The sequence below is a fragment of the Vulpes lagopus genome, chromosome 24 (genome assembly GCF_018345385.1).
Source record: "Vulpes lagopus strain Blue_001 chromosome 24, ASM1834538v1, whole genome shotgun sequence".
NCBI lineage: Eukaryota > Metazoa > Chordata > Mammalia > Carnivora > Canidae > Vulpes > Vulpes lagopus.
Genome location: NC_054847.1, coordinates 38,058,413 through 38,346,770, shown reverse-complemented (window position 1 = coordinate 38,346,770; position 288,358 = coordinate 38,058,413). Strand labels below are relative to the sequence as shown.

Here is a 288,358-nt window from a genome sequence, read left to right as displayed (position 1 = left end):
GCCAGCAGGGACCCAGGTCATTCCATGTTTCTGTTTGCCATCTTAAGTATGTAATCTTTGTGCATGTTGATGTCATCTCATGGTCAAAGATGGCACTGCAGTTGTAAAGATTACATCTGTGGTTTGGTCAGGAAAAAGGGGGATGGGACAAGAGAATGAGGGGGGGAAGGCTGAATTACAAAGGACTTTTCCTCTTTGATGAGGCTTTGCCCTTTTTTTTTTGTCAATTTCTTCTTCTCCAAGCATCCTTGCAAGGTATTTTCTTATCCACAACCACGTTAGAAGCCTATCTCTGACTCCAAGAGAGGTGAAGAGCAAATCTTTAGGATGCTAATCTCCATAGCAAAGGAAGGTGTGAAAGAGATGAGAAAGGAGGATGAGTGAGCCATCTGTAGTGCCTGTAACATGGCTTCTCTGTGACTTGTGCATGTCTGAGAGATTAGAAGCTTGGAAGCCATATGGGAGCCACACAGGAGTCCAGATCTTGAGCTGCCACTAGGTGATGTAGAAGTGACTAGCTGCCCCAAACTTTCTAGGGTTATAGAGTCAGAGGGAGTCAGGGAGTATCTGAGGATGGCTGCAACTGCATTTGTGAGGGCTGTTCAACTGCTGCCAGGTGACTCTGGAAAAGACCAGAAATCTGGCCTCTGGGCAGAGGGTATACTGTGCAGATATGGAAAGGGTGAAAAATCTAAATGACCAAGAGAGCTGTTTAAAAATTTACATTCATTGCAACTCAAAATGTGAGAAGAGATAGACTCTTTGGTTTATGTAACTGATTTAATAAGTTTCCTTTAAAAAGTCCTTCCAATTTGTAGGGTTGCTGAAGGAGGTGTGGGTGAGGGGATGGAGTAATTGGATGACGGCATTAAAAAGGGCACGTGATGCGATGAGCCTGGGTGTTAGAGGCAACTGATGAATTATTGATCTGAAACTAATGATGTTGGCAAATTGAATTTAAATTTTAAAAAAATTTTAAGAGAAAAAATTGACTTTATATCTGCAGCTAATTGTGCCTTGGTATCTTTAGGCTCAGATCATCTTTATTGGATGGTCTGGCCACTTTTGAGTAAATGCTTTCGGTCATTTAGATTTCCTCACCCTTTGCATATTCATGTAGGGTCTGTAGATGTTCACAGATACCTATAGGTAACGATCTGGGCTGCACCTTGGACTGCTTTCTATTTAGGTACCCTGCTTTCACCTAGTCTCTTGAAGCATCATGCTGGCACCCATTGCTCTAGCTTCTGATCCTTGCCTTTTGTTCCCAATTGCCAAATCCCTCATACAAAGGCTTCTTGTCCTGTCCCAGACTCATTCTGGCCTACTATCTCTTTTCTTTTCTTTTTTTTTTTAAGATTTTATTTATTTATTTATTTGTTTGTTTGCTTGTTTATTTATTTATTTAGTTGTGAGAGACACACAGAGAGAGGCAGAGACATAGGCAGAGGGAGAAGCAGGCTTCCGCGGGGAGCCTGATGTGGGACTCGATCCCAGAACCCCAGGATCAGGACCTGAGCCAAAGGCAGATGGTCAATCGCTGAGCCACCCAGGTGTCCCTGGCCTACTATCTTTTAAGTCTTCCTACATCTTCTCTCTAGGCATAGGGAATTTTCTGGGCATCCCTCATGCAGGTTCAATTCTTAGTTCATTAGGGGCCTCAGACTTACCTATCAGACCACTTTCTTTGGCTACTTAAGTGAAATCCTTCAAACCCAATTTGGAGATCTCTTCCCAGGATCTCTGCTTCCAGGGTTCTCATCAACCTACCTAGTATTTTCCCTTCCGCAGTACCCTAAGTCCCTGGATTACACACCCCTACCTCTGCCTCAAAGTAGAACCTCACCCTCTAGATCAGTGGAGGTAGTGAATTACAAAAACCATTACCAATTTAAGCTGAGACTTTATTTCAAGATTATTTTCTTCTTAAAAAAATTTTAATTCCAGTATAATTAACATATAGTATTCTATTAGTTCCAGGTGTACAATATAGTGATTCAACAATTCTATGCATCACTCCCTGCTTATCACAAGTGTGCTCTTAATCCCTTCATCCTCAAGACTGTTTTCTTAATGGAGACTCAGAAAAATCATGCTTCAAATGTCAAAAGCTGACTTTTCCTTAAGCTATTTTTATTGAAATATAACTGACATCCAGGTAAGAGGGCCCATCTTAAATACACATGTTGAGGGATGCCTGGATGGCAACCTCAGTGGTTGAGCATCTGCCTTTAGCTCAGAACGTGACCCTAGTGTCAGATCGAGTCCCACATCGGGTTCCCTGCATGGAGCCTGCTTCTTCCTTGGCCTATGCCTCTGCCCCTCTCTCTCTGTGTCTCATGAATAAATAAATAAAAACTTTAAAAATAATAATAATAAATAAATACACCTGTTGACATATTAGTTATATGTATCATTTCAGTTCGGTTGTGAGTGAACTTGATTTGTAATTCCAAGAGTGCAAGGAAAGACCCTGAGAGCGAGGGAGGAGTTTGGGAAAAGGTAGACCTGTTAACCAGTAATTCTCTGTGACACTAATAGACTTGGGAAATCCAGGTACTCTGCATAGAGCTAGATGTATTGTCTTGGTGGCCTTTATGGCATCCTCTTGGGTTTCTGGATCCCTCTACTATCTTCTGCTTGACTTCCACAGCCTCGAACTGGTCAAAGTCCCCTCACATGCAGGTCTGGATCTGATCTTTTACAACTTCTCTTTAACTGAAAATTCTCAGTCCATAAATGAGTAGGCAGGGCTGATTTGATTTATGTGAAGGTACAAATGAGGCTACTTGGGGTTACTTATATTTTCAAGGAGTGCTGGTACCTGAGTATTGAATCTGATTTGTAGAAAGTTTGTGAGAGATACTTTGGCATCTGGGTCTTCTCACAATCCCCCCATGGCTGTTTCAAGCCACACAACTCCCCACTTTGGGAATATTTCTCTGTGCTTCTCTTAATTTTGTCATCCACCTGGGAGCCAATGGGAACTTGGTTTTGCAGCTTCTTTCCTATGCCTCTTCTTCATTCTTGCAGGCATCCCTACAAAGGAGTCATTTCATGAGTAAAGTGCGTGAACCCCAAATAACTAAAGTAAGTGAGTTCAAACCCATGAATACTTAAAAGCCACCCAAAGTTATTGCAATTGTAACCACTTGATATGACAAAGGTTAACTTTGGACTTTGATGAGCTCACGTTTCAATTTGATCCTGTAACTCCCATAACCACTTTTGGCTTCCACCATTTTTTGAGTACTTTATTTGAGCCAGACACTGTGTCATGAACTTTTACATCTCTGGCAAGTATTTCCCAGAATTCCATAAACCATAAGGGTAAATGTTCTTCTAGAATATGAATCACAATAATTTGAACCCTTTGAACCTTTATCCTACTTGAGAGCTGGAGAGTCAGTCTTCTATTCAGTATTTCTGGAAGTCCCCAGGGAACACTGAAAACCTGTCTCCCAAATCCAATAATCCATTTTTCTCTGCAATCTTAGCTACTTTCTGATTTCCAGCACCATTTCTAATCTTAACCCTGAACCCCTTGCTGATGAGCCAGCTTGTCAGCTCCATAGATTTGAAAGCTGGTTTCTCTTTATCACCTCACTCCATATGTGGGCCCAGAACTGTCCTTAATCCCCCTCAAAGGTAGTAGAAGAGATTAAATGTGAATTAACATTTTAAAAAAATATTTTATTTATCTATTCATGAGACACAGAGAGAGAGAGAGAGAGAGAGAGAGAGAGGCAGAGACACAAGCAGAGGGAGAACCAAGCTCCATGCAGGGAGCCCAACGTGGGACTCGATCCCAGACCTCCAGGTTTACATCCTAAGCCAATGGCAGGCACTAAAATGCTGAGCCCTCCAGGGATCTCCTGTAGTAACATTTTAAGAATTAAGAAAAAAGTCATGATCACTATTAGATCTTGTATAGATCTATCATGGAGGGACCCTAAAGAGTACTTGTTTGTCCTTTTCATAGTCTATGCCCAACAGAAAGGCTCATTGAGATGTTTATCATCCCAGTAATGTAGGGACAACTAACAAGAGGTCCACGGCAGATTGTCGGCGAAGATGGCCACCACTGATCCGTCCCATCCCTCTGTGTACATGCTACCCTCCAATAAAGGCCTATACCTTTTCATTCTCTTTGAATCTGGGCTGGTCTTGTAACTTGCTTTGACAAACAGAATGTAGCAGAAGTGACAACTCTCTATTCTGGGCTGAGACGTTAAGAGGTCCTGTAGCACTGACCTTTGTCTCTTGTAAACTATTACCATACAGAGAGTTCCGATAGCTTTCTGGAGAAAGAGGTGGACATGGTGGGGGGGGGGGGGGGGGAGATAAGGTAAAGTTCTCCATGTCAGATGGCTAGTCAATGGTGGATTTGGGATTAGGATTCTGTTTTGTCTGTCTCTGAGGCTTGTGCACTTGATCTTTCCTAGCTCCTGGGTAGTTTGCAATTATAACCCCTTCTAAGACTTAGTTTCCTCTCTTAATATAATGGAATAGTTAATAATTCAGAGACTGTTCTAGGAATTAACAAAATAATGTTATAAAACATTCAACCACATATATATGCATACACACACACATGAAATGTATACAAAATTGAAGGGCCACCATACTGACATAGGAAAATCAGAGATTGCATTGATACTGAAACTAGGTGAGATAGTCTTTTGTGTAAGCAAATGGTTGTTTTTATTTTAGTTGCAAAGTGACACAGAACTCCATTGCAGTCAGGATGCATGGCAAAAGATAGCTACTTTCTCCAAGACTGACAATGTGCTGTTTGCTGGTCCCCAGAGCTGCAGCAGCAGTTGCCTGTGTGGGTAACAAGATTTGGTTAAGTGAAGGTCAAACCAGACCTTCTGGAAGCACTACAGGCTCTTGCTGAGTCCATCCTTATATATAGGAGCTTTCTGCATTAGTTAGTATGCATAATGCTGGGCCCTCTCACCTGGGCCAGGTGTACACCTCAGTCTTGGAGTTAGGCAATGCACTATAGATCAAAGCTTTCCGTAAAATTCAAGCATAAGCAAAGTCCCCACTTGGAATTCTACACTAGGATCCTGCAGTGAATTACAACCTGTGCTCAGGATGTCACTAAACTCAGGATCACAAAACTAAAACAAAAGCCACATTTCGAAATTCAGTTCATTTTCTAAAAAAGTAGGCTGATGGTGTCTTGTATAATGAGATGTGCCTGTGATTTCTTTTTAAACAAAAACATACACCAAGGGAAAACTGAAAACTAGGATTTACAACATTACATATAATTACAGAGTAATGAGGCTGATAGGCCACATGTGGCTCTCATTCTCCATAACTCATACATGTAGACGTAACTTTCTGTTGCCAGAAATCTTTCTTGCCTAGGCACTGTTTAAATACAAGAGGTTGTAAAACTGTCCAAAGAACTAGATATTCAACTTCTTAGCAAGAAAACGCTGGTAGGTCGATATATTTTTAAACATACATATGTATGCCACGTTTTAAAATTTTTTTCTTTGAAATAGTAAAAATGTTAATCATTTTAGAAGGTGTAGAAATAAAGGAAAGCAAAAATAAAAAGTCAAAGAGACCCAAAAGTCTACAATTTTTAAATGATCACCAGTATTTTGATCTATTTTTTAGTCTCTCTCTTATAAATTTATTTATTAATATTGTGTATTTTATGTGCAATATATGTTTTTAAGAGCCTGGTATGATGAACACAATGAAGTGAACATTTTATCATATTATTAAACATTTCTCACCAGATGGATCAATCAACATGTAGTCTAAGTCGACTTCTACAACAAGAAAACAAAATTCATACTTTTACTTGAAGTGTTAAAGAATATTTATCATCCTTAAACCTACAAGACTAAATATTCCATTTGATTTCATTAAAAAAATAAAAGTTGATACCTCTAGAAAACATTTCTATGATTACTGGAGATTTAAAATTTTTTCATGTGCTGACTGGCCAATTATATATTATCTTTCACAAATTAGCTGGCCCTGGCCTATCTGTAGTTTGGTGGTGAGGGAGTATGGAAGGTTTTATTTGCTTCTTACTGGTTGGTACGATCTATTTCTGTGAAAGAATAATAAACCTTTGTCTGTCATTTATTACAAATATTTTTCTCAGTTTGATGTTTGACTTTCTTATGGTCATTTTTGGTGGTAGAAATGTAATGTTCTGTGTGTTCAAATCTCAAGGACTTGGAAAGAACCACAAATGTGAGTGCGTAAGTAAATAAATCTTTCTAATCAGGACATTCCTAAGATATTTTGGACCTGGGAGCTCATATGTTTGTGTATACAGGTGGCTACTGGCTGGTGCTGGTTCAGCCTCACTCCTGTGTCCTCTAAGGAAGGAGGTGCCCAGATTTAAAAATGCTTTGTTACAATCACTTTGGGGAAATGTTCCAGGCAGGTAAGATGCTCTTTCTGGTGCTCTGATGGATAACTTTGCAAAAGGCTCAGGTCAGAGGATAAGTTTCTTAAGGTAATATGAGAGGAAGATTTTTAAGAGATGGAGCATCTGTGATAAACTCATTTTTGTTTGAGAGCACCAATGGAGATGCCTGTCTGGGTCGGCTGAACAGCATTTCTATAGCAGTCGAAAATTCATTTCATTTCATTATCCGAACTGTTCAAGCACCCCGGTTTGGATCAGGAAACAGCTTCTTAAACCTGCAGGAAGCTCATTTACCCCTGCTGAGGCTCCCGCTCCCTTTCTTGTGGGAAGGTAGAGGCGGCTTGCTTACAAATCCTGGCAGATATACGTACATATGTATTTCTTGATCATATATATAAATATAATTCGTATTGAAGGAACACGAGCATTTCCCAGGACCCTCCATCTCTAGCAGCCTTAATATTATCCTTTTTCTGTTTGATTTGGTCCTGTTTCAAGGCTACTTGCCCAATCCTTTCATCTGTTAAAAATACTGCTCTCAGTGCATTAATACACAGAGAAGTGCCTCTGAGGTGGTGCACAGTGGAACAAAGAACAGAGCATCAATTCTCTCAACAGCCAGCAATAAGGCAAGTTGAAGTATTCTTCAAACAACAAACACTGATTGAGAAAACTTTTAAAGAATCCCAGATGGCATTTACGGATTCAGAACTAAATTAATGGAGGGAAAAAAAATCCATATAATTTGAAGTCTTTACAATGAAAGCCATAAGACTTCTACCTGTTTCTCAACCGTGACACTTCCAGATTCAAAAACCAGAGCATTCTTGGATCCTCTGTGTCAGGGAAGGAGCCAGAAGCCAGTAAGCACCAGGAAGAGGCTAAGTATTCTGAGACACAGGAAAGTGGTACACTGCTGGGGATGGGGGCATGGTGATTGAGATGACACACAGATGCAGGTAATACTTGAGGCAATTCAGCATCCAAAGAGTAGAATGGCCAGGAGTGGGCGACAGTCACGACAAGTCAACTAGTGAGTACCAGCATCCCGGGAATTGGGGAAGAGGCACTGCAGAGACATCCAGACAGGTGTTCTCTGGGTCAAGGCGAGAGAGTTTAGAAAGTGGCCCCAGAGGGGCCTCTGCATGGGCCTCCATGCCTGGCTCACTGGTAGGAATAAGCCATGACCCTCACCCTGGGAGGGGTACTGGGCAGGCTCCTTCTGAAGCACACACCCAGGCTCAGGAAAACATCTCCCACCAGAGGTGGTTCTCAGAGGGTCCAGCAGCTCCACCACTGAGCACGGGGAGGGCTACTTTGCAGAGGTGTCTACTCACCACCCCTTCTGTGTGTCTTGGGTTCTGGCTCCTTCTGTTCACCCTACTAAATATAGGATTGGTTTCACGCTGCTAGGGTGCTACCTCTGCAGGAGAGGAAGAGACCAGTTGGGCTAAGGGCAAATCGGTGTCATAATAATGTGGCCAACTTCTGCTATTTTTAGGGAGTTGAAATTGAAAATACTGAATAGTATTCTACTAAATTTCAGGACCTGGAGAGTGTGTGTGTGTGTGTGTGTGTGTGTTTAGAATTGAACTTTCATGTAAGCTGATTAAATATTTCCAACAGAAAAGGGCAGATGGGGAATTTCTAGACAAGGGAAGAAGTAGAGGGGTAGGAATCGGAGGTCCAGTGCACACTGGCATTAAGATTCTTAATTTCAAAGGCTTTGTTATGTTTTTTTCACCCCAGTGCATTTCTTTCCTCCAAGGACTCTGCCTATCATGGAGCTGTGCACACAGTGGGAGCTATATTGATGTATGCTGTTGGACTGCAAACATCTCAGGAAAATCAAGGAAATTGGCATTGTGGTTAAGTCACTAGAATCAGTTCTGGTCCAGAGAGAGCTGGGCTCCTCTCTGCGGGATAAATTAGTGGGTCATGGACCGATAGAGGACAAGGTCAAAGCCAAAACTGTGGCCACACGCCCTTGGTTGAGCACTTCTATAGGCCACTTGTTAGGTGAATTGTTTCATGTGAATTTTTTCCTTTACAAAAGCCCTGTGAGCCGAGTACTATTCTTTTTGATACCCACTTAAGAGATGAAGAAAATAAGTCGCAATGTAAATGAAAACATCTCCAAGACCAGAGAAGTAAATAGTAGAACTTCCATATGGATTTCTCTGACTTGGAAGCATACAATGCTATGTACAGTAGAACTTCTCTTGGACTCATAATACTCATTTTATGTAGTATCAGGTACAGCCTGTTGGATTCACTGCATTACTGAAAATACAGGATCACCTATCTTGTCAACACAGGATATTGTATTTGAATTCCCGACCTTCAACTGGTTCACCCTTTGCCTGTGTGAAATTAGTAAAATGGCTACATTAACATTTCTTTTAATGCTCTTTTTTAAAGAGTACATTTTTAAGCACGGAAATAATGCATTTAAATGTGCTCTACAAAATGTGCATTTGTCTATAATAGGCCAAGAAAATTGCAAATGCAAAAGTACAAATTGTTTTAGACACAAGCAATTTTTGTACTTATAGTACTTATAACAGCCTAAAATACACATTTTAGTGTATATGTGCTAACAAATGTGTTTTTAAGTGTTGACTTGTAATATAGACATATCAAAAAATTCTCGTATTAATTGCAAATATGTCCTAGTTATTACCTATTTCTTAAATTAGAACAATATCTACCTCATTTTAATGACCAATATAGAACAATTCACACATACATAATTTCTGAGTAGGAAGCAAGATGGAAAATAAATGTACAAAATGGTAAGTCTGTTAACTCAAAAGATAAACGCCTTTATCTTATGTATTTGAACAATTGCACTTGTTGTTTGATATGACAATAAATAAAAGGGGTGGGGAGACAGAAAGATAGAAGATAAAATGGCAGGAAGGAAGTAGAAGTAGAATTAATGAAGGGAGTTTCAGAGAATAACAATTATTTATCCATATGAAACACAAAAATGATTTTTGGCAGACATGTTTTGTTAAGGTAGGACTGTGCCTTTTTTATTCATTCATATTAACCTTAAATGCCAGAAAAATGTAATTATTTTGCCTGCTCTTATTTATTAAAATCATTTTTAAAATGTAGTTCCCAGACATCCATCTGTCATATCAGGAAATAAGCTAATTTTCTCTTTCTTCTTTTCTTTTTTTCCAAAAAGAAATTAGATAAACGAATGTAATGTAATTCATTATATATTTTCCCCACTACATAAGAATACATATACTCATTAGGAAAACTTGGAAATAAAGAAAAATAGAGGGAAAAGGTCAATATTTCCATCACATGAAGAAAACAAATCTTACCATTTTTAGCGAATTCCCTTCCTTCCAGTTTTTTCCCCCCTATACCTACTTAACAGTCTTAAACCAACATTTTTGCAAACTGTTAAAAAATATCCAGAGCTCCAGAAGTATTGGGTATGTTATTATTTTTTTTTTCCCAGATTGAAAAGAAGCAACAAAATGCTTCAGGAACCGTAGTTCATGCATCTTGCTCTGATTCCAATAGAAATGAGGCTTTAGTCTAAACTGAGTTAATTTCAACCTTGCATCCCTCACTGCTTTTGATGTATCCAACCATATGTGCGACAGAGCAGAGCTTCCATCTACTGTTCCCCAGTCTCTCTCCCAAGTGCATTGTAATGATGATGGAATCATGAAAGTGGCGTCAGTGAAGAAATCGCACAATTCAGTGTGTCGGTGCAGAATAAATCTGATGAACTTAATGTCTCAGTAGGTATCCATTGGTTCCAAAATTGGAACATAATACATGGGTAAGAATTCTCTTCCCTGGAGATAGTAGCCGGTAATAAGTCTGCTTTGATTCCATTAGCTTAAAGTGTAAGTTGCTCTGCGCTACTTAGTCATTTACCCGAGATTGATGAGAAAGCAGTCCATGTCATCCAAATGGTGAGCAACGTGGAGCATTCTGTGGGAGCAGCAGCCTTTGCATGTGGGCAGCATGTGGCTACTCAAGTGAGGAGTCAGGAAACCTCCGAGGCTCAGTTAGGACAGTCCCCCAATAGCCTGCTCCTTATTCTATCATCTCCAGTTGAGGTATGACAGAAATTATTCAAAATTTGAGAATGGAGGAGATTGTATATTGATTATAACCAATGTGCCTTATAGACTCACACATTAGAGACTCAAACAAATGATGTATGCTTCTTCGGAGGTGAGCATGTGGTGCCTTCATACATGGGTGGCCAACCCTATGCAGAAGAAATGACAGGAGATTTTGTAGTTTTGGCAAGTTTATCCCACAGAGTCAGGGATTTCTTCCTCATGAAAGTGGGTCTGGCCAGATATTTTATAGGACTTTTTGTCTTGGGAAGGTGCTGTTGCCTTCATCTTCCCAAAGGCTTTGTAACCTGGCACAGAACATCATCCAATCTTTATCTCTGGAGGGGCCGGATGCTCTAGTGTATCTTCATGTAATTCCCAAGAGGTTGACGTCTATTTTCAGCTGATCAGAGAACTAGATTTTGCTGACTTCTCTAGGCTCGATTTTCTCTGCCTTAGTTGTCTTATAGTTAGTGTCAGCATTTCTGATGTGTGCACATATGTACATTTTTAATAACAGTATACAACATGACTGATTAATTTCTGTATTTTATTATTGCCTTGGAATATAGACCCACACAGCATGAAGATGGCATTCCTTGTTTGCCTTAGTTGATAATATGAAACTCTTTACTTGCTCTTCTTTATCCTTCCCCTTTCCTTCCAGTGGGATCCTTCCCCTTGGCCACAAATAAGCCAACTACTGTTTATGTTTTGCTGTTGTTCTGCTTAGGTGATCACTTGCTTCTACAGTGGTTGCTACTACTGTTTTGCTTGCTAACTAGTGAATCAGGGTAATTCCCAGAAAGTCTCTTCCTTCAGCATTTCTCTAAGTATTGCATTGTCATTTAGCTCCCATATATATATTTTTTTGATTCCTTGTATCTTCTTTATGGTCTGGATGAGGATACAGCAAACTTCTTCTGTTGGGGACCAGATGGTAAATATTTTAGGCTTTTCTGGCTATGCAGTGTCTGTGGTAAATACCCAGTTTGGCCACTGTAGTATAAAACACCATAAACAATATTTAAACAAATGAATGTAGCTATGATCCAATAATGTTTTATTTACGAAAACGGCCAGCAGGTCAGATTTAGCCTGGGGGTCACAGTTTGCCAAGCCTTGTTCTGGACTATCATCTACCAAGTCAGACTCATTGTTACCCTATAACACTTTCGTCACATTAAGAATTTATAAATATATACATGCACATTTATGTTAATTATTAACCATAAGGAAAAATTCATAATGATGATGATGATGACATTTCTTGAACACTTACTATGTCTTAGATACCATGGTAAGTATAGTACATGAATTATCTTATTTATTTTGCTCCATGGCCCTATGAGATTGATTCTAATATTAGTCTCATTTTATAATGAGGAAATCGAGGAACAGAGAGGTTAATTAGCTTGCCCAAGATCTCCTGTTGAAAGGAATCCATGTGCTCTACCTCCAGAGTCTACTCTAATAACCATGGCTCCGCGTTGCCTCCCATACACTAGGACGTATGATTGCAGGCCTAAGGACTACATGCCCAATGGCACCATGGTCAAAATGGCCATTCAAGTATGTTTTAATTAGCTATAACCAAAAAAATAACAACAGTGCCATTATTGGTCATGCATTCCTCAATGATATTCAGGTTAAGTATAACTGCTTCAGAAACCACTGCACAGCATTTTAGCCAAGGTGACGTCCTTTTCTCTCTTGCTTCCTTTTGGTTATCTTCAGAGAATTGAAGAGGAGCTTTAACTGTTAGTCAAGAATGTGTATATTACACAGAGCGCTGAAATAGTTGCTGAGTTTTCTATTTACAGGATTAATGTCAGTAACAAATCAGACAACTTCTGGCTACTGACAGAAATTTTGGGTTGGAGTAGCACATCCTCAAGGGTTGACTCTGACAGAAATCTGTAAATAGCATGTCCTTACTCTGCTTCATAGAATGTAGATGAAGGATCAGTTACCTATCTTATATCTTCTAGTAGACGGCTTAGTCTGTGATAAATGAGTATGTATTTACAGAAAATTTTAGTCTATCCAAGAAAACTACAAAAAAGCTTTCTTTTAAGTGAAATAGTTCAAGAGCAGCCTGTGTGTGAATATGCTCTCCAAATTTTTGAAGGAATGTTTTCATGCCAAAATGAATAAATAAATGTTCTCTGAGCATCCATTATATAAAATATATGTATTCACTACTTAATGCATAACAGTCACTGTTAAATGGGTGATGAATAGGATACCTGTTACACAATTTTTAAAACCTATTAACAGCCTTAACAAAACCGGATTATAAAAATAATGTTCATTGTAAAAAATCTGAAAAAATGAAGAAGGAAAAGAAGAAAAAGCATTTTTTAATCTTTAATTTTCCATGAAAAGAGAACCATGTTACCAATTTGAGGTGTTTCATATTTTCCTGTGAATACTCTAAATGTAAATCGTCTTTAAAAACTACATGAAAAGATCTACTTTCATCTATACATCCTCTACCTATAGATCATTACTGGGATAATACAAACTATGACTTTACATCTTTCTTTTTCCATTCAACGTTATAGAGAGAACATTTTCCATATCATTAAATATGCAAAAAATGTAATTTAAATTGTACATTCTACTCTAATTCATGCTCACTAAGTAATAGAATTCCTTTCTCACAATTATCTGGCACTTACTCAGAATCTTCATCATTTAAGAGATGGGGAAAGTTAAGACCTTTCCATTAAAATGGTTAAAATTAAAACTTTGTGGGTTTAATTTTGGTTTTCTGGAAAATTCACTTATGCAAAAACTTATAATGGTAAATAAATGAGCTGTTAATGAATGCACATCATGCCTAGTCCAAAAACGTCTATCTCCATGACAGAATGTAATCACTATTCCTTTAAATTGTTGCAGAGAGGTAGAAGCTATGGTATCAATAAAGCTGCAGTTTTAAATGAAAATCCAAAGGACTACAGGTGTGTACGTCAAACAAAAAGCGAACCGACTACGTGGCAAAATTAATTAATATGAATAATTACTGTAATTCAGATATTCAAGAACTTTTAAAAAAATTAACATTTTTAATCTTGCCACTTCCTTCCCTTTCAAAATGTATGCACTCACCCACACATACACAACAAACACACACAGCAAACACACACACATGCTCATAAACACACATCTAATTCCTGGATCAGTCCATCAATTTTCCATTTTGCTATAGAGTTTAATCATAAAATTTAGTGACAGATATTTTTCATATCTTGTCATATCTCACTTGTAGAATCATGTACATATGGTGGATTTTGGTGCAGAACCATGACCAGATTTTTTTCTAAGGCATCAATCAAAACATTTTGATCTTTCATTTAATATAAGCAATAAAACCCCTCATTTTACCTTTTTTTGTAACTTTGTAAAACATGTGATTGGGAGTGGCGGTTGGTTTCACTGTATCAAAAAACATCTTGAATCCCTCTGCCTTTTTTTCCCTCCTTCTCAAAGGTTCTTCAACTTGGAACTCAGCTCAAAATCTGAGTCTAACTAAAATTCAATTTAGTTGCTAATCCCATAAGGGGATACAATAGCTGCTACACATTCTGGCAGACGCAAAAATCTACAAATTTTTACTTTTAATAATGTTTTCCCTGTCTCTAATTTCCTGTGTAAGAAAACATTCTCTTGGACAATTACCCCCGTAATGGCCTTGCCAGAATCAATTTCGACTTGAGCTGTCTCAGAGAGTTCAGTAGCAGTCAGAATTTTTTCCTACAATTTTTGCTTTGTTGCACAAGAAAACTAAGTTTCTTTTTTCATGGTCTTCTCAAATGCTTTCACTTATTGTTAAATGCACATGGGGCATATATATATATATATATTAGTAGTGGTAGTAGTATTAGGGCAATATTCAGACTATCTCCAATTTACAAATGGATTAAGTTCTAAAAATCCTTTTATTAATCATTTGCAGTATATTACGCATCTCCCCAGTGGAATAGTGGTAGATCAAAAGGTAGATTCCAAGAAAAATTAAAAATAATGTAAGTCATAATAAAACAGTATGTAGCACTTGAAGCAATATTTTAATGACACCCAGTCACCAGTGATAATAAGAAATGCATTCTGAATTCCAGTACAGATACCAAGGATACATCTCCTCCCATTCATTGGTTTCTCTGCAAAGGACATAAGGAATGGCATGTGGGGTTAGGGAGATATGAATGATATAGGCAGAAATTATCCCTATGCCAATATCTTGTTAACACTCTGCAGTTTCAAAAGAAAACACATTTCTCCAGATCAATCACACTCCCTGGGGTCCAAACTGAGAAAAAGGGATAAATTTATCCAGAAGAAACGGGAGCTCTAGTCTTCAATATATTCAGTGGCCTGGTGTTTATCTATCAGATTCTCTTATTTTTTTTCACTGAGAAGAGTGTAAATTTTTTAAGAACTTAAAAATGTTATGAAATTCAAGTTACCCAGCATTGAGGGCTCAGAGGCTACTCTCAGATCACTACTGCATTCATAAGAATTTTGTAAGCAAAAGTGACCAGCAAGCCAGCTGCAAGGGGCCAGGCAAGAGCATCACCTACTTGGTGAATATGTCACTGCTGAGGGACCAAATGGCAATGTCATGGCACAGGAGCAGCCAATCCACTACCTATACTTCATTCAGGTTCATTCATCAATTGTTGCCTTGTTGTCTGCAGAGCCTGAATGAGGTTTCAGAGTCTTTTCCTATGATGGTGACACTTTCTTTTCATAAAGAGAGTAGATAAAAATCAATCAATCTAATCTACTATATTATAGCACCAACAAGAAAAACCACAGAGTCACAAAAAAGATTCCAAAGAAGCATCAGACAAAATTCATTCATTCTAACTCTGCAACCTAGGGATAGAAGAGAATTTTCCTCAAGTTGATAGTGGGCTATATGTGTTTAACAGAAGGTTGCTGAGAACCCACTCAAGCTCAAGAATAGGAACTGCTCCCCACCAGCCAGACAAAAAAAAAATTATGATTCACAGGGCATTGGCTAGTAGCTTTCTGAAGTATAAACGTCCTCAAACTGATAAAGAGCATCTACAGAAATGATATAGGTAATGTTACATTTATAGATGAAAGATTAGACCCTTTCTCTCTCAGATCAAGTAAAAGACAAAGATGTCCACTTTTACCACTTTAATTCAATGCTTTAAAGGTTCTAGCCAGCACAATACAAGAGGAAGAAACAAATCAAATAAAAGGCACTCAGATATGAAAGACAACCTTGTATGCAGATAACACACTCATCTATGTAGAATATTCTACGGAATTTATGAAACAAAAGACACCAAAATTAGTAAGTGGGTTTTGTAAGATGGCAGGACACAAAACCAATATAAAAGTTAATTCTCTTTTGATATGCTAGTAATGAAAAAGCAAAAATTGAAATTAAGATAACATTACAATATATTACTATGAGTAAATTAAGATGACCTACATGAATGGAGAAATAGATCACGTCAATTGGTTAGAAGACACAGTAATGTTAAGATGGCAATTCATCCAAATCTCACGTATAGATTCAATGCACTTTCAACCAAATCCCAACAACCTTTTTAGCAGGAATTGGCAAACCAGTTCTGAAAAATGGAAATGCAAAGGGCCTAGAATACTCAAAACAACTTTGAAAAGGAAGAGCAAATTCGGGGAACTAACACCACCTGATCTCAAGATTTACTTCTACACGCAAAGTGTAGGGTTATACCTTTTGCTACTCCTAGTGCTCAAGGTGAGAAAATCCTAAACAAAACAACATACTTACTATATGACAACATTCCTGGAACCTTCCACCGACTATCCTTACCAATCAAGGGGAGATGAAAACAAACAGAATTTTAAGGAATCTCCTGAACACTATTGGCTGTATGAGTTTGGGCAAGTCACAACTTGTCAGTCCTTGATTTTCCCAGCTGTAGAGATGAAAAGATTATACAGAATGATCTCGAAGGTCTCATTCAATTCTATGCAGACACATATGTTCCCAGGCCTTAGCGGATTTGCAATCTGGTAGGAGTAGAAGACTAACCATCCTGAAAAAACAGCAAGCATTACTAAAAAAAATACAATTAGGTGTTCAATTACGTGGTACAGATTCTGAGTGTTCTAAGAATTTGGTGCACAGTAATTTCTGAGGTTGGAGAAACAAGTCAAGGCTTCATGAAGAAGTGGTGGTTTCATCTGGGCCTTAGCATGACTTATTAGCCTCGTAATTCCAAAATCCATTGGGGCAGTGGCTAATTTTCAGGGCAGGAACTGTGTCTTCCTAATTGTACTTTTCCTCCCTAGAGCTCCTTGTCTACACCATTGGATTTAGTTCCAAATCCAGTCTATCTTGCCCTGTTTACTGTGGGCTCATGCGTGCTAGTCCAACTATGTTGTTAAGTTCTTTGAAAGCCGGGCCTCAATGCTACATTTTCGCATCCAGGTTCATTGAGTCTGTGGTTCAACACCAAAGTAAATCATACTCTTTATGTTGCAGTCCTTTCTAAACTCATTTCATAGAATCAAAATCTATTTAAAGTATGTAATGTGATAATGGCAGGTTCCAAAGGGAAAGAAATTATTAAAGAGAAACCCAAGGAAATGAGAGGAAAGGGTGGCAATGGTAGATTTTATGTGGCACATACATACCACCCTTTTGCAGTCATGGGCTAAAAAAAATATGAACCTCAAGGTTTTTGACTGTTTTGTTTTAGCTTGTGTTTAGCTCTACCACCTTCTGCTCTGCTTGCCATCTTTTAAAATCCTTCCTCCATGCTTCATCATTTGTGGATCCCATGCTGAGGTCATCAGAGAATTATAATCTACTGGTGACTGTGTCTGCATCCCTCTCTCCCGCCTCCAGTATGGATCTGGGCATTGAGTGGTGCTTTATAAAATTTCTGTTTCTTCATCTATTTATCTATTTCATTTAATTTGCCTTAGGTAATCAAAATGTTAGTTGCTTCATCAAATTAGCGTAGTATCAAATTTCAGAGCATAATCGACTCTGACACAGCAATTGGCTAAGGCTATAGGCCCTTTGAACCTCGACCTGCTTGAATAATGTAGAGATTTGGGACACAATGGCTTGGGGACTTGATCCCTAGAGCTTGAGTATGGCTTACAATTAGGTTCTGCGCAGAGTATGGGCCAGGAAGGGTGTATAGATGGTGGTAATGGTCCCAAATATGCTCCACCCTTTCTGAACTTGTGCCCTTTGCTCAGGGGTTTTGTAGTTTTAGTAAAGAGGTGGATTCCACTTTCCTTCTCCTTAAGTCTGGGCTGATCCTGTGACTCGCTTTGGCCAATTGAATACAGTAGAAGTCAGGGTGTGCCAGGTCCAAGTCTAGGCCTCACGAGGCCTGCCATGTTCCCATTTGTTCTATTCTTGCTCCTCTTCTGTAAGCATGCGCACATGCCTGGGTGAGCCTGCTGAAATCTGAGATAGAGGAACAGAGCCTACTTGCCCCATCATCCTGGCCAAAGCCAAACTACATATATGACCTTGAATGTGTGTTGTAAACTCAGCCAAGATCAGCTGAATCCAGCCCATGTCGACTGAACCCTGAGAACACGTGAGCCCCCAAAATGCTCATTGCTTTATGCTACTAAGGTTTGAGGCTGCATGTTCCACAGCATTATTGTGGTGATAGGTCATGGATACAGAGACGCCACTGCAGCCGTGGAAAGTGGGACTGGTGTTCAGCTGTAGCTCTTCTTGGTCCTATCTAGGGGCCATAAGTACACCAATACTGAGGGCCATAAGGCTCCTATTCCTCAGACTTGGATCTCACTGGAAGCACTATTGGTTACTGGGAGGCAGTACTATTCTCTTTTGGACTGATAAAATGAGAGAGGGTTTTGGACAAGTTGACAGGGAAAAAGGTAGAGATTCTGTACTTCCTGCTCAGTAGTAAGGGCTTCGGGGGTGGGGGGATGGCTTAGACGGCCAATTAGAAAAGAATTAAAAGAGACATGAGTATATTTTTTAAATGGACCCTACCAGTTATAGTATACTTTCAGGTAACTTGTGGGTAATAAACTAAACCTAAGTCAACTCAATATAGTACAATTCCTACCTGAGATATGGTGACATTAGTATCCATTATCATGTCTTGAAGAGATGGATGGATCCCTTCATTTATGCGACAAATACTTATTCAGGAACCACTATATGCCAAACATGATTTTGAGTATTGGAACAACATCAGTGACAACACATAAAAACTCCCTCTACTTGTTGAGCTTCTGTTCTAGTGAGGGGAAGATGTACTAAGCAACAAACCTAAGTGAGTAATAAATCATATGATGTGCTGAAATGGGGTTGCCCGCCATTAGAAAGAAGGGAAAAATAGAGAAAGGGCAGGGATATTGGAAGTGCAGTTGCAGTTTAAAGGAGAGACTCAGAGTGAGAGATAGGTGAGGTGGGAGGCTATCTAAGGAAGAGGATCCAAGCAGCTGCTGCAGCAAAGGCCCAATGTGGGCTCTTGCCACGTGTGTATAGAAGAGCAAGGGCCAGTGTGGCTGAGGAGCGGTAGGAAGAGGTCAGAGGGGTAGTAGGAGGCAACTGTTACAGCTTCAAAGGCCGTGATGAGAACTTTGCTGTGTCCTCAGGAAGGAATGGGAGCCCTTGGAGGGTGGCAACCATGAAGTTGTTCTTAATTAGACTTGGCTGTCAGCTAGGCAAGGCCAGATACCGTAGGGGGCACTGAAGACCACTTAGGAATCTACTACGGAAGCCCAGTGATGGGGGCTGGCCTGGTGCAGTGCCCAGACGGCGTGGGAAGAACCAGAAGATTCTTGGTTTATATTAGGGTATGTAGGTAAGCAGACAGGAGGATTTGTCGGTGGATGGGATATAGTGCATGAGAGGAGGAGTCAGGATGACTGCAAGGCACTGGGCTTGAGAAACTGGAAGGATGGCATTGCCCTTACCTGGAGTGGGAAGGCGCTGAGAGGGACAGGATTTACCAGAAAGATGAGGAGTTAGTTCCATATTGGGATGTTAGGGTTGAGCCATCGGCTAGCCATTCAAGTAGAGATGTCCTATACCAGGGAAAACCGGATCTAGCTTTCTGGATTGAGTGGAAAAACTAGATTCTTCTCTCAAATTATTTAAGCAAACCCAGAAACCCATAGATTTCCGATGTTCTAGAAGGATGGTGATTATCAATATCTGTTGGCTTCTGTCTGTCTTTTATTTTTTTATTTATTTATTTTTTTTTAATTAACTTTTATTGGTGTTTAATTTACCAACATACAGAAAAACACCCAGTGCTCATCCCGTCAAGTGTCCACCTCAGTGCCCGTCACCCATTCCCCTCCAACACCCGCCCTCCTCCCCTTCCACCACCCCTAGTTCGTTTCCCCGAGTTAGGAGTCTTTATGTTCTGTCTCCCTTCCTGATATTTCCCAACATTTCTTTTCCCTTCCTTTATATTCCCTTTCACTATTATTCATATTCCCCAAATGAATGAGAACATACACTGTTTGTCCTTCTCCGATTGACTTATTTCACTCAGCATAATACCCTCCAGTTCCATCCACGTTGAAACAAATGGTGGGTATTTGTCGTTTCTAATTGCTGAGTAATATTCCATTGTATACATAAACCACATCTTCTTTATCCATTCATCTTTCGATGGACACCGAGGCTCCTTCCACAGTTTGGCTATTGTGGCCATTGCTGATAGAAACATCGGGGTGCAGGTGTCCCGACGTTTCATTGCATCTGAATCTTTGGGGTAAATCCCCAACAGTGCAATTGCTGGGTCGTAGGGCAGGTCTATTTTTAACTCTTTGAGGAACCTCCACACAGTTTTCCAGAGTGGCTGCACCAGTTCACATTCCCACCAACAGTGTAAGAGGGTTCCCTTTTCTCCGCATCCTCTCCAACATTTGTTGTTTCCTGCCTTGTTGATTTTCCCCATTCTCACTGGTGTGAGGTGGTATCTCATTGTGGTTTTGATTTGTATTTCCCTGATGGCAAGTGATGCAGAGCATTTTCTCATGTGCATGTTGGCCATGTCCATGTCTTCCTCTGTGAGATTTCTCTTCATGTCTTTTGCCCATTTCATGATTGGATTGTTTGTTTCTTTGGTGTTGAGTTTAATAAGTTCTTTGTAGATTTTGGAAACTAGCCCTTTATCTGATATGTCATTTGCAAATATCTTCTCCCATTCTGTAGGTTGTCTTTTAGTTTTGTTGACTGTATCCTTTGCTGTGCAAAAGCTTCTTATCTTGATGAAGTCCCAATAGTTCATTTTTGCTTTTGTTTCTTTTGCCTTCGTGGATGTATCTTGCAAGAAGTTACTGTGGCCAAGTTCAAAAAGGGTGTTGCCTGTGTTCTCCTCTAGGATTTTGATGGAATCTTGTCTCACATTTAGATCTCTCATCCATTTTGAGTTTATCTTTGTGTATGGTGAAAGAGAGTGGTCCAGTTTCATTCTTCTGCATGTGGATGTCCAGTTTTCCCAGCACCATTTATTGAAGAGACTGTCTTTCTTCCAATGGATAGTCTTTCCTCCTTTATCGAATATTAGATGGCCGTACATTTCAGGGTCCACTTCTGGGTTCTCTATTCTGTTCCATTGATCTATGTGTCTGTTTTTGTGCCAGTACCACACTGTCTTGATGACCACAGCTTTGTAATACAACCTGAAATCTGGCATTGTGATGCCCCCAGCTAAGGTTTTCTTTTTTAAAATTCCCCTGGCTATTCGGGGTCTTTTCTGATTCCACACAAATCTTAAAATAATTTGTTCTAACTCTCTGAAGAAAGTCCATGGTATTTTGATAGGGATTGCATTAAACGTATAAATTGCCCTGGGTAACATTGACATTTTTACAATATTAATTCTGCCAATCCATGAGCATGGAATATTTTTCCATCTCTTTGTGTCTTCCTCAATTTCTTTCAGAAGTGTTCTATAGTTTTTAGGGTATAGATCTTTTACCTCTTTGGTTAGGTTTATTCCTAGGTATCTTATGCTTTTGGGTGCAATTGTAAATGGGATTGACTCCTTAATTTCTCTTTCTTCAGTCTCATTGTTAGTGTATAGAAATGCCATTGATTTCTGGGCATTGATTTTGTATCCTGCCACGCTACCAAATTGCTGTATGAGTTCTAGCAATCTGGGGGTGGAGGCTTTTGGGTTTTCTATGTAGAGTATCATGTCATCGGCGAAGAGGGAGAGTTTGACTTCTTCTTTGCCAATTTGAATGCCTTTAATGTCTTTTTGTTGTCTGATTGCTGAGGCGAGGACTTCCAGAACTATGTTGAACAGCAGTGGTGAGAGTGGACATCCCTGTCTTGTTCCTGATCTTAGGGGAAAGGCTCCCAGTGCTTCCCCATTGAGAATGATATTTGCTGTGGGCTTTTCGTAGATGGCTTTTAAGATGTCGAGGAAAGTTCCCTCTATCCCAACACTCTGAAGGGTTTTGATCAGGAATGGATGCTGTATTTTGTCAAATGCTTTCTCTGCATCTAATGAGAGGATCATATGGTTCTTGGTTTTTCTCTTGCTGATATGATGAATCACATTGATGGTTTTACGAGTGTTGAACCAGCCTTGTGTCCCAGGGATAAATCCTACTTGGTCATGGTGAATAATTTTCTTAATGTGTTGTTGGATCCTATTGGCTAGTATCTTGTTGAGAATTTTTGCATCCATGTTCATCAGGGATATTGGTCTGTAATTCTCCTTTTTGGTGGGGTCTTTGTCTGGTTTCGGAATTAAGGTGATGCTGGCCTCATAGAACGAATTTGGAAGTACTCCATCTCTTTCTATCTTTCCAAACAGCTTTAGTAGAATAGGTATGATTTCTTCTTTAAACGTTTGATAGAATTCCCCTGGGAAGCCATCTGGCCCTGGACTCTTGTGTCTTGGGAGGTTTTTGATGACTGCTTCAATTTCCTCCCTGGTTATTGGCCTGTTCAGGTTTTCTATTTCTTCCTGCTCCAGTTTTGGTAGTTTGTGGCTTTCCAGGAATGCGTCCATTTCTTCTAGATTTCCTAATTTATTGGCGTACAGCTGTTCATAATATGTTTTTAAAATCGTTTGTATTTCCTTGGTGTTGGTAGTGATGTCCCCTTTCTCATTCATGATTTTATTAATTTGAGTCTTCTCTCTCTTCTTTTTAATAAGGTTGGCTAATGGTTTATCTATCTTATTAATTCTTTCAAAGAACCAACTCCTGGTTCTGTTGATCTGTTCCACAGTTCTTTTGGTCTCGATATCATTGAGTTCTGCTCGAATTTTAATTAACTCTCTTCTTCTGCTGGGGGTGGGGTCTATTTGTTGCTTTTTCTCTAGTTCCTTTATGTGTAAGGTGAGCTTTTGAATTTGAGATCTTTCCAGTTTTTGAATGTATGCTTGTATTGCGATGTATTTCCCCCTCAGGACTGCTTTTGCTGCATCCCAAAGATTTTGAACGGTTGTATCTTCATTTTCATTAGTTTCCATGAATCTTTTTAATTCTTCCTTAATTTCCTGGTTGACCTTTTCATCTTTTAGCAGGATGGTCCTTAACCTCCACGTGTTTGTGGTCCTTCCATACTTCTTGTTGTGATTAAGTTCTAATTTCAAGGCATTATGGTCTGAGAATATACAGGGGACTATCCCGATCTTTTGGTATCGGTTCAGACCCGATTTGTGACCCAGTATGTGGTCTATTCTGGAGAAAGTTCCATGTGCACTTGAGAAGAATGTGTATTCAGTTGAGTTTGGATGTAAAGTTCTGTAGATATCTGTGAAATCCATCTGGTCCAGTGTATCATTTAAAGCTCTCGTTTCTTTGGAGATGTTGTGCTTAGAAGACCTATCCAGGGTAGAAAGAGCTAGATTGAAGTCACCAAGTATGAGTGTATTATTATCAAGGTATTTCTTGAGTTTGGTTATTAGTTGGTTTAAATATTTGGCAGCTCCCACATTCGGGGCATATATATTGAGGAGTGTTAAGTCCTCTTGTTGGATAGATCCTTTGAGTATGAGATAGTGTCCCTCTTCATCTCTCACTATAGTCTTTGGGGTAAATTTTAATTTATCTGATATAAGGATGGCAACCCCTGCTTTCTTTTGAGGACCATTTGAATGGTAAATGGTTCTCCAACCTTTTATTTTCAGGTTGTAGGTGTCCTTCTGTCTAAAATGAGTCTCTTGTAGACAGCAAATAGATGGGTCCTGCTTTTTTATCCAGTCTGAAACCCTGCGCCTTTTGATGGGGTCATTAAGCCCGTTCACATTCAGAGTTACTATTGATAGATATGAGTTTAGTGTCATCATATCTATTCAGTCCTTGTTTTTGTGGATTGTTCCACTGAACTTCTTCTTAAAGGGGAATTTTAAGAGTCCCCCTTAAAATTTCTTGCAGAGCTGGTTTGGAGGTTACATATTCTTTCAGTTCCTGCCTGTCTTGGAAGCTCTTTATCTCTCCTTCCATTTTGAATGAAAGCCTTGCGGGGTAAAGTATTCTTGGTTGCATGTTCTTTTCATTTAGGACCCTGAATATATCCTGCCAGCCCTTTCTGGCCTGCCAGGTCTCTGTGGAGAGGTCTGCTGTTACCCTAATATTCCTCTCCATAAAAGTCAGGGACTTTTTTTCTCTTGCTGCTTTAAGGATCTTCTCCTTATCTTTGGAATTTGCAAGCTTCACTATTAAATGTTGAGGTGTTGAACGGTTTTTGTTGATTTTAGGGGGGGATCTCTCTATTTCCTGGATCTGAATGCCTGTTTCCCTTCCCAGATTCGGAAAGTTTTCAGCTAGGATTTGTTCAAATACATATTCTGGCCCTCTGTCCCTTTCCGCGCCCTCGGGAACCCCAATTAAACGTAGGTTTTTCTTCCTCAGGCTGTCATTTATTTCCCTTAATCTATCCTCATGGTCTTTTAATTGCCTGTCTCTTTTTTCCTCAGTCTCCCTCTTTGCCATCAACTTGTCTTCTATGTCACTCACTCGTTCTTCCACCTCGTCAAGCCTCGTCGTTAGGACTTCTAGCTTGGATTGCATCTCATTTAATTGATTTTTAATTTCTGCCTGATTGGATCTAAATTCTGCAGTCATGAAGTCTCTTGAGTCCTTTATGGTTTTTTCTAGAGCCACCAGTAGCTGTAAAATAGTGCTTCTGAATTGGCTTTCTGACATTGAATTGTAATCCATATTTTGTAACTCTGTGGGAGAGTGGGCTGTTTCTGATTCTTTTTTTTGAGGGGTTTTCCTTCTAGTCATTTTGCTCAGTGCAGAGTGGCCAAAAACAAGTTGTATTGGGAAAAGGAGAAAAAGAGAGAGAAGGAAAGAAAAGAGAAAAAGAAAAAAGAGAAAGAAGAAAAAAATAGGGGAAAAAGAGAAGAAAAAGAAAAAGAAAGAAAGGAGAAAAAAGAAAAAAGGGGGGGTGGGGGAAGCAATCAGAAATCAAGAAGAAAGAGAGAAAAAAAAAAAGCACAAAACAAAACAAAAAAAAAAAAAACAAAAACAAAAACAAAAACAGAAAAACAAAAAACAAAAAAAACCACGGGGGAGTATCTTCCGATTCTGTGTAGTTTAAGTCCCTTGACTTCCCTTGGAACTGGTCCGTCTCGCTGGTCTTCTGGGGGAGGGGCCTGCTGTGCTGATTCTCAGGTGTTGGCACTTGGGGGAGCTGCTCTGCCCCTGCCTGGTGCAGGGCTCGGTGGGGGTTGTTCACCCCGTGAGGCCCCGGGAGGAAGCCCCAGTGGCGGGGGCAGCTCTGGGACCCTGGATCCAGCCCCCGCAGTAGCTCCGGGGCTCTCCTTCTGCAGGGCCTGGGGGCTCCGGGGCGGGGCCGCTGATCTGCTCAGCTCCAGGCAGGAGCGTCCTTGCTGTCCTGGGCCCTCCCGGCCTCTGCCTGTCCCGGGGGGAGGCCGGATCCTGGGCTGTGTCCCGGCGCCCTGTGCTCCGGAGCCTGCGCTGTTGGATTCGCGCTCCCGGCGGTGCAGCCCCCTCCGCGGAGCCGCCGCCCGAGCCCCTCCGAGCTGTTCCCGGAGCCGCGCAGCCCCCTCCGCGGAGCCGCCGCCCGAGCCCCTCCGAGCTGCTCCGGGTCCCGCCGAGCGCTGCAGCCCTTAGGAGCTCGGCGCACTCTCCGGGGCGCAGTTCCTCTGTTAGTGTCCCAGGGAGCCCGAGGGCATCCCCGCCTTTCTGGGGATCCTGCTCCAATTCCCCGGGAGCCCCTTTCCCCGGGAAGGTCGGTGCAGCTCCTGCTCCTCCGGGACGGGGCTCTCCTGTCCTGGGGACACTCGCCCCGGCCTCAGCCCGGCTCCTCGCGGGCCCCTCCCCCTCGGAGGCCTTTTGTGTCTTTATTTCTTTTTCCCCGTCTTCCTACCTTGATAGAAGCGCGAACTCTTCTCACTGCAGCGTTCCAGCTGGTCTCTCTTTAAATCTCAGGCCGAATTCGTAGGTTTTCAGGATGATTGGATGGTTTTCTAGGTAATTTGCTGAGGACAGGTGACTTGGAGACCCTGCTCCTCCGCCATCTTGGCCCTCCCCCCCTGTCTGTCTTTTAAATGGCATCTCCATTTTATTGACCCAAATTTCTGCACACACATTGTAATTGTTCCTCATCTTGATGGACTCAGTTATTTATTTCCAAATTCTGAATTTTTGTTTAGTCACACAGATGACCAGTCAATACAAAATCTTTCAAGGTATCCCCTACATCATTTCAACTGCAAAATGGCAACAGAGGTGAAGAAACCAACTTACTGTAAAATATACATTTAGGGTTTTAATTTTAGGTATACCTAAATTTATTTTATCTATCCAATGAACACTTACTGAGTAAATACTGTGAGCCTGGCAATGTGCTAACTACCAGAGGGTCCAGAAAGGTTTTTTATTTATTTATTTTTTTAAAATTTTATTTATTTATTTATTTATTTATTTATTTATTTATTTATTTTGCCATTTCTTGCATTTAGAAGCCTATAGGTGGTGGGGGTGATGGAGCCAGTTAAAGGGTTGGTAAATAGACTGAAATATTCATTATAATATAACCAAATGCTGTAAATAAAGGTCTAAACAAGTTGTATGGAGAGCACTGGAGGGAAGTCCTATCTCTCCTTTGCTCTGCATGCAAATTCCACCTCCAGCGTTGCAGACAATTCCTTGATTTACTAGGTGTGAAATTAAACACATCCTCACTTCTTACCCAGCAAGAAGTGCTGGTTGGGCTCAGAAACAATGGGCAGAAATGGGTTAATAAGACAAAATATTTACAGCTTCTGTATTATCCTTCCAGATAACAATGTTTTAACCCTTAAAAAGTAGAATTTGAATTCACTCAAATTTGAATACTGGCAGTGGGCGGTGCTTTGTTGGGTGGGAGTAGGAGGCAGTGGGTTTCTCAGATCCCCCTCTGGTGTGGCTGCCTTCTTGATTCCAGCACAGGGGACACAAAGCTTGGGGTCCTCATGCTTTCTTTCTTGGAACCCAAGCTACTTCACATATCATATACGTTCAATAAAGAGTGTGAAATTACCGCCCCCCCCAAAATGCCATGTTTTATAAAATTAGGCCCAGTCTCTATCATTTGCACCTGATAAACTGAAAGAATCGCCTCTGTTCACATGATGACCTGGGCTCTGTGTTCAGACCTCAGCTCCGTAGCTTAGAGCAAGTGCCTTGGTTGAGTCACTTACTCTCTTATGTACTGGTTTCTTAATCCATAAAAAGAGGGGTTTTAGTAGTAATGGGGCTGCTGTGAGGATTATAAGAGATAATGCAGGTAAATCTTTGCACAAAGAAGGTGCTCAATAAACAGGCATTTCTGGCTTATGACTTTGATTCTTGACTTTGTAATTCAAATTCTGATGAATCTAGAGTCGAAGCTGATGGTGTCCGACTAGAGGCTGTACAGAATGACGTTGCAGTTCCTGCAAACTCTACATTTTATGACCCAAGCCCTTGTGCTGTCAGGGAAGTAGAGGTCTAGAAATTTTATGAAATGTCCACTAGGTGGCAACATGTTGTCATATTTGCTGTCCTCAGTGCATAAATTTGTAACAGGAATCCTGAGAGACCTTATTCACCTTATACATAAGAATTTTGATACCACAAACAAAAATGGGTTGGCTACCATCATTATTTGAAGGGGGAAAATGCTCCATTAGTGGCTTCTTATTTTAAAAAGAGTATTTTTATTCGTGTTTGAATGGGTTGGCCTTGTATCATAAAGAGCAATACAATCTTAACCATTGTACTCCAGGATTTACCTATTTACTATTCTTAGGCTCTTATTTATTTGATTTTTAAATGTCCCAACGTGTTGGTTGCCTGACAGGGGATGAAGAATTTGGATGTTTATCTCCATGATTCAAAAAAATCTCACTTGCCTTTCTATCCATCTGCCATGAAATTATTAACAACTCAGGAAGACAAAGGGAGAAAAGTTTTTGCTTCTCATGATTTTATGTTCTTTAATCAAAGTAATGACGCAAAAAAAAAAAACCAAAGTAATGACGCAGACACAAAAAGTCAGCAATAGCACAAGGTATTGACTGGGCGATAAAACAGGCTCGCATTTTTTCACAAATATCAAAGTAATCTCTCTAAAATGAACTTCAATTTTACTTTCTTTGGCTATTTCTTTGTGGCGCATTTTGTTGGAGAGGCATAGGAGAGGAAGGAGGAGGAAGAAGTTGTGAATATGACCTCAGTGAGGCTTTGGAAGCCGCTCTCAATGAGAGAGGGAGGGGTAAGCAAATGCAAGAATTTGTGTGGGACAAATGAATGAGGGACAAAACATTCCCAGTGATGGGAATCAACAGTAAAGAACTCTATCCTGAAGAAGCGCTTTGTGTTATATGTGAAACACAATTACATAACCAAACCATTATAAGGACACAATTTATTTATTTTTATTTTTATTTTTTTAAAGATTTCATTTATTTATACATGAGAGACACAGAGAGGGTGGGGGGAGGCAGAGACACAGACAGAGAGAGAAGCAAGCTCCATGCAGGGAGCCCCATGTGGGACTTGATCCCGGGTCTCCAGGATCAGGCCTTGGGCTGAAGGCAGGTGCTAAACTGCTGAGCCACCCGGCTGCCCATAAGGACACAATTTAGGAGGTATTTGTATGATGGGATGTTATGTTACTTCCTATAATACGTATTTGAATACATTACCAGGTGGGGAATAGATGTACTAGCAAGTCAAGTTCCCCAATGAGCAATGCTTCTGAAATCCCACTGCCTGGAATAAAGTAACCATATATTCTGGATCTATACATAGGCTCCGAATCTTCTTTTTAATTGAAATAGTCATGAATTATCTTATTATCTATTGCCTCAAGGAAATTAACCTCTGGTCTATTATCAAATTAGCATCGTCAAACTCACACTTTTAAGCAATCTTTTAAAAATTACTTTTGGTGTTACTAGTAATGGTGCTGTGGTACATGATGAAAAAGGAGGTAAATTGATCAAGTACATTCTATTGAGGTAGAATCATCCATCATGACTCTCCAGTTATATTGAAAGTCACGTGTGGGGACACCTGGGTGGCTCAGTGGTTCGGTTTAGGGCACAATCTCAGGGTCCTGGAATCAAGTCCCATATCAGGCTCCCTGCATGGAGCCTGCTTCTCCCTCTGCCTGTGTCTCTGTCTCTGTCTCTGTCTCTCTCTCTCTCTCATGAATAAATAATTAAAATTTAAAAAAAAAGAAAGTCACTTCTGATCATTTACTAGTATTTTCAAATATTATATAGTAGGGTTTTATCTGTTTGTTTAGCAAAGAAGAGAATGTCTGTACATGAATGGTTTAGAAGTATTTCAAGTTGTAATCTCTAGGAGCCGGAAATGTACCCTCAGCAAGGACAAAGCATATCATTGTTCATTAAACAAATATGTAGGGACTTCCTGGTATGGGCCTTAGACATAGTCCCTGCCCTCACAATTACTCATATGATTCTAATAGGAAAACAGACAATGAGTAAACAATGTAATATATGTAGCAATGATAGGAAAGCAGGCTACTGGAAATTTGAAAGAAAATAAGTTTACGCAGGGTACATATTGGAATTTTAGTCTACTTTTAAAGGACTTGTACGTGTAAAACAAAATAAACAAACAAAACCCACATTGTTTAATAACTTATTAATAATGAACCTTTCAAATAAGAAGTAAACATTCTGCACTACCAGTTTGTTCTTATCCTTCAAGCTAGCACAGAATCCACAAAGAAACTCTTGATCTGATTGCCACCTGACTGACACAGAAGCCAACCTGTAACATTCATTCCATTGGTAAACTCTATGAGTAATGCTCACCGCCTCTGGATACTGGCAGCTGGTGAGGGAACTCTCTAGAACCTCCAGACGCTTCTCATGCTAGTGAGTTACATGCTTATTTAGTATCAATTACATTCTTTTCCAAACCTGTTGGGACCCCTGGGTGGCTCAGCAGTTGAGCATCTGCCTTTGGCTCAGGGCTTGACCCTGGAGTCCAGGGATCGAGTCCCCCATCGGGCTCTCAGCATGGAGCCTGCTTCTCCCTCTGCCTGTGTCTCTGCCTCTCTCTCTCAAATAAATAAATAAATAAATAAATAAATAAATAAATAAATAAATAAAATATTTTTTTTAAAAAAACAAACCTATTTATGCCTCTTCTACTTTACATGTTAGTTTTGTAATATATTTAAATATTTTATAAACCGATACAGTGCAAAAAATGAGTAGTTGTTTTTATGAAAAATAAGCTGAATGCTTTGAAAAGACTCAGGTCAGTTCCAAAAATAAAAAATAAAAAGGTGTAGTAAGAAAAGTTTTCCACTCAGAAAAGGTATAGGTATGAAAACTAATGGATTAGCAGCAACAGTAAAAGTCTAGAAGGGTCTTACACTGAGATTGTCTTACAAGTGTGGCTAAGTCCTTGCTTCTCTTTAAAAGATCAGAATTTGCACATTTTAGACCATGCCCACTTGAGTGTGTTATATATTTTTTAAGATTTTATTTATTTATTCTTCTGAGACACACAGAGAGGCAGAGACACAGGCAGAGGGAGAAGTAGGCTCCCTGTGGGGAGCCCGATGCGGGACTCGAACCCAGGGCTCCGGGATCACGACCTGAGCCGAAGGCATTTGCTCAACCACTGAGCCATCCAGGTGTCCCGAGTGTCTTATTTTAGACTTGAGATACCCCAAATGATTCATTGGAGGTCAGCCACTTACCAAAGACTTGAGACTTGCCTCAAAATATTGCTGAATAAACAAACACACACTTAACATTTTAAGTTAAAGTAAAATGTTTAAAGAATCTACGTACCATTTTTTTATGATTATGCCACTTTAGCCAACTCGTTGGGCCCCACTACAAATTTTTTCACCAAAGAAATTCTTTACAGAGTAGCCAAACATTTCCTACTTCCATTTCTTTACCATTCTTGCCCCTTAATGCTCTGAATCAAGACCTCAGTGATCTCTAACAGTTCCCCCAACAACCTAATCCGCACAGCCAGTGGTGCTCTTGTGTGTGTGTCTTCTATGCCTTCCTCAGTCCCTCCCCACTTTCTTCACATTAGTCCAAGTTCAGGCCCTTGCATTTTGCAGGAGCCTCTCCCATCTAACCCACTGCCTCCAATCTGCTGTGTACATTGATGCCAGATTACTCTTCCTAAAATCCAGTCATTACCTGAAAGATCTGTGGGGCCAGAGGAGTGAGTTTGATAAAGAGAAGTGAGCAAGGGGGTGGATGATGGGAATGGGGATGCATGGAGGGGTTCCAGAGCCAAATTGAAGGAACCATGTAGACCCAATCAGCTGAGTTAATTTAAAAACTCCGCACTGTCACTGAGGGGGAGCCAGAAAAATTGTGCCTTGTATGAGTAGTGAAGGGTAAGATTGAAGGGAAAAACCATAAAGAGAAAGAGGTTTAGAAGACAGAAAGATGGGATACAGTATTGAACACAGTCTCGGCAACAAGAAGGCCCTCAATGGCAAGAAGGAGTGTAGGGGTTGGCTTTCTCTGAGCTACTTGATGTGTGATTTGGGATCGGGGTTGAGTTGCAGAGCTTCGGCACCCCCCAAGTCTTCCGCGTATCACTGCTATCTACTTATCACTACTTATCACAGCAATCTGTCCCCACATGCTTGATTGGACTGCTGACCGCGATGCTCTTCCCAACATTGGCCAAATGGTGAACCGCCGACACATAGAGATCGTATTGAGTAATCTCCCTCTTAGAAGTTTGAATCTTGAGTGGAGAGAACCAAAACATCTGTAGATGATTCACTATAACATCAGTGCCTTGGAAAGACTTCCACTGGGCCCTCCTCCTTGATCCCTTGTAGAACCCTCTGGGTTTCTCTTCTTCCTGAGATCTGGTTGTTCGGTTTCTCCTTTGATTCTATGACCCCTTCCACGTCGTTAATCCAGTTAGCTCAGGAGCAGCTGTTGCATGCTACCTAAGACTCCTGACTGATTCTCCAGCTTAAGGGGCAGATAGTTAAAAAACTATCCTGGCCCAAGACAATGGGGACCTTACTGTCCAAACATTCAGTGGTCACCTGTGATCTGGTGAGTTGAGTGTATGTTCCTCACCACAGAGCTTTAGGCCTTCCCAAAGTATAACAGCAATCTACTTCTTCAGTTTTAATTCTTCCTACTTCCCTACTTACATCCTGCTCTCTAGTCAATAAATGACCACCTAGGGTAAATGATTATAGTAAAGGCTGACAGTGAATCATGACTCTTGGTACCCACGCCTCTGTGGAGTTCCTCCGGTGTGGATTCTGGGCTTGGTCTTGGGACTGACTTCCTTTGGCGAAGGGGGGGCATTAGTAAATATGACAGAAGCAGAGGCTTGTAAAGCCTTTACCCTGGAGTCTGCCCTCTTAGAACATTGCTGCCACCATGTGATGAAATCCGGTCTAGACTTTTTGAGGGCGAAAGCTGACCAGGAGAGAGGCCAGCTCTCCCAGCCCCCAGCAAGCCTCCAGCTGAAGCCTAATGAGCAACCCCAAGAACCAAATCATGAGAACTGTCATTTTAGGCCACTAAATGTTAGGGTACTTTGTTAGATAACTGAAACAGAAATTGTTCCCATGTCCTTAATCAGAGCCATAGACACATGTTTTATCCTCCAAGCTGTCTTCCAGGCACCGATTTGCCCACCTGTGTAACTGCCACAAAACAGGGGTCTGGGCAGCATCCTGCCAGCTTCCTACAGCTGTTTCCCCACTGCTCTTCCAGACCCCACCGGCAGCCTCCTTGCTGCTCGCCCCTGCCTGCTGTCTGGGCACAAAGTCAATGCCACATGTTTTCTTTCTTTCTTTCTTTCTTTCTTTCTTTCTTTCTTTCTTTCTTTCTTTCTTTCTTTCTTCTTTCTTTCTCTTTCTTTCTTTCTTTCTTTCTTTCTTTCTTTCTTTCTTTCTTTTTTTTATATGGCAACACCTGCATAACCAATCTCTGTCTCTTTCAAAATATCGCAGTCATATTTTTTAATGTAATACAACTTTTTTAAAAGATGAGCCCACACGCCACCTCCTCCATGAACATTTCCTCCTGTACCAAATGCAGTTTCTCCTTGTTTTGGAGACTTGCCCAGTGCTTTGCACCCCTCTCATGGGACTGAAGATTTGCATCATGTTCTTCTCTGCCTTGCTATTGCCTTGTGGGCGCCTCATGCATGGCGTTTTAACAGATGTTGGAGCATTCATCTCTGTGATCTCTATACTGTTTTCCCCAAAATGTGGTTCCCAGACTGGAAGCAATGTCATCCCCTGAGAACTTGTTAAAAATGCCAAACTTCAGGTTCCACCCCCAAAATACAGAATCATAATCTGCATTTTCCACACCTCCGATGATTTGACTGCATGTAGAAGTTTGAAAAGCATTACTCTAATGCAGTCTTATGTAGCAGCACATTAAAATCATTTGGGGACTTTAAAAAATATATATCCCAATGCTTTGGTACCACACCAGATGAATTAAATTCATTTACAGTCTGGGTTGAGACCCACTGTTCTAACATAAAAGTGGCAGATGTAGCAAACAAAAATGAAGAACACCCAGGGAAATTAGAATTTCAGATCAACAGTCAAGAGTTTGTGTGTGTGTGTGTGTGTGTGTGTGTGTCTCAAACATTGCACGAGACATACTTACATGAAAAAAAATGCTTTGCTGTTGATCTGAAATTCTAATTTCACTGAACATCCTCGACTTTATCTGGCAGCCCTACTCTAATGTTAGTCCAGAGCAGTGAGTGGTTTTCAAACATTAGAATCAGTTGAAGGGATTCGTCAACACTGAGTCCTAGGCCCCAATGCTCAAAATTTCTGATTCAGTGGAGCTGGGATGAGGCACAAGAATTTGTATGTCTGGTAAGTTTTCTGGATTTATTCATTTTTAATTTTATTTCTGTGATTTTTAAAAAAGATTTTCTTTATTTATTTGGGAGAGAGAAAGCATGAGCAGGAGAGGGAGAAGCAGGAAACCCAATGAGCCTGATCCCGGGATTATGACCTGAACCTTCGAAGGCAGGTGCTTAAGCGACTGAGCTACCTGGGCATCTCTAGAATTTGTATTTCTGGTAAGTTTTCTGGATGAACCTGTTTATCTGGAAATCACATTTTGAACCATTGTCTAGCATTATATTTGTCTGAATGTGTGTCTTAAATGTGCTCAAATCAGTGATTGGAAGAAAACCAAGTGGAGACCATGGCTCTCTTCATCAGCAAGAGTGAACATGAAACTAAGCTTTATCATGGAGGTGTGGAGTATAGCCTGGCCAGGTTGCATGGGTAAGAAAATAAGTTCCTCACTGGACATGATGAGTCTCGGGTATCTACAGGAACCTAGTGTGTGCCCTTCTTCCAGGGGCAGTTGGAAGCATGGCTCATCTCTGTCTAAGAATATGGCTCAAAACCAAAGCTCTCCCACAGAAACACAATGTGAGCCACAGACATCACTTTTAAAATTTTAGGAGTTATATAAAATTCCTTGAAGAAACAGATGAATTCATTTTAGTAACAGATTTAACTCAACATGTCCAAAATCTCATTTTAATCTGTAATCATTACAATTATCAATGACATCATTTACACAATTTTTTTCAGGCTAAGTCTTTGAAATTTGATGTGTAATTTATGCTTGTGTTATGTTTCAGTTCATCCTGGCCACATCCCAGATGCTTGGTAGACACATGTGGCTCGTGGTTGTCCTATGGAACAGTCTGCTTGGAATTACTGCCTGACCCTGAGCTTGAGGACATGGCCCAACCTTGGAGTGATCACCCAGTCAAAGCACCTCACTATTCTCTGACCACAGGCTTGGGCTAGCTCTGAGGCCAATTGTACCCTGTGAGTTTTCCTTTTCCTGAATTCCTAGCCCTGCCCTTCCTCTTCTTACTCCTGAGCCCTTGCTCAAGGGGAAACCACATGAATGGAAATCTCAATGCCAAAAATAATTAGCCAGGCTTCAAGAGACCTTCTTGCCCATTCAATGCAATGTTAAGTGGCTAAAATGTTGCCCGAGCTCATTGAACCTTTGCTCTGGACCGATTTTTCCATGACATGGGAGGTTTACCCAAAGTCTCAGTCTAAGAAGCCCTGTTGACACCTTGTTTAATCTAGCCTTACAATCACAAGTGTCGATGAAACTAACATTTTTCCAGGATAGTATGAATCAGTAACAGAAGTAAAAGAGGAAAAAAAAATCATCACAGAGCAATAGGCCAAAAGTCTTAAGTTCTTGGGTAAAAACTAAACAGGGTATAACTGAAACCATTGTTTATACTTTTTCACAAGTCAGTGGTATATTTATCCCATATTTGAAACTCTTTGAGCTAGAAAGATATCAAAGAGTATAGTAATTTTACATTTAAAAGTCAAAAAGGAATTATTTATTATTTAATTATTTATGAGACAGAAAAAAATACGTACAAATTGTCTGTAATACAATTTCTATTTTCATAGCCAAAGAAGGTTCAGGTAAGTCTCCACTGTGGATCTGAGCCTTTGCGGGATCTGCAACTTGCCTATGTTAATAGAGAAACAAAGAGGCGCACAGGGGATTCTAAAACCATGATCGCTGCTGTGATCTGGAATTATGTTTGAGGTCCTGAGACACAGGTTAAATTTAACTTAGATCATTAACTAGATGAATTTTCGGCTAGGATTTCAGCTGTAAACAATCTGACAGGGTGATTGGCAGCCTCTCATTATAGAGGCGTAGTGATTAATTAACACAGAGCTTAATTAATTTTGTAAGGCAAGAAACAGTATTTCTTCGCAGTGAGAATCAATATTTGAATATTTGGAGCCCCTTCTCTGAGTTAATTTCACTCCGATATTTAGCTCACTTTAAATTCTCAGTTCTTAGTTAATATTATATGCTCCTGACAATTAAGGTAATTGGGAATATTTATGATTTTCTACCTTAAGCTATTTTTGGAAGAATGTGAGGTATAAATAAATACGTTCTTTTATTCTTGCTTCAACTCCAAAAGCATATTTCTATTAATGTACTTATTGGGATGTTAAACTATATTGTTGAAGGCAAAGCTGAATATAGAAAGTGTAGAAAATCATCTTTCCTCCTCCTGCCTTGCTTTTCAGGTAGGAATTACCCGAATGTCATGCTGAATGCCCATCTAAACCATTTCACATTGTCAAAGCCTGGAGAAATAGTTCCTTAAGTACCAGAGTTAATCTTATGGACTCCATAGAAAGGAGCGCATGTGACTCAGCAGTAATCTCTATTCTGCAAAGAAACCAAAAAGGGGGGATTTTCTTCAGTCTGGAAAAGTAATTTACTGGGAGGGTCTGAAGAGAGCCCAGAGGCTGGAAATGAGAAGGGCTGGGGTTCTCCATCTTGGCTGGGAAGACAGATGTGCCCACCAAGAAGCTCAGGATGAAGACTGAGCAACATGGCAGTCTCAAGGACCACCCACCTTCTGGGCTCAGAACAACAAACGAAGAGGCTCGATGTCCTGAGAGGACAGTGGTGTGTGTGGCCTCGGCCAGCCGTGTGGCACAGAAGCACAGAGGGCGATGACACAAGGTGGGAGGTGAGCCCCACCGGAAAAGGCATTCTAGAACATTCCTGGAAAGGAGGTAAGAACTTAATACACAGCCAGGAGCCCAGGGAAGACTTGGTTGTTATCTTCTTTCTTCCTCTGCTATAGCAACAGCTGGAGCCAGCTTGAGGGAACCTAGAAAGGCCGAGTGAAGCAAGCAGAGAGGCAACGACTCTGCTCTGAAAGGGTCAGAGAAGACCATGGGAGACAATGATGAGGAAACATCCCAGGACTCACAGAGCAAACTGCTGCACCCAGGACCCATGACCTTGGAACTTTACATCCTAAGAACTATAGGTTACTTAAGGTCACAGAAAAATTCCTCACCAGAGTAATTTAGTAATTACTTGGTTAAGCTTTTAAGGGCATATCACTCCTTGAGAGTCTCTTTAAAGTCTTAGGGGAGCAGCGTCTCCTTAGGGGTCAAGTGTGGGTGTGCCAATGCACCAGAAAGCCAAGGAGAAAATCAGTGACGCAGGACAGGAGGAGAGGAGGTACCAGAAAGAGAAATTCAGAGTCCGCTGCGGACTCTGAGGCCCCGACACCTGCTTCGGTTACTGAGGCCTACTCTGAAATGCTACTCCCTGGGCATCTGTGCCCACCTGATGCCATAGGTGCAGATCACGTACACACAAAGAGAACACTTCTTTCTTCGTGAACTGTGACCTTGGGTCACTCTCTGTTTTTAGGAAAAAGACATGAATTAGATTTTTTTTTCCCCAGACTTTATCCTGATTCACATGTTCAAACTGTCCTAAAAACTTTTTTAAATTTTAATTTGTATTTCTTATTTCAGAGTTCAACATCATGAAAACCTACACACATTCGCTTGAGGTGGTTACGTAGCAGTCGTTGTAGTGCTTAACAGGCTAAGGTGACTTTTGATTGAATCCTTCCATTGTTGTGGTGTTATGAAATTTGCAGAAAGAGCTGACACTTCAAAGCTATGTAAATCAAGTTTTTCTCCCAGCTGGGCTGTTGTGTTTTTTTTTTTTTTTTTTCTGTCTCTGCTACAACCTCCTCCTGCTCTGTCATCTCAGTATTGCATTCCTGGACTCATTCCCTTGATACTTTATCCAGTTCTACATTTTTCCTATGCCTTTAATAATTCATATATATTTATTTTTCTAAATTTATGGAAATGCAGTCTTGAGTTCTAAACTCATAGGTTCAACTATCGTTCATTGGGTATCTAACAGGTATTTTAGTTATAAACGTTTGAAAACAAAACTCTATTCTCTAAAACTCGATCTTTCTTCTATTAACCCAATTTCATAAATTAGTGTATTCAACAAATATTAATGAGTACATCTTATCTGCCAGATATTGCTTAAGATCATTTGTGAACAAAAAAGAGAGAAAGCAGAAACTAAGCCACAAATAAAACATCGCAACAAATCCCCAGTGGGTTAGAGGGTAAGAAGTGCTTTGTAAATCAACTAATATTCGACAAAGCAGAAAAGACTCTCCACTGGAAAAAGGACAGTCTCTTCAATAAATGGTGCTGGGAAAATTGGGCAGCCACATGCAGAAGAATGAATATAGACCACTCTCTTACACCAGACACAAAGATAAACTCAAAACGGATGAAAGATCTAAATGTGAGACGAGAATCCACCAAAATCCTAGAAGAGAACACAGGCAACACCCTTTTTGAACTTGGCCACATCAACTTCTTGCAAGATACGTCTATGAAGGCCAGGGAAACAAAAGCAAAATTGAACTACTGGGACTTAATCAGGATAAAAAGCAGCAAAAGAAACAGTCAACAAAACTACAAGACAACCTACAGAATGGGAGAAGGTGTTTGCAAATGACCTATCAGATAAAGGGCCAGTATCCAAGATCTATAAAGAACTTACTAAACTCAACAGAAACAAAACAAACAATTCAATCATGAAATGGGCAAAAGACATGAACAGAAATTTCTCCAAAGAAGACATAGACATGGCCAACAAGCACCTGAGAAAATGCTCTGCATCACTGGCCATCAGGGAAATACAAATCAAAACCACCATGAGATCCCACCTCACCCCAGTGAGAATGGGCAAAATTAATAAGACAGGAAAACACAAATGTTGGAGAGGATGTGGAGAAAGGGGAACCCTCTTACACTGTTGGTGGGAATGTGAACTGGTGCAGCCACTCTGGAAAACTGTGTGGAGGTTCCTCAAAGAGTTAAAAATAGACCTGCCCTACGACCCAGCAATTGCACTGCTGGGGATTTACCCCAAAGATACAGATGCAGGGAAAGACCAAGACACCTGCACCCCGATGTTCATAGCAGCAATGTCCACAATAGCCACACTGTGGAAGGAGCCTCGGTGTCCATCGACAGATGATGGATAAGGAAGCTTGTGGTCTATGTGTACAGTGGGATATTCCTCAGCCATTAGAAATGACAAATACCCACTATTTTCTTTGATGTGGATGGAACTGGAGGGTATGATGCTGAGTGAAGTAAGTCAATCAGAGAAGGACAAACATTATATGGTCTCATTCATTTGGGGAATATAAAAAATAGTGAAAAGGAATAAAAGGAAATGGAGAGAAAATGAGTGGGAAATATCAGTGAGGGAGACAAAACATGCGAGACACCTAACTCTGGGAAACGAACAAGGGGTAGTGGAAGGGGAGGTGGGCGGGGGGTGGGGGTGACTGGGTGATGGACACTGAGGGGGGCACTTGACGGGATTAGCACTGGGTGTTATGCTGTATGTTGGCAAATCGAACACCAATAAAACAAATACATACAAAAAAAAAAAGGAGAAGAAGTGCTTTGTAAAAATAAAAAAAGAAATGAGATGAGGGTGCATTGGAGAGAGGCCTGCATTGTTGCATGGGGTGGCTAGGAAGATGTCGCCAAGAAGGTGGCATTTGAGCAAAGACTCATAGTTGGTATAGGAGTTCAGCATCTGGAGCCTGTTTAAGAAAGAGGAAGAAAAGAGAAAGTGGAGGCAATAACTCTTTTTAGGAATTTTGCTCCATGTTGGTACAAAGGAATGGAGATGTAATTGCCAGAGGAAGTGGAATCGAGAGATTTTTTTTTCTTTGTTTTTATTAACAGTTTTATTTGAAGTACAACAAACATATAGAACGTGCAAAAATCTAACTGTAGGCTGTGAAGTGTTTTCACAAGGTGAACATCATCCAAGTCAGAAAATCGAATAGTGGGGCACCTGGGTGGCTCAGTGGTTGAGCGTCTGCCTTTGGCTCAGGGCATGATCTCGAGGTCCTGGGGTCAAGTCCCCACATCCCTGTGGGGAGCCTGCTCCTCCCTCCGTCTGTGTTTCTGCCTCTGTCACTGTGTCTCTCATGAATAAATAAAAATTTTTTTAAAAATCGAATAGTACCAACACCCCAGGAGACACCCTTGTGCCCCCAGCCCTGGCATAAAGCCGCCAAGGGTTAGCTGCTGTATTGACTTCTGATTCCACAAAGTCACTTTCTAGTTTTTGAACTTTATATAAATGAATCACTTAGTGCGTACACTTCTGTGATTGGCTTCTTTCCCTAAATAAACCTTGTTAGATTCATCCATACCGTTGCATGCAGGAAGAGCTCATTCATCCTTATTTCTGTACAGCATTTACACTCTACAGTATGCTACTCTGTGATTTGCTTTTCATTCCTAATGATATAATTTGATGAAAAGAATTTATTCATTTTCAGGTAGTTACATTTATTAATTTTATCCTTTATAATGTGTGATTTGGTGTCCTGTTTAAGAAAGTTTGCCTATGCCATAGTCATAAAGAAATTCTGTTATGTTGACTTCTAGGAGCTCTGTTATTTTTTTTTTTTTCATTTCTTTTTTTCTAAGAGAGAGCGAGCATGTGCATTGGGGTAGGAGCAGAGGGAGAGGGAGAGAGAATCTTAAGCAGGCTTCACTCCCAGCAGAGCCTGGCACAGCGTCTGATCCCACGGCCCCAAGATCATGACCTGAGCCCAAATCAGGAGTTAGACTCTCAACCAACTGAGCCATCCAGGCACCCCTGTCTTTTAAATTTAGATCTATGATTCACCTGGAATTGATTTTATGTACATGGCGTGATTAGGGTACAAAATTCATTACTGGCGCTGTTATTAAAAAGAACATGTTTCTCAATTTTTTTTTCACTTAATTAATTAATGTGACTGAATGTATGTGATGTGCCTCTGGACTTTCTATTCTATTCAGGCTGTGTTGTTGTCTATCTTTGGGCTTACAAAGCAGATTACTATGGCTTTTTAGAAAGTCTTGATATTTGATTAAGTCCTCCAACGGAGTTCATTTTGTTCAATGTTTGTCTAGACTATTTTTGGACCTTTACATTTCCACATAAATTTTATAAATAACTTGTAAACTTAGATTTTAAAATATGATTTTTATTGTGATTTCATGAAATCTAGTGAGATCAATATGAGGACAACTAGCATCTTTATAGTACATCTTCAGCTTTACAAATTAGGCTTCCAACCTCTGAACGTAGTAAAGCCCATGCCATGGTCTACAAGCCTTTAGTTGGGCTCATCTGTTGTTGTTTTTTTTTTATTTTCTGTGTAAAGTACTTGCATTATTTTGTTTGGTTTATTCCTAGTATTTTATGTTCTGGGTGCTTTTGAAAATGACCTTTTTCTAAAAGTCACTATCATTTGCTTCTATGTAGAAATAGAACTAATTGATATTTTTCATGTATTGACCACATAAATACAGCAAAACAATGACTTCACTTCTTAATTCTAATAGTTCTTGTGAGCATTCTATATATATAATCATGGTATCTGTAAATGAGGGCATAATTTTTCCTTTTCAATCTTTATATATTTTATTTCCCTTTCTTGCCTTTTTTCACTGGATGGAATCTCCAGCATAACACTGCATAAAAATTGTGATGGATGTGTCCTTACCTCACTTCTGATCTCAGATCTGTAACTTTCAATTTTTTTACCAATAAGCATGATTTTGCCAATAAGAATTTCTATAAAATTATATGGCTATTTTTTTATTGAATTAAGGAAGTTTTCTTCTTAGTTTTCTAAGAGTTTTGTTTGCAGCCCAGGTGGCTCAGCGGTTTAGCACTGCCTTTGGCCCAGGGCATGATCCTGGAGACCCAGGATCGAGTCCGTCAGGCTCCCTGCATGGAGCCTGCTTCTCCCTCTGCCTGTGTCTCTGCCTCTCTCTCTCTCTCTGTGTCTCTCATGAATAAATAAATAAAATCTTTAAAAAAAATCATGAACAGGGAGCATGATTGGTTAATTGTCCAATTTCATTTCAGCTCAGGTCATGATCTCAGGGTCCTGGGATCAAACCCAGCGGCCATAGGGCTCTGTGCTCAGAAGGGAGTCTGCGTGAGGATTCTCTCTCTCTCTCTCCCTCTGTACCTTCCCCTGTTCACATGTCTCTCTCTCTCTCTCAAATAAATAAATAAATCTTTAAAAAAATCGTGAACAAATGTTGAATTTTAACAAAATATTTTTCTCCATTTTTAAAATTATCAGTTATTTTTCTTCTTTACTTCTTTAATGTTGACACATATGTTGAATGATTTTTAGTAGTTAAACCAATCTTGCTGCTCTGGCATAAGCCCAGCTTGGTTGGGATGTATTATACTTTTTGGGCCTTGCTAGATTCAATTTGATAATATTTGTTTGAGAACCTCTTTGAGAACCTCACATATGTGATTATGAAAGGCATTGGCTGGTCACTCTCCTCTTCTCTCTTGTAATAGTCTTGGTACATTTTCCCTGGCCTTGGTACTACTAGCAGTACCAAGCCTGCTAGTAGTACCCTGCCATCTTTTGCTGACAGAGGCTGCTTTCCTCCTTTCTAGCCACTTCTGCCCCCATTTGGGCCAAGGGAAAATAATGTTAGACCACAGGGCGATCATCTTGGATATGCAGCTTTTTACCATTGCCATAATTTTGCTGATCAGAAGGTTGTCCTGAGTGTGTCGCCTGTAGCTGGAAAAGGGTTAGTGTTTCCTGCTCTTTTTGTTCCAGGATGAATTATTTAAACCTTCGAGGTAGCATTTAGGAATATGGAAACGATACATCAGCCATCTGCAACCTAGGTGATTACCGGAAACAACCTGGCCATCTCTTCTTGTAATAGACCCTGAAGCAGGCGCCAAGATGAACATCCCAGGATGTGAAGATGCGTCTCAAAGGTTAGCTGGTCTTTTCTAGACACCTGGATAGTTTTCTCATCCTTGCAATACAGAATAAAATGGGATTTATTATTCTAGCTACTGCTAAGGCAGAGCAAACCAAGCTCATCACAGAAAGAAAAGATATAACAACCAAAATTTATTAAATACAAAGGAAGATTCCCAACTGTGTGCTTTCAAAGGGAAATTTAAAAAGAAAATGAAAGAGCAACTAGTTATGCTAAGATAGCAATAATAGTTTTAAACAGTGATATCCTTCAGCTGTCACATTGGTTCATCCCTACCAAGAGCTGGCAGCTTTTGTTTGGTTGGTGCCACTCCTCAACCAGTAGGGACATATTTTGAACATTACCCTTGGTTATGTTATGGTTTCTGTGTCCATTATGTGAAAAGAATCTTAGAAAAAGATAGACCTGTTTAGGCAGACTTGTATATACAAGCAGACATTCATTTATTGTTCATCAATATTTGCTAAGTGTCTTACTAATGAACTCAGAACAACTGGAGTTTCATTTCCCACAGTGACTTTTCCTTCTTTTCTTAGAAGAGGAGAACAAGAAAAATATGTTAACTGAACCTTTTGGGTTTTACTCCCACCTCTCGGTTTTGTCTTCTATTAGTTTCTCGTGGTCCAGCTGGACTGGTCTACTTGGTAGCTCACAAATCTGCCTGAACATTTACTTTCTTTTGTGCCTTTGCCCATGCCCGAGTTCAAGAGGCTCCCATGCTCCCCCGTGTAACATGGTACTTGATGTGAGAAACAAAGGCAAAAGAAAAACTAAATTTGCTTACTACCCACAGCCCACTGACAAGTCCTTGAAACAGGCAGAGTGACATTCCTCTAAGGACTCTGCTGCCTTGATGTTAATACTCTGCTAAGGGCAAAAGGCAATCTTAGCCCAACCCCCAGGATCCTGTAAGTCTACTTTATTTATTTATTTTTTGACATTTTATTTATTTATTCATGAGACACAAAGAGAGGGAGGCAGAGGCAGAATGAGATGCGGGGCTTGATCCCAGCACCCTGGGATCACGATCTGAGCCAAAGGCGGATGCTCAACCACTGAGCCACCCAGGTGCCCCTGTAAATCTACTTTTTTTTAACTTACAAAGATTCCTTTGGAAACTTCCTTTATCTCTAATCCCCAGAATATATGTTGGCTATCATCCCCCAAGCATATGACCCACCAATATATATCTGAAGGATCTCATGACTGTGGTTTTATCAGACAGTAATAAATGACCTTTTCCCAATAATGGCTAGCCCCCTCAAGGTCCTGGAAGCCTTGCTTCCAAAATTCCTTAGAGATTTAGGCTATCCTTAACCCCCTCCCAACCTAAAAGTCTTTAATGGGTCGCTCCTCATGACCCCAATGCAGCTCGTTCTGCCCACAAGTCCTGTCCCTGTGCTTCAGTGAAATCATCTTTTTTGCACCAAAGACTATCCAAGAATTTTTTCTTGGCCTTTGGCTCTGAATCCTAACATCTTTTCTACATCAGTACTTATACTTAAAACCCAGTTCTGATCCTATCTCCTCTTGAAGATTTCCCTAGGGCGCTGACCAAAGTCAGTACTCTCTCTCTTAGTCATCTAGTACTGGTTAGCTGTCCTACTAACCAGGGATAGTTTGTTGTTTGGGAATATTTTAATTCACTATGTAATTGTATTTATGGCTATTTTCCATGAGCATATGTCCTACTAGTCAATGATAGTTTGTTGTTTGGGAATATTTTAATTTACTATGTAATTGTATCTACAGTTATTTTCCACGTGCATATGTGACTTGCCCATTTTAAAGTGCAAATTCATTGAAATTTAAAATTATAACAATTGACCCCAATGCACAGCAAGGCAGCTGGCTACAGTAGATAGACTGTTGTCCCCAGCTGGTGAGAGACATTTAGGTACATACAGTACATTCTCTGGCCCAGAGTTCAGCCTGTAGGACTCCAGGGGCCTATAGAGTTCAATTCAGTTAAGATCAGATGCCTTAATTTCTACATTTTCTTCTCCAAACCTGGGAAGACTGTAGGTATGGGGAAGGAAAAAAAAAAACTTGAAAAATCTTCCAACATCAGGTACTCCTTAGTGTGGTACCATGGAAGGGGAAAGAAAAGGGAAAGGGGGGCAGAGGTATCACTAAAAAAGGAATGGCAGTGATACAGGAGAGCTTGGTTCTTGTCTCACTGAGTTCAGGAATGAATCTGGAGGACACAGGAGAGTGAGTAAAAGGATGGAAGTTTATTAAGTAAAGAGAAAGCTCTCAGAAGTGAGAGGGGTCCCCACAGGGCTGCCACTTTGGGCTTGTAGGGTTGTCTTTTATGGAGAGCCTAATCAGGGAACCTAACTCCTTTTAACATCTGCATTGATATCACCATTGAGTAAGGCCTAGTGATCACATCTTTAATGGCTTACTTCCTCTTCAGGGTCTGGTAATTCTTTGTTGGTCACAAGTAGCTGTTATAACAAGACCCCACCTCTGGCACCTGGCACAGGATGGTCTGGTTTGCTTATCTCTGGTTTACTTTCATCTCCACATTTTTTTGGGATTTCTGAGAGCCTGATAATATGGCCCCCTGCTAGCCCTGCCTAGCCCCACTTGTCCCTAACTCAGGAGCATGCCTCCGTCATAACCTTGCCAAACCTTCTTGATTTTGTGGCATAAAAGATGAAATATTAATAACAAAACTTATACAACTTTTTTGAATTATCAAGTGCTTTGGCAGCACAGCTGTGGCAGGCAGAATGATGGCCCCTCAAGGATGTCCAGGCCCTAGACTCCGGGACCTGTGCGTATGTAATCTTCCGCTGCACAACAGACTTTAGATGTGGTTAAGGATCTTAAAATGGGGGAGATTATCCTGGATTATCCAGTTGAATGCAATGCAATCCCAAGAACTTTTGCAAGTGAGACCAGGAGCATCAGAGTCAGAGAAAGATACGTGGCTGGTTTTAAAGATGGAGTAAGAGGCCAAGAACCAAGAAATGCAGGCAGCCTCTAGAAAGGACAGAAAAGGCAAGAGAACAGATTCCTAACCCACAGAACCATAGGAAAACAGATGTGTATTTTTTTAAGCAACCAAACTCAAGGTAATTTGTTACAGCAGCCACCGGAAACTAATACAGCAACAAATGCAATATATCCAGCATTTCGTGGGAAGACCTAAGTGGGCTGCTCAGTCAGCAGGGGTTCTCCAGGGAAGGGTTCCCTGTACCGACTGAATAAATAAGCAGGGATTTCCAGGTGAGGAGGAGGAAAAAGGACATTCTAGTCTGTGGGGTGAGGATGTGCTCGTGTGGGGAAGTAGAGCATAAAAAAGGACTATAAAGTGAGAAACAAGAGAGGGCTTGTTTGGGACAGTACACAAGCCATGTCCCCCTATTTGCAAACGAAGTGGTGTTGTGGCAAGAGAGGAAGCAGGAGGGTTGGAAGAAGGGGAATTCTCTGCCTTGGGGCAGGGCTTAGGCTTTCAACTGGAGGTCAGTATTTTAATGAATGGTAGTGGCCTAGGTGGTGATGGTGATGGTGTGTGTGTGTGTGTGTGTGTGTGCACTGGTGGAGGGGGGAGCTGAAATGAAATCGCAGGATTTGCCTTTGAAAATATACATCACACGCAATTTCCTCTTAGCAGGTAACTCCCAAACGGAACCCAACAGCAGTGATGTCAAATGTGAGGCCTGCGTGAGCGCTGCGAGTGAGCAGCTCGGGGCCCTGGACTTACGGTCAGATCCGCAGCTAGTGCGCCCCAAGGCCTGAGGCCGCCCCTGTTACTTTGTCTTTGCCCCGAAATCTTTCCTTTATACTGAACCCCCTACACAGGGTCATAGTGTCTATTCAATGAGGCTGCCGAGGGCCGTTTGCGGTGCTTTCCTCCCTACAACCCAAGACATTCCAAAAAAATTCACAATATTAAAATACCAATACTTTTTTTTTAAAAAAAATGTGGGTAATATAGGTAAAATGTGAAGTAAGGCAGTTTCAGAAAATACTGTCATTTAAAATGATTTATGTAGGGGCTCCTGGGTGGCTCAGCGGTTGAGTGTCACGCCTTAGGCTCAGGGCGTGACCCCAGGGTTCCAGGATCGAGTCCTGCCTGGGACTCCCCGCATGGGGCCTGCTTCTCCCTCTGCCTGTGTCTCTGTCTCTCTCATGAATAAATAAATAAAATCTTAAAATGATTTACGCATATTCTGACATAAAAATGGCAATCAAATGCTACAACTATAAGAGAATTTCATGAACATTGATCTAGCTCCCTTTCAGTTTCCACCCTTTAAGACATATCACTGGAGTTTTAAATTTAAGGATGCTTTATGGATTTTCCTGAGCAGCGCTATGTAAATTACAAATACTTTATAGTTCCATATTTTCTTTAATCCTGAGTGATTCCCCGTTCTCCTCCCCAGAAAAGTCATTAAAATTATTTAGGTAATGGTGCATTTGCAGAACTATGAAACACAGTCAAAGCTTGGTAGTGGTTAGGACCGATTAGTTTTATTAAACCCTCTCTCTTCCTCCAGGAAAGTGCACAGAATTTGCACCTGCCCCTCTGATCTGGTCAGTTTCTCCCGGGTGTGGTGGGACTTAAATGCAAAGTGGGAAAAACACCTAAGTATTATTATTTTTAGCAACTTTGTCCAAAATGCTTAAAAAGTAGAAAAGCTTTGCACTCTGTGGTGCTGGATTACTCACTGGGCTGTGGATCCCATGTGTACCTGGCAAAACTGGGACTAATGGGGCAGATTTCCCTCTCCAAGGAAGGTTAAGGTCAGAAAGGGGGGGCACCCACAGAACCCAGGGCGGCTCCCAGATTCCAGCTCAGGAGGAGGAAGTGGAGGGTCTAAGGGAGCAGCTCAGGGGCCAGCTCGCAAACGCAAACCCATCAACCCCCGGCCCCATAACAGAGTCAACAGCTGGATTTCTTCAGTGTTTAAAGTAATTATAAACACCCCTGGCTACTGGGAGCCGGAGGGGTCTATGAATATATCCGTATCTATTAACAGAACCTCCAGGATTAGTTAAGCAAAATCTACCTAAAGAAACATCAACGTTCACTTCTCCAGCTGGGTCTCCATCTACCGCTTCATGTGCTAGGAGAACAAACAACAGACCCAACAACGTTTCTTTGGTCTTTCTTTGGGGGGCGGGGGGGGGGGCTGCAAACCCCTCCTCATGGTTTTCCCAGGAAGATTCAGAATCCCCTCGGATACTAGGGGACTGGGCTGCAGTTTTCTGGGTCCGGTAAACGGAGACAGGCGGAGTCCATAATGAGGGTTTGCTCCGCAGCCCCTAAATGTCTGTGAATTTTCAAAGGGACCCGGGAGCCCAGCCGGAGGGCCCAGGAGTCCGGGCTGGGCCCGCCCGAACCTCACGGCCGGCGGCTCGCGTCCCCACGGTGCGCTCCGGGCGGGTGGGGGCGTCCACGCGGAGGGGGCGGGGGCGGGGGCGGGGGCGGGGACCGCGACCGGCCACAGATCCCCTGACCCACAGGCTCCAGTGATAGAGGTAGATGCCCTCCCCCGCCTGAGGTCACAGGGGCCGGGGGGGGGCGCGGGGGCGCGAGGGGCGCGGGGGATGCGCGGGAGGTCGCAGGGGCGCGGGGCTGCGGGGGCGCGGGAGGTCACGGGGGGAAGGACACGGGGGCGGGGCCACGGAGGCGCCCCGGGGCGCGGGGGTGCGGGGCCACGGGGGGCGCAGGGTGCGCGGGGGGCCCTGGACGCCCCTGCGCTTCCGCGTCAGTCTGCCGTCGCCCCCAACTAAAGTTTTCCGCGAACCAGGAAGCCCCGGGCGATGAGCGGCGCCGCAGAGCCCTCCTCGGAAGCAGCCGCGGCCCCCTTGCGGCCCCGCGCGGACCGGAGCGCAGGGTTGGGGCCCCGGAGCGGGGGGGGGGGGTCCTGGAGCCGGGCGGCTGCAGGCGGTGCACGGGGGGGAGGGGGCCCGGAGCTGGGGGGAGCGGGAGGGGCTGCAGGGGTGCGCGGGGGGGGGGGGTCCCGGAGCGGGCGGGGCGCAGGGCGGGGCTGCCCCGGAGCGCGGGTTCCCCGCCCCCCCGCCTCCCGGCGCCGACCTCTGCCCGGGGCGCAGCCTACGGAGGCGGAGCCCGACCCGCCGGCGCGGGAGGCGGGACGGACGGCGAGGCCGGGAGCCCCCGCGCTGCGAGGTAGGCGAGCCCGGCCCCGCGACCTGGCCCCGCGGAGCCCCCCCCCCCCGGGCAGGCGCAGCAGGGGCGCAGCCGCGGGCGGTCGGCGGGGTGGGGGGGGCGCCTGCCCGGGTCCGCGCCCCCGCCCTGGGGGAGGAGCCCACCCTCCCGGGAAACGACCACCTCCCTCCGCCCGGGGCGCGTCTGGCTTCTTATTTAGGCTGCGGTTTGGCGGGGCCTTTGCCGGCGGGGGGTCCCCGGGGGGGTTCCCGGGGGGGTGTCCCCCGAGGTCCCCGAGGTCGAGGGGCCGGGACACCTGCGTCGTCCTCCTGTGGCGCCGTGACAGGTCCCTGGGCCCGCGGCTTTTAAGAGCACAGAGGGGTGAACACGAGTGGTCGTCTTCCCCTTATTCTTTCCTGCCGGCCCTCGGGCTGCAGGTGCCCTCGGGCCGCAGGTGCCCTTGGGCTGCAGGTGCCCTCGGGCCGCAGGTGCCCTCGGACCGCAGGTGCCCCCGGGCCGCAGGTGCAGGTGCCCTCGGGCCGCAGGTGCACGAAGCAGCAGCACGGCCCTCAGGGCGACCGCTGTCCACCGTCCTGGGGATTGGAAAGCTGCAAGTTACAGAGCTCATGGCAGGCGCACAAGAGAGCCTTAGTGTCTTACACAGGACAGCCTAAGGACGGCTGTTAGGGACTGAAGACGTGGCTGTGACTTTTAAACCCTTCAATAGACGGGGGAATATGTATATGTAATGTATAAAAATATATAAACATGTGAAAATATATGATATATAAGTATATAATGCATATAAAGTATATAATATGTAAATGTATGAAATATATAAAATATACAATATATACATATATAATATATAAAACATGTTTATATTATATATTGTATTAAAATTTTGATGTATAAATATATATCATATATATATAAAATAAGGATCAGAAAAAGCAGTTAGACCCAAACATAACTGAGCTCCATTATATTATAGTTGTTTTACTTTAGGAATCCAAACTTTCTTTACTACTTTCTAGTAAACACTACATGAAGCACCAAGGGAAATTATTCTGCATTTGCAATAAGAAAAAGAGAATCTGCCCTTTTGATTTTACCTAATGTTATTAAATATTCAGTTCTGGAGAAGTCTGGTTTTTCAGAAATGTGATCTGAGCCAGAGTCTCAGGTACCCTGGCAGACACAATCGGCGCTGTTGTTTCCTGTTACCAGCCTGTTTCCCCTCACACTCCCCCCCAACACTGATTGTTTTAGAGTGAAGGCCCCTGACACAGAGGAATTTGTGCCTAAGGCAGGGTATACCCTTGTGGCTCCTCAGCTATTTACAGAAAGAATGAAAACAGCTTACACTTCTTGCAAATTTCTTAAGGTTCCTAATCTTTGTGACTTGCTGAATAAATTTGGTAACTAAAGCTGCTCTAAAATTTTGAAATAAATACGCTATTTCAGTTATATCATCCACCTTTATTACTTTGTGAATGGATAACAGGCATGTTATTTGTTAGCTGATTGATTTACAGTGTGCTGGACAGTGGGGTTGTAATCCAAATTCTGGCTGAGGCTGAAAAATTAGGTGTATATTTATTTGTTTGGGATCGTGACTGAAAACAGAAAGAACTGAAGATTTGGAAGGGAATTAAAAAGTCGTGGTTTCAAATCTCTTGAGCTGAGATATTTATATCAAAATTATAGGCCATTTATCAATAGGAAATAAATTCATATTGGCCAAATGTTACTATCAACTTAACAAGGTGTTTGAGTGAATTTGCATTTTACTAAGCATGAAAATAGCCATATACACGGGTTTGGAAAACAAAAGCGTGAATGTGTGTGCGTTCAGTTTTAGAATCTGTCTGCTGTATGTGTGGATTTGTGAGCCCGTTCATGCATTGGTTGAGCACCTGTTGGGCAGGGCACTTTGTTCTGAGTTCAAATCAGGTAAGAAGGGGTGGATACAACTTTGTGTAACTAAGTCACATTCCTGTCCTCCTGGAATTTGCACAATGCTGGAGTTCTCCAGAACACCTTGGGATCCTAGATAAGAACCATATCAGTGATCATCTATCAGTTTTGACAGTGACTGGAACTAGATTATCTTCAAATTTAAATAGTCAACTCTAAAAATTATAAGGGACCTTATATATTATTCAGGTCGGTGTTTTTCTCTTTTGTTTAGATTGGGAAACAATTTAGGAATCACATGTTCTGAGTTTAATATCATGAAAAATTGAGATGTTAAGCCTGAAAGAACTAAATATCAATTTCATGCAAATTAAATACAAACTAAACTTGTAGTAGTGGAAGCCAATAATTTAGCATATAAATCAATGAATGAAAATTTTCAAATTGAGAAAATTCTATCCATCACATTATTTTTTCCTGTGAATTAGAAAAAACAATTATACTCTACCCCAGAGGAAAAGACTTACTTTATCCAAGTCATTCTTGCTTTTTTTGTTGTTGTCATTGTGGCTGTTTTTTTTTTTTTAAACACCTTTATTGGAGGTGTAGTTTACATACCCTAAAATATATCCAAGTGTATATTCAATGATTTTTAGTAAATCTATGGGATTGTGCAACCATCATGACAATCCAATTTTAGAGCATTCTCAGCATCCACAAAAGATTCCACCTTCCTGGGGATCCCTGGGTGGCTCAGCAGTTAAGCGCCTGCCTTTGGCCCAGGGTACGATCCTGGAGTCCCGGGATCAAACCCCACGTCGGGGTCCTTCATGGAGCCTGCTTCTCCCTCCTCCTGTGTCTCTGCCTCTTTCTGTCTCTCTCTCTCTCTCTATCATAAATAAATAAATAAACAAATCTTAAAAAAAAAAATGATTCCACCTTCCTATTTGTTACAACTTTCCTCAACCTCACCCCCGGGCAACCATTAATCTACTGTCTCTCTGTTTAGATTTGCTTTCTGGACATTTCACACAAATGGGGTCATACAATAGATGGTCTTTAGCATCTGGCTTCCTTCACCTAGAACAGTGTTTCTGAGGTTCATTCAGGGTGTAGCATGTATCAGTAGTTGGTTCCTTATTATTGCTACTATTTCATGCCATTGTAAGGCTGGTCCGCATTTTGTTCACCAGCTAGTAGAGTTTTCTGCATTTACATTTAAGTGGTAAGACAGATATTTTGGTCCAACTTCCATGGTAGCATAATTTGAAAATAATTGATAGGAGCCAACCTCTTATTTGTATCATGAAAAATATATTTCTGTATGGATTACTGCTATTTTCTGTGATCTTCCTGTGATATTCCCATGAGAATAGTAAATAGTAGACCCTGTGCAAGTAGCAGAAAGCATCATTTGGGATTCTAGGTTGGACTTGGAAGATGTTTCACTCTTGACATTAGCATTTGTGAAAAGACTTCACCTCCTTTGCTACATTTTCTTCACAAAGGATGCATTTAGAGTGGGTGAATTTTGATGATTGACCTAACAGCAATAACTGAGGTACTCTCAAAAATACAAGTGCTTCCTGGGGGTGCCTGGGTGGCTCAGCGGTTGAGCATCTGCCTTTGGCCCAGGGCGTGACCCCGGAGTCCCGGGATCGAGTCCCACATTGGGCTCCCTGTGCGGAGCCTGCTTCTGCCTCTGCCTGTGTCTCTGCCTCTCTTTCTCTCTCTGTGTGTCTCTCATGATTAAATAAATAAATAAATAAAACCTTTAAAATAAAATGAGTGCTTCCTAATAACATTTTAGTGGCACACTTAACATAAAGCATGAGTCATCTATAGCCTCAAGCCTTAAAAAGTTGAAGGGAGTGCAAGTGGATTTATAAGCTTTTAGTTTTGTTATTCTGTGGTTTCTATGATTGTGCTAAAGAATGAAAACAGATACAACTGTTAATTTATTAAATCAGGCACTAGTTTGAGCTCTTAGAGCAGAGAAAATCTAAAACAGAACAAAATACCACTTCTTTTTTCTCTGGGACCTTTTTAAGGACCTAGATCAAAATTATAGCTCACCAGCCAGTGGTGGTGGTTTTCTGTGTGTTGTCCAGAGAACAGACCAAATCAGAACTAACACTGAAAAGCATTGACCTTTTTGAATTACCTTTCCTAGGAATCAGGAACGTTGACCAGCAGTTCTGGTAGAGCTGTTCCCTTGCACACCTCCATTCACCTTGCTTTGTGCCAACTACTACAGCAAATGTATTCTTAGAAGGTTATGCTTGACAACTTCTGCTGAAAGATCCTCTTAGAAGGATTTCTCCGGTTGAGTAGAAACCCTTCTAGAAAAAGGTTCTGTGAAACTAAAGAGAAGACAATATGTCTCTTCATGCCTGTGCGTTACTACTGAAATTATGCATTATATTGGGGGGAAAAAAGATCATTAATAGAACTTAAAGGTCTATTTTATGGACAACTTAGATTGCAAAGGACTTTATTTTTAAAATTATAAAATTTGAAAACAAGATAGCCTAGATTAAATAACATAGTTTTCCATGGCTGCATGTGTTCATTTGGAACTGTTTTTTCTGCTTGAACTATCAGAACAACCTGCTGAAATCCCTGGGTGGGAACACTCCTTTGATGATCCGTGGTGGGATGAATTAATCAGACTCTATTGGTAATGGTAATGCCTTTTCTTTTTTTTTTTAAACTTGGTAAAGGCTTTAAAAAATCTCTGGAACGGGTGCATTTTTCTAGACTTCCACTGACCATGTCGTTCTAAATGTGTCCTAAGAGTCATATATCATTTACAGGACTCTCTCCTCATCCTTCCCACTTTCATATGCTCTGAAATTGGCGGGGACAAGCTGCCTCAGTCGTGTCTGTTCACCTGCAAGAGGGAGGCTTGATCAGCGTTGAGCTGTGAGTGTCTGTGAGTTATTTTGATGAGCTCACTCACTCATGGCTCCTGATGACGTCATCTGCTCTAAGGAACTAGATTTTACCCAGAACCAGAAGCTGCCTCTCACTCTGGTATCTTTCCGTGAGCCTCCAGATTTGGGGAATACACTGCACTGCCTGTGCGTCAATCTGATGTCTTCCAGGGGTGGGAGGGCCTGGCTGCCGGTGGTGGCCTTCCTGGACAGACTTTGAAGTCACTGACCCAACAGTCTACATGCAAATGGGCCACTGTGAAGAGTAGAAACAAGTTAAGCATCTAGAAAACGATTAAGAAGCGGTCGGGTAGATGAGATGAAGGTTCAAGGCTCATGAGTTAGACTTAAATCTTGTCGTGGCAAATATTCTTACTTCTTATAGACTTCTATAGATTTCCTCCTACTTTTCCACATTAGTGAATAATAAGTATGGGTAACTTCTTAGGATGTTTAAGATTTCCCTGGGCCTCCTCTGTCACCATATGGAATGTCAGGCTTCACTGGCTACTCTTGTGGCAACAGTGGTTCTACTTTGCCTTTTAACAATCCTGATTCCATCACTGTTTTGTTTTGTTTGCCATTTATATTGTTTTGGGGTCACTAATTTGAACAAAGAGAAACAAATCCGGCTGTGACTTCCAGTTAGCTCTGATAAAATCAGTGAAGGTCCTTGGCTTTTAAGGTCTCAGTTGTACTTTGCTTTCATTATTGCATTATTGTTGTTGAAAGCTGTTGTTGCATTATTATTTTTTTCAAATAAAAGTTTATGAGCTCACCTTTTTTAGTAGAGTTCTGTAAGTTTTGACAAATGGTTTCAGTCACAGAACCATCATCACCTTCAAGATACAGAACAGTTATGGGGTGCCCGGGTGGCTCAGCCAGTTAAGTGTCTGCCTTTGGCTCAGGTCATGATCTCGAGGTCCTGGGATCGAGCCCCACCTCAGGCTCCCTGCTCAGTGGGGAGTCTGCTTCTCCCTCTCCCTCTGCCTCCTCCCCCCTACTCTGCTCATGGGCTCACTCTCCTTTTCAAATACATAAAATCTTTTAAAAAAGATATAGAACAGTTATGTTATTCTGTTCCCCACCAGAATTCCCCTCTGTCCCCTTTGTAGTCAATCCCCCCCATTCCCAGTTCCTAGTTAACCACTGATCTGTTTTCTGTGACCGTAATTTTGAATTTTCTAAATTTCATATAAATGGAACGAGAGTATGTAGGCTTTTGGATCTGGCTATTTTCTGTAAGGAAAATGCTTTGGAGATTCATCCACATTGTGTGCATCAGTACTTCATTCTTCTTATTGATGATTAGGATTCACCTATGGATGTATATTTGAATTTTCCCCAGTGTTTGGCAATTAGTAACATCTGTGATGTATGGATCATAGACCTTCATTTCACTTGGGTAAATACCTAGAAGTGGGATTGCTGGTTGTACAGTGAGTGCTTAACTTTATAGGAAACTGCCTAAGAGTTGTCCAACGTGCCTGCCCATTTTGCATTCCCATCAGCAACAGACAGGAGCTCCAGCCACTCTGTATCCTCATTTATACTTACCTCCTTACTGGAAATTTTTTTTATTTTTTATTTTAAAAAATATTTTATTTATTTACTCGTGAGAGACACCCAGAGAGAGAGAGACAGAGACAGAGACAGACAGAGACTTAGGCAGAGGGAGAAGCAATCTCAATGCAAGACTCGATCCCACGACGCCGGGATCATGACCTGAGCCAAAGGCAGATGCTCAACCACTGAGACACCAGGTGGCCCCTGGATAATTTTTTAAATGAAGTAAGTTATGTTGGAGCTAAAATATTCCAGGATGAGTTTAGGAAGCTAAAGATATTTTGTCTATTCCTGAACCTTTTATTTTTAAAATATTTTATAAAGTCACAAGAGATATTTTCTGAAAGGATACTTTCCTTTTAAATGTTACAAATGACTAAGATAAATGTCATTGACGTATGCTTTTTTTCATATGCTCTTCATTGCCAAGTCCTAAGTGGTTTTTGAGTTGACTGTTAACTGAGGTCAATACAGGAGGGATGGTCTGACTAGAAGGGTGGACAGTGAGGGGACAGCTGAGCTGAGGCTTTGACACTTCCAAGCGATGTTCTATAAGCAGATGCCCGCTATGGGCTGTGGGTGTCAATATGATGATTTAATATTCTTTAAATGTGCATGATGGGTCAGACACTTCGTGAAGCACTTTTTGTGCACTGTACTGTTTAATCCTCATATAACTCTGTGGTAAATTCAACAGTTGCATCTGAAATTTTCATTTGGGGAAGCTGAAGCTGAACGTTTGAAAACTGTTCAGAGGCCACCCAGCTAGCAGGAAGTAGCACAGCCTTATGCACAGCACCCACCAAGTCCGAAGCCACCATTTTTAAGCCATGAGGCCACACTGCCTCTGTCCAGGGAATAAATCTACTGGGACAAAAACACCTGCTCACGGTCCTAGAGGATGCACCAGGGAGCTCACAACAGGAGTTACTTGACGGTTACTCAGTGGTCTGACTACTATACTAGCTGGGCCCAAGAAAGTAGGCTTAGAAATCTGCTCAGAATGCAGCAGAAGGCAAGGTGATGAGCTGGAAAGACCCAGCAGACTCATGGCTTGACCTCCACGACCATCAGTAACCAGCTGTTTTGCTTCATCTTGCTCAGCCTCCTTTCCTCATCTGTAAAGTGGGAATAGTAACACAAACCTTTCAGGGTGTGTGTGAGGATTATTAAAGGTAGCAAACCCTAGGCTGCATGTAGTAGGTGCTCAGCAGACTCTGGTCCCTTCTCCCCAGTGTTTCCCCACAGTGGATGGGACTCACGTGATTTACTCCTTTGTGCAGTTTAGTAGCCATACGGGGCACTGGGTGAAATCTTCAGCTGCTTTCAAAATTTCAAATTATGCCGATGAAATATGAAGATAGATTATTTCCTTACAAAGACACCAGGATTTAAGGCCAGTATATCTGGGCCACCTGGTATATCAGGTAGAGGTCAATTGATGAACTTGAAAACCTTGAGTCACTTTTCTGTGACTTGATTGCATTATACCTGTGTACATGGATGGACTTAGATAAAGCTGTAGATATATAGATGGTAGGTATTGTTGTACAATACGTTGTCATGATTAGTTTTGACAAATTTTTTTAAAAGATTTTATTTATTCATGAGAGACACAGAGAGAAAGAGGCAGAGACATAGGTAGAGGGAGAAGCAGGCTCCCTGTAGGGAGGCTGATGGGGGACTCGATCCCAGATCCCAGGATCACGCCCTGGGCCAAAGGCAGACGCTCAACCGCTGAGTCACCCAGGCATCCTTAATTTTGACAATTTATGGGAAATGATTCTTCAGTAAATGGCAGGGTGTTTATCGATCCCATTTATTTGTATTTTCCATGTGTGCCGATATTTCAATCTTTTTAAAAAACTGAGATAGCTTTTATTTCATATCTAAGAGTTTCTGTAGCATTGGTTATGATGTAAATATGTGTTTGTATATAAATGAGTATCACAAATGAATAAAATTAATTCTACTTTAAAAATCTTAGTTTATTACTTGAACAAAAGTTATTACTACTGGAGCTAAGGTTTACCATGCATGTCTTCTGATACAGTGTGCATCGTTTTCCAGTAAAATACACAGTCACCTGAGATTTAGCCAGCTGACACTGGATGTCACCATTGTGCTGTGTAATGTAGCTGCAGAACAGGTGTGCTGTTTAATATTCAAGACACGGTCAGTCTCTTTAAGAGTTTGGAGATATGTTAGTATTTTTCCCCTCATGTAACCTAATTACCCTGATTCACTTTTCTTGCAACTTACTTTTGCAGCTTCTAACATCGAAGCTCTCTAGAAGAGTGACCAAGAATGGTGACGAAACAATATTCAATATTGTCAGCTCAGAACTCAGAAACTGTGCTGAAACCCATCAGGGCTCTTGGTTGCAAACCTGTCAGTTTAGTTCATTGGCTCTGGATAACAAGTTGAAAAGGAACTTCCAGGTTTAGAAATGGGAGAATCCAGTGTGCTGGTCCCTCAGCCAAGAGCAGGCTATCACAGGAGGAGGAGAGGGTCCTGGCATTGCCACTGGTCACTAGATGTCACCACTGGTGTTCTTGCTCCCTGGACACAAGGCAGCACTCTGTGAGGGACTCCTTCCCTTCTCAGAATAATAATGAGGTTTTCACTGCCTCCAGATTCAACAAGCCCCAGGGCCAATCCCTTTACTGGCATTTCCAGATGGGAGCACCTGGTTGGCTGAGGGTTGGCTGAGTCTAGGTGTTGAGTTGAGCACCCAGTTGGCTGAGGGTTGGCTGAGTCTAGGTGTTGAGTTGAACACCTGGTTGGCTGAGGGTTGGCTGAGTCTAGGTGTTGAGTTGAACACCTGGTTGACTGAGGGTTGGCTGAGTCTAGCTGTTGAGTTGAGCACCCAGTTGGCTGAGGGTTGGCTGAGTCTAGCTGTTGAGTTGAACACCTGGTTGGCTGAGGGTTGGCTGAGTCTAGGTGTTGAGTTGAGTACCTGGTTGGCTGAGGGTTGGCTGAGTTTGGGTGTTGGCCTGTGCTCCAGCCCGAGGGAGTGAGGAAGAAGAAGTCTTTTCCCGCAGAGACTCATACAGGTGGTGATTCGGCATATCTGAGAAGGAGAATCAAGTGCCAGAGAGCCAAAGCATGCCATGCATCCACCATGGTGCCTTCGGGTAGCACCCAGAGAAGTGAGTTGAGAATACCACTGGGCAGTCAACTGAATTTTAGTGTCCCTTCTGTCCCCTGACGTCTTGGCACCTGGCAGTGTCTCACACTTCACTTCAACCCTGAGGGAGCCGTACCACCCAGGGCTAGACCTGTTCTTGGTAGCTGAGGAGACACCTCCTTGGGCAAACTGGAAGTCTTAACAAGTTTCAGTCTATTAAAAAAAAAAAAAAAGTCCCTGCTACATCAAAAGAAAAGGGAAAAAAAATAAAAAAATAAAAGAAAAGGAAAGTGGTAGGCTACACTGTGTACTTTAGTGTTTCATCTACTACCACTCCAAGCAAATTCCAGCCTCTTCTCTTACTGCCCCTTTGCCTGGAACCCTCATCTCCCAGGCGGCCACACAGCATCTCCTCCTTTCATTCAAGTCTTTGGTTCAAATGCCACCTCTTCAGATTGGCCTTCCCTCACCACTCAACCAGAACAGCACCTCCTTTTGTTCTGTTGCGCTTCCCTGCTTTTCTTCCTCACGCTTGTCCCCACCTCTCATGTTCCCAAGTGTTCCATTGTTTTATAACATCTGTCTTCCATCTATGCTGAAAGTCTCATGAAGGCGGGGTGTCTGGTGCACCTCTGGGGTCACAGCACCCCACACAGCTCTATTCAATAAATGTTTCATCTATGAATGACTCAATCAAAGATTAAATAAATGATGAAAATACTGTTGTTAGAAGCTGTGAATACAAGCAGTTGCCTGTACTCATTTCTTAGGACTGCTGTAACAAAGTACCACGGACTAAGTAGCTTAAACATAGCAATTGCTTGTCTCACGGTGCTGGAAGCCAAAGTCCAAGGTCAAGGTGTTGGCATGGTTGGGTTTTCCTGAGGCTGTGAGGAAGGGCCTGTTCCATGCTTCTCCTCCAGCTTCTGGTGGTTTGCTTGCAGTTTTGGGCGTTCCTTGGCAGGTAGAAGCATCACCTTGAGCTCTGCCTTCAGCTTTACATTCTCCTGTGTGCATCTGTGTCCGAATTTTTATAAAAACACCAATCGTATTGGATTAGGAGACCAGCCTATGCCAGGGTGACTTTGCCATAACGAATTACATCTGTAATGATCCTACTTCCTAATGAGATCACATTCTAAGATACTGGGAAGTTAGAACTTCATCGTAGGAATGGGGAAGGAGCAATACTCAACCCCATAGCAGTGCTTCACACGTGTTTATTGTATAATGGATAAGCCATTCTCACATCATTAAACAGAGAAGTAGGTTTGCTTACGTTATACTGGGCGCCCAGTGATGTGTTGGTTTATGGCACAGATTACAATTAATGTGTATGAATCACTTTGTAAACTGTAAACTGTTCATTAGACGTTAGCATAATCAGTTGGGGATGTTGATGAATTATTGATGCATTTTTGAGAAAGAACTGATACCATGGATTTTCTTGTCTTAAAATCCCAGAAGCAGATCTTCCTTTATAACCTACCTGGGTCTGCAGATGGTTTAAAATATTACCCGGTTCATCTCTACTATTCAGACTGCTTATCAGCAATAATTGTGGATAATGGATTATTTCATTTACTCATTGGACAAACATACAAATCATTTATTGTGTGCTATGCACTGTTTTAAATGCTGGGGAAATGTTACCTTGCAAAGGACCCCATGTTGTTTATTGTTTCTCTCATCATTAGTTATTAATATTATCTGAAATTTGCTGATAAGGAAACTAAGGCATAAGTGGTCGAGAAAGTTGTGCAAGGTCACACAGCTACTGAGTGGCAGAGGCAGGCCGTGAAACCAGGCGGTCTGCCTCTAAACCTTTTCATTGGAGAATGTTCTTTCTTCATGGAAAATCTCATGGAAAAATTCAGTGTGTGACAAAACAAAGCAGAAGCACTTTGGTTCAAGTTGGGATGGCAAAGCCCTGTCTACTTAGCACCTCCCCGGCCCCCTGGGAGCCCTGTTTGAAAAGCCCTGATCTGGGAAATAACACCTCTTGGCGTGATGCCACTTATAAGCTGTCTTCAATCCACTGTAGCATAAAGCAAATAAAATTCTTTTCTCACTTTAATTAACTGATTATGTTTTATTTTGAAAATTTTATCTGCCTAATCTACTTCTGGCAGAAATAAAATGCTAAGATGGATTTTCCCCAGGATGGTAATGCCATATGGCAATTTGGACTTTGCTGGCTTAAGTTCCCCTTGGGTTTCTTTATAGAAATCAAGGACTGTGATCACAAAAATTTCCTGAATCAAAGAGAGGAATGGAATTGGATTTCGTTTGAATAGAGCTGGATGTAAACTTTGCAACCAGATGGGCATAAACTACCTCCTCTGTTATCGGCTGCGTATCTTCTGTGGTTATTGATAACATAAAATAATAGGAGCAATGGTATTAACCATTACTGCCCATTGAGTGCCTGCTGCAACCAATGAAGTTAAAAAAAAAAAAAACACTCTGTTTTACAACTCTAGGTGTTTTATTATCCCTATTTTACAGACAAAGGTAAGTTGAGGCTAAAATTCTACGTAACTTGTTTAAGATGGCCCAACTAGTGAGCGGAAGAGGTTCGATGTTTTGAGAAATATCAGTGATAAAGGAGCCGAATTCCTTGATATTAAGAATAAAAGGCACAGAAGAGAGTATGGTTAGGACATATAACGTGGGGCCTGGTGTGATTTTCAAATTATGAAAGACCGTGAGAATGCATTTGGGATCGCTCCCAAAGACTGATTAACTCCTATGCTGAAACACCTCTCATCATTTGTTAACGTACACGGTGGGTAACATATTAAAAAGGAAAAAAAGAATGCAAATCAATCACATGGGACCGTAGATCAGGGAGGATTGAACCGGAGAACCAAATGGAACTCAGACCACATTGGTTGTTCTGCTCACTTCTATTTTCCCACAGATTTTGCTCCCACTTCTGCTCCATCCTAACCCAGGGGTCAGCAAACTTATCCCGTGAAGGACCAGAGAGTAAATATCTGGGACATTGCTTGCCACATATTTTCTCTGCTGTTGTAAAGCAAAAACAGCAGAGACAATATGGAAATGAATGGCTGTGGGTATTGCAAACTTTCAAGTATGAACACTAAATTTGAACAACATATAATTTTCATGTGGCACAAAATGATGTAGCTGTTTTGATTTTTGTTAAGTGTGTGTGTGTGTGTGTTCATTTTAGACCATTAAGAAATGTAAGCACCATTGTGACTTTACAGACTGTGCAAATAGGTGGGAAGCCAGACTGGGGTCACATGCCTGCTGACCACACTCAGGCTTGATCATCCCCCTCTGGTTTTCAAACACATTGCTTATTGTCTCTATGGGTGTTTCTTTTACTTCAAGTTGCATTTAAATGATGTTTTGGACCAAGAACTTCATCCCAGAAGAGACTTCAGAAGACCAAGTACCAGAGGTACTTGCACTCACATTCTGCAAAAGCAGACTTGCTGAGTTGCAGCTGCCAAATCGACTTTGGGCGAAATAAATAGAAGCCATAGTGGTTGTCTAAGAGGATTTATAATAAAATGGAAAATTCTTGGCATACTCTGTCAATTTCATTGAAGATTAAAGAATAAATTCAGGACTTAGAATTATTCCAATAGCAAGCTAGTTTTATTTTTTGTTTATTTATTTATTTATTTTTTTTTAGCAAGCTAGTTTTAAAGTGATAATAGCTAATACGAAAATTCTTTGTGTGCTTTACCAGCATAGGTCATTGCTAAATTTTAAATATTTTTGCTGTTGTTGTTTTCCTCACCAGGGAAGCCAGCCTTACTGTAATAGAAACACCCTTGAACTTGGTGTCCCAAAGACAAAGGCTTGAGTTTCAGCTCTGTTCGTTTTCCAGTGACCTTGGGTAAGTTACCACCTACAGGAGTCTTGGCTTCTTGTTCAGTAAGGTAAGGTGAATAATCCTACCTCACAGAGCTTTTCATTTTATTGATTTATTTCTTTTTAGTTCTTTACTCTTTATTGGGGAAATTTATAACAAGAGACAAAGTAGAGGAACATAGTGAATTCCATGTGCCCTTGACCTATTTCAGTAATTCCCTGCATTTTGCCAAATTTCTTCCATCTTTACCCCACCCATTTTCTCTCTCTGCTAGAGTATTTACATTGTATTTTACAATTCTAAATGTAATATTTCAGTATGGATGACTAACAGAAAAGATCTTTTAAAGAATATCATAATTCTAATATACCTAGCAAAATTGCAATGGTTCTTTAACATAACCCATTATCCAATTAGACTTAAAGTTTCCCCAGCTGTCTTAAAATGTCTTCATATACCTGGTTTATTTGAATCAAGAGCCAAGGAAGATTCAGATATTGCGTTTGGTCACATGTTTCTTTAAGACTCTTCATTTATGGCAATTTTCCTTCTCTTCTTCCCATCTTTCTTCATATAATTTGTGGAAGGAACTAGTTATTTGTCTCATAAAATGTCACATAATTTGGATTTGGCTGATTGCAACCTTCGCCCTTGTAGAGTCATTGAACATTTTCCTCTTGTTCAGATGCTTACTGTCCTTAGATATAGAGGCTTGATTAGATTCAAGTTCAATTCTTTTTTAAAGCATACTTTGTAGGTGATGCTTTTTGCATGTGATTGTACGACATCTAGAGGACAAAATGTCTGGTTGTCTCTTTCTACTTCTGTCATGATTGATTAGTAAGGTTCCCAGGTTAATGCATTCTTCATCAACCTCTCACCTAGTGATTTTGGCACTGGTTGATGACTGTTGTTTAGATCCATATTTCATAAGAGTTTGCAAAATGTAGGTCTAATTCTATCATCCACTTAGATTTATTAGCAGGACTTCTTTAAAAAAAAGAATCAATTATTTGGTTACCATGAAATATAATTCATACAAGAAAGGCAAGATAAATGCTTGTTGGTGCATTTATCTCACTTCCTCTTTTGAGCTAATGTTAGTATAATGATGGCCTCTCTCCATTGAGTTGGATGATGATGGTTACTGTTGGTGGTGGTTTTTCTCCTGTCACCATGATTTCAGGAATTTATAATCCTTCGTATTTTTCAATCCTTCACAGTCCTTCCTCTATCAGATTGGCTTTGTGTAGTATTAAGTCACCTTCTGCCTTCTGGTAGAACAAGATATCTCAGACTTACCTTGTATATTTCTTGTCTCAGACCTAAATCATTCAAGAAGCCATGATTTCTTTTTAGTAGAGAATGATATACTGAGACCATGGTCTGGGCACTGGGAGCATCAATTGCTTATATTTTGAAATTTTTGAGTGGCTGGACCTAGAATACATTTTTTAGAGGAAAATAAATCATTATTTTATATTCATAATTTCAGTTTGGATTATAAGGTGTTTACAGAACATTTTTGCTCTAATTGTAGGATTTTTTTTCTCTATGTTCAAAATTTTAGTTCTTGATGTTAAGAGAATGACTTTAAGGCTTTATTCTACATCATGCATTTATGTGGGTGAGTGCATGTGCATGCACATACACATATACTATTTTCAAAATAGCAATACCAATATTTCCACTAACAATATTATTAATGAGTATAGTTTAAGATTGTTTTGCACTTCCTTTTGTTCTTAGGGCATAGCACACCTGGGATAAATAGCCCCTGGCATGTGTTTTAAAGTCACTTCAAGTAATTCAATAATAATTCAACTTGTTATACAGATATAGTTATTTGTGTATTTATTTCTTATTTTAGAAGGATTTCATTTTCTCCTATTTAATTTAGTTTTACTTTATAATTAGGTAAAACAATTACATTGTCCAGTGTCAAAACTTAAATCACAGATTTTCCCCTTCTATCCACCCCTTCCTTCTTTTAGAAATCACTATGCTATACATCCTTTATATAACCTTTTCTGCACCATGTCTTTTTTTTATTGAATAATGTATCCTAGAGAAGACTTCATAGCAGATTATTCAACTAGTCCTCTTTTTGTGGATATTTAGGCTTTTCCCAATATTTTTCTATTACAAATAGTTCTCCAGTAGATGACCTTTATAGGCTCTTGAGAGTTAAAAAAGAGTATAAAGTGACATATAAGTGATATATATATATATGATATATACATATGATTTTGTTATAATATATTGTTTTAGTTCCACAGTCATTTATTAAGTGCTTACAATGTGCTGGAATATAAAGATGAATAAGATGCAATCTGTAGTCTTAAGGTTTTATAGTCCAATATGACGTGGAGTAAAAAGAGACATTTTACATAGTTTCTTCTCAGATAATTTGATTTTTATACTTCTGATCAAGGAATGCTTCAGCTGGTGCTGTTTTTATATTAAATTAATTCCTGGATATATCCAGATATCAATAATTAATCACATGTTCTACTATATTTAATTATAGTGCTAATACAGAACTTCTTTCAGTTTATGGACCGTATTGTCATATCATCAAAGAAATTAGTTTTGACTAACTGATTTGTGTTTTCCTAGAGCCAGAATTCACAATGACAACAGTAACAGTGACCACAGAGATTCCCCCAAGTGGTAAAATAAAAAATAACTCTTCCCTGTATGAGTCCACATCAGCTCACATTATTGAAGAAACTGAATATGTGAAAAAGGTATGCAGGTGCTGGAAATCGATCATGATTTTTTAAAATGCAACCTAACATGGATGGGTGGGCTTTGTTTCTCCCTCCATAGAACCTGTGAGGACACATTTGGTAAAGGACAATCCCAGCAGCTGAAATTTCAACACATGTTTGGTAACCTCTCTTGAGGACACAAACCTCTGTTTCCACACATGGCATAAAATTGAATCATGGGCCAGAAGGGTTCAGAACACCTATCAGCACTTAATTTGCCCCACACTCTTCACCACTGCACTTCCTACTGTTTTATATCATTTCTCAGTTGTTTCATGAGTGTTGCTACTGTGCTCCCAACTAGATGTTTATGTTTTCTCTGAGTTACTATCTCTCCTTACTGCTTCCTTTTCACAGTGCTGGGTTGCTCTCCTCAGTGATCACATGTTGGCATGTGACTTCATTACAAATGTGAAATCTTATGAGAATCCAGTGATAATGGCTGACAAAAGTATATATTCTTATGAACTGTTTCTTAGAACAGATAGAAAAATTTGAACCTCGCTAGTTTATAAGTTACTTAGATTAATTCATCTTTGAGTGTCTTACAATTCCATAGGTCACTAAGACATGAGGCTTATATTTCATGCATAAATTTGTATGATCTTCTCTTAGTAATTATTCTGTAGTAATTACTAAATAGTAATTATTCTATAGTAATTGCTAGCTAGTAATTATTCTCTAGTAATTACTAGCTAGTAATTATTTTGTAGTGATTACTAAATAGTAATTGTTTTATAGTAATTACTAAATAGTAAATTAGTACTAAATTGCTACATAGGAAAAATAGAATTAAATAGTATTAAATACTAATTACTAAATAGTAATTATTTTGTAGCATAATATTCATTTAGGTTATATTTTAGGTTTGACTGAGAAAGAATTATAAAGACCAAATGTTCATTTTCTGCAGTCTAAACAATATTAGCCTAAATGCAAGTCAGGTTGATGGCAGTTATTTAAATCTCAGATCAGTGTTTATTATTACTTTCCAGATAAATCAGGTATACTGTAGCTGGTATAAAGAAAAAAAGTATTTGACATTAAATGCCTTTGAAAAAAAATTTAAATATGCTTTTCTTCTAGATCCGAACTACTCTGGAAAAGATCCGAAGTCAAATTTTTAAAGATGAAGTAGGACATAACAGTACAAATCACAAACTAGAAACAAAGGTAATAAATTGATCAAAATGTACCACTTTATTCCTTCAGTAAATAAACATAAAATAGTATAAACCCTATTTAAATAACTTTTTATGATAATTATTAAATTATTCCTTGAAGTTTTGAATGATGGATGTTAAATATTTTGTCAGTATCTAAAGATGTTACTGGGCATATGTATGAAATATTTAACCACAGATGTTATTAGCAGGCCCAGATTGGAAGGACTAGACCTTACTTGAATATTTTAAATAGGGCTTACTTATCTAAAGTATATGTAAAGATGTCAGCCCAGCCAGGATATAGGGCAGCAACATTTCTCAAAGGGTGATGGAGGTACAACCTTTTAGGCTCACCTGGGTCACGCCAATGGACAGAGAGTCGAAGTTATTAAGCTGTTAGGCCAAGTGATCAGACAATTGATAAAATTGAATGTACCATCTCCCCTGTTACTGGCCTTATATTCTCATGTCAAGCAATCTACACTAGCCTTGCCTGGATTGTGCTGGATTATGGCCCATCTGAAGCCAAGTGCACCTCATCAATACCAATGTTGTCCACTATATAGTGTAGCCATAGAGAATGAAGAACATAGGGTATGAGGCATAAACATTGTTCCCTTTATCATGCTCAGTCTGCCAAACTAACACAACCAGCTCCAAAAATTTTCTTATATTAAATGCTCAGAAACTAGAAAAAAGGTTAATGTTTGTGAATGGTGGTAAAGGCCAAAAAAAATCCATTTTGGTTCTATTGAGTTGTTTATTTCACCTGTAAGTGGAGATTTATAATGGGTACTGTGTGTCTGATTCTGGGGTTGAAGGTAGAGGGTTGGGCTAGAAGATCCGGGCCACAGGGCAGAGATTTTAGAAATAAAGATAGCATTTAAATTTCTGAAATTGGAGGAGATTGCCAAATGTGAGTGTGGATAGAAATGACGGGGGCACCTGAGTGGCTCAGTCAGTTGAGCATCTGACTCTTGGCTTTGGCTCAGGTCATGATCTCATGGGTCCTGAGATTGAGCCTTGCCTCTGGCTCCGGGCTCACTCAGGGGAGAATCTGCTTGAGGATTTTTTCCTTCTGCCCCTCTCCTCATGTGCATGGGAGTGCTCTCTCTCTCTCTCTCAAAAATAAATGAATAAATAAATAAATAAATAAATAAATAAATAAATCTTTAAAAGAAATTAAATGGCAGGAAATTTGAGCATTTGGTCCTGAGATATCCAACACTTTGGAAGAAGAAGAATCCTCACAGCAGGCTGGAAAAAGACACTAGTGAATTAGAAGGAAAACCGGAAGAGAGAGAGTCACTGAATGGCAAGTGAAAAAGGGTTTCAGCACTATGTCTAATGGTGCCTATGGGTCAGGTAAATTGAGAACTGAACATTTACCATTGGATATCACAATGGAGAGGTTGGTGACCTTGATAGGAGTTAGGAATGGAGATGAATTGTGTTGCCAGTGTGTCTGCCTTGGTCATCTCAAACCTCAAGATAGTCAGCAAATAATGGCCTCAAAGGACCTGCTCCTTCCTCTGCAATATTTGCACACACACACAAAAAAAAGTCCATGTGGGAATTCAGCATACTGATCTAGGGCTTTGCTGCTCTCCAAGTGTAGGCAGTATTCCTAGCAGCAGCAGTACCAGGCAGCTCTTTAGAAACGCAGCATCTGGAGCTCCACCACAGACCTTGTGAATCAGAATCTGCATTTTAACTGGATCTATCACCAAGTGACTCATATACACATCAAAGTTCAAGATGCACTAATCCATGACCTTTGTAGCTATCTACTGCTGCCAGCAATCTACCTTCTACAAGACTCTTTCCATGGAGTATTCTTTTACAAATTAAAAACAAAATAGGGAGAGTGAGAGTATATAGTAGGGTATGGAGTGGAATAAACAAAACCATGATGGAATTACAGGTCTTTAAAATTTATATATTTATATATATTATTTATTTCACTATATTATTTTCTGCTTTTTTATTTTTGTATTATTTCTGCTTTTTTAGCTCTGTATTTTGTACTGGAAAGAATATTGCCTTTGTTAAACAAACTTGGGTTCCAATTCTGGTCCTGGTGGTTATTTTAGGTATAACCTCCTAAAATACTAGAAAACACTTACTAGTATTGCTAATAAGCTTACTAGTGAAACACTCTCATCTTCAATTTTCTCCTCTGAATAATGGACATAGTGCCTTCTAGTGTTTGCAGCATTCAGACAAAGGGGGCTTTATAAAACATCTAAAAGATTACCTGGCACATAATAGATGCTTACTAAATAGAAGTCTAAAAGGAAGTTATTATTTTATAATTGTTTCATTTCAGGGTATGTAGAATTGTATATTGCCTTGAAATAATTTGGAAGAGCAGAAAGCATAGGTAGGGTAGATACTCAAGAGGCTGTTTCATGTGCTCTCCCACTTACCGTGTTAACTGAGGCTCACAGTACCTCACTTTTGGTATCTGTAAAATTGATGTAGTTGAGTTAGATAGTTTCAAATTATCTTTCCACTTCCACATGTCTTTGATTCTAGATAAGATTTATTTTATGCTCTCTAAGTTTATTTTCAGTAGGCAAGAGTTTACATTGAGTCATGCTGGCAATAACATTCAGTTCTGATATCTCTGGAAATTTAATATGGGGTGATTACAGTGAAGCATCATTGAACATTGACTATTATGTATTGTAACTATTAGGTCCGATTATATTCGTTTATAATACAATGTAACCAAAATGCATCTGTGTCTGCAACTTAGATAAAAAAAAGGGGGGGGGGAATAAGCCTTGTGGATATTATTTATCTCCCAAAAAGGACTTAATGGTATATTTAAAACTATAGGAAATAAAAAAGTATAAAAGATATTCCTCTACCTTTTTTTAAATATAAGAACCTAATCAAATTTGAGCAAATATAGAGGCCAGCTGCTTCATCTAGAATTCCCCTTTGATATTTGAAATTCAAAATATTTATTTTATTTGTGCTGACCTGAATGTTTTTTGTATATATATTAGTAGTGAGTGATAATTATTGTTGTCAAAGTTTGTAGAGGAAAAGAATAGGTTGACGATTTTCATGTTTGTTCATTTCAGCATTGTAGAAACATTCAGAGTGGCTCGGATTTTGAAATGGATCCCTCTTGTCGCAGTTTGGATCTGCTCATGGAAAGGATGAAAGGGAAAGAACAGCAGCTCTTAGAAATGAACAAAGAAAATGAAATATTGAAAATCAAGGTATGGCTATCAGGAGAAATATCTTTTTTTTTAAGATTTTAATTTATTTATTATAGGGGGAAGGACAGATGGAGAGGGAGTGAAAATCTCAAGCAGACTCCATACTGAATGTGGGGCTCAATCTCACAACCCTGAGATCATGCATGACCAGAGCTGAAACCAAGGGTCAGATGCTTAACTGACTGAGCCATCCAGGAGGAATTTCTGGTAGTTATTTTAGGTGTAGGAGAAATTTCTGATTTTGTGTTTTTGGGCCTTTGAGCCAATAAGATAGTTTCATGGATATGTAAAAGCAGACAGACATCCTTACACATCCACGGATCCACACGTATGCTCACCTTCATAGAGAACCACTTTTCCATTTTATAAATTAAATCTCACTGTTCTATTTTGGAGACTACTTTTACTATTGAAAAGATTTTACAAAAGTTCAACGGATATAAAGTTTCGGTTGTGCGAGATGAATCAGTTCTAGAGATCTGCTGTTTGATACTGTGCCTGTAGTTAATACAGTGTCATACACTTAAAAATGTGTTAAGAAGGTCGGTCTTAGGTTAAGTATTCCTCCTAAATAGTTTTTTAAAATCTTTCATATTTAATAAATATTAATTAGAACACTCATAGTCAAATGGCTCATTATTTTGTTTAATTAACCTATTATTGGATACTTTGTATATTCTGGGTTGGGGGGTTATTATATTTGCAGTCCTGCAATGAATATTTCTGTAGGTAAATCGTTTTGGCCATTCTTGATTATTTCTTTTGGTTAAATCCTGGACACTTGCCCTTAATACTCACATCTTGTCCCACTGCTGTCTTAGGAAAATACATCTTTTTAGTATCATGGACATCAACGATAAAATGCAAATAAGTGTATAAGCTGATGAGACACTGTGGAACTCTTTGAAGGTGCAGTCTATAAATGCAGGGCACTGATTGTGGAGCTTTGGTTTGGCCTGGTCGGTGTAAATCCTTGTGCATGATAGTTTCCCTAAATAGGATGTTTCTCATTTTACTTTTTCCTCTTACTAGGTAATAGTGTCTTTTCTCCTATTTGCTTTATAGGAGGGTGCGAATGGTACAGTTATGGCCTCTCTGTTTTCAGTCGTCTATCAAACTGTTCTGCCTTTAACCTTTTCTACTGTAAATGTCAAAACATACATGACCTCTTTTTCTAGCTGGAAGCCTCCAGAGAAGCAGGAGCAGAGGCTCTGAGAAACGTGGCCCAGAGATTATTTGAAGTCTACCAAACACAGTCTGAAGAAGTTAGGAAGCAGCATGAGGATGGCAAACGCTTACTGGAGGTACTGGGTTAGCAGCTTGTCTTTGGGAGAATTGACACCCCAGAGAATGTGTATGTGTATTGGTTCACGTCTCCCTTTTTGAGGTTAGATGTGAAATAAGCAATGGCCCCATGTCTTTGGCAAGCCTTGGACTGGGCAGGGTGCCCATCTTCTGTCCTGATCTCTCCCCACATCCTGCTTAGCCTGGCACCCAGACATTGTTCAGCTGTGGTGTTGCCACTCTTGCCCGAGGCCCCGTGGAGCACAGGTGGGAGGAAGCTGGGCCACCCTGTCTAGAAATCAGGGCTTTCCCAGGGATACTAGCCAGCGATTCCTCCTGGTTCTGCTTTTGACTAAGTAGATGACCTAGGTAGAGTCATTTTCCCCTCTCTGGAGTTGGATTTCCTTGTCTCTAAAATGAAAGAGTTGGGCTAGATCAATGGTTTCAAGATGGTTTTGACCCGGTCCTAGAATACATTCTTCAAATTTAAAAAAAGTATCTGTACATTTATATTTTAAAATACATATTTCATATTTCAATATATAACTCTATAAATTAAAATATTTTAAAAACATAAATATGTATACATGTGTCTATTTGTGTGTATATACATATGCATAGACATACACATATAAACACATGCATACATTTTTTGGTTTGTTTTTAAATCTGACGTATACATTTTAAGACCAATACACCATTATTTGAAAAATGAATTCTAGGATTGGGAAAAGGAAGAAAGAAATGTGCGTATGTTTGTGTGTGCGAATGTTTGTATGTATATATTCACCAAAACTCCAAATAGGGAAGCTCATTCATGCTGGGGTGGGGTACGTAGGCCTCTGACAGCTCAGGCCCTGCAGAGATCTCCATGGGATCATAGTAGGAAATCCGCTGTGCAGGTGACACACCTTCATGCTTCTGGATGTGCTGGTGATGGTCGGAAACTCACATGTATGTGAGGGTACAGATAAAGAACTGTAGTGAATGAAGTGAGCACCCAAGTGCTCCATGTGAGTGAGTGGTCGGCCTGTAGGGAAGGGAATGCATGTGTTCTGCAAAGAGGCCTCAGCCCCAGCTTGAAGATGCCTGGCAGGAAAGCCCACCTGGTGTTTCCAAAGGAAAGAAACTAGATACTTTTTTTCTACTGTAAAATCTCATATTTTATTAAATATAAATGCCGATGTGTGCATGCATGTCAGTTAGAAGTCCCTTGAGATACTCAAGTGTGGCCTGTGGGCTGCCAGATGAAGACTTCATTTCTATGATCTTTAGCACTGTTCCTGCTATAGGCCTGGGGAATAACCCCCAACACAGTGGGGATCATTATTCTGCTTTTATGATACTTTTTGATTGAAAATAAAACATTAAAAAGTGAAACATGAGCATCTAAGATTTTAATTCTAATTAAATTTCATTGAGAAAAAGTTAAAAATCTTGCTTTTCTTAAATTAGCATCTGTCTTTCTTATACCAGTCGGGGTAGCATGTTTTATGGAAACAAATGTAAACATTCTAGAAATAATGCTGAAATATTATTAATTCTATATTGTTTAGTGCTGTTGCAGCCCATTGAGTTTGTTTTGGAGGAAACACTAAATTCAAAAGAGTAATTTGAATGAAGTGTGAATAATTAAATTTTTTTGGCTACTCAAAATTATAGAGGGCAATACTATCTGTATAAACTTAATAAAAACAATAGTTTCACCATTGTCTTACTGACCAAAGGTTAACAAACTTGAAAAAGAACAGCAATTGAAACAACATGCTGAAAATCTGAATCAAATTGCTAAAAAGCTTGAAGAAAAACATAATCAAATCACAGAGCTGGAGAACCTTGTGCAGAGGATGGAAAAGGTGAGCCCCTGGGGAATTAGAAGAATTTCTTCCAGACAGGGTTAGGGAGAGAATGAAAGAAAATAACACTAAAATAAATAAGATATATAAATATATGTAATTTATATATAAATATGAATTTATTTATTTATAAATATAATTTATAAATGTATATAATTAAATGTATTAATATATATATTTTTAGCAAGAGAGTGTGCATGCTAGAGCAAGCAGGGGGAGGGGAGGGGCAGAGGGAGAAGGAGAGAGAAAATCTCAAGCAGACTCTCCACTGAGCGTGGACCTCAACGTGGGGCTTGGTTTCACGACACTGAGATCATGACCTGAGCCAAAATCAAGAGTAGGATGCCCAGCCAACTGAGCCACCCAGGCACCCCTAAAATACATAAAATATTAGTTGACAGTGAGTACCCTTTTCGACAACTAAGACTTCAGAAAGAACTCAGTAATGTTAGTCCCTCCCCTTACACACTTAACCTGGTCTGTACTGTCACTAATTGGCCTTTCTCCAAATACTGCAGTCATATCATCCTCTGTCTCTCTCTCTGGTGTATGTATGGCTTAGAAAAGGGAAGCAGGTGAGACTGTGAGTGGAAACAATGGGAACAATCACAAAATCCACCTATTGGTAATCATACAGTGGATCCCTATAATCATAGCATTTCTGTGTATTAGAGTCAGGAAATATCCATTCTTTGGCCACTCAAACTCACTTTAGGATTGTGAATACCTCTGGCTGCATTGGGACGGATATAATTCACATTAAGGAAAGAACCCCTATAGGAACTGGAACTTCCATAAGAGACAATTTAGGGAAGAGTAGTGACAGAACAAAAATTACTAAAAATTTCATGTGGGGATCCCTGGGTGGCGCAGCGGTTTGGCGCCTGCCTTTGGCCCAGGGCGCGATCCTGGAGACCCGGGATCGAATCCCACATCAGGCTCCCGGTGCATGGAGCCTGCTTCTCCCTCCGCCTGTGTCTCTGCCTCTCTCTCTCTCTCTCTCTCTCTCTCTGTGACTATCATAAATAAATAAAAAAAAAATTAAAAAAAAATTTCATGTGGTGTGCCTTTGAGTGGCGACACTCCAAACATATACAGACGGTGAGCACATAGATTTAATTATGCATCCATTAGAATTTAGAATACAGAGAAACCAAGGAATACTGGGTCTTTAATAGCAAAACAAATGGATAGAAAATTGGGCTCTCTAAAACTGGATTTGGGGGAGATTAAGAATATAGGTTTTGCGGTGTCACCTGACTGGTTCAGTCAGTAGAGCATATGACTCTTCATCTGGGGTTGTGAGTTCGAGCCTCATGTGGAATGTAGAGATTACTTTTAAAAAATCTTAAAAAAAAAAAAAAAAGAAAATAGGCTTTGACTTCTGGCAGATATTGCCCAATAATTCTTACATTTATCATAATTCCCTGATTTGCCTCCTTCTCAGCCTTATTCTGTTTTATGTCTGCATGAGTTGATGCCATTTTAGAAATGTCACTTCAAAAGTATCACATTTCAATATTCAGGTTTCTTGCCAAAGGAAATTTGATTAATTTGTTACATATTTCCCAATAATTTAATTTATAACACTGAGTTTGGTTGAATCTGTAATCTCAATGAAGGTCCTATGAGGAAATCACAAAAATTAAATAGGCCCAAATTTAACTAAATCTAGTACTACTATATAGCTACATCTGTGTTGTGTGTTGGGTCACTGAAGATTTTACTGTAGCCAAGAATCACTGGGCTAGAATGTCCTCAAGTAGCTGGTTGGCTAGTGTGATAGTTTATAGTTTTAATATTTTGAACAAACTGTAACATTCGGATGAATACTTTGTAGCATTAGGATATTTATCCCATAATAAATAGTTGAGCAAATTAAGCACAAAGAGTGCTTGCATTTAGGAAAGGAAGACAATTCTGGAATGCAAATAGTATTGATTAACCAGCTTTCCTTTAAATTGAGATTTGTGATCACCTCAAACCCAGTAACACTGGGTCAGGTTTAGTAGCCAGCTGTCTCTGAAAATTAACAACAGAACAGTGGAATATAGTTTCTTTATCCCAGAAACCCTGTGAAATCTGCACTGGATGTGAGTTCATCTCAGAATTCTGAGTTACATACACTTGACTGTTCGTTCAACACTTATTTAAGCACACACCGTGTCCCAAGCAGAGCTAGAGGCTAGGTATCTATTTGTGAATGAACCAAATATAGTCTCTTTATGGAGATTGCAGTGTAGTATATCTGGGTTCTGTGGGACTCAAGGAACTTCCCATATCTCTCTCTTCATTCATTCTCCTCCGGGCCCTTAGGGAGGCACACATCCATATTGAAAAGCGATTTTGAGAAACTGACTATTCATAGGCATTTTGAAAAAAAGGAATATAGAATCGGATTACTAGAATAGCTACAAAGCTGGTTTACCCCAGAATAAAGTTGACTGGCTTAGATACTGGCAGACATTTTTGAGAAGTGATAGCCTAGGATTTATCTTTTTTTGTTTGTTTTTGTCATTTTTGTTTTTGCATTTATTTTGATACTGACCCATAATGGTGGGCTGTCTCTAGGTGTCTGTGACAGAGTGAGTGGACAGGATGTCCATGGTTCATGGCCATGCAGGATCCTTCCAGAATATTCTAGTTCAGTAATTAGAGTGAAGCCCATTGGAATCTCGGATAGGTGGAGATAGGTGGAGATGGAGTGGAAGGGCACTGTGTAGGAGTTTTTTTAAAGACATATTTAGTTTAAAGATAATGTGATATTTGTAAACAAACAAGCGAATAAATAAAACTATAAGAAACAAAACTTGGCAATGTCTTCTTGTGTTAAGATAATATTGAGAATGCTTTTAAGGCTGTGATGAAGGGTTCCTCAGGTGAGGGTGTGTGTCAGAATGAGGGGAGGGGGAACTCTAGATTTTTGTGTTAGTAGGAAAAAGACATGAGTTCAGAAAGGAAATGAAAATTAAAAATGAACACCCACAACAAAGGTTGATAAATATTGCCCTGGTAGTGGGTGGCCCCTGGAGAAGGATTCATTTTCTACTCACTTGAACAAGCCACTGCTCCAGTAAATAGCCATTAGTGGTATGAGGTCTGGTAATGAACACATTACTTAAAACCTTCACCATCTGTCCCACTTTAATCAGGAATGCAGTGAAAATGAATTCCGTAAACACAGTGATAAGCCAGCAAAAACGCCCAATAAGAACATTTTAATATGGCATATGTTCCTTTTGCTAGCAGTGCAATTCTGTTGCATCATATTTGTTTTCCAGTGTCATTGATTTAGCTCTATTAGAATTTTAGAGCTCAAAGGTGCTTTGGAGACCACCTAGTTCCTCATCACCATTTTATAAATGAGGACAGTGGGAACAAGGAACGATTCCACTGTCCTCCAGTTACCAGTTCAAAATGCTTTCCATTATGCCTCTATCTTCTCTGGAGTCAGATAAAAATGATATACTTGGTTCCTAAATCATTTAGATGTTAACATATGGCAATTATTTAAATTGGTGTCTACTGCACGTTGATCAATAGGGCCACGGAACTCTTGAGCTCCCCGGAGGTGCAGTTTTGGGAAGAGTGCATTGCCCACTGGGTGGTGCTGTGAACTCCTTTCCTTTTCCAGGAGACACTGTCCCTGAGAAAAAGTGCTAGCCGGTGTGGTGTGACTTTCTCTGCTGTCAGAGAGGAGGCACTAAGAGCCCAAGCTACATGCTGGAGCCTTGGCCATGGCACAATGTTTACTTGTCCAGTTGTCCGGTCTGCTTGGACCCTCGTTATGAAGATCCATTAATTGAGAGTAAGTCCATTAGGAAGAATGTGAAACTGCATTTTCCTGCCTACAAAATCAAAATATATTATCAATAATGTGTTTCTTTGATTATCAGAATAAGCTTACAAAGCATACCTGTGATCCCTCAAAAATAATTTGAATACATCAAGGGAACACAAGGGTAATTCCTATATGTGACAAGAATGCTACAGGAAAATATGGAAAAAGTTAATATAAACTTGAAAAATAATAGCACATAGGTAGGAAGTGTTTGGCGCCTTCAAATTATTATTAATTGAGGTCCTCACAAGTGTGAGAGAAGCATATGGGCCTTTCACATGTAATATCTCTGACCATCCCAACATTCCAATATAGGTAGTATTATTACCCCATCTTAGGGATGTTCAAAAAGTCATGACTCAAAAAACCAGGACTCAAACAAATATAGAATGAATCCATGTCAGATGTTTTACTCAACTAATTCATTAATAAGGGAACCAGTAAGATGGTAAAGCTGGCTTAGGCGATTTTGAGAAATTGACTATTTATAGGCATTTTGAAAAAAGGAATATAGAATCGGATTACTAGAATAGCTACAATGCTGGTTAATATTTTTCAAATCAATTAAACCATAACCTGTGGGATTATCTTTTCTACCAGGCAGGAATCTACAAATGAACATGCAACTTCATAGAGTCAGGGCTCTAATCAAATCATAAACAATAAAGTCAAACACAGAGCAATTCTCCATGAGAAGTGGTTATTTAACAATGACCCAATATGACATTAAAATCATATATTGTTTTGATTTCCAAGTTTTAGCTAGTTTTTCTTAACAAAGATAAGGCCCTGGGAGGCTAAAGCCTTGGCAAAAATTATATAGTCACAGTTTCAAAACTAGGTCAGTCCACATCCAAAGAGATTCCCGCATTTTTGCTCTTACAACACTGCTTTTCGCATTTTACCCATATAAACACCATAGCAGGAATGGTTTTAAACAGCATTTTAAACAGTGTCAAAGCATCTCTTACCATTAAATTTTGTTTTTTTAAACCCACCATCTTCCCAGCTTGATTTCTCATGGACTTGTTATTTTTCTTTTGAATGGAAAGACTTTGTTCAATAATGACATTCAGGTGTTTCTTTAGCTTCTCTTTCTCCTTGTCAAAGTTTCTCTTATATTCTAGCTGGGAAGTGACTTTATTACTTGTGGCTTTGATCCTTCACTCAAGATTCATATACTACTTTTCTGCTTTCTGACAGATGCCATGTAAGCAGGTAGGGGTATAAGGCCAATAGTGCCCTTGGGTACTAGCAACTCAGTCTGATGTAGGAGAAGCAGGTGGAATGGAGGAAGAGCCAATGCCTAGAGAGATGAGCTTGCAGTTTGCATTTGGGGTGCAATGGAGAGAACCAGGACTTTGATCAGGGTACACTTCAATAGTTGGTTGGAGGAGGAGCAAAAACTCTCCAGGCGAGTGAGAGGAGTGAAGACAACTATGGTCACTGAGCTGCTGGGAAGGCCTGGCCCGGTCCCACTGGGGTCGGTTGTAACAGCACCATCCGAAATCAGCCCTTTAGCTCAAAACATATTTCCAATATTATGAGAAGTGTCTTTTGTGAACAGTTTGCAAGAATGACTTAGCAAACACACAGAAACACCACACACACACACACACACACACACACACACACACACAAATAAATAAATGAAACTGTATATTTTATTTTCTCCTAGGAAAAGAGAACACTGCTAGAGAAAAAACTGTCTTTGGAAAACAAGCTGCTGCAACTCAAAGCCAATGCTACGTGTGCTAAAAGGTTTGCACATCTCTCTCCTTATTAAAGCGGTTCCTGACACCTGTCCTCTCCCCTGGCTAGCAGGCTCCCAGGACACAGGAAGACTGACAGTGCAGGACAACAGGAGCTTTCCTGGTATTAACAGCCACGTGCCTCCCCTCCATCCCACTGGGGAGTCAGGGAGGAGCAGAGGTCCCTGGGGGTACAGGCTTACTCCTTCTGCAGAATGAATGAGCCCGTCCCTTCCCTTTTTACCCTGGGTGCTCACGAGGATGCTGTTGAGGCCTTCAATCCCCCCGATGCTTCTGATTTTGTTACCGGGCCCCTGCTGTAGCCGGCAGCAGATCGGCTAGCCCACAAGTGGAATTGCAAGATCATTTTATGGTGCTCCCCAACTTTGCAGAGAATGAAGGAACCACTCTGAATGCATTCTTTGGACTGACAGGTGAATAATCATAATCCACAAGCTGTTACAGTCCTTAGTATGGGGGTGGCGTGGGTCACGGATATCACCCAACTGCACTACTTTGATGCTGTTAGAAAAATTCTCTGGAACATCATGTAATAACTCATAACATATAAAATTTCCTCACTTTCCCCCCCTCTTCCCCGCCCTTCTCTTCTAATTCTAAACCTGCCACTGTTTGTTATATGTTCTGATATAATGTTCAAAGTCAAGTCTATTTTGAGGTCTTATTTCATCCATCTGGAACTATTGCTCCGTTGGGTAAGGCTCACCATGTGAGCTGCAGAAGGTACAAATTCTTCTCATTTATTCAATAGTATATACTCAAATATCCCCCTCTCTTGGTCTTTGATTTTTTTTTCTGCTTCTCTTTCCTTTCCCATTATCTATTTTTCTCTTCTCATCTCTCATAAGCTTCTGCCTTCTGTCTGGTTCATGTTCATCTGTTGGACCACATGTGGCAAAGTCCATACCTGCACTGACCCTGGCAATTGCACATACGTATTCAGAACACACTGGAATACCACTAATATTAATTTACCTGTATTTGTCAACAAGCATCTAGTCCCAGGAGGTAGCTTTCTAAGAGAGCGCAGGATAGCACTGCACATCTCCGTAGAAAATGAAGGAATACCGTGGAAGACATCCCTAGGTCTTCAGAATTATTTGCATATGCTCGTAGCTTAACTCTTAATAAACCCGTGGATTATGTTTTTTTTTCTTTTTTCTCCTGAAAGAGAGCCTGCCCATGCAGCAGAACTATTGGCAGGTACAGTGTGCTTTCCTTCAAGAGTCTGGACAATCTGAGTTTGATTTTTTTCTTTAAAAATGATTTTTATCGATAATGGGGTTTTTGTCAGTCTTTGAGCCCAAAATGTAACCATTTAAAAAACCAAACCGAACTATTCTTTCTGTTCCATTATAAATGAGCGGTTGTTAGAAGGAATTCTCAGAAAGCTCTTAGGGAGGTTTTAGAAATGTCTTGAGGGAAATGGATGTTTTGTGTTTCTAGAAAGGTGTTTGAACATCAAGGCTTATGCAATTTTCATGGATTGTAGGCATCACAAATATTTATCTTACTTATTACTTTGTGTGTGGAGGTATTCACTCTGCTAAGTGACAAGAAAATGAAATCAGTAGGAGTCAGACTCTTTGGGTTAAAGCAATAGAGACTTGCTTAAGCTACCACAAGGAAGAGGATTTCTGGTGGGTTAAGACTGAATAGATCTGGCCATAAAGAAGATGCGGCTCCGGGGAAGACAGGAGGACCACCCTTTAGCACCTAATGTATTTTTAAAAGCCAGATTATTTTGTTGCTGTTATTCAGTCTGTGTGTTCGTAGAGTTTCACTCTTCCTCTTTCTTTGTTTTTCCTGTGTGATTTCTTGAAGTTTTGGGGTGTGTTTTTTTTTTCCAGCTGGCTTATCGTCTTTATTTTCCTTTCAAATTGCAGAGGGAAGTCTACAGGCCTAACATCACCTCTTTATTTTCCTTTCAAATTGCAGAGGGAAGTCTACTGGCCTAACATCACCTCCTCTGCTGGGCAGATTGCTTACGTTAACCAACCCCTATGTTGTCATCTAAGCAATGGCCTTTTGGCAGGCACCAGCTCCCAGTCCTACAGGGGCCTTTCCTTACCCCCCAGAGAGCCTGGAGCTTCTCCTCTGGGCAGGGGGCCCTGGGTGATTAAGTTCCCTGGAGGTAGGCTGGTGGGTATGACAGGTGGCATGACTTTCTGCCATTTTGATGAAAAGATTCAGTATGTTCTAACCTGGCATTTCTAATATCAAAAAAGCATCTCTAAAGAGGATGACTTTTAAGTATTTGTGATTCAGGAGAAAATGACAGGTTTTTTGCATATGGATATGAATATATAATTATAATATATTATGCTAATCCCCACAATTACTTTTAACAAGAGTCAAGAGATTTGGCACAAGCATCTCATTAAAAACAAGGTTGACTCCGTACTTGGACTGCCGTCTACTAACCGGCACGTGTATTATGTTTTGCTGTTTATAGAGTCAGCCCAGGTACCTTATTTAACTGAATCCTTTCTTTGACTTTTCAGGGAGGGGACTGAGATTCTCATGGGTGAAGCCATTATACAACTCAGAAGGCGTAGAGTTGGGGGGGTTGGGCTCTAGAACAGTCACAGCGGTCCGTGCTCATCGTGCTACATAGGTTTGACCTTCTTTCATTTCTGGAGACCCCTGGAGGCTTTCCCCCAGACTGGCTTCCTAATTCCCCGCTGTGTCTGTGAGCAGAAGGCAGTGTCCCAGCTTGTCCCTCTGCCCTGTGGCATCACACACAAACACTAAGGTCCGATTTAGAGTGACCCTTCCGAGAAGCACAGGAGCTGTACCTCAGAGAAACCCTTTAGGACCCGATAGCACGATTCCAGAAAACAATTCAATCCAAACCACTGTTACAGTAAGGAGCAGAGGGCAAAGTGGCATGGTCAAATCATGCTGCCCTCCGGTGGTGTAAGTCACCCCATGTGGATCCTAAAGTATCCTGATGGATGGGTAGAAAGACTATCAACTTCCTCTGACCAAGTGTTTGGCAGACATTGGCCATCAGAGTGCGGGAGGGTATGCCTCTTGCCGAGTACCTACCCCACAATCAGCCCATATTATTAAAGGTTGAGCCATTTGTTCTCACCTTTCTGTGAATTAATGATAGAATTGATTTACCTTCTTGAACGTGAAAGAATCTAAAAGGAAGAATATCAGAAATGGTGCTCTGTTCACTCTCCGCTAGTGCTGATTGGAGACAGGATCCTCCATTCCCTTCCTCAAAAGAATAGGACCAAGAGTTTCCTCTCTTGTTGATGGGGCTTTTCTCGTTTGCTCTCTGGCATTTCCAGGCTGCAGACTTTTTCAGCTCCAAGTCTGGGATATAGGAGGCAAAAGAGAAACCTCCCAGGGAACTCACCGTTGTGTTGTGCCTCGGACTCCAAGGTCCTGAGCTGGTCGGCCTTCTCACCACCTTTCGGAGTCTTCTTGTGTTTGTTGACATATCATCTCCAGGCTTTTGGTTGTACTCAGTGGGCAGGTTAGGGAAGGATGCATCTACATCTTCCCAAAGTATGAGATTTTCAATTCTGTTTCAATTTCAGCCTTTACTTTATATTGAGGCATTGGGAGGCAGGGCAGGAATGAGACATCTCTTAAAGGCTTGGCGTCCTCTTCCAGGCCTGGCCTTTGTAATGTTTTCTTCCCACTGTTCTGCTTTAGTACCTCTTTATCAAGACTGAGTTGCTTTAACAGACAAATGACGAGCAGAGATTATAGGGAGCTCAAGAGGCAGTTTACTTCAGTATATTTTCACAGTTAAAGACCTTGAACGGGTGATGGGTTTCATATTTATCGAATAATCCCAAGAGAGAATTTCTTCAATTTCTGTTAGTCCCTCTTCTAATATATTAATCCAGATAAGTGTGAAAGCCCTGTGTTTTCAAGAGTGCTTCTAGAAATTATTTTCTTCCCTCTTGAGCCCTATTTCAGGTTTCTATTTCTCTACAGTGACTTGTATGGTAATGGCATCACGGAATACGTGGGGAAATTTCCTGAGCTTCGTATTTTGAGGAGCACAACATCTACCCCACCCTGTTTTCCTAAACCACCCTTCTTGCCCCTTGGTCTAAGTTCTGGGTCATCATAGGACACAATGAGACCATTATGAATACTCATCCTTAACATCTTTGTGTGTGTGTGTGTTTTTTTTTTTTAGCTTTTCTTATGGGGTCATGAACACCATATGAGTATTCAAAGCCAGTCTGCCTCTGTGAGGCATCCTGAGTTCTTTCTCCTTATTTCTCAAGGAAGTCCTGAGTCTGACTGGTCCTCCCCTCCTCTATTTTTTTCCTCCTCATGGGAGCATTCTTGAATCTTAGCACCACCAGCTGTGGGGCAGACTTCGGTTTGCCTTCTCTGCTGTTTTGGTCCATATGTCCTCATCTCATTTCGTGTGTGTACAGTATCTCTCTAGTCCCTTTCTAATTTTTCTCCCGGGGTGTCTGTTCCATAGATAGGCAGATGTATCCTTATGTGTATTCTGGGCACAATGCCTTTATTAGTCATTGGAGTTACTGAGATGCTGAGGTTATCCTGTTCCCTCTTATTTGATGGCTACAAGTTTTTCATTTTTGTCTAGACAAAATTATCAGTCTTTCCCTTTGTGGTTGATACAGTTTTGAGTTCTATTTAAAAAAATCTTTGTCTATCACAAATTCACGAAGATGTCCTTCTATATTATGTTCTGAAAGTCTTCGGGTCCCCAGCTTTATTTACCATCTACATGGTATTTATTTTTCTTATGAGGTGAGTTTAGGATTAATTTTCTTTGTTTTTTTTATATGAATGTAGAATTGTCTCAGTACCATTTGTTGAAAGGGCCATCCTTTTTATAACATTCTGCAGAACCATCTTTGATACAAATCAAGGCTGTTGGTCTATCCCTGTGATATACGTATATCTAAAATAAAAGTGGCACAGATATAGCAGAATTTGTTTAATTAGTCTTCTATTGATGAACATTTAGAGTGTTCTAATTTTTATGCTACGAACAATAATGAACTACATTTTACATCTGTTTTATATAATTACACAGCATTTTTATAGTAAGAATTATTTAATTCCATAGGATAAATAAATAGTAATGGCTGTCAGTTATGCAATATTTGTATTTGTGCAAGTATGTCTATGGTTTTGTAGAAATTAGTTTTCTACGGTAAAACAAACGGTTCTTAAGCTGTCTCATGCAAAACCAAAAGAGGGAAAAAAATAAAAGACTATTTTAAATATTCGAGGATACTCCATACTAGAAGTTATTCACCCACTGTCAGCGGTTCAGCGCTGGGCTATTCACAGTGTGGACAAGCACTGTCACTGGCAACAACCCTGAGCCCATTGGAAACGTAGAATCTCAAGCCCTACCCCAGCTTCCTGGAGCAGATGTGCATTTTAACAAGATCCCTCATGATTTAATACGATCCTCCAATGCATACGAAGTTCGAGAAGCAATGTTTCAGTATGTGATGTGAAACAAAATGAGACTTTCTGGTTTTTGAATGAGAACATGTTCCTTAGTGTCATGTGACTGTCTACTTCCTTCATAATACTTGTCAAGGCTATAAAAATCAGAATTGTAATTGCATTGGATGCTGGCTACTAATTATGAAACCGTAATAGCTACAGAAATATTAACATATTGCTGTGTAAAAAGCTTTTTCTCCAAGAGCATATTCACTTACCTTCTGAAGTCCACAGTATATTCTTGTAAAGGAATAGAAGTAGGAATTATTCTATCTGTTGAGAATAAGAATAATTGAGGCTGAGAAAGCTTACGTGAATCCTGTCACGATGCTCCCAAGTTTGGTGACCTCGTCACAATGCGCGCTGCCTCAGAACTCCAATAATATTGACAAGAAGAAAATATTGGCAAGTCAAAAGCTGTTTAATCAATTCCAGTTACCTAAATGGAGTTTGGAAAAGTGTAAATAATCTAAATTTGAACTTCATCTGTCTTTCTTTTTGAAAAAAGATTTTATTTATTTATTTATTTGAGAAAAATTGAGAAAGAGAGAAATAGCACAAGTAGTGGGGAGAGACGGAGAGGGAGAAGCAGGCTCCTCGCTGTGCAGGGAGCCTGACTCAGGGCTCGATCCCAAGACCCTGAGATCATAACGCTGAGATCATGACCTGAGCTGAAGGCAGACGCTTAACCGACTGGGCCCCCCAGGCCCCCCAACATTTGTCTTTTCTCACAATGGTTGATGTGTACTCCAACTATTTGCTGTAATTTAATTTCCCTTTTAATACTCCATTGCAGGTAGTAGAATGACCCAAAGCAGGAAGCCAAAACAATAATAGTCATTAAGAATAATAATAATAAAAGACAAACACAGGCAATTTACAATATACACTAACTCTGCACCATTGGAAGCTGGTTTCCCATTAGATGTAAAATCTCCATTCCTGGCCGCCCATGTCCTAGCCTCACATCCTTATGCAATTATCTGGGCATTCTGATGAGTGCTGGGTCTGTGGGTGCTCCCTAGGCAAGACAGTCTAGTTGTGTGAGCGCTTCCTCTGCTCAACACAGCTTGACTCAACCACTTCCTGGAGGGAGAGAAGTCACAGATGGTCAGGAGGGAGCTTCTGACATGAATGGATATACTCATTCCAGGGCCTGTCTGAGCTAACCGGAAGCTGCTCTGCGCTGCGTACCTTCCGTGTCCTATGAGGCATCTGGGGCCCTCAGCGTCTTTCCCACAGGATGCCCAGTAAGAGGGTCCTGTGTGAGGGGAGCCTGGCAGCCCCATTGCAGAAAGTGGCTTCGAGATGCTTCAGCCAATCTTCAGCTCTCTTTTTCCTTTTGCATTTCCAGTTGCCACAATCTTCAGATGGAGATTTCCCTTCTCCAAGAGCAGATCTCTCATCTGCAGCTTGTGATTCATTCCCAACATCAGAACCTGCGCAGTGTCATCCAGGAGGTCAGATTAATCAAGTGTGTTTCTCTGGTAGACGGTATGTGTGCAGTGAGACGACGGAATGCAGGCAGCTTGCCTGGACTTTACACGCAGTGAGATTTTTCTCTCCGCTGACATTTCCTTTGTATTCCCATGCAACATGGCTTTCTTTTCACTGCCCTTCTCAATGAAGATTTTTGGGAAATTGTGTTTAACTGCACTTTGGTTGTTCAGGTGATTTTTTTTTTAAAAAAAAAAGGGTTCAGAGCCAGAAAATGTACACTGTTCTTTAGAAGATTTTGGAGATTAGAAGATTCAGCCCTTTTTGAGGACGAGATGATCTGTTTTCATGACCTCATAAACAGTAAATTTACTTTGTAGGTGTGTGGGGAGAGGGGTGTAGCCTGGCCATTCTTCTCTGGAAACATCCTGACAGGTGAAAGAGAGGAGGTCATTGTGGTGGCAGCCAGATGGATGGTGGTGGATTGTGAAATCATGTGATTTACTTCAAGAAATCTATTGATCTGGTTTGGGGGGCTCTGCTTTCACCTCCAAATCAGACCTACGCTGATTTTTTACTACCTAATGTTTGTCTCCAAAAGGACTCCTTTGAAATAACTCCAAAGCCTCCTTGACTCAAATGCATCATTTGGCTAACGCCTCACTTAAAGGCCAAGGAATTGAGTCACGGCACTGGAGAGTCAGGAAGGACTTTGGGAGCAGCCCACATTCTCAAATTACAAATGAGAAAACAGAGGCTCCTAGTAGTTAAAAGACAGAGCTGGTGGTGGAATGGGCCTGAGAATCCCTGGGTTTCCTCTCTTCCTGTTCTGTTCTGCCCAGAAGCCTGCTCCACAAGGCTTCTGGGCACATGCTTTTCTTCCCAAGTGGAGCAGACTCATCTCATGATGCTGCAGGTTGACCAGATCTCTGCCTTGGGGAGCTTCGCCATTCTGGGTGGTGGCCTTGCACAACGGTCACCAGCCTCTGCATCTGCCGTGTGAAAACATTGTGTGCCAGACACATAGAAGGATGGCTGAAGCTGCTTTCCGCAGGATGCATGCCCGCTGGATTTGGTTTAGACAGGTTTTCCAAAGATCACAATGTTTAATAGGACTGCCTGTGCGCTCTCAGCTCCGGGTGCCAATTTACCCTGCTCTCTTCTGTAACCTAAACCTAACTAAATCTGCTAATGCTTTGGGATTTATTTATTTTTATTTTATTTTATTTTATTTTATTTTTTAATTTGATGGATGTCAGTTGACCATAGAAACCTGTGCAATTTCTGACGTAAGTAACTCCCCTCTTGTCTGACTAGATTTTTCCAATTGTGTTTCTTAACTCTTAGATGGAAGGATTAAAAAATAATTTAGAAGAGCAAGACAAAAGAATTGAAAATTTGAAAGAAAAAGTTAACATCCTTGAAGCCCAGGTAAGAAGGGAATCTGTTGTGTATTTCAGGGCGATTGTGAGTGTGCGTGTGTGTATGTGTGTGTGCTCGTGTATCTGTGAGCCTGTGTATGAAAGTGTCGCGTGTGCTTGTGTGTGCTGGTGTGCCAGTGAGACATGATGAGTTGTATGTGGGCAGGTGCGTGAGTGTATCTGTGTAATTGTGCCTGAGTATCTATGTGTGAGTGTACATGCATGTGTCTGTGTGTATATGAGTGTCTTTTCATGAATGTGTGTGTATATTTGTCTTCTATGTATGAGAAATTGTAGATTCATGGGAGAGGTATTCCTAATAATTATTGCAGTATTTAAACCTTATTTTATAATATTAAATTATTAGTATTAATATTATTAAATAACTGTTAAAAGTCCCTCCGGTTTCCGGAATGCTTGCTATACTGGGGGGACAGATAATAACATCTCACCGTGTGGCCTCGAGCTGGAGGCTTGGTCAGGCCCACCTTGTGTGAATTCAGCTCTAGCCAGGTAGCTGGCTTGGTTCTCTTATGTCTTCGTTTGTGTCCTGCCCTGAGGTGTCCCTTTGCCCCCACCCCCCTTCTAGCATTCACATCCGCGGCGGCTGGTGCACTCTGCATTGGGCTCATCCACTTTGAGAAGCCTGTTGTAATTTTCTTATTTTTCAGTGCTTTGAAACTTAGCCTACCTAACACTTTATCATTTCCTGTGATAGGACATGCTCCCCCCACCCCACCCCACCCCCGTTCATTGCCCTTGATGCTAGGGAAGCCCTCCCTAGGGACCGAGGCCCACCCCTGCCCCTGGGCTCGGCCTGCTGCTCAGTGCCACCTCTTCCTTCTCTGCCGGTGGCTCCTCACTGGCTTCCCCGGGCCTGGTCACCTGTTCTGGTTCATTCTGCAGGATTCCGACTCCCTGCTTGCTGTCCCCGGCCCTGCTGTCCTGTCCCGTGGAACACGGAGCTGCTTGCCTTCCCCAGCCCCCACGATAGACCAGACAGGAGCTGCCCCCTTGCTCTCTGCTTTCCCCCAAACAGAAGAGGCAAATCATAATCCATTCAGCACAGTTTTTAAATAGTTTTACATCTTAAACGTTGTAACCACAGCCGTGTTGTGCCATTTCTCCCCTTCCCAGAGGGACACCTTTCTCTCTGTCCTGGAGGGTGAACCCTTTGAGCCTCGGGCTGTGCTTCGATGCTTGTCCTTCTTAGGTCGCCTGCGGCTGTTGGAGAAAGGCAGAGCTTGCACAAGCGCCGTGCAACCGTAAAGTGCAGGGGCAGTGGAATAATTGGCTCAACACTAGTGTGCATGCAACTGCCCGTTAATGGCTGGCCAGCTTACACCCAGGGGTTCAGATGATGGGATTCAGACCACATTAGAGCCTCTTCCTCCCAAGGAATGTCTCTGTGGGGATTTCCTCACAGTTTTTTTGTACTTAGTGGCTTTTTGGCAAATATTACTTGATAAAATTTTTTTCTTACATTATTTTTGTTACTAATATATATTCATTAATCCCATACAAATTAGGAAATACAGCTAAGTGCATCTAACAAGGAAATCATGCAGACTTGCCACCCATGGGTAATCAGTTGTGTCCATCTGTGTTTCTCTGGGACTCAATGTGCCTGTGACATGCCTGTGTGTGTAAGGTCTATGTACATGGCATCACGTTATGCCTGCTTCATTGGGTTTTTAAGCTTCTATTCATTTCATTCATTTGTTCACATCATCAATCTTGTCATTGATTCTGTAAGTACTTATTGAGTGGCTGCTGTGCTGTAGAGGTATAGGAAGTGGCTAAGTTTGGGAAGTGGCTAAGTTTGAAGAAAACGATATTGAACAAAAGAGACAGGAACCCCACACTCTGGAATATACTGTCTAGAGAGGGAGACAGACACATAAAGAACATGTAACTAGCGATATTATGGAAGCATTTTGTAAGGACAGAACAAGATAACACTGGATGGAGGACTTGGATTGGTGGGTGGGAGTAAGCTAAGAAAATGAATTTTAACCTGAGCCTAGTGAACAACTGGGTGATAGAACATGTCAGGAAGAAGGACAGGGAGCTATTGGGAGTGCTTCTAACCTAAGAGTTGTATGGAATAGCATGGGATGACATTGTAAATGTAGGAAGGGGCTAGATCATGGACTATGCCAAGGAGTCTTTGTCTCTTTATAACAATATAATGTGAAGTCTCTGCTTACCAATTACATTACTTTTACATAATAGCCACTGCACTGATGTACAATTGGACATTAGATTGTTTTTCAGGACAAGGTATCAGTGGTATTGCTGTTTTAATTCAGTTTTATTTCATTTAGTTGTGTCTATTTTGTCATGCCCAAAACAAATATTCTTGTCCTAAATAGACCGACACTATAACTCAGATTGCTCAGGTGCAATACGTTATCCAATCGACTTTTGGTCTTTCCATTGTACACTGTTTCTGTCTTTCCAAATTCAGCAAATAATTGCTGATTAGCCACTCAGTGTTACACGAGAAAGCAACAGATTTGTTCCCCTCGTGGAAATTTCTTGGTTGGCTGCAGACTCTCTGCAGTGATGTAAAAATACCTCTCAATATTGTCTCAGATTCTCTGTACATGGCTCCATTCAGGCCTCTGTTTTTTAATGTTTTCTTTTATTTAAAAAAAAAGTCTTCAAGCTGTAGCAGTATCTGATAAATATATTTATATTCTCAAAACTGATTATCTTGAGTAGATAAATCTTTTCCTTCACAGCAAGGAATTTTACAATGACCATTTCAGCTTTAAAAAGTCCAAACCACATTAATTTAATTTATACATCAAATAGTTTTGTGTGTTTATGATGTATCAGGAAATGTTTCAAGTGCTCGGTATATGGGTATTGCACAGAATGGACTGTCTCTGACCTCACCTAGCTTATACTTTAAATAAAGATACAAACAATAAACACATAAACAGGTAAATAAACAACATAATTAGGGAGGGATAAGTGCTCTGAAAAGTGTAGAATGGGACAATGTGATAGTTATAGAGTGATGGTAGTCGGGAAGGGCATCTCTGAGCCTGTGATATTTGACCAGGTACTCGAATTCAGTGAGTATTTGAGCCATGGTTTGCCTATTTCTGGTTTGGTCCTAATCAGTGCTTTATTATGAAGTTCTTAAGCTGGATGATTTATGCAGGAGTATACGATCTTGCACCGCAAATGTAAGACCACTGCCTATGTTGGGATCCGTTAAGTAACAGGGCGAATTGATTTCATTTATGAAAATGGTCACCCAAGCTTGAGCAACCCATTTAAACACATCAACTGTGTTTCTAAACCACACAGACAGCATCATACCAAAAACATTAATCTCTTTTTAGGCGTGCGACATGCTTCATTTTCTTTAATCCTCAAAACTACTCTGGGAGAAAGTTATTACATTTTGTAAGTGATGAAACTGAGATTCAGAGAAGTTAAGAAACTCATTCAAAATCACTCATTTGATTCTTAATATCTTGGAAGCACATCCCCCCCCCCCCCCCCGCCCCATCACCACCACAAAATCTATTTGTTGGTGTGATTACTTAAGTGTATGTTGGGAGGGTAAGTGTGTATCTGCATGTGCGAAATACATGTGTGTGCATACAAGATGTATTTAGAAATGAAGAGTTGGTAAATTCGCCTGACCATTTATATTTATTTTAGTCATTGTCTCAGTGACTGTATCACAGTGTTTTCCATTTTCCAGTTTTTTGAGTCATGATAACAAATACTTTTTTTCTGTGGTACTCTTTCTATCTTAGCAGGTTTTCCCCCCTCTCTGCGAAGGAGATGTAGTTACTCATATAACTCTATCCTTTAAAACAACAACAACTTTAAGGTTTTTAAAACTTTAAAAAATATCACTGGAAGATTTCTGATTAACTCTACCAAAATTATTTACTTTTCTTTCTACTCTTGCTGTATCTTTATCATCTTAATTTTCAGCTCCGACATTCCTCTCACATTTCATGCATTTCTAGCTTCCTCACTAATGACCTGCTGATATAGAAATACATCTTCAGAAATTACTCCATTTTCTAAACACTGAAGATTATCTTATTTTATATACTCATCATGATCCTTAAAATTTAATTTAACAAACATGTGTTGATAGAAAGTATGCAAAAATTAGGTTCTTTTAGAAAGCCGTGTCAACACACTATCCTTGGATAGAGTCATCATAATAGCAGATGTATTATGGTCAGTGATTTATAGTTTTGTAAAATAATAATGTAATAAAACTCATTAATGTCTAGTTAAAGGAAAAACTATGATAGGCCGTGAATCAAAAATAAATCCCTAAATCTAGTAGCTGAAATAAATCAGCATGGGAGCTGAGGCAAATGAGCATAGAGACAGTGTAACATGATAGTTCTTATGTTTTTGTATTGTTCGATACTCAGGAACTTGAGAAACTGGGAGTTTATTTTGGAAAAACTCCCAATAGCCTTTACGTAATTGTCCAGCGTAGATTATTTTTATTCCAGTCTTCGTTGTCATCATGTTGTTGTGATTCATCTTGCTTCCTAACTCATAGAATATTGTGCGGAGTTTTTCTCAGCAGCGTATTTGGCCTGTGATATGTGCCTATGCTTGTTTGGAGTGTATATTAGTTTTATCTCCATTATACAAGGAGCATCTTTATTATCAATTTATCAGATCTGAAGTACATTTCATACCTGAGACTTAAATGCTTATCTCTTGAAAGATCACAGTGAAATGGTCATTGATCATAGTCTGTGAAGATATTTTAGTTATTATGCAGTATAGATGCTGAGGAATAAGAAAGGGCAAAGTCTGTATCTTGCTCTGCTTTCCTTACTCCAGTAGTTTATTATCTTGGCAGCACATTAGAATCACCTGTGGAGTCTTGAAAGCTCTTTTTTTTTTTTTTAATAAAGATTTTATTTATTTGTTTTATTTGAGAGAGAGTGGAAGGAGGGGCAGAGGTCTCAAGCAGATTCTCAGCTGAGCATGGAGACCGATGCAGGGCTCGATCCCACACACCTGATTTCATGACCTGAGCCAAAGGCGGACACTTAACCGACTGAGCCACCCAGGCACCCTGCGAGTTTTGGCATCTCCAAAACTCTTGAATCCAGACTACAGCCAAGTTAACAGACTCTCTGGGATGAGGCCCTAGCATCAGTAGATTTTCTATCTCCCCAGATAATTCCAATATACAACAGGCACTGAAAACCAGCATTTGGGTCCAATGGTTCTCAAACTTGAGCAGATGTCAGAATCATCTGGTGAGCTTCTTAAAACACATCACTTGGCCATCTGGGTTTCTCTGTAGGTCTTTCTGGACACTGAGGAAGCAGTAGTTCTAGCTGTAGTTCTAGCAGATTCCCCCGTGATGCTAATATTGCTGATTTGCTGAGATCACACTTTAAGAACTGTTGCCTTAGTCCTTTTCCCCCCTTCTCTTCCACCTTGGCCATTTCACTTTGTCTTCAAGGTCCAGGTGAAATATCCTTGTATATGAAAATATCATAAACTATTCCAGTCACACTGATTTCTGTTATACCTTTTATGTAGCAATTAATTACCTACTGCCTATGGCATCTCCTGATCTGCTTTTATTTTTATTTTTAATGTTCATGCATTTGTTTTATCACCTCCACCGTATTATGCATCCTGCATACTGGAGGGAAAGACCTGTGCTTTCCTGTGCTTCTTCACATTCACTCTGCTCCCGGCGTGGTGCCATAGACATGGCAGAGACTAACTGGATGTGTGGATGGATAGTTGCTCTAGATTAATTGTTGACAGTTTACTTTTTTATCTATTTCCTATTTATCATATCTGGAATTCCTTTAGAAATCATTGAGTCTCTGTGTTCCTGAGGCTCACCCTTTACTTATTTGTAATATAAGAAGGCTGAACTAATTCCTCTGGTTACAGAAAAATATCTAACAGGACAAAGAGCATGGAATTTGGCAGACAGGCCTTATGCATTAAACTTGTGCATTATACAAAATGCTACATATACAATGTGTGGGTTATCAGAAACAAGTTACCTAAACAATTTGAGCTTTGCCAGCCTTCTTTCTTTAATATGCATAAGAATAAAAGTTATCAAAGAAAAGATGAACGGAAAGCACCTGACAAGTGTCTTGACATTTGGTAGGCACTCCTAATTATTAACATTCTTGCTTCCATCAAAATTCTAACATCTATTTCTCTAAACCATGCATTTTGATGTTGGCTTACTCCAAACCGTCTGGTGGACTTTTAGGAAATACCTTTTAAACTTCAATTATATGACACTTTAAATCCTTAGTTTCCTAATAGGGATTGGAGCTAGTGTGTGACTCTACTTTTACAGCCACAGTTCTGGGACGCTTGGATGGCTCAGTGGTTAAGCTTTACTTTCAGCTCAGGGCATGAGCCTGGAGTTCTTGAGTTCTCCCTCTGCCTGTGTCTATCTATCTCTCTCTGTGTCTCTCATGAATAATAAATAAAATCTTAAAAAAAAAAAAAGATTTAGAGCCACAGCTCCACCTGTCAACCTCCCACCTCGCCCCCTTTCAGTCCCAGCCCCTGCTGGGCTGGTGTACCCTTTAAACACCTCTAACCTATAGAGGTCCATGCAACCCACTTCCCTATAGAGGAAGCGTTGGCTCTGGACTGGGAGGACCTGTCCTGAACCTGAATTTTGTCATGAACATGATGGCGGGCACTTAAGTTCTTTGGACCTCAGTTTTTCATCATAAAAATGGTACTTGAAGTAGAAAATCATAACCAACTGCCTGAAGTCTTAAAATCTGTGTCAGACACTGAACTGAATACATCTTGATATGTCATTTCAGAACCTGTGAAGAAGAGATTATGGTTCTATTATACAGATGAGGAAACTGGACTCAGAAAGGTTAGGTAACTAAGTGAGGTCACATAGCTACTGAGTGGCAAGGATTTGAGCCTGAGAACTTAAACTCTTGTCGTTCTTATTAACACCATTACACTATCTCCTAGAATTATGAGAGTGCTTCCAGATTTAAAATATTATGATCACATGGGATTTGTTTCTTCCAACAACTAATACATGCTAGGCAAGATGTGTATCATTTACCACTAGTATAAAGATCAAGAAACTGAGGTTTCAGTGAGAAAATTGGGGCTAAAAATGCCATGAACTGTATAGTAAAGAACAGATGGTGCTTATTTTCACGGAGTTTATAATCAGGAGATTGCACAAGAAAGCCAAACATGTAATCAATATCGTGGGTGTCTTTAACAAGGTTCTGCAGCAAATTATTTCATGAAGTTTTTTGCATCTGTCTATGTAAAAGAAACTAAAATCAAACACAGTTCAGCTGTTAAATTTCAGAAGCTAACGTAGAGTAGCTCCATTTTAATCCCTTGGAAAATTGTGCACTTTTTAAAGGTGTGTTTGTAATTTCAGAGATAATTGTGACTCTCAACTGGCTTTATTCTGTGTTCTAATAGAGTGACTGAAACAAGCTTACTGCCAAGGAGTAATGTAGGTGGAGGGTTGATCAGAAGCATTAAGCATGTGACTGATAAATCTGCTACCTATGTGATCTCTGCACATTTTTTTTTCAACTGCAGAATAAAGAACTAAAAACCAAGGTGGCACTTTGGTCTGACACTCCTAGGACAACAGTATCAAAGGCTGTCTCTACAAGGTAAGGTTTGTCTTCCCCCGCCACCATCTGCCTTCAAAGCTTCTGTTGGACATTCATTCATAAATGTTGACATTCATCCCACTTGAGAAATAATTCCAATCTATTAGTACTTACGTGATCATTGGTTTACTGTCTGTTTCCCAGTTCTTGAGAATAAGACCTATGTTACTTATTCTTTTTTTTAAAGATTTTATTTATTTACTCATGAGACACACACACACACACACACACAGAGAGAGAGAGAGAGAGAGAGAGAGAGAGAGGCAGAGACACAGGCAGAGGGAGAAGCAGGCTCCACATAGGGAGCCTGACGTGGGACTCAATCCCTGAACTCCAGGCTCATGCCCTGGGCTGAAGGTGGTGCTAAACCGCTGAGCCACCCCGTTGTCCCCCGATGTTACTTATTCATCATTGAACTCTCAAAGCCCAACATAGAAATACTTACTGAATAAATGAGTGAATTAATTTAGATATCTTTTCTTGCTTTGTGCCATAAAACAGGCCTCATCTTGGCTTCAACACTTTCTCCAAGCAGCACACATCATCTTTTCTATGGTCCTTGTTTCTCCATTATTTCTGTTTTTCTGTTGATGAGCACTTATTTACTTATTTATAAATTGTTTGTACTTACGTGAATGTCCATATTTCAAACCAGGTAGATTGTAAATGTCAAGAAGGCAGGAATAGTTCCTTGTATTTCACTTTATTTCCTGTATTGCTGACAGCAAGTGTCTTCAGTAACTATCTAATAATGACTGAATCAAGCAATGATAATGACCCACTACAGCAATCAAAATGTTGGTTGAAACCATCAAAGTCACTTTCTAACAGGACAGAATCTGAAATGACAAGTTGAAAAAAAAAGACTTCTGGGCTCAAATCTTATTTCCATAATAGTCTATGAAATTATCACTTAAAAGAAAACAGAGTCTGTAATTACATGAATGATTTAAAAAGTGATTAAAAACTTCCTGTTCTAGCAGCTTTTGAATTTCCCAGGCCAGTCCCTCTAGGGCAGAAGCCTGTTTTCTGAAACTCTCCTCAGGGCAGCGCCTGGGGTAGCAAGTCAGGCCTGCTGTGATTCGCATCAGTCCAGGAAATCAGGGAGATCCATCTCCGCCTTCAGAACTCCCTGCAGCCATGCTTCACTTTGTTAATGTTGTATGTAGTCAGAGACGAGATGAAGCCATTCTGAATCAGTCTTAGAGAATCATTGGGCTCCCAGGTGCTATGTTATCAACTCTTGGCCACCGGCCCTGCAACTTCCAATAAAGAAAAGAAAAAGCCCTAGAAATATTAAAGGAGAAAAGTGAAATACCCACATTTCAGAAGCTGTGAGAGAAACAGTCACTTTAGTAGGGGAAGAAATGAAGGGTCCAGTATAGAAGGGCAAGCATGACTCCAAGGCAAAGGGAGGTGATTGCCTTTTTACGTTCTCACCAGATAGCAGTCCCCTTAGGGTGGTACAGCATCCTGGCCATCCTCAGCTGTTCAACCCTGTAGGGAGTGCAGCCAGGGCAGAGTAGAGGAAGGAGCAACCCGTTGTCTCTATATTCTAACAACAGGCTTGAACATGGATACCCTAACACAGGGGGAATGTGCTAGAGAGAATGACTTCTACTGCCAGTTCTTTATCTGTAGCAAATTAATTGTTAAAGATCTTTTGGTTTTAAAGATTGTTTTTAATTCCTCTGGCTTGATAGATCTCATGTTTGCAAAATGAAATATGGCCAATTGGCTGCTTTGAGAATGTAATCTATGGTATGGTTTGGTAAGTCCAGGTTCACCCATATGAAATGGAATTATAACTCAAGGGAGAGATTGGAGTAGGAAAGTAGCTGTTAAGGGGGGAAAATCATGTACATTTCAAGATTAATCCAGGCAAATCTCCTTAATCACCCATAAAATATACTTCTATATCTCTCAGTAAGTACCAAAAAGCAAGGTGTTTCCCTTGAGCATTAGAACATAGAGATAGTTCTTGAACACTGGAAGGGGTGTTTACTGGAGATTGAGGGTCTTGTTGTCTGGAAGAGGTGTTTACTGGAGATTGAGGGTCTTGTTCTTAGATAATAACAACAGAACACACGTGGAAGTGTGTGTGAGTTGCACACACATATATTTTAAATACTAGAATCACACAATGAGGAGAGAAGTTCAGACTGAGAAGCCCACAGAATTAAAACGTCCCGGCAGAAGGGTTGACTAAGGTCTCGAGTCACTCCAGTGCATGTCTTCACTGTGTGGAATGGCAGAGACAGGCTCTAAGTCTCTCTCCCCTCCCCTCGCTCTTCCTCACTCTTGTCCTACTACAACCGGCTGAATTTGCATAAGTTTGATGCTTCCACTTGTGATTTTAGCATGTCTCTTGGGGAATTAGAATCACCCAATTAACCACCATTTCTCTTAGACTAAAGCAATTAGTTCAGACTTGGTAGTACAGCGGTGGTGGAGACGGGAATGCTGGTGATACGGCAATTATATCACTAAAGTTTAATGTGCTCGATTTTGATAATTGTATGGTCTTTTCTACAGTGAATTGAAGACTGTCGGCACTACGCCCTATTTGATGTTGATTAGGCTCCGGAAATGAGCCGGCTGGCTGAAGATCTGAATGAGGAAGATCACTATATAGGTCTTATTTATTCCTTGAAACACAGCCGAAACTTGCTTGTTAAAATGGCTCAATGCCAGTATTCAATGGAATTTACTCTACATCAATAGTTTTGCAGAAAGATGACATTCCAGAAAATCAGATGAATATATATATTCAAGGGAAGGAACTCTTCCTTCAAAACTTACTAAGTGAGTGAAGAGATCAGGGGCTTTTGATGGAAAATGAATTTTGCTTTAAACTTAAAAAAGATCTGAATTTTTTTTGCAGATTTTTTGCTGAAGAGAGTGGTTTAAGGTTGTCAACTATAACCTTTCGATAATGGTTTTATGTATATAAATGGAAGAGTGTATGTGTGCATGAGTCAAGGATATATTTTAAAGTTAACTCTGGATAATAAAAAAATATCTTAACGTGAACTTAAAAATTCATCTCCTGACCCAGTGTTAGTGGGAGAGTTATTCTTTACTGCCTTATGGGCAGGAGAAGGAGTAGGTTTTTTTAGCTAATTCCCCAACCCACATAACCCTACAAAGCTGAGACTCATGGCACCTCACCACACTTTAGGAAGCCATTGTTCTTCAGTTAGGATTGCAAATTGGTTGCTAGAGACAACCCACAAATAAGCACAAAGAAATGGAATTTGTTACTCTGGCTTCGTGACTAATTTTCTTTTCAAGATTCATTATATTATCTAAGATATTTGGAGGGAAGAATAGAAACACAATGCCGGCAGCTCAGAAACCTCCATAAAAGTGTGTATATTTTGGGTTTAAAGGAACAGTGGCTGCTGTCCGCAGCCAGGAAGACCTGAATTCATGAATTAGAATTAGATGTCCAGTGCTTTATTTACCTTTTGATACAGGCATTCATCACAGGTGGAGTTTGTGATTGCTGTGAAGAAAACCACACTCTAATTCGTAGAAATGCAAACATGTTGACACACAGAAAACACTTGAACTGAAGCAATAATGGGCAGCCTTGGCCATACTAAAGGGTGAATTCCTTGTAAGCCTTTTAATCCTCCTCTCTGCAGTATGACTGTAAACGTTTTCTCAGGAAAGATGCTTCAAGGCTTTCAATGTGGAATGTGAGCTAGCAGTATTATCTATGAAATATTTAAAAATACATGCAAAGGAGATAAAGTAATGTATTTATAAATTCATCAGAGTATTCTGATCTTTGAAATGTCGCATAATTCTATGTGTGCATTTCATGCTTCATGTTTTTATTGCTTGCTAGTTTTTCAAATGTAGTTATCTAGTAACATTTATGGCACAGTTCCTATACCAGGAACACTTCTAAGTACTTTACCTGAGTTAATTACTTTAATCTTCCCGACAGGCCTCAAAAGCAGGTCATATTATTACCCCATCTTACAGGGGCGGATACTGTGAGGTCCAGTAATTTCCCCTGCTGCCAGTGATGGAGCAAGGATTTGGACCTCTTGCTTGGCTATCAGTATTCTATCTGTTCACTAGGTGGTCAATTTCCACACTATAGAAATACCTCTCTTTTTGCTACTTTAACAAGCACAACAGCTTCCTTGTTGGCTATGTGAGCTATTCTGTGAATGAGGGTCAGAAACAACCCTTACTCATAAAGTAAATATTTTGCTGCAATTAAGTTGGTCTTTCACCTGTTGGACTACCCTCATGAGCACTTAGTTCAAAAAAACTACCCTGCTAAAAATCTTGAAGTTCTACATTTGTTTTATGACCTTATGCCACATGGAAGATTCTTTTGGCAGTGTATTTTCAGACACATTTGTAGGGAGTATGGGACCACAAGTTCTGTCAAGCAGTTGCAGTGTAGTAGGTGAATTCACCTTTCACCTGGAGATCACTTAGGTTCCTGTTACACCCCAGTCACCTGGATGGATGGTAATAAATATGAGATTTTGAAATGGATCCATCTAACTGAGCTAACAACTAGAATGATTCCCGTTAGAATAATGTGTTCTAAAGTCAAAAATGGGAAGACGCTGTTGGATTTAACTCTGCTCCTTTTTGAACATGGAAGTACAGCTGGACATGACACAGATAGGACCTGCTCATGTGCTCTCTACATTCACCTGTTATGGTCTTTGGATTTCCTGAGAACAAGAACAAGAAGTTTCAGAAGCTTAAAACAGTCTGGCCTCTTCAAATACAAAAGTAATTTTTAAGTAGCATCAGCAATATCATTTATTTGTCATATATAGATTACTTCCTATATCTTTATGGTTTCAGCTTTTACCATTTGGAATGTTTTTTTGAATAAATATTTCTGAGCAATAAAACAAAGGATTACAATGGAAAATAAAAAAGCATTAACTTAAAAGTAGTACCAAACAAGAAATACAGGAAAAGAAACACAAGTTCAGTTGTAGTCTAAATGGTTAAACTTATAATGATGCTAATCAAGATATTAAATAAAGTCTGAGGTGGACCTTGAATACAGGAATGTAGCAAATGAAAAGAAAGTTAGTTTCACTTTGATTACATATTGTGACAAATCATCATTAAGAAATGTTTAAACAACAACAAAAGAAATGTTTAAACAATTAGTATAATACATGTATCTTTTGAGTAATTGCTTATGGTATGCCTTACAATAAAGAAATTGATACCATTTTTTGTTAATTTTTTTTATTTCTTTTTACATTAACATTATTATGCATAAGTGAGTTAAGTCACTTATATTTGATTATTCATGACAATATAAACCATAAAAATGGATTGTTTTTGCCGTGAGCAGGTATTCAGATGGCTCCTTGATTTTTTCTGTTAAATTTCCCTGGATCCAAATTAATGGAAAAAGTAATATATTAAGTTTTTATTCTGAATTTGAAAAAATAGTAGCATTATAAAAGTAAGAACAAACATGCTTCTCAAGCATTTTCATATTTCTTTATTTTGAAAATATTTACCTCTCCTCTGAGCTGGAAATAATTAAAGAATCCTCATCAATATTAAAGTAGGGACCCAATCCATCAAGGACTGAAAATTCCTTCAACTAATAATCATTATCATTCCCCCCACTTCCTCCCATTTTTACTTCCTTTCTTCTTTTATTTGTTTATATTTTTTTTGGTGGGAAATATTAAAGATGCAACATAGATTTAAATAATCATATTTGTTTTTTTATTATTTAAGTATATATCTATAAGGGTTTAAAAATCGAACTAGAACTACAGAAAGTTGGAAGGGTCATCATTTGGAAATCAATCAATGTAATTAGCCATCTACACATAATAAAGAAGAAAAATTATATAATTATTTTAATAAGTGAAGGAAAGTGACAAAATTCGTGATAAAAACTGAGTAATCTGGGAATAAGAAATTTTATCATTCTGCTAAAGAGCATTTACCAAAAAGCCTTCAGTCACTCTAACTAATGATAAAAGACTAATGTTAAGATAATTGCTCTCACCACTTTTCTTAAACATTGTACTGGTCCTAGCCATCGGAATATGTCAAGAAAAAAAAAAAAAGGAAGAAAAGGCATACAGATTGGAAAGGAAAAGTAAAACTGTCTATTGTTCATATAATTGTTAATGTAGAAAATGTTAATGACTCTACCAAACAGCTACTAGAACAAAAGACGCCACTAAACAAATTTTAAAAACCATCAATTTTAAAAACCAACCTACAGGATGGGTGAAAATACTCACATGTACAGGATTCGTATTCAGAATATATAAAGAACCTTTAAAATATAATGAAGAAAAACCAGTAAAAAATACTGGCAAAAATGTTTGGAGAGTCACTTCATAAAACAAGTAAGACAAATTACAAACACACACATGAAAAGACGTTTAATCCATTAGTTATCAGGGCAATGCAAATGAAAACCACTAAGAAATAAATGCCAAACACACCACTAGAACATCTACAATAAAAAGATGGGCCTTAATGAGGATGTGGAGCAATGAGATTATATGATAACGGTGGAAATGCAAAAATGGTACAAGCAGTTTGAGAGACAGGTGCTTTTTTTAAAAGTTAAATATACACCTGCCATATGACCTAGCCACTCCTTTCTTTACTTTTTTTTTTCACCCCAGGAAACAACAGCTTCTGTGTATCTGAATTTTCATGGCACCTTTGTTTGTAATAGCCAAAACCTAAGAACACAACAGATGTCCATTAACAGGTGAACAGGTAAACAAATGTGGTACATCCATACTTTGGAATATAACTTAACAATAAGAAGAAACAAGAAGCACAAACAAATATATACAACAATGGATAAACTTCAAATCATTAAATTTAGTGAAAGAATCTGGAGGGAAGAAAAGAGGACATGCTATGTGATTCCACAGCAACAAAAAGCATATCAGTATTGACCCGGGGACAGGAGAAGAGGGAGAGAGTGCACAGGAGCACAGAGACACATAGGGAGGGAGTAGAAATGGCCGGTGTGTTGAGAATGGTGATGTTTCCATGGATGTGTTCCATGACAGAAATCAATACCTTGTAGAATTTAAATATTTACTTCAATAAAGTAGTAAAAAAAATGTAAGTTAACACTGTTATTCTTCTAGCCACCCAATCGGGTTGTCACAAAGGATTCATTCATTTTTTTCTTTCAACAAGTATTTATTGAATGCCTTCTATGTGCCAGGCACTGTTCTAGATGCCAGGGCTCTGACAGTGGAGAAAGAAGAGGGCGTGCATGTTCTGGGGAAGAAAGAAAAAGGAAAGATCTCTACCTTCATGTAAATATATTCTAGTGACAAAAAAAAAAAAAAAAAAGAAAGAAAGAAAGAAAAGAAAAAAAAGAACATAATAAAGTCAGAGATGTCCCAAGACTGTGAAGAAAAATAAGGCAGAACACAGGGATCAGGAGTTACCGGGGTTTATGGTTGTGGTTGCAATTTTAAACAGGTTGATAATTTTAAATGTGGTAACAATGGATTGTTAACTAGGAGAGTAATCTTAAATAAGATCTCTCTCTTTGGGACGCCTGGGGGGCTCAGTGGTTGAGCGTCTGCCTTCGAACCAGGGTTGATCTTGGGACCTGGGCATGGAGTCCCCCATGGGGGTCCCCGCAGGGAGCCTGCTTCTCCCTCTGTCTGTGTCTCTGCTTCTCCCTGTGTTTCTCATGAATAAATAAATAAAATCTTAAAAAAAAAAAAAAAGACCTCTCTCTTTAAAGATACCATTTAAACAAAGACAGGAGGAAGGCTAGGAAAGTGACCACAGGGTGTTGTCATTTGGCGGAGGAAGGGTCCAGGAAGAGGCAAGCGCAGGTGCACAGGCTCCGGAGGACAGACAGACCAGGTGTGTCCTGGAAGAGCTAGGACGTCAGTGCAGCTGGACTTGGCCCGTGAAGAATCCCAACCTCGTCTAAGTCATCTTCCATGCAACATAGTCTTTCATGTGTTCTTTGTAGAAGTCATTCCTTTCATTTGAACAATGAATTATCCTCCCAGTTCTTTGAATCCTGAGCAGTGGTGAGCTAATGAGTTTTAGGAATCTGTATCTCGATTTTTGTCTATGTTTTCCTAATATGCTGAGAAAACCCATGTTTCCAGAAGGCTCAGTCAAGGGAAAACTACTCTTGAAAGGTTCAGCTGAGTGGTCTTATTTTGACTTTACGCCCTTTGCCTAGAGGACGCATGCCGAGCTGCTCTGAGGAGTCAGGGAAGGAGAAGAGGGTCTACGAAGCCAGGCAGCATGTATTCATAATCCAGTAGTTTACCAGCACGACTCCAAATCACTCCTTCTGCTTCATTTTTTTCATTGGTGAATGAGTCATGATATAAAATTCTCTGGAGAATCAAGCAAACAGTTTGAAGTTGTCTACTATTAACCTCGCTGCTGTTTTTTTTTTTTTTTTAATTTAAATCTTTTTGGTAAAGAAGAGTCACTTTCTCAGAGACCTACAAAAATGGTTTAAAGCTTTGATAATTTCAAAAATCTGATTATTATCCCGAAACATTTCTAATACCTATAATATAACCTTCGTCAAATTATAATTTGTGTGTTGGCTTTTAAAGCATAATGAAGTCACCTAAATGAGTTTTTTTTCCTAAATGAGTTTCTAACAGAGGAGCAATGCTCACATTCTTAGAATTAGAATTTTAGGGATCCCTGGGTGGCGCAGCGGTTTGGCGCCTGCCTTTGGCCCAGGGCGCGATCCTGGAGACCCGGGATCGAATCCCACATCAGGCTCCCGGTGCATGGAGCCTGCTTCTCCCTCTGCCTGTGTCTCTGCCTCTCTCTCTCTCTCTCTGTGACTATCATAAATAAATAAGAAATTTAAAAAAAAAATAAAAAAAAAAAAAAAGAACTTAAGATGTGTGCAGACCCCTCCCCGCAACACAGAGCTTATAGGGAAAGTCGTCACAGGATTCAAAGAAGGAAATACTTAGGTGGACGTCCGTAGGCAGAACTTCTAAAAAAAAAAAAAAAAAAAAAAAAAGAATTAGAATTTTATTTTTTTTAAAGATTTGTTTATTTATTAGAGAGCAGGGGTGGGGGTGGGCAGAGGGAGAGGAAAAGGAGAAGCAGACTCCTCTCTGAGCACGGAACCTGATATGGGGCTCCGTCCTAGAACCCTGATCACGATGCGAGCTAAAACCCAGAGTTGGACTCTTAACCGACTGAGCCACCAAGGCACCCCCGGAATTAGAATTTTATATTGAAATGAAATGTTTTTTGGTAGAGAGGGCAGCAAATAATCCAAATACCTTACATACAGTTTTTAAAAGATTTCTCTTTTCCTCATTAAAGATAGTGAATGTAAAGATGGCCTTTTTTTCTCCCCATCAATATGGGGCATGCTGTGACTATTTAAAAATCCTCTAAAGCCGTTAGGAAAAGCAAGTCTCTAATGACTTGTTATAAATTACTTAAGAAACCAAAGGGCAAAAGACACTGCCTATGTGAAACAGCATTACAGCTACCAGGGAGTCAAGTTGAGAGCTTGGTGCCAAGGATTTATTTGCTTGCAGTGGGAGAGTTGTTTATCTTTAAATTAAAAACTCATCATTATCTTGGCAAAGACTATCTAAGTAACATATGGAATGAGAGCAGCTCTGGGAACAAGGCAGCCTTTGCAAATGAACATTTAAAAGGAAACTGTATGGTCATGGTCTTGAATCGGCCTCGAACATCAGTCCTTTCACCAGTCTGGGACTAAGGAGGTTGCCACCACCTGCCTCAGCATCTTATTATGGGGAAGAAAGAGGTTAATATATTGAGGTGCCTACTTTAACAGATTAACAGCTAATTTTATACATGTATCCTTCAAAATTATTAGGACATTTTCCTTGAAAGCCCAGTCTTTAAACAAATAGTAAAGCAATCTTTAGAGAGATGGATAAAAATCACTTGGCTAAATTCAAGTTACTTCTTATTTCCCAGTTTCTAATGGATACCATTTTATTTTATTTTTTTTAAGATTTTATTTATTCATGAGACACATACACACACACACAGAGAGAGAGAGAGAGAGAGAGAGAGGCAGAGACACAGGCAGAGGGAGAAGCAGACTCCATGCAGGGAGCCTGATGTGGGGCTCGATCCCAGGACCCCAGGATCACGCCCTGGGCTGAGGGCAGCGCTAAACCGCTGAGCCACCCGGGCTGCCCTGATGGATACCATTTTAAATGTGAAACAAGTTCCATGTTGATTCTGATTTAATGTTCTCCATGCACCATACATGCAACTTCAGCACAGAAATAAGTTTGCTTTGAGTACACAAAATAACTGATAAAAATGCATTTTTATTATTGAAAAATGTGCAGGAACAATCACTGAATACAGTTTCTCCACCATAGTATTCAAACCCAGACACCACAAAATCATTGGATGCTATGATTTCTGAAGCCACTAGAGCTTTGGTACAACAAAATAATGATCTAACAGTGTTTGTCAGGCACCACAGTCTACTTAGGGGCACAGAGAATAAAAACTCCATGTTTAAGGTTTTAATTTACATTCATAGCACTAGACAAAACAGAGATCTGTGTAGATGACAGACAAAACAACCAAAAGTGCTTAGCCTAAAAATGAGAATAGTATCACTTAAAGGTAGACTGTCGAATACAGTGAAGCGCTTCAGTGTTAGGTTAGAACATTGTCTATTTGTAACACATTAAGCAGGGTAACTTATATCTCTTAGATATTTTCAGATGCAGTCGGTATCTTTTACAAGGCTATGGACACAAAAGCCCTATTTGTACAAGGACGATTTGACCAAGTTGTAATATACTATCTAGAATGTAATTGGACTCCTTGGAAGAAATACAAGATGACATACAAAATGAAATAGAACTCTTATTTTCTCAATAACTTGAGCTATATTAAACATTTTCAATCACACACAATGACCTCAAGTTGCTAACCACCGATAGCTTCCAGTACCCACGAATACAATTAGTGTTTTGCCCCTGCTATGACACTTCTTCTCACAAGTGGTTTAAATTATTACTGTAATTTTTTTAATTATTCTTAGCCTGTGATAATAGTGCCCGTTTATGAAATGGAAAATAATTTACAAACCAATTTCTTAGATAGATTCTCCTTTGAGCTTGACACGAACCCTACGAGGCACACAGGGTTCAATAAACTCCATAGGAGGAGAAGCCACTAAGATATTTAATGACATAATCGGGGTCCCCAAATTTTTCTTTCTGCCCACTTTCCTTTCTATAATACTAAGCTTCCTCCCAAAGAGCATTTGAAAAAAGTAACCTGGACAAGAAAAGAGTAAGTATAAGAATATGTTATTACTTTACTAGGCACAGACACTATTTTGATGTTTCAGCAGACATCAGGCTAAGACCCATTGATTAAATAAGGGATCCATTAAGTTAAGGACAGACATGTCTGCTTTTACAAAATTTGCTAATGATGCTTAGAGACTAAGTCAGCTGAGGGGTATTAGCCATGATTTCCAAAATCTGTTGGAAAGAAAAGGAACTGGGAAACAAATTCGAATGAGTCAATCCAAAGATGATTCCCTGGTACATTTTTTTTTTTTTCTTCAAAAGCTGACACTCTTTGAAATAACCTCACAATTCCACTGCTAATGCTTTTGCTCTCTGTGTATGAAGCTCAAAAATAACCATACACTGTTGGTAAAAGGAGCTCTGCGGAGAAACATCTTTGTGATTCCACTCCTCGAAAAATTAGTCAAAGTGCCATGTATGAGAAAATTAAATTCAGATAGAGCCAACAAAATGTTTCAAAGTTTCCCACATTTTGATGCCACTAATGAAATATTGGGTGTTTAAATGTTTTTTTATTATTATTATTAGCTTAGTTCTAAGGGCATAAACTTCTACTTGATAGATAAAAATGATGGATATAGATACTTGCCTTGGATCTAGTTTAAAAAGCTCTTCTTGTTACTAATTCTCTTTTTTTGTTTTCTCCCTAAAAATCAGCCTCCACATATATGGCCTTCTCTGTGTTCTGCAATATTTAAGAATGCTATTCAGACATTGAACTCTAACCTTTCTTTATAGTTCTTCCTCAACAATGTCATCATTGTTTGGTCTCCACCCAGGAATTCTAAGACAATAAATTCCTAAAATTCCCTAGATTTCTAAAAATGGTTTTTATCAGTTCTTCTTTATGAGACAGATATCTTCACGGGTTTATAAAGCATTGCAATAACACTCATCTCAGATAAGTGAGATAAGTTGAATACTTCTACCTTCCATGTTTAAGAGCTCAGCACTCCCCCAGAAATAAGTTTATATCATATTGATCAAAGATCAAGAAGAAAATACAATTTTGGTGAATTCTCAGACAATTTTTTCAAATATAGACAGTATCTGGACATCTTTAAAGATAATAAAGCTTTCCCTAAAATATTCACATATATTAGCTGTCTTTTAATGTTTTAAAGCTTGGTGGTATTGGGCGAAAGACAACTTTTCCATCTCTTTGGCTGATATCAGCTTTCAGATCTCTCTTTTAAGGTATCTTAGAAAACCAGAAACTTCAATATTATCTCTTTATAATCTGAGTTTGAGCTCATAACTTCAAGACTCTGTATGGATGAGAATCTTTCCTCAATGTTTTATACTGTGATACGTACTGAGGAAAGCATATATACCCTTTTTTAAAGTGAAGAGAGATACAGAATGGTGAATAATTTTGTGTCATACACACAGGTACTGGATCTCCACTATACCTAGTTGTTCACTGTTACACATACGGCCTCTCCCTCTAGCTGATATATGAGCTTCATCAAATTTGTTGGTTTCCAATTGATTCAACTTACAGTTTATAGAATGTTTTGGCTGTTATTAAATGAGTTTTAATGTGGTCCTGTACTTCTCGATGGTCAAGCTTCTCTCTTTTACAAAGGAGACGGAAAAGGTCTGATTAAAACTCTCGCCCAATTCATTTTACCTTGACAGGCTGGCAGAGAATAACTTAGGCTGGAAGCATAACAAAGACACCCACTGATACACAGAATGGCCCATCTGGTTAAAAACAACAGATGAAATATTTACTTTAGAAAATGCTGGTTTTGAGTTTTTTGCAATGTATAGCTGGTTCTGTGGAAATGAGAGAAAATCAACTAGAGTGGTGACTTGTGATTCTAAAACTTATGCAGAGACCCACGAGCTCGATTCCTAGCATGCAGCATTTTCTCTTTGCCAATTCATGACTGGTGACCCTTGTCATACCAAAAAAAAAAAAAAAAGTGTTTTCTCAGCTATTTTTGATATGTTTTTCAAAGGAAAACATATTTTTGTTTTTGTTTTTGTTTTTTGTATTAAAAGGTAACCTTGTACCTACTTACAGTTGAGTCTCAGGCAATGCCCACTCTCATTCCATGAGCAGTTTAGGAGACCAGAAAATGGTGGTAATAATCTGCAGATGCTAATAACATCCTGAACCCTTTGCTGAAGATATTAGAATACCTTTAGCTGCATTGGTGTCTCTGTGAGGCCTTTCTCAGATATGATATAATAGGAAATGAGCTATATGGTTGGAGACAAATTTGGTCATAGAGGTATTCGAGGCACTGTGTTAGAGCAATGTAAACATCAAACTAGTGTAAGCACTCCAGAAATGATTTCTATGTCAGAAAGGAATTTCATGTACATTTTAAATATTTCCCCAAAATATAATATGGTTTACCAAAGCGTTTGGGAGATAACAAGTAACAGGATACATCTTGGCTAAAAATACATGCTGTTTTGTTAAAGGAGGTATGCAGTTCTTTGAAGCAGCCTGTATACTTCATGATCCCAAATCAATTCGAAATTGTAAAATGAAATACACATAATAATTAATTCTGTAATAATAAGTGAAGGCATTTGCAGCAATGGTGACACAGAATTTGGGATTAGATGTCAAACTTGAAAAGAAAAAAATATCTTTCTTAGGTCAAGTATTTATTTTTAAGTAGAATGCTATTTTAAATTAATTTTCTTGTCTTCTTTAAATTTCATTCCTCTTGAGACTGTTGCCCAATAATTGTTATTTTTATAGGCAGAGTTCTATAATTATAGGCATCGTCACCCTCTGCTTCATGCTACAGCTATCAAATAATGATCTTAAAATAGACCCTGAATAAATGTTCGTCAAATAACTGGCAATGACAGAACCTTGGCAAAAGTAAGTCAATCATATAACTGGAAAAAGAGTAGAAACTGAAAAACAAACCCAAAATAGAATACCTTTAGGATTTCACAAAGGCTAAACACTCCCTATTAGGGAAATGCCGGGGGCATCACAACCTGATCCAAGGAAGAGTCAATAAAATGACCATAGACATTTACCAAATTTTGCCATCGCAATGATTATATTGTTTCTGTTCACTTTTCTTTCAGTCAAAACATTCTGGACGTCAGCTAGTAGATTTCTATCGTCATGGCTCAGGCACTGAGGTCATGAATCGCACTGTAGAGAAAAACACCACTGGAGGTAATACCCAAGCATGATGGATCTTAGAAGCTGGCATTATGCTGTAGAAATAAGAGGGACTGAGGAGTTCACACTGAGAATTTTGCAAGAATATTTTAGACAATCCCTCGGATCTGTGTTCCTAAAATGGATTTCATACCAGATGTCGACTGTAGAGAGAGGTTCAAGGGGGGAATGGCAGGACTGTGATTTAGGGTTTCTAATGTTTATCACTTAAAAAATATGCACAGAGTGTGGAAAAAATGAAGTTTAACTGACAAAATTTTATAGGAAGAAGAACCATCCTTTCGAAATTATATACTCATGATAAAAAGAGAAAATCTGGAGCGTGATGCCTTTGTTACTGATAAAACTGATTGAAATATTTAAATAATAGTTTAATAGAAGTTGCTTATGCTTATCAAAAACAAAAATAAAAAGGCAATGCCATACCAGTTTAGGTACAATAAGAACAGGCCAATGGAAAATCCTCTTGCAATGATTTTTAAAAGAAAAGGCTGTTTTATGTGAAAAAATAAAGTGATTAACCAAATTTTTAGAGAGAAAAGACACAGCTCCAATCCTGCCTTACTCTGTAATATAGTTCAAATGTGGATATTTTGCCATAGGCAGAAATGAAAACAAATATGAAATATATTGTAATACGGCATGAGGCATCATCAATTTTTATGTGACAAATGACCTGAAAACTCAGAGTGACCATAAAATCAATCCATCATCCTAAAGTTGTTGATCTACAAAGCAACACACCTGTATTTTTATAATTGATTCAAAGTCAGGGTTGGGCATGGAGAGTAGAAATGTGATTTAGAGTTTCCAATGCTTTTGTAAATTAAAAAGAAACCCACAGTTATTAGTCACTTTTGTTTTCATATCACCAACATAGTTTATCTAAAAACAATTAAAACTAAATAATTTTTCTTGACTGCATTTTTCAAGACATATTTAATAAATGACAACTTTAATTTCTCCTCGTGACCCTTTACCAAGAAAAATGAGATGTGAAACTGAACACTCAATCGAATTCCAAAATTTTGTTTGGAAGGGGAAACCTCTGGAGATTCTTAATCCCAACTGATAATGTCAGCTTCTAATTGGCTTGAGTGAAATTTGGCTAAATGATTCTTCCAGACATCTGTAACAGACACATTTAATTTCATTTGTCCAAATGCCATGTTTTCATACTTTCATTTTTCTCCCAGGGCATTTCTCTTGTACTCTGTCGTCCACAGTCCTGTTCTTGTCTATCTGCCATTTATTAAGAGTATAAAAACGACATTAATATCCAGGCTCCCACATTTTAACAAAAATCTGATTCACAATCGTATAACCTTACCAGTACTTGAGTCACCCTAAGACAGCTTATTGGGTATATATAGTAGTCATTATTAATGATCCTTTTAGACTTCTTCATTGTATACCCATTTTTAGCTAATATATTCCCCCAATGCAAAACTAAAAGTATAAACCAAATTTTATATAAGAAGTAAATCCAATCTTTAAAAAACAAAACAAAAAAACCCGCCATTCTATATTCTTCCTTTCTTCCTTCCATTCTATATTCTTCCGCCTTCCTATATTCATTCTATATTCTTCCTATCCCTTTCCCCCATATGACATGGTAATTTTTTTTTCTGATTTAAAACTTATTGATATCATCTTGAATACTTTCTTACATATTCATTTTCTTTATAAGAAAAAGCAAACTGAGCATCCGTGACAGTGAGATCACATTAGAAAATCTTTGATCTTGTTTGGAGGGTGCCTCAGAGACAACTGGTCAATTCTTTGGAACACTGTTGACTATTCTGGTTTCGTAAAATAGATTTTTTTTCTGGCAGAAAAGGAAAGACATGCCATTATGCATGGTCTACTCAACAACAATTTTGTGGTTTGTCACTGTTTTTTGGAAGTAATATTTGGGTGGGGGTTTTGATGATCAGTTCCTAGGTAGAGTCTAGCAGCCACATTTCTTCTCTGCTGGTTTTTCCCCATCTAGCTTTCCAGAGTCTCCACCATTGACAGTGTCGGGAACTTGTGTCTTCTCTACACACTGTTCCATTCGCTTCATTATTAAGTCCAGAAGGGTTTCCACAGCTTTCTCCACATTCTGGCCAGTTGCGGCACTTGTTTCAAAATATGGTATACTTGCATCGAAGAAGTGATACATATTTTTGAGAGGAAGAAATCAGAAAAGATACAACAAGATGTACAAATGAGTAACAGGCACAAACATGGCTGGCATAGAGATTGCGAAATAATCACTATTTTGCCCACTGAGTTGGAAAGTATCCTTGTTTCTTCTCAGTGAGTAAAAAATGGCAGGCTGCTTTCTCATGTGGGTATATCGGACAAGGAAACGGATACAGGAGGTACTTAGGAATTTGAAGCTAAGGTATTATCACTGTTTCACAAGAAATTTAAGAAGGTAGAAATAACTAGACTAGTGATAAATATTTACTATTAAAATAGCACTTCCCTGTTAATCAATTATCTGGTAATTTGACTTAGAAATTAAGCAGGCACTGAAGAGGATATGCATGTCAATAAATAGTCTATATTTATATGGAATCAAAAGTTTCAAGAAGACATACATATTTTTAAAGCTCTCAAGGAAACTTCTTCAGTAAAAAATTGGCAGGTATGAGGCAACTGCTTTAAATTTAAAGTCTGTGTTGGAAGTCAACTTATGATCGTAGGGGGATATTTAAAATTATTTTTGATCTGCCACTTAAGCTCAGCAAGGATGAGGATTGCAATATTATGTCCTTGTCAGGTGTTATTTCTTAGAGTTTTGCAGCTATTAGCGGAAAGGCAGTGGACAATAGTGTTGAAGATCACAAGCTCTGATCTCAGACTGCTTGGGTTGAATTCAAGCTCTGCTACTTACTAGCTACCTGGCCTTCCATCAGTTACTTAATCTTTCTATGTCTCAATTCTTCATATATAAGATGGGATGATTCTAGATCTCCTATGTTTGGTTATGAGTGGTTAAAGGAGTTAAAAGTCTAGGGGGAGTTGTTGGCACATAGTAGTAAGGATTCAGCCATTGTTAGCCACTACTACTATTAAAGAAATCGATTTAAAAGATCACATACATTCCCCTGAAAGATCTTTTTCATTCTTGTGCCATTATTGACTCAAGGGAATCCTTCCCAGTATCAACCTCAAGTCCCTGCTCCACTACTAAGCCGCAGAGTGCAAGGGCAGATGACATCTCCGAGTAAATGACTTACCCGTATTTGTCAGCCAGGTCCCGGGCTTGCCTTTCATTGACTTCCCTCTGGTCTGGCAGGTCTGCCTTGTTGCCGATTAATACTATATCTGGATTTTCACAATAAGCGTTTGCTTGCAGTTGGCCTTAGGAAGAAAGCAGATGGACCCAGCACATTAGTTATAAACAAGTGATGTCAAATGACTGCTCATACTTTGAATTCCCTTTTTTTTTCAGACTTCAAATTCCTAATCTAATTGTTCACCTCCAGCTTGCCTGCTTACTAGTTATATCATATTAGCCAAGTTCCTTAATTGTTCTCAACTATACCTTCTTCATCTGTAAAATGAGTGAAGATAATGCCTCAAAAATTGCAGATTATGAGTATTAATAATAACTGCTATGAAGCACCTATATGATCACCGATCCATAACTCTCCTGCATCTGAGGAACTGTCCTCCAAGATGGACATACTGCTTCATACTATTTGTTCCTCAAATATAAGTAGAGATAATAGAACAGGAATCTTAAGTGTGTAAGTATGTTCCTGCAAGAGGCGGCTACATTTTTTTTTTTTTTTTAAGTAGGCTCCACACCCAGCATGGAGCCCAGTGTGGGGATTGAACTCATGATCCTGGGATCAAGACCTGAGCTGAGATCAAGAGTCAGATGCTTAAGTGGTTGAGCTACCCAGGTGCCCCGAGGTGGCTACTTTTCTACCTCCTGAAGTCCAAGGTGATGATCTATCAGAAGAGAACATTTCTGAACCACCACAAATTCATGTAGAAACAATTTTAAGACAGGTGACTTGTTTTTCTTTTTCTCCAGGATACACTGCACAAAAGAGAGAAGAAAGAGAGAGGGAAGGAAGGAGGGAGGGATGGAAGGAAGGAAGGACAGAAGGAAGGAAATGGTACAAAATCTGTCAACTCTTGTTTTTGAAGTTACGGGGATTACTTTATTTTCTATCTCAAGGCATGCTGTGTGCAAGTTTGCCAAGGAGGAAGACAAAGCTTGCTTACCCTGCAACAGTGATTATTTGGGTGTTAAAAATTAAAGTGTTATGAGACATGCCAATTAATTATCTTAAATCCCAATAGTATCCTTCTGGATCTTTTTTTTTTAAATAAGGAAGAATTTTATCTGCCTTGAAAAAGGATGAACAAATCATTCCCTGAAAGAATCTGATAATCTTATTATCTCTTTATCTCCTCAGAATCTAATAATACCACCAAAATTTGGAGAAAGAAATACAATAATAAAAGGAAATAGAGACAAATCTTAGGATAAACACTCAGTTGGAGAAGCAATGAAGGAAGTCAGAACTTGTTGGTATTTGTTCCCGCTGCAGCAACTGCATTTTTGAACTCACATTTAAAGCAGTTATATGTAAATTATAAATAATATATAATAATAAGAAATACATGGGTTTTTTTTTAGTATCTATTCTGTGCTAGACTCTAATCCTGGCTTTGGGCTATTGCAATGCAACAAAGCAGACGAAGTCTGCACTTTCATAGAGCTCACATTCTAGTGGCAGAGGGTCCAAAGGACAAGTAAACAAAGAAAAACATAATGTCAGGTGGTGGTGGTGACAAAAGGAAATGTAAAGTGTGCTGAGGAGATACAAAGTAAGGAAGCGTACTAGTTTAGATGCATGGTCAGGGAAGGCTTCTTTCAAGAGATAAATAAAGTTTGAACAAACCCTTTAAGGAGATGAGAGAATTGGCACACTCTATACACTGGAGAAGAGGTATCAGGCAGAAAAAATCGGCAAGTACAAAAGCCACAAAGTAGGGAATGGGCCTTTTGTCCCGGGAATAGCAGGAGAGGTGTTTGGCTGGAGGCCAGTGAGCTGGGACAGGATCGGAGTAAATTACGCAGGAATCTAAGGCCTGATCACCAGGGCCTTGCAGGTGAGTGAAAGACTCTGGATTTTAGCCCACATGAGTTGGGAGGTCCCAGGAGGACTTTGACCAGGGAAATAACATGATCCGGTGTTTTTTGTAAAGATTATTTATTTTAGCGATGGTGGGGGGGGCGGGGGATGCATGACATGGCAGGGAGGAAGAGAGGGAGATGGAAAGAGAATCTCAAGCAGATTCCCTGCTGAGCTTGGAGCCCGAGGTGGGGCCCGATCCCACAGCTCCAACATCATGACCTGAGCCAAAACCAAGAGTTGGATATCCAACTGACTGAGCCACCCAGGTGTCCCAACATGACCCAATTTTTGAAGAAATATCACTCTGGCCATAGACAGCTCCAACAAATCTTGAAATGACAAGCCTAGCACCAGTCCATAGCACTGCTTCTATACCGCGTTAGGATCAAAATTCATATTTGTAATAAAAATGCAAATGAAATATTCTCTTTAGTGCTACATCGATTTTTGAAAAAGGAAACTCGAATACTACTTTCCTATGGTGACACATATCAGTCTATCTTCAATAACTGATTAGGCTACTTTTAACTTAATGTTAGGTGAAAATTATATAGATTTTTCTACTTAAGGCTTCCTTACCTTTGAACATTTTTTTTCCAAAAATGCAAAATTTCAGTGTGAGCTAAGACACGCTGTGCCTTATCTTCCTGTGGCTGATGTGCTCTGGAGCAGTTTCTCACCAAATTAACCCATCCGCTAATTCATACATTAGTTAACCCGTATACAAGGGCATACATTTTTAGGTGCCAGTGAACCTTCTCAGAAAATGCTGCTGCTTTTCTGTCTCCTTTCCAGATTAGATGTCGTAGCTCACATGGTTATAAGAAGTCCTTTAAGACTTAACTGGATAAGTGGAATTAATAGCCTTTCAATTGCAATATATATATATATATATATATATATATATATATATATATATATATAGCAACACCTATATATAGGTGTTACTTTCTGAAACACCTATATATAGGTGTTACTTTCTGATTTTATTTCCTTCATAGTTACAAGTAATAAATTGTCAAATATTATATCCCATCACTGTGCCTATATTGAAAAGTTTTTATAAAAGAGTAATATCATATAGCACCTAGATTTTAGAAAGTATCAGCAATTCCATTAATCATGATTAAAATGGTGATCATGCAATATCCCAAGAAAGCTGCCCTTTTTAAAGGAAGGCATTGAAATAAAGCAGGTTAGTGTATAATTTTGCCTGTGTCATTTGAAAATGGGTGACATCTGAATGGCTTTAGTAGCCAATGTGGGTTGCTTTCATGGATCCCTTTCTTTTCATTTGATGCATTTCTTCCAGGGAGATTGTGGTGAGCTTGCTCTCTCATCAAGTGAGAGTTACACAGGCTGTTCTAAGAGTGTCAAAGATAGATATGATCCCAAGCCCCCTTTGGTGAGCCACATACAGGGCATCACTTTGAAGGTGACACAGGAAATGCTAAAGTCGTGAATTCCCAAGGTTCATCTGTGGAACCCAATCTGGTTTTGTGTTGGGAGGCAAAGAGGCAAATAGAGCTGTTGGGAGCCTCAAATCGCCAATGCAAGTGACTTGGTTCCACTTACTCATCCAGTTTCTGACATTTAAGAAGCTCTGTTGACTGGTGAGGTCAAACATTAATAAGAAACCCATGGCATCTCTGAAAAATGCAGTGGTAAGGCTCCGGAATCTGCCAAGAAAGCACAGCGGATAGTTCTGGAAGTTAGCCCACAAACATATGATGGCAGTACACACAACACTATTTCCCTTTGAAATGTGAAATCCCCACGGCATCCCTAATGGATTGTCCTACAGAATGAGAGAGTGGACAGAAAGACTGCTAAAGGGTCAGGGGAGGGCATCTGGTTGTAGACATTTTTTAGGACCACAACCTGGCTTTCTGGTCTGTAGCACTTATACACACAGAGTTTGTAACGTTCAATCACACGCTGGCTTACACAGCCCCTTGGACTCTTTCTTGGATATCTTGTGGTCCACAATTAAAATGAAAGCCACTTTCAAATGGGGACTTCAACTTATACTTTTCAATCTCCCTTGTCTGTGCCTAGAAGAAAGCTTGGCACTCAGTAGCCTAAAAATGAATGCCCATGATTACATGCAGAGAACCACAACCATGGGCATGTTAGCAACCGAAACTGGGGTTCTTTTGCAGGGAAAAAAAAAAAAACATTGGTGAGAAAACTCCTGTGTCAGCACTCTAGGGGTAAAGCTCAATTCTACTCTGGCATCCGTGTCTCATAAAAAGAGGGGAAAACACTGAAGAAAGGAGGAAGAGAAAGATGATTAGGGAAAATAAGGCAAGGTCAGAGAGACATAGTAGTTGGAGACAGAAAGTAAGAACGCTCATCTGTGATGGAAGATTCTAGAGAATGTACACTGTCCCGTGTTGTGTGAAGACTGTCTCTCCCCTGCTCCTACCTCCTCCACCCCAAAACCTTCAGTACAATTGAAGGTATGCTGAGATGCACTTCAATGGCAGGAATGGGCAAAACCAGAGACCACACAGAGGGACCAGAGAAGGTTTGGGTTATACTGACACAGAAGTGAATTTGGAAATGGGTTTTTAGGAAGGCACATAACATTGAAATACAGACTATCACTTCCTGTCCTAAATGCCCTCCTAATTATTGGTATCCTATTTTAGCCTATTTGTAGATTCTTTGGTTTCCTTAGAGTTCTATTCTCAGTCCCTTCCCACTCGACATACATTCACTGAGTAACCTCATCTACTTCCCTGATTCAGTTGACACCTTTATGTTGGACCTCAAATGGATAGGTGTAGATTTATCCTGTCCTCCATGCTGTGTGCCCAATTACATGTTGTGTGTTTCCAGCTGGAGGAAACTGAGGCACCTCTAACTTCGAGAGTCTAGACCCCACCTGGCCCCTCCTTCTGATTTCTTCTTCTTCTTTTTTTTATTTTTTATTTTTATTTTTTATTTCTTCTTCTATCAATGCATCATGACCTTTGGGGTTGCCACGGCTTCTTTCTCCTTCACCTATGTATGATTACCAAGCATTTTCTGATCTTCTCATTTCTGTCCATCTACTCTCGTTTTGAACCTATCGTCTTTCATCTGAATAACTTCAACAGCCTTCCTAACAGGCTTCCTGTCTCCAGTTTTGTTGGGGACCCTCCCCTTCGTGGATCCGTTCCTGCTGACTATGTAAATTCTCGGCTAAAAACATCTAGATGATGGTGCATTGCTCTTAGGATAATGGCTGAACTCTTCAATACGCTGTCACGCTCTGCATGAAGTGACCCTTGCTCATCCCTCTAGCTTCCTCTCCTGACTACCCACAGGCATGCTGATCTTCTTGTAGTTCTTAGAAAGTTCACTCTCTCCCCTGGGCTCTCACACATGCTGTTCTTTCTGTGGGTAACCTGGCCTAATGCTTCCTTTACCTCCTACCTCCTTAGCCTTGATAAGACTCTCTCACTCATACATTGTGTATGAGCATATATATATATATATATATATAAAACAGTCTCTGAGAAAATCACTTTCCCAAGCAGCCTTCCTAACACCCATATCTGGGTTAGAGGCTCCACCTGGTGTACCTGTCTATCACCTATGTTTTCCTGACACTATCCTAAGGTTATATGGTAATTGTTCGTTATCTATTCGAATTCCACCCTACACTTGTGAGCTACAACAGGAAAGGAGTTATGTTTCTAACTTGTTATCCATTATATTTTCATGGTCCTGAACATACTGTTTGTTCACAAAGTGTTTGTCTAACTAAGAGAAGAAAAAAAAAAAGAGAGAGAGAGAATAGCAAGAGATAAAATTATTAAAGATTTCAATGACTTCAAGTAGAGAACGATTCTTTTAATACCAAAGCAAAGAGAACAGATAGTTTAATGACTATTTGCAAATTTGATTTCTTTGGTAAGGCAGTAATCATAATAATTACGCAATACCAAAAAAATTTACTCAATTCTTTTCTTGTGGAATTGTTCCTACCAGTGCTGGAAGCTCACAGAGATTATAGTGCTTTTATTGAAGTTTTCTTTCTGTGTGGGGATGAGCTGTATTCACAAAATTGTCTCTCACTCAACTACAATGGTGTGCCTGCGACATCTGCTCTCTGTTCTCTCCTAGAGAGAGAGAGAAAGAGAAAGAGTCTCTGTTGTGTTATGTGTGTGTCTCACTTAAGGACAAGACTGTGCCATGCCCTCCTCTCACTGCCCATAGCACATGGCAAAGTTATTTTTTTACGTTAATGATCTTTTTATTGGGGGTGGGGAGAGGCTAGCATTCACAACTTGGGATGGACGTAAGCTGTAATTTCTTGAACAGCCATGCTAATAGTCATGCTGAGGCCCACAGCCACGGCCAATTCTGCTGGCTCCAAGTCATGGCTCAGAACGTTTTAAAAACAGAGTTCAAAGATGTTCCCTTGGTAAAGGTTTCTTTTAAAAAATGTGTGTTAATGATGACAGCCTGATACCCATCTCACTCCAGTACAACACAGACAATGCTAAACCCCCACATGCAGCACGCCATCAGGATGTGTGTCATTGTCACCATGGGTGGGGACACATGGAAGTCATAGAGAGCCATCCTGCTAAGAGGGGCTATGCTATTTTTAAAACGTGCTTGTTATATGGATTTCATTGGGGTGAACATCTTGTATCCACAGCAACACAGATAGGACATTCTTGCTCTGGAACAGGCTCATATCTGGACCATTCTTCCCAGCTCCCTTGTTATCTCCATTCTTCCCAAGGTGACTCCAGGGGAAAGGCCATTGATTTCCAACTTTACTCACCAATCTCATGCTGTCTGGTGAGTCAGTGGGGTGGGAAAAGGCAGGACCACATTAACCCCCCCCCCACACACACACACACACACAAAGATTCCAAAGTCACATTATTACTTTCTCCCTTACTGGGAACTAGAGCTGTGCCCGGTATCTTTGGGGCTTACAAAAGGGGTACGATTTTTTCCTCATTCCCATGATACCACTTTTATCGATAACCATAATCTTATACAGGCTCTACTGCCAGATGTTTTCAGGCACAGGGCTGAGGTATGAGACACTGTTTATCTTGTTGCATAGCTACACCTTATATATACACAGAATGCAAATTCTCAAGGGATGAATAACCTCAGTGTTACTAAGACTGTCCCCAGTATTCCTCACTTCCCTCATAGAGCAGCTGCCTTGGGGGGGCAGGAGAGAGAAGCCTACCATCATGCTGGGCTGACATATCATGTGTGAGGACATATGGGAACCACATTTTCTCATATTACTTCTACAAAAATGAATTAAATTGGTCTATAAAACATACATCTTCGTGACAACAAAACTGACATATGAACAGAAATTCTTGTGAGGAATGACTTCAGAAGAACTAGCTGTGTTGAAGAGTGTGTGTAAATGGAATTCACAGTCAAAAGAGCTAACGGAGAGGGCCCGGCACCTCTCCTGGCGTTTACAGTCACTGAAGGCGAGAACACTTTGGACGCATTTCAAAAACTAAAGTGTTTACAAGCATAAACATTCTAAGACATGTGATGCTGAATTTGGAGGTATGTGCCTTCTAAATATCTTCTCTGACAACCTACTGCCAATTCTTATTTAATCTGATATTGTAAAGCTTCCCTAGCTTGTGGTCTTTAGCATTTTGAAACCTTGGGTCTCAAAGAAATATATTTTCATCAGATAATGGAACAGCACTTCCAGCTCTAAGCAAACAACACTCCTGTCTACTGAGCTTCTCTTGCCTCGGATGTTGTACCAGAGAAGATGCTGGAAAACCAAGCACAATCTCTGTCCCTGTGATGCTGTCAGCTTTGTTGGGGTAAGAAGGCCATAGGTGAAAACAATCTGCCTTATTACAAGATGGCATATAATTAATTGAGTAGCTTAAGGGATGGTTGGATGGGTGTTGTAAGAGATCCCAGGAAAAGGGAATTTGTTTCAGGTGGGCATTTAGAAAGGCCCCTCAGAGGAAGTAGCTGAGCCAGGCTTGGTGAGAGGAGAGGATCAGGGAAGGTGGGGAGAAAGGAAAACATTCTAGCTAGAAAGCAATGGTGTGACCCAAATCTTAGAAAACTAGGCCAATCGGGAGACACAGGACAGAGAGTCTGCAGAAGAATGGAAAACAAATAGGAAAGGTCTTAACCACCTTTTTTTCAATTCCCTCTTCAGGTCGCACTTATAAGCATGTTAATTCCCCCACTTAAATTTAATTAAATTCTACAGAAGGTTGTTTTTTTTTTTTTCTCCCCTATTAGAAAGTACAAAGACAACACATAACAAGGAAGTCCAGATTGCTGAAGATCCGATTTTTGAAATCTGTACCAAATCCATCATGCTCATTAGGGTTAATTAACTCTAAATAATTTACTTTTATTTCTTGACATAAATATCTATTTCGGAACCTGGAGAAGAGTTGCACAACATTCGCTTTTCGAGTCCACATCCAGTATTCACTTTAAAAGAAGTTTCTCTCAGTTGTTGGTAGCTAGAAACAAAGTAATTCACTATTACCGCTCTTGTCCTGCGGTGTCCCACAGCTGAAGATGCACTTTAAATGCTTTCCCTGATGATCCATTTGGTCCCTGTGTATTATAAACCTAAAAGATACAATTTTCATCAGTTGATATTACTTTGGATTTTGTCAACATTCACATTCTCTGGGTTCACTCAGCATGTTTTTTCTCAATTACTATAATCAAAGTTCATAGTGCAGAATAAATATTTGCTCTGTTTTTTTCCAGAAGTATCACATATACTCTCACTTTTAAATGTCAAGTACAAGTATGATTTTCAACACAATTTAGGCATACTGCAAACTTAAATTAGACACCTTCTGTCATTTCCTCACGGAGGCAGCAAACATTAGATTTAGGACCCAAGTTCTAGGTTTGAATATCAACTCTTCATTTCACTTCTTCGAATCTTAATTTTCTTACAGCAAATGGAGGCCCACAGTCTCTTCCTACTTTACAGAGTTACTGCAAACTTCAGTGTAGTAACAAATGTGAACACATTTTCAAAATGGTAAAATGCTTTAGTAATACCTGAAAACCTTTATTGTGACTTGGACTGCCAAAGTGACCTATGCATAAAATACACACAGAATGGCTCAATAAGTTTACACAAGATATTTCAAGTCTTCCTTTGCTTGCCATTTTTTTCAAAGGCTCTTTCTCCTAACATTTAAATTTTCAAAATTATGGCCTTTGGGCTTCTTATTTAAACAAAGCACAACAGCTTTAATACTTAATTGGCTCCCCTAAGTATGGTTAATAAAGATGTTTAAAGTGTGGCTTAGCATCAACTATGGCTTAGTAAAAATGTTTAAAGGGAAAACTTTGCAAGGACTTCTATACCTCGATCAGTGGAGACATTTGGGAGGGGTGAAGTCACAGTAAAACCTTGCAGGGGTTGGAAGCAAGGAGGCTAAGACTACACTAAAAGTGTATTGACCTTCAGATAAGGTACACAATTTATAAGGAAGCACGATTTAGCTTCTCAACCACTATTTCCTTTTTCTTCCCCTCCCCCCCCCAACTCTCAGGCAAAGAGTAGATTTGTGACATCAACTGGAAGCCGCAGCCGTGTTGGCAATCAAGAATACCTTGGGTGGCAGTAAATCTGGCTCAGCTTATGTGTCTATGCTACACGTCTCACATGTCACAATATCCTTATTCCTGTCATTAGCGTCTAGCATAGGAGAAGAAAGCAGTTGTAATTCTCACTTAAACTCCCTTATCTTGGAAAATAGCATGGACTGGTCTCACATTCTGTTCATAATAAGCTAGTGATTGATAGCTGAGTCTACACATAAATAAAAATGCAGCGAGCACTTACAAAGCTCATGTTCCAGCTATTTGCCAATCATTCTTTTAACTTCTCTCTGAAGAGTTGAGAAATGAACACTAGTTCTTATCGGGAAACTTAACTCACATCAAGACTTAAGGTTTTTGCAACCCGAATAATTCGAGTTTTGAGAGTTTCCTAGAAAATTCATAGAACACATGCTATATAAACCCGTACATTAGTTCTTTTGTCCTGTGTGCTCTTGGAGACTGGCGAGAGTGCCACTCAATCTTTTTCTTAGCAAAATGTTATTTATAGTTGACAAAAGTAAGCATATTCTAAATTGAATTAAAATGACAGGTTATGAATTTCCTGGGATAAAAGACAGACACCTTGCAATGCAATAAACATAGCTCCTTAATTCTATTTTATATGGGGCCAGCGGAGGGAACCAGCAACAAGATTAACATACCAGTATGGTTAAAAACTCACCACGCGTTTTTCCCGAAAGTCTATTCCTACTGTTGTGATAAACTTGGGATTGAATTTATTGTCTGTGTATCGATAAAGAAACGTTGTCTTCCCCACCCCCGAGTCTCCAAGGGCCAGGAGTTTGATCAGATAATCATAGTCCCCATCGGTCATAGTGATGGTCTTGGTGGGCCTGCGTAGGAGAGGGAAAATAATAAGTAGGTTATGATAAAAATCAGTTTCCCCTGGCCTTCCTCCAAAATACAACATAAATTTATGTTTCAGGGTTAAAATAGTTGAACACTTCTGTCAAATTCCGAATTAACTTGTTCAGAGGAGCTTCAGGAGTGAGGGCACCTCGATTACTTCGCTCAATACCAATCTTTCTACATCACGGCAGTTAATATGGAACAAAAAGCTACCGGATCCCCACAGCAGCCACTGCCACAACAGAAGTCAAACTTAAAGAGCCACAGCCTTTTGTTTTAAAGCCAGTGAGTGCCCTTTGGGGCCAGGAGTATGGGGCCAGGAAGAGAAGGAGGTCACAGGAAATGGAAAAGCCTGCCCAAGATGATGCAGGTAGGCCAGGGAGAGATTAGAATTGCATAGGGGGTAGTGGAAGGGAAAAGCCTAAGGGAATATTTTACATCTCATCATGCATAATGAGCTTTCTATTATGTGCATGCAAAATATTCCTTTTTAATTTAAAAAATTTAACAACTGAGATGACAACCTTTAAAAACATTGATTTGAAATCATTTCAAAAGCAGTGTCTAAAAATCTTCTGTTTTGAAATACCAAAGCCTCTGTTCTCCAATGGCAAATCTGCTGTATTTGGCAAATCTGCTGAATATTTTCCAGACCTTGAAAAAGGAGAAAAGCTAGTAAGAGGCACGACTGTGGTAATTCTGCTAGTATTTCTCCTGCCTGGAGGAATGCCATTTGCCACTTTTCCCATTGTCCTGACCTCCTTTGCCTCAGTCTTCATTTCTTGTGTTGTTAAAATGCCTATGGATGATCCCATGGGCTAAAACCAAGAACACCTACAACACTGGTAATACCTTTAAGGTACACTCTCACCTACCGAATACTTAATGAGGTTTCCACTCCTGAGGTCAGCGAAAGGATTTGTCCTTTGATAAAACTTTCCAATTCATGAGTTGTAGAAATGGGTTTATTACAGCCCCACGTAGAGGAGGGCCTATGAAATTCCTAGAAAAGTGTGTCTCCTATTACATGAAAGGACAATATTTTTCCACCTTTACAAATCCAAAAAACATCGTACTCTTCAGTTCTGGAGTGATTAAAATTAAATTTCAACAAGTTATCCCGCAGACACATCTAAAAATTGCTAGGTAATTCGAATCATTTTCTACCTGTAAGAAAATGATGTACATGTTCATCACTCCAAACAAAATTTTCTTTTTTACATAGTCACTTTAGTTAGTGATCAAAACTAAAAGGTTTCATGTCTTTGGATAAATAATGATGAAGACGATAATTAGGTACTTAGCAAATCAGTATCATTACATCATTTGGAAGATTGGCAAATTTTTTACATTAGAATTTTCTAAAAATTGAACCATACTGCTGCTAAATCCTGTTAAATATATTATGGATGTAGGTTTCTTTAATTAATGAAGCATTTTGAGTTAAGTGTTTTGAGAGCTGCTAATACATACTTCTATGCTAAAGCTCTCCTCCCCTGTAATATGCTTTCTACACTGAGGGGTCTCTCATGGTGAATGTTCGCTGACAATGAATGTTCTCTCTCTCATTGTTGTTACTTTTGTTCAGGGTCTATACAAAGTACAATCATTGCTCAGGAAGAAATGCTTAGCTTCTATCAACAACCAGCCTTCCTTAATAAAAGGATGCAGATATCCCAAGTATTGACATGAAATTCTTCTTGGAAAATGTGTTCATTGATTGCCTACATAGCAGCGACTAGTTCTAAGTTCAGATGGTTCTAAATATCTTACCAGACTTGATAGTTGAAGAAGTTGCCGTTCCTAGTCTTTGAGCCAAATGCATTGCTAGAGGAGTTTGCTGTCAAAGCAATATCATTTCCCCCCATTTGGGCATATCAGAGCCACTATCACTCAACTTTCTTCTCTCTTTCCCTCCCAAACTTGCTCATGTGCAACTCCTCTGAAGGGTGATAAAGTCCGTCATTTCACTAATAGAATTAGATGAAACTGTTAATTCTCTTGGGAAAGAAGAATTAAATTTGTTCTGAAATACAAGTGACCAAAGCTGAATTCTTCTCTGAGCACAAGTCTTGATCAAGGGGGAGAAAATTAAAGCTACTGGCTGCCTAAATACAAGATAAAGCTGGAGAATACTGCGGCGCCCAGGCCTGGAAAAATTAAAATGATAGAGTCAAGAAGGTAGTTCAGTATGCTTTAAATTTTTTTTTAAAGATTTTATTTATTTATTTATTTATTTATTTATTTATTTATTTATTTATTTATTCATGAGAGACAGAGACACAAGCAGAGGGAGAAGCAAGAAGAGGGAGCCCGACAGACTCGATCCCAGAATTCCAGGATCATACCCTGAGCTGAAGGCAGGCACTAAACCACTGAGCCACCCAGGTGTCCCCATATACTTTAAACTTTTGCTTAAAGGTAACTATGTTTTTTTCAATTTTTTTTTTTTTGTGTGACAGAGTTAAGAAAAAGCTAAGTCCGAGCAAATCTAGTTAAATATCTTCTCTATTTTGTATCAGGTCCAACCATGAAAATTTTAAAAATGTGATTTATAACATAGTTTCCAATAAGGCATGCATACACTTAAAACTTAAAGATGCAAGAAAATATAACATAGTTTTACAAGACAGGAAACATGAGTAACTGGCAGATGAGTCAAATAGTTGTGCTTTTAGTGCAAACAAAACAGTGATCTTCGTGGGCTGCAATGATCTGAGAAGACTCTGTAGAGGAAGATGAACTTGCATTTAATCTTTATAACAAAGGGAAGAATTAGATGGGAGGAAAGAAGATACAGGACCACTGTATGGGATGACCTCCCACTTGTAGAATGAGGCTATCACCACTTAGAAGGTACATGACCTACCAGGTATTTTTGATCAGCAATTTGTTCTCTGTTATTACATAAACTTGCCTGGGGCAATACTGGACTTGCCTCCTGCTCAGGCTCTAATCCAGAGTGAACAATTGGCAGCCGTGGATCATATTTAATGTGGCCCACACTGGCTCTTTTCTGTAAGTGGAGGGTTGTGGCTACTTTGTGGCATTGGACAAAAATTCCACCCAAAATGAATGCAAAGGCTGGCACTATAGAAAAACTTTATTTAGTGTCTCTAGTAGACTCCTTAAAGCAATTGACAAAGTAGACTCAGCATGAGATCATTTGCCTCTTAAATTTCTTTTGAAAATGAATTTTCTCATTTTTATATCACTATTCATACAGTTATCTAATGCGGTTCCTCTCTTATTACCATGTGATTTTCTGAGTCCTAAAATCATATGACCTCAATATTCTATCCTTGGCCCAGCAAATATGACACCACAAAGAAAAATAAAAGCCTTGGCAAAGTTTCCTTTACCAAGAACAGAGCTAAAAAAAAAAAATGATCTGGGAAGGATCAAAAAGCTGACAAGTTTAGCAGTATTTATTCTTGCACAATGATTGATGGTCTTGTCAGTTCTTCGTTCTATGGATCTAAAAGTAAAGAAAAAAGCCAGAAGAGTGCTGTACTTTAGGAAAGATGTCTGACTCTCTACCAGTATCACTGTGTCACCAGCTATACCTCAAGAGCCACGAGGTCTTTTAGACACAGAAACTGAAGCGTCATCCTCAGAGCCCTTCATGGGAGGGTAAGGGGCTGGGAAGAGTAGGAAAAAGAATTCAAAACACTTGGGAGGCTCTGCTTAATGCGGAATCAAAGATAGAAGGAAATCTAAGTTACCCTGTGGCGCAGTCCTCAGTTTCCAGATAGGTAGTCACGTGCACAGAAATTATGTGATTGGTGGGATGACAGCTTTTAACAAAAAAAATCCAAGACTGCTGTTTGTTATAATTTGAAATGAAAAGTGAGTTAGATGGGTTGAAAGTAGAAAAATTTTCCTTCTACAGGGAAAGGAATTTTCTCTGGTTTTTCACAGGAACATGATTTTCATAGTTAGACTCTCTCAAATGAGGCTGCCCACAGTTCCTTTCTCTCTTTTCCCCACTGCTATGCCTCCTTCTTGTTCAACATAAATTCTATTTGCTCAGAAACGGAATGTCCTTTGTCCACTGCTGGATCCACAGAGTCCAGTACAACGGTCGGCATATATTAGGGGCTCAGCACATATATGTTGAGTGTCAGAGCCACGCAAATGTCATAATTAATGAAATTAATCTTTGAGCATTTGGTGGAAATGGTATCCTTCCAAGTTCAGGACTTCTCTCCTTCCTTTCTCAGGTTGTGGAGTGAATATTTAGATTAAATGATCTTTGTAGGACATTCTGGGTTTGGCTTCCTGAGCTCATTTTTCTATTTCTATAAAAACCTTCTCGAAATAGGATATTTATAGCTTCAGAGAAGCAGTTTCAAAGAAACTAGGAACAGAGAAAGCACAGAGGGAACGTAATTTTTGGAAGTGAGAGCTGTATTGGCAGAGAGCATATAAACTTGTCAGTTGAATAGGTCAAGGCTCAGAACTGGGCTTCTACATGAAAGCACCCATTCACCCATCTAACTCATACTCACTGGCACCTCGTAATTTGTATGATATTTTGTATGACTCTGAGGATATGCTGTTTTCTCCCAAGGGGAGGAGCTTAAACACTACAGACATGTATGGATGACCATGATACAGGTGACTTACTCATGCAAACTTACAATGTTCTGTGCAAGTTCTTCAAGTAACAATCTTCAAAATGCCATGATAAGTTATGACCCTATGACTTGAACTTATTAATCAATAAAAACCAAGTTAATATTCCTTTTTTAAAAGATTTTCATTCACTTATTTATTTGAGAAAGGGGGACACACATGGAGAGAAAGAGCATGGAGGGGGAAGGGGCAGAGGGACAAGCAGACTCCCTATTGGTTAGGAAGCCCAGAACAGGGCTCAACCCTAGGACCCTAGATCATGACCACCCTGAGATCATGTCCACCCTGAGATCATGACCTGAGCCGAAGTGAGACACTTAACTGACTGAGCCACCCAAGGGTCCCAAAAGCAACCTAATATGTGTAAGGCACTTCAGAAGCTTAAAATAGTAGACAAACTATCAGTGATATTACCTTGTAGGTGCTTTAAATAAAGTAAAGCTATCAAGCATAAAGTGGATTGATGCTTAATATTTCCTCATGTATCTTTATCCAACTGGTTTGTATTGGGCTCCAGTAGGTACATCTTGAAATCTGGAATTCTCATGGCAAGATGTCATTGAGTGATAGCTTGAGGGTGGTTCTTATTGACTGATCTTGGAACCACATTCATGGCTTAGGGGTTAGAGTTAAATTATGGCTGGAACTGGGGGCATCTGGGTGGTACAGTGGGTTAAGTGTCTGACTCTTAATTTCAGCTCAGGTCACAATCCCAGGGTCATGACATTGGGTGCTATGTGGGGCTTCACACTCAGCAGGGAGTCTGCTTGAGATTCTCTTTCTCCCTCTCTGTCTGCCCCTCCCCCCTAGTGTCTCTCTTTCAAATAAATAATAAATCTTTAAAAAAAATAAATTATAGATGGTACTTAAAGGACCTATAGTCTGTGCATCAGAAGGACAGAAGGCATTTTATGAAGGAAGGGAAGATGGGGGTAATTTAAAAAAAATTGTATTTGATAGCATTTGGTTCTGTTGGGAAGATTTTCATTTTGATTCTTCTTCAAGACTATTTATAATTAATGGACATGAGTGTGTGCGGAAAATTCAAACCCAATTGTAAGTATAAATCAATATCAACTTAATCAAACAACCTTGACTTTAGCTAACAATGGTCAGTGTGTCTATTGCAGCAATAAAATCTATTTTAAAAGATAAAAAGTGTCTGTTTTGTTTCATTCTATGATCAAGGGATCTACTATAACAGAGATAAACCAAGAAATTATTGAACTCTAAAGTTTAGCTTACTTGCCCTGAAAATAAGGGGTAAAAACTCTAGCACAAGTCAACTTTAAACTGATTTATCTCCAGTGATATAAATTCTTTAAATTATTCTCACATATTAAACTCACCTCTAAGCCAATGAATAATTTTGTCTAAATATTTTTTTCTCAAAAGTAACATTTTTCTTTTCCATTGGCTTAGTTTCGTGGTAACTTTTGAAACTATGTGAGGGTTTTTCCCCTTTTTTTCTTTATTTTTTATTACAAGAAATCTCAAACTTATATAAGATTTGAGGGAATACTAGTATACTCTCATATATCAATCAACCAGCTTCTAAATTATCAATACTCCCAGGTCTATACCCCAGAGAAATGCAAACATATAGCCACAAAAAATCTTGTACACAAATGCTCATAATAGTCCCCAAAAGGAAACAATCCAAATGTCCATTAATGGATGAATATATAGACCAAATGTGGTGTGGCCACACGATGGAATATTATTCAGTCATGAAAAGGATAAAGTATGGACACATGCTACCCCGTGGATGAACCTTGACAACACACTACGTGGAAGAGGCCAGATATAAAAGGTCACAGATTTTATGATTCAATACATATGTAATATACAGAAACGCAAACTCAAGGAGATGGAATATAAATTAGTGCTTGCCAGAGGACGCAGAGAGGAGGAGGGATGGGAAGTGATTGCTAATGGGGAAGAGGCTTTTGGGAGAGATGATGACAATGTTCTGGATTTAGATACTAATGGGGGCACATCTTTGTGAATTTACTATATGGCACTGAATTGTATACTCCAAAAGGGTAAATTTTATGATATATGAATTACATTCAGTGGAGCTACCAGAAAAGCCCAACAAAATAAGAATATCATATCTTATTTTTAAAATATTATTTTTAGCTGAGCTCCCCTAGCTGGGTGTTAATTAATACCTGTTTACAATGAAGTCAATTACGAGTAAGAATCATGTGTATTCAGATAATAATATCCTCCTGAACCCTAGTGCAAAGGACCTATATAATATACTCTATGAACCTAATTCTCAGTAATTTCTTTTTTTATAAAAATATCCCTTATGGGGCACCTGGGTGGCTCAGTCAGTTAAGTGTCTGACTCTTGACTTTGGCTCAGGTCATGATCTCAGGGTCTGAGATCGAGCCCCACTTCAGGCTCCAGGCTCAGTACATGGGGTATGCTTGACATTCTCTCCCTCTGGTGTGCAACCTCCACCCTGCTGCCCACTGCCGCATTCTCTCTCTCTCAAATAAATCTTCTTTAAAAATTCCTCAATTGACTGGGTCCTGATAAGCAAGTGGGCTCACAAATCAGGAGTAATTAAAAATCACTGAGAAACAGCAGGGCGGACTGGTGGTCAGGAGCCTGTGAACAGCCCAGGAACAGAACTTGGGTGTGCGTATTGTCCCAACGATACGGGTCCCAATGCTGCTGATCATCAGCCTTCCCTGAGTTTACAAGCACAAACTCTAAGATGTCTCCAGAATTCTTAGAGAATCAGAATCTCTGCAGGCAGGTCCTGGGACTTCGAGTTTACATATTCCACTAAAGTACTACAGTACAACAGCCAGATTTGGGAATTGCTTTTCTTCCTCTTTTTTCACCTTGAGGCATATATAGGAAACTGTTCCAGACGGTTGAGACTCTTAAGCCACTTCAGCAACTCATTTTGAGTAGAAAAAAAACCCATTGGTCAAGAAAAGTCAGTTTATCTGATTTGATCTTGTTACAGTTGAGAGCAATTTCCCCTTGCTGATTGCCATCAGCCAAGCTTGGCACATGGCTACTGGAGTCCTCCTTCTGCCCGTACCCGCTACTACAAAGCCCTTGACGTGCTTTCCCAGCTATGTATCATTTTGTTACTTCACATATTTTAAACCTTGTTTCCCTGAAAGTTAGGATTAGTCCTCAAAACATTTTTACCACTGGAACCACATACATTATATTCACTGAAGACTTTGCATAAATGTTTAAGTAAATTAAGCTTTTAGAATTTTTTGAAAGATTTATTATTTGACTTGAAAAGGTCTTATGCTTATCTTCCTAAGTGAATCATATGATTTATCTTTCATTAGTGAGCTTACTTAAAAAAAAATGCCTCTTAAGTCCTTTCATCCAGGACTTTAACTAGGGAGCAAGAAAAATAAATGTAAATTCCTTGAAATTCAGCAAAGCCTTATATGGAAAGACATGGATCTTTTCTAGAACTGAAAAAACCTTTGAGGTGATACAACACATTAGGAAGTATACACATAGAGGTTGACACCTTCCCTGAAGCCAGTCAGCAAGACCAGAAAATGGGTTTTCCTAACCTAGTGGTCCTCAAACTTGGCTGCTTTTAAAACTTCCTGATGCCCAGACCACACCCTAAATCATGTAAATCTGACTCCTGATGGTGAGACAAAAGCATTAATATTTCTTTCATGCTCTCCAGATGATTCCAACCTACAGTCAAGTTTGAGAACCACCACACTGCCTTTTAAAGATGTTATTGATTTGAGAGAGAGATAAAGTGGGTGCACATGGACATGGTGAGCAGGGGATGGAGGTGAGGGGAAGGGGCAGAGGGAGACAGAGTATCTTAAGCAGACTCCCTGCCCAACTCGATCTCACAACCCTGAGATCACAACCTGAACCGAAACCCAGCCAGAGGCTTAACCGACTGTGCCACCCAGGCGTCCCAAGAACCACCACACTACCTTTTAGCAGAGAGACTCCTCACTGCCAGTGAATGATTTCTAATTTCAATAGTGCAAGTAACTCCGAGTTTCCTTCTATAGCTAAGAGGAGAGCAGAGTGGATCATATTCACGAAGACATATTGTTTCCTAAGGCAGTGGCTGGTTGGAAGAGGATTCATTTTCCCACCATAGGTCCCGGCCTCAGTGGGCCCACTGGCACCGGCCACAGGAGCTGCTTTCCCTCATCATGACAGGGCATGCGACCTCTGTGGTGGCAGTCAATCCATATTTTTCAATAGAGTTATGTAACATATAGAAGACATTGGGTGTATATATGTAAATGGAAGCTTCAATTCTTAACGTCTCCACATAGAAGACAGACTTTAAGCTAAAGAGATGAGCATTTAATAAGATGTTTTCCTAAGTTTTCAGACATTGGCCTAATAATCTTGCAAAATTGTGATCATTTTCCAGATGGCTGCTGCGTTGAGGAAGTCTTGCCAAACTTCTAGTGCTTTGCTTCATTCTGTGAGAAAGGGCATACTAATCAAAATATCTGCCCACAAATTCTGCATTTCTCAAATGTGAGGGAGCCAAGTTAGATAGTGTCTATGGGTTCATGTATCTATGAAAAAAAAAAGATGAGTTCCATATTAGTACAGTTTTCTCACTTAAAGCTAATTCTAGGTAACTTATAGAGCCACATAATTCCAAATATAAAAAAGATGAAAAAAAATCCATGACCTCTTTAGGAAAAGAATGTTGGCTGGTTGTTGTTTTAGCTGACCTTTAACAGGAAGCATTTTATGAGCTTAATAAATGCTGAAAAAGAAAGACTGTATGTATCTGAATGGAATTAGTCCAAAGAAAGTACTTATCTCAAGGGCTCTTTCTATATTATGTAGATGTTCATGTTAATTGAAATCTCTAGATTAGAATTTTATTTCTGTAATATGTACAAGGCTGAGTAGAAAATATAGAATGCTCTTACAAGTGGTTCTTAACCCTTATGTGATTGGAGAGAAAATAAATACATGTTAAGTCTCTTTATCTGATAAGTTATTTGACACGGAATCTATACCAGAAAATCTATGGCTCTAATTCTAAGTGGTATTCAGAGGAGAGTGAAAAACTCATAAAGCCCCCAAACCAAATAATCCAGTTAAAAAATAGTAGAAGGGATGAATAGACATTTTTTCCAAAGAAGACATCCAGATGGCTAACAGACACATGAAAAGATGCTCAACATCACTCATCACCACGGAAACACGAATCAAACCTACAATGAGATACCACCTCACACCTGTCGGAATGGCTAAAATCAACAGCAGAGGAAACAACAGGTATTGGTGAGGATGCAGAGAAAGGGGACCCTCTTACACTGTTGGTGGGAATGCAAATTGTTGCAGCTACTCAGGAAAACAGTACGCAGTTTCCTCAAAAAGTTAAAAATAGGACCACCCTACCATCCATCCATTGCACTAGTTGTATTTACTCACAAGATACAAAAATACTGACTCAATGGGATACATGCACCCCTATGTTTACAGCAGCCCTGGATTTTCAGCCATTTTGCCACTATGTGACCAAGGGCACATCCCTTAATTCTTACAGTCTTTACCTGCAGTTGTAAGTATGTAAAGTACCTGGCTCAATGCATTCGATCATTATGTATTCCCCTTCCACTCTTAACTTGCCAAGAAATAGAGAACCATAAAAAAAAAAAACTCCAACCATTCTGACCAATGACACAACATAACAAAACCACAAAACAATTCATCAATTCCTGCAGGTTCCTTTGTAACTTAAAATGAAGTCACCAAATTTCCCATAACAAAGGTGGTGTAGAAATCCCAATAAATGGGCATAGCTAAATTTTAAAAAGCTGGTTTTCCTTTTACTTGACAAAGCACTAGATTAATTCAACTACTTTATCCCCTGCTAGAGTTCTGATTAAAAATACAGTATGTCAACAATGCCTAATTACCGCTTTAATAAGCCTATTGTTTACTTCTTGGCAGTAACCTAATCAACTGACCATGCCTTAAACTCACCTAGTATTTTCCAATATAAAACATTTATAATTTTGTTTTTGATGACTTTGACCTCCAGCTGTTACTGGTGAGAAAAGAAAAGTCATGATTAGCACAAAGATATTTACAGCTATGTACTCCCATCCCTGCTGTTTGGTGCTTTTTCAAGTCTAATCAGAACAGAGCAGAAGGCAGCTTGGTGCCTTGCTCAGAGCCCTAGCCAGCCAGCATAGTTCTCCATTCTGTAACATCCTTTAACTTGAGAGCTGGTGAACATTTTTTGGTTAATAACAATTTTGGCCTGAGAAAAGTCATGAAATATTCAACGATGCGAGTGGTTTCCTAAAATTATACTTTATAGAAAGGTTGCTACTCATAATTTTGCATTGTGCTTTTGTCCAATTTTTTTTTTCACTGAGAAAGGGACTTTCATGTGGGAACATATCCCCTTGACTGTTTATATCCATAGTGACTGTTCTCACCGAAAAAGAATCGTGACCTCAATAAAGAAATGCCAAAGAGTTGGAGTTTTTATAAACTAAGATTTGTTACAAGACAGTTCTTATAAAATTAGCTTTGCCTCTATTTTCCAGATTGGTTCTAAGATGAGAGGAAACTCTGCGGTATGCTGCAGGAACACAGATTGGGTTATGGTGATCTCTCATCTCTGCAAAATCATCATCCTGAAGTCCCTTCCTGCCCAAGGAAAAACGTGATCACATTTTCCATTAAAGATTTACATTTTACTTTCTGGTATTTTTTTTAACAAAAGGACAAGTATCATAATTTACCACTTTAAATCAAAATCCTGAAAGGAAAAGGTTAAGATTTTAGTGAGAAAAATAATCACAGTAAGCTATCTGTCACAAAGAATAGCATTTGTTATATCCCACACTTTCCAGTTTACGGAAAGTCTGTGTCTCAAAGAAATTTTGGGGAATCAATTCATTTCCCCTATATCAAAGAATGTTTTTCTATATCATTTCCACTGTTTTGAAAAGGAAAATCCAAATATCTTCCTTAACTGTCTTATTTCCTAAGTTTCCAGTAACAAGCGAAGGGTTTCTTTTAAGAAGTTATATTATTATAGTTAGAAGTAAAGGTTTTCATGCTGAAATCTGAGGCCATTTGGATGGATATTATTACAATAAGAGGGAAAAATATGGAAGCTTAATGCTTGTGTATTACATTTCAGAAGTAAAACTTCTAGTTGCATTTAATAGCAAAATAGTAAAGTTTCAGATTTGTTCCACCTATATATTTCTGTTGAGCACAGAAAGGTGAATATACCATTGTATATGACTGTTGAAGGATTTATATTTCAGAATAAAGCTGGCTCCGCTCCCTTTGATAATGTGACTCAGCAGCTAATCTCGCTCCTATTTACACAATGACAAATGCAGGCTAATGCCCCTCCCCCACCCCGCCCCGTTGTCTCTCCCCTAGTTAAGCCCAGGTGGAACTATAATATTCACCTTACAATCCTTTAACATCATGTGAAAGAGAAGACATTTCCTAAGACCTAAAACAAAAACCAGTTTTATAAATCCAGCTATAGGTAAGGTTGCTTATTGAATAATCACAAATATTAGCAAGTGCTACACTATATCTCGTGGCAGATGGATTTGCATTGTCTTAGGCAAAACAAGCAAGTAGGATATAAAATTTGAGGAAGGAGTATGGGAATGCAAGCTGGAACATTCTTCTCCAGCACAACACTGGGTTACATCAGTTATTGATTATAAAGGATCAGCAGGGTCATGATGAGCACCTATGCATGCATGCCACACACACACACACACACTTGTACACACACAGGCACAGGCTCATCAAGCATGAAAAGATCGTGAAGCCTGTGCACACCACTCCCTAAAAGCCAGCTTTCTATTTAATCTGATCTTGCCAGAAGATAAGTCTGCTTGAATTGTTCATGGAGTAAGCCAGAAATATGTACAATTTACAATACAAATTATATAAGACACACAATTTGAATTGTTTTCTATGCCTATACTTCCAAGTAGAAGAGTGAGACCATCTTTTTTGTTGTTGTTGTTGTTGTTGAGGATTTGGTGCAGTCTATCCAACATGCAGAATCTACTCTGCCTATAAAGAGTATGCTGGGTGCTTTTGAAATGATTCCTAGGTCTCCTCACCCGGAACTTAAGTGGTACTAGTTTCCTGGATGGGCAGAAAAAGACAGAGGAGGGTGTTCTTTGTCTAAGGGGCGAGTGAGTACAACATTAAGGCACCGCCCAGTAGCAGCCCTGTTGAATCAAACCTGACAGATTGCCCAGGTGGAGACCTCATGAGCATGGGCATGAAATGTCACCTAGGGAGCTTCAAAGGAAAGCTCACAAAGCTGCCTGGGGACCTGACACTGTCCATGGCTACTCCAATTCCTGCCTTTGATAAAAATTAGTACAGCAAACACATTTACCGAACCTCTTTCTGTATATAGAACACTAACCCCAGGAGAGAGGAGGAAATGAAGAAGGAAAATGGAAATAAGTGTGAGACGACTCAGAAACACTTAAAAAGCGACAATGATAAGGCATCAGGTAAGAAACTGAGGAAAGAGGATGGGTTTTATAGTCAAAATTAGGCTTCACAATATGCTTGTCTCCCAGCTCCATTTATAAAGCAAGAATACTAATCTCCTCCAGATTCGGTCATTTGCTCACCCAACAAATATTTATTGGGCATGTGTCGTGTGCTGGGCACACAGAGTTTCGTGCAGGGATGATGTGCAGCATAAGGCCTCCACTACGTTACCGCGCCAGCTGCGACAACTCCAGCAACTGCTTGTTCCCGCCACAGGCCACTGCCACTCCGATCTGCTCAAGGTGGCCCCTTTCACTCTCAGAAGAGTCACATTTGAACAAATTGTGTGGTCACTGCAGCCAGGAAGAGCAGTTAACTGGTCTTCGTGCCTCTGGCTCTGCCTTTTCCCCCAGCCTTCTCCACGTAACCAGTAGACTGTCCCTCAAAATTATAGTCAGGCAACATTGCTGTCCTGCCTCGTATTTTCCAATGGCATTCAACAAAATGAAAATAAAGCCGGAGTCCTTTGTCCTGTCTTACAAAGCTCTGTATGACCCAGCTGACTCTTCCTGCTAATGTTCCATTCCTTTAAGGAGCCACGTCTCATCCTGTTAGAACCTCTGCATGGGCCACTCCCTCTGCCTACATTCCCTTCTCCTCTCCTGTCTCACAAAGGGCCTTCTTACCATCATTCACTTTTCAATTTAAATGCTTCTTCTTCAGAGGGATCTCACAGGGCCCTCAAATCTGAAGAAGGCTCCATTCACTTTCTATGGCATCCCTCTAGGTTCCATGTGGCCCTTCTTCCCAGCTCCTGTCTGCCTTCATTTGTTATCACTTGCTTTCCCATCTAGTTGCAAGCTCTGAGTGGGGGGAGTCTGCGCATGCTTTGTTCACTTTGGAGCCTCGCTAAAAATAGGTGTTCTGCAAATATTTGCTGGAGACACCAATATAGGCTCTGTTGGATTTAATTGGTGTGGTCTGTAATGCAGACAGCTGGCCTTGGAGAACTTCAGGTTGTGCACTAAAAACCCTGAACTCTCTGCATAAATAACAGTGTCTTTACCAGCAAAGTTACCTTACATGTTGAATCGAAGAAGAAACTAATATGAAACACACGAGTATAAAGCTATAAAATTAAATAATTCTGGTGGTTGAGTGTATGGTTTCCGACTCTACCAAAAGCTGTTTCTAAGACAGTAACGGCTTTAATATCTACCTCTGCTTCTTTGGTTTTCAGAGCCATGTCTGGCTAAAATACAGAAGATTTTGATGAGATGCTAGAAAGGGTTTTATGTAAGTGCTTCAGGGTAAGATTATTGAAGAGGAAACCTCCTTTGGGGTTCTGGACCATTTCCAGTGTGTGTGTGTGTGTGTGTGTGTGTGTGTGTGTATGCACGCGCACGTGCTCATGCAGGCTTCTCTATTCCAACAAGCAATTCTCTGACACCAGTAAGGTGTCTGAGAATTCAGCTCGATTCTGACATTACACCTGGATTCCACGGGTAAAGAACTCGGTTCCACAAGACGGCCCTCTACTTCAGACATCAACTGAAAGCCCAGGTTGTTATCTGTGCTTCTAACTGACCGGCTACAAATTAGAGATTCCAGAGACGTCCCTCTAGTAAAGATGCCAATTGTAAGTCAGAAGCTACCTGTACTTCTGACCCACTGGCTGTAAATCAGAGGGTCCCACAACCCCTCCTTAACTTCTATTAATTTGTTCACAGAACTCAGGAAACCTGTTTACTCCCCAGATTACTGATATATTACAAAGATTATTAAAAGTTACAAATCAACAGTCAGATGAAGAGATACAGAAGGCAAGGTAGCAAACAAAGGAGCTTCTGTCCTCATGAAGTTTGGGGCCTGGCATGGTCACATGTGGACATCTTTGGTTCCCTAACCCAGAAACTCTCTGAACCCCCTCCATTTTTGTTTTTTTTATATGGAGGCTTCATTACTTAGGCAGATTGATTGACTCATTGGCTATTGGTGATTGACTCAACCTCCAGTTCCTCTCCCCTACCCTGCAATCAGCAGGTGAGAAGGAAGATCCCAACCCCCTATTCCTGATTGGTTCCCTCATCCCATGGCCTTTTTCCAAAAGTCATCTCATTAACATAAACCTGGTTGAAATGGAAAAGGAATTTGTTATGAATACCAAGACACCATGTCACCTCGATGGCTCTGAAACTGTCAGGAAATGAGAAGTGGAGACCAAAAATTATGGCAAAAGATGCTCTGCTACTATTATCGCTCAGGAAATTCCAAGGGTTTTGGAAGCTATGAGGCAGGAACTGCAGATATAGACCAAATCTATTTGAGAAATATGTTTTGGTCTTCTGAATGATCAATATATATACATATTTCTTATAAATCACAATATCACAAAATCTCACAGAAGAATATCATGAGCTCGGGGATGCCTGGGTGGCTTAGCAGTTGAGTGTCTGCCTTTGGCTCAGGGCGTGATCCCCGAGTCCCACAATCGAGTCTCATATCGGGCTCCTTGCATGGAGCCTGCTTCTCCCTCTGCCTCTCTCTCTGCCTCTCTCTGTGTCTCTCATGAATAAGTAAATAAAAAAAGAAAAAAGAAAAAGAAAAAGAAAATCATGGGCTCAAATGCTCATTCCTACAAACTCATATGTAAAGTTCTTAATGAAGCAACACAATATCTTAGATCTGTATTTGATAATACAAAATAAAAATAATCTGTACTTCAAGAGAAAGCAAGAATCATATTTTAAATATATAAATATGGCTAGTGTTGTAAGAAAGTCCAAGAAAACATTATCATTGTGGAATGCAAACAACTCACATTATATGCAACCCGAAAGAAGTTTGCTACTGAGTTGTGACTGTTTTCACTTTGGACTTCATTCTTGGACACAGGATACATTAATAGCTCAGCAAGGAACTACGCTCTTAAGGCAGGTCTGCCTATGTTGAATTTTCAGAATCTATATAATAAAGATTTTACAAAGGATTACAATTTTTTTTTACTTAATTTACCTGCTTTATTTCAGCCTCTTCATATTTTTAAAATAAAGGTTATGGTTGATCTTCTCTTGTGTGATACAAAGGCAAACTGCCAGAAAACCTCTTGTGTTTTCTCATACGTATTTTTTGGTAGCTGTCCTCAAACAGTGGCATCTGTAGCCGGTGTTTCAGAGGGGTACTGAAACCACCTCTGACCCCAGCATCTGCCCAGCCACCAAGCCTAAAGCCCTCATGAAATCCTTATGAAACAGATACTCTTGAGCATCTAGTGGAAGGATATTAACTGTATGAGAACAAGAAGTCACCAAGGAGGTGATATATTAACTAGTTCACTCATTAGTGTTGATTAGGTTGACTCATTAAACTCACTACCTCCCACAGTCACCTAAACTACATCTTCCAAGGCAAATTTTGATTAATGGAGTACCTGGTAAAAAGAGACACAACATATTTTGTTGAATGAATAATGAAAAAGAGGCAAAGGTTGATGAAGGCATATCTGTATGAATGCAATTCCTAAATGGGAAAAAAGAAAAGAAATTTAGTAAAATAAAGTCAATGGGCTGATGTTGGGGCATTAAAGAAAGATGGGGGGGGGCATATAGAATCAAGCCCCTCTCTCCCCTCCCTCACAATTTTGTTCCCAGGTGGCCCTAAAAATGTCAAACCCATTCTAAATCTCTGTATTCTAATTGGTTGAGCTCCTCAGATTCTAAAAGCCATTGTAAATAATTAACTTAAGAAAACCACTCTGCCCTTTATCAGTGGCATTTCATTGAATCTGTAATAATCCGTACTTTTGCTAATACATTAAGTCCGCAGCTATGTGTTGAAAAAAGACACAATAAGATGGCGAGGAGTAAAGGGGAAATTCCAAATTTGTTGAACCACAATTTACACTGACATATTTGTATTACTGGATTCCAGATGTAAAAGAAGCCACAGGCGAAAGGCTACCAAAAAATTCAAGTAAGCGGCCTGAAGAACAAAGATGAAGGAAGGTGAAAACATTAGAGGTAGACTAATAAATGACCCAGGCTGGGTCATCATTCTGAGCTTATAAAGTCCAGTCTCTCCACTGGAGGTGGTGCACCACGATGAATGCACAGCAAGGGAACCCTTTATGCGGCAAAGCACACGTGATCCTCATGCTTCTAAAAGAGCCCAAATCAAGAAACTTCGGACCAACTCATAAAATTAACAAAACACTACGAGAATTAATATTAAGAAGTTGACCTGGTTTCCATTTTTTCCCCTTCTTTCATAGTCTTTAGAGGAAACTTTACTTAAGATTTCTTTGTTGCTGTCACAGCCATATTCTTTGGATGCTGGGTCAAATCCCAATTCCAAACTACTGGAATCATCTAAATGGTTTCATGGATATTATCTCCTCCTCCTCCTCCTCCTCCTCCTCCTCCTCTGTCTTTCTTTTTCTTCTTCTTCTTCTTCTTCTTCTTCTTCTTCTTCTTCTTCTTCTTCCTCCTCCTCCTCCTCCTCCTCCTCCTCCTCTTCTTTCTTCTCCTCCTCCTCTTCTTCTTCTTCTCCTCCCCCTCTTCCTCCTCCCCTTCCTCCTCCTTCTCCTCCACCTCCTCCTCCTCCTGCTTCTTCTTTTTAATATCCAAACTTGCTCTGGACTGTTAGGCATCATGCACTCTCTGAAATTTACTGGACCTTGAATTCTTTCTCATCTACTTTTTGCTGGATGTTAAGACTTCAAGGTCAGCTGATCTTCTGAAGATGCTTCTAGAGTTGAAATGATCAAAATTCAGAGAACTTAAGACCCCAGCGCTGATCTGCAGTCTCTGAGTCCATGATAATGGTGCTTGGGTTCAGCCCCACTGATACCCCGGCGTTGCCAAACTACCTCGAAAAGAGTATATTCTTAGTTTTTTAAAAAGATTTTATTTATTCATTCATGAGAGACACACAGAGAGAGGTAGAGACACAGGCAGAGGGAGAAGCAGGCTCCATACAGGGAGCCCAATGTGGGATTCAATCCCGGGACCCCAGGATGGTGCCCGGGGCTGAAGGCAGACGCTCAACCACTGAGCCACCCAGGTGCCCCGTATATTCTCAATTTTAAAGCAGAACGTCAAGACAGCTCAACAAACATTTACTGAACATCAACTATAATCAAGAGACGTTCATAAGTGCTGTGAATACAGAGACAGAAGAAAGCAGCAAAGCCGGGAATTGAATTCAGTTTCATCTCTCCTCCCTGAAACTGTGCCTCAGGTCGCCGAAGATATCATTGTCAGGAGATGCCCTTGAAACAGATACTCACATTGTGTCCTCTGCTACAAAACCCAGGATGGTTTTGTGGTCTGTCTCTACCTCTTGCACTTCACCAAACACATCCACAAAGGATGAGAAAGAAAGTATTTGGCATGCGCAGGAGTAAGATACCCACCCCTCGTTTTCCTTGGGTTCCTTCATTTAGTTCTGCACCAAGACATGGGTAGGATATACACACAATCTGAGCAGAATGATAAAGCTCCTTAACAAAAAAACACTGCTTCCTTTCCCAAGTCACAGCTCATAATTATGTCCAGTTGACTCTTGTCATAAGCCCTCACACTCAGGTGACTCAAGGCAGGTGAACCAACAAAGACAAAAATCCAGAACTCCCTTGCAAAGGATTGATAGAGATGAAAGAAACTTGAACTCCAAGGAATTTTACCTGTTTGGTTTCTCTCAGCTGGTTCTTTCTAGAGGGCATTTTAACTGAGATAGTCGTCTGCTGAGAAACAGAAACAGCCGATCTGAATTGTTTTCCAAATTAAAAATAGGAGTTTCTGAATAGTGTTAAGAAAAGTGGAATCTCAGAATGAGGTCAAATCAGGATGTGACCCCCAACAAGACTTTGGGGTCAGACATGACTCTAATTCCTGTTCTTCTAATTACTAGCTATATGGCATGAACAATTATTAAACCTGGCTCTCAGATCCCTCCTGTGTAACTGGGGGTCATACAATATTTGTAAAGCACCTGGTTTGTCACTTAGCCAACGAGGAGACACTGAGGTGAAAACGATCTTGGTATAAAACACTATTGGCAACAATTTCTTTGTAATCTTTGCGTTTCTTTGTAATTAGTGTGCCAATTGCAAACACTTATTAATAACATTTCTCATTTTGTGACTGCAATAAAGGCCTCTTGCTCAGTTTTAGACAATCACTGGGGGGAGAAAAAGGTACTGTTGCCCAACTACAACCCTGAATGATTCTGATGGAACTGGTCTGGTGTGTGTGATTTGGGGACAGGGAATTCTCAAATCAGCTCTCATGATTCTAATGTGAAAAAAAAAAAACAAATCAAAAGCAGACAAATAAGATGCTAAACAGCGTGACTAGCAATTTAGGGATGCTAGAGTTAGCAAACAAAATTCAGGACACTCGGTTAAATTAGAAGTTTGGATAAAAAGACCAATTAATTTTTTAGTGTAAGCGTGTCACAAATACTGCATATTTAACTGGATGTCATGTGTTTTCTTCATTTGGCAACCCTAACTGGTATGATAACTCTTGTGTAAAAAGGGAGAAAGAAGAATATGGGTATCCAACTGTTTAATTATGTATGTATAAAATGGATTTTTGAAGATTTGCTTCTGGGAGGGGAACGAGATAGGAGGAAGGGGAGGGTAGTTTTCACTGTACTTTTTTGTGCCTTTTAAGTTTTGAACCACATGAAAGCATTCCATATTTTTAAAACAAATAGCATTATAAAAGTTGAAAATAGGGATCCCTGGGTGGCGCAGCGGTTTGGCGCCTGCCTTTGGCCCAGGGTGCGATCCTGGAGACCCGGGATCGAATCCCACGTCGGGCTCCCGGTACATGGAGCCTGCTTCTCCCTCTACCTGTGTCTCTGCCCCTCTCTCTCTGTGTGACTATCATAAATAAATAAAAAATAAAAAAAAATAAAAGTTGAAAATAAATAATTTATAATGAGAGTGAAGAATCAATAGAGGACATAACTAATACATATAATACCTAGAAAGCAAAACTGGTAGGAATCTGTCAAAACATCTTACTCTATTATACTCTTGTTTTTCAGCATAGACCTAAGTAGAATTAATATTAACAATCACTTGTTGAGTTGCCAGATTATAATTGGAATTAATATCAGCAGCCTCCTGTTGAGTTGCTATTACGCAAAGCACTTTATACACTTTCATTTAATCCTCACAATAACCCTTGGGGGTTTTGCAAACAAAAAGGCTGAAACTCAGAAAGATTAATTAACTTGCCCAAATCACACAACTAATGATTGGCAGGCCTGGGGTTTAAATCTGGGTCAGTCCAAATCCACAGCTTGTTGCTTTTAAATACAAGACAATACTCTACTGTCTTCAGCACGTTGATTCCCAAAGTCAGGAAATTTGTATTTGGGCATGAAAATCAATGCAAAAAGGCAGAGAAATGAATGCACATTTTCATTTTATGCCAGCATCAGTCACCGAGCTATGAAACGTGACACCCCGGTAAGTATTTTCTTGGTAAGTAAATATGCAAGCGCACCTCACTTTATGCAACGTTTGTGTTCCAAGACAGTTGTTTCTCAATGACATTTATGCAAATGTAATCGTATTCGTATTTTAGAGTAAATCAGGAGTCTGCTTTTTAAACAAAGTGTGTTAAATTCAGAAGATAAATATGACTGAGCTCAATCCCATTGTTTTGGGACAGGGCACAAAATGAGATCATCTAGGAATTTGCTAATTGTCCCTCAGGGTTGAGGGTCTTAATATAAAACATGACTGGTAGTTTATGTGTGCAGAGGATACTTTGCTAAATTACAAAGGATTTAATCAGTTAAATTAAATTTCTAACTTGAGTCTGCCTTTAGCTAATTTATTGTTTAAATAAGCATGAGTAAATATTTGTTATAGAGAAGCAGAGTGTCACTTATCAAACCAGTACTATTTTCATAGCTTACTGAGACAGGAATGCGTTAGAGGACAACTTTGTTATCTCTTGTGAATGGTTTTTAAAAGATTTCTCCAAAATCTATTTTGGTCTATATACCTTAGGCATCCCCCAATGATCTGCCTTATATAGATGGCAATGTGTGAGGAAGGAGAGGAAGGGGTTTATCTGTTGGAACTGATAATCAAAGGCTATTTCAAGCATCCTTAAAATTAGTAATTTTATAAACAGTTGACCAAAAGCTATCATCCCATTAAGAAGAGGGCCGCAGACTCCCTGAATAGTTGCCAGGATTTCTGTCAGAGGTTGGGATAGGAGTGGTTGAAGGCAGGTAAGTGTCCCCTCCAGCCCAAGAGCAACCAGAGCAGCACTGTGAGTTTAAGGCAAGACTTGACCTCCCTATGTTCAAACTTTGTGCTTTCTACACTACATCAACTCTTCTGAGTGGCCAGTATTACAATTCTGAAGTCAGGAAAAATCAACCCAGGAATGTAATTTAAAAACATGCCCAGATATGCTGTTGGCCAGGCAGTGACTCCATTTGTCAAAGTCAGATACCACCTTGGTGAAGCTGTATTTGTGCCATCATCTAAATAAATATTCTATTTATCTTCCTCTTTATTCCTTATAAAAGGGAGTATTTTCCTTGAAAGTACAATATTAAAGGATATATATAAAATGCTAGATCAAGATCATCAAAGATTTTATCTAAATAGCCAAGAGTTATTGAGGATTTTATATTACTTTCAGCTTCCACCTCCCCACCCCTTACCACCCCATACCACACAATGAAATTTATTTCTTTATTTTTCTATAGTTACACATATTTGATTCAGTAGATATTTTCCAGAATGCATTATATTCTGGTAAGGTACCGCCAGTAGTAAATCTGCATAAAACTCCTATTACTTCCATAAATCAAACTGCATCTCCATTTAATTGTATTTATTATATGTAATTGAATCAAGTTTTTTTGTTTACTCTTCTTCATTTTAAAACAGGGAAATTGAATTGTTTACATCATTTATAAACTAAGATAGTTAAAAGAATGTTTGCCTTCAGTTTTCTGAAGCTCTTGTTTTTCCCTGCCTATAGGTCAACGGCCTATTCTTAAATGTCTTTGTATCTAGAGTCTGGGGAAATATGTGTACATTTATGTATGAATAAGTGCTTTTATCATAACATGTCTTTACTCACCATTTGAGCCTATACTTTATAACTCTCTCCAAATTTTATCAGAAAATTCTTGGAACCAGTGGTAAGATGAATTCATAAATAAAAATGAGCACAGATACCTAAAGGAGACAGGCTTGGTGGAGTTAGTTTCATGTATATCTAACCTCATAATCAACATGCTTTTTCTAATTAACACGGTGTTCTTAACTGGAGTAGTCTGGTATGGGTAGAGGCCATAGCTTTCCTCATTTTTTTGGGATGCTCCATGTCGGCCTCTCCAATCCACAGGCAACTTCACACGTCCTCTTTCTACAGTAACTTTGGAAGCACCACAACAGTAGGCTGCTCAAACCTATATCCCCCCTCCCATTTACCAGAAAACTGGATAATTCCACCATTATAATAATTTCATCTGAAGCTCTTTAAAAATGTAAATGTCAGCATAACATGTATGATACTACTACATTTCATTTCAGCATCCCAGAAACATATATACAGAACTTTAGATCCCCATGGAAATCCTTCATAGAACAATAAAATAGGATTAGTGTCTTAGGCTTTTTTATTGTCAATATAAAAGCAATCCTATAAAGTGCATTTCTACATTATTTATAAAACTACAATTAAAAACATGACCCATAATGGGCTTTGTGCCATAAAGTTCCTATTAGAACGTAATGACAGGAAAAGAAATGTGTCTCTCCCGATAAATCGATATACTTTCTTTAATCTGATAAGAGAAGCTATGGTACGCAGTATTTTTGTTTGTTTGTTTCCGTTGCCTGGAAGATCAGAATTCAGTTTTTCTCCTTAACATTTTAGTGATCAAAGGTTCCCTGGTTAAACTACTTTACCTCTCCCTACTCCTGGATTACGCAACTCTTTCTTTTTGATTGTTTTTTTCTGGTTCCTTTAGCTACTTGACTGCATTTTCATCTCTAAACTATCGCAAACCCTCTGTAGGAAGACGTAAACACAGTTGATTCTTGTTAATCGTGGTAGTTTTGTTCTATAAAGTCACTCCAAATACTGAATTAGCGAATACTGAGCCATTGTTCCTAGGAGAAATATAGGATGAAGTTCCTGTGAGCCACTGGTCACCAACTTATCAATATAAACCTTGTTTTACATGTATTTCTAATAAGGACACCTTCCTTAATATTATGGTTGATTCATGAACATTGAACTCATGGCCTATAGCACCATAACTCATGACTCAATGAAACTTATCTGACACACATATTTTCTTTATAAGGCGCATCACAGCCTTCTCACACTTAAGAACATTAATCACTTCAGTGATATGCTTGGGAGACATTTTAAACAGAAAAACCACCACCTAAAAGCACAAAAACGGGAAACATGTGACATTAAATAAACCATGGAAAGGACACTTGTTTACAGCATGAGAAACCAAACGGAAAGAAACTAAAACAAGACAGCGTCAACTTGTTTGACTGCAGCTGGGAATGTGCACAGCAGAAGACTCAAAGTTTTCCCCATGTCCATGCATGTTTGTGAACAACCACAAAGACAGCAAGAGTGATGATCTTAGAGTTACACATAAATTTTAGCCAGTAGGCAAATGCACAAATCTACAAGTGGCAAATTATGAGGACTGGTTGCATGACTTCCCCAAACTATTATAGTTTGGGGGAATTATTATATTTTGGCTAATTAGTGCATTAGCCGCAGTTAGAATATCAAATTATGGAGTGGAGAGGAGGAGCCTGAGGGAATGGGACAGGTGCACTTTGATTATCCTGTGGAAATAGCAGAAAGGTTTGAGCAAAGGCAAGAGGAGCAGATCCCAGAGGAGCAGCCAGGGAGTCCCACAGGGGACTCAGGTCCCTGGGACAAGGACAGGAGAAGCAAGGCAAGCCTAAATGGACATAGCATTAACAAATTTCACAACTGTACTTTTTCCTACTGCAGTGGCCCTATTATTACACCCATTATTGCTTAACTAGGGGAATTCAGGGAGACTTTTTTCTTCCCCGATAGATTCCTACACTAAACTTAGTACAAATGTCAGGCTATATGACCAAGTATTGTAGTGCTAATATGTCTCAGGGAAAATAAGCTCAATACATAATGTGTTGATTTTGGCCAAATTATTAGTAAAAGTTGTAACACGTGGATCTCAGGGGAGACTCTTCTTTCTAGTTGATGATGAAAAATGTTACTAAACCGAGAAGAACCACTCCCATCTCCCCCACACCTCCATTTTCACACACATTAGGCAAAAAAGGTAGAAAGGCAGGTTGGGAAAGACACATGTGAATTTAATAGGACTGATAGCAGATAGGTCTGTTAGGATGCTGCACATAGTAAGTCCTCCAGGGATCAACAAAGTTAGCAACCATTCTACGTTAAAGCTAATTAGCTCATGACGTGAAAATTCAGACTCATTTTCTGTCTCTTTGGACAATCACTAATAAACCCTCTTGGATCTTTCATTCGGTGAAAATTACTGGGAATTTTAGCACCAGTGAGCTCTGTAGATATTTCAACCCACAGCTCTGTCATGGTTCGTGGCTAATTTAGTATCTTTTCCCACAAGGTTATTTCTCATGGAAGATATTGATATATAGAGAAGCCATAATTGTACCTGTGTTTTATTCATAAACTTGGCTTGGTTCTTTAAGTCACACCCTTGTTATTTCAGACTCCACCCTGATTACTATGACACTGAAACCATCTCATAGTTAAGGAATGGCTTTCCTTCGAGTTCTGAGGTGCTTGCACTTCCTGTCCTTCAGTTGGCCTGTGATTCTGAACCTATCTGAAGGAGCCATTGACACACAAATTCTAGCATATGAGGGATGATTGTACTCATATTCATGATTTTTAGAATTATTTTAATCTTGATTATCTGAAATGGAAGAAAAACGTATCACTCCAGTTTGGCCAAAGTTTATAAAATATGAAGAAATTTTTCAAAGACTTCATCATTTACATTGATACTTCAGAAGAATAGAGATAATCCTCCTGTTACCATAAGACATTTTAACATGTTGGAATCAAACAGACTGAACTGAAGTTTAAGATATGTCTGATTTCCAAATAAACCAGTTTGCTCTGTATTACTGTGTAATAGTTTCACACTGCTCCCCTGGCCCGGCTTATACACAGCAGACACAGACCAATGTGGCTTAAATGTTCCTTTACTCTTACTAATCAAGCAGGTGCCACACTAGTTGCCCAACAGCTCCAGTGCCCCTAGTTCTGGGGAGCCAGGAGAGGAAACAGAAGAGATGCATTTGAATACATCCTTGATGCTATTTTTATAAAACCACTTCAAGCTCAAGTTCTCCTATCAGAAGCACCTTCTTATTACAGGGTGGCTTAGCACTACTAAAACAAAAAAAATAATAAATTTTATTAAAAACCTAAAATTAGGGGCACCTGGGTGGCTCAGTGGTTGAGCATCTGCCTTTGGCTCAGGTTGTGATCCCAGAGTCCTGGGATAAAGTCCCTCATCAGGTTCCCCACAGGAAGCCTGCTTCTCCCTCTGCCTATGTCTCTGTCTCTCTCTGTGTGTCTCTCATGAATAAATAAATAAAATCTTTAAAAAACTCTAAAATTATAGGTACACTATTACCACAAAGCTTTAATAAATAATAAATATAAAATATGTAAATATATTAAATACAAATATTAAATACATTAAATTCTAAATAGGAAAATCAAAGGTTAAAATATAAAATATTTATTAAATATTTAAACATTGTACATGGTGCTAATTTACTTTAATGCCTTTCTGAGCCTCAATCATCAGAAAAAGTTGTAGCACAAACCCTGGTCAGACTATGCTCCTTGCTGACACAACACCCAGTGACAAGTGGTATAAGCACATTTGAAGGACAGTGATTAACTTTGTAGAGCTTTACAGTCTTTATTATTAAAAAAGAATACAAATGCGAAAAAGCTACAAATGCATAAACTGAAGATACTTACAACAGATATTTTTGTCTGAAACTAGCAAATCTAAAGTAAAATGGTTGCAACTAACTCCCCAGACTAAGAATATTTTTTAAATTTTTTTTTTAATTTTTATTTATTTATGATAGTCACAGAGAGAGAGAGAGAGAGAGGCAGAGATACAGGCAGAGGGAGAAGCAGGCTCCATGCACCGGGAGCCTGACGTGGGATTCGATCCCGGGTCTCCAGGATTGCGCCCTGGGCCAAAGGCAGGCGCCAAACCGCTGCGCCACCCAGGGATCCCAAGAATATTTTTTAAATAGGCATTTTTCTCTTAAAAGTAAAAGATAAAACTTACCAGCAATAAATTTCTTAAACTACATTGTAATCAATGTTTTGATTTCTGCTTTGACCCACACCATGGTAAAAAGGATTTCTACCTATCCTGTTTATATGCTCCCACTGGTTATTTTCTTTGTCTTTCTTGGTATTATCATCTAAGCTTTAATGGACTTCAGACTGTCCTGATAAATCACATTATGCTTAAAAATTAGTTCAAAATATCTATCTAAATTTCTGTTCAAACATGAAGCTTTACAGAACTCTTTTTCTGAAAAATAGTTTAAAACCTCATGTATTTGAAGAGACTGGAAATGAATTCAGTGCATTTGATGAAGTATTCTAGTAGTTTTGCAAAAGATAAAATTTTTTTTTAAATTCCATAAAATCCTTCTAAAAAATTCCTGTAGTTATCTGACCTAGGTTTTTCTTATGGTGGGATAAATAGAAGACTGCTTACATAACCCTCCTTACAAACAAGTAGGTCAACTACTTCCATGTCAGTTTTCTAAATTTCACTGACTTGAAATTATCATTTGGAGATAAGCCAAGCACAGATAGAAAACCAGGTCCAAATTTTCCCATGATGAACTAATTAGTTTACTTTGGGCTATTTCTTACATAGCAGCCTTCTGCTATCATCAGACACTTGACCTACCCTGTTGTTGCTTAACAACACTTCCAAATATGTTAACATGGCAAATGTGGGACTCTGTTTTACTTACCATAATCAATAAGGTATATTTTTATCTCTAAGGAGAGTCAAACTGTTATCTTTATGATTTCTATGAATTGTTTAAATCCTCAATTCTGGACCATTTTATTTTCTGTAATACATAGGCTTTCCTAGACCGACAGGTTAGACATTGGACTGAATAGTATACTGGTGTCTATTTCTGAAGGTAACAACACAGAGGGCAGTCATGGTTTTAAAGATTACTCTAAAATTACCTAGATGCAATAAACCAAGAGATCTTTGGTGTCATGTATCTAAAAGGTTGGCCATTTAGTTTGCACTTGTGGGCCTAGACCTGTTTGGAGATTACGCAGCTGTTTTTAAGCTCATCTCTTATACCAGCTGTTGGCTGAGGTTGGCTCAGAAAAATGCTACTATTCCTGATGGAAAAAATGCTTAGGCTGGTTAATCAATTACAATTACTTCAGTCTGCAGACTAACCACAGTGTCTGACAGCTTACCACCTGAGTCTACTTACACATATTTGTAATGTTGACCCAAGAGACAGGAAATGGAGAACTTACTGTCAAGAATACATAGTCAAGGGTTATGGGCAATAATGGTGAGCAAGCCTCAAACTCTATCCCAGGGCCAATTCTCTTCCTGAGGATTGACTTAAGAGACTCTACAGAAGGACACCAATGGCCCTGTCTACAAAGGGATTTGACAGTATTTTCAGAACTAGGGATTTGAACACTTATCTAACCCAGGATCTGCCCTTAATGATGGAAGATTCTATATGGTAGCTGCTCTAGGATTTTCAGGCCATAGTATCACCAACACATGGACCACATTAGCTTCTATTTATGAAGTTCTTTTTATTTGCCCCAAATTGTTCCCCTACAATTCTATTTGCACAATTGCAATTTCTAACGTGATACGTGCCTTTGGATTTTTGCTACATTAAGTAAATTAGCTGCTTTTGGTCATTGATACTGTAGCAAAAATTAACTCATTAGAAAGACTGGCAGCCCGGGTGGCTCAGCAGTTTAGCGCCTGCCTTCAGCCCAGGGTCTGCTCCTGGAGACCCGGGATCAAGTCCCAGGTCAGGCTCCCTGCATGGAGGCTGCTTCTCCCTCTTCCTGTGTCTCTGTGTCTCTCATGAATAAATAAACAAAATCTAAAAAAAAAAAAATGGTCAATAAGCCATTAATTTCCCACCTTGGAAGAAACAAAATATCTAAAAGAGAGAAAGATAGGCTCTGAGAAAGTTCTGACAAAGAATGATTTTCCCTTGACATGTACTAAAAAGGAAGTTCTTTGCTCCACTTTCAATGAATGTCAAAGAAAAAAAAAAAAAAACTCAAGGAGACAATTTTACCTCCATGACAAAATAGACAATGTAATAAAACTTTTTGTCCAGGAAAGAATTTAGGGGCCATAGGGAATGCCTGGCCTTATCAGAGGCTTACTTATTTCCAATTATGTAGGAGAGGATATATCATCTTTCTAAAAATGTCTATAAAAAGAATCTTTCATTTCTTTCTTAATACAGCTTCAAAACAGAAGCAACTAGTCTTAAGAATTTTATGAATTTACTCATAGACACCACTGCTATAGTGTAAATGTACTTCTGGAAACTCAACAATGGAATGATTATCATAAATGTCTTTATTCTCCTCTTATTTTATTTTATTTTTTTATTCTCCTGGTAAATGCTAGTCTCAACTCATTTCAGATCCAGTGAAGTAAGGTAATTTCAAAGTAATGGGAATAAAGTGATTTTTGCTGCTTAAAAGAATCAAAAAGATATGGAAGCAACCCAGTGTTCATCACTGATGAATGGATAAAAAAGTGCAGTCTATATATACAGTGGAGGATTACTCAGGGCACCTGAGTGCTTTAGTGATTGAGCATCTGCCTTTGGCCCAGGTTGTGATCCCAGGGTCCTGGGATCGAGTTCCGCATCAGGCTCCTCACAGGGAGTCTGCTTCTCTTCTCCCTCCCCCTATATCTCTGCCTCTTTGTGTCTCATGAATAAATAATTTTTTTAAAAAAATCTAAAAAAAAATAAAAATAAAAAGAATGAAATCTTGCCATTTGCAGCAAATATGGATGGACCTAGAGGCTATAAAGCTAAGTGAAATAAGTCAGTCAGAAAAAGACAAATACCATATGATTTCATTCATATGTAGAATTTAAGGGGAAAAAAAACCCTAAAGAACAAAGAAAAAAAGAGACAAACCGAAAACCAGAATCTTAAGTATAGAGACAAAACTGATGGTTGCCAGAGGGGAGGTTGGTGGGGGCATGGGTGATATAAAGGGAATTAAGTGTACACTGATCTTGATGAGCACTGAGAAATGTATAGAATATTTGAATCATTATATTGTACACCTGAAACTACTGTAATACTGTATATTAAACAGAATTGAATAAAGATAAAAATAAAAAGAAATATTCAAGATCTAGTCTACTCCTTACTTTCCTTAATTAGTGCTGGATTTGATATCTGCTCCCAATATCTGGGAGTGCTAGAGAGTATACCAAGCCAAAAGAAAAACCTTAAATAGATTAAAAAAAAAAAAAACCCTTTACTTCTGCCTTTGTATGCCCTTTTCTCAAGATCCTGTGGTTTGGAAAAGACCTCAATGTCACCCACATCATTCAGTTCAATTTTCCCTTTAAGTCATTCCTGGGCTGATTTTGGCAATCGTGCTAAAAGAAACTAAACTCATAAAGATTATGGCTGGAAGACACGTGAGGCATGTTTGTTTAACCTTCTTTCATCTTTTTCATCTTTGCAAATATATTGTATAAATGCCTGAAATCTCAAGAAGATATATGTAAAAAATTTACCCCAAATAGAAAGCAGTAGCAAGAAAAAGTAGAATTTGCAAAACTGTGCCCACTAAAATGAAAATGATCAAGCTTTTTATTTTCTTACACAGTAACAGAGATTTGAAAACTGATGCATTAAGTGAATGCATTCTTTTGGTGGTAATATTTCTTTTCTTTTCTTTTTTTTGGAGGTAATATTTCAAAGCTGGAAATGATGGTGACTGCTGTCCGTCTTTAACCAAGGACTTGTTATTAATGCAAATTTTCACCCTTGACAATGAGATCAAAGAATCATAATTGATAGTGATCTACAAAAGTCCATCGTAAGTGACAGCTTTTATGAAAAACACATTCGTGCAGAACAAGATGTCAGAAATGATGTATCCATAACAAAGAATGCTTTACACACCAGGAATCCAGAAGGTACAGAGAGAACACCTCAACCGGACAAGTGGGCATGCAGAATGTTCTCAAACTAGTTACTAATAATCAGAAATACTTGAAATGGAGAGTGAGAGGCAGTCAAATGATTGTATAAAGAATATTTTTGGGATCCCTGGGTGGCGCAGCGGTTTGGCGCCTGCCTTTGACCCAGGGCGCGATCCTGGAGACCCGGGATCGAATCCCACATCAGGCTCCCGGTGCATGGAGCCTGCTTCTCCCTCCGCCTGTGTCTCTGCCTCTCTCTCTCTCTATGACTATCATAAATAAATAAAAAAAAAAAAGAATATTTTTAAGTGCAATAAAATATTTCCCAGACTTTTTTCAAGCAGTGAAGGAGAAAGCATATTATCATGGGGATGAAAATGGGATGGGAAAGAGGAGGTCGGAGAAAGAGAAGAAGTCTCCCTAAATGGGGTCAATCACTTGACATATATTTACATTTGACAATATTCTAAGTTTTGTTGGATATTGCAAGAGTAATCAGTACTAGAGAATTAGTCTTTAAGTCTTAGAACATCAAGATACTTTTTATATTTTGGTAAGTAGATCTTGAGATTAAAAGTGTCATAAAGTCCGTCATAGCAGAGCTAGAACAAAGCTACTGAAGAAAATGGGAGGGAACTGGTTTTTATTTTTATTTTATTTTTTTTTTTAATGTTTTTTTTTTTATTTTTTATTTATTTATTTATTTATTTTTTTATGATAGTCATACAGAGAGAAAGAGAGAGGCAGAGACACAGGCAGAGGGAGAAGCAGGCTCCATGCACCGGGAGCCTGATGTGGGATTCGATCCCGGGTCTCCAGGATCGCGCCCTGGGCCAAAGGCAGGCGCCAAACCGCTGCGCCACCCAGGGATCCCGGGAACTGGTTTTTAAATGGACACTGGCTGGGTATCAGTTATTACGGCATGGTACTAATTATTAATTAAGCTCAAATAAATAGACTTCATTCCCTTTGGGAATCTGTAAGGTTTTCCATTCTCTGGTACTGGAGCATATTCCTAACTGAGGTGCCCGTCATTTTTCACAAGGGGCTGCCGAGAGAGAATACAGAACAATTGTAGAGAAAGGAATTCTAGAGAAAGGGAAGGGCTACTTGAAGTGACTGCCCACAAAAAGGGATAAATGATGTCATATTCATAAACTAAGAGCTAAAGACATTTTTAACATATTCTACCAATTTAACAATAATAATAATAATGATGATGAATATATACCTATAATTAGATATAATCTTCAATTTCCCCTCTCCTCAGAACTGAAATGTCTTTATTAGCCAAAGCACATCAGTGCTTACAGAAAAAGAAGAAAATCAGGAGTCCTGTGTTACGGCTACTACTTCTCCCTGAGAAGAGATGTACGGCACTTGGTTTTACGGATTTGGCCAGCATATCTCCGTGGCTGTCATTGGCCTGACCTCTTCTAGGAGGTTCAGACTCCAGAAGCCATTTCCCTGAATATATCCAACTGAATGAGCACAGGTGCCTCATATGTCATAGGTCTTTCTCCCCCAACGTGGTTCACGTTTTTTTATGATTAATTTGAATTTTGGGGACCACTTTTCATTCGTTCTACTACTTCCTTAAAACCAGCAATTGGGACTTTATAAAATTCCCTTCTTTCTCCCAATAGCTAGTCAACGCCATTCTTGTTATTTCTCTAATCTGACTCCACTTCTCCAACCTTACAATCACTGAGCTCACTTCAGATTTTATTTCCTATTCCTAACTGAGCTCTCTAGTTTTAACCCCTTTCAGTGTATCTACCTGTTTATTATCACAATACTGCATTGAAACCACTAACTTAAACCTTGCTCGGTCACAGTAAAACTATCTGTTCACGGATCTCTTTCACGTACCAGACTCTATGTTCTTCAAGAGCAAGAATTGTCTTATTCATCTTTTATAACCAAAATACCATATATGCCACTGACACATCATAGGCGCTTTATGACCTTTTTTCAATAAAAAAAATTCAAATACGCAAAAACTATGCCAGAAGTTAAATTGCTAGTATCTGTTTTAATATGGTGAGCTGATCTTTTATTGCAATAAAATCCATTGTCAACTTTGACATAACTAATGCCATTTTCTCTAAAGTTTATGCTTTCTGGGTAGAATCTGTGCTCACCAAAGGGTGTCAATAATTCTCTGAGTTCTCGTTTTCAGCTTCTGGATCAAGTTATCATGCACAATAACAGGTTTTCTATAAAAAAAAAAAAAAAGACTGATTGGAAAAAGACTAATTAAAAGACTATTTCCTTAATCCTCCTATTCCAATTTCTACACATTTTTAAAAAACATAGTTCCTGAAAAATAAGACAAACAAAAATGTTTATAAAATATTATGACACAAACATGGCATCTTTTTTTAAGGGTACAGTCAACATTTAGGAATTTGAATTGTTTCTTTTTTTTAATAAATTAATTTTTTATTGGTGTTCAATTTACCAACATACAGAATAACACCCAGTGCTCATCCTGTCAAGTGCCTCCCTCAGTGCCCGTCACCCATTCACCCCCACCCATCGCCCTCCTCCCCTTCCACCACCCCTAGTTCATTTCCCAGAGTTAGGAGTCTTTATGTTCTGTCTCCCTTCCTGATATTTCCCACTCATTTCTTTTTTCTTTTGAATTACTTCTGTTCTCACGCAGCCAAGACAATCCTCGCCTGTGGATATTTAAATGACATTACTACTTGAGACTGAATGCACCAGACTTCAAGTCTTTATTTACTAAAATCAGTCTAATTCAACACCTTCCAGGAACTGATAGGAAAGGAACCTCTGGTTTCCTGGGCCTCATGCATGGGTTTATTTTAAATGTCAAAGGGTACTTTGAGAGAGTGAACAACCACAAGAATTCAGAGCCGTGAAGACCACGCTTGATTAGAGACACTGCTGGAAATTAGAAAGAAGAACATTTGTGATTCAAGGGAAATCCATCTTTGCAACAACTGTTATTATCATACAGTCGCTTTACAGAGAAAACCACATACAAGTCATAGAAGTCAAAGACTTCCTCCCAGTTCGTACAGGAAGCAGATGCACACCAGGCCTTCTCCACGTCTGCAGAGGAGACCAAGCATGGGGGTTGGGGCAGCTTTCCCCATCGGAGGACAACACACACCAGTGCTTACTCTCCACTTTTCATCTTCCCTTCACATCTATCTAGGAATGCTCTTATCCCCACATACAAGGGATCAGATCAAGGGTAAGATAACAAGGATAATAAAGGTCATTCGGTTCAATGTCCCAGTACAGGCCACGTCTACAACAAATAATTCTGAGAATGGCACATTCCTTGGTCTTCTTTGGTTTTATCCAGTCCCTGTGATGACTCCCTGAGCGGTCTTTCCAGCCTCACCTGGTGCCCCTCTCCAACCCCTGCCTTCTCCGGAACCCTCTGAAGCTCACTGAATGCACTAAGCTCTTTCCTGGGTGGAGATCTCAGCAGGTGCTTTGGCTCTGTCTCAAATGTTCGCTCTCCCCTAACTGTCCATCAGACTGGCACCCAGACCCTTCAGTCTCAACCGAAACAGTTTCCTCAGACAGGTCTTCTTGACCAATCCCAACATTATTCTTTCCCATTTAAAGTAGTTACTTATGGTCACAATAACTTCTCAACTTCCTATAATTTTACTTTTCTTTCAGTTGTTGTCAATTCCTTCCCAGTTTGGAACACAATTTTCTTTTTTCTAGAGAGAAGAGGGAAGCACAATAGAAACTAAGTAATTCTACTTTCACTCACAACCGTTAACGTCCTTATTCACTGCTTTGCTTTAAACAATGCTAGAGGAATCTTTGGCTCTCTGGGTTCAGCCCACTCTGGGTTGTAATCCTCTTCATACTGTCTTGACAGCTCACAACACCTTTGTAGGTATTTCTAATTATGTGTCCCTTTGTTCATCTGTTCTACAAGCCAGTTTTTAAAATTGATTTTACTAGAACCTCTATGTAGCCCCATGAATTTCTCTAGTGGTCTCTCTTTGGGGATTACGTGAAATGCTTTTTCCAGCATTTGTTAAAGTTAGTTTATCTGAATTCCTTGTTTTTAAGAATTCTGTCTTCTGTCAAAGTTGCCAATGATTCCAAGTTGCCACAAGCAATGATCACTTCCTGGTCCTCCTCTCACTCTGCATCTTCACAACATCTGACACAAGTCACCATTCCCTTTCTCTGGGAACACTTTCTGGCTTGGGCTTCATGATGACACTCTTTTCTGGGGGAGAGGGGAGTTTTTTACTGGCTCCTCTGCAAGTTTCCTTGATGTTAGAACAAGTCAGAATGCGGTCCTTCGGTGATATCCTCAAGACCAAGAGCATCCATGGACTCTGTATCTCCTAGTTTTTATGTGTATCTATGACTTCTTCCCCAAACTCTGTAACCAAAAGCCTGGATTTGACATCTCCACATGGATACCTACACATACCTCAAGAGGCTGAAAATGAATTCTGCATTTACCTTCCAATTTTGTTTTTTCTCTTAGCTTTATCCACCTTAGGAGAGAGCTTCACCAGGTGTCTTGTATCTCCTTACAAAACCCAGTGATCATTTTGGTTCTTCCTTTTCTTCAACCCACCTCCTTATTTGGTTTGTCAGCAAGTCCTGCCAGCTCTGCCTTCAAACAGGTCCTGAGTCTACCCTGAATCTTTCTCTCCACGACCACTGTTCCAACCACGATCTATGCCACTGTCATCCGCTGGCCTCGCCCCTACCTGGTATCTCTTCTCTGCTCAGCCTATGCTACATTCTTGTTAAGGAGGGCAGCGTGATCATTTAGGAAGATGGCCCTCTCTGGGGTTTTTCCTCTGAATCATACAGCATTCTTCTGCCCTTCCCAGGTTATTCTCATTATTTCATAATTAATTTTTTAATTTTATTTATTTTATTTATTTTATTTATTTTTTAAGATTTTATCTTATTTATTCATGAGAGACACAGAGAGAGAGGCAGAGACATAGGCAGAGGGAGAAGCAGGCTCCATGCAGGGAACCTGACACGGGACTGGATCCCGAGACTCCAGGATCATGCCCCAGGCTGAAGGCAAGGCGCTCAACTGCTGAGCCCCCCAAAGTCCCTAAATTAAAAAAATACATATCATTGAAATTTGTGTAATTGCTAGTTTGTATTTTGACTTAGATGTCTATTTTTCTAAGCTAGAATTTAATTTCCATGCTATTAACCTCTATTATCCACTGGCTTGGAAGGATACCAAGACTCCGGGTATGCTTAGTATCTGTTGAACAAATTTTCAATAGGCAATATCTAAATCACAGTGTCTTCTCACCTCGTTCAGAATAAAAATCAAAAGTCAGCATGTTTTTAGGACTTTCAAAGCCCTCAGTGATCTGGCTCCATTATCACCCGTCCCCTACCTCTTGCTAACCTGGCCCCTCTCCAGGTGTGCAGGCTTCTTTGGTTCCTGGAAGATGCCAGGCAAACCCCTGCTTGTTATCCTTTCAATGTGGAAAACTCTTCCTCCTCATAACCACATGGCTCACTCTCTGACCTCCTTCAGACCAATATTCAAAGTTCATCTTCTCAGGCACCTGATTTAAAATTTTAACACTCGCTGGGCCAGGCTGCCTACACTCTCTGCGTGCATCTTCTGCCTTAGATTCTCTCCCAGCATTTATCTCTAATGTATTATAGATTCAGCTTGCACGTATCTTGTTGACTCTCTCTCTCTGCGGTGAAAGGCAAGCCTGCATGGGGCCAGAGATTTTTGTCTGCTTTTTGTTTTGTCCAATTCTGTCCACATAAACCCCAGAATAGTGTTTGACACTAATAAATATTTATTGAATAAATGAACAAGAAACTTAAATAACTTTTCTTAATACATGAAGCAGTTGTTTACTTAAAAAGACAATTTATTTGGGCACCTGGGTGGCTTAGTGGTTGAGCGTCTGCCTTTGGCTCAGGTCATGATCCCGGGGTCCTCGGATTGAGTCCCACATCAGACTCCCCGTGAAGAGCCTGCTTCTCCCTCTGCCTATGTCTCTGCCTCTCTCTGTGTCTCTCAAGAATAAATAAACAAAATCTTAAAAAAAAAAAAAGACAACTTGCTAAAGATTTTTTTGATTATGCATTAAACAGTTTTACTCTCATTACTGAAGACTAGGCAAATTTCCTTCATTCAAGGAAAGGCCTATGAGAGAAGGTTAATATTTGGAGAGCATGAATAATTACTGTGTGAAACAAATTAAGTAATACAATTCCATTTATGGGGTTTGCAGTAGGCTTTTATTATGCTTAGCGATGTTGCTGCTTCCTACTACTGTATAATAAACTTCAGCCCTGTGTACACCTAATAATGAGTAAAGAATCATTCTCCTTTAGCCACCAGCTCTAGAAAGTGACCTACGCTTCACGGGAAACACCTGGTTTGTCCTGTCTGTTTTTACTGTAATTGTTTTCTTGCATCTTGACACTGCAATTTCTTGCTCAAGAGCTGAACTATTGGTTAAGCTACCTTGATGAATCAACTCAAGAAACTGGATTAATTGTGAGCTGAGCTTTATGTGAATAGTTGGCCTATGTGTCATGCTCTACTGATCTGAAAGACCAAAAGCCTAACCTGAAACTTCCCAGAGTGAGGGTGGGAAAAGAACAGATTTCTCTTCTGGACTACCTGAGGTTTTGGCTGACTTCCACTTTTCTAGGAAAAAAAAAAAAAAGCAGTTAACTAAACCAAAAGCAACTCAGACACCAGCAGATAATTTTAGAATAAGCTGGTGTGCCGAGGAGCTGAGGAGACCAATTTATTAGGGTTCCCTTCTCTATCAGGTCAAATATTCCTGTTCCAGAGACGGCCTAGGAGAGTTGTCATTTGCTTAATATTTGACACATTCCCTTTATTTCTTCTTGGCAACTGCGAGAACAGGCTCATCCAGTTCCATCTGAAATCTTTTGTTTTCCTTTTGAAAATAATGATGATAATATTTTATGAGAGGCTCATAATCCTTAAGCAGAAAAGCCTCATTAATATTAAACTATCTGTCAAGATTACCCTGTTCTGGTCATCCGTAAGAATCCCCTTTTGCCTTCAAAAAGGGCTGATCAAAAACAAAAACAAACAAAAAAACAACAACAACAACAACAAAAAAGGGTTGATCCCATCTAGGTAGAGGATCGTGCTAAAAAAAAAAAAAAAACTATGAAAACGAACTCTTTAGGAGGAATGGCACAAGGCAAGTATGGCTCTCACTGAATACTACGACGTGGACTTTATAATAAGTTGAAGATTCAACAAACTTAAGTGTCTAAGGCTGTAATGCCAAAGTCCATCTTTTCTATTAACTTCTCCAATTTAGATCTATACAAACATGCATATCAATATATATACTTATTAATAATATCACTAAATCTAGGAGACCGTAACTAAATACTAATACACATTTTTAAGGCTTAGAACTAAATCAAAAGTCATAGCTACTGTTATGTTAAATGGTAATTTTGCTGCTAATAACCCGGGAACTACGTTTATTAATTTGGGCTTAATTTAATAATGTACCATTTAATCAACTGGAACCCTTAGACCCTTAATTTTAGGTCTTGAAATAAAAAGCCAGCAAGCACATTATTACAGGTGTGGTGACTTCAGCCAAACACAGCTTCTCCCTCCTGATACAGCCTCCAACCTTCGCTAGCCACCTGCTCCGGCATTTTTCAGATGATTGAATATGTTGTATTGGGCGGGGAAACTCCTGGAAGCTAAGGTCCTGCGACCACTTGGAGGAGCACACACGCCCACACCCCAGTAGCTGCCAGCTTGGCTCAGAATTTGGAAATACCTGAGCAAAAATAATAATAATAATAACAACAACAACAACAATAATAATAATAAAGGACACCTGGAAGACAGAAATTACTTTTGATCTCTCTGTGGCGCCCGCCCCGAGAAAGTGCGAAGGACTGTCCTAGCGCCGCACTTGCCCTGCCCTGAAAGTCCACACACGCTGTTGTCATTTCTGTGGCTGTTAAGGATGTTGGCCGCCTGGGGATGCGAGGGGAGGGGAGATGGCATTGCTGTGGCTGTGGGGGTTTCTCCTTTCTGGGGGGTGGGGGGTTCGTCCTAAGCAGCTGTTGGATACCCGCGGCGGGGTCTCCCGGGGCGGCCCGCACCTGCCCCGCCTGCCCCGCCCCCCCCGCCCCGTCCCAGCAGCGCGGCCCCGCGGCCCGACTCACCGGCTGCCCAGGTCCCCGCGGAGGGCGGGGGTCGCGTGCCAGGCCCTTGAGCTCCGCGGGGGGACGCGGCTCGGCCCGTCCTCGCTGCGGCTGCGGCTCGTCCCCGCCCGCCCGGCGGCCCCGCGGGCGACAGCGCTCCGGAGGGCGGGGTGACGGGGGCGTGTCCGGGACACGCGGGCGCGCGCCTGGGCTGCACCTGCCGCCGACCCCGGGCGCTTCCCGCGAGCGCCCGGAAGGCGGGGGGGTGGGAGGGGGAGGGGGAGGGACGGGGGGCGGAGCCGAAGGGGCCCCGCGAGCAGCGCCCTGCGGGATGCACCGCTTGGCAGCACGTTAGGCAGCACGCAGCACCCTCACTGGCCGCAGCACCCTCACTGGTGCACGCTAGGCTGCACGCAGCACCCTCACTGGCCTCAGCACCCTCACTGGCTGCAGCACCCTCACTGGAGCATGCTAAGCTGCACGCAGCACCCTCACTGGCTGCAGCACCCTAACTGGCTGCAGCACCCTCACTGGTGCATGCTAGACTGCACGCAGCACCCTCACTGGCCTCAGCACCCTCACTGGCTGCAGCACCCTCACTGGAGCATGCTAAGCTGCACGCAGCACCCTCACTGGCTGCAGCACCCTAACTGGCTGCAGCACCCTCACTGGTGCACGCTAGGCTGCACGCAGCACCCTCACTGGCCGCAGCACCCTAACTGGCCTCAGCACCCTCACTGGCCGCAGCACCCTCACTGGTGCACGCTAGGCTGCACGCAGCACCCTCACTGGCCGCAGCACCCTCACTGGCCGCAGCACCCTAACTGGCTGCAGCACCCTCAGTGGTGCACGCTAGGCTGCACGCAGCACCCTCACTGGCCGCAGCACCCTCACTGGCTGCAGCCCGGAGGGAGGGAGGTGGGGGGTCGCACCTGGGGGACCGGGAGCCAGCAGCGGGGCTGGGCAAGTATCCCTGCGGCGCCCACTATCCTCTGTCCCCGCGGAGATCCCGGCCGGTTCCCTGGAGGTCACAGGTTAGACCCCCACCCCCACCCCCCATTGAGGGACCCATGGTAGGCTGTGTGCACACGGGGGCAGTCGGACCATTCCCCTGGGAAGGAAGTGCCCGCCTTCAAACCCCTGCTGGTCAACAGTGAGCCGTTATTTCAGCTCTGATTGTCCCACAGGCTTCTGTCGGGTGGGCAGGGGGCTTTGGGCAGCTCGGGGCGGCACCCCGGGAGCTCTAGGGGCCCAGGAGCTGCAGGAAGAGCCCCAAGCAAAACCAGAAGTGAACACGCAATAGCAAAACAGCTAAGAAAAGGGCAACGGCAGAAAGCATTTGGTCCCACAAGACTATACTGAAAAATACAGTAGTTCTATTTCCTGTGCCTCAAGGTTCTCAGCCTGAAAATGGGGATGATAAAATGCCTTTATAGGGTTATTGTGAGCAAATGAGTTCACTTCAGCAAAGCGCATAGAATAGTGCCCAGCCCAGTAAATTCTGTAGACGCGTTGCTTTACATGTTATTGTGGTAGTTCTTATCCACTCCAGCCCCCCAAAGTAAGATCTAATTAATAAAAATTACTCTGATCGACTAGGAGAAAGTATAGGAGGTTTCGGTTGTAGATTTTCAAAATATATGTATACTGGGTATCTACGTGTACACTGGGTACCTACATGTACACTGGGTATCTTATCTACATGTATACTGGGTATCTACATACATACTGGGTATCTATATGTATACCAGGTATCTATATTTATGGTAAACCTGTTTTGTGTCCATCAACAATCTCTGAGTATAAAACAAGCATGTGTCACTGGGCCTAGAGAGAGATAAAAGAAAGAATGTAACTCTGAACTGTGTATGTAGCACATTAACCTAAAATGATTAACATTAACCTAAATGATTCTCAAAACAATTTTTTTTTACATAAAATGATTCTCTGTGCTAATTAGTGATAATCTGTATTCTTCACCCAGTTTACATGTTCACTTCCATTAATCCAAATAGATACTATTTCCCGTATAGAGTTTTAAAGCCCTTGCCCATAGGTCATTTGATTTTCACCAACGTGCTTTGAAATAAGCAAGGCATCGATTATTTTTATTGTCCCCAATTAGAGAAAGAAGAATTGGAAGTTGAGAAAGTCCCAACAAGGTGTCCAGAATCATGATGATCCATAAAGGTAGAACTCAGGTTGCTGGTCCCAAAGCCAGGGCTCAGGGTGGTCGTTATACTGTGCTTCCTGCCTAGGATTTCTAGAAAAAGTTCCTGCCGTGAGAGAGTCTAACAAAGACGTGTATCATCTTCTCTCCTTGTCACCCTTTCCCAGATAAGTGTACCAGCTGCCTCGTAGGTACACTTTTGCAGGGACAGCACTCCGGGAATCACCCGCCACTTAAGTCCCGCCTGTGGGTTCTGAAGCTCAGAGGCACTAATGTCCCTTAGTGATGCTATTCAGGTACACGACACTGGTGGAACTTTTCCTCCCCAGTGGGAAGAGGGGTCCCAAGGAGAAGGTGGTGGGAGAACATAAGAGAAATGATTCTGGGCTGCCTCATGTAGGCTACTTTGACCAGAGGTGGAGCAGAATAAAAGAGCCTGCAAACCCAGTGAAAACAGGGGGACAGCATCATGTGTCATAATAAAAAATAAATACCTTCCTGTACCTGGAGTTTCTATGGCACGAATTAAATAGACATAATTTGTCAATAGGTTTATCGATCAATAAATACAACACTGAAGTGAACAGATACATAAGTGCACATGGGAGACTTGTAGTTAAAAATGGCAAATTGACCACATGTGTTTTATCCCCCCTACCCCGAACTCCTCAAACTTGAGAATAAATGGATTTTTAAATGTTATTAAGTAATAGAGATAAATAGAAAGGAGAAGAGACCTCCAAAGACAAAATAAACAGCAATAGATGATTGGAAGCAACTAGGTCAGATGGAGGCTTGTAATTCACTTGGGAGAGAGGAGTTTACACTCTGAGTGCCCGTAGGAGGGATTGTGGATAAGAAGCAAAATGATTCTCTGTGCATTTGCCTGCAAGCCTCAGGCCTAGGAGGCAGAAACGCCACCAGATAAGGAGGCCAGGTGGTGGGATGAGCACAGAGGTTTGGTTAGATGTCTGTATACAGAATGCTTGCACCCAAAGCTTCCTTCTCCACTGCCGTGCAGTCAACCAACCATAAGTCCCTCCATCTGCTCAACCCAGTCTCCAGGAGACTGGAAGTTTATTTTCTGGAGAAAGTAAACTAGAGTAATCTGTGGTTTAACAAGATGAACACATATTTTTACTCTGCTCCTGTAGAAAATGAATTAAAAAGAAATTTATATGCAAGACAGGGAAAAAAAACTCTCAAAATTGAAAATATACTCAAAACTCTTTAAATTTGACAGATAGGTTGGTAAGATTATGTTGAAAAAAATCTTCAGGAAAATAGAACAAAGACCTAGGGAAATTTTTAAAAATTAGAGAAAGGGGCAAATTTCTAGACTAATGGGAATGCCAGAGAGGTCCAGAAAAGATTTCTTTCTACCCAAAATGGGATGAAAAAAAATTAATTAAAGGAATAGTGCAAAAAACAATTCCAGAAATGAAGACTGTAAATCTTTGGGATCAAAATTTCCACAAAAAAATCGCAGAGTTTTTTAAATCAATTAATTAATTACATACACAAAGATAAACCATTCTGAAATATCATAAGCCTCGGAACAAAGAACATAAAACATCTTCCAGCGACATAAGGCAGATCACATACAAAGGAAAAGAATAAAAATTGCATTGGATTTCTCAAGATCAATAATGGATCCAGAAGAGTCTTTAAATGACTTCACATTTTTCAAATGAAATTATTTGGGCAGCCCTGGTGGCTCAGCCGTTTAGCGCCGCCTTCAGCCCAGGGCCTGATCCTGGGGGCCCAGGATCGAATCCCACTAGGGCTCCCTGCATGGGGCCTGCTTCTCCCTCTGCCTCTCGTTCTGTCTCTGTGTCTCTCATGAATAAATTAAAAAAATCTTTAAAAAAAATAAAAATAAAAATGAAATTATTTTGAACCTAGCATTGTAGACCCTGACAAAATGTCAGCCAAGTGAAAGATATTTTCAGACCTGCAAGGATTCAAAAATGTACTTCCTGTACTGTTTTTAAAGAAGGATTTCTGAAATAAGCTTATAAATCAAGAAAGAGAAGGAGATGGGACACAAGAAATGCAGGTCCAACATAGAATACATAAAAGTAAACTCTGCGGGACAATTGTGAAGCAGGCCTGGAGGGAAAGCAGAAGGATGAATTACAGTAGGAAAGTTCCCAAGAAAAGGAAGAAAAAAATATAATTATCTGATGTACATATACATTTGAAAAATTATTGATAAATGTGGGGGGGGGGGGACTGCAAGTGCTCATCTGAGTCCACGTCCTCTTTTTCCTGAGCACCCCACTAGATTTTGTTCCTTAGCCCTCTGCAGGCAGAGACATGTAATTGAGTTCTAGCCAATGGGATGTGGGCAGCAGGGATATACACTCCTTCCAGGCCATTCTCGTAAAATAACTCATGAGATCCTCCGTGCTCTCCCTCCTCCTCCTCCAGACACAATTCTCAAAAAAGAGTTCTGAGGCTTTAGAAGACATGAGAGCCCCAAGATGAAGGAACTGTGTGACTCCGAATGACTGTGTGGCACAGAAGCCCGAGCTGCCACACACTGGCCCATGACATGAGCAAGAAATAAACCTATACCATATAAAGCTACTGAGATTTGGGGGCTTGCTTGTTAATAGCAGTTAGACTCTTCTGACTGTTGGAAAGATCATTTGGGGACATTTGTGAATAACTCGCAGTAGACACAAAGTTTACTAAACAAATTTGAAAAAGGACATTACTGACTCCAGGGGGAGAAAAGAAGCATAATGATAATACACCACTTTATTGAGATGTGACCACAATATGATCACAATAACGGGAACACTGACAAGAGAGTAACTATAAACTAGGATGTGAGCGATAATTAAATAATTATTAATAATAAATCTTCCTTGCATTCTTTTGCCCGCCTTTTAACCAATTATCAGGTAATTTTCCAATCATCCAAACTAACATTGACTGATGTAATTTCAGGCAAATGTTTTTCCTCCCAAAATATATGTAGAGGGTGGAGATAAGGAAAGACCGTCTATGTACGTGTGTAAGACGACTACATCCTCAACTACCATAACAGTCAATAAACAATGAGTAAAATTGCTAAGTAAAGAAATAGCAGAATAAGCAAACCATTTAGAAATATGTAAGTGTAATGAAAATTATGAGTCAAATGTTTTACCACGGGGATTGAGGCCGGGACTTAGGAGGACTTCTGTGCTGGTTTATAAGAATTCACCACCATTTTTTTTTAAGATTTATTTATTTATTTATGATAGACATAGAGAGAGAGAGAGGCAGAGACACAGGAGGAGGGAGAAGCAGGCTCCATGCGGGGAGCCCGACGCAGGACTCGATCGCGGGACTCCAGGACTGCGCCCTGGGCCAAAGGCAGAGGCCAAGCTGCTGAGGGGCACCCAGGGATCCCCTCACTACCATTTTAAAGAAAAACTATGAGATGTATTACCTCAACACAGATAAAATTAAAATTGAAGTAGTCTTAAAATATAGAGGGAAGAAAAATATTTTAATAAAGAGAACATTATAATTTTTAAGTATATGTATATATTTTTGTGCAATGACCTGTTAGCAGTGGAGAAAGTGAATTTGGGGTGCAGCCTGATGATAGAGTTGAGAGGTTTGCACAGTCATTTATTCACTCAACAAACATTTATTAAGTAAGGGGTGCCTGATACTCTGCTAGGCACAGGGGATGAAGTGAAGAACATGAAAGAAAAATATAAGGTGCTTGGGGCACCTGGGTGGCCCAGTGGTTGTGCCTCTTTGGCTCAGGGCATGATCCCAGGGTCCCGGGATGGAGTCCCGCATCGGGCTCCCTGCATGGAGCCTGCTTCTCCCTCTGCCTGGTCTTTGCCTCTCTCTCTCTCTGTGTCTCTCGTGAATAAATAAATAAATAAAATCTTTTAGGAAAAGAAAAAAGAAAAATATACAGTGCTCTAGGAGAAAGTGAAGATTTTAAGCTTTAAACAATAAATATGTTTGGTTTCTTCTCTTGTCCTTGGTGATGTGATCCACTGACAACTTTTGGGGCAAGACACTGTTTTTCATCCTTCCAAATACTCTTAAAAATTGCCGTCTTGTCCATCAGCTCAAAGCTCACACTGATGAGATCAGAGGTTTCCCAACTCACCCTTCTGCTGGGTTGGCAGAGAAGGCCGTGCCGAGGAGCCGTGCGCGGCTTTGCCTCCACCCTCTGCTGATCTTCAGTTCGTATAAGCCTGTCTAATCACAAAGAAAAATCAACCCCTCCCCAGTTTGAGGAAATCCCACAGCATGACTACAAGTCACAAGACTGGACACCCAGGTTGTGCTGGTTTTGCTAACTACTTTTAAAGATGCAAGTTCAAGAAATATATATGCTTAAGTGAATTTCTACGAGCAAGTTACTCTAAATACATAGCACGTGAAGACCCATTGTAGGCATCAAGTGGACTTGTTCACGTACTTACAGGTAGAACCTCTACTCTATGGTGTGTTCCTAACTTCCGGCTTCTAACCCATTTTGCCTCAGTTTCTTAGAATGTGAAATAAACCCACACTGGGACCTTATATGGAAATTACTGTAACTCAGTCTAATTCTTTCTTTCTGTGTTAAAGAAATATCGAGTGGGAAAGGACCAAATGGTTTCATGAGTAATGCTTTCATACGGCCTTTATGCAAGCCTGGACTTGCAAAGAAGCCGCAGTAGAGAGGGTAGGTCATATTTCTGTGTACAAATAGTATTGGACCCCTTTACTAACAACAACAACAAAATGCTATAAGTATAATTGTGAACATAATTATGATTACAAAATTGTTTAATTCACATATCAGATTAAGGATAAATAAATCTTTCTTAATAGAACTAAGACAATAGGAAAGAATGTAGCAACACAAACATATCTTCGTAAATACAGTCATATGTTAACATATGTAATTATATGTGCAGATGTTAAGTATAGTCTTATTTAAGCACATGTGTAGACATATATTTGCTTAATGCTAGCTTCATAATGAGCTACAAAATAAGAGGTTTTATACGCCTACCGTGTAAGTATAAGCAAATATATGGTGATTTCTTCATTTTCCCCAAACATTTTATCAAAAACAGTGTTCTTCTTCACAACTTCGGCTACTTTTTTACCTGCAAATAGTTCAAATTGTGATGTCATAGACTCAAGAATAATTAAATCTTTCTTAAAATTTTGTCAGCCTTTTGACCAATTATCAGGTAGTTTTCCAAGCATCCAGACTAACATTGATTGATGTAATTTCAGGCAAATATGTTCTTCCCCCCAGAATACTTTTTTTGCTCAAATTAAAGTACTTTCATGAAAGTTCCATTATAAGAGATCTATAATGACACCAATATAAGATAAACATCTCTTTTTTTAAGGTATGATTTGGGAAATGATGTGCCTTATATCTGATTATATATGATATTAAAAGATAATTTACAAAAATAGCAACTAGTACATGAAGCTCTGGTCATAGCAAAGAATCCCATTCTAATCCCATTCTAATCCCATTCCCCATAGTACAAAGAATCCCATTGTACTTTTTAAAACTACATTTTCAAGAAATAGTAAGGCTGTATTAATAAATACTTTTACATTATAATTAAGTGAAATAGCTATTTTAGCATCAGTATAGTAAAACTTTCTAAAGCCATGATAATTTTTTATCATATTTCTAATATATATTTAAATGTTCTATTTCCAAAATGACTTGAAGATTCTAAGTACTATAGCCATGCAATATGCACTCCTGAGATATGCATCGCTGCCATAACCATTCAGCTTTTCCTGTTCTGTGAAATTTTTAGCTACAGACTTCATTACTACTGCAGATTGAGAGAATGGAAGAAAATCCCTGTATGCGTCATATAAAATATAGGCTTTTGTTAGAATTATACACTATTTTTATTGTCATATATTTGGTGAGAGTCTTGACAGAGGAGACATTTCAAAGGAACCCACAAAAGAACATAGGATCACAGTGAAGATACGAAATTAATAAGAACTTCTCATTTTCTTGCATTTCTTCACCTATAAAATGTGGTAAATATTAGTCATCTTCTTGGTGTAAGGCATCCAATCTAATGCGCGTCTTGGTGGGAATCCCCTCTAAAAGTCAAAGGCGTCAGATACTCATGGCAGTGGTGGCGGCATACAGGGTCTGGATACAAAAGCACTGAGTGATTCCAATAGTAGCATTCTAACCACAGGATGAAATGAGGTTAGGCTTGTAACTCTGGTCCTAATCTAGCTTGCCCTAAAGTAGGGACAACACAGTATCAAACCTGGGCAAAGCATTCTTACAACTAAAAGAAATGTGAAACATGCTAAATTATATAAGCAAAGAAAAATGAGAAACATGTATGGGAATGGACGCTAAGGGCGATTGCACCAAGGAAGAAGGAGCACAATTTTAGAACAGGATGAGCTGGTGAACATGAATGCCCAGGATAAAATGTAGTGATTTGATTGAGAGTCCTTATAATTGCTTTCTCAGTTTGATGAAATTCCAACCTAGGGTAAGCCCTATCTTAACTCAAAGAACCACCCTTCCTCTCTAGGAAGGACACTGCAACATTACAAATACATTGAGAATGTTTTCTTTCTACATTTTCTCAAAAGATCCTGCAATTATTTTCCAAGATAATTGGCACTGGGGAACAGGAACCTTTTCAGAACAGAAAATTGACTCCAAGTTGTCACTAATGACTGAATCACAAGAAAGTCACTGCAATTCAAAGATTAGAGTCAGAGCATATGGCTTAATCAAATTTTACTTCAGGAGGCCCACCAGGAGTCTCAAATCCATCCCATATTTGCCATTTTTTCCTTAATCTATAGGCTAAAGTTCAATGTGATCGAAAGGTTACTGTTTGAGTTTCTGATACTAAAACTATGCAACACAAATACATGTATTATATATATATATATAATATAGGCTAATATATATATATCTCCAAAGGGACAGCTGTTCTTGGAATGAATTGCAGATATTAGTGTCACTTAGCTATTAAAAACTTGAATGATATAAAGAAAGAAATTCCTATCCCATTTCTACCTGTTGCTCTACATTGACCTGTGTAGAAGGCAAATGGGTCTTCAAGAACAACAACGAATATTTAAAAGCTTAATCAGATAATGACTTCAACTGCCACTAATGCAACTAATCAAAAGGATAGATTCTAATATCCTTGGTAAACTTCATAGGTGGCTCTAAGCCATATATATATGAATTACCTCCAAGGCTCCCCATTTGATCCAGGTTTCAGACAAAGCACTTCTGCTTCTTATACTCTATGCCCACGGGATTCATGATAACACATTTATCTGCAGTAAAATAGGGTGCTCTGCTGAGACTTTGGCATTTCCAAGTGGAGGGATCATTTTGGAAGCCTCTATGTGTAAAATTATAGAGGTAAAAAAAAATTATAGAAGTAGGGGTTTTCCCTGTTCTGGAAAGAGTAAGATGAGCAAGAATTCTAACTCAAATGTCTTAGGATTTACTTCAACTTCTGCCAAAAGACATTTATAATAACTTCATCTTTGATCTTACATGTTAAACACACGGGGTTTTAAAATAATTTGTTTTGCTTATAAAAACTTCATGTGGCTGACATCCCTACAGGCGTCCAAAGAATTGATGTTTGCTGAATGGGTCAATAAATAAAGGAATCTGTTCACTACCTTGATGTCCTTAGCAAGGAAGTTTTCTAGGAAAAGGACAGGAATCTCTTGCCCATTCTCTGCTTTATATTTCAGCGAATCTGCTTTTTTAAAAAATTGCAATATTAAAAGTTGGAAAAAATATTTGTGAAAATGATTCAAAGCAGGAAATATTGCACTCATCAAGTAAATATGATTTATAATTAAACTGCCAGTAGCAAATTAAGGAAACTCCTTGAGGCATAATGGTACAAATGTGTGTGTGTTTTCTCAGTGAAAATTGCAAGACACTTTGACTCCCTCACAGTAGTTACTATAACCTAAGTCACAGTTAAAATATTGGCAACTCTCTCTCTTACTGTTTAAGGAGATAAATAAGCCACAGATACGCCTTGCCTATTGCTTGGCACCTTCAGCCTTGCCTCAACTCATTAGTGGCAAAACCGGATTTGTAACAACCAGGAAATACATGGCCCAAACTTGTACTGACACAGCTAAGATCCTTTAATAAGAAGCAGATGGAATATAAAGAGGAATAAAGGAAACCCTGTCAAGGACATTCTGGCCACAGTGATAGACAAGGACCACAGGGCCCTAGAGGAAAGAGCCACAACCAACAGAAGCATGAAAACATGGTATTAGATTTTCCATGCCATGACATCTGGTTTCTTCTTTGAATTATGTCAATTAAGAGCATAATTGCAGAGAAAGACAGAGGACCTAGGCTTCTTTATTCATTCCATTCCCCATGCTGAGACTTAGAATTATCATTTGCATCAAGAAGGTGGTAAATATGTCATAAGTTTTTAGTTCTTATTTGCCATTATTTCACATTTTATTGTATGATTGTGTGTGTGTGTATATATATATACACACATGTGTGTATATAAATACGTGTGATAGGCATATGTGTATATATATATACATATATGTATACTTTTTTCCTTACACCAAAGGTTAAATTCTTCTTAATTTTATCTTACACCACTAGAAATAATAAAGTTATTAACAAAATTAATTCCTAAAATGTCTTTGTTACTTAGTTTGGAATCACAGAAACTCAAATTTTAAAAGCAATCTTCTAGGTCAAACTCTCTTCCAAAGAGCACTACATCTAGAAATATTAATAATAATAATAATCAGGTGTGCATATGAAGGGTTCTGTAGTCAGGCTTCTTTGGGAAATACTGCTTCTGCTACCATCTCTTAAAATTCACAATGAGCAGGGTGCCTGGCTACCTTAGTCGGTAGAGCATGTGATTCTTGATTCTAGGGTCACAAGTTCAAGCCCCATGTTGGATGTGGAACCTACTTTTAAAAAATGCATGTGGCACCTGGTGGCTCAGTCAGTTGAGTGTTTAGTGAGCAACTACACACTTTATGAGGTCCAATGTTTAAATTTCAGAACTAATTCCATCACCTCTCCAATCCCCTATTTCTTATTTCATATAAAAAGGCCAATAATAAGAATAATCACTTTATAGAGTTGCATGCCTGAAAAACATTTTGAAAGATACTTCTGATAAGTATATATGTGAAAAAAAGCACAGTACTCCCTTAAAGCCATCTTGAAAAAGGAACATAAACATAACACTATGTTTTATCAACCATTTAAAGAGACGCAGTTATTGCCTTATTTAACTCCTCTCCTCTCAACTCAAAGTATACTTGTAGGGTATATACTATGAGTACTTGATCTTCTATTGTATATTTTGAAGGTATTTACCTATTCTCAATATTTTCAGATCAGTATTCTCCATACTTCGACTTATACAAATACTGAAAACTGGAGTTAGAAGAATAAAATTATGATTATTTTAATTCTTAACCAACAGTAAAACCTGGGGCACCTGGGTGGCTCAGTTGGTTGGGCGTCCAACTATTGATTTCAGCTCAGTCATGATCTCAGAGTCCTGAGATCAAGCCCTGTGTTGAGGATCCACTCTGGGCATGGAGCCTGCTTGGGATTCTTTCTCTCCCTCTCCCCTGTCCCTCTTCTCCTCTCCCTCTCTTAAAAAAAAAAAAAAAAAAAAAAAAAAAAAAAAAAAAAAAAAAACTAACTTTGTAAGCTTTTAAAAAAATCAGTTAAATAGGTGATGGGGATTAAGGAACGCACTTGTGATGAGTACCAGGTGATTTGTGGAAGTATTGAATCACCATATCATACACCTGAAACTAATATCACACTGTGTACATTAACTGGAATTTAAATAAAAATGCTTTAAAAATCAGTATAACACAAAATATTATTATCTGCACATGAATGGATATGAACATATTTTAAAAGCATTAAAGAAAGATAGCCCAAGTTTTAAAGAAATTAATGTAGAATCTGTTTAATAATGTTCATACTTAATTTCTGAATAGTGAATAGTATCTTATTAGGCATGTAGGTAGGTGGTCAATAGATGTATTGAGGTGAACAATTATTTTATAATCAATTATTTTATAATCAACAATAACTATTTTATAATCAACTATATAAAACCTTTTTTGCATGTTTGCTCCCAAACATTTGGTTTTGACTTCTGTATTAGTAAGCTTTTCTGCAATAATGTACTGTAATAAATCACTCCAAATTTCAGCGCTCCAACATTTCAGAAGGAACTTAATATCTTCTAACCAATCCAACTGGCTCAAACCTACTTATGTTTGCTTTTTAAGATATTTGTAATACTTCTGATATTGAGCAGTAATGCTAATGTAATTCTTTACTTTTTTGAATATTATTTTTGCTAGTTGTTAACAGTTTAAACATGGTGTTAATGACTCATGTTTCCTATTTACCTAACCATCCCAGTTTGATAGTAACTAACAAAACAACCTGAAAGCTAATCTGATGATTACCTCTGTTCAAGAGGCCATTGTAGTTCTTTTTTTTTTTTTAATTTTTTTATTTTTTTATTTTTTTTTATTTTTTATGATAGTCACAGAGAGAGAGAGAGGCAGAGACACAGACAGAGGGAGAAGCAGGCTCCATGCACCGGGAGCCCGACGTGGGATTCGATTCCAGGTCTCCAGGATCGCACCCTGGGCCAAAGGCAGGCGCCAAACCGCTGCGCCACCCAGGGATCCCCCATTGTAGTTCTTAAAGACAATGTGAAATTACACATAAATAGTCCTCAGACATGTATTTATATTCCACATATTATCTCCTTTGATAGGACTGAAATTTCAAAGTTTTTGATTAATATATTAGGACAATGAATTTTAATTTTTTTTTTTTTATGATAGTCAAAGAGAGAGAGAGGCAGAGACACAGGCAGAGGGAGAAGCAGGCTCCATGCACCAGGAGCCCGATGTGGGATTCGTTCCCGGGTCTCCAGGATCGCACCCTGGGCCAAAGGCAGGCGCCAAACCGCTGCGCCACCCAGGGATCCCAGGCAATGAATTTTAACAGTTCTTCCTTCTATTTCTTCCTGTCAACAGTCATCCCTACTTTTAACCCATATTTGTCTTTAAATAAAAATTTTTCCTATATTTTCAGAGCATGTTGTAGAGACAGCAAAATTCATATTTTTAGTGTATGATTCTGCAAGTTTGGTAAATGTAAGAAGTCAGTTAGTTTAATAGAGAAGTGTGGGTTTTTTTTTTTTTTACCATGTCTGGCCATTTCTCGAAATTTGATTTATTAATTCCTATAGCACTAACTATGCATTCCTGCCTCACTTCTGTAATCTGATGTTTCATATTTAGTAATTTCTAATATAAGTTCCTCACACCAATCAGAACAATTTCCTCCAAGTCTGTTGAGCATATTCCATTTCAATATCTTTGTTCAGGTTGCTTGCTCCTCCTGCAATATCACACCCAACATCTTTACTAATTTAAATCCTGCAGATTGAGAGAATGTAAGAAAATCCCATTTTTCCATTATCCATACATTTTTTTTTAAATTTTATTTATTTATTTATTTATGATAGGCACACAGTGAGAGAGAGAGGCAGAGACACAGGCAGAGGGAGAAGCAGGCTCCATGCACCGGGAGCCCGACGTGGGATTCGATCCCGGGTCTCCAGGATCGTGCCCTGGGCCAAAGGCAGGCGCCAAACCGCTGCGCCACCCAGGGATCCCTATCCATACATTTTTATTACTTAAAATCAAGTCTTGCCTTCTCAATTAGTTTTCTCTGAAAAAAAAAAAAAAAAGCTAATAACATACCTGCTCTCGAATTGATCTCATTGAATTGATTGATCATGTAACACCTGAATTGTTTCAGGTTTGTATTTTCTCACCAACCAGATTTTAAGGATGCTGAGAGCAAGATAAAGTCCTAGCATGATAAGTGTTACCTATAGATGCTCAGAGAGGTAACCTGAGAATTCCTACAAAGAGGTATTGAGAGGAGAATAGGTGACTTGTATGTCTTTGTAAACTTTATTACTGGTGTGCAGTTAGAGTGAGACATTAAACCAAATCCTTGATGAGTTGCAAAATAAGGATTCTACAGGTTTTTGTTTTTGTTTTTTTTTAAAGATGGTATGGTTCATTGGAACGGCTTTGAGGGAACTGATAAAGATTGGTATTACCAGTGTTCATAGATTCGTTGATTGCATGAGCAATCCTGGTGACTTCTTGTTTTCCCTTAATTTAGCAACTACTGGGAGAATGCCAAGTTCCTAAACTGAGGAGCAGGTGACTGCAAAAAAAGTTGTTACATGAACACTATTTCTCAGTGTAAAGACTGCAAAATGGGATGTGAAATCCTTTGGGACTCATGAGATGCCATAACCTGATCTAGCTAACTTAAGAAAAAGTCACAGGTCAGTACTGGTTGTCAATGGCTCCCTCGGATTCCAGGGAAATTCATATTTGCTTGATAGTGGCTAAGAGCCAAGAGTAACCAAAATGAAGTACATTGGCACGGCTATGTGAGAGTCACACATTTCTTATTTTAAGAATTTTCAATCTGCAGATACTTTGCTTTTGCATTAGCAGTCATGTTAATCCATCATTAAAGAACCACAGACTCTTAAATATTTTAACACCTTTATTTCCATTGAAAATGGTAACAAACAGTGGTTCTTTATACTATTGTACTAAGTAAGCAGTTTTAGGAACATTTAGGTTGAACAGCCTTTGAATATTTTTCAAAATGTATTGAATAAGCAGAGACTGTCAGGGGAATAATAAAAGTTTACCCCATCAGCCACTGCATTGGTCCCTCATAACGTCTCCCCTGTTTGACAGAAGTCTCAGAGACATGTTTGTTTTTCTTCAGGTCCATGTAGGTGAATGCAACCTGGTCTCTAACACATCCTCCGTGCCTAGGTCATGTTGGATGTGAAAAGAAAGTCTGCTTTCTTAACACTTGAGCTGCTTAAACCTAACACAAAAGAAAGAGCTTAAACTAAAGAATCATTATTATGATAATTTTCCTTCATGCTAAATCCCATAATAACTTTTGAATCAGGCATACATTTAAGCTCTTCAAAATATGCATGAGGAAAGAAAACAGTGTCTGAGAGTGTTGGCAAGACTATATTTTTTCATTTTTCTTTTGGATACTTACGCTTGTATACACTTGATATCAAAGTGAACAACAAAGCAAGGAAGTAAAAAGAGATACTGCTCCTCTAATCAAAGGTACGCTCCCCACCAGGTAACACAATAGCCTCCATGTCACACTATTGGCTTCATCTCCCTAAGAGATGGGTTCTGAGTTAAGCAGATAATTCAGAGACCAGTACATTTTCTAGGCCTTGACCTAAGGCTGAGTACATTGCTTATCTGTGAGGGCTGTCAACATATTTCAAAGACGGACTCACCACAGAGCACAGAATATGGGCATCAGAAATAAAAAAGGAAGCGGCAGCACAGTGTCTCGTATCTCTCAAGGAAATCCCACAGCTTGGGAACAAACCAAGTGGACTCACCACATCATTCACTTTTATCACAATGGGTCACGATTAAGCAGCTAAATCAGATGTTCTACAATGGAACGATTTTGGGAAAACGAGCACATGATTTCCTATGAAGTGGCTTGTCCCAACGTATGAGCAATAAATGCATGATTTTGATGGAACTGTATTTGATGGAACTTATTCAATCTGTGTGTCTGGGGACCTAATTATATTTTCAATGGAGAAACAAACCCTTTTCTGAAATGTTCTTGCTACTCAACATGAAATCTGATCTTTGATTCAGGAACTTAAGTTTCAAACAACAATGAAAGATACCTGCTTGATGAATGTTGAGTTAACCTTGAGACTCATTCAACTCTATTAATATTTTCTAAGAATGATATGCCCTTCATTTTCAGAGTATGATAGCACATCATCTCTAAACTTACAAATTACCTATGCTAGGATCCTCAAGTCAACACTACTGGATTTTGGTTTTTTCAGGGAGGGAAGTCTTCAACCACATTGGGATGAAGACAAACCTGCTCATGAATTCTCCAAGTGTATAGAGCAAATCATTACCATTTATGGTTGTGAAAAGTTGTGCTTTGGAGGTAGAACTAGCATAGTACCCTGACAATTTTAAATAAAAAGACATAAATTTCTACAAGTACAGGAGGAGACAAGTATAAAGTTTTTAACATTCATTTAATAATCATGACCTTTCTCCTCCTTGTACTCTTCCTCCTCCTCCCCTCCTTCCCCTCCTCCTCCTCCTCCCTTCCTCCTGTCCTCTTCCTCCTCCTCCCCTCCTCCTCCCCTCCTCCTTCTCCTCTTCCTCCTCCTACTCCTCCTTCTTCTTTTTCTTTTTCTTCTTCTCCTACCAGCCAAGCTCCACAGTCCTTCTGCTCTAGATATGCTTCTTTCTGAACTTTGCATAGCTTGCCACTTTATATAATTTAAACCCCTGCTCAAAAGCCATCCATTTTGAGGAGCTCCAAATGCCCTCTCTGAAACAGCCCTCTTCCCCAGTTTCTGACTTCTCTACCCCCTTTCTTTATTTTCATGATAAGCATCATCGCTATGTAAAATTGTTATTTAATTGTTTTCTTGCTTGCTTTGTGTTTCTTCCTCTTCTAGATATAAGTTCACAGAAGAAGGAACATTGTGTTTTTTTATTGACATATTTCAGCTACAGTGTCAGGTATAACATAAACACTCAATAAATAATAAATAAATAAACTGAAGAACTAAGTGAAAGGCGAATAAATGAGTCCTACCCCACCTAAATCAAAATGTTTACATAAGCAAAGAACTGTCAATGAAAAATTAATAAAGCTACCACCTGTTACACAATTGCTCACCATCAACATCTCCTTTCCAAATCTGCAAATGGTCAGTCAACATAGATTTTAGACTGGAATGACTGAATGATGTGTAGCCCTTGGACTATTCCTCTTGCTACATCTAGGACCTTAATAAAAGTTCTGCAGAATGATATTAGTCCAACTAGACCTTATAATCTTCAGGGAAGGTATCCCAATGTCCCCTGTTCCAGTCAGGAAATTTCTCCTGGAAGATTGAGCCTACATATTTAAACTCCTTTTGCAAAAAAAAAAATAAATAAATAAAAAAAAAATAAAAAATAAAAAAAAAAAAATAAACTCCTTTTGCCCCATATTCTATTGAAATAACTGAAGAATTGAAAAATAAGAAACTATCTGTAGCAGTTTAGAAAAATAGAAAAGGGTAAAATTGCTCAGTAAGAAACTTAGAAAATGTCAAGAGGATATTAAAATAATTAATTTGGCCCAAGAGAAAATCTGATCCATGCCGACCAGTTTATACATCCAGTCAAGGAAAGAAAGGACACACCTTGAACATACATGAAGAGGTTGCCCTCAGGTCGAACCTTGAATCACCACATACTGGATGCAAGAGGAGGCCCTGAGACCATGGAGGAGGGCCAAGACAAAGACTAAAGCCACAGTGACAGTGCCCCCCAGCACCCACTAACTTCAATTTGCCCAAGCAAAGAAACAAAGGGAGAAACTCAGCTCAGCCCAGGAGTAAAATCTTAGTGTTCTCCCTCTCTGGAAATGTCTTCCCTGCCTCCTACTGGTAAGTATTGCTGGAGGGAAAGCACATTCTCCACGGCTGGAAAAGCCTGGAGCAAAGGTAAGGCTGCTGTGAACTACGCTAGGCTCCTGCTTCCCGGCACCTCCAATTATTGATCCTGCCTGGCTTCACTCCCTACAGTCATCTCGCTGACAGAAATGGAGGCTTTGCTGCTTAGGAAATCCTGTGGTCGGCATCTTACTCAATGGGAAGGGAAAGGGGTCGGGACACCCAATTGTGGACTGCTCTTGGCCTCTGTATTCTGAAGGACAATCCACCACTTTCCATCTCCTTATGCTCACAGGTTCCAGATTCAAGCTTACTGTCCATCCTCTGCAGTCATCCACACCCAACAAACGGGGGGATAGTTTCAATAGGGAATGGCACAGAGACCTGCACACTTGCTGACTGCACCCATATCTTCTTCACATTTTAAACAATCTAGATCTTAACTCAGGCAGTGGTTCTCACAGAGGGGCTATGGTTGATCTTTCCTTATGCAAGTGACCCTGGAGTGATTGAAAGAAACTTTGAAAAACTGTACAATTTGATCTTTGCCTTCATCTCCATGCCTCTTGATGAGGATAATTGTTGTATGTTTCTTTTTTAATTTATAAAACTTAGGGGATCCCTGGGTGGCTCAGCGGTTGAGCACCTGCCTTTGGCCCAGGGCGTGATCCTGGGGTTCCTGGATCGAGTCCCGTGTCGGGCTCCCTCTGCCTGTGTCTCTGCCTCTCTCTCTCTTTTTTTCTCTCTCTCTCTCTCTATCATGAATAAATAAATAAAATCTTTAAAAAAACTTGGAGATACATTATGTTAATATCTAATACTGTGACTGAAAATAATAATCATAAATAATATTATTTAATATTCAAACAACTAGTAACTCTTGGATTTTAAGTTTGGATTCATAGAAAATGATCTAACATATAAATGAATGTTAACAACTTAGAAGTTTCAAGATTTATAAGGCCTATCCTTTTCAAAGTAAGTAGCACTTTGTTGTGCTTTTTAAAATTTATTTATGAGAGAGAGAGAGAGAGAAAGAGAGAGAAAGCATGGCAGAGACAGAGAGAGAAGCAGGTCCCTGCTCTAGGACTCTGGGATCATGATCTGAGCCAAAGGCAGACCCTTAACCAACTGAGCTACCCAGGCACCCAATAAGTAGTACTTTGAAAAGTCGCCACTTTTTCTTTGAAAGCCTAACACATAGAGAAACCTCACAAGTATAGGTTGATTTAGAATGCGACTTTCCTCCGCTTTGACACTTCTCTCGAAGGCCTCTACTCTCCTATAACAGCAATGACATCAGGATGGAGCAGAGACAGAGTGAGCTTAGATGCCCCATGACCTTGGTTCTCATCTGGGCTCTGCTATCACTAGTTCTCTGATTCCTACATCTTCATACTTCTATTTCATCATTGGCAAAATGGATCAGTTCTGTAACACAGTAGCTAAGGTCCCTTCAAACCCTAACCTTCCATTATTCTATGAGCAGATCCAGGAATATGCTTTAATCCTGGATTCCTTTGGGGTTTTCTTTCAGCAGCTCTCAGCCTTTGAGGAGGGGTGTCCATAGGTTCAACCTTCTCAGAAGTGGATCATTGGGCTTCCTAGGTGATGAATTGCTAAACAATAGGGCAGGGAAATGAGCTCTCAGTATGAAACATTAAAGGGAAAGAGAGGTCATTTAGGTTATAGAATAGACCAGTGATTTTCACATTAGAGCCACCAATGGAGTTTTGAACAAAATACTCAGCTTCACTGCAATCAATTAAATCAGAATCTTTCAGGGTAGGGCTGACACTGGATATTTAAACAAGAATGAAAATAATAAAACTCCTGGTACTTCTCTTGCACAGTCAGAATTGAGAATCACAAGACAAGATAGTGATGAGAGTATCATTTGAGAAAGAGAGGATATAAATCCAAAATATCCTTATGCAAAGGGAAATTATTTCTTAAAAAATCTACAAACCTAAAAATGCTAACTGTTCTTGGTTTATATAGACACCACAAATCACCCCCTTTTAATGAGTCTGTTGGACAGCCAGAGTGGACAGCCACCAGAGCATATTTGAATATTTGCTCCTTACTAGATCATTGGAAAGTTAGGTCGTTGGGAAATAGAGACAGAGAGTTGTTATTTAATCTGTCACCAAAAATGAGAAAGGCTATAATTTAGACGGAACTATTCCAAACAAAGAAGGAATGAATGGACAGTTTTGTATTTTCAAAAAAGCTGTGGATCCTTACAACGAACGATCAATTCTTTAAGGTCTGCACACCTGCACACTCAAATGCCTGCTTGCCCCTCTGTATACATAATTCACCCACCCATACTTGGACAGGGTTGGGAGTAATATTTTCTTGATGCCGACGGAGTTGGGTATCACCACATCAGAAATGAACAGGATAGATACAACTCTACCTCCCTATGCTCTTACATGGAGCAATGACTGCAATGATTCTTCAACTCGGATGTTTGGAAAAGTATTTGGCCCTATGTCTGCTCAGAACTAACTTCCTTGAGACACAGCTGTTACTACAACTATCCCACGGCCACTCTGTCTTTCAGATCTACTAGAATGAGAGGTTCCTTCCTGAGTGCAATTTGTCTAAACTGTAGTATAAACTGGAAGAGCATATGAAGAGAGCCTATTCTCACAGAGCTCTAACCACTGATTATTTAAAACAACTAGGAAAAAAGATTAGACCTTAAACTTACTATATTTCATATCAACGGATCAATCTCCATCTTTGCCCGTTGGAAGTTGGTATGGCCAGATTTGGATGATGACGATGATATAAACAGTTATAAAGGCAACAATTTAATAATTTCACACTTAGGACCAGATGTTGAAGCACTAGTGTTAGAGCTAGGGATCTTGAAACCGTACCTCAATTTTACTGGCTCAGGCATGCTACAAGCAAGTGACAACAGGGCAGCACCACAAATTCTGTAACATTAACCTGAAGTAGAAAATAAATTCTTCTTTAAAATCATGCGAAAGCTCAACATCCACTCTAATGGTTGAGGAATTTGGGAAACTGGTGATAGTATGGCCTGCCATGCTGCCATTAGGAACCAAGGGCCTCGTTTTGAAATATAATGCCTACTATATAATGCTATTCTCTCTGCAGTAGATAGAATAGTCAAAAAAGCAACAAACATCTGCAATAACCAGCCTTGTAATTCAGAGGAAATCACCACTTGTGTATCATGTAACAGGAATGCTTGTCACTGTTTTTATTTTCATTTCTCATGATTTCATACTAAAAGGAACCACAAACACAAACATATTTGGAGGACACTAGTCCAAACTCTAGATGTAAAACAATAGGGGATGCTAAGGACTGTGGCCTTCTGGTCACTGCTACTCCACTCTCAAGGGGGCTACTTCTGCTCTACACCAGCTGATCACTGGACATAGGACATATATCGCCAGGTCTTCCCTTGTCTCAAAAGAAGTGGGACTGTAAGATATTTATGTGAACTCCCTTAAAAAAAAAAGTTATTCCAAAATCTTTTCAACATTGAATGGGTCAATTGGTTTGTGACTTTTGTCATGAAACTAGTTTAATATTCTCAGCCAGAGAATTATCCTAAAGTAAGGCTCAAATCTCATTTCTTGGAAAAACACAAAGATTTTTTTACTCAATCAGAGCTCATGCCAGAGATGGATGGCATTTCACTAGTCCTGTTTAACAAGTGCAAAAGGCATACCTCTTGATGAGATCCTGGAGCTCATTTTGATTATTTTCAACTTCTTATTTAATGAAAATTCAATATTCAAATTCAATATTCAAAATTGATATTGATAATTCAAAATATAATATTTAAGATTCAATTTACCTAATTCAATGATAAAAGCCTAGAGTATGCAATGATGATGAACACTTAAAACATGTTTTCTGGGTTCTCGGTTCTAAGTACTATATATATACTTATAGAAAGTACTTATAGAAAGAGACAGACATAGATATAGATTTATAAATTCATTTTATTCTCAAAACAACCACCTGACATGGGTAGTACTTGATTTTCCCAAGTTCTCAACAAAGGGGAGTTTGGACCAGATGAACTCTATGATATGTCCCCTCTAATTTTCATTCCTTAGCATATTATGAAATGTTTGAAATGGCAAGTGACCAAAACAAATGGAAAACCAAGTAAGAATTAGACATCACTCTTTCCATGGATTGTCAAGACTGAATCAGCATATGTGGGAACTCTTTTCCTTCATCACTAATCTATGCTTTTTCTCTTTCTCCTGCAAACCACATGAAAGAGGATGCTCTTTCCTGAGACAGGAGAATTCTCAGGGAAGGAAACTGAGGAGTCAGATCAAAGGACTTTTTCCAAAATACGTTAGGTAGTGAAGTTGAATATTTTAAATCCAAAGGATTCTCCTCCTATTTTAATTCTGAGTTTTTATTCAAAGACTCAAGATATTTCAACTGTCCATTAATTTACCAAACACATCTACTTCACTTACATCAGGAGCTGTGTTAGTTTCGATTTTCACATAATAATATCAGAAGTTGGCTGTTACGTTGCTGTCAATAAAAAAGACAACCCTTATACTATTGACCCTGGTGATGGTTTTATAAACCCCTTATGTCAAAATATTTTCCCTTTTATGACTACTGCTTTAGAATACCTCCTGTTTGTTAGAAATTTGTAAAGCAAATTTTCTCTTTTTTAAAAAATTATTTATTTATTTATTCATGAGAGATACAGAGAGAGAGGCAGAGACATAGGCAGAGGAAGAAGCAGACTCGCAGCAAGGATCCCGAGGTGGGACTCGATCCCAGGACCCCAGGATCACGACTTGAGCTGAAGGCAGACGCTCAACCACTGAGCCACCCAGGTGTCCTATGTAAAGCAAATTTTCTTATGGCAATAATCTAGTGGAGAACTTCATGAGTTCCCTGTTACAGAGAGTGTGTTATGTATTGAAGCACTAAAGAAAAAATTTTTGCTTTGAATATAAATGAATATAGTAATATCAATTCTAGTAATAATAGCAGAAACAAATGAAATAATTATTCAGAAAATCAGGGTCTAAAAAAAAAAAGAAAAAAGAAAATCAGGGTCTATCCACTTATCCATTATCTTATATGTGTAAATATATTTATTTTTGTTCATTAACACAAGTATTCTTCCGATGTCCTACCTCTTATCTTTAGTCATTTATGCAATACAGTAAAGGAGTTTAGACTGTCATTTATTTGGCCTCACTTCTGCATCTGTGATGACATAAATAGCCATGTAGCGAAACCAATTAGTAGGGAGCATGACAAAAACTAGTTTGTGAGTCTGATGTTCTTGGTCCATATAGAGTTAAGGTTTCTTGTTTTGTTTTGATGATTTATATCCCTCTTTATTATGAGATAAGGCTACAAAGTAATGAGCCGGATTTAAAAACTTACATCATATACTAACATCTAAATGACAAACAATCAGTCATGTAAGGGAAGATTCTTATGGCAATGTCCCCGTTCAAGATGTTTCTCAAAATTCCTCTTGTAAAATTGTCTTAAGTGTCTTTGAAATACATCTCAGCAGTTAAAAATATTGGTACTTTGGTGCTGAATTTGATATTTGGAAATAGCCAAAAATCATTCCGAATCAGGTGCAGTACCTGAAGAGTTAAAGTGGAGCCACACCATGTTCTTTCTGTGTGGGTCAACAGTAAGCCTTGAAAACATTCTACAAGTGTTACAATGTTCTAGAGAAATTTGGCATTATTAAAAACATGGCATAACTTTACAGGACAACTCTTTAGGGACAACACTTTATGTGCCTCCTTAAAAAATAAAAAAAGTACTACAAACAGCCACTCTGGGGGCAGCCCTAGTGGCTCAGTGGTTTTGTGCCTGCCTTTGGCCCAGGGCGTGATCCTGGAGACCCGGGATCAAGTCCCACATTGGGCTCCCTGCATGGAGCCTGCTTTTCCCTCTGCCTGTGTCTCTGCCTCTCTCTGTGTGTCTCTCATGAATCAATAAATAAAATCTTAAAAAAAAAAAACAAATAGCCACTCTCCAATAAAAAGGTTACAGCCATCTCTAGACTGTGGGCACATTACACAAAACATCTCCAAGAAAAGCTGAAACTTCTTCTTTGTTGAAAAATACATCTATAAGTATAAATGTTAACTACTTGACTACTGGATAATCTAGCTATTCAGTGGATTTTTCATTTTCCCCCCTATATGTTAACATGAAAGAAAATCTTAATGTGCTTGTCTTCTAGCATCCTTGCAAGATTAAAACAGTAATGATCTTTATGTCATCAATATCCAAAATAAATTCCGGTATGGTCATGGCAGGGGCCAGTGAAGATCATTCAGAGTAATTGGGAAGGAATAATTTGTCAAAAATATACTCACTTATTTTGAAAAAATGTTTCACATATTTCTTGGATACTGTTTTTAAACACTTTAGCTAAGTTTCACTCTAGTTTATATACCTACCTGTCTTTTAATTTTTTTCTTTTAAATAAGCCATACTTCATATTTAGTTTAATATAGTTCATTTATGGAGATGAGCTTTCACAATATCAACAAATAGTGTGTATGTTTCTTTAATAAAACAAAGATCTCTTTAAATACTACCTTTTCTTTCCTGACAAACACAGGGACCAGATGTCAATGGTTCATTTCTCTACTTCATTAATTTTCCTTCAATAAGAAGTTGACCTCATGGTAACTATGTCTAAAAAGAGCTATGAAATCCATCACTTTGAATGAATTGATGGGTCAATTAAAACAAATAGACATTTTAGTCAAAAAACAATTTACAGCAATAGATCTCAAATTTAATCAAAATAGTCCATGGCTCAAATGTAAAAGCAAATCTTAGCAAATGTAGAATAGACCGGGGTGGGATTGGAATGTCAACATGAAAAAAATCCTAGTAACAGATTGTTTCCTTGTATTTAATTTCAATTCTGCTAATGAAATAGGAAGCAAGCAGAAGGTAATTTGAATTTAAACATGGCCAGTCCTTCTGATATGCTAATTACATTACAGAAACTATTTGATCTAAAAATCCAAGCGAAAGATATGAAAACCCACTTGCAGTGTGTTTTTTCTAACAGAAGACATTTGCAGCATCTTATTAAGTTCAAATGTAAAACTTCACTGTAGCATCCTACTAAGTTCAAGTCTAAAAACATAATTCCCTGGTAGAAAACAGAAAAAAGAGTTTTGAGATAGGATATCTGAAAACTATACCTGGGCAATAATATAATCAGATAGGTATGTATATATAGCATGATAGAATTTTTATGACTTTTCAAATATCCATCATTTATAAATTATTACTGATACAACAATAACTAAATATCTTTCTGTATTTTTTACTCATAATTTTAAAAGAAAGAATTTTGTTGTTTAAGCAGTATTCTGTATACCAATTGAGAAAAGCATTAATCAGTTTGCCTGAAAACATACCATAAAATGCCCAAATTAATGATATTGATATATTAACACAACATAAAGTCATTGGTATGAATATAAACATAAAATTCTTCATAGCTGATGTGCTTTTAGTTTATAATAGTATTTTAAAGATGCTATAGGTATCACCATAAACAGGAATTGAAAATTTTCTTATAGTTCTGGTCCAGATGGTCTATATTTCTTCAATCTCAAAGTTGGAATTAAAATTAACCTTTTTTTGCCAAGTGACTAAAATCTTTTTATTGGCAAGATAATAAGGCCCAATATCTAGAATAAAAATGGTTAGGATAAATGTCACAATTTCTTAGAACCATGAATTAAACAGCAGTTGTAGATTTCATAGTCTCCAGTTTCAGTGACCTCTTGTATCTACTGTGAAAAACCAGCACACACTCTTCAGGGGACGTTTCCTGTGCTACTAAGTTCCTTGGGATGTAAGCCTCAAGCAGAGGGGCAATATGCTGACCAACTCTGTTTTACTCCCTGATACATAGTGATCAGGGAATAGAGTCCCTACTGAATCATGGCTCCATTCCAGATGATACCATTGGGAGACACCATTGAGTTACTGAACTCTTAAATGCAAATTCCCTTGTGAAGTTTATTCTTTTTGTTTAGTTCCCATTTGCCGTTAACTCTAAGGTGGAGGGGGGATACTAGTTGGGATAGGATTTTGCTTTGAATAATGATCATCTTAAATTCAAAGGTGGAAAAAGAAGCAACTGTGGACAGCCCCCAGAGTAATAAGAGACATCTAAGAGTCAGGGTAGGAGACCAGAAGAAAAAAAAATATGTTGTGCTTTCTTTTGTGTTTTTTTTTTCCTTCCTGATTTTGTTTTAAGGTTGAGAAAGATAGCCTGAGGTAAAAATTATCAGGTTTCCAAGGGCCATGGTTGTAATCTCAATGCTCTTAAAATTCAGCTGAACCACCACGTTTTAGCACCATGAGCAATTAGCAGTGATGCATGCAAATATTGAAATATCTGGAGAGTTTAGAAGTCTCTCTAAATCTGCATTTCTTCCAATTAACCCAGGAGGAGATATACTGAAAATACAGATGTTCACAACTAGTACCAGACACTCAAAGTTGGTCTCTTCATGAATTCCAGCAGAATGACTTCTAGGTAACAATTGGGGACCATTTGGATTTTAATGGCTTCACTACTCAACATATTCACTGCATTTAGATTTGGATCTCTCTTTAGTTCAACATCGCTTGAATGGAATCTGTCACTGTAACATTAGACCAATTAAATTGATTTTTAAAAAACCAGGGTGAGTAGATTAAATGGCACAAGTTAAGGAGGCTCAACTTAGGTATGTATATACAGGGGTAAAGCCATTAGTTAGCTACGAACCTGGTTTTCATCAACTCATGAAGGCGTGGCAAGTTTTTAGCAGTTTTATAGCCAGTCAAGCCAGCCAAGCTAGAATCTTACACTAATCCTTAGAGACTTTCTCTACATTTTATTGTATTTCCTGAAGTTTGACTCTGACACTACTATTCTTAGATTTTTTACCTTCTTTTTATCCTGTCTGCCTGTGTGTATGCACATCCATGCACATATACACGTACACTGAGAAGTCAACATTTCTATCTGCTAAACAAGAGATGATGCTTTCTCTCTAAACAGGAAGCAATGTGATCCCCTCCATCTCTTCCCACTAAAGAGTTGCTTAGAAACCCCCATATGGTAGTAAGATAAATGTTTTCGCCTACTCAGAGCTCCCTCCCCTTCGAAAATAACAACACGGCAGCTACACTTGGAGAATTACTCTTAGACCACATACTTCTTGTGAAACGAGAACCTTCCCCAGAATCAAGAATGGGCACATGATCCAGTACCAAAGGCTTATAGGTAATAAGACACAATTCCAGAATAATTTTGTGTTAGTAGGTGATAAATGTGGAACCACCTTACCCCCACAAGCCAGGAAACTGCTCATCAAAGGAGCAATCTAGAAGACATGAACCAAGATATGGAGAGAGATTAAGCCCTAATGACAATTTCAGATGGTGAATCCGTCCCTCTTTGTAACTAACTCTGCCCCTAAACCTTTCAGGACTCTTGCTTTGGTGAGAAATGCTAGACTATTAAAGCAATATTTTGATGCTATCTAGTGAAGGAAACTCTTTAAAAATTTTTTTAAAAAATTAAAAAAAAAGGAAACTCTTGTTTTCACTTTCAGAGTGTAAAATTAAAGGGAAGATTTTTTTTTTCTGAGGGGTCCTAACACAGAAATAGAGACAATCTTTTCATTATTTTCTGCTCACTTTTCTTCTATTAAGTATTTCTTTTACATACCTCCTACCCCATCCTCAATATTGGGTCCAAGTTCTTGGGCTTCACTTCTCAACATATTCACTGCATCTTGAAATATTAAATTGCCTTGGATATGATAAATTAAGTAAAGTAAATAAACTTGAATCAATTTCTAATTAATCAATGCATGTGAGCGCAACAGAACTTTATTAATCTCTGCTGATGCAGAGAGATGTGTTTAAATATTGTTATTCAGCATACAAACACCTTGCAATAAATCATACCACTTTGTCATAGCTGAATAACCTTATTTAATTTAATTTCCTTATGAACACACATCCTCCAGTTGTAGTTGTCAAACTTCAAATACTTCACTTCTAGATAGATATATTTCAGGAATGTTTAAAAATTTAATTGAAAAATTTAGTTTCATAATGACTTTAAATCTCTCAAACTTTCACTACATTAACATTTCAAATGGCATGGCTTTGTAGAATAATTTGAAGACTATTCTCACACTTTCATTGTGTATGCTACAGATGTACTATATGTATCTAGATGTGTGTCTAGATTTCTTTAATCAGCATTGAAATATATTATCTAAATATAACCTGGTATTTTAATGGTGTTTCAGATGGGACATTCTTCATACAGATGTGTCATATTCCTGATTTGTATATGAAACCAAGTAATGTGTTAGAGCATCACCAGGATTCAGGCAGAAATGAAGATTGGGTCCTGGCTGCCCTTGATGGACTTCTACCCTTATTAAACTGAGATTTATACACAGTGAGACAAGTGAGAACAGGTCTGGAGCGGCAAGAAATGTTGTCAAAGGCATGTTGCTGTTGATATTTTTTTCCCCAAGAACTTTGAACTGGCTAAAGTTCTAAAAAGACTCAAGGAAAGGAGTTTTGTCTTTTTTATAAAGTTGGGAGAACAGATCATTTTGTATAAGGAAGGAGGAACTATTTTGCAGAAGACAAAAATGATGAAAAAGTAGAGGAAAAAGAGAAGTAGAACGTATAAAGGGATAAGAGAAAGTAGGAAAAGAAGAGAAGGAAGAGGCAGATGAGCCACAAAAAAAAAAATGTAGAAAGAATATGTTTTTGGAGAAAGTCAGTCCAATTGGCATAGGTTTGTACCTCTCATGGACAACTGATGCAGTACTCGGGTTTCTGAAAACAGGCTCCCCCCTCCTTTCTTTCTCGTATTTTCACGGGCAAGCATATTTGGATAATGTGACTCTGCCTTTGGTCACAACTGATCAGTTAAGGCCCAGACACAAGGTGAGCCTGGACCGACCAATAGGCTGCTCCCCAAGGGTACGTGTAATTCAGAGCTAAGTTTAAAGAGTCTGGTGGTTCTTCTGAGGAGGAGAGGCATGAGCTTGGAATGTGTTGTTGGCATTGCACCGAAGTGGAAGAATTTGGTTTCAGGAAAGAAGAAAGAAGCAATCCCAGGCCCAGAGGGAAGCAAGGAGACGAGAGACAGAGATAGGAGTCACACTCGCTTCCAGGACATTCCTGCGGTCCAGCTCCCCTGGTTTCCATTAGGCACCCTTGCATCCTCATAGATTGCCTTTCACTTACAGTGAGCTAGAGGTAGTTACAGTTATGCAATCAAAACATTTTAATCTAAAAACCTGGGGAAACAACTAGAGATCTGAAAGTACAATAATCACTGTGTGTATGCATCCATAAATATGTAAATATATATTTATATATCTCCACAGGCTCCACAATTAACATTTTAAAGCTGAAGGCAAAATATTTACTAATTCACCACTACATTCAAAATACTTTTTAAAAATGGGTACCAGAGTTGCAAAATCACAGTAGGGGAGGTGATAAAACACATTCTTCAAACTCTGAAAGAATTGTGATAATTGTGATAATGATAATCATCATTCCCAAAAACAGTTAAAATGTTATCATGAGAATCTTGTCAATGTTATCCTAAGAAATCCATAATGACCCTGTCCTTGTGTCAGTTGCACATTTAGTTCCGGTTTTCATACAGGATTTGGATACTTTATCACATCAATGGAACCATGTTGAGTACTGCATGGCATATTTCCAGTTTTAAAGACTATGTTGCCCTAGCCATTATTTACTGATTTGTTTCTATGATTTTCTGAAATTGCACAAGAGTCAACAACACTACTGTTCAGAAAATTGGGCTTGTACGAACAGTCTATGTTTTACAATCAAATTTAAAGAACCATTAGAGATTTAATAATAATTTTGAAAATTACTGTAGTTATTTTCTTGGAATTTATATTATTGTCAATGACAAATTACGAGTTGGAATAGCCAGAGTTATGCCTTAGAGTTGTTTTATACAAGAGAATTAGGAAGGGATGAGGATAGGAAGAGAGGTTTATTAGAGTATTTAAAATACACTAAATTGTTGCAAAAAAGCATCTCCTTATATCGCTTAGCATAGAGGATGAAGAAAGGCTGCACTGTTGCTCATGAGTCTGTACATTTAGATTAAATTTGTATTTGCATCATTGGTATGACAAATGAGTGAAAAAATTTTAATATAAAGTGGATTTTTTATTTCTTTCTTTTAAGTTAGTGTGTATAAGGGCTGAAAACCTCAATCTATGTTCATTACAGTGAAGAATATTTTAATGTCTACAATCCTTAAAAAAGATGTGGAGGAAAGGTGTTGAAAGATATTGGAATGACTTTCAAAAAGTAAGAGAAACACAGTGAGCGTTCAATTCTGAAAAGTTGGAAATTGTCATAGCAAACTGGCAGGGGAGGGACTTCTTTACTTGTACGTTGACTTCTGTTGTAAGTTGACTTTTTAAAAAATTTTCCTTCTCTGACACAGTCTTGTTATTTTATACTTTTACCAGACTCGATAAGTGAAAGTGAGAGCTAGTCTGGGAGCAAAAGAGAAGGGAGAGGAGGAGGAGGAGGGAACAAATGTCACTCTATTATATCCAACGAAGCACATAAAAACCAAATAGTCAATGCTTAATTAAATTTGTGAGGACTCTTGTTTTTTTATTATATCATGAAGGAAATAAGGAAATACAGTTTGCAATTTAAATCTATCTTTAAGGAGGTAAAAGGGAAAATTAAGAAAAATAGCAAACAAACTAAAGGTAATACTTCATGTTAAATAGAGTCACCCTAAAGAACTACAGCTAAGAACACAAATAATATACTTCCCGAGTATGCAAACTACATCCGTATTTCTTTTCTCTAATTACTGAAACAAAAGGTAGGTTACCTCCGTGCTGCTTACGAAATTTCTCCTGTATCCTTCCAGGTTTTATTCGAGTACTTTCCACTGAATTGAAGTGCAGCTGAAGGACAATCAGCCCATGCTGGGCTGCAGAAATACTGCCCTCATTTCTAACTTTGTAGAGATCAGTCTTCACATCGATTTATTTCTAGAGCATTTTCTCATTCACTGCCAGCCCCCAGCCCCATACCCAATTGATCTGTGGGTATTTCAAAACGTTATCTCTCTTCTTTCTCACGATTCACCATCTACCATTCTTGACTCCTTTACCTTTGCTGGCCCAAGCTCAAATTCTTTGATGCTGTAACAATTACTTCTCCATATAAAAGTTACTGTAGATTTAATATTTCTCCCACTTCTCCCAAAATGGATGAATAAAGACCTCCCCAAAACACTTCTCCTCCCAAAATGACTAAGGAAGGCTTCTAAGTGCCCTGCTTTTATATAGAAGTCTATGTTATTGTGATCAGTTTCATTCACTCACCAAATAGTCCTTGTGTAACTGATTGGGAGCTGGAGTTACTCTAGGCACCGTGGACACAAAGATGAATGGGACTCCAGACACTTTTACAGCCCAAGAGACAGAAACATAAACCAACGATTGCAGTCTGATGTTGAAGACACCCACAAAGAAATGCGCACAAGGCATCATAGCAACATCCACCAGAATCTATCCTCTAGGACAGTAAGGAAGTCATCTGTTTTGCTCACTGCTGGTCTTGCAATCTCCCAAAAGGAATGATGACACTGCTCTTCTGGGTTGTCCTTGCTGTGATTCATTCAACCACAGAGATCGAGGCTTCTGGAAATAAAGGGATAGAGAGCAGCCTAGAAATCACAAGGCCCCGTAATCCTCACAGAGGTCCCCGCTGCCCCTGCTCTCTGAAGGTGAGGGGGCTGAGTTTATGAATGGCCGAGGCCATGGAGCAGGGCCAGTTCAGTTGCTCTTGGGGTGAAATGCAAAGATGTATGGGGAGTAGTGGGTGAGGGGCTCTGCTTGTAGCCAGGACTGACCTGTCTGAGCAGGAAACCATTCCAAGATGGAAAAGTGTCCTAACTCTCTCCTTCTTTCCTCATAGCTGAGATTATGATCAACTTTCTTCCCTCAATGGAAACACTGAAGGGCCAGTTTCTGTCTGTTTTCTAAAAACACTCCAGTCAGGTAATTCCAATTTGCAAACGAATAGGATTTTTGCAAATGCTAGATGTTCTATCTTCACGCCACGTACAGCCTATTTTCTGATTAAGCGGCACATAAATCTGGGAGTGACTTGCTTCAGGGCTCTGATCACAGTATATTAACTCCAGTATTGTTTCCACGAGAAATTTGGGGAAATGCCAGAGGGTCCTACAGTTACCTTATAGCATCACCACGCTCCTCAGTAACTGGCACTCCGTAAGTATGTGATGATGAGTGAGAGCACTGCTCATACAGGGGGTGGGGGCCCTGGGAAGGAAGTTGGAAACACTGGTGAGGTCACTAAGGGGAGGGGCCTTCAGGAAGAGGAGACAGTGTGAGCAAACACAGAGTGGAGGCAGCATGGTTGCCATGAAGCAGCTTCATCGGGGGTAGTAGGAGATGAAGCTGAAGAAATCGTCAAGGGCTCAATTTCAGGGGACACTATGTCAGATTCAATTCACCAAAATAATTATTCCAGGGTCAGACTCCACATCGTCCACATATATTAGTGTCATCTTAAAGGCCAGGATGCAAAAGTCGGCAGTTGAAAGAGATGGGGAGAGTCTCTGGATGCTGAAGGGACCACATTATTGCCTGGGGCAGCAGGTTGTTGGAGACAAATCCCTAGACCCTTTTTCCTCGGCATTATGATGCCTGGACGACAAAGACTAGGCCAGGAAACTCATCCTGTTCTCTGGAAGAGTTATGATGGAATATTGTTAATTTGGCATCAACTCCAGACTCAAGGAACAGGTCTAAAGTGCATCTGCTACGTTCCATCATTTAGCTAATGGGAGCTTGAGGATTTGCCAGACGTTGTTTCTGGCCTTTACAGGATTTCAGAGCTGCTTTTCATTGATGCTGCGGTCATTGCCTCCTCTAGGTCAGGGCCAAGAGAAGAAAAATGACAGACATATTCCCAAGTTGAGGCTGGTGCAAAGCTGAACCGCTTCAGGCCCTTGGAAGAAGCAGTAGGGGAGGGGCAGAGGGAACAGGAGAATCAGGCTCCCCATGGAGCATGGAGCCCAATGTGAGGCTCGACCCCAGGACCCTGGGATCATGACCTGAGCTGAAGGCAGATGCCCAACTGACTGGGCCCTCCAGGTGCCCCTCCACTTGACATTTTTATATTCATTTGTATATTGCCCATCTCCCCTCCATCACCAGTTCCTTGTGTTTTGTTCACTGGTGCACCCCCAGAGCCTAGAGCCGTGCCTTAGAGACACTAGGTACATCACAAGTATCTGTCCAGTGGTTGAAGGAATCAATACAAAAGGGGCTTATGTGCTGTTTGGGCTGTCGGTCCCTGCTCTTGCATCCTGGGAGGAACTTGGTCTCTGTACTTCCCACTGCTCTTCTCTCTCTCTCTCTCTCTCTCTGTCTGTCTACCTCCCTCTCAAATAAAAAAATAAAAAAATAAAAACCACCTATCAGGTGGAAATAGGTTCAATTAAAAAAGAATAGTAGAGCAGGATAGGGGAATAAAGAATGACAGGAAAAATGTTAATTTAAGTCTTGAGCAATTATTGAACAGAGTTTCTTAGTTGTAAATTAGAATTGAATAGACGCAACCTCTCCAGGTTGTAGCAAGAATTAAATGCAATGTGGCTAAGAAAGACTTCATCATCTTTCTGGAATATAGCAAGCAGCCAGCAATCAGTACCTTATCTTATGACTGGTGGTAAGACCATTATAGTAATTAAGTTCTCTTAGAACTTAAAATGCTGTCAACCTTCCTCTGTTCAATTTTGGTTTCACTTCTCAAAATCCACATGGGCTTTGCCAGTTACTTTATTCCTCTAGGTCTCTGTTTTCTCATCTGCAAAATGAGATAGTAACAGTACCTTCTTGTTAAGTTGTTGGAAGGGTTAATGCAATTATACATACAAAGTGCTTAGCTCTGAGCCAGGCACATAAAATAGATGTTTAATAGAAGTTAGCCATTACCATGGTAACCTCTTCAGGAAGGTTTTTCTAGGATGGAAATGGAAGGCATGAAAACCAGCCTTCCAAGGTTATAATTATTTCTAAATGGTAATATGTGATTTTTTTTTTTTTTTTGCAGCATTCACTTTTTTTGGAGGGGAGGGGAAGGGAGGGGAAGTAGAATGTTGGCTAAGAACACAAATAGGTGGAAATACTATATGTGTTTTAGCTATTCACATACAGTTTCTTAAAGACATTTCTGGTTAGCATTAGAAGGCAACGATATGTTAAAAAAATAGAGAAGATATATTTCCTACTATTCAAAGTTAAATTATTTGATACTTTCTGGCCATAGGAAGTAGCATGTATCCTGCTTCATGTGTCCGTATCCCCTGCGAGAATGTACATTCTCATGTAAGGAAATCATCCTTATTAAATTTTCCTTACTCACTTAAATCAGTGCCTGCCAGAGTTAAGTGCTTAGAGAGAAAGGTTAAGCTGACCGAGTAGCACAATGGAAAGCAATATACAAACAATGGTCACAGTCATGGAGCAGAGGCCATCAAACGAGGCGAGGCCACCCTTGTATGGAATGGAACTGAGGCTCACCATCCCAGCAATACCTCCTTCCTTTTCCTCTCACAGCCTCCATGGTCTGTTTCCTTTGGGGAAAATCAGGCCAAAGTCATCTCCACCTTTGGTGTACTCACGTCCTCTGCCTCTTTAGCCACTTCCCCAGGGCAGCACACCATGGGAGCTGAGCTTCAATTTGAAAGGTCCACCCAGGAGCATCAAAGAGGATGGACATTGCTACATTGAATCATGGCCTTAGGAGCAGGAAAGTATCGATCCCTGCTTGTTTGACTCATAAAAACATTCATTTTCTTTTGTGGTTTAGAGAATGAAATTTCAAAGCCAATGTCTACCCAATCCAATTAAATTCAGGACAAAATATGACCTGCTCTTTGCCAAAGGAACCAAATACGATTGGTGAAGATAAAGCAGGAAATACTAGCATCACTACTGGTCCACAGCTTTTTTTTTTTTTTAATTATTATTCCGAAAATACTCTGGATTTGTAGTTGCACATAAAAAAAAGTAATCAAGTACAAAATGCATGAAAAGAGCATGGAATTAAATTATGTAGAAAACTAATATGACTCTGCCAGACAGAGAAGGGAGAGTTGTACGAAGAAATGAGCAAAAGAATGAAAGCAGTAAGAAGCAAATGTAAGAACACATACACAGTGGGGCAGCATCTAGCCTGGAGACTGTATGTGGCATATCTTTAACATGAGTTTTTTAAGTAGGTTAATGATTAAGAAGCATGACTCATTAAATATGCAACAAATCGATTATAAAATACAGCTCAAGTATTACTTTGCAATAATTAATAAAGGGACTGGGTTTCAAGTAAGAATTTTAACTGTCCTAATTCAATGTAATTAGCTCAATGCAAAACATCTCCTATTCTCCTACCGAATATCTATTTGAAATTTGGATGCATACAACTTTTAAAATGAAAGATCTCACATTTTGATTCAAATTGCTGCATGGAAATGTGGGAACAATCAATATGGATAAGCCTAGAGGCCAATGCAGAATTAAGGATGAGCCACCAAAACATTCTCTTTTCTCCAGCAAAGAAAGGAGAGCTCTTATTCCCAGGCTTCATTTGCACATGCTGTTATTCACAGATGAATAAAGCATGCCACTTTGTTAGTCACCCCCTGGGTCCATAGCACGTAAGCACAGAAAGGAAATAGTCCAAGAACCATTGGCATCCAACCCATGATACATTATGCTACTAAATATCTGGCATGGCAATTGGCTAAACCTCATCAGCCAGCTGCCAAATGTCATTTAACAAAGCAGTCCCCATCCAGGACCTCTATGTGACTATACTGATAATATTATCATTGGAGGTGAAGAGACACATTCCCTAAAGAAACTCATCATTAGAAATAAACATGGCAGCTTATCAAAAGCAAAAGCAACATGAAGAAATTGAAGAGGAGCTTTTAAATAAACCAGAGTGCTTGTGTGGATTTGCATGTGTGTTAAGTGAATGTGTGCAAATGTGAGGCTTTATTTCACCAAGTAATATAGATGATATATTTTTCTCTTAATTGCCTAAATTCGTGACTAGACTTCCCCAACACCATAAATAAAACAAATATTTATTCTTGCCAACAGTCTTCAGATCACAGTGTCCAAGACTGCTTGGGTTTTCGTGCTTCCTTCTAACTATTTTGGGAAAACTGAGTGAAGATTTCTCCTCAGTCTGGCTTCTTTACAAGTAGAAATATCCTTTGTTACTTTGCCAAGCATGAAGTCAAATATATGTGATGTTTCAAACTGAGAGTAGAAGAGTTCCTTTAATGAACTTTTCTTATTTTCTGTGGTCTTTGGGGGCATCTCACCCTTAAATACATGTACACACACACACACACACACAACACACTGCACTATTAGCTATGATACTGCTCCTCTACTTCTAACCCAGGTCTCTCACCTTAGTTCCAAATTCATTTCTATTATTAGGGACTTCAAAATGAAATGTGTCCAAGATTGAGCTCATTGCCTCTCTACTCCTAGAAATGTTTCCCTTACTCTGACTTCTCTTTATGAATGGGACACATATGGATCCAGTCAAGATCCTGAGCTATTAGATACTCCTGTGTCTCCTTCAGTTTCTGAATCAGTTCCATTGAAAACTAATGTTGAGGGATCCCCGGGCGGCTCAGCGGTTGAGCGCCTGCCTTCGGCTCCCAAAATTAACATAAAATTATAATGCAATTCTAATCAGAACCCCAATAAGATTTTTTCAATTGGATCAAATAATGGTAATATTTATATGGGATAATAAGTGCCGGAGAAAGCTTTGGAAAAGAGTGTTGAGGGAAGGATAAGCCTTACCAAAGAGTAGAAAGTACTATGTGGTTCCTATGAAAACACATGGTATTGGTATAGTGATAGAGAAATAGACCAAGGAAACAGAATTAAAAATACAGAAATAGATCCCAGAATATAGAAGAACTTAGTACATGTTAAAGGTATTGTATTTCAATGCAATGAGGGAAGAGGTAATTTATTTAGTACACAATGTTGGCCCAAAGGGCTATTAACTGGGAGGAAATGAAATTGGTCCACTGACATACATTGTATACAAAAATAAATACCCGTGGATTAGAGACTTAACTGTAATAAATAAAACCACAAAATTTCAAAGAACATTCCAGTAAATATATGTGCAATGTAGGAGAAAGGAAGACCCTCTTAACCACAACTAGAAATTCAATGCTCCAAGTTAAAAAGACACCACATAAAAGCTAAATCTTTTGTGTGGCAAAATATACCACTAACAAAGTCACTGGACAAATAATAGATTTTGAATAAATATTATTATTGCAGAGGATAGACAAAGAGCTCTCAAAAATTAACAGAAAAAATTTTGAAAAAGAACAGAAAGAAGGTAAGTTCAGAGAAGCAAATCCAAATGGCAAAGAAATCAAGGAATAAGTGCTCTCATGTAATAGTGTGATGGAGTTTGATATACAATGGACTGCCAAAGCAAAAAAGAACTCTATCGTCCGGTGCTAGAAAAGTCGTGAAATAAAGTACTCTCGTATGCTGCTGGCAGGTATGTGTATTGTTACAGTCTTTGGGGAATATAATCTGGTAATTCATTAAAGGTAGGTCTTTAGCCTAGAAAAATAAACACCAGTTTGTAAGGATACGTATGGGAGTATATATACTGGACACAAAGAAAAACATACAAATCGATGAATAGGTGAATCATTACATAACCTGGAGATGTAAAAATGGAAGCTTATTCGAAGGAATTTCAAAGAGGTAGTAAGTAAGAAAGACAAGATGCAGAAAATGTATACCATATGAGCAAATTTTTAAAAAACAGTGGCAGCCCCGTCTATATACGTCTGTGTGTTTTTATGTATTTGCATATGATTACATGAACCATGAGAAAAACCGCGAAGATTAGGTTGTCAACACTGATTGCCCCAAGTGGGCAGTTTGGTAGTGAGACTATAGGAGGAAAACACAAAATCAAATCCAGAAAGGCTGTATGTGTTCACTTTTAGTATATATGAAAATTATGTATATTTTGAATATAGGAAAGAGAATTTAAAAGTTCTCAATGGCTCTTTATTAGCTTCAGGCAATACTTAAAAATATATATTAATTTTTTTCTTAAAGATTGTATTTATTTATTTGAGAGAGAGAGACAGATAACACAGGAGGGAGAGAGAATCTGAAGCAGACCGTGCAGAGTGCAGAGCCCAACTCAGAGCTCGATCCCACGACCGGGAGATCATGACCTCGGCTGAACCCAAGAGTCACATACCTAACCGACTGAGCCACAGAGGCACCCACTTTTTAACTTTTTAAAAACATTCTAAAATTATTTGCTATTCAAGCCTCTTCACTATTTCACCACCGCCTCATATTCCAGACTCACCTACATTTTCACAAACACCTTCATGCTTTCTCCATAGGGGAACATTCTTCCATTTCCACACATGCTCCATTCTCTCAACCTATAGGGTTTTTGCTTTGTTTTGTTTCCTTTTCTTTTCTTTTTTTTTTTTTTTTTGGTGGTGGTGGGGCGTGCTATTAAACAGATTTCCTCTTTAATTCCCCAGTGAATTGCTACTTTCAACATGAGCTCACTTCACCTCCTCTAGGGTGTCCATCCACTCCCTCTATGCCTTCCTTGTCTTTACACGCCATGGCACGAACTCAGTAGTATTGTGTTTACTATTCACCTATCTTCTCCACATCTCTATGAGTCTGGGGACTCTCAGAAGAAAGGGTGATCTCTTATTTATCATTATATTCCTAATCATCATTTAATCTCCCACTAGGTCCTTCAACACAGGCATTCCCTGAAGTGATTCTAGGTTACTTTTATGGAGCAAAACATTTCTTTACAATCTGATTACTTCATTGGAGATGAAGCTGAGCTTGCTATGTCCACACAACAGGTATAATAACAACATTCCACATACAGAGGGTAGTGCTCATTTTGTGTGATTTTAGGTGAATTGTGGGAAACAGGCAAAAGAACCAAGCAAGGTCTGACTTTAGCTGTTGAGGACTGACCACATGAAATGAAATGAATGTATATTAAACAAGATAAAAATGGAAGATAAACAATATTCATGGACTTTGTCTTATTCGGGGTCATTATCTAAAATATACAAGCAAAGTGATTGCCTAATTGTGTTTGTGAATTCCTTGATACAAACAGTTCCTATCTATGTAATTTTTAGTTGCATCTTGCTTTCAAGAAAGACCATTAATCAGTTATATCTTCTGGTGGTTCTCTCAGAAATACAGGTTGCTAAATAACTATCGCAATTAAATGCCCTTACGGCCATTATCTTTCCAGGGCACCATACTATGAATTCTAACTATTTAGCTGTTAGAGCAGCTGGGCAACTCCTGAAAAATCAATACTGTGTACCGCACATCAGTGTGAGCCACTGTGTAAACCTTGGTTATATGTGGAGTTATTTACCCTTCCAGGCTATTTACCCATGTGAAAACCTGCTTGGGGAGTATTAGAGCAAACATTTCTGAGAGGAAATGGAGAAAGCAGTTCAGTGTTTCATTTCCTTCAAGTAATATGTTGAAAGTGTAGGTTAAAAGGAAAGAAAATCTTTGGTTTCCAGGATGGGGAAAACCTCTGTCACAGACTAAAGTTTTCCCACCTTCTCTGCTTGAATCTAGAGTCCACCTTCGTAATCATTCGCAAATTAAGTGAATTGGATGTGTGCCAGCTATGGCCAAATGCCTACATTCTTGTCATTTGGCACAATTAAAGAAAAAGCCAAAAACGAACCACTAACAGCCATCTAAAGAAGCCATTAGAGAAGTCACATTACAATGCATTAGTGACGATTTAGCTCCGTGATTTACATCGAAAATTCCCCAGGCTGTTATTGCTTCTTCACTTCAGAATGCATAGCTGGAATGACATTTCAAAACTAACAAACTGAGTATTTTATCTCTGGGAAACCAGCACACAATCTACCGGAGAGGATGTGAAACATAAGCCAGTCACTTGCGTGTATCTGACAGAGATTTCTAATATTGCCTGCACTGTGTATATGCTTTTAGGCATATTTCATGGATTTCTATGTACCGGTGAGACATAACTGAAATATAAAGAACCTGCATTACACAAACATAGACATTTTGACCTAGGAGGTATTTGAGCACTTAACTTAATCTGCCCATTTTATAAATGGAATTTAAAAAAAATGGGACCTGAACAGGTTAAATGACCCACTCAAATCATAAGGCAGTAGAGGGCAAAACCAGAAATGGAACCAGAAATTAAGAGTCTTAAATGCTAATCTGGTGCTCTCTGTGCGTGCCTACCTCCTTCAACTCACCCCACTAGACAACCTCTCTCAGCTAAATGTATAGGGTCATCGCCACCCTTTTACTCATCAGTAATGACCCCATGTATAATGTTCCATGCTTGTCTTGCTTTATATTTTTTTTTATTCATTGCTGCCTTAGAAAATCCCTGTAAGGTATACCACTTAGATAATGAAATGATGCAATGGAATGAAGCATGCATTACTTCATGCAGCTTTTACAAACCAAGAACTGAACTCCAGTCATTCTTAGGTGCAGTGAGATCTAAAATGGGCAATTCCAGAGGTATGACTGTTGAGCACTAATTTTACAAATGTGCCCCAACAAAAGCATTTAAGTTTTATAGTAAAATAAATTGGAGATAGTACAGTTCCTACTAGAACTCAATGCCTATTAGCATATCAAAGGATCTGAGAAGTCTTGCTGTAAACAAACCAGTTTAACTTCTTTTTTGACCTGTTATTTATCAAACATATTTGAATATGGAAGCTCTTTCTGTGTGTATGCCCAACACCAGTTTCTGCTGGAATTAATCTTCCATGGAACCAACATTAGTAAGTTGCCTTATCACAGCGAGCAACGGTGTGTAGGGCTGTATCTCATCCTTTAATACTTCATTTTATTGAAAAGTGTACAGATGTTCCTGCAGGTGGTTCACTGTATTGTGGAGGCGGGTAAAAGGAGAGGGAAGGGAGAAGAGAATACAGGAAAATAACAACAACCCTAGACCTCTAAGGTCTACCGTCACCTTGGGTGTACAGACAAGACAAGCACACAAGTAAGCAAAGTCATAAGGCAGTAAGGAACTCAGCATCCAGTATCCCCATAAAAGTACAGATGAAGGCATTAGGGTTTTAGACTTGAGCACAACAGGGACAAATATTTTAAATTACACCCTGAAATATATTGCTATGTATGCAAAAGGAGAGCACCCTGCACAAAGGTGATCAATCCATCGTTTGCTTAACGAGTAAAGAACATTCTGGGCTGGGGAGCAGCATGATCAATATCTTGAAGTCAAACTGAATGTGAAGTGTTAGTGAAGACATAAAGAATCTAGGTTACCCAGAGGGGTTGGGGTGGGCATTGTGCTGAAGCAGAAAGGATTTTGGATTGGGGTGGCAGGATATCTGCAGAATTGAAAAATCTTTATTCTTGTTTACTTTTATTTATTTATTTTTTTATTGAAGTTCGATTTGCCAACATACTCTGATGAGAATTCAAGAGTCGTCCTGGAGTTGCAGGTCTTCTCTTATTCATCCTTAGCATCATGCACATAGCTGGGGCATGAAATAGGCGTTTAAAAGATGTTGGAGGGAAGGAAAGATGTTGGTTAATTATAAGAATGGATGAATGCACATGAATGAAAGAAGCACAATAGCGAACAACTAAAGGATCTCTGGTTGGTGATGTTTGAAGGAGGTTGCGGTAGCGAGATACCGCCGATGGTATAAGTTAGAGGACAAAAGGAGGAGTTTAGGACAAACTTCTATCCTGGAATGGACAGATTTGAAATGCATTTGGAAAGAAGAATCAATAAGCCCGAAGAGCAACTAAAGGAAGAAAACAAAGAACAAGGACCGGAGAAAATAGCAACCAACTTTAAACCTAAGAGATGGACAGTGTCATTAAAAGGATGACAGCATACAGAGAGAAACATATATTTGTAATTTTTAACACCCAATTATGAGAAATGTTTTAAGTAAACAAAAATTAAGTAGATTTTTAATCTAAATAATATTACTGGTAGGCTTATACTATTAATTATGTAATATTATATATAATATATATTATTTATCCTTATAAGTTTTAAGTTCTCTGATGGTAAGACCAAGTTTCATGAATCATAATATTCATCAAAGCATTGGGCTTAGAGACTCAAGAAATATTTTCTAATCAATTAATTAGGAAAATAAAGGTGCAGTAAAATAACCTTTAGTTTAAGCATTTCTTCGTCTATGCCTGGGCATGCTGTGACACACCACACAGGTGTTGGGGACATGGGTGTGAGAGACACAGCAAAAGATCTCCTCCTACATAGCCTACAGACTAAAGGAGGAGCCATAAAATACGCAAATAATGTAGTAAAATATTTGCCAAAGGGTGATAAGTGCTAGGAAGAATAATAAAGCACGAAAGAAGGATAAGCAGTGGGCAGGGGGAAGAGAAAGATGTACAATTTTAATTATGTTAAGATTTTCTTTCTCTAGGTCTTTATGTTTTTCATTTTAATTCCAGTATAGTTATCATACAGGGTTATATTAATTTCAGGTGTACAGTGTAGTGATTCGATGATTCTAAACATTACTCAGTGCTCATCATAAGTGAACTCTTCATCTCCTTCATCTATTTTGAATAGATGGGGGATCATCCACCCCCCCACCCAGAGATGGGGTTCATCTATTTTGAATAGATTTTGAATAGATGGGGATCATCCACCCCCCCACCCAGAGATGATCCCCTCTGGTAATCATCTGCTTGTTCTCCTTAGTTAAAAGTCTGTTTTTTTGTTTCTTTTTTTTTTCTTTTGCTTGTTTTGTTACTTACATTTCACATATGATTGAAATCATATGGTACTTGTCTTTCTCTTACTGACTTATTTCACTTAGTAATATATCCTTTATGTTGTTGCAAATACTCCATTCATCTTTATGGCTGAGTAATATTTCATTGTATAAATCTCCATCTATCTATGGACACTTGGATCACTATTAAAATTTGACTATTGTAAACAATGCTGCAATAAATATAGGGGTGGATACATCTTTTCAAATAAGCATTATTTGAGTAAATACCCAGTAATGGAATTACTGGATCAAATGGTCATTCTATTTTTAATTTTTTTGAGAAACCTGGATACTGTTTTCCAGAGTGGCTGCACCAGTTTGCATTCCCACCAACAGTGAATGAGTGTTCCTCTTTCTCTATATCCTTGAAAACACTTGTTATTTGTTGTGTGTTTTATTTTAGCCATTCTGACAGGTATGAGGTGATATCTCATTGTGGTATTTATTTATATTTCCTTGTTGATGAATGATGTTGAGCATCTTCTCATGTGTCTGTTGGCCATCTGTATGTCTTCTTTGAAGAAATGTCTACTCATGTATTCTGCTCATTTCTAATTGGATTACTTGGGGGGTTTTTTGGTGTTGAGTTCTACAAGTTCTTTATATATTTTTGGATACCAATCCTTTATTAGATGGATATGTCATTTGCAAAAATCTTCTCCCATTCAATAGTTTGTATTTTGTTGGTAGTTTTCTTTGCTGTGTAGAAGCTTTTCATTTTGATATAGTCCCAATAGTTCATTTTTGCTTTTGTTTCCTTTGTCTAAGGAGACATATCTAGAAAAGTGCTGCTACAGCCGATGTCAGAGAGATTACTTCCTGTGTTCTCTTCTAGGATTTTTATGGTTTCAGGTCTCACGTGTAAGTCCTTGAGAGATGAGCAAATTTAATAAGATGATCAAAGAATACCTTAAGGATAAAGTAATCTTTGATTAAAGCACTTACGGAAATGACTGGATAAGCCACACACACATCTGAGGGAAGACTATTCCCAAAAAATAAAATAGCAAGGCTCAAGACAGAAATGTATTTTGGTTCTTAAAGGATGAGCAAAAAGGACAATGTAGCTGAATCAGAGTGAGTAAGAGTAGAAAGAAATAAGTTTAGACTACTAGAGAGTCTATTAGTTTCCTAGGGCGGCCATATTCAGTTATCAAAAACTGGGTGGCTTAAAACAACAGAGATTTATCAGAAGTCTAAAATCAAGGTGTCACCATCCCATGGCTCTCTCCTAGCTTCAAGTGATTGGTGGCAATCCTTGGCACGCCTCAGCTTGTAGATACATGGCTCCAATATCTATCTCCAACTTCACATTTCCTTCTCTGTGTTTCTGTGTCTTTTCCCTTTCTTATTAGGACACACTCATTGGATTTAGACTCATCTTAATCCAGTAGAGTCTCCTTTCAATCCTCACCTTAATTAATTCTGTGAAGACTTTAGTCTGAATGAGATCACATTCTGAGGTTCTGAGTGGGCATAAATTTGGGGGAGATAATAATTAAACCCATTGTAAGGAGCAAGGGAGAAGCATCAAGAGCAGTTGGGAGGCCATTCAGATGTCAATAGTGCATTTGTGGGATGATGCGGCTTGAGTTGGTAACATGGAAGTGGTGAGACGTGGTCCTGCAAGATATATTTTTAATAGAGCCAATGGGATTTATTGACATGTAGGATTATTGACTTATTGAGTTCTTCTTCTTCACTGATATATAAATAAGAGAAGCATTAATGTTTGGAATAGAAAGAGTTATGTGGCAGCTCAGTAGTTGTTATTGCCTAAACAGAGGCATAAACCCAAATTATGACTTACAAACAGTTACATGCAGGCAGAGGAAGTAGGAGCCTTTTTCCAATTCTTAATATTGGTGTTTCTTATTTGACGTTTTTTATTAAATATGCTTATGCCAATATATTTTGTTGCAATTCAAATAAAGCAAAATTTTAAAGATAAACACAGTTGACTCTTGAACAACACGGGGGTTAGGGACACCTACCCCATTCAGTTGAAAATCCAGGTATAAGTTTTGACTCCCCCAAAACCTAATTATTAATCACCTACTGTTGACCGGAAGCCTATAACATAAATAGTTGACCGACATTATTTTGCATGTTATATGTATCATATAACTGTATTCTTACATAAAGCAAGCTAGAGGGAGAAATGTCCTTAAGAAAATCATAAGGAAGAGATAATCCATCTAAAATACTATAATGTATTTATTGAAAAAACATCCATGTACAAATCAACCACATAGTTCAAACCCATGTTGTGTAAACTGACAAAGGTCAATGGTAAATTGTTCGGAAGACAGGAAATAGAGTCACATGGCAGGGATAGATAAATGTATTACATTTCTCATGCAAACCCCAGAACCAAAACAACTCTGTATTCTGATTCACTGCATCTATTTGCATGGAAATATTTCTCTTTAGGGAAGAAAACTGATCTCACCCATCTAAGAAGAAAGCTGACTTACAACTTAAAGAGCCTTAGGAGTTGAGCTTAGCTGGAAAAATAATAATGAGAATCAATATGAACTTCTAAGTGCTTTGGTAACAGTTTCAGCTGAAATCTTGATTTACTTCCCAAGCTATAACCTCAGGGAGACAGGACAGGCAGAGAAAATGAAGGAAATGAAATACTATAAATTATTCGCATTGCAGTATCAGATCCTCAACAAATTTCTCAGCATTCAGTGCAAAATCAGGACAGAGTAAGCTCCTTATTTAACAAGTGCCTCTCTATGGACCTTTCCTATTGATTCAACAATGGCCTCTTGTTATTTATCACCTAAAGAATGTTCTTCCACTTTCTGAGATTAGCAGCCAAAGACCCCTCATCTAACTCTCAACTTCGTCCTTTCATAAGAGAACTCAGGGCTCCAGGTGAAGACACTGAATGTCCCTCCACACATGGCATCTTTTATGGGTGTCACTTACTTTCACTGAAAAAAACCCTAATCTGACAGCCGCTTGTGAGTAGCTAGTTAAAAATATCTTTATTATGTCTTTTTTTTTTTTAATTTAAGTATAGGGACACTTGGGTGACTCAGCAGTTGAGCATTTGCCTTTGGCTCAGGTCGTGACCCCGGAGTTCCAGGGAGTTCCCTCCCCTGCAGGGAGCCTGCTTCTCCTTCTGCCTATGTCTCTCCCTCTCTCTCTGTGTCTCTCCTGAATAAATAAATAAAATCTTTTTTAAAAATAAAATAAAACTGAAGTATAACTGACATAAGGTATTAACTTTAGGCATACAACATAATTCAATATTTGCATACACTGTGAAGCAATCACCATAATAAAGTCTAGTTACCATCCATTATCATACATAGTTAGAAAATTTTTTTTCTTGTGATGAGAATTTTTAAGATTTACTCTCCAGGCAACTTTCAAATATGTACTACAATATTATTAACTCTTGTCACCATGCTGTACACTATTTCCCATGACTTAAAATTTTGTAATTCTTGACCCCATTCACCTATGTTTCCCAGCCCCCAATCCCTATTCACTCTGGCAACCACCATTTCGTCCTCTGTATCTGTGAGTTTTATTTCGTTTTCTCATTTGTTTTGTTTTTTAGATTCTGCATACAAGTGAATCATATGGTATTTGTCTTTCTCTGTATGATTTATTTCCTCAAGGTCCAACCATGCTGTTGCAAATGACAAGATTTCATTCTTTTTTAAGGCTGAGTAGTATTCCAGCATGTAGATATTGACATAAATAGAGATATATATAGATACAGATACAGATAGATACATAGATATATATCACATCCTCTTTCTCCATTCAAGCATCAATGGGCTTAGGTTGTTTCCATAGCTTAGTTATTGTAAATAATGCTGCAATGAACATAGGGATATATATATATATATATATATATATATATATATATATATATATATATCTTTTTGAATTAGTGTTTTCATTTTTCTTCCAAATATATAGAATTTCTGGACCATATGGTAGCTCTATTTTTAATTTTTTTTTAATTCTTTTTTATTTATTTATGATAGTCACAGAGAGAGAGAGAGAGAGAGAGAGGCAGAGACATAGGCAGAGGGAGAAGCAGGCTCCATGCACCGGGAGCCCGATGTGGGATTCGATCCCGGGTCTCCAGGATCGCGCCCTGGGCCAAAGGCAGGCGCCAGACCACTGCACCACCCAGGGATCCCTCTATTTTTAATTTTGTAAGAAACCTCATGTTGCTTTCCATAGTGGCTTTGCCCATTTTTCATTTCCACCAACAGTATACAAAAGTTCCTTTTCTCTGTAGCCTTGCCAATACTATTTTTTGTCTTTTTGATAATAACCATTCTAACTGGTATGCGGTGATATCTCATTGTGGTTTCTCGTATGCATTTCCCTGATGGCAGTGATGTTGAACATCTTTTCATGTGCTCATTGGCCATCTGTATGTCTTTTTTGGAAAAATGTTCAGATCCTCTGTCCATTTTCAAATCAGATTGGCTTTATTTACTTACTTATTTACTTATTTACTGCTATTGACTTGTATGAGTACTTTATATACTTTCAATATTAACGCCTATCAGATATATGATTTGAAAATATTTTCTCCCATGCAATGTTACCTTTCCATTTCATTGATAGTTTTCTTTGCTGTGCAGAAGCTTTTTAGTTTGATGTATCCTACCTGTGTATTTTGGCTTTTGTTGTCTTTGCTATTGGACTCAGATCCAAAAATTCATCACCAGTATCAATGTCAAAGAGCTCATTTTCTATGTTTTCTTCTAGGATTTTTATGTTTAAGGTCTTACATTCAAGTCTTTAATCCATTTTGAGTTTACTTTTGTGTATGGTGTAAGAAAGTAGTCCAATTTCATTCTTTTGCATGTGGCCGTCCAGTTTTCCCAACGTCATTTATTCAAGAGACTGTCTTTTCCCCCATTGTATATTCTTGCCTTCTTTGTCATAAATTAATTGGCCACATATGCATGCCTTTATTTCAGGGCTCTCTGTTCTGTTCTATTGATCTATATGTCTGCTTTTATGCCAATACCGTATTGTTTTGTTTACTTAGCTTTGTAGTATAGTTTGAAATCAGGGAGCATGATGCCTTTAGGTTTGTTCTTCTTTCTCAAGGTTGTTCTAGCTCTTTGGTGTCTTTTGTGGCTTTATACAAATTTTAAGATTGTTTGTTCTATTCCTGAGGAACATGCCATTGGAATTTTTATAGGGATTGCACTGAATCTATAAATTGCTTTGAGTTATATGGATATTTTAACAATATGAATTCTTCCAATCTATGGTCATTAAATCTCTTTCCATTTTTATGTATGTCTTTAATTTTTTTCATCAGTTTCTCGTAGTTTACAGTGTACAGGTCTTTTACCTCCTTAGTTAACTTTATTCCCAGATATTATTTTTATCTATATTTATATTGTTATGCAACTATAAGTGGGATAATTTTCTTAATTTCTCTGATAGTTCACTGTTAGTGTATAGAAGCACAATAGGTTTTTTTGTATATTGATTTTTATACCCTACAGATTAGTAAATTTATTAGTTTTAACAGGTTTTTGGTAGTGTCTTTAGAGTTTCTATATACATAAAATCATGTTGTCTGCAAATAGTGATAGCTCTACTTCTTTTCCAATTTAGATGACATTTATTTCATTTTCTTGCCTAATTCCCCTGGCTAGGACTTCTAATACAATGTTGAATAAAAGTGGCAAGAATGGGCATCCTTTTCTTGTTCCTGATCTTAAAGGAATAAATAATTTTACTGTTGAATATGATGTTAGCTGTGGACCTGTCATATGAGGCTTTTATTATGTTATGTTCCCTCTATACCCACTCTATTGAGAGTTTTTGTCATGAATGGATGCTGAATTTCGTCGTCTTTTTTCTGCATTTATGGAAATGATCATATGAAATTTATCCTTTATTTTGTTACTGTACTGTATCATGTTAATGAATTTCCAAATGTTGAACCATCCTTTTAACCCTGGAATAAATCCCACATGATCATGGTGTATGATCCCTTTAATGTATTGTTGAATTCAGTTAGCTAAAATTTTGTTAAGGATTTTTACTTTCTATCTTCATCAGGGATATTAGTCTATAATTTTCTTTTGTGTTGTTCTTGTCTGGTTTGGTATCAGTGTATCAGTGTATGCTGACTTTGTGAAATGACTTTAAAAGTGTAATATTTGAATGTTTGGCAGAACTGATCAGTAAAGGGCAACCCGGATGGCTCAGCGGTTTAGTGTTGCCTTCAGCCCAGGGCGTGATCCTGGGATCTGGGATTGAGTCCCACTTTGGGCTCCTTGTAGGGTGCCTGTTTCTCCCTCTGCCTGTGTCTCTGCCTCTCTCTCTGTGTCTCTCATGAATAAATAAAATTCCTTAAAAAAAAAAAAAAAAAGAATTGATCAGTAAAGCCATCTGGCCCTAGACTTTTATTTTGTTGGGAGGATTTTCATTGTGATTTAATTCCTTACTAGTAATCAGTCTAATATGATTTTCTATTTGTTTATCATTCAATCCTGGAAGATTGTATGTTTCTGGGAAATTATCCATTTCTTCTATGCTGTCCAATTTATTAGTGTATAATTGTTCATAGTAGTCTCTTATGATCCTTTCTATTTCTGTTATATTAGTTGTAACTTCTCTTTTAACTACAATTTTACTTATCTAAATCCTCTTTTTATTTCTTAGTAAATCTAACTGAAGATTTATCCATTTTGTCTATCTTTTCAAAGAACCAGTAGCATGTTGTTTAATTCCTACATATTTGTCCTTAGGGAGCACCTCCAGACCAGGTGGTTTACAGTTCAGCAGGATCAGCAGGGTTTACAATTACAGTCCCGTAGGACTGTATATATCTGCATACTTTAAAAGCTGCTGTCTGAGGATCTGGCTTCCACTCAGCCTAAAATTAGGTACTAACTGAGATCCCTCCTTTCAGAATGCTGATAGGTCTTGTCATCCTCAACAACTGTGATCGATCAAGAATAAATTGAGCCATTTTGATAATCACAAAGGTCTGAAAAACAATCAAAAACTAGGGCAAGATTAAACTGTAAGTTTCATCTCCTACACAAGGCCACTCCTTCAAGACTGAGAAAGGTAGCTATTTTGCCTAATACAAACACAAACACAGAGAGTCAAGCAAAATGAGGAAACAGAGGAATATGTTTTAAATGAAAACCAAGATACAAACTTTAGGAAAAAAACCTTAATAACAGTAATTTATCTGATAAAGAGCCTATTGACAAACTACCATGTACAAAGATCAGTGCTACTCACTGATAGAATACAAAATAAAATAATGAAAAGGAAATGTTTGTTTGTCTCTGTTCAGAATACAATCATAGAAACTGGTGCTGGGTTTGTATTTAATCATACAATTCCAGAGATATAGATAGAATTTTGAAGTCTTCTGATCTCCCACAAACTCACTTCAAAATGAGGCATCAAGGCCTGAGAAGGTTAAGTGACACAAAGCTAATTAGTGACTATTCACTAACTCCTGTTTGCTGCTTTGATATTTGTCCCTACTTTAGCACACTACAGAGCACATTAGAACCAGTCCAATATCTTCATTTTAGAGACAAGATAAATGAGAATAATTTGTTTGTCTAAAGTGACATAGAATGAACTTGTGGGAAACATTAGTATTAGAATCCAGCAGGGTCCATTGTCTATATTGTCTTTCTCTGTTTTTTATTTGTTTTTTGGTCATTTGCAAGCTCAAAAGAGATTCCTTGGTCTAGTAACCTCCCAACCTTTCAGGCCCATCTGAGATGATCCTTCATACATGATGTCTTTCCTGATTCTTTCAAAACATGATATATATTTCCCTCTTATTTATTTATAACACATTTTAGTTATTTCTCTTATTGAAATTTTTATATTTATTTGGATGCTTATTTAATTTCCTTTACTGGGACACCTGGGTGGCTCAGCGGTTGAGTGTATGCCTTTGGCTCAGGGTGCGATCCTGGGATCCAGGATTGAGTCCCACATCGGGCTCCCTGCAGGAGCCTGCTTCTCCCTCTGCCTGTGTCTCTGCCTCTCTCTGTGTCTCTCATGAATAAATAAAACCTTTAAAGAAACTTCCTTAACTGACATGTCAGTTCCTTGAAGGTAAAACCTTTATCTGTTCTATTCTCATATCATCCACAGTTATTAACACAATACCATACATGCAATGGTTTTAATAAGTATTTGGTCAATTGAATGGAATTCTTTAGAAATTATCCATACATGTGCCTGTTATATAAATCACAGTGAAGGCAGTCTCTGGATCAAATGACCAGTGAACTGACAACAATTTTAATTGTCATGCCTCCAACTAGAAGTTGGATTTAAGAAAACTTGGTTATTATCTAAAAGAGGACTAAGAATTGCCTGGAAAACAAGAAAAAAATTGGGGTTATAAGACATCCATTAATCTTACACCTAACATTCACCAGATTCTTCAATTTTTTTTTTTTCTAACTAAAATTGTTTCTCATTCCCCAGAGAAAGGGAAGATTCCACACTCATTGAGTCACAACTGGTTTCACAGAAGAATTTCTCCTAGTTTCAAAGGAATGACAGGATTAGTGACACAAAAGCACAATTCTTGATTTGTATTGGGTTTCCTACAGCATGCCCTCCTTTCTGAAGAAGATGTCATTGTTATTTCTTTGTAGGGGGTAGAGGTAGGCATAGGAAAACTTGATACATAATCAAATGAACACTTTGAGGAGAGCATTCAAGAGAGCCAACTTGATGAGTTAGAGAGAGACACAAATCAAAAGTATGAAAGACATTTTTAAAGGGTCATATATGTTTAAAATAATAACCAGAGCACTAAATTTTATTTTGCATCAAATCATTCAAACAGGTGAGCTACATGCAGACGTTCAAAGCCTTTGCATTTACTGGGGGAACAGTCTGAGTTAACATAAAATTTAAATTTATTTATGGCAAGTACAATAATTTGATTTAAATGTCCAACAGCTTTTAATCTACTGAATATTATGAAAAAGAGTCATTCCTTGATTTAGATGTGCTTTATGTTCTATTCTTGGCTCAGATGTACATTTTAGATGATATTAATAACCACCTTTATTGATTTTACATAACTTGAAGCAATGCTGTTCAGTTGAAAAATGAAAAAGAGCAAGGCTAGCTTGAGAGCTTAGTGATAGGAGTCAAGTTTAGGTACACAAGCTTTGGGCAAATTGAGATTCCAAGAGTCAGACTACTAAACAATTACACACTGGTTGCACTGAAAAATAGATAATAATACTTGAAAAAAGTATTGATTCAATAGAATCAGCCATTGTTTGCTGAGATTCTGCTCTGTTTAATATAATCTGGAGAGCTATTTGCCAGGGATAGAGCCCCAGGAATAGTCATACATTCTTTCTGATTTGTAGTCCAAATTTGAGTGGACCTTCCTAGGTATAATATGGTTAAGCATACATGGCAAAGTTTAGAGAAACGCCAGATCTGGGGTTTAGAGACATCAAATTATGGTTAGCTGGTATTTCTTCATCTTATCCCAAAGCAGGTTACATTGTTAGCCTTTTAAACCAGTTCTGTGTCACTCTGTGTATATGTGTGTGAGGTATATATCGCTTTTATTTTATTGTTCTCCAAATATCTTACTGCTTTTCTTCCCTACTTCTTATATCTATGTATTTACAATGCAGATGTAATTGCTTTGCAAAAAAGACTTTACGGGATCACGTCTTTCTCAACTGGAAATTATGGTATTTTGTGCATTACCTAGTGCCATCCAGATTATTAAATAATTAGGTCACATCTCATACTTTCATATGCAGACAAATTCTATATGTAATATGTTAAGGGTCATCCATAAGAAGATTTGCCACAAACTCAATGGAGAATACATTTCAGGCCCCCTTGCTTTCCTGGGGTAATCAAAACATCATATTCTTTGCTACATGTACAAAAATACAGTATTTTAACTGCCACTGGTTAGGAACACCTGTCAATTTCCATCATGCCTCTCCTTTTGCCTTATTTCCTCTCATAGTCGACATATAGAAGTGGCCATGAGTATTCGGGGCACATGACAAGGGAGTGATGAGTTGAAAATTGGCCATTTTAACCACAATTCACAGGGTCTGAGTGTTTACAAAGTCCTGATCTAATATACATGAAAAGCAGCTTCTTTAATCTCTTGAACAGCATTTATTAAAGGTCTGAGACAATATTCGCATAAATAACTAACTGAAAATCAAGCAAAAATGATAATGACCATGATGAAATCAATCAAATATCAAGAAGAGGATTGCAACAAAACGTCAGATTAAAAAATCAAATATATGCAAAAACAGCAATTTATTGAGAGGAAATACCTTTTAGAGAGAAGAAATGAATTAACACTCTGCATAGTTGGATAATTTAAATAATGAAGAGGTGTAAATCCAGGAACACTGGAAAAAGATTTAAATTTCTTTTTCAGATTTCACACAAAACATGGATGGCAACAGGCACAAATACAAAACTCAGAATAGTCATGGCAACAAGGACATCAACTGGCAAATGTTCAATTTAAATAGCACTTTAGATACTGCATAAGAAAACCTAAAATACTTTAAAAACTACAGCTCATAAGTGAGGAAACCTAGTAGAGGTTTACCAGATTTGTTTACTATTCTATAAATTTGTGTCATGCTGCTAATAAAAAGGTGTGAAGCTGAAAAAATTCTTTTCTACATAATCAGTTAAATACATCTGTATATACATGCCAGAGTTGCACACAAACAGGTTCTGATCAATTATGTTAACAGAGACCGGATTACCTTTCTATTCTTTCCTTTAAAAAAATCTTACAGGGGTGGCTCAGTCAGTTAAGCATCTGCCTTCAGCTCAGGTCGTGATCCTCGGGTCCTAGGATTGAGCCGCGTTGGGCTCCCTGGTCAGCTGGGAGTCTGCTTCTTGCTCTCCCCCTCCCCCTGCTTGTGCTCTCTCTTTCTCTCTCTCATTCTTTCTCTCAAATAAGTAAATAAAATCTTTTTTAAAAATCTTACAAATCTTTATCATAAAAAGGACATAAAGCAAAAAAAAAAAACCCATAGAAAAATAAGGTATTATGAAGTGTCAATTTATTAATAAAAATATTTCTAGATTTTCTGTTTCTTTTTTCTTCTATTTTTCAGATTTTAGAAGAATATAAGATTTCTTGCGATTTTTGTCATGTCAGATAATTATTTGCTTCCATATCTAATTTTGTAATCATAATTAATTAATTTATAATCAAATCAAAGAGGCTGTCCCCAGAATTATAAGCTTCAGGCCTCATAAGACCTATTATTTTCCTTTCTTACAAGGATAATTTCAACGAGGACTGTCTAGTTCTTAAATATTTACAAAGAAAAATAAATATGTAACCCTTCTTGGTCTCTATGCCATCAAAACACTCGTTCTCAGAAACAGATTACATTGTCCCTGCTACATTTATACAACGTGTTCACATTCAGTTTTTAGTGGACATACACAACAGAAGATACTGGAATTGATAAAATTATATAACAGCTTTCTCAGGAAAGAGTGGATTGAATTTCATACTATGTTTTTTATTATTATACCATCCATCACCATCTTTCAGATTAAGATGAAAAAGCATATGGTCAAAGGTATGACCCACTGCAAATGTTATAAGGAAATAGTCCTTTAATTAATAACCAACAGACAAGTTGTAGTGTAGAACCCACTGAGATGTTGCTAGGGCAACACTTTCTTTCCTGTCCCCACAAAGCTCTAATTTTATCTCCAAGTTTTGGTTCTGATTTACCCTGAAATTAGCTCAGGTATCCATGGGATTCCAGGATCTCTTTTTTGTTCTGACTCTGATGTCCTTTGAATACTTGTGACAGGCCCACTTTCCTACTCTGCTCAGGCTTCACACCTGTTGATTTTTGTGTATGTCTCTTAATTGACACTTTTTGCCTGTTCCTGCTCTGAAACCAGGACTGCTGGGTATTGCCCACCCCCCAACTTCCCTACCCCACCCCCCCACAAGATAGCCCAGGAGCCTAAGGGCCCTCTGCCCATCTGATGCCTGGCTCTATCCTGACCCCTAGTGCCCACTGCGGAAACCACCCTATTTGAAGCCCTCCCCCGCCTGGTGGGCCGTACTGGATAGATCTAGTTGAACTGTCTCAATGGGGATCACCTGAGCAATTTTTTACTTATACGAAGAATGAAACATTATTTAGAAATAAAGAAGTTTCTGAAAATGAAGGTGAAAGGCACAGGAAATTCATCATTTTTTAAGCAAAATGAAGTTTCACAACTGACCTTGATAATTTATTCCCTTTTCACCTTCCTTCTTCATCGATTCATTTAACATGAGTATCTCACAAAGTGCTAAGGTAAACTGGACACATTTATATCACAGCATGGCCTGCAGCTCACCCCCGCCTGGACTCATAGACACATTCAGCCCAGAAGGCGGCAGGGCAGGTGTCCCCGTGCAGCAACCCCAGTTCTGGAGTGAAGAGCCACAGCATTCCCTTACCTGCCACATTGAATGGGGGAGTTCTGAAAAACAGCGTGGTTGATTCCCATGTTAAAAAAAAAAAAACATTTTAGGGTCTAGAAAAACTGAACCAGCATTTGGTGCCCTGAATGACTACATGATGTAGAGTTTCTTAAAATAATCTGGGAGACCTAATCAGTTAAGTGCGATGTGGAATCGAAAGGAAAAACTTTCAGCCAAAAGAGGACCAGACAGACGGTAGACTTAAAGAAAAGACAGAAATAGTGTCAAGGATTGCAAGGAAATATAAAATGGCACTTTTAGGTTGTACTTCTGTTAGTTTAAAGCAAATGTATCACTGAAGGTTGGGAACTTCTTGATCTTTCTTGTTGAATTTTGTATGGGGAGATGATGTTAATTACTCAGCCAACAGATTAGTTATCATCCCACACTTTTTTCAATGGCTTGATAACACTACTCAGTTACCCTTCTTACTTCAAGGAGGGATGTTTTCACTTTCACATAGAAACAAATAAATCGCAAATTGACAATACTACTAAATCGGTCTTGAAATGGGCAAATGAAAACAAAGTCACTGTGAATGGACTGAGGTCTCCACGAGTCCATTGTTTTTGATTTCATGCCGGGCTCTAGGCAACAGATTGCAGCCAACACTGTTACTTGCTTCCCATGTAATATTCAGTGTCCTCTTGTATGATATTTTCACATAACCATTACCCATTGACATCTAGATTACTTGTTTACAGACTCATTTGGCTTACGGAACTCTGGTGGCTACCCTGGAATAGGGGCATTTGCTATTATTGGCTTTTCCTACCAGGAACTCAAACTGAATGTTAATAAAGATGGGGATGTGGGGTCAGACCAGGCATCTGCACCATAAAACTACTGCTGAGTGATGATGCTCTGTGGCCCAAACTGTTGGCCTGTTTTATTGGGACTCTCCTTAGCTCTGAAGAAAATAAATGCTGAAGTACTTAGAAAGATGAAGACACCTGTGCAAGCCTATAGAAATGTTTTTTAGAGAAAAACCTAGGGAAGGATATGATAAGTAAACAGTAAAATACATTACAAATAACGTATAGAACTGCAGTGTGGCTTTACTCATGTTTTCAAGAGCCCACAATCTGTCGTCTAGCACTGGGCTAAGCACTTCAGATGTGTTCCCTCATTCAACCTTCCCAACCAACTCTGATACAGATGAAGAAACAGTTGCCAGAGGAATTAAAGTGCCCAAAGCCAGATGGATATTAAGTAGCCAAGCCTATAAATTAGAATAAGAGTCTTGGAATGTGCTACTTCCAGAAAGTGGAGAGGCAAGGGGATAGTTGGGAAAACAGGAAAAGAGCACAAAAATTGCAAGAAAAGTGATTATAAATATACATCTGGCATAGCTGTTCCATCCGTGTGGGTGGGGCTGAGTCAAATGTCGGATACAGCAGGCCTCCCTGTTCTGCTGACAGAGGGCCTTCATAGACATCTGGCTGCTTGAAGGAGCAGAGAAATGTCTAGATTTCTATGCCTGAGTCAACTCCCTACCCTAGCACAGGTGCCTTTTAAGGTTAAAAACCACAAACAAAACAAAAACCAATTTCGTGCTGCTTTCTTAGGGTTTTACTAGTTCCTCCCTCAACAGCCTCTCACAAGGTGATCATATGTTCATATACATTATTTATTACAAGTATGCAGAGGGTTTCTTCTCTGATTTGGGCAAGCAGGTATTTCCTTACTTGACAGCAGTGCTTCTCCATGTTGTCTGCACATTAGAATCGCCTGGGGGATTTTTAAAACATGTGAATGCCTGAGCCCCACCCACCACAATTAAGTAGTCCTCTCTAAGAGAGTAGGCCAACGCATCTTGCTTCATAAAAGTTCCCCAGTTCCTCAGATGGGGGCACCTGGGTGGCTCAGTGGTTGAACCTCTGCCTTTGGCTCAGGTCCTGATCCTGGGATCCTGGGATCAAGTCCCATATCAGGCTTCTCGCAGGAAGCCTGCTTCTCCCTCTGTCTATGTCTCTGTCTCTCTGTGTCTCTCATGAACGAATAATAAAATATTTTTTAAAAAAAAAAGTTCCCCAGATGATTCCCGTGGGCAGCCAGGGCTGAGAGTTGCCATGAAGACTGAATGAAGACAGGCTCACGGCTTAGGTTTACAGATTTATTCAGAAGTGGGCCAACCACTCACCATGCTCTCGATTTATGTGAATTGAGCACAGGAAATTTTACAGTGGTGTGTTAGGAAGTTAGGAAGGGCTCAGTGAATGGTTGCGAGCAATCATAACTTCTTGGACTACAAGAACCATGTCCTCATCCTAACCTCATAATTTAGGTCCTAGAATGTGAGTCATTCTAGGGAACAACTCTTACTTCGAAGCTCCAGAAATGTTAACTTTGGGATCGACCTTCCCAGCTCAGCATTTTCTCTAATTCCTATGACACTTCCCCAGGTGCCTTCTCACAAACCTGATAGATGTGATGCTCAATTTTTATGGATCTTCTTTATTCTCTACTTTGTTAATTTCCTTTAGTCTTTTACATCTTCCCTTTAGCACTTGGGTAGACTTAACTACCTTGTTAATCATATTTTATGTGATCAGAGAGAAATATAGTCCACATACTTGCTGCTGGTTTCAAGATAATGTGTCTCAGTCTCAGTTCTGAATTTTTAGACTTGCATTACCACTTCCAATGGATTTTTGAATTCATTGTACCCAAAACTGAACTCAGATTCTTTTCAACTGCCCCTATAGTCTTATGAGCCCCAAATCTACATTCTTTGCCTAGATTCCTTTCGTGTTCAAATATCTCATCCCCTGTGGTAGCTCCCCCAAGAGTGATCCAGGCACCTCAAAATCAAGGTGTCCAAAACCAAATTGATTGTCTTCCTCTTCATGCCTGTCTCTCCCCCAAAATTCTGAGTTAGTGTCATAACCATCCATCCAGTTAACTAAGCTAGAACTCAGGGCATCATTCTTGATTTCTCCCTTTATCACTATTTCTCATATCAATTGATCCCTAAGTGTTACTGATCTCATCTCCTCTATTTCTCCTACCATCCTCCTCAACACTCCCACCTCAGCCCTACCGAAGGCTCTTACTTCTTGCAAATGGTATTACTACGATGTCCAAAGCTTCTAGTGTTATCTTAGATGCATCAGCCATGAAACAGCCAGGGTATAAAATGTAAATTTTGTGCTGTTCCATTGCCCTCTTCAGCTGCTCTCCCCAGGACAAGATAAAGTTGCGTGTCTTCAGCTGGCCTTGGATCCTTCTGTGGACGGTACCTGTCTCCCCCTCCACTCACAGCTTCTATCAGCCTCTGTCCAGGACTCGATTTTCCAGAAAAAAAAAAATAATCATTTGCAGTCCCCTCCAACTTGCTATGTGACCTGTGTCTTTGGCCCTCTACCTTTTGTTTAGCTAACTCCTATCATTTAAGACTCTCACATACGTTACATCCTCTTCCAGGAAACTATACCTTATCCCCATTGCCTCCCGCAGCTCTTCTTTGCTTTCATAACATTCTGTGCAATTCTCTATCTCTAAAAGTAACCCTCCTCCTTCTCTCCAATGTAAGCTCCTTGAATTTGGTGGCTTACTCTATCTTCAGGAGCTAGGCAGAGTCTGGCACTCAAACAAACATTATGAATTATGAATACCTCCATGGTACTCAGGATATACTCCCTTCACCCTTCACAGTCCTTATTGCCTTGTATAGTATTTATTGTGTTCTTTCTCTCCCCTTTCAACCAAACTATTACCTCCGGGAGAGCTGTCAAGGACAGTTTTGTATTCATCTTTGTTCCTTTGGTGTTAACCATATTGCCTGAACATGAATAGGTGCTCTCTCAATGGCAACTGAAAGCAAGCAAGAAATGAGGAAGGGAAAGGAAGGTCTCATCTCCATCAAATGGTTCAGAACCATCTAAAAACATTAAACATGAAAAATCTAAGTAAAATATGTGCTGTTATCCTTCACTTCTCTACCCAAACAGAGAAACAAACATTCCTGGAGCTTTGAGAGCTAGTCCCTATCTTCTCTTATCTGACTAGAAATAGAACATTTGTCTTATAATATTCCAGAGTTGAATCATTGTAAGATTCTGAAAAGGGTCATCAACTTCACTGGTGGAATGTTGAAGGAAGTAGTTCCCTTGACATGTAGGAACAGACAGAGACATACTTGAAAGGATGACTACTAAGGAAAAGTGGAACTTCCATCGTATATAAATGCAGCATGAGTCATTTGTCTTTCTAGCTTAAGCACAATGTGATTGAAAGCATGACACTAATTGATATAAGATCTCAAACCTCAATGATTAGGGACTCAAGAATAGTAGGTATTTTTTTAAAAGCTTGTCAGTAGGTATTTTTAAATGCTCAAAGCAAAGAGCATAATTACTAGTAAGTATTAATCAGCAATAAAAATATAGCTAACATTGTTAGAGCTTGCAGGAAAAAAAACCCTCTAATATTGTCTGTAGTGTTGCGGGGGAATGCTACAAATCCTTAGAAAAATCTCCTTCTCTTCTTGGTTCCCTGTCATCTCTCTTCACGTCCAGATAACTTACAATTTTAGCTCTTCTGGACTTACCCATTTAATGGCTTTTTTTCATATGAATGTGTTCTTTTTAGAAATGAAAAAAAATGTTTTTCAGGGTTTTTTTTGTGCTATTATTTGTAGGTGGAAGCAAACTATAATTTACGGAAGCCCTTTACAATCTCTGTTAGCGCATTTGAGGAGGAGGGTGACTCATATCAGGGATTGGCAGCTGTCAGCACCTGTCACAGGAAGTGAGGGTCTGTGAGCCAAAACTCTGGGGACTGAGAACATACCAGCAAGTCTTAGGCTGGGAACTAGGACCGGGCATTCAGACCAGAAGGAAGGCATGGGATCTGTTCGAGACTGGCTGCCCTTGGTGATGTCCAGCCGCTGTTTGTGAAGATGTGATCTCTACGCACCCATGTCAGGGTCTCCTGGGTTTTGTTAATGATGCAAATGTGTGCCTCAACCCAGATCTATGACACCAGGTTCCTCAGCAGGGCCCAGGAATCTGAATTTATCAGTCTCCCCAGAGGAGTCTGCGGTTCCCTAGGGGCTGGCAACATCTGTTTTAAACCATATGCACGATGTCTATACCTACAGTCCCTTACCTCCCACTCCAAAGAATCACATTATTTTAGGAAGAGCCTTGTACCTGCTTACATGAGGCAATTGCGTTTGGGAGATTTTGCATTTTACCAACATGAAATTACTTGTGACATTCTGCATAGTGAATCCCAAAGCGTGTTAAGGCACAGGTGTGAGAACTGCCATGAAGTTCTGGGAGATTCCAGCTCATTGAATTCCCACAATGGTTATTCTGACATTTCTACAGAGCACTCAGAAGACTGACCCTTCAGAGCCATCCTCACAGGAAACACGTTAATCCTTATGAGAACTTAGCTGATTTTGTGGATGTAATATATTGTAACTTTAAATAGGGTAGGGTCAACCACTGAGAAATTCTAAGTAAAGAGACTATAAAATACTTGAGCCGGAAATTCTAATTTCACGATCTAATAACTGACACTGGCTATGAAATCCATGTATATTTTCTTTTTCTTTTTCTTTTTTTAAAATTTTTATTTATTTATGATAGTCACAGAGAGAGAGAGAGAGGCAGAGACACAGGCAGAGGGAGAAGCAGGCTCCATGCACCGGGAGCCCGATGTGGGATTCGATCCCGGGTCTTCAGGATTGCACCCTGGGCCAAAGGCAGGCGCCAAACCGCTGCGCCACCCAGGGATCCCCCATGTATATTTTCTAATGTCATAATTATTTGGTAGGCAGGGTGTGGGAAGCAAAAAGAATTTAAATGAACTCATACATGGGTGTGTGCATGCACACACACACACACACACATACATACACACATTGAAACATCAAGAACTATCATTCAGTTTTGTTTAAAAATCCTCCCACATTCTTTAGACTGAATCATCCACTGTGGAAAACACCACAAGCTATCATTCACAATTCATAATTCATATTCATGACAAAATGGCATTGGTCTTATCCATTTTGATAAGGGTTTTATTTTTTTACTCTACATATAAGACTAAAACTGACATCTATATATTCAAAGGCTTTTGCAGCTTTTAACCTGGGAGAAGGAACAATATATTAATATATTATTAATTAATTATATATAATAAATAGGGGCTGTTAATTAAGTAACAACCCCTATTAATTAACAATTAAGACCATGAGACATGGGATCCCTGGGTGGCGCAGCAGTTTGGCGCCTGCCTTTGGCCCAGGGCGTGATCCTGGAGACCCGGGATCGAATCCCACATCGGGCTCCCGGTGCATGGAGCCTGCTTCTCCCTCTGCCTGTGTCTCTGCCTCTCTCTCTTTCTCCCTCTGTGACTATAATAAATTAAAAAAAAAAAAAAAGACCATGAGACATTAGGCTAGCAAAACTTGGTCATCGGTATTGAAAAACAAAACAACTCTGACAGCTGCAATCTCTCTTTTATAAGTAAAACTAGAAGACAACTCAGGAGTAGCTAGAGGCTATAGAAGATCTGAGATTGTGGGGAGCAGGTGCTATGAACTAGAAAGTCGGCTAGGAAAGCCAAAGCCAAACATGGAAATTTTGTCTTGGCTGGTATGATGGAATGTTATAGGGGAATATGAAGCAGACGCACATTTCTCAGCTTCATGGAGATCTGAGAAGTGGACGGCTCAAGGAGAGATCGATTTTGTTTTACTTACAGGTAAATGCTAAATCTTGGTCCTGCTTCTCTTTACTATCAGGAAACCATTTTCCTCCGGGCCTCTGAGTCAAAATTTTCAGATAAAGTTTGGTCTATGTTATAATACTGAGAATAAGTTACTTAGGGCAAAGCCATCATGGAAATACAGGCATACAAAAAGTGAGCTGGGGATTGAGAATAATGTGCAGTAAGCACTTAATATAGGTCACCCATTTGGCTAAGTCTAAGTCTTTTGCATATAATAATTTCTCTTTTCACTCTAACCCTGGGATGAAGGTACTATTATTCTCTCAGTTGTTCAGATGCCAAAACTAAGGCTAATCATGGAGCAAGGAGAGCAGGTAGGTGAGAGAGCAAAAAATCAAGTCTGATTTTTCGAGTCCCCTCAGTCTTCACTGCAAGCTAGAATGCCTCCAGAAACCAAGAGTGTTAACAATATAAAGAGCATTAAGTATATGATTCCTATACCTATAAGCTCCTCTGATCTACATAAAATAAGGTCAAATTTATTTTTAAACCTTGCAAAGTTTCAGGAACATTTTCACAGATTAAGGTATGACCCATGTGGCAATACTTCAAAACAAGTCCTTAAAAACTATCAGTGTTGCTGAGGGCCCAGGCCTCCCATAGAGCCTCCCAATAGTAGCAGCTCTATCGAATAACATTCTTGCTCTCCAGACACCAAAGTCAACTTTCTGGTTTTTATCTCATCCACTTGGCAATTACGATTCTTACCTAATACCTGGGACCTCAGTAAAGGCTATTCTTGCCATCTAATAACCATGCTGTAATCTTTCAAGTTCTCCCCCACCACCCTACCTTGGGGACTATTTCTGTTTTTTAGAAAGACTTCTACTAATTTCACTCTTCTCCAAAACTAGTCAATGGACTTCCTTGTCCACCTAACAATCTCATTCTAGATTCATTTCATACATCAACATCTTCTAAACCTCTCCTATGTCCAGTGAGATACCTCCCCCCTCTCTAGGCTCCTTCTGAGCCTTCTGCACACAGACATCCTATGGCCTGTACATCATGCTTCTATGCAGCTGTAATGTATGTGGCATTGCACCAACCATACTGCAACATCCATCTTTGTGTCTGTCCTCACCAGCATGGTGGTCAACTCACTGCCATATCTCAATAAATATTTGTAAACTGACTGACTTAATGAATAGCTCCAATGACTCCTTTTTTTAGTATTATTCTTCATCAGATGACATTGGCCCTGACTTCCAGACATCCTCCAGTAAAAGGAGACAAGTAACAAGTCTAGATTGTAGGTGATAAGACACAGGGTCACCTATGATCTGTGCCTCACGATTCTAGTATTGTCGGTGAAGTCCAAAACGTAAAGAAAAGTTTTACCTTCTCTTAGAAGATTCTTTATCACATTTTGAAATAAAAATAACTAAAAACCTTGTCCTGAAATGAAGTAGGAAAAGGAGTATTAAAGATTCCTATCTGTTGATCTTCCCGTTGGGTCCAATAGGAGTTGTCCCAAAAAGACGTATGTAGCCATGGCTCATAAACCTTCAAATGAATGAAATCAATCTATTTGATTAACCTGAAATTCATTCTCCATTTTACGAGAGGCAGTACAAATGGTCAAGAGCCCAGAAGCAGTCACACCGCTTGGGGCAAGTTCTCTTAAGAGATGTTTACTGTATCAATTATGTCAGAATCACTCCTCCAGCTACTGGTTTTAACCACTACTATCTCTTGTCTAGACTATTTTTACAGCCTTGGAATTGGTCTCCTTGCTTCTACTCCTGCTCCCTAGCCCTCATCACCTCTGCTAATGGCTTTCCATCTCCCTGGGCAGAAAGGTCACAGTTCCACGTTATTCACACTATCCACTCTGCCTCTCTCTGGCATATCTGATCTCACCTATTATCCTTCTCTCTCTTTTTTCAAGTCATATTTACCTCCTTGCTCTTCTTGAACATGACAAACACAGTCCCATGTCGGGCTCAGGGCATTTACTATTTACCAGTAACCATTCTTCCGCCTTAGGTGCTCTTTTCTGCATTTGTTATCTTTGTGGCTCATTCACTCATTGAACTCAAGGTTTTGCCTGAGGAGCACGTGGTCAGCGTTTCCTTCCCTCACCACTCAATCTATGTCAGTACAGGCTCTCTCAGCCCTTGCTCTTACTTATTTATCCCCATCTAACATCCCCTAGATGCACTTGTATATTTTCGGAGTTCTATCCAGAACTCCAGGACCGCAGGGATTCTATCACGGTCCCTGAGAGAATCTGGTCCATAGTAGGCACTCAGTAAATATCTACTGAATAAATAATAGGAGGGCATTTGGATGACTCAGCTGAGTATCTGCCTTTGGCTCAGGTCATGACCCCAGGGTCCTGGGATCGAGTCCTGCATCGGGCTCCCCACAGGGAGCCTGCTTCTCCCTCTGCCCGTGTCTCTGCCTCTTTCTCTGTGTCTCTCATGAATAAATAAATAAACTCTTTAAAAAAAGAAAGGAATGCCTCTGCTAAACAAAAGCTTACAATTCAGTTTGTTAAGATCCTCTTATAAAATGTTGAAAACATATAAAAGCTAAACAGCAGAGTACTTGAATGATAAGCCACATGGTAGTAGCATAGGATGAAGGGTCAGATTTGCCATAATTGGTATCAAAAATGAGTTTGATGTCTTTGCAAGCTTAAAATTATGTTATATAGGAATACATACATATGTATATATTCCTGTCTAGATTGCTGAGAATCCCTTCTCGTGTTGAGGATAGTTCTCAGAGGTTTCCAAAAGTAGTACAGGATTCAAACATCCTATCAAAACTTGTCCCTATGATTTAAGTCGGCACGAATGCAAAATTTACAGGGCTGTCATGCACACTTTTGAGGAGATGAGACCTACCGTTGATGTCCCAGGTTATGGCCACCATCTGCAGAGGAAACCAGAATGTTATACAACTGGGGCCTTTGGCCTTGATATTCAAGTCGTCAGTCTCCTCCTTTGGCTTGGCTCCAGGAATTAGCTGTGTTCTCATCACAATCTAGAAACACAGAAAATAGGGAAGCCAGATTGGCTTCCACCTACCATTCAGCTGTCTTCAGGGCACCTGTTCTTATAATTACTTGCTTTGTACTCAGAAAATGCAAATAAACTTGATTATTAACAGAAGCAAAGCACACAAATGAGGGTAAATCTATTGCAGAGATAGCAGACAAATTCTTAATAGATAAATTGTGAATGGTTTAAGTGACCTTATACTTTATAATATTTGTATATTTGACCCTAACTTCATCCTGCCTCCCATTATTATAAATTCAGATAATTCTATGTATGTTCTTTGAGGTTTTAAAAACAAGTTAGGATGCTTATAAGCTCAGAAAGATGAAACTACATCCAGAAATGTTAGCTACAAAATAAACTGCATTGATGACAGTGACTCCGACACCCACCATTCTGACTCAGAGAAGGGACTCTAACGCACTTTCTTGGGAGATAGTTCACAGTTTCCTTCAGAGCGACAATTAAGTCACCTTTACAACCAATTGCCTTAGAAAGGTTTCTTCCCAGGTCATTTGCTCTACTCAGAAAATAAGACTGCTTTAGCGTCCTTTGTCCTTTCAAGCTCTACAGGTGAAAACATTCACTCTTCAATGAAAAGCTGCATTAACTTTTATACCGAAACACCTTTATTCGTTATCACAAGCCTTCAGGCTAGAATCAATCCCTCAGGACCGATTTTGCCAGAAGGAAGAATGTCAGAATTCCCAGAGCTTATTTTTATGAGTAGTTAAACTCTAAAAATGGTCTCAAAATTTACAGAGGCCTTGAGTTCTTACCAACAGCCACCTTCTGCCTCTAGGCAAGAGGAGAACTAAGTAAGTCAGCAAGGCTGAGAGGTGGGCCACTTTTTATTTAGCAAAAGATCTTGCTTCAGCAATAAGGCTGGAATGCTGTGTAGAAACTCAACCTGGTCACTCTGCAGAGGTGGCATGCCAATTCATAAGGCTTTCCAGATGCATATATATGCTTCATAAGCTAGATATACAACAGTACATACACAAACTTTTGTGTAACGAAAAGGGAGGAAAGACTTGACATTCATATTTGTATCGACATAGAGAAATACTGAGTAGGTAACAGAACCAATGAGCTTTAGGGGGCAGAGATATGGGGAACTTGACAGGTGAGGAGAGCAATGTAGGCGAGTCTTGCTGGGGTGGTCTTACTATTTGAGTTTTGAACCATGAAAATTTCTTACTTATTCAAAAATTCACAAGTTCCCATGGGGAGATACAGCTCCCCCCCCCCCCCCGCCTTAGTAATATTTAATTTTGTTTTGTCTTTGAAAATCATTGTGATATCACTTGGCTCTTTGGTATTGTCTGCCAAGGATATTATTCAATATTCATCACTTCCAAGGACATACTTCATAAGAAAGCAGACCACAAGTAGATTATTATCTTGACCAAAAACCTAGGTAGGATTTATGGAAAATAAAATCCAAGTTTTTAACCTTGTCATCTTTCTTGATGGTGAATTTCTCAGCTTTCTTCTATTAACAAAAATGCACCAGAAATAAAATTTCTCTCTCTGCATTTCATTTCTATCACTAATCAGTTTTTTTTTAAAAATTACCATTTACTGAGAGGCAACTATGTTCTGGTGTAAATAAATCCTAGTCTTTATATTTTACAGATGAGGTAAACTGTGGCCCAGGATATTTAAGTGACTCGTCCACGTTGCTAAGCCAGCACACATGCCCAGCTCTGACTCATTAGAAAGCTCTCACTCTGTCCGTACGATCATTTCAGCCACTGCCAAATCTGCTCGAAAGTAAGTGATACATTGATGGGAGACGTTTCACTGCTAAGCCGAGAAAATTTGGGCAGGCATCTTATAAATGAAAAATTAGAAGTTCCTTTTTCCTTGCCTGTTCTAACACCCAGATGAGTTATGCTACTTGGAGGCCTACAGTGAGAAAAGGTTCTGGAAATGTGCATTAGAAAAATGATCTGACTGCTAAAATGTTTATCCAATGGATGGAAAGAATGTCTTATCATTTCCTTCCTAACCCTGAGGCTCTATAACTCTTTCTATTTAGACATCCAAGGAGTTAGGAGGACAATGTCTATGAATCATTTCATTATCCAGGGGACTAGTTAATAAAAAGCATAAGATAAAAATCACTTTTATAAAGATCTTCAGTATTCCTGCCTTATGCAGAATCAATCAAGTAATGCCACATAATAATGTTAGCTATGGAATGAATTTTTCCTCTAGTCATGAAATTGTCACCAAACCATGCACAAATCATGAAAGACCAAAAAAACGGTGTTGGAGAAGGCCGTCAAGAGGATGTGACTACCTGCTGACCCAAGAGCTGAACCCAGGCCATGGGAAGCTCTGCACCCCCATTCCTGTCCTTCCCCACACTAGAAGCCAGTTTCAAGGATGCAACCTTGAGAGAGCAATGTGTTGTTGAGACCAGCTGGACAGTGGCTAGACACAGTTAAGGCCACTATGTAAACTTTTAATATTCTCTTTGTTTTGCAGCCACTCACAACAAACCTTGTACGTAAGCCCCCTTGCTTGTAACTGCCACCTACGGATCTGGAGTAGTCAGTCTACCTATGGTCTCACCTCGCTCTCTGTGTATAGGAGCTAGTTTCAGATTTCACCTGGGGAACAATCTAACAAAAGGGAAATGGGACTATATCAAAATTAAAACCCCTTGCTCTTAGTAACTTATATAAATGAAAAGAAAGAAAAAGAAGCTAAACACACTCTCTCCATACAATTCAACAATCATATCCCTTGGTATTTATGCATGTGAACTAAAATTTTATGTTCACACAAAACCCGCTCATGGTTGTTAAGAGGAACTTTACTTACAATTGCTAAAACCTCTCTGTCTCCCCCTCCCGCCCTCCCCTCTACTCTCTTACATGCACTTTCTCTCTAAATAACTAAATAAATCTTAAGAAGAAGAAGAAGAAGCAGCAGCAGCAGCAGCAGCAGCAGCAACAGCAGCTGGCCTCTTCCACTTCAGACCTTAGTGGAAGTCAAGGTAACTATATGGGCAATTTTCTTCCACAGAGGGAAACACAATTGGCGATTTTGAATAAGAGTGGGGCACTAGGATTATGTCTACTTACCTAATTCTTTGATTGCAGTCTGATAGAAGAAAGTAATCTTTCCTTTCTGCCACAAAAAGGAAATAATAGCAATATAATGCGATTCTTTCAAGTCTACGCTTTATGCATCAAAAACTCAAATGCTCATGCTCCCTCTTTGGTCAAGACCTCTTACATGATGTTCCCTTTCTGAAGTTTTCCACATCACTCCTTTCACAACTCTCCTTTACTAGAAAATCCCCATTAATCTTCTATATCCGATTTCTTGGACATGACTTTCTTGACTCTGTCCTGCCCCAAACACATTGCATCCCAACAGACTAAGAAAGGATTCCTGTCATAAGTACTTTTTCATAAAACTAAGGATACTTGTAACTAATTTATTTTATGTTTATTTTCTGTTATATGTTTATTTTCTTCCTTACCAGTCTGCACCCTCAAGATGGGGAGACACTGTTGCTCTCCTGTTTGCATAATAGGTACCTCATATCTGTTTAATAAATGATGAAATATACAAATGATAATGAAATTCAGAGAAATAATCCTTTCATTTTGTTAATGAGAAAGCCAAGGTAAAGCAGTTACTCTACTATAAAATTAATTCTCACAATTTTAAATAGCATTTTATTTGATGCACATTCTATTTCCTTACTGCACTATCGTTATTATAAAACATAGGTTCTGGTTAAGGTGGAAGTTACTTTCACAGCAATATGTGCAATTCCATTTTACCATTATTGAGCATGGAAAAGTCGAATTCTATGCAAAACAAGAGGTTACACAACTTTCCTTAGATACCATTGTTGCCCTGACTCACATCTTTTCTGTTTGACCCTTCTCTGTTTTACCAGAACCATTCACTATATCCCAACTTCTATGGTTTTTTGAGAGTTGACTGAATTACCTTGAGTAAAATAAATGATATATGACATATTTTGGTAGCATCATAATTTAAGAAAATTTATTTGCTCTAAAGCCTTTTTAAAAATAATAATACGGGCAGCCCTGGTGGCTCAGCAGTTTAGCGCTGCCTTCAGCCCAGGTTGTGATCCTGGAGACCCAGGATCAAGTCCCACCTCGGGCTCCCTGCATGGAGCCTACTTCTCCCTCTGCCTGTGTCTCTGTGCCTCTCTCTCTCTCTCTAATAAATAAAATCTTTTTAAAAAATAAATAAATAAAAATAATAAAAATACCAAAATATATCATGCATCATTTGGTGTACTCATATAATTTTCCATCTGGGCATGATCATGATACCTACAAAGTTTACTCAAATTGTAGATATTTACTATCTAATTTTAACTTTTAGATGGTTATAAATTCTATTACAATTAAAAGTGTCAGAAAAATTTTCTGACACTTGAAAGTAAGGCAAAACTTTGGGCAACACACCTTTAATGTCCTACAGGGTCAATGGCCACCTGAGGATTGTGTAGGTAGGCTGTCTAGAAGAACTTTATGTGAAAATGGAAATGTTGCCCAGTATGGTGGCCATTAGGCAAGTGCAGCCACAGAGCATGTAGAAAGTGAATAGTGTGACTGAGAGACTAAAATTTTTGTTATATTTAATTTTAATTAAGTTGAAGTTTAAATAGACACATTTAAAAAACTAGTGGCTACCTTACCAGACAGCACAGGCCCAGAAGAGTATACTGCTTAGTCTCACTTTTTGTCTTAATTAAAAGCCCTAGCTTTAGTAAAATTACTTAATTGTAGAATTTTTCTATTAAATATGCAAACCCTTTTTCCCAGTGGGACAAATAACTTCAAGTATTTATGGTCTGTTTGGGTATTAGCAAGTTTCAAAATCTGACTCAGTAATTTTATCCTAACATACTAAATTGCCTAAATATAAATATTTATCATATTTTCTCTGCAGCAGTGATAAATCGAGTTCCCTTATTCATCAATAAGTTATGTGAAGTTGTTTACACATGTGCATTTCATATTTGCCAGAGTCGTGATTTGCAAATTAGACCTCAGTAGTTTTGGAGGTGACCCCCAATAGTCCTTAAAATTAATTCATAAAATTATTTTTGAGATTTTTCAGAAGTCTCAGAAATCACAAATATTTGTTATTTTACTTTATAAAAGTAAAAAAGAGAGAGAGAGAAAAGATGCAAGAAACAATTAGGTTTTTCTGGCGGCTCCACAGTTAGTCATTAGTACAATACTATTGTAAGAGCTACAGGGAAGAATTGTATAAGCAGGAGAGAGGCTCAGACTTCCTTAGGCTAATTTGCATAAGTAAAAAATAATTAATACAAATATTTCAGAAATTATATGCTCTTTTGGAATGGCCTGGACACTCTTCAGTGCCTTCCATAATATGTTCTTACCCTCGGGGAAAGCATTGGTCAAACCATTATGAGAACCTATTAGAAAACTTTACTCCCCTCTATTCTGACATCATTGATTATTGTTATAAATTAATCACCATCAGTTTCATCAACAATTCTGTTTGTTGATGCTGCCTGAGAACTCTGCTATAAACTGTAGGCTAAAACTGGTGTTTTCAACATAGTACAGTCCCAGAGCCTTAGAGTCCCAGAGTAAAAAAGCACCAAGTACTCTTCAAAGAGTCGACTCCTGGGGAGATCTTCTACATTCACATGCCTTGGACAACTTTCAGGCTGTACCAGTGGATTAAGTTAGGATTTGCTGGATTCTTTTGAGTCCAGAAGCAGACATATTACATGAAATCAGGGGTTTATCATCAGAACTGAATGAGCTCACGAGGAATATTTTGTGATTAGTTGTCTGGAATATGGTTGGCATTATTTTAACATCCTACATTTTAATAAATGTGTCAGGAAACCCTCTCTCTTTCTTCTTAAACTATTTCTAATCATAACCTTAGAAGATTATTAAATTAATGTTCTAAATGATATCTGACTCTCTCTGACCCAGTAGGAATTCAGAAGCAAATATTTTAACTACATCTCTTTACTTTCCATGGCAATAGGTTATTTGCATAGGATCAATATCGATGTGTCCCCATTCTTACTAGGATGTAACTGCACAAATCAATGCTTCAGCAAAGTCTATGCTTGGAGTGTCATATCTGAGAAGGATTCTTATGTAATGTAATCAAGTTTGGCAGCTCATCATTAAGGAACATATATGGACTGGATGTTCATAAAGCTGGTCTAGTACCTAAGTCCCTGCCTACAGGCAGTAAAAAGGTTACTTCCAAAAGGTTAGGTACAATAGCAAATTTGAGGAAGCTCTAGAAGGGAAGATTTCATCTAAATTTATAGGAATAGCAGATAAAAGCTAGTAGAGAGAGTGCTTTTGAGTTGGTTTCCCAGACCTAGGATAGAAGAGGTACTAAAAGAGAATTTAAAAGTCCAACTCCAGACAATGAAAATTTCCAGACAGAAGTTAATTTTGTGATCTTAGTGATTAATAATACAGTGAGACCCTAGATTCACAGAGCAAACTGCAAGAAGTCTATTTGGTTAATTAACACTCTTGATGCACCCGTGGAAAGAATCAGGTCAAACCTGTGCTCCCCTAAGACTTCACTTATAGAACAAACAGGTGATGGGCTGGATTTGGCACAAAAACATAGTTGGTCAATCCCTGATCTAGACTGCAGAAATAAGGCAAAAAGAGGGGCGGAAAGTACTTTGAGTAACACATGGGGACAAAGAGCATCCAAGGATTCTCTAAGAGAGATACTTAGTTCATCTCATTGCTTATTATTGATTAAAAGTCCCAGATTTAGTGAAGTTACTTGTTAACTTGTAGGCTTTTGTCCTGTAGAAATGCAAATAATTTTTGCCGGATGGAACAGGTAACCCCAAAGAGTAACCTTTTATTTTTTAAGACTTTTTAAAATTTATTTATTTATTTATTTATTTATTTATTTATTTATTTACTTATTTATTCATGAGAGACACATACAGAACAAGGCAGAGACACAGGCAGAGGGAGAAGCAGGCTCCCTGCAGGGGGCCGGATGCGGGACTTGATCCCAGGACCCCAGGATCATGACCTGAGCCAAAGGCAGACACTCAACCACTGAGCCACCCAGGCGCCCCAAGATTAATCTTTTTTTAAAAGAAATCCACAATATTATCCTAACACTTCTTTTTAAAGTTGCCTATATATATGAGATATATGTCTCATATACAATAAGTGTTTTATTGTCTATATATTTTATATATATTATATGTGCTTTTCAAACTGTTCATTATATCTGAGTGATATCCTTCATTAGTTAATGAATTAAAGAAAATTTTTTCACATGTTCATTTTCTATTTGCCTAAGAGTTACGATTTTACATTTTGAAATTGCACCTTCACAAACTATATGCTGATATAATAAAGCCCGGGTGCAAATCGTAAGACGAGATCCTCCTTTCATATCTGGCACAACAGGACCTGACCACTGGGAACTTCAGGATCGTCATCTCTAAAGGGGAGGTAGTGGACCAAGATTTCAAAAGTCCCTTCCAAATTTCACCTTAAACATTCTAAAACTGAAAGTTTAAACACATTAACGGAGGCAGAGTATTATTGAGAGAAAGAAATCTTAACATTCTGAAAAGGACTCAAACAGACTGAGATTACACTAAGGTTTTTTTATTGCGGTGACAACTAAAGGAATCTATTCAAAATGAAAAAGCACCATTCAAGTGATCCACTTTGCCAGGAGCAATTGCTCTTTAATTGAGCCATTTGTCCTTAAGATAGATAACTTTTGACATACACATAGAATGATACGAGATTTATATCTTTCCTCGAGTATTTTTTTGTCAAGGCATAAAATAGGGTCATTTTTTTTCAGAGAGCAATGCTCAGATAGTAAGTCTCCACACCCTTTTCACACCAAGTGCAAAGCTCCTGTGGATCTCAGATGGAATTTTGATCCAGTTTGACTTTACACAAGTGGAAACTTGTAAATGACTAAAATTTTTCCAAAAGAGCACTAGAATGGTCTGTTAAGGGTCATGACAAATTTTAATACCCAGGGATCCCCTAATATTTTAAGGCCTTTAAAAAATAATTTATAAAAGAAGTGAAAGACAGGACTATAATTAAAACAACATAGATAAAAGTATAACACCTACAATAGTCACAACCTAGATGAATTATTTTGGGATTCCATCAATAATGGATTTGGTTGGTATTTGTTTACAGTGACTGGAATATTTTCTATATGAAGAAAATATAGGATATTGCAATATGGACCATCTAAAATCCAGTTATGAGTTAATTCTAACCTTGAACATGAGGCTTTACCTACAGGGCATGATAGCTACCAGAGTAGGCCCAGTAGAAATTTGGCCCTAGAACCAGAATCCTGGGGGCACCTGGGTGGCTCAGTGGTTGAGTATCTGTATTTAGCTCAGGTCTTGATCCCAGTGTCCTGGGATAGACTCCTGCATCAGGCTCCCCACAGGGAGTCTGCTTCTCCCTCTGCCTTTTTCTCTGCCTCTCTATATACATCTTTCATGAAGAAATAAATAAAATCTTTTTTTAAAAAAACCAGAATCATAGATTTATTATAAATCGATCATTTTTTGGTCATCGTGCAGATGTCATTGAACAGGAAAATTTCAACATCGTTCAGTTTAGAACACTTTTATCTAAACCCTTACACAGTACCCTCGGGTAAAAGCTGGAAAATGAACCTGGTTAGAAATAATCTCAATGAGGGGGATCCCTGGATGGCTCAGCGGTTTAGCAGCTACCTTCCGCCCAGGGCATGGTCCTGGAGTCTCGGGATCGAGTCCCACATCAGGCTCCCTGCATGGAGCCTGCTTCTCCCTCTGCCTGGGTCTCTGCCTCTCTTTCTCTGTGTGTGTGTGTGCGCGCGTGTGTGTGTTTCTCATGAATAAATAAATAAATAAAATCTTTTTTTTTTAAATTTTTTAATGAAAAAAAAGAAATAATGTCAATAGGATGCATGGATAAAAGTGAAATTTTTCAATGGGGGTCAAATGAGACTTAATAGCTCTTTCTAAGTCTAGACATTATTTTCTACCTTTTCTATATTCTACTAGTCTGGATTATATTGCCTTTTATATTGTATATAGCTAAATTGAACTATATGAGTTTGTGATACAAAAACATTTTTTCAATTGTGATCGAATGGACGTTAACTATATGATATTGATCTTTGTCATTTGTTGAGGCTTGTCTTATATTTTGTTAGTAAATTTTTATGTGTAAAAAGACTGTTTATGTATGCTTACAAAGAGTAACTTTATTGGTTACAATTTTCATATATGTCCATTAGATTGAAATTACAAATTGTATTGCTCCAATTTGCCAGCCTTATTAGTTTTTACCCAGTTTCTGAGTGAATTTTAGTACAATCTCACTATATATTTTGTTTATGTTACTTTAGGTTGTGTTATTAGATGCTTACAGGTTCGGGATAGATCTATCTTGCTGATGAATTGTATGTTTAATCATTATTTAACAGCCCTTTTAAATCTTAATTATGCCTTTTTTTTTTTAGAGTTAGAGAGGGGGAAGGGGCCGAGGGAGAGGGAGAATTTTAAGCAGGCTCCATGTCCAGCACAGAGCCCAATGCAGGGCTCAATCTCACAACCCTGAGATCATGACCTGAACTGAAATCAAGATTTGGATGCTCAACCAACTGAGCCACTCAGGTGACCCTTAATGATGCTTTCTGCTTTAATTTTTTTTTTTTATTTATTTATGATAGTCACAGAGAGAGAGAGAGAGAGAGAGAGGCAGAGACACAGGCGGAGGGAGAAGCAGGCTCCATGCACCGGGAGCCCGACGTGGGACTCGATCCTGGGTCTCCAGGATCGCGCCCTGGGCCAAAGGCAGGCGCCAAACCGCTGCGCCACCCAGGGATCCCTGCTTTCTGCTTTAAAATGTAATTCAGTAATAATCTGCCTTTTAGATATTTCCCTCACTTAGTAATATTAATTTATTAGTAAAATTCAATAGATTGCAATAAAGAAACCAAGACCTAAATAAAGTCATATTTTCAAGGATGCACAAATGGAGCAAGACAGAGCTACAGACAGATCTAAGTACTAGCAGTGCAAGAGCTCGTGAACTTGAATTCCACTTCCTGTCCTGACCCTCCTGACTTCGTTTTTATCCTCAGAAAGGGCCTTTGCTTTTTTTTCTGGTCCTGCCAATCTATCTGTGCCTGCCACATCCAATCTTGACATGTCAGGGACTTTCTTCCCCTACCCCTGCTTCTTTTCAACGTGTGCCTCTTTCATGCTTCTATTTTAGTTTAGTTTTCTATTTTGGGTTCTTCTAATAAAGTAGCTTCACCTACGTCTAGCTGGTAACACCTAGGATTAATGTTTTCCTTTGAAAGGACTGAGTGAAAATACTGTTGAACAATTTGCCACTATACCTAGTTGTATTGTCAATAGCAATAGGGGGGAAACACTTAAAAATCACCACATAGCTATTTTCCATATTACAAAGTAGAACACCTACATAGCAATTATATATAAATATATATAACATGCAATATATATATAGCAGTATATATCATATATATTATATATATATATATATATCATATACTGTTTTCCAAATATGTATACAGATATATAGACATATAGGTATTTGGAAAACATCTGGTTACTGTGTGCAAGTATATATTCTATGGCTGTGCACTCATGAGATGACAAAACTCCGAAGTGTTTGGACATAAGTTGCTCCAAGCATTAATAAACTACCTTCTTCATCAATGAACTCACTTCTTTGACTTGAGCCTGCATCCTGTGCTGTGCACTGTGAAGTGCCATGTTCATCTCACTGCACTTCTCAAGATGCTGTGTGTGAAGGCCAAGTCCAGTAAGCACAGTCCTGCCAGGGGACACACGCCAACCTCCTTGGAGGTGGTCCTCGCCGTCCTCTCCCTCCAGCATTCCCTGGGAGGAACAGCACCTTAATTAATCCCCATCAACCACCGTGTTGGTGGTTTCTGAGGAGACCCCCTCACAAATGTACCACAACTACACCTAAGAAGGCTCTTCATTGTCACTTGGTCTTTAGAAGATTCAGGAATAATGCTCTCTCTTTCTGCCATCTGTGGGAGTGGCTGTCTTTCTTCCCTCAATTGTGTGGTAGAGAATCACGACCAGACTTTAAGGAAAGAGACACAGGAGAATACAATGGCCCATACTGGTTTATTTGACTAGATAGTCAAAGGAATGAATTCATAAAGTTGCAACGACACTCTTTAAGTCACAATGGAAATTAAATTTGCTCCAGATATTCTCATGGACTCTTTGGATACATTACTTATTTTCTTCAAAACTCTGTAAAGTTTTATCAAGGGGGTAAAATGCTCAGGATTTCAAGACTTAAGACTGACCTAGCATGGATTTAAATTGCAGCATGAAGCCTGCACTCTTTCTGTTAATAATGCTGCTCATTACTTGGCTCTTTCCCTCAGATCCCTGAAGATCTGTCACTTTTTCAGGGAGTCTTCCAGACAACCACAACTAAAGAAACCACCAAGTCATTCTTTATCATACTACTCTCTTCTAATTTTCAAATTAGTACCTATTATATATACTCTGGTTTAATTTATAACAAGTTATAATGACTTTAAAAGAATTTAAATAATGGTGTACTTGGTTTATAATATTTGGTTTTTTTTATACAATATAATTTAATGGCAATTTTTTTTCTTTTTGCAACTTATTTTTTTTATTTTTTTATTTTTTTTATTTTTTTTTAAACATTTTTTTTAATTTTTTTATTTATTTATGATAGTCAGAGAGAGAGAGAGGCAGAGACACAGGCAGAGGGAGAAGCAGGCTCCATGCACCGGGAGCCTGATGTGGGATTCGATTCTGGGTCTCCAGGATCGCGCCCTGGGCCAAAGGTAGGCGCCAAACCGCTGCGCCACCCAGGGATCCCTAATATTTGGTTTTTGTTGCCTATTTCCCTCCACAAAATATGAAGCCCGTGAATAGTGGGACCTATCTTATTGACTGGTCTGGCTTTCATACCCAGCAACCAGTGAGGGATGGACAAATATCTAATAAATAAATATAATCCAAAAAAAATTAATGCTGTGTCCATAAAATCTTATAGTGTGATTCCAAAATGCAAACCATAATGATTACATGATATTTTGGGGGATAGCAAAGCTCATTTGCTGCTTAACCATCTATGAAATCATGATTAATATTTATCAACAGTTTCCTTGTGTTTAACTTCTAGGGTTTAACTTCTTCCCTATTAAATAAAAGACGTAAGTGGGAGGAAGCAAGAGTGTATGAGTGGTGTGTGTCCCATGTCCACATCAGTTATAATTGCATGAACCAGGAGGGATAATTCAAACAATGTTTTGGATAAAACCGCTTATCAGCAATCCACGGTACACCTTTCATTTTGCTAATTGGTCTTTTCCCCTAAAGGCTGAATCTCATTTATTTAAAAGCTTTCTGCTGTTCCTACAAACTTATTTCTTTTTAAGTAAAATCAATTGTGGAAACGAAACCTTCGCTCTAAAGAAATCTTATTCCCAAAATGACATGGATAGTAACTTCTCCCTTTTGCCAAACTCCAACAAAACATGAGCACGCTACTAACATGTTACTGATGTACTCCTGTTCCATTTCCTTTAATCCTTTCACTTCACAAGAAAAAAATCACAATTAGAGAATTCCAAGGAAAATTTCAAGGAAATTCTCAAGTTACATATAATTCCTATTCACTGTGGCTTGTATATGTGGCCAACAGGTCTGGTCTGTAAACACTCTTGTTAGTATTGTAATCCCCTTTTAGGGCAAATCAAAGACTCTCTGTCATTTCTTTCCATTTGCTTCTTTATCCCTTCAACAAACACTCAGTGCTTCCCACAGGGTTGAGCATTGGAAGTCAGCCCCCAGGTAATTTTTTGCATTTTCCGTGCATTCTACTAGAAGACATCTTTCCTTACTCAAAGCAGAAAACTAAAACAAACGTAAATTGAAATGACACAAGTTTTGCTGGTGGTCCTCTTCTGCTATTACATTAGCTCCCTCTGGGTGGTTTAATATTATAAAGGTTATCTTTTTTCAACTCTTTCTTAAATGTCTTCCTGAGTACCCACTTCACATGAGAATCCCTACTTCAGAAGATATCCTTTAGAGAAAAAAAGCACTGCTGAGGGTGAAATCAGGGTGTAACCAGATTTGCTATTTGCTGAGCCTCTTTTAAATAAAAATTTGTATGTTAAAATTAATCTTTTAGAAATATCTACCTTATTACTATCCAGGAAATCTAGATAATGTTGATATTCACCTGGATATCCTGGGAAGCCAGACTTTTCAAGGCCTAAGGAGATTATCCTCAGGAATAAAAATATCACCAGATAATCACTACTTTCACACTTTAACAAATTAGTTTTAGCTTTTGCCTTTTATTCTGCAGCTTAAGCCCAACTGGTTTGCCAGCAACTCTGGACTTCTGCCGAGCATTGTGTCCATCGTCTTCAGTTGGGTCTGGCCAGGGGACTTAATTTCAGGACTTAAATTCAGAAACAAAGTTCATGTACTACAAAGAGTATCAAATCCTGAATAGGATCTATCTTTCCCAGTTTTTTCTCCCCCATCATCACTGAATTCAATGAATCTTTAGACCCAACATATAATCAAATTATTTTTAGATTATTTATGGTAAGGCATGTATAATGAATATGGCATAAAACTAGAGTTTATGGCTGCAAATCACATGTTGGGCAAGAATTTTGAAAACTAAGTTTTAATTTGAAAGGACTGAGTCATCTTCCCAGACAGAGAATTACAGAAACTTCTTTTTTTAAGAGAAAAAGGAGAAAATTTATTAACAGAAAACTCAAGGAGTTATGTAGCATATTGCTATACCAACTAAAAATAAATGTAAATATTTTCTTTTGCTTCACAAAATACTTAGTCTATTACTACCTCCAGTCTGATTTCCCCAACTTTCTCTAGAAGACATTGTTTTCAAAAGAGATTTTCCCTGTTTAAGAAATATCATAGCGTAATATTAACATGCTATTTTTACATTATTGTATTCATTTGCATTTATAGATTTTGCAAATTAATTGCTACAACCCTTTGTAATCTGTTACATTAAAAAATATAGGTAGCATATTTATAAACATTCCATCAGAATGTTCAACTATAAAGAAGTATAGAACAATAAAATAAGACTCAATCCTTCCCTCCCTCTCTCATATCCTCTGTGCCTCTTTTTTGGTGACTAATGAAAAGTTGTAGGAGAATTATAGGTATATTTTCAAAAGTTTAATATTTAATTATACATCTCATTTGTGGTATTTCAGCGTGTCACATGCAAGTACTAGAAAGATATAATTTTTGAACTATTAAATATACTTTAAACTCTTTTAAAAATGCTTTTTGGGCAGCCCCGTGTGGCTCAGCGGTTTAGCCCCGCCTGCAGCCGGGGCGTGACCCTGGGGTCCTGGGATCAAGTCCCACCTCGGGCTCCTTGCAGGGAGCCTGCTTCTCCCTCTGCCTGTGTCTCTGCCTCTGTCTCTGTGTCTCTCATGAATAAATAAATAAAATCTTTAAAGAAAATGCTTTTCATTAAAGTCACATTTTTCAGGGTTGATGCCTTGCTATGAGTCTCAATTTGATCATTTTCTTTCCTGAAGTAAAGCTAATGCCACCGTCTATCTTAAAATTTCCCAGGAATTAACCTTGCATAGGACTCAACATTCCATTCATTTAGAGGTGCGCTTACCTATTTCATTTTGGTGTAAGACACCTAAATGCGACTTGGTTTCTAAGGCAATAATCTAACCTACCAACCTGACAAGACTTCCAAGTTTTTTCAAAGAGTTTTTAATGCATGAAACTGGCATCCAGGCCCCACAGAAGCATCAGCAGCGGATGGGTAAAATACTTAATGTCCCATTTTCTCTGTAGAGTGATCTTCACTGGGGTCTCCTGGCAGCAAATACCGCACGCGACCAGGTTTCTCCTTGAACAGGTCAGGGGCTCCTCGAGACTCGTTTTTTAAAAAATGTTTCCAAGTGTAATGTACCCACGGTAGTCTTGGGGGGAGCGCGGCCTGTGAGGCGGCCACCGAGAGGCGAGAGGCACCGGCTGCTGCGCGGGGCCCCCGGCCACCCCCGCCCCGAGCGTTGGGGTGCGCGCCCCGCGGATGCCGGGGAGCCCCTGCGCCACCCAGCTCCGGGACCCCGGCCGGGAGCCCACCAGCAGGTGCTCGGGGCCGCCCCAGCGCCCACCTGCACCCCCGCAGGACCCCACACATCCAGCGGCGCCCCGCGCACACCTGCCCCCCGCAGGACCCCGCACATCCAGCGTGCCCCTCACACACCTGCACCCCCGCAGGACCCCACACATCCAGCGCGCCCCGCGCACACCAGTACCCCCGCAGGACCCCACACATCCAGCGCGCCCCATGCACACCTGTCCCCTGCAGGATCCCGCACATCCACTGCGCCCCGTGCACACCTGTCCCCCAGCAGGACCCCGCACATCCAGCGCGCCCCGTGCATACCTGCCCCCCGCAGGACCCCGCACATCCAGCGTGCCCCGTGCACACCTGTCCCCCTGCAGGACCCAGCACATCCAGCGTGCCCCGCGCACACCTGTCCCCCAGCAGGACGCTGCACATCCAGCGCGCCCCACGCACACCTGCCCCCTGCAGGATCCCGCACATCCAGCGTGCCCCGTGCACACCTGTCCTCCTGCAGGACCCAGCACATCCAGCGTGCCCCGTGCACACCTGTACCCCCGCAGGACCCCGCACATCCAGCGCACCCCGCGCACACCTGTACCCCCGCGGGACCCTGCACATCCAGCGCACCCCGTGCACACCTGCCCCCCACAGGACCCCGCACATCCAGCACGCCCCGCGCACACCTGCCCCCAGCAGGACCCCGCACATCCAGCGCGCCCCGTGCACACCTGCCCCCCGCAGGACCCCGCACATCCAGGGTGCCCGTGCACACCTGCCCCCCGCAGGACCCCGCACATCCAGCGTGCCCCGTACACACCTGCCCCCCTCAGGACCCCACACATCCAGCGCGCCCCGTGCACACCTGCCCCCAGCAGGACCCCCCACATCCAGCGCGCCCCACGCACACCTGTACCCCCGCAGGACCCCACACATCCAGCGCGCCCCGTGCACACCTGCCCCCCGCAGGACCCCGCACATCCAGCGCGCCCCGCGCACACCTGCCCCCCGCAGGACCCCACACATCCAGCGCGCCCCGTGCACACCTGCCCCCAGCAGGACCCCGCACATCCAGCGTGCCCCGCTCACACCTGTCCCCCAGCAGGACGCTGCACATCCAGAGTGCCCCGCGCACACCTGCCCCCCCGCAGGACCCCGCACATCCAGCGCGCCCCGCGCACACCTGCCCCCAGCCCCCCGCAGGACCCTGCACACCTGCCCCCCCCCCGCAGGACCCCTTGCACGCCCCGCAGGGAGGGCAGCGGCTGCAGAGCGGGGCCGCCCCCCCCCCAGGGCCGCCTGCGGACGGGGCTGCGGGGTCCTGCTGCGGGGTCCTCCGAGGGGCACCCACCCGCCCGCTGAGCGCACCTGCGGCGTCGCAGTCCCGCCCGCCCCTGAGGGCTCGGAGGACCCAGCGGCCAGGGCACGGACAGCCGAGCACCGAGCACCGCGCGCCACGTCAAGGGCAAACAGCCAGCACGTACCTGCCTCGCGGGGGCGGGAGGACGGAGCGGCTCGGCCGGCGGCTCCCGGGGACTGCGGCGCTCGCGGCCTCGGCCTCGCCGGGCGGGCCTGCCTCTTGGCGGCCGCGCGGTCCTAGCGCCGCCTTCCCGCCCGTGGCCGCGCCCCCCCCCCCCCCCCCCCCCCCGCCTCCCACGCCCCCGCCTCCCCCGCGCCACGCGGGGGCTCCCACATCTTCCAACCCCGCGGCCCACCCGGGAAGGACCAGGGCCGATCCCGCCCGCTGATAGGATGGTGCTTCTGAGGATGTCAGAGCCAGAAGGCTGCTCCCGGGGAACCTGGGGGGCACATCTGCTGTCTTGACTCTATCTGTTCATTTTGCTTCTCTGCCTACGTGTGAAATGTAAAGGACACAAGAAGAGAGAAGCAGGGGATTTTTTTTTTTTCTAAAGTTTGGTGTCTCTCTTACCATTTGCACAGACTGTAAAGGCCCAAACACTCCACGGTTGATAGCATCTTGAGTTTGGAGACCTAAACTAAGATAAATGCAAAAAATAAAAATTAAAAAAAAAAAATGAAGAATTCCTGAAGCTTGTTCTCGGAGACGCATAGTGTGTAAGTGCCCCTCCGTATAAATACTGGCCTCTTTCTCTTTGTAGCCCCGATCTGCAACAAATTCATGCTTTTTTATGTAGTTGCTAACTGCCCCCTGCAACATAATATCTATGATGTCTATTCTGATGAAGTAGCCCTGGAGATCTCTCAGCACATAGTAGGCCCTCAGCAAATCTTAGTGGGAACAATAAACTGGACAGTATGCTGAGAAATTATACTACAGAAAGCAGGCACAGAAGTCAAGCCCTTAACTGATTAAATTCAACTAGCACATCCGCTGAGTAGCAATCATTTAAGGCCTGTGTTTACCTTTAAGAAGATTATAATTTAAAGGAAGAGAAAAGACACTAATATGTGTGTATATCCAACAGTTATGTATACACATACTAGTTGCCATAAGAGAATGAATAATATTAAGTCAGCATGTGCTGTAACCGATAAGGGTTTCTGTATTTTGCTATCATGTATATGGTACTGAGCCAGGGAATTGGGGCTGAGAAATCCCCCCTCTTCCCCAAGTATACAGTTATAGTTTGGTTGGTTTTAGGCAGGTTGATTTCAGAATGGTTAACTAGTAAGATTTGGTAGCAGAGTAAATACTGGTACTAATGCTAGTGAAGAGCAGAAGGGCAGGCAGGTGGTTTCTCAGGCTTGCGATCAAAGGCTCACAATGACAGGGAGTCAGCAGGAGGGTCCAGCATCCACCAAAAGATAGCTGCCTCCTGGAGCAGCAAGGGGGCTACTCTTACTTAGTGACCCAGGTCATTAGACCATATTGGTGAGTTAAGGCATCTAGGAGCAAGGTACCATGTACTGATAAGGCTGAGGCTCAGAGACTCAGATGCCAAGAGGAGAGAGGGAGAGAAGATCAAAGATCAAGATAAGACTGTCCCCAAGAATCACTCAAGGCAAGATTTTCACGTAGGAAAAGTACAGACCCAAGAGGTTCAGGGTCAGACTGAGGACATCAACAAGGGGACGCTGATGCTTCCTAAGGTCTAAGGACCCAGAGAGTCAAGTTAAGCCAGAGTAATTTTGTCTTAATGAAAAAAAGATTGCTTTGCTGAGTCCACCAATTGTGACTCACCTAGACATTTCATTTCTTCCACTTCTCAATTCAGCATGTTGTCTGAAATGAGGTTCTATTTTCAAAAGAGAAAGATGAGTAGCAGCAAAGGTGCTAACACACCATCCCGAAAGGCTGGTAAGTAGGCTGGATGCATGGAGTAGACATAGCAGATGAGTGGCTGTGGCTGGTATGAGAGGAAGAGAATGGCCTTCCATTACAGATGTCTTTGTAGCCACTAATTTTTATGGATGTTGGAAAGCCTCCTGGGGTACAATGCACTGTGTCCATGGCTGGGCCTCAGATATACCCTGACATGTCATCTGTGCCACAATACAGGTAGAGGGAGGAAGCTCAGGGGTAGTGAGAGACACATCACAATAAGATAGATAGATAGATAGATAGATAGATAGATAGATAGATAATAGAGATATCAAAAAGACTCAACACAAAAGCAATCTTGATCTAGTGGACATAAAGGAAAACAGAAAATGTATCTCTTCTCAATGTAGAGAATATAGAACACTTATTATATCTTCAAATATAGAACATTTATTAAAATTGATCATGCACCAGGTTATAAAGCAAGTTGCAAAAACTTCTAAAGAATCAATATCACACAGGGGCACCCAGGTGGCTCAGTTAGTTAAGCATCTGACTCTTGGTTTTGGCTCAGGCCCTGATCTCAGGGTCCTGAGATGCAGCCCAATGTCAAGCTCTGTTCTCAGCATGGAGTCTGCTTGAGAGTCTCTCTCCCTCTCCTTCTGCCCCTCATGTTCTTTCTCTAAAAAATAAATCTTTTTTAAAAAAAATGATAAAAAGTAGTAAAAAAGAATCAGTACTACACAGGCCATGTTCTTTGATCAGAATGCAGTTGTTTATGTCAGTTACAAAATAAGTAAAACATTCAGATACAGAGTGGACAAATAAAACCACACTTTTAAATAACTCATGGGTCAAAGACAAAATGAATGCAGGAATTTAAAAATAATTAGAGATGTATAATTATTAAAATACTACATATGAGGGGGATCCCTGGGGGGCTCAGCAGTTTAGCGCCTGCCTTTGGCCCAGGGAGTGAAAATTTAATATGGGATGGGATCGAGTCCCAGATCGGGCGCCCTGCATGGAGCCTGCCTCTCCCTCTGCCTGTGTCTCTGCTTCTCTCTCTTTCTGTATCTCTCATGAATAAATAAATAAAATTTAAAAAAAAATACTACATATGAGAGACTATGAAAGGATACTTAAATATATGGTCTTAAATCAGCAGATAAAAAGAAAATTAAGGTAAGAAGTAATAAATCCTAGAGAATACAACAATGAAATAGAAAACAAACCTATACTAGAGAGAAATATAAAACATCAAGAATCAACAAAGCCAAAAGGGCATTTTTGAAAGTGTTAATGAAATAGATAAATATTTGGCTAGAGTTGTTAAAAATAAAAGAGGGAAGGCACAAAACTCATTTAGAAATGCTTCTTAAAAGTGTTTTAATTTCTGAAAAATTAAACATACACCTATCACATAACCCAGCCATTTCACCCTCAGGTAACTGTCTAAAAAAGATGACAACTGTACAAGGTTTATATAAATTCTCAGAGAGCTTTAGTTGTACTAATGGAAAATGGGAAGCAACTCAAATGTCCATCAAGAGATAAATGGTTGAATCATGGCATATCTGTACAGCAAGATGCCACTCCACGATAATAAAGAATTAGCTATTGCTACATGCAACAACATATATAAATCTCAAAAGAATTATGCTGATTTGTCAAAAGCCAGATGAGGGTACATATTATGAATTCATTTATATAAACTACTGAAAGATGTGAATTAGTCAATGGGAGAGCCATCAGACACTGGTATGGAACTGACCAGGGGCAGCAGTCATGAGGGTAAGGAAAGCAGGATGGAAAATAGGAAGGTCTTGGACTAGACCTAAGAAATATAGCATGGCTGACACAGTTTTCTGGACCCATGAGGGGAGCCCTGCATCTTGAAGTCAAGTTCCTCCATTAGGGGGAGGTTCCTGCCATATGCCTGGGTAGGAGTGGCCTGTGGAAGCTGGCCTGGGCCCAAAATGCAGTGATGGATTTCAGAGCACAGTAGTCAGGACTATTAGTCAACTACTCTCCCAGCGCTAGAAGATCTGAGAAGTGCATTGCCCTGGCTGCCCCCTCACCAAATTAGACACCTCAAAGGTGTACAATCATATGTCACTTGTGCCTCAATAAAATTAGAAAAACAAGAAAGACACAATGGCAGACAGGGGTTAAATATAGCAAGAGAACACCATGAACAACTTTATGCCCATAGATTTGGAAAGTTGGAAATGGATGAATTCCTAGGAAAATTTAATCTACTGAAACTGATTCAAAAGAAACCAAATGTCTATTAATCCCAGCATTATGAAAGAAATTAAGAGAACAAGCACCCTACAATCAAGTGATCCTATTCGTGGGATGATACCCAAGAGACATGTATAAGAATGCTCATGGCAGCAATGTTGGTGTAATAAAAACTTGAAACATTTAAACAGTCATGAAAAGGAGACTAGGTAAACCAGCTGTGCTCTGTTTCCACAACAAATACTATACAGCAGTAAAAATGTATAATTGTAAACTATCACAACCAAATTTTAGAACATAGTATTAACTAAAAAAGTAAATCCCAAAAAACTAAACATGATGCATAAAGGTTTTGTAGAGATTAAAAATAGCAGGATTGAACTATATTGTTGAATCATACATGCAAATGTGACAAAACCACCTATTTTAAATAATAAGGAACTCATAATAAGGCTAGTGATCATTTCTAAGGTGGGGGGTGAAACACGACATGCCTTCTATTGGTAACGACCTAATTCTTGCATTTATGGGCAGCTGTTATATCATTATGCTTTTTTCCTTAATATGTATGTTCTATTAATCTCTTGTATGTAGCAAATAATACACCTCTTCTTAAAAGCAAAATAAAAGAAAGAAAAATCCTATTCCACACGGAGAAAACAAACTGTGCAGATATCAGGGCAGCAAGTTGGGAAAATAACATGGAATGAATGAGAAACAGGACAGCTACTGAGGCCAGATAGATGAGCGTGGTAGTGGGGGAGAAGCGTAGTTCGGGGCCACCTACATAGTACCTGTAGGGTCCTATCCCAGTCGACATCATCTCACCTTGTTGAGAAGATGGTCTTTGCAAACAGGCAAATGAATGTTGATTCATCATTTTATGACTGCAGATTTCCAAACAAGCATAACCTACAAGAAAGGCCTTTTAGATTATGCACAATCAATTCAGAATTCATGTATCAGTGGAATCTTCCAATTCCTCCTGAAGACCTGCTACATTTTAAGTTTGGAAACATCATTTAGTAGACCATGTCAGTTTCTTATTTCTTTTCACTTCAAAATATCATATAAAAATACTTTTCCCCCTGGTTACAAAAAGAAGTAATGTATAATTATTATAGAAAATGTGGAAATACAGGTAAGCACTAAATAGATTATAAAATTCACTATGATGCCAGGACTCAAGATTATGCCCTGTTTATTTTTTTATAAATCTATTTTTTATTGGTGTTCAATTTACCCACATGTAGAATAACACCCAGTGCTCATCCCCTCAAGTGCCCCCCTCAGTGCCCGTCACCCAGTCACCCCAACCCCCCGCCCTCCTCCCCTCCCACCACCCCTACTTCATTTCCCAGAGTTAGGAGTCTCTCATGTTCTGTCTCTCTTTCTGATATTTCCCACTCATTTTTCCTCCTTTCCCCTTTATTCCCTTTCACTATTTTTTATATTCCCCAAATGAATGAGACCATATAATGTTTGTCCTTCTCCGATTGACTTACTTCACTCAGCATAATACCCTCCAGTTCCATCCACGTTGAAGTAAATGGTGGGTATTTGTCGTTTCTAATGGCTGAGGAATATCCCATTGTATACATAGACCACATCTTCTTTATTCATCTTTCGGTGGACACCGAGGCTCCTTCCACAGTTTGTATGCCCTGTTTAAAGACTAGTGTACATACACATATACACATTGTATTTCACAAACTAGGAAATGTTGTAACTATCATTTTAAAGCCCATCGTTTCTCATATTACTCTTGTTAATAGTAATAACAAAAGTCAATTACTTTTGTTAATAATGTCATATTGTCTCTAACTCATTATATAATATTCAAATATAGGGGTAAACAAACTATGACCTATATGCCAAATCCAGCCTGCCTCAACTGTTTTTGTAAATAAAGTTTTATTGGAACACAGTCACGCTCATGGGTTTACAATCTGTGGCTACAACAGCAGAGTTGAGTAGTTGTGGCAGAGACTATACCATAGAACTATCTGGCCCTTTTCAGAGAAGGTGCCAATTCTTGCATAAAGACACACCTTTAATAGCCATAGACCATTCCGTTCTATGGATGGATCATAAATTAACTAACTTCTTTTGTACACATATGGGCTACTTTCAATTTTTTCAATTTTTTTCCTCTGCTGATTACCTGGACTTACAAATCTTTTTAGACATTCTAAAAATTAAATCACTGGATAAAAGCACATGTCCTATATAAGGCTTTTGAAGATACGGCCAAATTTTCTTCCAGAGCATTGCACCAACTGACATCACTACCGCTCACAAAGAAATTTCTGGAAAGAATATTTACTCCCACTGCATAAGCATTCTCACCACCTACTTTTGATCATTTACTCTTGGTGACTATTAAGGATCTCTTGGCCATAATATGAGTGCCTTGTTTTAGATCTATCTTTCCTGACCTCCCCCAGGCTCTATTTTCTCTCAGCATTTACTTTCAATCCCTTCTCTCATCTTCCTAATATCCAACCATTGAGCACCTTCATTTTGGCATATTTTACTTCTGTTCTGGAATGCTGATGCAGTCTCTTTACTAGTCTACCCCTTAGAGTTACAGCTTCCTCTATTTTTTTCAAATATATACTCCTGCTAAATTAAGTTTCCTTTTTAAAGTTCTAATTAAATTAATTTCCTGCTCAAAAATTTGCAATGAGATTACATCACTTACAGGATAAAGTTAAAGTTCCTTTCCTTGGTAATGAATTCTCTTCAAATTGGCCCCAACTCACCGTTCAGACCTTAATTCCTCTTAATTAGTTTGTCAAACTGTGAGCTTAAAACAATTGAACAATTCCCTACTCTCTATTTGTGGATTTTTAAGCCCTCATATGTTTTTGGTCAGTTCTACGTATATAATATGTGTGTTTATCATTGACCCTAATGCTCTCTACTGAACCCAACAAATTATACTCATTCTTCAAAGCCTAGGTTTAATGTAGTTGTTCTTATGAAGTTTTTGCTTCATTCCATCAGCCAAAAAATATATCCTCCCCCTATGAACTCTCCAGGGTATTTATATATTTATCTGTACCTGTCCTATAACATTTGCTTTCTACACAATGACCTCTGAGAGTATTTTGCTATTTGTTGTACACTAAACTGCTGCATGCTTGTGCCTGTTTTTTTTTCTTTGAATCTTCATTGTGCCGTGGCTTCCACAAGATAGAGATGCTATCATTGAGTGAATGACTGAATGAATGGACTGATCATTTATTTAATGGAGGACAGACCTGAAATAGTCCAATACTGCATGAGTCATCTAGCACTGGGATAAAAACCAGAGAATTATAGATTCAGGCCTTCTAATGATGTTGCATAATCTATTACAATCACACTACTGCTATTTATTCACCTAAGAACAGGACTTGTTGGACACAAGATACATAGCTCATCACACATCAAGATAGAATACTAATACATGCAGCCAACCGGGGATGGATCTGTTTTTTTCTAATTCGATTTCACAGGGGAGGGTAGTTACTGCTGATCCATTTCACTGAATAGGTGATGTAGTGTGTGGTTCTTACCAACTCGAGAAGCAGTGAGGACTTACTCTATTCTGGTTCATTACATTAGACACAAACTAGATGGTGATTTTGTTCCATCATCTCTCTTTGGTGTTAAAGATTTGTTTACTCATGAAATTCCGGATGACAGAGGCACAAGGAAAGTACACTACTCATAATTAATATTATCTATAGAGTGTGAGTACATCAGATGACAAAGAAGCATTTATTATTGCAGGAAATTAAAAAAAAAAAAAGTCCCCCAGCATGGGGTATTACCGCGTGGTCCTTCACTGTCCAGGTATACATAGCCTCGGGAAAATTATTTCACTTCTCCAAGCTTCTTTTCCCTACAAGTCAAGGGGCTCAACTAGGTGATATCAAAGCCCCTTTCCACCTCTGAGCATCTGGAGCCCATGTTACCATGTGCAGAGCACCCCAGACACTCTGGACCTGCCATGGAAAAGCCCACATTGTGTTGTGTGACCGCCCCTGGGAAGATCTGTGTTACAAGACCTCCCTGGACATCTCCCTCCTTACCCAAAACTGAACTCACACTGCATAAAATATATGTATTTTCTCTTTAGACTTGGCTAGGAGTCTGGCACTTCCAGTGATGCAGATGGACTGTCCTGGTCAAGGGCACGGATTAATGGATTTATGCTCTCCTTGTTTTGATGACTCTGTCAGCCACAGTCATGTGTTTTGTAAGAGTTTTTGCTTAATCTTTCTTTTCACATTTATGTTTACAGTAGTGCAATTTCAGCAACATTTATGAGAACATGATTGAGTCATCTCCTCTTTAGTAGTTATCAGATGAGGACACAACTTTTTACAAATATCTGTTCTCTCAAGTTTGCTTTAGCTTATTTCCCTCATACTTCCAAAAATCCCAACTGTGCTACCAAGGTCAGCTTTCTACCATACTTCCTTGTTCAAAAATTTTAGTGATTAAATTCTAATAATGACATGCCAGAACTTAAAAGGATCATAGAAACAATTTAGTCCAATCTCCTCGTTTTACAGTTATTAAAATTGAAGAGCATGGAGATATAATAGTTTAAGGTCACTGTATTAGCCTGGATTTCCTAGAAAACAGAGCCGAAGGCAAGACTTAAATAATAATGCTTTCTCGGAGGGAAAACGTAGGCTGTAAGAATTAGGGAAAGGGTAGGTAAGGCAAGGATAAGCAGAAAGCAAATGTACAATGATGTACTGTTCTGCTGACCACTGATTCATTCCCAAGCTCAAAGAGACAAAGCTGGTTTCTCTGCAGATATGAGTCTAGCAAGACAGCTCCAGGAATCTGTACCAAGCCTCAAAACAGTTTGTCAGAGACACAGAGAAGAGAGAATTTACTTACTGGACCCTTCTCATTCTTCTATCACTCTTCAAAGTTTACCTGATGGGAAGCTAACTCCCCCGCATGCCCAGGTCATGCTACCTGGCCACTTGGGCATCTCCTGGGAAGTCAAATCCCATGGCCTGCAACATGTTGCCCAAAGCGTCAATAAGAGTCAAGGGACTCTGGGTGAGGTGCCAGTAAGCTTCAGGGGGCAGAAACGAACCCAAACGGAGTTGGTTTCTGCTGCAATTGTCAAAGCAGAACAAGTGGCTCAGTATTTTGGAGACAGGTAAACCTGGGAGAAAATTAAAGGTAGGTCCAATATTGTCACAAAGTTTCATAGCAGTAAAATCATGACTACAAGAGGATATCCTTACACTAAATTAAACACTCAAATTTCTCAGTGTTTCCTCCAAGATTCTCCATAACATAAATTTACCTTATTTATTCAGCATGCTGCCAACTAACCCACTTTATGAGAATTAATATCATCTGCATCTAAACAACTCAACTATTGGGATTGAGAACCGAGAACACTTGTGTCAACATGACTTGACTGTGTTTTCCAGGAAATTCTTGCCCAGATAGATAGGAGTGTAAACCAATTTAAAAAAAATGTTTGCTTTAGAAAATTCTTACAAACCCATTTATCTGCTCATCTGGGCAAACAGCTTGCCTATCAAACAATAGTCTGCTTATCGACATTATTTTCAAGAACTTTCAAGGTTGTGCCCATCAGTCTTAGACTTTCATTTCACAGACTTTGCCCAACTCCAATCATTTACTTTGAAAGATTTGCCTTAAATTCATGAGCCTAGGTCTCTGTATTTTAAAATAAGTATTTGATTGACTTTGTTACCCCAAAAAACCCCACCAGGAGATAAGCAAATAATTAATTTCATTATAATTTAGGTAAAAATGATCAATTAACTCACACAAATAAGGTAATCAATGTCTGACTCCCCAAAATAAAATCAGAAAAGACCCCCACACTGAAAGAATAAGATCAATTATCTATTTAATTTAAAATATTCAAAATTCTACCATAAAAGAAAATATATTTATTTAAAATTCTATGAATATCACCCAAATTCATTGTGCATAGCCCTCATTTCATCATATAAATTCATATTTTTACACTACATTCCTGTTTGTAAAATAGTGTAAAATTTTTCCTCAAAAGTGGATTGAATTTGGTTGCCAGCTAATTTGATGGGAGTGTTTGGCTTGAAATTACCCTATCATAGCTGCAGATTAATTTAGCACAGATCTTGCCATGAGTGATTTAATATCTGCAGAAGTATTGGAAGCATCTTTTTTTTTTTTTTTTGGAAGTATCTTCTTTGACACACCTTCAGCCATGCCTCCTAAAGAATCAGACTATACTATGAAAAAACATCTTTTTTCCAACAACACTCTTCTGACTCTGAGAGGCACACATATTAACATGACACCAAAACAGCCTTGAAGAACATGGTTTTGAAATAGCTAACTAAGGTGTGAATAGTGATGGGTGGGTCAAGGATACTGCACTAGAAGGCAGTATGTTTCCTTAGTTAGATCTCTCTTTTTCAGGTTCCATTCACTGTTATTTTGAGAAAAGTTTAGAATAATTTTGCACCAATAGTAACAAGATTTGTTACAGCTGTTTCTTATTTATATTTTTTAAATCATGCAACTTAGCAGCATGCTAAACATAAAACAGACAGACCTGGTGTAAATGCAGCATTGATGCCCACGGTCATGGAAGAGAACTACAGACTGGTCTAAGAGGGATGAATGAGCTCATGGAGAGGGAGTTCCCTCTAAGAGGGGGAAGTGGAGCTCACAGAGAACTTGGCTTGAATGGTGTCTACTGTCAGGTCAGTGTTAAGTGCGGAAGGCCCTGAAGTCCAAGTCACGTGCAATGGCTAAGTAAAGGGAGGAATATGGGCATTCTGTGCAATTCAGAAGCTATCTAAGTAAGACCATAAACCTATAACCAGTGAAAAAAAACATATTCTTTAAGATGGAGGAAGGTGGTCAAAAGGTACAAACTTCTGTTATAAGTAAGTGCTAGGGCTGAGGTGCATGGATGGCTCAGATGGTTAGGCATCTGCCTTTGGCTCAGGTCATGATCTCAGGGTCCTGGGATTGAGCCCTACCTTGGACTCTGTGCTCAGCAGGGAGTCTGCTTCTCTCTCTCTCTCTGCCTCTGCCCCTCCACTCCCCCAACTTGTAGGCTCTGGCCCACTCACTCTCCTTCAAATAAGTAAATAAAACCTTTAAAAAAAATAAGTGCTCAGGCTATGATGTACATGATGACAATCACTAGAGGTGCTGTATAACATACAGGAAGGCTGTTAAGAGGGTAAATCCTAAGAGTTCTCATCACAATGGGAGATTTTTTTTCCTTTATTCTTCTCTTTTCTTTTTACTGTACCTATATAAGAAGATGGATGTCAGTTGAACTTATTATGATAATCATTTCACAATGTATGTAAATCAAACCATCATGTTGTAATGCCTTAAATTTATACAGTGATGTATGTCAATTATTTCTCAATAAAACTGGAAAAAATACTCAGCCATATGGACAAATCCCTACAAGGGATTACAACGTAATGAAAATACTTATTTTGTTAAGGTGGTAAAACTGTGAATTACAAAATAATTTTTTCTAATATCACCACTACTTTATAATTAAAGAAGATAATTTGAAAAAAAAGAACAAAAAAAGCCATTCATAATAGCAACAATACCATATTAAATGCCAACATATAAACCCAATTAGAAATGAACAAAAAACTACAGAACTGCATGAAGAGAACTATAGATCTTTACTAAAGAACATAAAGGAAGAGTTGGTTAAGACAGAAAGAGAGAGAGCTTAAGTACCTGTATTGAAAGAAGTTAATATTGTAGTCTCACTAAATTCATCTATACAGGTAATTCTAATGAATATCACCAAAAGAATTTTTATAAGAATTAACAACCTGATTTGGAAAAAGAATAATTAGCTTTTGCTGCCCTGTTAGCTATCAAAGTACACCATCAAACTAGATTAACTTTGAAAATCGTGGCATTGGTGCAGAAACCTACACATTTCACAGTGAACAATTAAGTATGAGACAGAGACATGCATATATGAAAATGTAGTATATGACAAAGATAAAGTTTAAAATCAGTAGGGAAGGGAGGCCTGGGTGGCTCAGCGGTTGAGCCTTTGCCTTTGGCTCAGGTTGCAATCCTAGAGACCGGGGATCGAGTCCTACATCGGGCTTCCTGCGTGGAGCCTGCTTTTCCCTCTGCCTGTGTCTCTGCCTCTCTCTCTCCGTGTCTCTCAGGAATAAATAAATAAAATCTTTAAAAAATAAAATAAAATAAAATAAAATAAAATTAGTAGGGAAATGACAGACTACTCCACAAATAGTCTTGACACAACTGGCTATCCATTTGGAGAAAAAATGTCAGATACCTTTCCATCATTCCATACCTAAAAATAAATCCAAATGGATTGAGTAATTATAATTCTTAAAATGAATTTTAAAAGAAACCATAATAGAATATTTTTATAATCTAAAGAGTTTTTCCAAGCTACACACTTAACCTGGAAGTCATTAAGTGATAGATAAAATTGTTTAAATATATAAAAATTTAAATGTAAACTAAATATCAGAATAAAGATTAACATCTATAACTAATAGGGAACAATATCAAATTAAAGAAAGTAAAAATAAGCCATCTAAGAGAAAAATGGCCAGGTTAGATGAGCAGCAAATTTCCAAAGGAGATGTACAAATAAGATAAATACAAAGCTTTTCAACTTCATTACAAATCCAGGACATTCTAACTGAAATGAATTTTGTCCATCACATTGTCAAAAGTTAAAAAGATTGATCCCATACATAAGTTACAAGAGGGTAGGGAAATTCACTCATGGCCATACTTTATTTGTGGTATTATATACTGCTAAATCATATTAAAGGGCAAGTTGATGTTATTGATTAAGGAACAACACATAAAATATAACTTAATTACATTTTCATACTATTACTTGTATGCAAATCTGTGTGTGAACCATGATTAGGGATGGAAAGATGCTTCGCCATTTATGTGATTACCTCCCTACAGAGAATAACATTGGAGGAGGGGAGAGGTAGGGGCAATGAACTGCCTTATTTTCTCTATTTTGAGAAACTTTTACTGGACTCTCTTAGTCACATCCTACTTTTCTAAGGTATTTTTAATTTTTTACTGAACATAACGAGTGTTTCGCACCTGCGTGAATACACGCACATGCACACTCCCCCACCGAAGTACACCTGTGTATGTAGCTTGATGAAGTTCCACAAGCTGAGGTAGTAGCAGCAGGCAGATCATACCACAGGACGCTCCCACATCTCAGGAGCTTTCTTGTGTTTCCTTCCAAATAAGAAATATCATCTCCCTTGGAAGGTAATCATTATTCTAACATCTGATAACTAATACAATGTTTACCTATTTTGTTTTATGTAAAAGAAAACCCAAGCTCAGTAATTTTTCTGTGACTTCTTTGTTCAACATCATGGTTTAGAGCCATCTTTATTACAGTGTCAGATTTTTCATTCTCAATATTCTCCACTGACATAACTAACCTTCCAGAATGTATTTTTTTCAATCTACCGTTGATGGCTACTTGGGTAGTGACTCAGTTTAGGAGCAATATAATCAGTGCTGCACTGAACATTCCTCGACGTGTCTTTTGCTGAATGACCACAAGAACACGTTTCTGTTGGGTATACACCAGAGATAGAACTGCTGGCCATCGGCTTTGCACCCGTGATTCTTTGGGTAGATGTTGCCAAGCCGTTTTCCAAAGTGGTTTCATCGATTTCTACTACCACCTGTGGTGTATGCAAGTTCACATTATCTACATCCTTGCCAAAACTTGGTATTGTCAGTCTTTTTCACTTGCTCATTCTGATGTTTTTTTAGTGGTATCTAGTTATGGTTTAATTTGTACTTTACCAAAAATAACTTAATAAAGTTGAGCACCTTTTCATAGATTTAATCGCCATTTAGATACCCTTTTGTGAAGTGTCTATTCGTTTGCCTCTTTTTCTACTGAGTTATTTATTTACATTTGTGCAAATATATTTATATAAATATATTTATATTTGTGCAATAATTATTATACTTATATATTTATATATATTTTTTTATATTTGTACATTTGTGAGAAATGTCTGTTCTCATTCTGTGGGTTGCATTTTAACTTTTTAAAGATACCTTTTGAAGAATATCTTGTATTTCAATATAATCCAATTTATCACTTATCTTTTATGGCTAATTTTTTCAGTGTCCTAATTAAGAACTACCTACTCCAGAGTGACACAGGTATTTTGTGATGTTTTATCTTACTTGTCTGATTTTTTTTAAAGCAATAAAAATATAAAGGATCAGTAAAATCTTTTTTACTAATAACACCTAAAAATTAAAGCACTAACCATCAATAGAATTTCGCAGTGAAAGTCAGTATTTTCATTGCAATAATCTTGCTGGGAGGGAATGTCAGTTCCATTTGGCATTTTAAAATTTAATTCCACTTTAACATTTGTAAATGAAATGCATTGCCACTTGACTATAAAACTGTTGACTGTAGTAAATAGCCATATGTAGAAGGCATAGGTGAATTCACTGAAAAAATAATACCTTAGGGTATCTTCAGATTGATATTCATTATCCTGACAACTAGGGAGACAGACTCTTCACCATGTAGCATACGAAAAAGGAGTCAAAAACACAATGTGACTTCACTGTTAAATTGAAAATAGTTATCGGATTTAGCTAGCATAAACTCATTATCTTATTTTAAGCACTTCCTTATGTCTTCTTATAAATTTCCTCTTTCTCATTTTCTTGGATTAACAAAAGGAATTTGATTAAAGATGGACTTTACTGAAAGAAATCAAGGTTTTATCTTATTCTTCTGTTTCTTTTCTTTCTAAATGCTGAATTTTTTAGAGCTTCACATATTTATAGAGCTCAAAGAGATTTTAAAGTTTTATCCTATCCATCCTTCAAAAACATCCAAGCCATATGAGAAGTGGTCCGGATCATGTGATGATTTGCCAAGACTTCAGTTAAAGGGAACATAATCATCTGGTTCTGTTTTTTCACTTGAACTAATAAAATATGAAGACTATAAACACTACTTAAAACTAACTGAGATAAATTAGAAAAAGTTTTATTCAATGTCAGGTTTTTTAAATAATTCCTTTTACTACTCCAAATTATTAAATTATCATTATAAAGTATATAGGAGTAAATATGTTTAGTATCTTAATGAAGAAGATGGATTCTATTATTCTCCTAACAGTTTAGAAAGAAATGATATTGATTTTCTTGATGTCTCATGTATGTTATCCCTTGTATCCTCCTTTTTTTAAAAAAAAAAATCCACTTTTCATCATTTAAATCTGAAATTCACCATTTGTGTTGTCATTAAAATGGCTCCCAACTGTTCTTCATGACATTAGCCACCTTTTCAATCTACTCCATTTCAAGTTTATCTTTTCAATTTACCCACTTTTTACTTTGCTTCCCTTTGCTCATTGCCCTTCAATGGTTCCCCATTATTGAGGGAATAAAACTCAAAATGTTTAAATTGAGTCTTTTTAAAACTGGCCTGAAACTACCTTCCCAAGCAGTATTCATGGCACCCCCTTATACAAACCCTGATGGCTACATCTCTGGTCCTCAAGTGTCAAAAACACATGTACATATCCCCACTCTGCATCTATAATCAAATAATTTTCTCTCCTTCTGGAATGTTCTTCTATCTCTTTTCCCTGTCTACCTCTTTCAAAGTTAACATCAGGTCTTCCACTTTCTATGACATTTTACTAATTGTACTTTTCTCCATGAATAAGAGCTTCTATGGAATATATTGGTTTTGTCATGCACTGAGGACTACTAAGTACTGTCTGTCCATCCATCCTTCCATCCATTCATGCATCCATTTATTTAGTGAACATGTGTTAAGAATCTATACTAAACATTAGTCTAGGCAATTAATGAGCAAATCCCCTGCTCTTGTGAAGTTTATTTCTATTCTAGAGAGACAAAGTTAATAAATGTGTGTGTGTTTCTGATGATAAGCACTATGAAAAATAAAGCAGAGTAAAAGCATAGGTAAAAGTGATAGTGTTGGTATGCATATTTCCAGTGAGAGAGAATATCATATATGCAAATCTCCAGCAAGATATCCTGTTGACTAAGAATCCGACAGAATTATTTCATTAAAATATGTATCTACCAGATTTCTATAAGATCTTGTAATAGATCTAGTAGAATTTTACCTGAGAGGAGCTCACAGACCTGGGATGTTACAACACTGGATCATAGGGTCTCCTGGGATTGCTATAAAGGTAGTCTTAACCTATAGGGATTTAGTTTTGGGCAAATGGGCAAATTCTTGTCTTCCTCTGAATACCATTTATGAGAAATCTATGTCAGTTCTAGAGTCTGTGATGATCCAAATGCATGAAGTTTCCTACCTTCAGGTAAAGGCCAGATAACAATACCTAAATATACTTTGGCCATTGCTCTTAAGAATAAGTGAAGGGTAACACATTTTGAACATTATTTGTCTGAAACTTCCTTCTTGTTGTGGTGAAAAGAACCAAGGTGCTCTCTGGCCAGTAGGTGAAAGAATCCTATTTTGGCAGATACTAAAATCCCAATGAATTAATACGTGACTGTTAGTGAATAAATAAGATATTCCATCATCCTTATAGTAATTTAATATTGGAAAGAAAATAATATTTGCAAAGAGGTTCAGCCTAATTTATGATTAGGAAAATAAGCACGGAAACTAAGGCATGGAGCTAATCAATGCCATGGTTTCAAGCTAGTCTTGAGCTTATATTAGTTCTAAATTCAGTATTTCTTATTTGGCCCTAGTACAAAGGTGCTAAAATGAGAAATATTTACTTTTATATTCAAAATCAGTCTTTTATTTTTCTAGTATAAAATGTTTTGCAGGTCTTTATTTCAAGTAAGTCTAAAATAACTTAACCTTTGAAAATAATTCTCTGTATAATACTTCATGAAACTTGAGACCACTTTCTATTGGATCAAGATGTTTAAAAACTAACAGTTTCCAAAATTACATCATTAGAAGTCATTGAGATGAGAGTCTGAAGCAATTTGAGAGAATTTTCTGAAATCAGAGACATTTTTTTGGTATCTCCTATATTTCTTCTGGTTTCTTTCATTTTAATATTGAGTCACCAGGCTTGCTCACATCCGGAATTAATTTCTTTTCATCTCTCTTCCCTGTTGAAGTTATCTGTATAATTGTTAGTACGTCATTTCTCCATCTTCATTTCTCAGATGACTAAACTGAGGGTGAATGACTTGGTTTGGGACCAAGTTGTTAGCCTGGGTATACTTTGAGCTCTCAGCTGGAAAAGTACTACCGATGTAAGATGCTGTAATTACAATTTATAGCCCCTGATTCTTCAGCACGTTGCTTAGCTACTAACTCACCTTGTACTCTGATCTATACTTCCCTTCTAAAGCTATTTCTCTTCTTACAAAAACTATGAATACACTGCACAGTTACTCTTGTCTTCTGGATGTATGAAAATGAATAATTTTGATCACAACTTTCTTTCCTAAGAAGGTGAAGATTCCATGAAGAAAAGTGTCAAATCATTTTAAGAACCCCTTATTTTCAAAACTACATGTCTGCTGCACCTTTAATCTTTGTGCAGTGCTATAAAATGTTCCCTATAAAAAAAAATGTTCCCTATAAAATGATACATGTACAGGCTTAGGCTCATTCTTGTATGTAAAACTTTAAATTAAATGATTATAAATGTTTTTAGAACATGCCCATAATGCATTGACCATCTGTCTTCTAGATTGCATTTTTTAGTAACTGACTCATAAGAAGAAATTCTTCTCAAATTCAGGAATATGTGTAAATAACATTTGATAATATTTTTATTCCTGAAAAGTGTTAAATATAAAATATGTTATGGTCTTTTCTATTTTCACTGATAGTCTGAATGATTAATATAAAAAATAAGATAATTTTATGTAATCAACTTTGTGTTGAATAGAAAACAGGCAAGCCCTGTCATTTGAAAAAAGAACTATAATCTAAATGGGGAAATAAGATTTAAAGATATTCTGTAAAAATGTATGCCACTATATTATTAAGTGAATAATAGAATGATTCAGATTCTCAGTGGTGTGGAGCAATCAAGATCAGGAATGGATTGTATGAGGTCAGGCTAATCTGGCAAGGCTTCAGAATGTAGGGAAATATAAAAGTTGATGCGAAGGAGACATAAGATAAGGAATGGCAGGAAGTAATGACAGTAGAAAGCCAATTTTTACACAGCAGAACAATACAGAAATAAATCAAGAATGGTAAAGAGATAAGCTATGTCAATTGAAGGTTGTACACCAGGATAATAAATGAGATGAGGTCAACTAATGGAGAAGATTAGCTATCAGGAAAATGAAAGAATTTGGATTTAATTAATTAAAAAGGTAAAGGTCCAAGTAAACTAATAGGAAAATGTAGGCACTATGACATTGCAAAAAGTAGACATTATTTTTGCATGGGCATTTTAAGTGGCATCTAGGACGGAGTAATGGAAAATGTTTTCTATTCATCTTAGTGAGCTGTAGATATGGAAGGCTTTTATGATACAATGAGCACAAAATATAGCCTTCGGCATCTTATAAAGCAGCATTACAAATAAACACAAAAGTACTACCAAACAATTTAAGAAAAGAGAATGAATTGAATTCTTACACCTTAATTAAATTTACTATACTTTGTCTACATTCATTAGTGTTTTGGGGGGGGAGGGTTGTTTTTTTTTAAACATTCATTAGTTTTACAATAATACTTGGAGAGTTTTCTGCAGTTATGTGCATCCAGTTGTCCAATGAAGAATAAACAATTAGAAATGCAAAACTTGAAATTTTTGATTGATAGTCATAAAGATGAATTACTGGCCACTATCTGGTTTAATATTATGGCATTGATTGTTGCTCTTTACCAAAGACTACATCTACTGTCTTGTATGCCCCAACTTCCCATGTAATTAGGTTAGGATTATGTAACTAGCTCTAGCCAATGGCTTGTAAAAAGTGATGTATGAATGTATGCTACCCCTAGGCCAAGACAGTTAAGACCACTGTCTTAACTACTTATGTTCTTCCTTTCCCCTTGCTATGGCAACCTTAGACATCACATGCTGATGGGGCATAACAAGATGAAGAAAGAGTGGATCTCCAAATTAAGAGACAGAAGAAAGCCCCTCAAAAACTTCATAAGAAGTAAGCTCTTCTGCTAAAGGAAGAGTTTGCACACTATGACCCATTGGTCAAATCTGGCCTGCATCCCCTGCTTTTATATATCTTGCAAGCTGATAAAGTTTTTGTGGGTTTTTGTTGTTGTTGTTGTTGTTTTTTACATTTTGAAATGGCTGGGTTAAAAAAGAGCAAAAGAAGAATAATATATTGTGATATATGAAATTCAACTTCAATGTCCATAACATTTTATTGGCCCACAGATGCTCTCATTTGTTTGTATATTGGGTATGGCTGCTTTTGTGCTACACCAGGAGATGAGCATTTGTGACAGAGACCATAAACTCCAAAATATTTACTATCTGGCTCTTTTTCAACAGCTTTTGGCATCAATGCTTCCCACATCCTAGGCACCCAAAAGATGAATCCTTAACATCACGTTTTTACTAGCTGACTCCTGCCTTTCCCCTAGCTGATTCCATGAAAGTTAAAAACTGAACAAATAAAATGATCTCTGCTAGGATATTGGAGTAAAATTTAGAATTAAAGAGATTAGGAAAGATAGGTATCTGGTATTTCTAATTGCTGGAAGTGAGCACAAGGTAAGTAATCTGAAAGCTAAGTTCATCCATTGTCTAGTATGTGCTCAGAGAAGCAGAGATGAGAGGCAGGGGATCCCAAGAAGGAGAGGGAGAGAGAAGTACCCTTGACCCCTTGCTAGCTCTTCTGTTCCAGGGTTTCCCTTCTTCCTTTTCTCAAGTTCCATAAACTATCCCTTTATTTTCTTAAACTCTTTATTAAAATATTTATCTGCTTGAGCTAGTATAAGTGATTTTTTTTTCTACTTGAGAAAGGAAAAAAACATACATTCAGGCACTGACCTCAAGAAACCTTTAATTAAAATTTCCAGAAACACTTCATCAATATTTAATAGGAAAGCTCTAGTGAAAGAGGCAATCTGTCATAGAGACAGCAATAACATCCTAGAGATATCCTAGAGCTTTTCTGCAAAGGTTCCAATACATTTCCATAATGTTTAATATAATTTTTATAAGTTTGGTATGTCATATTTCTTCTTCTAGTTTGGTTAACTACAGATATTTCTTATATGAATTGAATGAGGTATTTGATCCCAAATGCATTATTGTTGTATGACTTTAGAGTAAACATGGAAACTTTTATGGTTCAGTTTCACTCCTAATTAAATAAGGAGCACTGCTCCATAAGTCTCCATTTCTTACTTGATGTCCATGGATGAAACTCAAGGTCCTAAAATCATCTAAATGTTATAAACAAAATGTTATGTGTGTATATATATATATTTTTTCTATAGGAGGTCAGTAGCTTTCACCAGATGTTCAAAGGAGTCCATGATTCAAAACAAAGAAACATTAGAGGATCATTATTGAGATCAATAAAAAAGCATATGAAGTTATTAACATACATAGAACATAACACACACATAGTACATAGAATATACACAGTACCTAGAACACTTGAAAATGTTTACTTCTTCTTTCTCATTTATTCAAACCTCCCACCTATTTGGACCTTATTCTCCCAGTTATGCTACAATTGCCTTGACGAGAGAGATTATGTTGTATTCCCTTCTATGGCTTCCACTGCAATTAAGTACAGTAGGAAACTGCTCCAGATTGAATATTTGTGTCTCCCCCCATTCATATGTTGAAACTAATCCTCAATATGGTGGTATTTGGATGGGAGCGGGAGCTTGGGATATGATCAGGTCATGAGGACAGAGCCCTCCTGAATGGAATGCATACCCTTGTCAAGGAGGCCCCATAGAACACCCTCGCCCCTTCTGATATGGGAGGATGGGTGGAAAAGACAGCATTCTTGGAACCAGGAAGTGCCCCTGACCAGACACCAAATCTGCCAACGTCCTGATCTTGGGCATCCTTTGTTTGCTTGCTTTTTAAGTTTGTTTATATTTTTTTCAATAGGTAGCACATAATATGGAACAAAATTCAAGAGGCGAACTATATTCTAACATTGGAAATTTGCTAAAAGAATAGAATTTAAACACTCTCCCTCTTCCAAAAAGAAAAAAAATAAATATGTAAAGTGTTGGAAGTGTTAATTAACTAGATCTTGGACTTCCCCACCTCTGGAGTTGTGAGAAACTTCTGTCATATACAAGCTACCCAGTTTATGGTATTTGTGACAGCAGCCCAAGTGGACTAAGACAGAAACTATTATTTATTGAATAAATTGTCAAAAACGTGATCCTGGATATGGGTGAAACAGTGTGTGCATGTGTGTGTGTGTGTGTGTGTGTAAAGGATTATTTTCAGTATCAAATGGTTCTCTTCCTTTGCACCATTTTTTTCTCTTGCAGCTTTTAAAACAGAGTACAAGGCTCATTTAAAATTGGAACAAAAAAAGAACAAAAAAAATAAATAAAAAAATAAAAAATAAAATTGGAACAAAAATCCCTCACTGGGTCCCTTTGCTCTTCATTTGTCTTATAATATTTCAAAAACAAAAACACTTGTATTGGCAGCCCAGGTGGCTCAGTGGTTTAGCACCACCTTCCGGCCAGGGCCTGATCCTGGAGACCCAGGATCGAGTCCCACGTCGGGCTCCCTGCATGGAGCCTGATTCTCCCTCTGCCTGTGTCTCTGCCTCTCTCTCTGTCTCTCATGAATAAATAAATAAAATCTTTTAAGAAACAAACAAAACAAAACAAAAAAATACTTGTATTCTAAGAGTACTAAGAATCTCTTTACCCAAATAATCCCATAACCCACTTTCTACTAAACTAGAAAACTTTTCTGGAAATGTAGAGATACACGTTTTAGCAGCTAGATCTCTTTTGATTTGAAACCTGTGATTGCATTCCCCTTTAAAACTCCAGGCATCTTCCTATGGAGTTATTTCCCTCAGAAATGTGGATGCTACTCTGTGGTTGGGGAATTCTCTTGCCCCTCCACTGTCACTGACCTGCTTCCTTCCCAGCTTAGACTTTTCCAGCCACCACATCCCTATTGGTTGCTATGCAACCAGTCCTAGGAGGCAATTTTCTGTGCATGTGCTTTCTCTCCGATGAATGATTATTCCACATTCCAACTATGTTTCCAACATTTCCAACTATGGCTCTAATCTGGGGTTCTGACAAACTAGTAGAATACAAAAGACTTAAGACCTTTTACTTTTTATCTATATGATTTCTTCTCTAAAAAACCTTGTTTTTAAAGATTTTATTTATTTGAGAGAGAGAGAGAGAGAATGAGTAGAGGGGAGGGGTAGAGGGAGAGAGAGAAGCAGACTCCCCACTGAGCAGAGAGCCTCCCTCGGGGCTCATCCCAGGACCCTGAGATCCTGACCTGAGCTGAATTCAGGCAGATGCTTACCCGATGGAGCCACCCCTCTAAAAAGGCTTCTTTTCATGATTTTCCTTCTTTCTCATTAGACATCAACATAAGTGTCACTGTCAACCAGTCAAGACTTCTCACACTTACATGCTATCACTGTAGAATGTCCATTTTTTACTTGGTTATTGACCTGTAGATTACATTATAAACACTAGAACAGTTACATTGAAGAATCAGTCAAAAAATCGACTTCTAGATTTTACATCATATTCTGGAATTTTTCTAGTCTTAGAATCAAAACGTGAAGGACAAACTTTCATTGTGTGTTAATTCTTTTTCCTCTAAAGATTTCTAAATTTATATGATCAACTGAGAGACTATTAAACAATTGAATATTTAGAAAGATACAATTATCTTATCCTCCCCAAAATTAACATCAAAACCTAACTGAATGTAATAAAATTATTTTAAAATCTGGTGTTTTTCTAAATATGTTAAAATAAATCCCATATTATTAAAAAGAAATCTGAGAAAGTTTAAAGAAAAAAGTTTTGATTGTCTTAAGTTATATTTTAAATTATTGTATGCTAGCCCTAAATCAAATAACAAAGAGCTATCACTTCTAGCCTATCAAATTGCCAAACCTTTTTTTTTATTTTTAAAGAATGTATTTATTTATTCATGAGAGACAGAAAGGGGGGGGGGCAGAGACACAGGCAGAGGGGGAAGCAGGCTCCATGAAGGTACCCTGATGTGGGACTTGATCCCAGGACCCTAGGGTCACCCCCTGAGCCAAAGGCAGACACTCAACCACTGAGCCACCCAGGTGTCCCAATCAGCACGGCCAAACCTTTTTGAAAGGGAAGTATCTAATGTTGATAGAAGACAGTGAAGTGGTTGTTTTATATATTTTGAAGCTTATAAATTGGTAGAGCAATTTTTTCAGGGGATAATTATTATGACATGAGTCTGAACTTATACCTTCGTTTTTCTTCCCAACTTCCTGACCCAACAGATTCACTTCTAGATATCCAACCTAAGGAGATACTTGGCATTTAGACAAAGAATTAAGATCAAGGATGTTCATCCCAAAGTTTTGACAGCAAAGGTTATAATTATGAAATTTATCTTCCCAGTGACTTTCCCCCTCTTCTTTCCTCTGCTCCCACCATTCCTCAGAGGTGCACATGATCCAAGCCTTCTGGAAGTATTTTTTTTTTTTGCAGATTATTTGAATTTTGAGAAAAGAAGGTACAGCACATAGTGATGATTGATACTTGAAGAGGGTCTTATGAGAGCCTCTGAGCTCCTTCTACTGTGTTTCCTTCAGCTGACCTGGTTCCTGTTTTTCCCTAGACTTGAACACTTAGTTCTTCATTACTTTTCCTGATGAGCTACTTATTAGTCTTCCTCTTACTTATTTATTGTGATATGATTTCAACAGACTCATTTCCTTGGCTTACAAAAGAATCTTAATTGATATAGATATCAGAACCATAATATGCATTGTAAGTACATTTGCTTGAGGGATTATGGCATATTTTGGAATGGGTTATAGAATCAGAATGGGGCTAAAGACAAAAAAAGTTTGGCTATCCTTAAGAAAGGAAAATGGCACCCTTAGGTGAGCAGTGGAGAACTAGAAAATCATGGGATCTATAGTCATTTGAGACCATTTATCAACATAGCAGGGAGCTCTGGGGAGGTCAGCCAATAGAGATTCATTATGGGCCCCTGGGTGGCTAAGTGATTGAGCATCTGCCTTTGGCTCAGGTCATGATCCCAGGGTTCTGGGATCGAGTCCCACACCAGGCTCCCTGCAGGGAGCCTGCTTCTCCCTCTGCCTGTGTCTCTGCCTCTCTCTGTGTGTTTCTCATGAATAAATAAATACAATCTTTAAAAAAAAAAAAAGGTGGGAATTAGTTATGTCAAAACTGGGGTGGAAGGGGGAATAAGACAAAACAAGGCAGTCTAATTTCAAAATTCAAAAATCTTCAATGAGGCACATAATAAAATTCAGGAATACTGTGTGCCTGGTGTGAGGAGAACTCTTTTCTATTTGTCACTACTTGGTCATGGCGTTGATTTCGTTCTAGGAAATGAGCTCTAATTCAAAGGCTACCAAAAGGACAAACTTGCAGATATCCCATGTGAAGGTTAAGGGATGATGAGGAAAGGCTGGGACCTCAGCAACTAAAATGAAGATAGCTGGGAGTCTCTAAAGACTTGGAAATGCTGTCTCCAGATTCTGAAATGCTGCCCAGTGCTCTTTTTAAATTTAAGATACAATTCACATATAAAAACTCAGCACTTACAATTCAGTGGTTTTTAGTATATTCACAAAGTTGTTCAACCATTACCACTATTAAATTCCAGAATATTTCCATCACCCCCAAAGAAACTCCAAATTCATTAGCAGTCACTCCTTATTACCTTCTCCTCTAGACCCTGGCAACCACTAATATACTTTCTGCCTTTATGGATTTGCCTATTCTGGAGATTTCATATAAATTGAATCATGTGATATGTGTTCTTTTCCCTTCAGATTCTTTTCCCTAGCGTAATATTTCCAAAGTTCATCCATGATGTAGCATGTATTACTACTTTATCCCTTTTTATGGCTGAATGACATTCTATTATATGGATATACCACTTCTGTTTATCCATCATCAGTTACTGGACATTTAGGTGGTCCCCACTTTTTGGCTATTATGAATAATACTGCTATGAAAATTCTTCTACATGTTTTTGCCTATGTGTGTTTTTAATTCTTTTATGTATATATCTAAGAGAAGAATTCCTGGGCCATGTGGTAATTCAATGTTTAACTTTTTGAGAAGGTAACAAACTGTTTTCTACAACAATTGTACCATTTTATGTACCTACCAGCATAGTATAGGAGTTCCAATTTTTCCACTTCCTTGCCTACAATTTTTATTTTGTGATTTTTAAAAATTGCCATTATAATCATCCTACAGAATATAGAGTGAGTGGCATCTCACTGTGGCTTCAATTCTCATTTCCCTAATGGCCTTTGAATCATATCCAGTGTTCAGATTGAATATACTTTCAGGGATCCCTGGGTGGCGCAGTGGTTTGGCGCCCGCCTTTGGCCCAGGGTGCGATCCTGGAGACCCGGGATCGAATCCCATGTCGGGCTCCCGGTGCATGGAGCCTGCTTCTCCCTCTGCCTGTGTCTCTGCCTCTCTCTCTCTCTCTGACTATCATAAATTAAAAAAAAAATAAAAAAAATGAATATACTTTCAATGGGGAAATACAAACTGGCATAAGAAAGAAAGGAAGAAAGCAAGCAAGAAAAACAGAAAAAAATCCTCAGGAAGACATTACAGAAATTTGCTACAGCCATTGTCAAATATATGGTCTGATCATTGTTGAGCCTGCATGGTAAGTATATGGGGGTTTGTAATTTATTGCTTTTTGAATGTAGTCCAATTTTTTCATAATAAATGTTAAAGACATTTATTTGTTATTATTTTAATTTTTTTCAAGCTGAAGCAAATCTGTGGGTATAGAATTTGAGAGCGTCTAGGAAAAATTCTTCCTTAAGAGGATGCAGATTCATTTATATTTCTTAAAATTAGGCAAGAGGCTGAGAATCTCTAGTATAGAGTGTTCTGGTCAAGCCAGGATTCAGAAAACCTCAATTTTCTGGCTATAAAATTCAGATTGTAACTTCTGTCATTGTTTCTAAATCGAGGCACTACTGACATTTTGGGCAAGCCAAATGGGTGTGCTACAAAGCCTCCATTCCTGCCATCATAGCCACTCTATTCATGATTCTGGTGAGCAAGCCTTAAAGTAGCAAAGGAAGGATGCCTATTATCTATAAAGTGGATCATTCTTCCTGCTTGATTTTTAAGGTCCTTTTTTGCACTAGAGACCTTCTAGGAGTGTTCTCAGGGGACAAAAAGTCCCAGGCTCTCGGCCCATTCTGAGAGTTTCAGCCGCATCCCTGTTCTTCAAATTTCCTGTCTCACCTCTGGATTTGGTACCCAGACACGACTTTGAAGAAGAGATGAATGTGTTTCAGGTTTTATGTGGGATGGCGCTATTATGTTACGTTGCAGCAGCTCCGGAGATCCGTGAGTGAGTGTTGCATAAAACTGGAGCATGAAAAGACAACCTATAAACTGGAAGACAATATTTGCAAACCACATACCCAACTAAGGATTAGTATCTAAAATACAAGGAATTCTCAAAACTCACAGTAAAACAAAACAAAATAAAAACAATCCAATTAGAAAATGGACAATAGACACAACCAGGCATTTCATCAAAGAGGCTGTATAGATAGCAAATAAGCATATGAAAAGTTGTTCAACCGTCACTAGCTGTTATGGAAATGGAATTAAAACTATAATGAGATATCAGTATATATCTACCAGAATAACTAAAGTTCAAAAAAAGGTGATAGGATCCCTGGGTGGCGCAGCGGTTTGGCACCTGCCTTTGGCCCAGGGCGCGATCCTGGAGACCCGGGATCGAATCCCACATCAGGCTCCCGGTGCATGGAGCTTGCTTCTCCCTCCACCTGTGTCTCTGCCTCTCTCTCTCTCTCTCTCTGTGACTATCATAAATAAATAAAAAATTTAAAAAAAATTAAAAAAAAAAAACAAAAAACAAAAAAAGGTGATAATACCAAATGCTGGCAAAGATGCAGAGAAACTAGCTCTCTCATATACTATAGACAGGAACTAGAAATGGTACACTCTTGAAAACAGTTTAGAAAGTTGTATAAAAACTAAATCTATATGACCAAGAAATTGCACTCCTGAGCATTAATCCCAGAGAAATGAAAATTTATGTTCACCCAAAAACCTGTATGTGAATTTCGTGACAGCTTTACTTGTAATAGTGAAATACTAGAGTCTGATCAAATATTCTTCAACAAATGAGTGGTTGCACAAACTGTGGTACATACGTATCTCAGAAAGTGACTCAGTAATAAAAGAAACAAACTGCTTATATCCTGAGCAGTTTGCATGGACATCTAGGGACTTATGTGGGATCAAAATGCCAATCCCAAAAGGTTACCTACTGTATGATTCCATTTATATAATATCTGAGAAATGAGAAACTATAGAAATGCAGGATAGATTACTGACTGCGGGGTTTGATAACACTGAGGGGGCTGCTGGGAAGGGAGTTGGGGGGGGGGTATGATTATAAAGGGAAATACCAGGGATCCTATAGCTTTGACTCTGTTCAGTATCTCAAGTGTGGTGGTAGGCATACAAATATACACATGTGACAAAACTGTGCCAAACCGAACACACACACACACACACACACACACAGATAGACACAAAACAGGAAATCTGAATAAGGTTGGTGGATCGTATCAATATCAGTATCTTGCTTGTGATACTATAGTTTAGCAAAATGATCTATTGGAGAAATCCACTCAAGTGTAGGCTGGATCTCTTTTATTTCTTATACTTACATATGAATCTATAATCTTCCCAATAAGAATTTCAGTTTAAAAACTTGATTAAAAAATTCACACTTGGGGCTCAGGGCCTGATCCTGGGGTCCTGGGATCAAGTCCCACATCGGGTTCCCTGCAGGGAGTCTGCTTCTCCCTCTGCCTGAGTCTCTGCCTCTCTCTGTCTCTCATGAATAAATAAATAAAATCTGTTTTAAAAAAATTCACATAGAAAAGAAGTATTATGAAAAATATTATTAAAAAGAGTTTTAACCTCACCAGAGGATTGCCACAGGAATTCTCGAACTAAACATATAATTTTTTCTATAGTAAGTTTACGAGGAGAGAAAGACGTATTCTATATCCAATTTCAAGCAGGAGGAAGCTTGACAGGTAAAGCAAGAAGCATGTACTCACAGTGGTCCCTGGAATCTCTCCAAGGTGTTACCAGCACCTTAGGGGGCTCCTTTCAGAGGAGTGGGTCCCATTTCCTTTCCAGAGTGTCACTTCCTCTGCTACTCAAGGCCTGGAATTGCTGAGTAGAAAATGATACCTTTTTTCCTCCAGTCAAACATCTTTCCCCTGGATACATACTTCTAAAATTACAAATGTGATCATTTTGCAAAAATTTGTTCAACATTTCATAACTGCTCATCTTTGTAAGTAAAACACGGTTTTGTGGGGGTTTTTTTGTTTTTTGTTTTGTTTTGTTTTTTGTTTTGTTTTTAAGGTGAGATTGGAAGTGCAGGTGTTAAGGACAAGGTTTATTTTCAGACCATATAGAAAACTTATTGTTGGAGACCTTTGGTCTATTTCTCGGGCACTTTGGGCCCTCCCCCACCTGCCTAAAATAAAAGGTGCAAATCTTCCGATCAGTGCATTTCTGAACCCACAGACATCTGTGCTAAGCAGCCAACAGCATGACCGAACTGAAGCACCACAGAGACATCTACTGGTTGGCTTCTTTCCTTCTGGTCTGGCTTTTAAAGGATTATGTTGTGTCACAAGGAACTGTCCCTTGCCGGCCCCATTCAGCATCGCACATAAGCACTGTATGTATGGCTGCGCTGAAAATCATACTGCCCCATATCCTGGGACAATTAATTGGAAGTCTGGAGAGAATGATGGGTTTGCAGTCCATCTTCTCATCACATGCCCTCCACTGGTTTTTATAGGGCCTCTGACAACCAAGATGGCAAAGAGCCAAGCTGGTAAACCCAGCAAGCGAGGTGGAGGGAAGGTGGGCAGCAACGGGGCAGGTCACAAATATGACCCAGCTGGAAAAATATGGACACGCCACCCCAGCCTTTCACAGATGACCTCCTATAGCTCAGTGAATGGGCAGTAAATAGGAAAATAGATAAGGATTAGAAGTACTTGTTTGAGACGTGTTCTCAGGATGACATCTGAAGCTCAGAACTGGGGGTAGATTTTTAAGAGGCAAGAACCAGTCACACGTCAGTAAGCCTATCAACCTACGTACCCTGGAAGGCACTGACCACGTGGACAAGAAAGGACAGAGGTTTCCATGTCCCTGCCTCATGATACGCTGACATTTTGCAAACCTACTTTTACTTTTCTGGAATTTTTCAACTGTTGTCTGCACTTTTATACTTTATGGTCATCTTTGGAAGCCTGGTTGTTTCAGGTCTCACTAACGAGAATATTTCACCTCAAGTTCCATTGTGGGGGAAATGACACAAGCTGAGCTGTACAATAGTTGATCAAATTTTGATTATGGAATGAATTTGGCACATATGAGGTGATCCAGGGGTCTTGGGTCACAACAGACCTGGATGTTTGACACAAAGGGCTAAGACTCATCCCCGAGGCTGTCCACCCCCCTTGCTTTCCTGCATGTGGAAAAAGCAGAAGTTTATGCTAGAAACAAAGACAAAAAGATTACCTGTTTGGCAGATTTCATATAAAATGTATCTCCATTAGTATATAACCGAACTATATGGATACCAATTTGCAGAAGAGAAAGAAAGCGGCACATTTCCTTTGGTTTATTAAAATTGATTTTGGAATTGATCATATTGTCCTAAGCAGTAGCTATGAGAGAGGATTCCTATCATTTTTACTGATTACAAAAGCAGCGCATGCTCATTGCAAAAATTCAAGCCCCTTATCATCCCATCATGTTCTGCAGGAAACCACTGCCAACAGTTGGCCGTATATGCTTTCAGTGTCTATGTAAATGTACAAATATGCCCGTGTACACACAAGAGTAAATATGAAAACGTACCATAGTCTGTCATGTATTTGCTATCTTTTCTAAATTAATTGTTTCAAATACATCTCCCTTGTACAGATATATCCACTTCATCCCTTTAAGGTGCATTTCTAGGGGTACTTGGGTCGCTCAGTCGGTGGAATGTCTACCTTCAGCTCAGGTCATGATCCCTGGGTCCTGGGGTGGAGCCCTGAGTTGGGCTCTTTTCTCAGCAGGAAGCCTGCTTCTCCCTCTCCTCTTTCTCTCTCTGTCTCTCTCCCTCTCCACCTCCCTCTGCTACTCCCCCTGCTTGTACTCTCTCTCTCTGTCAAATAAATGAATAAACGTAAAAAAATTTTAATGCATTTCTATATTTATCCAGATATTAGGTCTTCCCTAATATCCCTTTTAAAGAAGAGTGTTCTTTGACCCACAGTGGTAATCCGAGGCCTTGGTTTTCCTGTTGAAGGTCTTTCTCCATTTCTCCTAGCTCAGCTATGGGTCTTTTTCTCTTATTATCTGTTGTCTCCTATAAATTTTCATCTAACCCAGTGAGTAGATGGGCAATCCTCATTTCTTCTCATAATGCCATGATCCAAGCTCCCCCCTGTCTCACAGTCACTCAACAAGTAGCAAATAAAGCACTTCCTATATTTCAAGCATTACAGGGAGATGAGTCAGCAAAATAAACATAAGCCCTGGCCTCTGGAAGCGTATAATGGCCTATGTATTTCTTGATTGAAAGAATGTATGAAGAAATCAGGAAACAAGGAGGCCTAGAGGGAATAAGGCACTTGCCCAGACTAACTTAGCTAGTGAGTGGTACAGCTGTCACTGGAACCACTCTCATAACCCACTGATTTAAATACTCATCTCCTTTGGGAAAAAAAAAAAAAAAAAAAAAAAAAAAACCTCTAAGGAAGAGTTGTTTCTTTCTGCTTTTCCTGAATACTTCAAATCTGAATTTTCACTCCACGACTCTGTGGGCTTTGGCCATATGCTCAGTAAGGCTAGTGGCCACTCAAGTCTCCCAGAATAGCTGGAAAGAAGGGAGATATGGTGGGAAAGGGGAAGGTCTATGTCTTATGGACAATGTGCAAGGATAGCAGTAGAGCCCTCTGATGTCCTATTTTTTTAATATAAAAACGTTCTCATATATATGTGTGTTCTTCTAAGGATGCAGGTTCCTTTTCATAATGAGCTACTTATATCAAGCACATGTAACTTTTATTTTTAAAAAATAGTAATTTCAGAAACAATTGCCTAAACCTATTTTGAAAATCTCACTTTTCTTATAGTTTCTTTCCTATGTATTTAATTATCAGTGAAGTCATGCATACTGCTTATATGCGTTACTTGTAGTTTACTTCTATAACAAGCACATTTGTGTCCTTTGTCCATCTCTCTTTTTGTGAATCTAGAAGTACCTTATTAATCTGTAAGTACTCAGTATATATAAAGAATATTTTTTTTCAAAGACTTATTTACTTGAGAGAGAGAGAGAACATGAGCAGGGGGAGGGGCAAAGGGAGAGAGAGAATCCACACACGGCTCCCCCCTGAGCAAAGAGTTCAACATGGGGCTCAATTCCAAGCCCCTGAGATGGTGACCTGAGCCAAAATCAAGTTGGATGTTCACTGACTGAGCCACCCAGACACCCCTATAAACAATATTTTTAAAAATTGCCCTCTATGTTGAAAATATTTTTTCCTGCTTGTTGTTGACTTTGATTTATTGTGCCTTTTCTGTGTAGCAATTGAAGAATTTTCATGCAGTGCTATTTGCCAATATTTATCTTGATAGCGTCTGAGTTTTGCTATGGTATATATAGTACCTTTATATAAATACAAATTTAATTTTGTCTCTAATTTTTAGTGAAGAAAGATTATATAACAGCATTTTTTTTTTACCATTGCGATTATAGTCCTTAGAAATTGCTCAAGAAATTTCACTTTGATTCTTTCCCCAGGTTCATACAGAGTTGAATTTGGGTCACAGTCTTAGATCTAAAGAATATAAAAAGAACTTCTTAGAGATGTAATGCACAGTATGATGATTATAACTAATAATAATAATACTGAATCGTATACTTGGAATTTGCTAAGAGATTGGATTTTAAGTATTCTCAAAACACACACACACACACACACAAAATAGTAACAACCATGGGAAATGATAGATATATTAATTAGCTTGATTATGATAATCATTTCACAATGTATATGTACACGGAATCATCACGTTGTACACCTTATATATTTACAACTTTCACTTGTCAATTATACCTCAACGAAGCTTGGGGGAAGAGGAAGAGCGTCCTATGTCCAAAGAGAAAATCAGCACAAGCTAAAAGAAAACAGGGGAAATGTAGAAACAAATAGAAAATGTAAGAGGTGGTATTCTCTCCTATTTTCTCAGATAGCCTTGTTTGTGTGATGCACAAATGCAGCCCCTGTGGATGACCAGTGACTCTCCCAAGGCCTTCTGGGGTCTATGTTGTCAACCACTTTAATGGCTGATTTAGTGCACAATTGATTGGATGAAGCATGCAGTAATCCAAATTAGACTGTCAGTAATCTGACTGACCATGTTAGACCCTGTGTGACAGAGGTCCTTCAGGCTGATTCTAAGGACACAGACAAGCAGAAAAGAGGCTGTGCACTAGCAGCACAGTCTTTCCTGGGGCAAAACAAGCCAACAAATAAAGATGGCAAAAGCCCCTCAGGATGGAGAGGGTCATGGAACAAGGATTTTGCTCTAAGTCCAATCCCAGCGCTTGCTATCTAGGTGACTTTAGACAAGTTATTTAAATCCTTAAGCCTTAGCATCCTCCTAGGATGAAATGGACAAATTAAGATCTCTATTTCAGGGATGTTTTGGTAAAATTAAGTAATGATGTCTATAATACACCTGGATTATAACCAAATGTGAAGCAAATTCTTGCAAGTCTCTTTCATGAGCTGCTCTTTCCTCTTTTCATGCCTCATTAATCTCAAGGCCTCATGATTTTCCTAACAACTCAAAAATTATTTTTGAATGCTTATTTCTGTATGACACACTATGCTGTGGGCTACTAGACTAGTATACTATTGAATAAAACATAAGTTTTGCTCTTTAGAAAGCTTATAGATTAATTAGAAAGATAGTGATAATCAAAGCCATATTCATCAGGAAATCATTCTGTGTGAGATGCTTAATCACGTAATTCTCACAGCTACCCTACAAGCTGCATGCTCTCTTTATCCCCATCTTACAGATTAATAAACAGAGTTTAAAAACATCCAAAGTCCCACAGCTTACAAGTGTCTGAACAAAGATTCAAACCCAGATGTCTATGAATTTAGAGCCCAAGTTTTTAATCAGGCTTAAGCAGTATGGTATATAAAAAGTAATAATATAACTACAATGTGATAAGTGACATGAGAAATACAGATAGATTTGCAGGGAAATTTACAGGAAGGGGTGGCCTCATTTGGCTGAAGACTCTATATAGAAGGTATCGGAGATACAACTTTAAAAGCCATAATGTATTAGTCTGTGCTGTGCCAAGGCTATGTTTTTCCTTTCTGCAGAAATGATTTCCAGGGAGAGTGGGGGCCTAGCCAAGGACAACCAACATGAGTAAAACACAGCCTTCAAAAAAAAATAATAAAAATAAAAAAATAAAAAAAAAACACAGCCTTCAAAGTTAAGTGCCTACTGCTGTGAAATACATGTTCTTGTCCTAGACCTCCAAATGGCAAACATGAGAAGTGGAAATTTTCCGCAGAAGAGCAAACACTATTTCATCCTTGACTAACCATTGGTGGGGGCCAATCTGTGATCTCTCTGTGTGTCATGGGCTACACCTGTGGGGGGGTGGTGTGACAGCCCAGCAACTGTGAGCAAACACAAGTGCTGCTCCTGGAACCATGCAAATAATCTCTTTAAAACCAGGATTCCCTATCAAGCATGGAATTATATTATCTATTCCAGGAGAGGGAGAACAAAGATTTCTCTAACCAGTCGTAGGCTAATGCTTTTTGTGAAAAATATGTATCATGAAGATAAACTCAAAATGGATGAAAGATCTAAATGTGAGACAAGATTCCATCAAAATCCTAGAGGAGAACACTGGCAACACCCTTTTTGAACTCGGCCACAGTAACTTCTTGCAAGATACATCCACGAAGGCAAAAGAAACAAAAGCAAAAATTGGGACTTCATCAAGATAAGAAGTTTTGCACAGCAAAGGATACAGTCAACAAAACTCAAAGACAACCTACAGAATGGGAGAAGAGATTTACAAGTGACGTATCAGATAAAGGGCTAGTTTCCAAGATCTATAAAGAACTTATTAAACTCAACAGCAAAGAAACAAACAATCCAATCATGAAATGGGCAAAAGACACGAACAGAAATCTCACAGAGGAAGACATAGACATGGCCAACAAGCACATGAGGAAATGCTCCGCATCACTTGCCATCAGGGAAATACATATCAAAACCACGATGAGATACCACCTCACACCAGTGAGAATGGGGAAAATCAACAAGGCGGGAAACAACAAATGTTGGAGAGGATGCGGAGAAAGGGGAACCCTCCTGCACTGTTGGTGGGAATGTGAACTGGTACAGCCACTCTGGAAAACTGTGTGGAGGTTCCTCAAAGAGTTAAAAATAGACCTGCCCTACGACCCAGCAATTGCACTGCTGGGGATTTACCCCAAAGATTCAGATGCAATGAAACGCTGGGACACCTGCACCTCGATGTTTCTAGCAGCAATGTCCACAATAGCCAAACTGTGGAAGGAGCCTCGGTGTCCATCGAAAGATGAATGGATAAAGATGTGGTCTATGTACACAATGGAATATTCCTCAGCCATTAGAAACGACAAATACCCACCACTTGCTTTCGACATGGATGGAACTGGAGGGTATTATGCTGAGTGAAATATGTCAATTGGAGAAGGACAAACATTATATGGTCTCATTCATTTGGGGAATATAAATAATAGTGAAAGGAAATAGAGGGGGAGAAGAAATGGGTAGGAAATATCAGAAAGGGAGACAGAACATGGAAGACTCCTAACTCTGGGAAACGAACTAGGGGTGGTGGAAGGGGAGGAGGGCGGGGGGTGGGGGTGACTGGGTGGCAGGCACTGAGGGAGGCACTTGACGGGATGAGTACTGGGTGTTATTCTGTATGTTGGCAAATTGAACACCAATAAAAAATAAATTTATTATTACAAAAAAAAAGAAAAATATGTATCACGAGATATTTTTTTAATCAGGACCATGAAAAACAAAACACTACCAGGGCTCCTGGGTATCTCAGTGGGCTGAGCATCCAACTCTTGATTTCAGCTCAAGTCATGATCTCAAGGTTGTGAGATTGAGCTCCCAGTCGAGCTAGTCAGGCTCTGTGCTCAGTGCACAGTCTGCTTGAGATTCTCTCTCTCTCTCTCTCCCTCTTCCCCTGCCCCTTTTTCCTGCTTGCACTTTCTCTAAAAAAATAAAACAAAACAAAATAAAAATACCATATATTGTGGGGTTTGGAGTATTTGTTTTTGTTTTTTTAATGTAATATATTTCAAAGAGTAGGTCAACTGATAACATATCAGCCCTATTTCTACCTCTTCCATCCTATAAACTTTTAGTATCAGCCAGGGACCATGCCAGGATATCCATGGCCTCTGATTTTCCTTTTCTTAACCCCTGGTCACATCCTGTGGATGTCTCAGTTAAACTTGCTAAAGACAGACCCTTAAAAGGGTATAAGGTGAAAAATAGTAAAACTCTTGTCTGATAGCCTGCCCTCCCATTCCTGACAAAGGAGACATTTGCTGCCCTAACGTCTGACTTCCGTAAAGACCACACATGCATGCTTTGCTCAGCCCTGCATCACTCTCTTCTTTTGTTTGTTGAACCTCTTATGTGGCTTTGGATTCCCCATGCTCGTACTGCATTATTTCTTAGACCCCAGAATTCTCATCCCTGCTTCTGTTTGTCCCCTTAGCCATTCCTAGTAGAACAGCCAGGACTGGAGAACCAGCTTATCTATGTTGAAATCAAAGTTTTTAGAGTACAGATCCTTTACCTCTTTGTTTAGGTTTATTCCTAGGTATCTTAAGGGTTTTGGTGCAATTATAAATAGGACTGATTCCTTAATTTCTCTTTCTTCTATCTCGTTGTTAGTGTACAGAAATGCAACTGATTTCTGTGCATTGATTTTATATCCTACCATGTTGCTGAATTGCTGTATGAGTTCTAGCAATTTTGGAGTGGAGTCTTTGGGGTTTTTCACATAAGTATCATGTCATTTGTGAAGAGTAAGATTTTGACTTCTTTTTGCCAACTTGAACACTTATGAAAGAAATTGATGAAGACACAAAGAATATGGAAAGACACTCCATGCTCATGGATCGGAATAATAAATATTGTTAAAATGTCTATGCTACCCAGAACAACCTTCACATTCAATGGAATCCCTATCAAAATACCATTGACATTTTTCACAAAGCTGGAACGAAAAGTCCTAAAATTTGCATGGAACTAGAAAAGACCCTGAATAACCAGAGGAATGTTGAAAAAGAAAACCAAAGCTGGTAGCATCACAATGCCAGACTTCAAGCTATAATAAAAAGCTGTAATCATCAAGACAATATGGGACTAGCACAAAAACAGATGCAGATCAATGGAACAGAATAGAGAATCCAGAAATGGGCCCTCAACTCTATGATCAACTAATCCTTGACAAAGCAGGAAGACTATCCAGTGGCAAAAAGATAGTCTCTTCAATAAATGGTGCTGGGACAATTGGACAGTCACATGTAGAAGAATGAAACTGGACCATTTTCTTACATCATTCACAAAAACAAACTCAAAATGGATGAAAGACCTAAATGTGAGACAGGAATCCATCAAAATCCTAGAGGAGAATGCAGGCAGCAACCCCTTCGACCTCAGCCACAGCAACTACTTGCTAGACACATCTCCAAAGGCAAGAGAAACAAAAGCAAAAATGAACTATTGGGACTTCATCAAGATTAGAAGCTTCTGCACAGCAAAGGAAACAGCAAAACTACAAGACAACCTACAGAATGGGAGAAGATATTTGCAAATGATACACCAGACAAAGGGCTAGGATCCAAGATCTATAAAGAATGTATTAAACTCAACTCCAAATAATCCAGTCAAGAAATGAGCAGAAGACAGGAACAGAAATTTCACCAAAGACACAGACATGGCCAACAAGCACATGAGAAAATGCTCCGCATCACTGGTCACTAGGGAAACACAAATCTCTCAATGAAATGGGTAGGAAATATCAGAAAGGGAGACAGAACAGAAAGACTCCTAACTCTGGGAAATGAACTAGGAGTGGTGGAAGGGGAGGAGGGCGGGAGGTGGGGGTGAATGGGTGATGGGCACTGAGGGGGGCACTTGACGGGATGAGCACTGGGTGTTATTCTGTATGTTGGCAAACTGAACACCATTAAAAAATAAATTTATTATTCAAAAAAAAAAAACAAAACAAAACAATGAGATCCCACCTCACCCCAGTGAGAATGGGGGAAATTAACAAGACAGGAAATAACAGATGTTGGAGAGGAAGTGGAGAAAGGGGGACCCTCTTGCACTGGTGGGAATGTGAACTGGTGCAGCCACTCTGGAAAACTGTGTGGAGGTTCCTCAAAGAGTTAAAAGTAATGCTACCCTGCGACCCAGCAATTGCATCACTGATTTTTATCCCAAAAATACAAATGTGAGGCATCTGAGTGGCTCAGTGGTTAAGTGTCTGCCTTTGGCTCAGGTCATAATCCTGGAGTCCCGGGATCGAGTCCCCCATCAGGCTCCCCGCAGGGAGCCACTTCTCCCTCTGCCTATGTCTCTGCCTCTTTCTGTGTCTCTCTCACAAATAAAAAAATAAAATCTTTTTTAAAAAGATACAAATGTAGTGATCTGAAGGGGTACCTGCACCCCAATGTTCATAGCAGCAATGTCCACAATAGCCAAACTGTGGAGAGAACTGAGATGTCCACTGACAGATGAAGAGATAAAGATGTGGTAAATATATACAATGGAATATCACTGAGCCGTCAGAAAGGATGAATTCCCACCATTTACATTGACATGGGTGGAACTGGAGGGTATTGTGCTGAGTGAAGTAATTTAATCAGAGAAAGATAATTATATGGTTTCACTCATATGTGGAATATATGAAATAGTGCAGAGGATCATAGGGTAAAAAAGGGAAACTGAATGGGAAGTCATCAGAGAGGGAGAAAAACCATAAGAGACTCTTAACTATAGGAAATCAACTGAGGGTTGATGGATGGGAGGTGTGGGGGGGGATGGGGTAATTTAGTGAGGGGCATTAAGGAAGGCACGTGACATGATGAGCACTGGGTGTTATACACAGCTGATAAATCATTGCACACTACTAAGTATGTACTGAATTTAAATTAAAAAAAAAAAACCAAAGTTGACTTCAGTACAAATATCATTTTCAACTTAAATGTTTATAACTTCTGTGTTGTGGCATATGGCACCTATGTCATGGGCATTATTTTGCAAATACGGACTCAGCTGAGTAAGAAATATTATTTTATTTAATTTGCATAAAATAAAATAAAACAGAATGATGATATTTTATCCGAAGTCCTTTTAGCACTGGGCCGCTGGAGAATTCAATCATATCATCAAAGGGCTGCCTTGCTTTTTTGCCTCTTTCTGTAGCCAAAATCTGAAGGAAATCAGTGAGAAAGCTCTTATTTGTGGTTTCAACAAAATAATTTAACTGAGCATGGGAAAGTATATTGTAATATACAGAAGAAAAAATTCCAAGGCCAGCCTCTTAGCCAGGTTGATAACCATGGATGCTAAGGCCGTTTTGGGGGGTAAAACCCAGAGCAGAAGGTATGAGGGTCCTAGATGCCAAGTGTAGATATTCAAACTGCATCCTGGAGGGCTTGCAAGTTAGACCTATGGTATTTTTGGAGAAGCAGATTACTGAGACCAATATCCAGAGATTCTGATTCCGTAGGCCTGAGGTCTCATCCAAGAATCAACATTATGAACATGCATTTTAGGTGATTTGTCCATGGGCCATCAAAAGAGAAATGCAATTTTAGAGCAAGGGACTGACCTAAGAAAGCTGTCTCTTAGAAGATAATCAAAAAGTGTGTTGCAAGAAGAATCCGAGCCAGAGATAGAAGATGACAACTACGTATACAATAAAAAGAACTTAGACCACATATGATGGGGTTCTGGAGGAGACTGGTGCGTTTAAAATTTTGTTTCAACTAACATGATCTAGATCTTTCCAACCATCACTGTTGTACAGTTGCTGTATTGCCAAACACGCGGCAAACTGTTCAGTGTTTATGGGCAGACTAGCTTCAAGGTGTCTCTAGCACAATTTTATGTGTAAAACTGTGGGTTGCTGGAGGGGAGGTGGGCAAGGGATGGACTAGGTGGGTGATAGGGATTAAGGAGGGCACCTGTGATGAACACTGGGTGTTGTACAGAAGTGACAGATCACTAAATTCTACTCCTGAAGCACAACACTATATGGTAACTAACTAGAATTTATTTATTTTCTTAAAAAAATATTTTATTTATTTATTCGAGAGAGAAAGAGAGAGGCAGAGACAGGCAGACGGAGAAGCAGGCTCCATGCAGGAATGGAAGAGATAAAGATGTGGTAAGTATATACAATGGAATATCACTGAGCCACATCAGGAAGCCTGATGTGGGACTCAATCCCAGGACTCCAGGATCACACCCTGGGCCACAGACAGGCACTAAACCACTGAGCCACCCAGGGATCCCACTAACTAGGATTTAAATAAAAATATGAAACCAAAAAAAATAATCTTAAGTATAAAAACCTTTTAATTTTATTCAAAGTCATCACTTTTATTAGGCATGTTTGTTTAAAGTAAAACAGTATTTTTCCTCTCCTTAACTTTCAGTCTTTTGTTTTTTCATACTTAAAATGATTTTTAACTCAGAACTAATTTTAGACTTATGGAAAAGTTGTAAAAAAAAAAAACACACAGATTCCAAATATCTCTCATCCAACTTGAAACAGAAAAAGGATATCAGTGGAAAAACTGGTAAAGTTCAGATAAGGTCTTCTGATAAGAATATTGTATTCATGTTAAATACTGCTTGTCATTTTGACACTTTTAGTTTATCCTCTGTTAATTAATGTCAACAAAAGCTACTGAGAGGCTGTAGGGCAACTTGTGAACCTTGCCTCTTTCTTAACAGAAACAAGTGTTATTTCTATGCATTAAGTTTATGCCTTCAGTATATGCATTCATTTTATGTTTATGTCAGGTGTTGGTGGGAAATTGAGAAGTGTGGCTTCTTAAATTACTTAGGTATAGGATTATTAAAATAATCTTTCTGATTATTGCCATTTAAAAATTGGGGGAAGGGGCACCTGGGTGGCTTATTCAGTTGGGTGTCCAGCTCTTGATTTTGGCTCAGGTCTTTATCTTAGGGTTGTGAGATCGATCCTTGCTCCAGGCTCTGTGGGCATGGAGTCTGCTTGGCCCTCTCCTCTGCCCCTTCCCCCACTTGTGTGTGTGCTCTCTCTCTCTCTCTCATCAATAGATAGATAGATAGATAGATAGATAGATAGATAGATAGATAGAGGGATCCCTGGGTGGCGCAGCGGTTTGGCGCCTGCCTTTGGCCCAGGGCGCGATCCTGGAGACTCGGGATCGAATCCCACGTTGGGCTCCCGGTGCATGGAGCCTGCTTCTCCCTCTGCCTGTGTCTCTGCCTCTCTCTCTCTCTCTCTCTCTCTCTCTCTCTCTCTTTGTGTGTGTATGACTATCATAAATAAATAAAAATTTAAAAAAAAATAATTTAAAAAAAAAGATAGATAGATAAAATCTTTTTTTTAAAAAAATGGGGGAAAAGAGGCATAGAGAAGTTAAGTAACTTGCCTAAGATCACATGTGGTAATTAGAGCAGAGTCACTCAAACCCTCTGTCTGGTCCTCAGGCCTGCAATCTGTGCTTCAGGACCATCATGCTATACTGCCTCTCACATCTATGTAAAAATCTATAAGATGCAGTAATGGCAATTGTAGAATTCTTCTAAATCCACACTCTACTCTCCCAGGGAGAAAAAGGACATCTTGGTCTTTCACTTGCCTAGCTGAGTCTCACCCCCCAACAATAAATTGAAAACACCAATAAACATTCTGTAAATGAAGGAAAATTACAATATTTCTTCTGAGATGTATGGAAAAATTTGTAACATAGTTATGATAAAATCTCTAGTCTGAAATATCACGTCAGCGAATTTCTCATGGAAGTTCTTTCTATTACACTGGAAAATCATAATCAGTTATGTGCCTATGCTTTAACATGATTTATGGGAGACAGCACCAAAGTAATCTCCTCAACACTGACAAATATCAGTAGCTGTCGATATCCCTATGTTGGTGTTATAAGTAGGGTGTCAGTCAAGGTTCTCAGCTTCAAGCAACAAAACTGACTCTGATGATCTTATGCAGAAATAAGATTCGTTGGAAGCATAATAGCGGCTCCCAGAATGAATAAGAGGCTGCCAAACCAGGCTGGTAAAATACAAGAGGCCCAGGAGCAGAAAGCACATCAATTTTTGGTAGGACCAGCCTGCACAGGCCCCCTTCTCCAGCAAAAATCTCCAGGTATCAGCACCATTGAGATGGGCAGTTGTCCCTTCTTCCTTCTATCATTGTTCCATGACTTAATGCCCCTGGGAGAGTATCCGATTGACGAAGCATTAGTCTTTTGCCAGGGTCAACCTGGATGATGGGAGCCTCGACCTACATAAAGAGGATTCCCAGGATTCAGAAAGGGGTTTTGTTTCCTGGAAACCCAAATGAAGACAATGACGACAATGTCAATGTCAGTTATCAATGCCGATCGTTAATGACAATGCCAATTCCTCTGCACAAGGGGAACTTCACATTCATTTCTTAGAGATGAAAAGAAGACAAGGTCATAATATTTCTTTTGCCTGTGAGAAAAACTCTTTTATGGAAACATGGAATGTTAGAATTTCAAAGGTATTCTGGGACCTTCTAATTGAATCACACACATAACACCAGAAATTCATTTATAATGAAATGAATAAATGACATCAAAACTCATTTATAACTGTTGCAATTAGCAACAGAGCAAAAATAAAAGCAAAACCAGACAGATTTGGGTTCAAATTCGTCCAATACCCCTGACTAGCCGTGTGACCTTCAATAGGTTGCTTAATCACACTGTACCTTTTTTCTCTGTTCTATAAAATGGGAAAACTGATACTACCAACTCACGAGTTGGTGGAAAAATTAATTAATATAATTTAGGAAAATCAATGAGAACACTTGTAGGTACATAGCAAGCATTCAATGACAGTATTATGTCATGACACAGCCATTGTCATCATCACATCCTCACCATCATTGCCAACCGGCTAAGTTTGCATATTCCCAGTGCAAGACAAGGGGTGTCTTGTATCTGTTTCTGTGTCTCTCACAAGATGATGCATTTCACAGCTGCATACTTCTCATTATCAGTTAAGGAAAGAAAACTATCAGATTGGCAATGCACCTGAGCTCTAGTTGTCTGCATCCTTCCATGCTGTCATCTGTTCTCATGCCCTGACAACTTTACCAAAACTCTGTGTCTTCCATCTGCATTTATTCCATCCCATCCACACATTTATCCCATTCAATAGATGACGTTGAAATGATATTCAATAAATAATGTTGACCAACGATGTACACACATATTCTACATTAAACTACAAAAGTGATGACTTAAGAAGATATTATTTATGGGGCTCCTGGGTGGCCCCATTGGTTAGGAAGCCAACTCTTGGTGTCAGGTCAGGTCATGATCTCAGGGTCACGAGATTGAGCCCCAACAGCAGGGAGTGTGCTTGCGGATTCTTTTGCTCCCTCTCCCTCTGCCCCTTCCCCTGCTTGCACTCTCTCTTTATCTCTTCTTTTTAAATAAATATTTTAATAAATCTTTTTAAGAAAGATATTGCTTAATATACAGCAGAATATACTCTGGAATTTTGTTTTTGAGACTAAGGAAGAGCAAAATTTTATAGAATTAACATGATGAATGTCATGCTAAAATATGCTAGGTTATTTGCCTAAAATAGTCATTTGTAGTAAATCATATGCTCTCCAAACTAAGTAATTTTGTAAGAAATTATGTTCTTGTTATTAACACTCCTACACTTAATGGCAATATCAAATCACTTCTTCTGAATAGCATAATTTAAATTTTTTGATTAATGAGAAATATGTGTTGTGGAATTTTAAATTAGTCTCGAGAACTTTAATCTTTTTCAATAAAAGAGAGTGATTATAAGCTATTTGGGCAATCTCTCATGTATTTCTTAGCTAATCAAAAAACTGCTTATTTAATGCAATAGAAAATAATTTTAGAATTTGTTGGCTTTATTATATCCTAATTTATAAAACTTGAAATTCAAATGATATACATTCAATAGCATTATAAAAAATAATAAAATCACAACAAGCCTTTTTGTTAAACAACATTTTTAGAGTTTTTGTTCACACCAAACTACCCGCTAGATGGCACTAAAAAACTGCTAAATTGTTTTTTTAACATTTGCCATTCTACTTGGTCAAGAAAACAAACCAAGAATCCTATTAACTGATGGGACATTGTGTCAGACAAACCACCCTAGTCTCAAAGTCCTGAATTACATGTTAAATGATATTTAAAGTACAATTGGGAGATGTTTACCCAAGAAATATTACTACTGATATTTGATAGAAACAGAGCAAGTAGCTAGATATTAAGAATTCAACACAAATGCTAAAAATAGATAATTCTTACAATTAAATTGCACTAATTTGAATTCCCCAAAGAAGATTTCACTAATGAAGACCTGGATTTTCTGCGTTTATGAGGAAGTAGAGTTTATTAAACAACAGTAACAAAAGAATAATGGAAAGGAATTCCAGGAGCAACAGTTTATATATAATTTGAATTGATAATTATAATTGCTCTTGCCCAAGGGCTGGCAGGTAAAAGGTGAATATCAAAATATTTTCATTTATGGATATCGTGCCATTTAGACCAAACTTTGACCATGGTAGTGAGGTAATAATTGATAAAATTAGAAATATCACATCCTAATTATACAAAGCCAAGACTTTGGAGGAAAGCTCAAAGTTTTAGATAATGACCTGGCTATTTGCCGGTGTAGAGATATGGGGCATCCTGTAGAAGTAGTCCACTCTCATTTGGAGGTTGGTCTACCCTCTGTCACAAAATGCATGGTCAAACACTAGCTGGCTTCGAAGGCAGTGCACTTGCCCGTCTTGCCTCCATTTTGTTGTCTACAGGTGGGTTAAAGTTAATGGTGATAATTTTGGCGGCACCCCACACCCCTGAAATGTGTACCCTCCTAAAGGATTTATGAAGATCCCAAAGGTCTGTTGCCTGTTCAGTAACCATGGTGCTCTGTACATTTTAGCTTCTTCTCTACATTAGCTCCATCACTGCTGGGCACCTAGAGGGTGGCCCAGGCACCTCTGCTACCTCCACCTTGTGCCACCATGTGTACTAGGCCTGCAGGCCACCATTACAGCTGACCTCCTGAGGCCGGAGAGATGCAAAGGCCACGTGGTTTCCTCATTTGCCCTGAGCACTGGGTGGGTTGACTGCTGGAGGACACGATGGTGAACCTCATAAACATGGCTCTTGTCTCAAGGGATATTCCCACAGTTCCCATTCCTTCCTCTGCCTCTCTCGCTAGCTGCTTTACCAATCGGAAACAAAATGCCTAAGAGTGCAGGAACTCCCATGAAATTCTCTCACTTGTAATGCAAACAGAAATACAATTAAGGGGTAAATGGTGTGTTTTGGAATGAGATTTAAGTTGTGAGTAGTTATATAATTTTTACTGTGTTTTTTCTAATTAATGTATAAAAGTACTGTATCTATTCGTAGTAGAAACATGGGGGAAATCGCTTAAAAATACAAAAAAGAACATTAACAGTCCCTCAAAATTCTACCTCCCAGGGACAATTGTTATTAATATTTGATAAACAGCCTTAAGTTCTATGCATATATTTGCATATATTCTTTATTAACATTTGTACATTTCCACCCCAGATTGGTCTGAATTTGTGGGGGCACAATCTTTAAGTGGCTTCTTTTTCTTCCATTTTCAACCATTTCAATGACACTTGCAAATCTTTCTTCACTCCTTAACACATAAAAAGGTCCTATCCTGTACTGATTTACATCCTATCCTCCAGAGCTCACCTGCCTGCCACTTAAAATTGCATAACCTCAGGAGAGT

At 39.2% G+C, this 288,358-nt stretch overlaps 2 protein-coding genes across 10 annotated transcripts; one reads left to right on the top strand and one right to left on the bottom strand.

The window, feature by feature from the left end:
• The first annotated feature begins 48,170 nt into the window (after positions 1 to 48,170).
• Positions 48,171 to 99,606, top strand: CCDC68 (coiled-coil domain containing 68). 5 transcript variants are annotated; one of them, XM_041739818.1, is made up of 12 exons: positions 48,171 to 48,217; positions 62,182 to 62,277; positions 64,873 to 65,003; positions 66,114 to 66,200; positions 69,289 to 69,429; positions 70,608 to 70,733; positions 72,441 to 72,569; positions 78,089 to 78,171; positions 85,009 to 85,114; positions 86,439 to 86,522; positions 94,109 to 94,185; positions 96,721 to 99,606. In XM_041739818.1, the coding sequence occupies exons 3-12, from the start codon at positions 64,887 to 64,889 to the stop codon at positions 96,776 to 96,778; spliced, it is 1,008 nt and encodes a 335-aa protein (XP_041595752.1). In that variant the 5' UTR covers positions 48,171 to 48,217; positions 62,182 to 62,277; positions 64,873 to 64,886; the 3' UTR covers positions 96,779 to 99,606. The 5 variants fall into 5 exon arrangements, with proteins under 5 accessions (XP_041595752.1, XP_041595754.1, XP_041595751.1 ...); XM_041739820.1 differs by lacking the exon at positions 48,171 to 48,217 and adding an exon at positions 48,338 to 48,869 and having other exon boundaries at positions 62,182 to 62,320; XM_041739817.1 differs by lacking the exon at positions 48,171 to 48,217 and adding an exon at positions 48,339 to 48,869.
• Positions 99,607 to 104,496: 4,890 nt separating this feature from the next.
• RAB27B (RAB27B, member RAS oncogene family) lies at positions 104,497 to 242,848 on the bottom strand. Of its 5 annotated transcripts, none has more exons than XM_041739910.1 (7): positions 167,252 to 167,298; positions 154,916 to 154,990; positions 122,122 to 122,293; positions 120,355 to 120,440; positions 115,416 to 115,519; positions 111,921 to 112,044; positions 104,497 to 110,831 (listed from the first exon to the last, which is right to left on the bottom strand). In XM_041739910.1, exons 3-7 carry the CDS (start codon positions 122,272 to 122,274, stop codon positions 110,642 to 110,644), a joined length of 657 nt encoding a protein of 218 aa, XP_041595844.1. In that variant the 5' UTR covers positions 122,275 to 122,293; positions 154,916 to 154,990; positions 167,252 to 167,298; the 3' UTR covers positions 104,497 to 110,641. The 5 variants fall into 5 exon arrangements, with proteins under 5 accessions (XP_041595844.1, XP_041595842.1, XP_041595845.1 ...); XM_041739908.1 differs by lacking the exon at positions 167,252 to 167,298 and adding an exon at positions 160,974 to 161,147; XM_041739911.1 differs by lacking the exons at positions 154,916 to 154,990; positions 167,252 to 167,298 and adding an exon at positions 242,834 to 242,848.
• Positions 242,849 to 288,358: the final 45,510 nt, after the last annotated feature.

What these genes read in the sequence shown, in the direction of transcription:
- RAB27B (XM_041739911.1), bottom strand. Translation starts at nt 122,274, where the DNA reads ATGACCGATGGGGACTATGATTATCTGATCAAACTCCTGGCCCTTGGA. An exon ending in GACACCGCAGGACAAGAGCG is followed by an intron (nt 115,520 to 120,354) that starts GTAATAGTGAAT and finishes CTTTCTTGGCAG; the next exon opens with ATTCCGGAGCCTTACCACTG. An exon ending in AAATGTCAGAAACTGGATGA is followed by an intron (nt 112,045 to 115,415) that starts GTAAGTGGAACC and finishes TTTCTTCCTAAG; the next exon opens with GCCAACTGCAAGCAAACGCT.
- CCDC68 (XM_041739818.1), top strand. Translation starts at nt 64,887, where the DNA reads ATGACAACAGTAACAGTGACCACAGAGATTCCCCCAAGTGGTAAAATA. An exon ending in TTGTGCAGAGGATGGAAAAG is followed by an intron (nt 72,570 to 78,088) that starts GTGAGCCCCTGG and finishes ATTTTCTCCTAG; the next exon opens with GAAAAGAGAACACTGCTAGA. An exon ending in AATGCTACGTGTGCTAAAAG is followed by an intron (nt 78,172 to 85,008) that starts GTTTGCACATCT and finishes TTGCATTTCCAG; the next exon opens with TTGCCACAATCTTCAGATGG.